The sequence below is a fragment of the Pezoporus occidentalis genome, unplaced genomic scaffold (assembly GCF_034315485.1).
Source record: "Pezoporus occidentalis ecotype Australia unplaced genomic scaffold, CSIRO_AGI_Poc_V1 ctg102, whole genome shotgun sequence".
NCBI lineage: Eukaryota > Metazoa > Chordata > Aves > Psittaciformes > Psittacidae > Pezoporus > Pezoporus occidentalis.
In genome coordinates, this window is record NW_026912801.1 from 1349943 (window position 1) to 1592836 (window position 242894).

The 242894-nt window shown below is 53.7% G+C and overlaps 12 protein-coding genes across 30 annotated transcripts; 7 read left to right on the forward strand and 5 right to left on the reverse strand.

Moving 5' to 3' along the window:
* The first annotated feature begins 337 nt into the window (after positions 1–337).
* Positions 338–28221, forward strand: FAM222A (family with sequence similarity 222 member A). The gene is made up of 3 exons (XM_062615557.1): positions 338–427; positions 14842–14972; positions 25786–28221. Exons 2-3 carry the CDS (start codon positions 14891–14893, stop codon positions 26985–26987), a joined length of 1284 nt encoding a protein of 427 aa, XP_062471541.1. The 5' UTR covers positions 338–427; positions 14842–14890; the 3' UTR covers positions 26988–28221.
* A 3998-nt stretch (positions 28222–32219) lies between these two features.
* On the reverse strand, positions 32220–40583 carry TRPV4 (transient receptor potential cation channel subfamily V member 4). Of its 3 annotated transcripts, none has more exons than XM_062615883.1 (16): positions 40503–40583; positions 37826–38238; positions 36817–36989; positions 36557–36709; positions 36131–36271; positions 35754–36052; positions 35104–35283; positions 34870–35028; positions 34647–34739; positions 34400–34473; positions 34161–34326; positions 33934–34000; positions 33386–33702; positions 33120–33247; positions 32814–32935; positions 32220–32657 (listed from the first exon to the last, which is right to left on the reverse strand). In XM_062615883.1, the coding sequence occupies exons 2-16, from the start codon at positions 38197–38199 to the stop codon at positions 32515–32517; spliced, it is 2589 nt and encodes an 862-aa protein (XP_062471867.1). In that variant the 5' UTR covers positions 38200–38238; positions 40503–40583; the 3' UTR covers positions 32220–32514. The 3 variants fall into 3 exon arrangements, with proteins under 3 accessions (XP_062471867.1, XP_062471861.1, XP_062471876.1); XM_062615877.1 differs by having other exon boundaries at positions 40465–40571; XM_062615892.1 differs by lacking the exon at positions 40503–40583 and adding an exon at positions 38338–38594.
* Positions 40584–40781: 198 nt separating this feature from the next.
* Positions 40782–43559, reverse strand: GLTP (glycolipid transfer protein). The gene is made up of 5 exons (XM_062615568.1): positions 43385–43559; positions 42582–42643; positions 42251–42384; positions 41870–42020; positions 40782–41557 (listed from the first exon to the last, which is right to left on the reverse strand). Exons 1-5 carry the CDS (start codon positions 43485–43487, stop codon positions 41375–41377), a joined length of 633 nt encoding a protein of 210 aa, XP_062471552.1. The 5' UTR covers positions 43488–43559; the 3' UTR covers positions 40782–41374.
* A 967-nt stretch (positions 43560–44526) lies between these two features.
* TCHP (trichoplein keratin filament binding) lies at positions 44527–49624 on the forward strand. The gene is made up of 11 exons (XM_062615985.1): positions 44527–44959; positions 45082–45138; positions 45298–45366; positions 46174–46347; positions 46534–46646; positions 46822–46888; positions 47146–47318; positions 47719–47800; positions 48014–48199; positions 48293–48436; positions 48654–49624. Exons 1-11 carry the CDS (start codon positions 44552–44554, stop codon positions 48684–48686), a joined length of 1506 nt encoding a protein of 501 aa, XP_062471969.1. The 5' UTR covers positions 44527–44551; the 3' UTR covers positions 48687–49624.
* A 1412-nt stretch (positions 49625–51036) lies between these two features.
* On the reverse strand, positions 51037–77148 carry GIT2 (GIT ArfGAP 2). Of its 6 annotated transcripts, none has more exons than XM_062615910.1 (20): positions 76998–77148; positions 72811–72944; positions 72014–72126; positions 71173–71278; positions 70729–70815; positions 70493–70623; positions 70241–70335; positions 68698–68743; positions 67132–67180; positions 66211–66283; positions 65812–65909; positions 65398–65509; positions 64827–64969; positions 63995–64144; positions 61021–61269; positions 59553–59642; positions 56675–56757; positions 56389–56571; positions 52463–52526; positions 51037–51991 (listed from the first exon to the last, which is right to left on the reverse strand). In XM_062615910.1, exons 1-20 carry the CDS (start codon positions 77047–77049, stop codon positions 51779–51781), a joined length of 2271 nt encoding a protein of 756 aa, XP_062471894.1. In that variant the 5' UTR covers positions 77050–77148; the 3' UTR covers positions 51037–51778. The 6 variants fall into 6 exon arrangements, with proteins under 6 accessions (XP_062471894.1, XP_062471888.1, XP_062471910.1 ...); XM_062615904.1 differs by having other exon boundaries at positions 67132–67183; XM_062615926.1 differs by lacking the exon at positions 61021–61269 and having other exon boundaries at positions 67132–67183.
* Positions 77149–77700: 552 nt separating this feature from the next.
* ANKRD13A (ankyrin repeat domain 13A) lies at positions 77701–90320 on the forward strand. Of its 3 annotated transcripts, none has more exons than XM_062615962.1 (16): positions 77701–77719; positions 78338–78445; positions 80601–80733; positions 80868–80992; positions 81361–81406; positions 82071–82214; positions 82614–82809; positions 83856–83922; positions 84649–84730; positions 84934–84992; positions 85603–85739; positions 86101–86258; positions 86736–86849; positions 87523–87674; positions 87900–87964; positions 88682–90320. In XM_062615962.1, exons 2-16 carry the CDS (start codon positions 78350–78352, stop codon positions 88878–88880), a joined length of 1773 nt encoding a protein of 590 aa, XP_062471946.1. In that variant the 5' UTR covers positions 77701–77719; positions 78338–78349; the 3' UTR covers positions 88881–90320. The 3 variants fall into 3 exon arrangements, with proteins under 3 accessions (XP_062471946.1, XP_062471937.1, XP_062471956.1); XM_062615953.1 differs by having other exon boundaries at positions 77713–77755; XM_062615972.1 differs by lacking the exon at positions 77701–77719 and adding an exon at positions 79921–79974 and having other exon boundaries at positions 78140–78445.
* Positions 90321–91907: 1587 nt separating this feature from the next.
* Positions 91908–93239, reverse strand: CUNH12orf76 (chromosome unknown C12orf76 homolog). Its single transcript, XM_062615994.1, has 2 exons — positions 93102–93239; positions 91908–92969 (listed from the first exon to the last, which is right to left on the reverse strand). The coding sequence occupies exons 1-2, from the start codon at positions 93196–93198 to the stop codon at positions 92884–92886; spliced, it is 183 nt and encodes a 60-aa protein (XP_062471978.1). The 5' UTR covers positions 93199–93239; the 3' UTR covers positions 91908–92883.
* A 578-nt stretch (positions 93240–93817) lies between these two features.
* On the reverse strand, positions 93818–100497 carry LOC134162096 (sodium-dependent serotonin transporter-like). Its single transcript, XM_062615580.1, has 13 exons — positions 100141–100497; positions 98344–98478; positions 98029–98248; positions 97661–97799; positions 97325–97459; positions 96689–96792; positions 96383–96510; positions 96185–96297; positions 95866–95997; positions 95643–95742; positions 95372–95472; positions 94539–94706; positions 93818–94114 (listed from the first exon to the last, which is right to left on the reverse strand). The coding sequence occupies exons 1-13, from the start codon at positions 100322–100324 to the stop codon at positions 94034–94036; spliced, it is 1740 nt and encodes a 579-aa protein (XP_062471564.1). The 5' UTR covers positions 100325–100497; the 3' UTR covers positions 93818–94033.
* A 3844-nt stretch (positions 100498–104341) lies between these two features.
* SGSM1 (small G protein signaling modulator 1) lies at positions 104342–135683 on the forward strand. Of its 3 annotated transcripts, XM_062615601.1 has the most exons (26): positions 104377–104400; positions 104486–104529; positions 113850–113925; positions 118303–118465; positions 119189–119341; positions 119847–119914; positions 120266–120411; positions 120820–120951; positions 122124–122248; positions 123222–123289; positions 123690–123853; positions 124295–124424; positions 125492–125671; positions 126671–126809; positions 127161–127225; positions 127411–127556; positions 127863–127991; positions 128572–128754; positions 130697–130768; positions 131440–132018; positions 132139–132263; positions 133597–133679; positions 133982–134091; positions 134318–134414; positions 134766–134933; positions 135317–135683. In XM_062615601.1, exons 1-26 carry the CDS (start codon positions 104382–104384, stop codon positions 135403–135405), a joined length of 3453 nt encoding a protein of 1150 aa, XP_062471585.1. In that variant the 5' UTR covers positions 104377–104381; the 3' UTR covers positions 135406–135683. The 3 variants fall into 3 exon arrangements, with proteins under 3 accessions (XP_062471573.1, XP_062471585.1, XP_062471578.1); XM_062615589.1 differs by lacking the exon at positions 125492–125671 and having other exon boundaries at positions 104342–104400; XM_062615594.1 differs by lacking the exon at positions 125492–125671 and having other exon boundaries at positions 123693–123853.
* Positions 135684–150196: 14513 nt separating this feature from the next.
* KIAA1671 (KIAA1671 ortholog) lies at positions 150197–216423 on the forward strand. 4 transcript variants are annotated; one of them, XM_062615819.1, is made up of 13 exons: positions 150197–150366; positions 170024–170158; positions 170662–172312; positions 173408–173501; positions 174124–177315; positions 178115–178225; positions 206198–206316; positions 209838–210093; positions 211345–211519; positions 212529–212656; positions 212992–213131; positions 213290–213372; positions 213848–216423. In XM_062615819.1, exons 3-12 carry the CDS (start codon positions 170715–170717, stop codon positions 213366–213368), a joined length of 5892 nt encoding a protein of 1963 aa, XP_062471803.1. In that variant the 5' UTR covers positions 150197–150366; positions 170024–170158; positions 170662–170714; the 3' UTR covers positions 213369–213372; positions 213848–216423. The 4 variants fall into 4 exon arrangements, with proteins under 4 accessions (XP_062471803.1, XP_062471822.1, XP_062471813.1 ...); XM_062615838.1 differs by lacking the exons at positions 150197–150366; positions 170024–170158; positions 170662–172312; ... (1 more) ...; positions 174124–177315; positions 178115–178225 and adding an exon at positions 181729–181921; XM_062615829.1 differs by lacking the exons at positions 150197–150366; positions 170024–170158; positions 170662–172312; ... (1 more) ...; positions 174124–177315; positions 178115–178225 and adding an exon at positions 196120–196970.
* Positions 216424–218840: 2417 nt separating this feature from the next.
* Positions 218841–222734, forward strand: CRYBB3 (crystallin beta B3). Of its 4 annotated transcripts, XM_062615646.1 has the most exons (6): positions 218862–218929; positions 220006–220085; positions 221184–221302; positions 221623–221755; positions 221861–222003; positions 222473–222734. In XM_062615646.1, the coding sequence occupies exons 1-6, from the start codon at positions 218890–218892 to the stop codon at positions 222636–222638; spliced, it is 681 nt and encodes a 226-aa protein (XP_062471630.1). In that variant the 5' UTR covers positions 218862–218889; the 3' UTR covers positions 222639–222734. The 4 variants fall into 4 exon arrangements, with proteins under 4 accessions (XP_062471612.1, XP_062471630.1, XP_062471639.1 ...); XM_062615628.1 differs by having other exon boundaries at positions 218841–218929; positions 221623–222003; XM_062615655.1 differs by lacking the exon at positions 218862–218929 and adding an exon at positions 219083–219348 and having other exon boundaries at positions 221623–222003.
* A 1836-nt stretch (positions 222735–224570) lies between these two features.
* On the forward strand, positions 224571–227728 carry CRYBB2 (crystallin beta B2). Of its 2 annotated transcripts, none has more exons than XM_062613750.1 (6): positions 224571–224934; positions 225565–225641; positions 225880–225998; positions 226716–226890; positions 227171–227313; positions 227416–227728. In XM_062613750.1, the coding sequence occupies exons 2-6, from the start codon at positions 225585–225587 to the stop codon at positions 227582–227584; spliced, it is 663 nt and encodes a 220-aa protein (XP_062469734.1). In that variant the 5' UTR covers positions 224571–224934; positions 225565–225584; the 3' UTR covers positions 227585–227728. The 2 variants fall into 2 exon arrangements, with proteins under 2 accessions (XP_062469734.1, XP_062469742.1); XM_062613758.1 differs by having other exon boundaries at positions 224580–224934; positions 226716–226848.
* Positions 227729–242894: the final 15166 nt, after the last annotated feature.

The following is a 242894-nucleotide window of genomic DNA, read 5'->3' on the forward strand; positions in this document are numbered from 1 at the left end:
GCCGGGCCCCGCGCGGGGCGCTCAGTGTCGCCGCCGCCGCGCACCGGGCGGGAGCAGCGCTGGGGCCCGAGCCCGAGCCCGAGCCCGCACGGCCCCGCCGCCATGGAGCGCTGAGCCGCGCTCCGGGCACCGACCGGCGCCGCACAAAGGAGCCGCGGTGCGGGGGGGGGGGGGATGCCCGCGGGGTCCGGGGTTGATTTTGGGTTGATTTAATTCGGTTTTGAGCGGGTTTTTTTTCCGCCCCTCCCGTCCCCGCCGCCGCCCCGGGGGCAGAGCGCCGGGAGCCGCCGCCGCACGCTGGCCGCGCACGGGGCGGGGCGCGGGGCCGGGCGGGCGCCGCCGCCGCTGCTGCTGCGCGGCCCGGGGGGGGCGGCCCGGAGAGCCCCGCACCGCAGCGGCCGGAGCCGGCCCGGATCCAGCTCTGACGGTAAACGGCGGCGAGCGATGGGGAGGGAGGGGGGAACGGGGGAGGGAAATCACCGGCGCCGTGCGGAGGGGGGGGGGGGGGGGAGGACCGGGGGGGGCTCCGGCTCCTGGGGCGCATCGGAGGCGGCGCCGCCGCAACGCGGAGCCCGGCGGGGCTCGGTTTCCCCCGGCCGCGCAGCCGCGGGGAAGGAACGGCGGGGTCGGAGCTGCTGCCGGCAGCCAGGGCCCGGCTCGGCCGTCGCTACCGGAGAGGAACGGGAGCAACTTTTGTGGTTTTGTTTTTTGTTCCCCGTTATTTTTTATTTTTAATTTTTTTTTTTAAATGGCTTTTTCGGGTCGCCCGACTCGGGAGTGGAAATAAAATATCCACGGGTGCCTCCATGAGGAAAGCTGAGACACTTCCAGCGGAGCCGTCCGGGAGCTGCTGCTGCCGTCCCTTCCCCACTGGAAAATAGGGGATTTTCTCCTCGCCCGGAGAAAGGGGCGGCGGGGAAGAGCCCAACGGGAACACCGGAGCGGGAGCCCCGCCGGTGCGGATACCGCCGGTCACCGAGGAGCCGAGAGGAGCAGGATCCAGCGGCGATGCTTCACGGAGAATCCCGTCTCCCCGCCTGCCGCCACCGAGCACGCATCTCCCAGCACAAGCCCCGCTGCGGAGGGAGCATCCCTGCGGCATCATCTGGATCGCTGGGAATACGATTCACCGAGGCACCGTGGTTCCCAGGAGCTCATGGGCATCGCTGCCGGGCGTCCACCGAGGCTGCCAGCGGGGCCGAGAGGGTTGTGCCGCCTTTCCGGCTCGCTCCCGACCAAACCCGAGGTGTTCCCGTGGTCCCAGCATCCCGATCCGGCTCCGGGGAGAGCCGCCAGATCGTAGGGATTGAATGGCCGGAGAGGCAGGGCCTGGATGCGGGGAGCCGGAGGCAGCTTGCTGCAGGTGACACCGTGCCACGGCTCCGGCCCTGCGGGTTTATTCCCGGGAAAGGCGGTGGGGAAGTTTTACATCCGTGCTTGGTGTTTTCCAAGGGGGGAATTTGCTCGGCATCGGGCAGCGGTGGTTTGCCTGGCCCTCATTGTCGGGGCACAGGTGGCTCTGTAAGGAGGTTTTGTGTGTGTATATGTGCATCTCCCTGCTATAGGGATGCTCCTGTTCGGAGGCTGCAGGCAGCTCGCCCGGGCGGGCGATGTGTTTCCATGGAGGACAGAGCATTCCGGGCCATGGGGGTCTGCGGGCAGGGCAGAGCCATGCGGCTCCTCGCTAGGGAATATCCTGCATCTTGCTCGGGATGATTTGGTGGGATTTGGCAGTTTTGTACCTTCCCGTGCCCCTGTGGTGGGGTTTTGCCATCTGGTGTGCCGGGCTCCAGTGCTGTGGTGGGACCGTGGCTGGCAAAGCCTTGGCACACGGGCTCCTGTGCTGGCATGTGAGGTGGGAAACATCCCTGGCAGGGGGTACGTGGGGATCCCGGCTCCTCGGGAGGGACTTTTCCTTATTAAGGATCCATAAGACTTTCAGAAGTGGATTTTCGGGTGCTTGGGTGAGCTGTGGGCTTGGGTCAGGCTGCCTCGACGCTGTAGCAGGAGAGGGAAGCTCTCACCGCGGTGCCTTCTTCTGACCTTGTGTGTAGCCCTGGGGGAGGGAAAGCCTGGCTTTTCGGGAGTCTGGCTTCTTATCCCGGCTTTAGGAATGAGTGGGACGGTACCGGTGGGGCACGGAGCAGTGTGGGCTGCCAGAGGAGCCCGTTTCAGCTGAGGGTGTCATTAAAAGCTGAAATATCTCAATTTATCCCCAGGCTGGAGCTGAGAAGCCCACGGAGGGAGGAGATGGGGTGGCTGCTGCTGGGGGCCACATTATCTCGGGTTTCAAGCCTCTCTGGTTATCTGCCTGATTTTATGCCTTGAACACGCATCCATCCCTGGGGAGCCTGTTCCCTCCTGGTGCTGCGTTTTGATCGCAGGCTCCTGCCCTGCCTAGGAAGGGCTCTGGGTCCGAGGACCGAGGGTCTCTGGTGTCCCACGACCCCGCAGCAGTGATCCACACCGAGCTGCTCCCGCCGTGCCCGCAGCATCAGCGCCGGGCTTTGCATCCTGCCAGGCAGCTGAGTTCATTTCGCCTGAAGCGGGTTTCCCTGCATGGCCTGAACTTGTGCTGGGAAACCTGCGGTGAAGCCTAAATGTTAGGGGGGATCCAGCCCTCCCTGCGCCCTCCTGCTGCCGGGTACCAGGGATGCGGCTCCGGGGCGATGGGGATCAGAGCAGGACATCTTTCCCGGCAGGATGCGGTCTTTTGGGGTGGTGTTTGGTGCTGGGGGAAGTGGGGGGGCCGCTGCCGGTGCCCCCCCCCGCAGGGATGCTGCAGCTGGTGGGGGGAGGATCGGGGGCTGCACCTGCAGGACCCCGCTCCCGGCCCCGCCGGCATCTGCCGCCGCATGTCCGTCTGCAGCGGGCGCATGCATGCAAAGAAATAAGACATTTCTTTCTCTTCTGCCTGCGCATTCCTCAAAAAGCTAATATTCATGAAAGGTAATTCAATCAAACCACGATGCCTATCAGCTAATGCCGCAAAGCTGGCGCAGGGGTGAGAATGGGAGCCAGGAACACAAAAGCCCTGTTTTATTACCTCCTGCTTGCCTGAGAATTGCTTTTCTCCCTCGAGTGAGCCGGCTAAAGCTGGCTTTATTATGTTAACCTATTTGCGTGTCAAGAGCTATTGTGCCTCTCTTTATCTGTGTTTGTATTTGCTCGATGCAGGGAATAAAAGGACGAGGCGAAAATGGATGGCTGGTCAGTGCTTTGCACTCTGGGGGCACTGATTGGTTGCTAAGTGATTTGCATCCCCGGTAATCGCTTTTATCTCGGAAGGATGTCGTGTATAATTATAAGCCTACTGACATCTTTTGAAATCTGCCTAATGGGTGTTTTTAATTTACATGGGAAGCAGGGGCTATTTGTGTTGCTCTGATTACAGGTTGTGTGCCAGTGGATGGTTTAAAAGATAGATATTTCCAGAGCCTTGGGGGACTGTGAGTGACGAGGCTGTGATTTTTTTTGGCCAGTCCCTGCTCTCCCAGGGACGGGTGCAAGAGCAGAAGTCACTAGGTGTGAGTTTGGCATTTTAACCTCTCAGCTCCCCACCGTGCAGCTTGGGGTGCTGCTGGGCTGGGTTCCTATAGTCACCCTGTGAAATCAAGCTCCCCTTTGCAGCCTAGAACAAGGTTTTTTTGGGGGGGGTCATGCTACTGAGCCCTGCTCTGGGCATCCAAGCCAGCGTGGTGGTGATGGTGATGCTATGGGTCAGCAGTGGGGAGCTCAGTGCTGGTGCTTCCCGGTGCTGTAGTGGAGCCACAGCTGGTGGGTCACTTAGAGCAGATAAAGCTCCCGGTGAGCTGCGGTCTTATTGCCAGCCCTGGGCACCTGCACCCGGCCACCTCCCAACCCAGGGCCACACTGGAGCCTCCTGAGGAGTTAACGGGGTTCTTGTGTGCTAACGGGGTGTGCTCCTGGTGTTGGGGCATTGGCAGCAGTGTGGGTGCATCTCTTGGGCAGGCAGTGGGATGTGTTGCTCCAAGACCATCCTGGGTGTGCTCATGCACGGAGCAGCCCTGGTGTGCAGAGCAGGATTGCGGTGCTGTGCTAGTTGTGTGCTTGGCTTTTCTGCTTTGCACCTCCATGCTGGTAAATCAGCCCAGTGAGACGAGGGATGTTGGGGTCCTTCCTGGGGCTCTGTGTGCATCTTGAACATGCAGAGGTCCTAATGCGAGGTGGGTGCTTGTGATGGGCGCAGGGGCTGTGCTCCCTCTGCAGCCGGTGCTGGTCTGTGTGAGGGCCACAGAGCAGGGCCTGGAGGCAGCTCACCCACAGGGCCAGCTTGGCCCGGCTACCTTCCTCCTCCTCTTCCTCTTAAACACCACAGTGGAGCCTCAAGCGCACCCAAGCGCGTTCCCCAGCTCCCTCTGGCCACGCACAAGGTGACCCCATCAATTTGCAGGGCTGAGGCAGTTTGATGGCACCGTGGGCAGCACTTGGAATGGCGAACACGGGGCACGGGGGAGGCACTGACACGGTGGGATGAGCACCGCCGGAGCGGGTGCCCTGGAGCCGGGGCACTGCGCCCTCCCGCACGGGTCCTGTCGCACCCGTCCCGGCGCCCGCGCCGCTATTTATGGCTGGCTGTAAACAAACTCCCAATGAAAGAAAGTTAATGACCTGAGACTGACGGGAGCCTGCTGGGAGGTTTTATAGCCCCTGGGACTCCTTTTGCTGTGGAGAGAATACATCAGCGGGTTAACCCAAACCGGCGAGAGCAGTGCGGGGGCCAGGGGCGGCCCCAGCATCAGGAGGCGTTGCAGAGGGGCTGGCCCTGTGTGAGGAGAGGGGTTTTGTTGGGGGGACCCGTCTCTGGACCCTGTCTCTATCCCCTCATGTGGGACCGGGGTGTGCAGTCCTATGGAGGAAAGGCACGTCCCAGGGTTGGGGTTCTCTGTCACCATCTGCCTCTTGTAGGTCATCTCTGCTAGAGCAAAGGCTGGCTTAGCGTCGCTGGTAACCACACACTAATAAAGCCTTAATACCCTGCAGCGGGGAGGTTTTGCTGTCAGAGAGAAATATTCACATTGCTGCCAAATTCAGCCTTCGTTGCACAGCAAGAGTGCTGTGGGGGAGATGGGAATGATGCGGCGTGGGGTGCTCTGCAGCCCCCCTGTTTAATGCCGTGTCCCGGCTCACTGCAGGGTGGGAGTGTCGTGGTTGGTGCTCTCGGGGAGGATGGGATGGTGAGCATGGCACACGGTGCCCCGCTCGCTGCCTGCTCCCTTCCCTGCAGCCTCCATCTGCACGCAGCGCTTGATTTACCGAGCAGAGCTGGCAGTTAAACCTGACAAATTGAAGGCGGTTTTAAGTGGTTCAGGTTAATTAATAGTCAGGGAAGTATCAATTTTTTAAGGGATGCTCTTGGCTTGCAGGGAGGGCTGGAGCTTGGCTTTCCCTTTGGAAAGCAGCACCATCTGTGTGGGTCCCCCCGGCAGGGGGATGGCGCTGGGCTCGGTGGCATCGCTCTTCTGACCCACAGCCTTGTATTTCTGCTTAAATATCCCCCCTTGTGTGGCTGGTGAAGGAGGGACGGGATCACCCTCATGGCTGCAGTGCCAAAGCCCCACTGCCCTTCTCGGTGCCCTTTGGGGTCTGGTTGTCCCCTCTCTTTCTGTGCTGGGAGGTTTGTGCCCTGGAAGCACCATAGTGCTCTGGTAACCGCAGTGCTTTGGTTGTAGCTACCTGCAGTGGTGCAGCCAGTAGCCGTGGTGTCCTTGCCCCTATGGGGGACCCATGGTGAGCACCAGTATGAATAGGACCATCAGGTTTCATCGTGGGCTGGGACTGGGAGTTGATGTGGATGAACTGGAGCAGCATCCAGTCCTGTTAGTTCGTGCGTGCTTGACGCAGATGCTCGCATCTGCTCACATCTGGTGAGCTCGAGGCGTGGGGATGCTGCCCAGGGTTCAGACTTTAAAAACATAATGAAATAAGCTTAAACTTCGCTGTAAGAAGAAGATTTGGTGCTGTGGTGGTCTTGGTGTGCAGAGATGGGCACCTCCAGGCTGTGCCTGGGCTGGGTCCCAGAGCAGCACAAAACCTTTGCTGGAACATGTGCTCCATCTTTCTCAGCCCAGACTGGGATGCAGGTGGAAGCGGTGGTTTTTCAGCAGCCCTAATGCTTGGGAATATGAGAGATTAAGGTTAGTGACCATTTTTTAACTCAATAAAGGGGAAGACAAGCTGGAGTCTGCAGTCCAGAGATATAATTAGTTCGCAGCAGTGGTGCTTTCTTGATTTAGCTTCAGAGAGCAGAACAAGACAAGGATGTTATACCCAATTAGCAATAACATACAGGCTGAGCCTCGCTAGGTGAGATAACAAGCCAGTTTTATAGCTCTTCTTTACAGACTTTTTTTGTTGGCAAGGGGGGAAAGGAGGAGAGGGACCGAGTCTTTATTCCTTTTCATCTGGGAACTATTAATAGTGAGCTCAGAAAGCCCAAAGCCGAGTGATGCATTGGCCAACACAGATGATAAAGAGCCTGGAGCTCCCTGTCTGTCCCAGAGGGCTGTGTGGTGGCCCTGGAGAAGGCTGGGTGGGTGCCAGCTGTGGCAAGGACACAGCCAAGGGCCACCCACACACCCTGGATGTGTCTTATCTGCTGCTGCGATGGTTTATGGCACGTGGACGGGCAGCATTGATCCCTGCCCAGAGGGGCCCAGTGCATGCAGGGCGGTCGTCGGTGCTGCCCTGTCCCCATCCCCAGCACTGTAACCCTGGGCCATGTCCCCCGTCCCCATTGATGTGACCCGAGCTGTGTCCCCTGCTGGGTGACCCCCGGCCACGTCCTCTGCACAGCCCCGGTCAGATGCCGGCTGCCAGCGCCACGTTCCCACTTTGTATTGTGGATCGATGCCATTGATTTTTCCTCCCCTGTAAACCTGGACGGGTCGGGGCTGCGCAGGGGAGGGTTTTGTGCTGCTCTGGCTCTGGCTCTGCTGCAGCCGGAGCATCCTGTGCTGGTCTCCACAGCCCACCCGTCCTCCCGCGGGCCTCTGTGCAGCGGTGAAGCTCAAGGACATCCAAAAAGGCAGTAAAAAGTCTGGGAAGCTCAGGCTTTGTTAATTAGCTTTTAATAACGAGCTCTGCTCTTAGTGGCGGGGGGGTTGCAGGTGGCTCTCCCTTCTCGCTCTCACCATCAGCCCTTCCTGCAAGTGCTTGGTGAGGATGTGGTCGCTGCTGGGGTCCCGGCTTCATTTGGGACACCCATGGGACCAAGGCGGCCCAGTGCTTCCCTTAGGGCGCAGCCAGGGTGGGGACACCCCTCACCCTGCAGCCTCCCCTTGCTATGGGGCAGAGCCAGCGGCTGGGGCAGGAGCATCTCCCCTTGCACACACAAGGGCGGATGGGGACAGGGGTGGAGCGGGGGGGGACGACACAGCCCGGCCCTCATCCCCACCAGGAGGATCCGCATTGCTGTTCTCCGGCCCTATTAACACCCCCCCCCCCCCCCCCAACAATCATCAGCTCTCGTCGCAATCATTGAGACTATTAGGGAGAAATGTTGGCTCGCAGCTCATGTCAGACTTTGCGTTCTGCTTTGCAAACGCGCACAATTAATGCCAATCAGGCGGGGGAGCAGCCAGCTCGCAATCACGGCTGCTCCGGCGCGGCTGTCAGCGCGTCCCAGCCCGCCTCGTACATTTTCATACAATCGCTATAAACAGCGGAGGGGAAACTCCTCGTTCCTCGCCAGCCGCGGGTATTGTTCTCCCTTCCTTTTAATTACTCGCCATTCAGCAGCTCCTCCGGCCTCGGATCGGGGCGGGCAGAGCAGGGCTTTGGAAAGCAAAGAGAGGAATCTCAGCCGTGCCTGGCTTTCCCGTGCAGGTTGTCTGCAGCTAAAGAGGAAAAGCCTCGTTAATTCTTTGTCTTTTTCTTCTCCCCCCCCGCCTCATTGCATTGTTTTCTCCCCTCGGGGGCACAAGCTGGTCCCTCACCCGCAGGGAACCCCGAAAGCAGGGTGAGCTTGGGAGAAGTAGAGGGGGAAGAGCTGGAATTATGTGACCGGATGGTGGTATAATCCTCGTTACAAAAGTACACATCAATTATAAGAATTCCTACAGTAATCTCAGAAATCTATCTTTTCTGCTGAACCAGCTCATTAAAGAGCACCATTCATTTCCATCTCGCCGGGTGAGAAGGGTTTAAATCTCCAGAGCTTTATATCACCAAACAGACTCAGGGTGATGGACTCTCGTTAAATATTAAAAGAGCAAAGTTGATTTTTATTATTTTTTCCCTTTTTTTCCCCCCTCTTTTCCTTGAGACTGACAGCTCAGACGAAGCGTAAGGAGGTGTGAGGGTGGTGGTCCCCACCATGCATAGCATCCCCATGTATCAGTGGGGTGATGCTCAATGGGTGTCTTTGAGCACCCCATGGCTCCCCTCACCCCCGGGCACCAGCCAGTGCCATGGAGGAGGGAGGGAGGTTTCCTCAGGCCACCCTGGCAAGCTCCAGAGCCTGCGCCGGACCCGGGCACAGGCAGGGCTTTTGTGTGCCCGGGGGGCAGCGGCCGGCTGTGGGGTGAGGGACGGGCACAGAGCCCCTTTGTGTGCAGCTGCACCCCGCGGCAGCGGCGACGGGGCAGGCTGCGGGGACGGGGAGCAGCGGTGGCAGCGGGGAGCTGGTACCTGGGGATGGGGAGCGGGATGCAGGGATGGGAGCAGGCCCCAGGGCCGGCCGGGGTCGAGGGCGGTGCGGGGCAATGTGTGCGCTGCCGCCGAGGCTCTGTGCAAACACATTAATTTGTTTTCTTTCTTGCCTCGCCTTTCAGGGTAATTGGTTGCATTTGAAGCCTTTGTGAAAGCCTTTGATTATAGTAATTTCAGCAGCGCGATCTACCCTGGATTCCTTCGTCAGATTCTTTCACAGCCCCGGCGCTCGGGGCTGTAATTACCGCGTGGCGTGCACCAGGCTGTGGTGCACGGTGCAGCCGGACGGGCTGGGCACCGCCACCGCGGTGCTGCCGTCATCACCACGGCCACTCCAGGTCCCCTGTTGCCACAGCGAGGCCCTGGGGTGGGTGCTGGGGAGCTTTGGTCTCTGAAGTGTTGAGTCTGTTGGGTCTCGGGTGGGGATGTGGGTGATGCGTGCACCCAGGCAACGGATGGGACCCCGGCTTGGGCTCCTAGTTCGTGGGGTGCAGGTTGATTTAGTTGCTGCTCTGGAGACCTCCATGCGGCTGCTTGGCTTTCCTGATGGTTTCATCCTGTATCGCTGCTGGGGCTGGTACCAAAAGTCTGTGGAGCATTCTGAGGATGCTCTTTCTTCTGGGCATCATCCTCTTGGCCCCTCTGCCTCCATCCATGTGCAGGATGGGAGGCACGGTGTGACTGTGTCGGCTGAGTCAGGTTTTTGCTTCAAAGCCCCCCTGGGGCAGCATGTTGCTCCCACAAGGCACCAGGCTAAGAAGGGATATGCCCTTACAGGCAGGTCCTGCCCGCGCGCTGCACTGGGGTCCCGTTGGGACCCAGACGCACTCCAGCAGAGCCAGGCTCTGCCAAAACCACCAAAGGAACCCGAGCGGGGCCCTGACCTTTGCTAACGGGGCCGTTCCCCCCCTTCCTCGCTGCTGGCGTTGCGCTCTCAGGCCCACGTCATGACCTCCTCTGCAGCGGCGCGCCAGCCTCTGCCACTTCCAATTACCCACGCCTGCTCAGCCCGCGCTCCTCCCCGCACCAGCGCCGGGGCTCTTCCTCCCTGCAAGCACGGCAGCGGGTTGGGGGGGACGCTGCAGCAGGGTCCCTCGCCCTCCCTGCTCAGGGAGCCTCGTGCGGTGCTGCCCAGGGCTCTGGCTGCTCAGCCCCCGGGGCACTGGGGACATTTGGGTTTCTAGGATCATTATTAACCTGTTCGAGAGCTGTTCCCGCTCGCAGCTAAAATAGATCTTTAATCTCCGCTCAAAATAGCTCATTTGATGAGAGGCCTCCTTCAAGCTGACACATAAATTTAACCAGGCTGCCCGAGCCCTGCGCGAGGATGTCTGCAAGTGCTCAACAGCACTCGGATTGCTGGGGTTTTTAATGCCATCATTAGGGACACAGCTCCTGCCTTCTTTCTTCCATCAGGTCACTTGTACTGGTTGGGAAGCGATTTGCCTGTGTCCTCTGCCGTGTCCCCATCCCTGCCCCTCTTGCGAGCTAAGGGATGTTTTGGGGTATTCTTTGATGTTGGTTTTCTTGAAGGGGTTTCTCCTTGGAGCTGCTGCAGGAGCATCTCCACTGGGATGTGCACCTGCATCTGCGCTGGGATGTGCACCCCATCCGTGAGGTTCTCCCCGCAGGCTCTATCTTGCAGGACGGGGCATGATAGAGGAATTGGGAGGGGAGGGACCCCCCGGGCATAGAGCTGAGTGGGGTCAGACCCATAAGCTGAGGGCACAGCTCTGTGGGGTGCCAGTCGAGTCTGGGCTCACCCCAGTCACCTTCCCCATAGGACACAGGTCACTTTCCCAGTGCCTCACTCTCCTGCACCCCGGCGAGATCCCAAGCAGCAAAATAATCACTTCCAGCATCATTATCCGTTGCAAACCCCAGCTTCCAATTTTAATCAGAGGAGCTGGTGTTGCTTTAAGATCCGCGGGTTTTAAAGATCACAAGAGGGGTTAGAGAAAATTACCCTTGACTCTTACATGCTAATGTAATCTCTAACCAGATCTGCAGCACTGCAGCTAAAATTGCTTTTTAGATTAACATTTAATTATTAACAGGGCCCCCTGAAAGGCCCGGGGCTGGAGCGCGCGGAGGGGAGCGGATTAGCAGGGTGGGATGGAGCGGGAGGGAGGTCGGTGCCGAACTCGCTGCTCTGTTTCATCCTCTGCTTGCTGTGATTTATGGCGGGGTGACCTTTCCCATCCTCGCCCCTTGCAGGGCTAAGATGCGGCGTCGCTCACCCGGTACTGTGTCCCCTGCGTTGCCGTGGCACCATAAATCTGGTGCTGGATGGGAGATGGACAGGAGCTGGCACAACCGTGGTGGTGCCAGGCGGCGGTGCCAGCCGGGGTCCCGGTTGCCTTGGGATAGGATGGGCCCCCTCTGTGTGCTGAGGGGAAGCCTTCCTCCTCCAGCACCTCCTCACCCTTGCTGTCTGATGGGAAACCAGTGTCTGTGAGGACCGGGGATGCTGGCAGTGGCTATGATGGGGCTGCTGTGGGGTAGCCCCGATGTCCATGGGGAAGGGGAGCTCCCTGGTGGGTTTCTCCGTCCCAGCAGTGAGGGATGAGGGCTGAGGTGGCTGTGTTGTACTCGGGGCACCAGGGACCAGCAAGAGCCTTTGCTTAATTTATCAGTGCTGCCAGCTTGTGAGAGCGCTGCCAGCCTTGGCCCCGCTCCCACGCTGTCTGTCTGTCTGTCTGGTGCTGTCAGAAGCCTCCTGCTGCTCTCCTAGCGGGGTGACCCTGTCACCTCCTGTCCTTGCGCCGAACCCAGCGCTGCTTTTAATAGCAGGAGTGGGAGACACGGCGCTGTGACTCTGCAGCATCCCCGCTCCTTCTCCCCTTCCGAACCCTCCCTTTTTAGGTGGTTACACCCCAGAACGCCCCGATAAAGCTTGTGCAAGGGTGTGCATGGGTTGCACCAGAGCCTGGATGGTGACCAAGGGCGGCTCTGCCGGGTCTGCAGCACGGACCCGGTTCAGGCTGAGACTTTAAAGATTCCTCTTTTCTGTTGTTCCCCCCCTCCCGTCACATTTTCCTTTATCTAAATCCTCGCCTGCGAAAGCCTCCATCGACAGCTGCAGGGCCTTATCTCGCCGGAGGGACCTTCGCAGGGCTCTCGTAGGAGATAAGCCCGATTTATCAGGCACTGATGTCAGAGGAGGTGCCAAACCCTCCCGGCGCGGGGGCTTTAGGCATGGAGGGTGTTGGGTTTGTGTTTTCATTAAAGTCACAAAGTCCTTGGGCTTATAAATAGAGCGATGGAGAGATTGAGCTCCGAAATTACCCTGCACGGGTTGGGGGGGGAAGGAGCAGGCAGAGAGGGGATGGAGGGAGTGATGCCAGCGCTGGGGAGCGATGCTGTGGGATGCGGGACTCCTGGGGGACCCTGCTCTGGATGTCCCCAAGGGACCCCTCTCGCCATGTGCCGCTGGCTGGGCCGAGGCTTGGGGTGGTTGGGCAAAACTGCTGAGTGTTGTCTTTCCTGCCACAGAAGAGCCAGAGCAGCTTGAACTAAATCGGATCCTGCTGATTGGAATTAGTTCAAATGCAGATGGAGCTAACTAAGCCGGCGCTAAGCATCGGGCCAGCCCAGTGCCCAATTCCCATCAGCTGATTCAGGGGCTTTGCTGAGCGGCATTAGTGACATGCCACCGCGGCACAGATGCCCATTGTGCCGGCGCCCACCCTCTCGCCTACGCGTGCTTTAGGGGCTGGGACAGAGGGCTGGGGTTGTGGCATGTGTGGGGTCATGGTGGTTATGATGTGTGCCTCTTGGGGTGGGGTGGAACGCAGCATAGTTGTTGGCATACTTGTCCTCACTGCGTAACGGTGGGAAATGGGGACAAACCTGGAGTCTGAGTTAATTGGTGGCTTTATTTATCATGGAATCATGGAATGGTTTAAGGGATCTTAAAGCTCATCCAGTTCCAGCCCCCTGCCAAGGGCAGGGTCCCCAGGACTAAGGTTGCCAACAGCTCCTGTGGCCGGCCATCAGCACGGTTCAGCCCTGTCCTGGGGCTGCATCCTCACCCTCTGGTCAGCACCCCGATCGGTGGCTGTTGCCCTGTCCGCTCACCCCACGCCACCCCCATCCCTGGGGGCTTTCTCCTTGCCCTCAGCCCTGATTCCCCTGGGAATCATCAGGGACCCGATGCACGTCTGGCATCATCCCCAGCCCCTGTTTACCAGGGGCACGGGGGCAGCGTCCCGGCGCGGAGCTGGCCCGGCTGCAGGGGAGGCGGTGACGTCCGCCCGCTAATCGGCCAGATGGTGACACGGGGCAGGACGCCAGCCCTGAGCTCACTGCAGAGCTGGGGCTCAGGTATGGCCAGAGCTGATGCCATCCCATAGGGGCCATCCCGTGGGGATGCGGTCGGAGCGGACGCAGAAGCGCTGCGGTGCCAGCGCGCACGCAGGAGCTGTGTAATGAACCCCGAGTCCCGGCGGGGAGAGGCGAGCTCCCCGGCAGTCAAGTGCGCTCGCTCAGCCTCTGAATAAGAAGCACTTCATTCTCTTTTCAAACTGTATAATTTCTGCCTGATTGTAATGGCATATTTTAAAATTACCAGAAATCGAAGCCAGAAAATGGATAGGGCTGCTTTTACTGCGAGCTGCGTTAACAAAGGAGATGTAATGCATGAAATAAAAACACCTCCCTGCCCCCCTCCTGCTTTTTTTTTAAGACAGTAATAGGAGAAAATTGGTTTTGAAACTGAATAAAAGTCCCTTTCAGAGGAAATCATTTCTTTCAGGGTACCTTTGCTGAAAGTAAAATAGTGAATAATGAAAGGTGGTTACATGATTGTCTTTCATTTAGAGAGCGCGAGGACAGATGGAATCTGGGAGAAATGCACGATTGGAATAATTGCATGGTAACAAGGCGCTTGTTGTGAAATTAGTATCTTAAGAAAGTAGTGAAAAAGGCTTTTACTCATGAATACTTCATTATTAGGAGAAAACAGCACAATTTGGGTTCTCCAGACACCTGCTTCGTATCAGATGACTTCCTCCTCCCCGCCTGCTCCTCACACCTTTCGATAATGAGTCTCTTCCCTTGCCCCCTGCTTTGCAGCACGGAGGGGATGGGGGGAGACCCCCATAGCACCCTTGGGCAGAGCCTGGCCTCGGCGCTGATATCCCGTTGCCAGCCTGGGACCCCCCTTGCCTGGTGGAGTGGGGCACGGAGCGGGAGCAAGCGGGTACCATCACCTGCGTGTCCTCGCTGGCTGCAAAGGCGTGTTTTGAAGGGGGACGTTGAGAGCGGTGGAGCAAGGAGAGCCCCGGGCACAGCTCTGGGACCAGATCTCTGCTGGTGTGAACCCAAGGCCACCGCCTGCTCCCCTGCACGTGCTGTTTGCCAGCACTGAGGCATCCGGGAAGCATCCCAGCTGGCTGCCGGAGGATGATTCCCCCATGATGGAGCACGTGAAGTGACGGACCCGGCCGTGACCCCCATCTGTGACCTCCACCTATGACACTGAGCCATCAGTAAATGTTCAGCTGGGAGAGCAACGGCTCCGAAGCTGCGATGCCGGAGGACCGGCACCGCTGCCTGCTTTTCTGCTGCTCCTGCCCACGTCTCCCTGCCCTCTCCAAGTGGGAATCTCCCTCCCCGCGCCAGCCGGAGCAGTGGGAGGGTGTCAGCAGCAACTGGTTATAATTCATGCCCTCGGTGGCGGCTGCCGAAGGACGTACAATGAGCAGAGCGGTGGCGGCGGTGACTTTGGCTTGACCCCTCCGGCTTTTGTCGAGCAGGTTTTTGATGCCAGCTGGGAGCTGGCGGCAGATCCCAGGACCCCGATGGGATTTTAACACTGCCTTTCCCCAGCCTTGCCCGGAGCCGGCGGGATCCTCTATTGCCAGGAGGCACCGATTGGCACGCTGGCACTGGTGCCGGAGGGGCATCCCGGCTCTGCCCCGTTCCCGCTGGGAAGGGTGGGAAGCTTTGCAGGGAGCACGACTCGCCCGCTGAGCCCTTCATGTTTATTTTATACACATTCATATTTCTTTAAGGCTCCCGGAGTTGTTATCCGTGAAGGAGGGAAGGGCTCTGAGCAGCGTGCGGCGCCGGGGGCTCCTGCTGCAGCTCCATTGCCCAGGGAGAGGCCGGATGAGCAGGATGGTGATGGGCAGCTCCTGACCGGATTCCCTCTCCTCTCCGCAGGGCACAGGCTGGCAGCGGGGCCGGCGCTGCCCGCCCGGAGGCCAGGACCATGCTGGCGTGTCTGCAGAGGACCCAGAACCCCCCAGCCCAGCACCTCGCCTGCCCCAACAAGGCGCTGGAGCCGCGCAAGTGTAAGTGCCCCGGGTCCGGGGGGGGACACGCGCAGAGATGCGCCCGCTTTGATGCTGCTTCCCCTATTGAAAAAGACATTTCTTTAACCGCTGATAATTAAACAGAGCAGCAGAAGCGGGGAGGGAGGAAGGAGAGGAGATAAGCAAATTAAATTGGGTTGCTCTGGTTGATAAGTGGAACTTCAGGACATGTTGCAGAGCTGCCTGGAAGCGGCGCAGAGGATGCTGCTGTCGCCTGCTCCGCAGCCCCCCAAACCTCCCCATCCCTTCCCCCCCTAATTACCTTCCCCATTTGGCTGCTGCTCGCCTTCCCCCAGAGCTGGCCTTTCAGATAAGCTGTAAACCAGTTACATTAAAATGGGATCCAAAAGGTCACTCCAGCAAAGCACCTGTCTCTCCCAGCCTTTGTCTCTCAATCCAAACCGTGATTAAATGTATATTTAATGAGCCTGCTTTAGGCAGGCGTGTTTGACCTCCCCGGCTGGGAAAGGCGCATTAAGATTCTCAAGTGATGAATGTGTGTTTTAAAGAGGGGAGTGGATATTTTTCTGCTGGTCTCAGTTGGATTTTTAAACATTGCTGGCTGAAGACAAATCAGCTGCTAAAGCTCTGCTTGTTAGGCTGTGACAGCCCCTGGGCATTTGTTTAATGATCTCTATTTTCATGGCGATCTGTTTTTCCCCTCTACCTGGGTACCCTGACTGGGGTTTAGGGGATGCTGGGGACCCGCAGCATCACTCTGATAGGGTCTGGCAGCACGGAGGGTTAGTTTTTGGGGTGAAGCTCCCCAGGGTTTGGCACAGCATCGCGGCCGGGAGCAGGGTGCCAGGCCAGAGGCAGGGTGATGGGCGCCCAGGTGTTGCAGGCAGGGAAGCACACGTGTGTGTGCATCAGTGGTCACAGGGATAGGTGGGATCGGTGCCTCCCGAGGTGTTTGTCCCCAGGCACCCAAAGGGGTGTCAGCAATCAGGGGGTCTCAGCGCAGATGCAAAGCATTTGGGTGCATGTGTGGACCCCGTGTGCTTGTGCCACACAGGAGCTCACGGTGCTGCTCCGGTCGTCCCTTTGTTGGTGTCTGGAAAGGAAACAGATGTTGCCTCATCCATTGCGCCTGAGCAACGCAGGGCTGGCACCAGGCTCTGGCTCCTGGTGCACTGCGTTGCCACAGGTTGTTAGCTCAGCCATGCCCACACGCTCCGAGACCCATGGCAGGGTTTTCCAGAGGTGTTCGGCACTGGGAATCTCTGTGTCAAGTCCAGTGTGATGCTGAGGTCAGGATACATCCACCCATCCCAGGCTGAGCCCAGGGCCATCTCGGTTCATGGGGATGAAGCCCAGGAGCCCACTGCTGCTGGGGAGGCTGGTGCTCCCAGGTGTTTCCCACCCTACCATAGATGATGCTAAAGTAAGGTTTGGGGAATGGGAGCCCATACGGGGTGTCACCAAGTCACCCAGGGTAGGGGGGCCCGCTCTTGGAGGGTCCCATCCCTGCGGTGCTGAGGTCTCTGAGCCATGCTGATGGGAGGAGGGTGAGCTGCAAAGTCAGTCCCCAAGCGGGATGGAGCACTGGGGCTTCTGGCTGATTGCACCACATCCCTTGGGGCAGGAGCGGGCTCACCCGAGATCCCTGAGGCTCGTCCCGCTCCAGATGTATCCCTGCGGTAGATGGTGTGCAGTGGCAGCCAATATCCCTGCCTGCCCCCCCCCCTGTGCCGCGCTTGCCGCTGGGTGCTGCCAACCAGGTCACCTTAATCAAAGTTTAGCTGCCTGCCTGCTCCGGCTCATTGCGGGCAGCCCCAGCGCATCGCTCCCGCTCCTGCAGATTAAATTGCAGCTGACATCCAGGGCCACGCATCCGGCTGGGAAGATTTCCCCTCCTTTATTGATGGCACCTGCGGGAAGCGCGGCGCAGAGGGGCCGGGAGCCGGGGCCGAGCCCCCTGCACCTCGCCACCGAGCATCCTCTTCAAACGAGGCACAGTTTAGAAGTGCCTCTGATTGCTTAATTTGCTCCTGAGTATCTCAGTAATTATCTTTATGGGTCTTATTCCTGTCCTCTGGCATTGTTTCTGTGGATATTAAATGAGTCTGGCTCCGGGCGCGCTGGCCGTCTGGCCCGGCACCACTGTGAAATCCTATTACCCTGCCCGCGCCGCTGATTAATTTTGGTATTAATTTCATGTAAAAGGTGAGCTCAGTAATTCCACCCGTGCTGGGAGCTGCCGGCCCCGCTGCCTTCCCCCCCCCAGCTCTGCCCCTTGGCTCTCCCCCTAATTGCTGTCCCCCCCCCACCTTGTCTCAGTGCCCCACGTGCCGGTGTGGGCTCGCTGCATCCCGTGAAATCCATCCTAGTAACTGCTGTGGGTGACTTTGCTGCGGTGCCAGTTTATGGCAGCAGCCTGCTCCCCTTGCCGCTGATCCCAAAGCTGCATCCTGGCATGGCAGCGATGCATCCTTGAGGATGCAGGAGGGTGCCTGGAGCCCTGCCTGCATCCAGCCGAGGAGCAGGAGCCTGCGGAGAAGCAGCATCCTCAGGAAAATATCACGTCCAATTAACTCCAGCAGCCTGGTCCCTTCTGATTTTATTCTGTGCACATTACAGGAATCCTGAGCTTTATTTAAATTATAAATCAAATAATACCACTCTCGGCTTGGCCCACCTCTGCCGCTCCTGCTCTCTGCAGCGCTGTCGCGGTGCCTTGTATTTAATTACATGTTCCTGTCTGCGTGCCCTCCGTCAGCCAGCACCATGCTGCTGGCGTGAGGCTGTGGGGTGCAGGATGAGTGCTCCTGAAGGCTAACGTCACATCTCACCACGAGCATCCTTCTGGTGAGGCTGGGGCTGGGGGGCATAGAACCATAGACTGACTGGGTTGGGTTCAAGGGACCTTAAAGCTCCTCCAGCTCCAACCCCTGCCACGGGCAGGGACCCCTTCCACTGGAGCAGCTTGCTCCAAGCCCCTGTGTCCAACCTGGCCTTGAGCACTGCCAGGGATGGGGCAGCCACAGCTTCTCTGGGCACCCTGTGCCAGCGCCTCAGCACCCTCACAGGGAAGAGCTTCTGCCTGAGAGCTCATCTCAGTCTCCCCTCTGGCAGGTTCAAGCCATTCCCCTTGGCCTGTCCCTTGTTGGTCCCATGGGACCTCAGCCCAGTGGGAACGGTGTGAGAAATGGCTCCTAAGGGATGGTAGGAGCCAAGAGCTGGGGCGTTAAAACCCTAACGAGAGGCGGTGCCAGGGACCCAGCTCCAGGGTCACCCATGCTCTCACACTGACCCGTGGGGGTGCCTCTCATCAGTGATAAAACTGTTTAATTGCGTATGGGATAAACGGGTTTTAATGGCTCCTCATTCCCCAATTCTGCCGATTCCAAGGGCATTTTCATTAGAGTAGCTGCAGCGAGGCTCTGCTTTCGTACACACCCATAAAATATCATTTTAATTTCATGAGGGGTTACACATGAGTGAAGTAAGATTAATTCTTTCATTTCCAGTTTCTGGAAGGGATCGGTTAATGATGGCTCTGTGTATTTATATGCGTGCCGTAAAAAGGAGTTCAATTAACTGCCCTGCCCAAAATGTGCTGTTGACTTGCACTTTCCTTGCCAGGAAACGCTGCAAAGCTGCTTCTCAATGGGTCACGTGCGTGTGTGTGTGTGGGGTGGATGGGTGAGGATGGGCTGCTCCGTGCCAGGGCCACCGGGTCAGAGCCCTGGTGTTTGCGTGGGATTCACTCATAATGCCCCAGCACATGATGGGGGTTTGGGTTGTGTCCATTGGGCATGGAGCAGGTTCTTGGGTACCAATGGGGCTGTGTGGGACTGCAGACCCAGGGATGGGGCATCTGCTGACATAGGGGTGCCCATTCTGCTCCCCTGAGCAGGGATGGGGTCCCATGGGCACCAGCAGCCACATTTGGGGTGCAGAATCTGTGTATTAAAACCATTCAAATGCTGATTCACCATCGGTGACCAAGCAGAGGGGCCGGGGAGTGGCTGGGAGGAGCTGCAGTGGGGTCCCTCCTCTTCCTCTTGGTAGAATGGCACCAGGGGCCATCAGGGTGGCATCAGGGCTGTACTGGGGCTGTGTTGGATGACAGAAGGGTGGCGTTAGGAAAGCACTGGGCAGCAGTGGGGTGGCACTGGGGCTATATCAGGATGACGTTGGGCTGGCATGGGATTGCGTTGTGTTGGGGTGGCCTCAGCGGCATCAGGGCTGCGCTGGGGCAGTGTTAGGTGGCACTGGGGCAGTACTGGGGTGGCATCGCGGTGCAGTTGGGGTGACCCCTTGGTCTCTTAAGGGTGGCGCTGGGGTAGCATCAGGGCAGCACCAGGGCATCCTCCAGCGCGGTGCCGCTGGGCTTTGCCGCGCCGGTGGCGGCGGTGCGCTAATACCTCGTGGAGGAGACAAATGGGAAGTGACACGTGTGTGTGTAGACGGGTATTTGTGGTGACGCTTTGACTGCAGATAATAAAGTGCTCGCCCTGAGGTGATCCAATTCAGCAGCCGCCTCGGCAGAGCAGCGCGCCGAGCAGGGGGAGAAGAAAGGGGAGGCAGAAAAGGCCCGCCTGAAATGACATGTCAGCCTAAAACGGGAGCGCGTTAACGGATGAAGAGCTGGGGACGGCGGAGCCCGGCGCTTCCCTTTGTGCTTTGTCATGAATTCCGTTGTCTTTGCAGATTACGGCTCCGGCGCGGGGTTTGCCACCTACGGTTATCCAGATGGATTTCTCCCACTGTTATCTCTGGAGTTGGTTTTCATTGAGGCCCCCGGAGCCGGGGCGTTTGTCTCTCATCTCCTCGCACCGGGGGGTGCTTTTAGGGTCTGGGGAGTGTGTGTGTGGGGGGTTCTGCAGCAGGGATGCAGTGTTTCGGGGGGCAGCAGCAGTGATGCTGAGGGTGATGGTGGTTATGGGTGGCTGCCGTCCTTGCCGGGGGTCCAGGGACCCCAACAGCATCCTGCCTCTGTGCTACCCATCCTGGGGACACCGTCACCATAGAAACCACTGCTCTTTCTTCACAGTGTGACAGCAGCGCGACCTGCCTGGTGCGGGGTGAGTGGTGCAGGGGTAGCAGCATCGGTGCCCCCCTCTGCACCCCAAAACCAGCTCAGGGCTGGGTGCTGCTCAGGGGTGCCCCCCTCTGGGGGTGCTGGCTGCCCCCCTCTGCACCCCAAAACCAGCTCGGGGCTATGGTTCACTGTGGGTCTGGGCATCCCCCAGTGACCCCCCCAGCTCCAACTGGGACCCCCGGTGATTTGCCGTGCTCCCGGTGCCAGCACCCTGCTCTGTGCCACGCTGGCAGCCGGTGCCAGCCTTGCCATCTGTGGCTCGGACCACAGACTTCAAGGACTTCCTTGATTTGTGAAATACACCAGGTTTTGTTTGTTTTCTTCCCGAGTATTTTCCAAACATTGATGTTTCTTCCAAGTGTTTCCCAAATATTGATATTTCTCCCAAGCAATTTGCAAATATTTAGGGTTTCGCTCTCCCAAAATCTGTTCCCACTGTCACAGGCAGAGAAAAATGGGATTTTGGATGCTTTTTAAGGCTTTGGAGACATTGGGATCTCCGTGCTGCGTCCCCGCGGAGCCAGGGGACGAGCGCTCGGCTCTCACAGAGTTGAATTCATTTGGAGGCTGCAGCCCTGTTAGTTTTTAATGGGAGCCATTGGCAGGTTGATCGCTGAGCAGCTCCTCCTGCATCCACCCCCTGCTCTCAGCATCGCTCCCCTTCCCACCTCTGCTAATTACACATCCTGCCTAATTGCTGCCCTTTTGCCCCTCTGGCTCCGGGAGGCAGAGCAGGAGCAGAACCCAGAGCTTTGCTTTCCAGGGTGGGAGGGAGGGTGAGGATGGAGAAGGACAGAGAGGATGGGGAGGGGGAGGATGCAGGGTGACCCCCATGAAATGCCCTTTCCTGGAGGGAATGCGGCAATGGGACCACATGAGGGCAGAGCAATTGGGGCTTCATGTTGTGGTTCAAGGCAGAAAACCATGGCCAAGCCCTTGGGTGTTCCTTGTGCAGGGTTGCCTGGAGATAGGGGTGAGAAGAGTTTTCCTTTGGGGCCATAGGAGGCAGGGCTCAAGCAAGGCACCAGGTAGCTTCCATCTGCAGCTTCGCCATCAGCAGCTTGATAAGGATTTACTGCCCAGATTCCTTCTTTCATTTATTGCAAGAGATTTTAGTGCTTTCGATGTGTAAAACTCAGGTTTGTCCCATCTTGTCTGGAGGAGGAGGGAGGGGATGGAGGCAGGGATGCAGTGGCTGTCTTTCGTGTGGCTGTTAACCGGTTAGGTGCCATGTGCTGCTGTTCGGGTTGTCCGTGCTGAGTCCTTGCTCAGGGCTGTGTTGGTACCAGTGCTGATTCCCAGGACGTACCCCAGTGTCCTGCTCACTGTCCCCTTCCAGAGTGGGACAAACGCCCTGGGGAGTGCAGGGTCTCCTGCAGCATCATGGCCTGAAAATTAAAGCCATAAATTGCTGGTGCAGGTGCTCACCCTCATCCAGGGAAGAGGGGGCTCAGGCAGGGATGCTGCTGCCAGCACAGGCCTGGGGATAGCAGGGGCTGTGGGAGCAGCACGAAGCATCCTTCCTGTCCTTCCTGGTCCTAAGCATCCTTCCTGTTGCCAAGCATCCTCCTTGGTACCAAGCATCCCTCCTGGTACCAAGCATCCCTCCTGGTACCAAGCATCCTCTCTGGTGCCAAGCATCCCTCCTGGTACCAAGCATCCTTCTCATTATCAAGCATCCTTCCTGGTGCCAAGCATCCCTCCTGGTACCAAGCATCCTTCTCATTATCAAGCATCCTTCCTGGTGCCAAGCATCCTCCTTGGTACCAAGCATCCCTCCTGGTACCAAGCATCCTCCTCATTATCAAGCATCCTTCCTGGTGCCAAGCATCCTCCTTGGTACCAAGCATCCCTCCTGGTACCAAGCATCCTCCTCATTATCAAGCATCCTTCCTGATGATGCACTTCTTTCCCGGTGTTGAGCATCCTTCCTGGTGCTGAGCATCTTTCCTGGCGCCGTTTTGATCCCCAACTGCTTTCACGGAGCAGACGCCGATTCCCAGAGCCCCGATGCAGCTCCTGTGAGCTCCTCGGGTGCCGAATTGTTCGCCTGACTGACAGCTGAGCAGCACAGACAGGTCTATTATTGCTATGGGGCCCGGGCCCCGCGGGCCTGCAATTTAGGTCTGCGCTATTAACCTTGCCTTGTTCTCCACTTTGTAACCGCTTTAGTGCCTTTAAAAGTGTACGGTTAAAATCAGGGTTAATTAGGGGCCCGGCAGCTGGGCTTAACTGGCGCCCATTGTGTCCCAGTGGAGCCAGGCTGGGGTAATTGGGGACTGTTGTGGGTTTGTGCTGGTGGACTCCTGCGAGCACAAGCCCTGTATGGTTGGTCTCTGGTTGGCTTTGGTCTCTTCCACCCTAAGGACGGCTTTGGTTTGCTCCCTTCCCCTCCTTTCTCCCCATCTTTCCTTCTTTCCTAGCGCTTGAGGATTGTGGCTGCAGCTGGACGTGGCGTAGGAGTGTCTGGGGATGCAGAGGATGCAGGGGTAACAGGGGATGGAGAGATATCAGGGATGCTGGGGAAACAGGGGATGGAGAGATATCAGGGATGCTGGGGAAACAGGGGATGGAGAGATATCAGGGATGCTGGGGAAACAGGGGATGGAGAGATATCAGGGATGCTGGGGAAACGGGATGGAGAGATATCAGAGATGCTGGGGAAACAGGGGATGGAGAGATATCAGAGATGCTGGGGAAACAGGATATGGGAGATGCTGAGGAAAAAAGGGGGTACAGGAGATGATGGTGATGCGAGGGATACGGGTGATAGGAGGGATGCAGGGGTATGGGGGATGCAGGGGTGTGGGGGATGCAGGGGATACATGGGACACAGGCAGTGCATGCACATGCCAGGAGAGGCTTTCGGGGGGGGGGGGTGTGTTTCTCAAGGCACCCCCATCGCTGTTGGACATTTTGCTGCTGGGGGCACAGCAGGGCCAGAACTCTCTGACCCATAAAGAGGGATTTATTCCGGCTCGCAGCACCGGTGGGGTCTGGGATTTACATCTGTGTCTGGAGCCGGGTTTGGTGGCCAATTTGCTGAAGTAAAAAGTTGTTTAGCTGGAGGCGTAATCTTATAAGCCTGTGCTGCCATTATAATGGCTTCTCGTTTCTGCCTGGCTTTCCAATAATGCTGGGAGCAGGAGCTCGGAGTAATATAAAAAGCCATCGGATTATTACTGCGGGCAATGCATTTTCCATTTACAGTAATAAAATACTGAGGAAACAAAACAATTTAAAATTCCAATAAAATTCAACCCAAATCTTTGGCTGCTGAGCAGATTCAATTATTTAGCTGTTATTGAGTGCAGGCTGGGAAAATAGAGCAGGTCAGGGAGGGAGGGAATGCTCGGAGCGGGGAGCATGCTGGCCGCATCCCGTGGGAACACTGCTGAGGGAGGGAGCCAGGGAAGCATCGCTGTGGATGGAGGCCTGTCCCTGTGCCCGGTGCTTGGATTTAGGGAGGAGATCCCGGTGTGATGGCTCCGATGGTCCAAGTGGAAGAGGTGCCTGGTGAGTGCTGGCGGTGGCCAGTTGGTTGGCTGGGGAGAGTTTGCCTCTTGCAGTAATTGCATCCCATTGGAAAGCTGGAATTGCATCCCATTGGAAAGCTGGAATTGCATCCCATTGGAAGCAGGAATTGCATCCCATTGGAAAGCTGGAATTGCATCCCATTGGAAAGCAGGAATTGCATCCCATTGGAAAGCAGGAATTGCATCCCATTGGAAAGCTCCCTGTTCGGTGCATCACCCTCCATGTGACAGCACACCGGGCTGGAGGCATCTCACAGCCAGCCCAGCTGGTGCAGAGAGGTGACAAAGGCTCTCCCATCGGCCGGATCGCTGTTGGATGCGGCATTCCCTGGGCACACACCAGCACTGGGGATCACGAGTGGGATACCCTTGGCCGGGCTTGGCTCACTGGTGTGGGCAGCTCTGCTGTGCCACTATATGCTGCATGGGGCTGTCCCAAAAGCATCGCTGCTGTCCCAGTGCTTGGGGATGGCTTTTTGGCCACGGTGGCCATGGGCGATGCTGCCTCCCTCCTCTCTCCATCAGTGTCCCCTTTTCTTTTAATATTTTCCCTTGGAAAGGAGCGTTTCCATGGAATGGGCTCATTAGGGATTCTGCAAGTGTCACCAGCTAATTAGTGTCGTGTTAATTGAGTATTCACGATGCTGCCACCTCCAAGGACAGCGGTGCCGGCGTGAAGGGGAATGCAGATGTGCGTGGCTCCGTGCACTGTGCCCATGCTCCTGTGTGCCCCGTGCAGCTCTGCAAGGCCACCCGGGCTCCGGAGCTTCCCGGAGGTTGGATGGTCCATGGTTGGATGGTGCAGGCCGGGATGCCATGCCATAGGGAGCTGCGGTGCCTCCTGTCTCTCCCGGCAGCTCCATTAAATCCTGCTCAGAGTCCCTGGTTTTAATTGGCTTAATACACTCGTTAATAACAACGTCTATTTAAGACACCTGTAAAAAGCCCATAACGTTTGCTTAATGGGGGGAATGGCTGGTGAGCGCTCCGCCGTGCTGCCTCTGCAATTACTGCTGCACTGCTCGGGAGGAGAGGATGGGGAGAGGCCCCGCTCCTGCATCCCCACACAGCGCGCTGAGTCCCGGTCCTAACGCTGTTCCCGTGTGTGCGGGCAGCATCCCTCGGAGTAGGATTGAGGCAGGCCAGTGTAACGGCTCGGTTAGGTGTGCTGGATGCACCTGATGGCGCAGCTATTCCACGGTGACTTTGCCACCATGGAAGCACATGGTGGCACCAGGAATCGCTGGTGCCGGTGGCATCCGGAGCTAAGTGCTCCCTTGCAGGGACACTGAGTGTCTGCGGTCCCTTTCCCCGGGTACTGTGGGGATGTGCTGCTTGAGAGCATCCGAGATTGACCCGCATCAGGGGAAGGGCTCCTCATTAAGGGGGTCGCAGCCCCAAACCCCCCACTTTTGAGCACCTCTCCCTTGTAAATCCTGTCTCTGGGGCACACATTGGGTCTGGCGTTCCCGGGATGCTGCAGGCATCCCTTAGGAGGGCTGGGGGAGCAGACATCATCCCCTGCATGCTGGCATGTGTGTGCATGTGCCTCTGTATATGCATGTGTGTGCGTGGAGGTTTTAAACACCTAATTTATTCCATCTATTAGATAGATTTTGTAGATTTAATCATTTTCACAGTTGGTGGCTCATTGGATACTCAAGATAAACTCCAAATGAAAGTATAATGGGTACGACAAATGAGTTTTCACACCAGAATGGCAGAAACTTGCTCGGGAAAGAGTTTGAAAGGAACAAAACTAGATGCATATATCCATTTTTTTCCCCGGCAGTGGCTTTTGCTGACTCCAGTAGGTTACCACAGTTAATTTCACCAGTTTTGTTCATCTGTAAAATTGCATAAAAGTGACATTTTTGTGCTCATTATAGGAACTGCTGATTTATGGCTGGTAAATGCAACGCTCTTCCATTTTTGGTGAGGTTCTCGTAGCAGCGCAAAGCACCCATGAAATTGCTTGTATAATGTAGTTTAAATCCAATCTCGGAGAAAGATTCCCCCGTTGGGTAAAGTGACATTTCCATTCTCCACACCGAGTTTATTTTAGGCCACTTACAAGTGGCTCCGTCAGCGGGAGGGGGCAGGTTGGTGCCGTGACCTGGTTTCTGCCGGCAGCGGGTGATGCGTGGTGGGGGTGCCGGGTCCCCGCTTCCCCAAGGCACCGGATTCACCCTGTGCTTCGCTCCCGCAGGCGAGACGGCGGCACCGATGCATTCCCCGCGCTACCCCAGCCCCGCCGAGCTGGATGCCTACGCACAGAAGGTGGCCAACAGCCCGCTGACCATCAAGATCTTCCCCACCAACATCAGGGTCCCCCAGCACAAGCACCTTAACCGGACGGTCAATGGCTACGACACCACGGGGCAGCGGTACAGCCCCTACCCCCTGCACGCCGGCGGCTACCAGGGTCTCCTGGCCATCGTCAAAGCCTCCGGCAAAAGCGTGGTGAAGAACTCGGAGGGGAAGCGGACTAAGCTCTCGCCCGCCCAGGTCGGCGTCGCTCCCTACCCCGCGTCAAGCACTTTAGCTCAAGGTCCCTCCTGCGCCGGGCAGCTGAGCTACCACGGTGGCCAGAAGCAGCTGGAGGGTCCCGTGCCCCCCAACGTGACGGTGGCAGCCTCCGTGCTGCCGCTGGCGGGCAGGAGCCTGGCGCTGCCGCCGTCCAACCTGCCCTCCATCCAGAGCATCATCTACCAGATCAATCAGCAGTGCCAGGCGCAGGGCGCGCAGCCGGGCTGCCCGGCCGTGGTGGCCGCCAACCCCAGCCCGGCCAAGCACGGCGCCTTCACCGGTGCCTACGCCGGCGCCGTGCTGCCCGAGTGCCGCAAGGGCGCCGAGCTGGCGCTGGGCTCCAACCCGACCGCGGCCCTGGCACCCAAGGCGGGGGTGTACCCCGAGGGCATGGACTACCTGGTGTGGCAGCAGAAGCAGCAGCAGCAGCAGCAGCACCTGCGCATGTACAGCGGGGGGGCCCTCAGCAAGTCCCCCGAGTCGTGCGCGGCTGCGTCGCGGCCCTACGCGCTGGGCGGCGCGGCCGAGAAGGTGAGCTCGTCCCCGTTGAACTGCATGCACGGCAACTTCTCGGTGGGGCAATACTTCGCCCCTCCTTGGAACAGCATCTTGGTGACCCCCAACAGCGACTGTTACAACCCGCCGGAGCTGGGCGCCGGGCCCCGCGAGCTGGGGGTGCCCCCGGGCGAGGGGCTGCCCAGTAAGACCCTCTGCAATACCTCCATCCTCAGCAGCAGCCTCCAGTCCCTGGAGTATCTCATCAATGACATCCACCCGCCCTGCATCAAGGAGCAGATGCTGGGCAAGGGCTACGAGACCGTGTCTGTGCCAAGGCTCTTGGACCACCAGCACGCCCACATCCGCCTGCCCGTCTACAGATAAGGAACCGATGCTGCTTTTCCCAAAGCCAGGGCGAGGATCCCGGCACGAGCCGCGCTCCCCGCGCGGGGCCCGGACCGCGGCAGCCATGGTGGCAGGGGGACGGGGATGGGGACACACGGGGTCGGCTGCCGAAAGGGCTCCCGGGACACTGGCATTTCCCCGGGGTCCCCAGACTGGATTCACCCGCATCCCGCCGGGAGGACCAAGGACCGCTTGTCTATCTCTATAGCTCAGAAATCAGTTTTATCTCCACGAATGTGAACAGGGAATCGCTACGAGTTGCTGCTATCCAGGGAGAGGAGGCTCCGACCCTGCGGGCGCCCGGCTGGCTCCGTGCGGGGCAGAGCCCCCGTGCCGGGCTCACCGCAGCCGGTGCCAGCCCGGTGCCCGCAGGGAGCCGGCGCCTGACCTGTAGCTGAAGTCCGTAACTTGCACTGCTTTGATTAAAGCTAATAACTGGGGACAGTCTGGAGGCTGTTTAAGAGGAAACCACTTGAAACTTGAACAGATTGTTTTGTTCTCCAAGTTCTGTTATTTTTTTGTAGTGACTAGGCTGTACATCTACGTGTTGGCTGCTACAGAGTCTCCTCACACCCCTCTTCCTCCTCCTCCTCGCCCGGCCCCGCGTTGGCCACTGGCTCCTATTCCCGTTCAACCAAGGGGTTCAGTACCCCCTCCCCAGCCCCTTTCCCACCCCAGGTCTCACACTTCCAGGCTGTTCCATTTCCCCCTTTACTGTCAGTTCTACCTTGGTGCTGGGTTAGAGGTGACCGCGGTACCGGGGGCACTCGCATACCTCCTCCTTTTCTCTTTTCAGTTCCGAACCGCTCATTAGGGTCCGTTCTTCATTACGTGTAATGACGTCTTTAATAGAGTTACTCATTCAAAAACAGCTCCACACCACAGAGTACAAAGTGTTTTCGATGTCTAATGGATAAAGAAGGAAAACTACCCTGATGAAGCCCAAGGTGATTGTGCTCGGAAGAGAGGTACTGTATCCCTGAAAGGCCTGTTCAAGCACTAAGTGCATTTACAAATCTCTGAGAATGTTTTTTCTTTTATACTAAAATTGACCATTATATTCTACTGTGAGAAGTGCTGCTGCACTTATATTGTTTTAAAACAAATGAAGAAAAGATAAAAAAAAAAAAAAAAGAAAAGAAAGAAACACAAAACCCACAAGCCGTGTGTCCGGATGGTGTTTTTCCCAAAGTAAAGCCAGGATATCGCTGGATGTGTGTGTGCTCTGGAGTCTCTTTGCTTTGCTGTGGCCTTCCCCCAGGACCCCCCTCTTTAACCCACAGATTTTTAGGGCACCTATAAATAACCCGCTAACGATGCTGAGCCATTAATCCGGCCCCAGCGCCAACCTCCGCCTCGCACCTAAAGGGCGGCCACGCACGTGGGACAAATCCCCAGGGATTAGGGCCTCGGCCCCACGTGCACCCATGGGATGCTCACCCCCCCGCAGCACCAAGGCCCAGGTGATGGGCACCGAGGCTGCAGTACCGCATCCTCATCCCGGTACCCGCAGCCACCACCGGTGCAGTGATGGCATCTCCCCTCCCGTCCATCCACTGCCATTTCCCGGTGCCTGGGCACGGTGTGGGTCTCCGGATGGGATCTGCTCTCCCCTAACCCATCCCACCCCCCTGCCCTGCTCCGTTCTGCCCCACCAGCAGCTTCCCAGCCCCAACAATGAGCCGGTTGCATTAGGATAATAGTATTAAATCCCAAATAGCTCTGGGCGGAGGACGCAGCTCCGTGTCCGGCAGCGGTGACATATGGCACTGCCGTTATCCCAGTGGGAAGAGGGCTGAGGGCAGCTGCCTGCTCGTACCCTGCCTGCAGCTGCCTGCGACCCCAGCACAGGGTGCCTTCATTTCCCAATTATCCTGAAGAATTAGGATCGTTTTTAAACCACTTCCTGCCCACACTTGCCCATGGCCACCACTTGCTGTGGACTGGTCCCAGTGGAACCCCACACAAGGGATGCAGGCAGTGCTGCCTGCTCCTGCCCTCTGCATGGGGACACCCAAACCCCAGCATGGCCGTGGTCCGGGAGCCTCTAACAGGATGCGGAGGCTGGTTTGCTGGGAACAAAACTCCAGATATTCTTCTTTTTGGCTCCTGTGCTGCTCCCTCCAGGCCTGCCGAGCACAGGGATGGGGATGAGCCCACGGCATCCCCTGGAGCTGCCCCATGGCCTCGGAATGCGGCTCCGTTTGTCTTCCTTGCCATAAGCGCGGTTGTGCCGGTATCGATGGGCTGCCGGGAGGGGACGGCTCCGTCAGCAGTCACCAGCAGCGAGCGGCGTGACAGCGACCCGGGAACAAAGAGAAACGGGGACAAAAGGGGAATTTCACAGAGGCTGATGTTGCTGAGGGGGTGGGAGACGCTCCCTGCCTGCACGGGCACGTTAGGCTGGCTGAGGACACTTAGAGCTTTGTCGTTAAAGAGATGCCACATGAAAAGGAGCAGTGGTGCTGGGCACGGGGTGGTGGTGCCAGCCCCAGTCCCTCCATGGGGCTGCCCCCTGCGTTGAGGGGTACCAAAGGGGGGAACCAAACAGAGGTGCAAGGAGCCAGGAGAAACTTTGCTCTGCTACCGGTGCCCCTCGGAGCAGGGATTCGTTAGCACTGCCTCCATCGTGCTGCCCACATCACCATAAATCAGGGCTGGAGGATGGTGAGATCCATCCTGCAGGTCCCCACGTCATTACATTCCATGGGGGGGCACGGGGGGTTGCTATTTAGCAGTAAACCCTCTTGGAGGAGGAACGCTGCACGTGTGTAATGCACAATGAATGGGTGCCTTCTTGGACTGCTTCCAGCCGGGGCTGCCACAGGTGAGTCCGTGGGGACCCGAAATGGATGGAGATGGGGTAGGGATGCATGAGGATGCATTCTGGCACCCAGGGCAAAGCCACCAGCACCTGTAACCCCCGGATGCCATTTCTGAGGGCACACGATGCCCTTTGCAACGGTTTCTGATTGACATGATGCCATTTCTGGCCTGCAAACACCTTCCTAGTAAATAACAGCGATTCCCAAGGCAGGTGGGGAGCAGGCGGGTGTCGAACGGAGCGCGAGGAGCAGAGCCAGGCGGTGTGACCTGCGCGGCCGCAGGGGGACTTGAGCCAGCGCATCCCTCACTGTGATTGACTCCAGCTTCACAACCCCAGCTTCGGGTTCATCTAGAAATGAATTTGTTGCCGCACTCCACGCTCCCGGTGTCAGGAGCTCTGCTCTTCCCTGTGCTGGGCTTGTCAGGGCTGGTGGAGAGGGGTGGGAGGGGGCTGTGCCCCAGCATCACCAGGACCCTCAGTCCCAGGGGGGGCCCTCACCTCCTAAATCACAGAATCCTCTAATGGTTTGGGTTGGGAGGGACCTTAAAGCCCATCCAGCTCCAGCCCCTGCCACGGGCAGGGACCCCTTCCACTGGAGCAGCTTGCTCCAAGCCCCTGTGTCCAACCTGCCCTTCTCTGGGCACCCTGTGCCAGCGCCTCAGCACCCTCCCAGGGAAGAGCTTCTGCCTCAGAGCTCATCTCAGTCTCCCCTGTGGCAGGTTAAAGCCATTCCCCTTGGCCTGGCCCTACAGGCCCTTGTCCAAAGCCTCTCTCCAGGTTTCCTGCAGCCCCTTCAGGCACTGGAGCTGCTCTCAGGTCTCCCCTTCAGGAGCCTTCTCCAGGCTGCCCCAGCCCAGCTCTCTCAGCCTGGCTCCAGAGCAGAGCTGCTCCAGCCCTCTCCCATGAAGCAGGTGTGATACGAAGACACAGCTGTGATAACGCAGGGCTTTGCAGGGGATAGAAGCACCAAACACAAGCCCTGCAGCACCAAAGGTTGCTGCAGTGCCCCCATCCCCACTGAGGGGTCCAGACTGGTGGCACAGGGCACTGGGCAAGGCCACATCCATTCTTTCTGCATCCCAATGGCTTTAATCCCGCTCACATGCAGCTCCTTGTCATTGGGATGCTGGAATTTGCACAGCAGGGGGGGAAATCGGTTCATTTCCAATTACATTGGAAAAATCCCATCTCCAGGACCATAGAGTGGGGCAGCCACGGTGCAGAGCCCCACTGGGGCTCCCTGCGTCACCCCACACTGCCGGTCCAGGGCTGGTCATCACAAACCCCCTGGGGATGGGTAAAAGCAAGTTTATCATCTCCAAACACGAGCCGGGGTGAAGGCGGAGCCGCTCAGCTCCTCATTCGATTACACAGCGAGAGCTGGAACCTCAGCCTCTCCTAAGTAGTGATAATGAAACTTCCTCCTTCCCTCCCCCTGGGGAAGTACTTAAACTACAATATGAGACATAGATGTAAATCACATTTAAACGGAGACAGCGCAGTTAGAGCTAACGGCGAGTAATCAAGCCTGCAGATGAAGTGTCCCCTATTCTGCTGTATCATTTGCTCAGTGAGCTGGGCGGCCCCCAGGGCCCTGGCCAAGCTCTCTGCCACCATGCACTGTGCCACTGTGACCCTGGTGCCCCCCCCAAAACCCGTCCCTCAGACCTACCCCATGTCCCAGTGCAAAAGGAAACTGTGGTGTGGCAGCTGGCTGTGAAGGGAGGCGAGCGTTGCAGTTAGAGGTGCGATGGGATGGGGATTGAATGAGATGAGATGGGGTAGGGTGGGATGGGATGTGGTGCGTCCCACCAAGGTCTCACTGCCCATCGGGAGCATCCCCCAGACCCCATCCTCACCGCTGCCCATCCGCAGGAGCATCGCCCTGCAGACCCGCACCCCATGGGCTGCTCCCCACCCGAGGACGGGGCGAGGAGGCAGGAGGAGACCGTGGGGTGCCCAGCTCAGCCTCGGTTTGCCCCTGCTCCTGCACCCCATAGCGCAGAGCTGCCCGGCGGGGTGGGCATTGCGCGGTGTGTGCTGCCCTCCAGTGGCCCAAGCCCGGCGGTGCAACGCAGCCCTGCCCCATAGCCCCGCGCCGTTCCCGTGCCCCACAGCCACGGCGCACACACCTCCAGCTGAACGTGGGGCTGGCAGCGCCAGGATCTCCCTTGCGGGCAGAGCAGCCGAGCGGGGATGGCAACACCGGGTGCTGCAGCCAGCCATGACCCCCCCGGTGCTCGGTGGGTGCAGCCCTGCCTGCGGTGCCATCGCGGTAGAGGGGGGCAGAGGAGCGGGAGCTCGGTGTGTTGGGTGGCCCCATGGCACACGATGGGGAGCAGCAGGCTCCCGCCTGCAGCGGGTCCCTCGGTGCCGGCAGGAGCAGCGGGGGCAGCTCAGTCTTTATTCCTAATAAATAACGTATAAACCTTGTGCAAAAACCTGTGGCAAACCCCATCGGGGGGTCGGAGGGGGCCCTGCCCGCGGCAGCGCTTCCCAGCATGGCACAGCCAACGGCGCCGGGGTGGCAAAGCGCAGCGGTGGCACCGGAGCTCGTCTGCGTGAGCCGGAGACCCCCCAGCACCGCCGGGGCAGGGCCAGGACCCCCCCCCCTCCCCGCCCCAGTCCGGGCCGAATCCCTGAGGAGCAGACAAGCACCATCCAGCCCGGTCCGTGGTGCTAGAGCGGGGAGCCCGAGGCCTGGCCGTGCCGCCGCTCCCGTGCCTCCGCTGTGCCCATTGTCCCCAGCGGCACCACCACCTCCTCGGGCTGGCAGCTCTTGTTGAGCTCCACCACGCGCGGCACCACCGTGGACCAGCGATCTGCGAAGGGGATGTGGGGATGTGGGGGCAGAGCCTGGGAATGCTCCCCACGCCATGGGCAGCCCCACAGCACCCGGTCCCCAAAGCAAATGGGGGCCTGGGGCTCATAAGAGGCTGGAAGCAGCATCCCGAGGGATGCTCCCAGCCCGCGCTCACCTCTCCGCAGCCGGCCCACGGTGTGGGAGAAGCCGTAGTACTGGTACGTGTCGCTCTTGCCTGGATCCTCGCTAATGATGCCCAGGTTCTGGTTCCAGTGGGACCAGTTCACCTCGTCCACCCTGTGGGAAGGTCAGAGCCAGAGGGGCTGCAAATCGGGCATCCCTGCACCATCCCACCGCCAGCCTGGGTCCAGGTTAGCACCAACTGCCCAGCAAACAGAGACGCATCCCCAGCGCCCCCAAAATGCCACCGGCTGCAGCGCCAGAAGCTTGGTTGCTCCTGGTCCCCAGCTCCTGCCTTTACCTGAAGCACCAGCGGCGGTCGGGTGTCCCATCTGTGCACTTGCCCACCGTGACCATCTCTCCCGAGCGGAAGGCTTTCCGCAGGAACACCGGGAAGGAGCGCTCGATGTCCAGGATGGTGGTAGCCCACTGCCGGGAGCACCAGGGACCCCTCAGCCACAGGAGGATGGATGCATCGGGGTCCCTCGCCCAGGCAGTGCTGCTCTGATGGAGCCTGGGGAGCTGCAGTGGCGCGGCCGCCCTTGCCCAGCAGCTCTGAGGTGGTACCTGCAGCTTCCAGATGTGCTTGCTCTCCTTGGAGACTTGGCCCACGGTCTCACCCATGAGGGCGATGAGCATGTTGAGGAGGAGCACGAAGGTGAGGATGATGTAGGTGACGAGGAGGATGATGAAGACGCCGGGGTACTTGGCGCTCTCGAGCATCTCCAGGTCGCCCATGCCGATGGTGAGCTTGAAGAGGTCGAGCAGGAAGGTGCTGAAGGTCTGGCTGTCGCGGCACGAGGGGTAGGTGGGCACCGTGCAGTTGGACTGGTCCTCGCTGCAGGACTCGCTGCTGGGGCATGGGTTGAGGAGGGACACCAGGGCTGGGGGGAAGCAATAGGGATGCTGAGGCCATGGGGACAGCAGCAAGGATGGGGTCCACAATGGGACCCCTCACTGGCTGAGCCTCTCTCCATCACAGGAGGAGGCACAGGCTGAGCCCTGCAGGCAGGTAGGATGGAGCAGGGGCTCCACAGACCCCTGCCTGGTCAAGCTGTGCTGTGCCAAAGGGCTCGTCCTTACCCCGAGCCCCAGCTCACCACGCAGGCACCCACCTGATGCGTATCCGATCATGAAGAGCAGGTAGACCAGGAGGAAGCGGAAAAGGTCTTTGAAGAGGATCTGCAAGTGATGGAGAGAGGAGTGAGATGTGTGGCACCGTGGCACCATTGACAGCCCATGCAGCATGGATGGCCAGGCTGAGAGCCACAAGAAACCCCCAAGAAAGCATGGAGGAGCCTCCCTTTGATCTATAGGGAGAAGACCCCTGACCCCACCAGACCTTCTGGATCATGATGCTGTAGGTCCCCGTCAGCTTGAGCCCCCGGGTGAAGTACAGCGCATTCATCCAGCCCAGCACCAGCGCGAAGACCATGACAGCCAGGTACGCCTCGATGCCCCCCAGGTACAGCCCCGCTGTGACGATCACCAGCACCGAGTAGATGAAGCTGGAGGAGAAGCAGGATCAGACCCTGCACCGACAGCTACTGCCCCGTGCAAGCCCAGGGGTACCCCACGTACTAGAGCAGCTGGAAGGAGCCGTCTATGAAGAAGGAGTTCACGCCTGGGCACTTCTTCATGAAGAGATCTTTGACCTGGGGAGAGAGGGAGAGGTCGGAGGGGCCGGGGGGAGCAAACCCCTGCTTGGCAGGGCCCTGGTGTCCAGGGGGGCATCACAGTGGGGGCTGATGCCTTGGGACACGGGGCTGTCGCCCTCAGGTTGCTCCTTGCATGGAGACCATGAGGGCTCGGCCATCACGGCACTGACGTTAGTGAAGAAGAAGAGGATGCCGGTGAGAAGGGTGATGATCTCCCCCGCCAGGCGCAGGTAGTCCACGGTGGTGGTGTAGGGGTAGGGGGGCTGTGGGGAGAGCACAGAGCAGAGCTGCTTCATCATAACAGTGCAGGATGATGGGGACAGAGACCCAGCAAACCCCCCCTGCCAGGAGGAGCCGGCCCATGGGGCTGAGCCACGGTGCTGTGGCACTCACGGGCCCTTCCATGGGGCGGTAGTAGGCGACGAGGGTGAAGATGACCATGGCGCAGAGGTAGGAGACCACGCTGATGTAGAAGGAGACGGCCCCGAACTTGTGCCACTTGTCCCGCAGCAGCTCGTTGATGGGCTCCACGGCCAGCATCTCGTGGCGGTTCTGGTGGCACGGGGATGCTGTCAGTGAGGACACGGCCCCACGGTCCCCCCCATTCTCCCCCCGGCCCCTGCACACCTCAATCTTGCTGTTGTAGACGAGGATCTCCAGCACGGACACCTCCTCCCCACACGTGTCCAGCGAGGAGAGGTCGTACAGGGAGGAGTAGACGGGGCCGTAAGCCCAGTCCTTGAACTTCCGTGAGAGATGCCGCGCATCCTCGTCCGTGATCTCCCGACGGATGATGTGCTGGAAGATCTGATGGGGGGAGCACCGGGAGCACCGCTCACCATGGGCAGACCTGTGCCTCGTCCCGGCTGCTCAGGGCACCCCGCTTGTCCTCCCATCCCACGCCAGGCACATCCCCTGCCACTACTGAGCATCCCAAGCCCCCCCAGTGGGTCCAGGGTGCTGCTGGGATGGCCCTGGGTGCAGAGCCACCATCACAGCAGGCAGCCCATGAGGATGCTCCGATTTTGGCATTTTTAGTAAGCCCTCTGCCCACACCACGGGAGCGCAAGGACAAGACAGGGGGAAGGACAGGATGTGCCAAGGGCCTGGGGTTAATTAGCGAAGGGATGGAATGGAATAAGGGGTTAATTAGGGTTAATAGGCCGCACATCCAGGTTTCCAACAGCACCCGCGGAGAGAAGCCGCGCTGCTCGCTTCCGGCAGGGGCACGCAGTGAGTGCGACAGGGCTGAGCTCGGAGGGAGGCTGGCACCGTACCCCGATCTTGCCGGTCTTCGCCGCCATCATGAGCGGGGAGAGGCCGTCGTTGTTGAGCAGCGTCTCCAGGTTGGTGTCGGGGAAGAGCTTGGCGCACTTGACGAGGAGCAGGTCGTACATCTTGGTGACGAACTTGGTGTTGTCGCGCGTGTTGTCGGCGATGGCCACCAGCGCGTGCAGCACCGTGTTGCCGCGGGAGTCCTGGCGCCGCAGGTCCGCCTGCTTGTGCCCGTTCTCCGTCAGGTAGTGCACGATGTGGGGCTGGTTGGTGCAGGCGGCCAGCGACAGCGGCAGCTCTCCTGTGGGGATACCGCTGTTGGTGTCACCAACCACACACACACCACCCCTGGGGATGCACCAGCTCCTTCCCCACTCACCAAAGTAGAAGTAGCCACCCTCATCCTTGGGCTGGAAGAAGCGGCCGCGGGCTTGAGCATGCACGTCGGCTCCCTTCTCCACCAGCAGCTCCACGTAGTGCTTGCAGCGGCGCTCGATGGCGATGTGCAGGGCTGTCTGACCTGTGCCATGGGCACCCATCGCCACCGTCTTGCCCCGTGAATCCCCCCGGGGTACCCAGCCTTCCGGGGGTACCTGTTGCTCCAGCCCCCTAGAGCCTCCCATCACCTCAGGGTCCTCACTGCTCTGGTTGCTAATCAATCCAGGGCTCTCCATCCTCATCAGGGTACCCGCTGCTCTGGTCCCCAACCTCCCCAGCATCCTCCATCCTCCTATGCTCCAGTCCCCAGACTGCCCCCGGTGTCCTCATGCCCAGGCAGGGCCACAGCAGCCCCGTGCCCCCCTACCTCGGTAGTAGACGTCCCTGAAGGGCGAGTTGATGAACTCCCGCATGTTGCCCGTCTTCTCGGCGATGTCGAGGAGCAGCGGGATGGTGTCGTTCCTGCCGCCGCTCAGGTTGAGCAGCGCCTTGGGCAGGCAGGTCTTCCCCGTGGAGGGCTCTGCGAGCAGAGGGTGCTGAGAGCCCAGCACATGGGGGTGCCCAGACCCGCACCCCTGGCCACATCCCAGGGGATCACCACCCACCACGGGGGGCCCAGGTCCTCACCTCGAAACTCCTCATCCGTGAGGCGCTTCTTGTGTGTGAGGAGGAAGGAGAGGAGCCCGTCCAGGCCCGCCGGGGACCCCCGGGACACGATGTCGAAGAGGATGGGTCTGTTGAACACCTTGAGGACGGGGGGCGGGTTGGGAGCCGGCCCCTTCACACCCGGAGCTTGCTTCCTGTGGGAGAAACGCCAGCGCTGGGAATCGGAGCCACTGCCTCAGTTTCCTGCTTCTGCAAAGAGCCTGAGGATGCTCGGAGGTGGGGAAGGGTGCGGGCACCACGGGGTGACCTCCCCACCCACTGCAGCCCGGTGCTCCCAGCATCACCCATGGGGACTTTGCCAGCTCCCGCCTGGAGCTGCATTTTGGGCCCCAACCGTGACCGGACACGGGTTTGGCCGCGCTCCAGTGCCACGTGCAAAGCCGGACCGGTTGGAGCAGTTGGCAGCAGCGGGACGGGCGATCACCGGGAACGGGGGCAGGACGGAGGGTGGCCGTGCCAGCGGGGACCTCGGGCATCCCGGCCCCCTCCATCCACCTCCACCCCTGCCCAGCGCGGCACAGGGGCAGCCGCTGCCCCATCCCGGCTGCCCCCGCCCCAGGTGCCCGGCACAGAGGGGTCATTGTGCGCCCGGCCGCGGGCGGTCCCCCCCGGCTCCGGTTTCCTGGCGTGGGGAGGGCGGAGGCTCTCCTGAAAAGCCCTTTCATGCCCGGAGCCAGACGCCCGCTCCGGTCGGCAGCGGCGGCGCGCACAGAGCCTCTTTCACGGGGCCGGTGAGGGGGAAACGGGGCCAACGCTGCCGGCACCGCAGCACCGGGACCGGCCGGGAGCTGCTCCCTGCCCACAGCACCCCTCAAAGAGCCATGGAGGGACCTGTTCCTATCCACAGCCGATGGGCATCCCCATACCCCCCGTGTATCGTACCCCCCATGGGCATCGTACCCCCTACGCTGCCTCCCCGGCCCCGTCCCAGCCCGTCGGCCCCGAGGAGCAGTAGCATCCCCGTACTCACTCCACGACCCTCCTGCGCCAGCGCTTGTTCTCGCTGGGGTGGTGGCGGTAGGTGCCGTAGTCGAACAGGGAGTCCATGGGGGCTTTCTTGGGCGCGGGGACCACGGAGGACTCGTAGATGGTGGCCTCCAGCAGCTCCATGGGTTTCGGGGCGCCCTTACGGAAGGCCCCGTGGAATTTCATGCGGAGGTTTTGCTTCCCATCCCCGGCGCCCGGGGGACCCCGCGCTGCCTCCGGGGGGGACTGGGCATCCTCGCTCTCGAACAGGTTGGCCAGGGAGGAGAGTGGGAAGGAATCGTTCTGGAGGGACCCATCATCTCCTGCGCCGTCCCCAGCATCACCAGCGGTGCGCAGAGGGTCCTCGGTGTCTGCCATGCTGCAGGGATGGATGTGACCCGCACGAGAGCAGGAGACCTGGCAGAGGAAAACACCGCATCACCCCCAAATCCTCTGTACCGCCCACCCGCTCCCTGCGCTGCCCAGCCCCATAGCGGGAATGGGTCCCACACCCACCCTGCGGCAGTCGGGGTGTCCCGGCTGCTCCCCTCGGCACCCTCCAGCAGTGGGGACCCCTCGCCGGCCGCGGTGCTGCCGGCTTCAAAGCGCAGCCGGAATGGACAAGGGCGAGCCCGGCCTCGCTGCCTCTCCCCGCTGCGGTCGGCTTGGGTGCAGCCCAGGACAGGGCACAGAGCAGACCCTGTGCGCTCCCGTGTGCCGCCAGGGAAAGAAAACATTCCTGGGATACACCCCGCGCCTTGGGAAGCGCCCAAAGGCAGCGGGAAGCTGCCACCGCAGCAGGGATGGGGCTGGTCCGTGAGCGATGGGGGGGGCTGGCTCTGGGTGCTGGGCACGGAGAGGGGGACACACACGGCACGGGGGGGGTCAGAGCCCGCTGGAGCGCAGGAACAGCGGTTAGGGCAAGAAATGACGGGTTTGGGTTGCCCAGAGAGGAGCGGGGCTGCAGCAGAGGCACGGTCCCAGCGCGGACAGCACCGGGGCACGCACGGCCCTGCTCTGCCCTGTCACAGGCAGGACGGGCACACGAGTGAGCCAGGCTCTCCCCCAGCCCCGTGTTCCACACGCACAACAGCAGCGCTAAGGCTGAGCCCAGCTCCAGCCCCTGGGGAGCCGAGCCCTCCCCGTGGGTCCCGGGACAGAAAAAGCAGCCTGGAAACGTGTCATTTTCTGCCCGAGGAGCCACAAGGGCAGGCAGGGCCCCGCCGGGCGGGCGCGGATCTCTGCTGCGGAACGGGCCTCTAATCAGGCAGCGGGTCCCGTAGCTGCCGTGGACACGGGGATGAGGGCTGCAAACAGCCCGGGATCCCTGCGGGAATGGGGGGACGGCGGTTCCCTCCTCCCTGCCACCATGGCGGCACCCAAAGGGGACGGTGCAGCCCCAGGAGACACAGGACAAGCCGCAGATCGGACGTGGTTTCCTCCCATCACCATCTCCGCAAGACATTCCACAAGCACCTGCCAAAAGCCCACAGGTCCCACAGCCCGACCCCGAGCACACACTGCCCCTTGCACGGCCAGTGTGTCCTTGGACAGCAGAGAAGAGGGAATTGCCAAGCCAACCCTCAAGGCTGTGCATGGGCATGGAGTGCCTGACCCTTCCAGCCTTGGCAGTCCCAGCATGGCTTTAGGGAAAACCCAAACTGACACAGATCCAGAGCCCAGGGAGTCACCGGCACAGGACACTGCTCCCTATTGGAAGCAGATAAGGACATCAGTGGGAGGAGCAGTGGGGATGCTGATGGGTACATGGGGCAGAAGCAGGGGGACAAGCCAAGGGGCTGGTAGGGCCGGGAGCCGTCACTGCCACCGGTGACCGGGGCAGGAAGCCTGCGTCGGAAATGGGCTCTTGGGGAAGTGCCGTCACCCGGGCGCTCCCGGGGCCCCGCTGCCAGGAAAGGTGCCGTCAATGGGGTTTCATTTGGCTCGGTCGTTATTTGGGTTTGCAGCTCTCAGACTCCCTCACCCCATGGAACAAATGAGTCAAGGCGCAGCTCACCCTGCGCCCTGAATCCAACACAAACCCGCCCCCCCCATGCCCCACGTGCGCTCCCACCTCTCCCCAAGTCACCTCCCAGTATCCCCAGTTAATCCCCTGCTCCAGCCCGCCATGGGGGCAGCGACACTGGGATGCGCAGGGGTCTGCCCAGGCCGGGCGCAGGGAGGATGCCCCTGTGCTGGGTCAGACTTCGCCACATGGAAGTTCCTCAAAGTAAAGCACGAAAACCGCACCGTGCGGACACCCGGTGCCGCCGGGAACGCTCATACAGCGGGAAACAACCACATCCCAAAGGGAACGGCACCGCGGGGCCGTGCCCACCTGGGCCAGAGCCCGCCGCGGTCCAGCCCCTGCGTGTCGGAGCTGCGGGGAACCCCCGCGGGACCCCCAATTCATCAGGACCCCGCGGGGCCGGGGGAGCCCATGGGGCTGCATCCCACCTTGCTCACCTCAGCCCGCAGCTCCCTCCTCGCCCTGGGGCTCCATCCTGCCCCGTACCGTGTCCTGCCCCGGGGCTCCATCTGTATGCGGTCCCTGCGCTGTCCCGGGGCTCCATCCTGCCCCGGTCCCGTGCCCTGCCCCGGTCCCCGCGCCCCGTCCGCCCCCCTCGCTGGTGCCGCCCGTACCGGTGACCGCGGGTCCCCGCTCCGCTCCCGGCCCGTACCGCGCAGGGTCCCGCAGGCTCCGGCGCCGCTCAGTCGCCGCAGGGCCAGTCCCGGAGAGCGGCTCCTCCCCGGCCCCTGCTCCCGCCCGCGGGAGCGGATCCGCCTCCGCCCAGCCCTGGGCACCGGCCCGGAGCAGCCCCGGGACAACCTCATTCCACCCCCCCCAGGAACAGCCCCACATGGGGCAGCCCCAAAAGGTCTCCCATAAACAGCCCCCCCCCAGGCAGAGCCCCCTAAAACACCCTCCTCAAAGAGCACCCCCAAACATCCACCCAGGCTGAGGTTACCGTCAGTGTTTATTAACAATCACATCCCGTCGGCAGCACCGTGAGGCCGTCGGTGGATAAGGCAATGCGTGCTCCCACACACCCCGTGTGCGGCTGGAATCCTGGCTTCAGCCACCGGCAGAGGGGCCTCGCTCCGTGCAGGCGCTGGAGGAGTCGGGATTCCCTAGGACAGTCATCGGCTCCTGCTCCATGGGCATCATTCGGGAAGCTTGTCACATGGGTGCCGGAGCAGTTGTTGTAGTCCAATGGTATTGGTAGCAGTCCAAGAGGATCAGGGCAGAGCCAAGGCAGCTCCATTGGGATGCAGCCACCAGCCACGCTTCATTCCCTGCACCATAATAGGTGTGAACCCAGAGGATGGGATTAGAAACACTTAGTCTTCCCTCTTTAGTACAAAAACTTGGGGAATCCTGTGATTGCCATATCCTGACTAGAAAACTCATTATTCTGTTTAGAAAACAGGTTATCCACTGCAGATCCAGACAGGAATCAAAGTCGCCTGCCAGCCAGGAGCCGCCCCAGTGAGTAAACCACAAGTAGCACCGGTCACACCTCACTACAGCCCTGCCAGGCCCCTGCGAGCCTCAGGCTTTGTAGCTCAGCTCCGCGTTCATCTTCGTGTACATCTCATAGATTGCATCCAGGATGGGGGTGACCCTCGAGAGGAACTGATGGATCTTCTCGATGCTTTCCTCCTCTTTGACTTCTTTACCCTTCTCCAGGGCCTTCAGTAGATCTGATTTGTATGGGAGAGCATAGACTGAGCCCTATAAAAGAGAGGAAGAAGCTGTAAGGCTCACAAAACCCCAAAGCTAACCCTATCCCACATGCAGAGCCCCAGCCTGGGTTATACCCATGCACTTCCGAGCATCCGGAGACCCCAAGTGGATGCACATGGGAACAACCTCAGGGATGGTAGCTGATCCCTTGGAGAAGCAGGGATGCACAGAGAGGGTCCTAGCTCAAATAGATCAACAGCTTCCCATGTTTCCAAGCCCTTATTCCCTAAAGCACATCCCTTCTCGGGGCAGATGGGCTTTAGGAAAGGCTGTTTCCTCCATGGAGATATGAACACTCACCGTGAAGAGCTTCTGCAGCATCCAGCCATGGTATTTCTTTAGGGCAATCTCATAAGCCTTCAAAGCATTCACTCGGATGAGGTTCGGGTGCTCCTCATCCTGCTCACCATCAGAGATGCTCTGCAGCAGCACCAGCATGAACTTCAGGCCCCTGGGAGAAGAGTGGAGACGTTGTGATGGGGAAGAAGATCCTGCCTCTCGGCCTCCAACAAGGCACCCCCTGAGCCTGGCACATCCAGGTCCCCCCAGAGCCCCACAGCACACAGAGCTGGTGCTTGGTGTGCTCCCCACAATGCCCCAGCCCAAAGGGAGCAGCCAGACCCATGCTCCCCACAGTAGATGTCCCCACGTGCCGGAGCAGCTCCCAGCGCCCTGAGTCACCTTTTCAACCACATCAGTGCCAGCGTCGCGCCCGTCTTGGGCCAGGCTGCACCGTGCATCTCCTTCTCCACCTCCAGGATGTTCTGCAGGGTTTTGAACTTGGTGGGGTTGGAGTCATAAACTGCACGGATTTTCTGCGGGCAGAGAAGGGGATGGGTCCTGGGAGATGCCCGGCTGGAGCTTGCACCAGGGACCCCGTTAATAAACACACCAATGAGCCCCAAACGGGAAGAAAACCCCCTTCTGAACACCTCCAGGTCGTGCACCTCTGATCCCACCACGTCTCTGCTCCACGTTCACCTCTCCTGACCCTCCCTGCGCCCGTTCCTACCTTGATATTTCCAGCTAGGTCGGCTTTGACGGGCGAGTACACGATGGGAGTGCCCAGGCAATCTGCAGAAGCAGGGAGGGAGGACGGTCAGGCACGAGGGGACACAGGAGACAACACAAAGTCGGGTCATAAGCAACAGGCTTCACCTTAACCACAGAAACACACTGAGACAAGCACCGGCGAGGCTGGGAGCGGCTCTCCAGCCTTGGCTCAAGGACACGGTGAGCAAGAGCTTGGCCTTGCCCGTGCTGGCAACCCGCTGACCCGGGATGCAGCCCCGGTACTGGGGCAGCACAACGGGCAGCGCCCTGCGTCCAGCGAGGCCGGCCAGGAGCCGGCACACAATACCGGCTTTGTGGAGGGCAGCGAGCCAGCGTGGCATGAGGGTGCCCATGCCAACGCGCTCCCACGGCCCCGGCAGGGGGTGAGGACCGCGGCTGGGACCCACGGGCCGGCCCGGAGCGACGCCTCCGGCCCGGGTGTACCGAGGGAAGGACGCTGGGCCCGGCCCTGCCACTGCGTGGGCCCCGGGCACCGCGGGACGTTTCCCAACGGGGCTGCTCGGCGGGTTTGACGGGCCCGTGATGCAACCGCGGCCTCGTGGAGCCGGGATCGGGGCCCACCGGGACCCAGAACCGGGGGTGGGAACGACCCAGAACGGGGGGGACCGAGCAGCAGGGACGGGGGACACCTGGTCCGGCCGGGCCCAAGGGGGCGCTGCCCGCAGTAGGCCTCGGCGGGGCCGGCCCGGTGCCGGTGGCTGCCGCAGCTCCCACCCCCTCGGACGGCAGGCCGGGGCTCACCGAAGAAGGGCGGAAGGTGCGCCACGGCCTCCAGGAAGGGCAGCGTCTCGATCTGCTTGTCCGCGGGCAGCGGCTTGAACTCGTGCTCCAGCAGCAGCGCCATGGTCCCGTCCCGTCCCGCTCCGCACCGGGACCGCACCGGCACCGGCACCGGCACCGGCGTCCGACCCGGCAGCGCGCCGCCACGGCGCCACGCCCCCAACGCCCCAGCCAATGGCAGCTCACCACCCACCGGCCAGCCCGCCAATCGGAGCACGGGGGCGGGCTTTGAGGGGCGCAAAGCTCCGCCCCCTCGGTGCCCACTCACCCATGGGCAGGGTGGTCCCTGCTTCCCGGTGCCGGTGTCCGGGCCCGTGGGCACCGGGGCCATCCCCGGTTCATCCCCCCCGGCCTGGTCAGGGCTGCACAGGAGCCTCCAGCGGGGGAAATCACAGAACCCCAGCCTGGTTTGGGTGGAAGGGACCTTAAAGCTCCTCCAGCTCCAACCCCTGCCACGGGCAGGGACCCCTTCCACTGGAGCAGCTTGCTCCAAGCCCCTGTGTCCAACCTGGCCTTGAACACTGCCAGGGATGGGGCAGCCACAGCTTCTCTGGGCACCCTGTGCCAGCGCCTCAGCACCCTCCCAGGGAAGAGCTTCTGCCTCAGAGCTCATCTCAGTCTCCCCTGGGGCAGGTTAAAGCCGTTCCCCTTGGCCAGAATGAAAAGTCCCTCCCCGGCGCCCTGGGCTCGTTCCGGTCGCTGTTAATTATTCAGTGGAGATCAATTGCTCGGAGGAGCAGGAGGCTCAGGCAGGGCGGCAGAGAACAAAGCGCGACCCGGGGCCGCGGCGATTGATTAATATTAAACACTGCTGAGAGCTGCGGGTGTTAAACGACACCGGGCTCCGCGCAGGCAGCGGGAGGGGACGGGGTGGGATTGACCGGCGTCCTGGCTCCAATCGCGGTGTTTTCACCGCACATTCTGGTTAAACCAGTCGTGCAGCGATACGGATCTCCGGCAGCAGCCGCAGAGACCAGCCCGGGCGGGGCTCGGCGCCGCAGGAACTTTGAGCCCGGAGCGTTTACAGCGCCATAAACCGGAGCTGCTCGCCCGGAGCCCGGCCCTCACCGCGAAGCGCTCCGCGGCCTGTCCCTCGTCGGCGCCCGTAGCGGCCGTTGTTGGTTGGCGATGGCGCTGTGGGGCCGGGTGTCGGCGGTGGAGCGCTGGGCGGCCGGGCGGGAGCGGGAGGCTCGGAGCCGGCAGCAGTGGGAGCGCACCAGCCGCTCCTTCGCGCAGGCCGCCGTGTGCTGCTCCCTGCAGGCCCGGTGGAGCGAGCCCCGCGGGCCCCCGCGCAGGTACGGGCCGGGCGCCGGGGGTAGGCCGGGCCGGGCCGCGGGCGGTGTCGGCGGTGGCAGCGCGGCGGCGGAGCTGCGGGACGCGGAGGAGGAGGCGGCGGCGGCGAGGCTGGAGCAGCGGCGGGAGCGGCTGAGGCGGCTGCTGGGAGAGGAGCGGGAGGCGCTGGCGGCGGAGCTGCGGCGGGGCCGCGGGGCGGAGCGCGCCGGGGTGCGGCAGCGGAGCGAGGAGCGGCGGAGGGAGGTGAGCGGGGCTCGCTGCTCGGTGGGACTGGCTGGGGGCTGCGGTGCCCTCCGTTAGCGGCTGCTTCGGGAGGGTCTGGAAGCCTCCGGTGCCCTCACACGATCCAACTCTCCTGTTCGCAGGTCGCCGAGCAGCTGCTGCACGAGCACTGGAAGAAGCACAACGCGGAGCTCCGGGAGGTGACACTGGTTTCTTTTTAGTCCCCACTGCCTTGGAGTTATTAAATCAGTTTTTAACTTGGCGGTCATCGTACGGCCCCAAGGGCTGGGCAGATCGTGGGGGTGATCCCAGCAGAGCCTCTGGCACTAATGGTGATGCCGCATCTGCTGTCTTCCCAGGTGGAGTCAGACCTGCACAAGGAACATGTGGTAGAGGCTTGGGGAGATCAGGTGCAGCAGAAATCCAAGGTAGGCAGGGGGAGAGCCCCGGTGTTACTGGTCACAAGGGCGGGCTCCCAAAATGGTGAGCATGTGGAGGTGTGGCACCAGGTGCCTCCTGACCCCACTGGCACACAGCTTGCCTTCCTGTACTGACACGGCTCGCATGTGGAAGGGATGGGACTTGGCTGCTTGCTCGTTTTCTCACACCCATGTTGAACCAAATCGTGACTGAGGTCACCACACTTGTCCCCTTAGTGCTGGGGAGCTGCTGTGCTGCAGAACAAGAGCTGCTGTCAGGACAGATGCTTTTAATGAAGAGCCATCATTCTGATGTACTCATTGTCATGAGTACACACCATCCATCCCCCTAGGAAATTCAGTGCTACCTGCCGAGTGCTCTGATGCAGGATTCAGTGTGGCGCTCCTTTCATCAACAGTGAGCCAGAGCAAAGCTGCAAGAGCACAGTAATTGAATGTGCACACACTAGATCTGGGAATACAGTGATTTTGATGTGAAAGAATCATAAAGGTCTTCAAATGCAGATTTCAGAGTTAACTACAACAATAATCTAGGTTGTAAAAGGAAAAACTGAGTGTATGAGACCACCCGTGCTTGGCATCAGGCCCGTGCAAGGTCTTGCAAAGGATGTGTACAGGCTGACAAGCCTTTTCGCCAGCAGACAGTTCTGCTTTGTCTCTGTGCTTATTCCTACCGTATTTTGTTCCATATTTTCCCAGTACAAGTCACTTGCAGGATTTGCTTTGTGGATTTCCTGAGCCAGAGGCTGTTTCTTTACTTTAGCCTAATGCCATGTTTTCTTTTGGCTTGGAAAGAGAGAAGCAACTGAGCTTGAAGAGAAAAAGCGTTACGAAAACGAGTATGGAACTGCGCGAAGGGAAGCGCTGGAAAGAATGAGACAGGAGGAAGAGAAGCGGCGGCAGAAGGAGAAGAAGCAAGCAGAGATGTTGCTGCAACAAATAGAAGAACTGAAGTTACAGGAGAGAGAGGTAAGCCTTAATTCCTCCTCAGGTGAGCCACTGAGCCATACATGAAATTGATGTGAAAATTCCTGCAGTGAGGATTTTGACTGCTGCAGGGGAGCAGGATGGGGTACCAACTCGGTATGAACACTCTCTCTGGGCTGTCCTAGCTCTCAGATACACTCTTTCTTGGTTGTTTTTTAATCCTTTTAGGCAACAAAGCTGAAAAAGGAACAAGAGAATTTATTAAAGCAGCAGTGGGAGCTGGAGAGCTTGGAAGAAGGAAGGAAACAAATGGAAGAGCACAGGAAGAAGAGAGAGCTCGGGTAAGAAGAAAGGGCAAATGCATTGGTGCCATTATTGCTTTTTGTTTATGTTAGCATTAGCAGGTATCTCTGTTGGCTGTAAGTTACGTTATCACAGAAGCACCTTCCTGAGTGCTGGCATATAAAAGATCAGGCTTTACAGTCAGATTGAATGTTCTTTGTTTTCCTCTTTCAGTCGCTTTTTGAGGCACCAGTGCAATGCCCAGTTACAGAGACGAGCTCAGCAGATACAAGAGGAGCTGGTAAGAGAAAGGATCCCTTGATTTTTGCTTTATAGATACCGTATGCTGAAAAACTCATTCTTTGTGTTCATATGTTTGCCTCTGATGCTCACAGGTAATTAGTTAGGAAGCTCCTTCCAGCTCGTGAGCAGGAACTGGAGCAAAAAGGTCAGAGGGAAGCCAGCAGACTGAGTGTCAATACCAGTAATGGTGGAGAGTAGCCCTGCACCCAGGCTGGAAGCCTGCTGGATAGCTGTTAATCCTGTGTTTTCCTCAAGGAGATAGACAGGCAAATCCTATCAGCCCTCCTTGAGAAAGAAGATGAGGAGCAGTGCCGCCAGTCAGCGCGACGGGAACGGGCTGTGGCAGATGCTGCCTGGATGAAACGTGTCATTGAGGAGCAGCTCCAGTTAGAAAAGGAGAGGGAAGCAGAGCTGCAGACTATTTTCAGGTGAGTCTGCCCACCTCTGAATGCCATCTGAAGAGACAGATCCTGTGCTGAGTGGCATAACCAGTGCAGAGAGCATCTCCTCTGCTGACAGGACAGTGTGCGCTGCCATCAAGTTTCAGTCGAAGGTTTTCTTGTGGAAGGAAGACTTGTAAGAGCTTCAGCTGTAACTACCCCAGCTTTGATAGCAATGCCCTTAACTACCTGTCCCCCATGTGAAATAACATCCCTGTTAAGAGGCAGCCTCCCTCCCAAAGCCCTTCTGTGCCCAGGAATTCCTGCTGCAGGCCAGCATTTCCTGTACCTCTAAAGCACAGGGTAGCTTGTCTATGCCCATAGAGTATATAGGGTTTTCTTAACTGTAAGTAATAACCTCAAAGAGAATTCTTCCTCTCCCTTTTAGAGAAGAAGCTAGAAAGATGTGGGAGAAGAGGGAAGAAGAATGGCAAAGAGAGAAGGCAGCCAGAGATCACCTGATGAATGAGGTGAGGATCTTTTTGGATGAGGTCTCTCCGGGTTCCAGCTATAACCCTCCACCCTCCAGCAGGCCTCGGCCATCACTACCCAGGGCAGAGTTTTTCTGCTTGTCTGACTCATTGTCTCAGAACTATCTAACCATCTGCCCTGAGATTGCCCCAGTTCTGCTTCTAAAGCTGTCTTTTTCTTGACTGACCTCTCTTAATCCTCATTTCACAAAGGTCCTCGCAGGCAGACAGCGCCAGATCCAGGAGAAGATGGAGTTAAACAGACGAGCCCAAGAAGAGTCCATAAGGTATCGAGAGCAGCTGATTAAAGAACTTGAAGAGGCCAAAGAGCTGACTCGTCGAGAGAAGGAGCAGGAGGAGGAACTGAAGACAGCACGGAGGCAGGAGCTGGAGGCACAGGTACCGGGTGCACCCCAGAAACACTCCCAGTTGCTGAAGGTGCCCAGTCTGTGTCTGGTCTCACTGTAACCACTCTTTTTTCTCTGTGCCCAGCTGACAGAACGGCGCTTGCAAGAGCAGGAGGAGCAGCAGAACCAGAGAGAGGAGGAAGAGGAGGAGAGATCAGCCCAGCAGCACTGCCAGGAGCTGGTGCAGCAGGAGGCCAAGCGCATGGCGGAGCAGGGCTATCGCCCCAGGGTAGGTAGCAGAGCTGTGGGGCAGCCCTGACACACAGGTGATAGCCTCAGACAGACACAATCCTCACTGCCCCTTAGTTATCACATGGCACCAGGGCAGAACACTGGGCCTGTTCCTTGGTACTATTTCTAACACTAGTCTCCCTCCTTTGCACGTGTGCAGAATGTGAATTCTAGGGCCCATCAAGTAGTTACTGTCTTTGTTTTGACCCCATTAGCTCTACAGTTACCCCAAAACAGCGTGGACCTGAGGATTCTTGTCCTTTGCACCTGAGGAACGGGCACCAAATGTGGCTGCAAACTACAGAAAGAAAACTTGGAAGAATCAAGGAACTTCTGAAACTGGGGCGGGGGGGGGCTTTAGAATAGCCTACAGTGACACTGAGACTCAACTCAGGGGATTTCTGAAACTATTTAGCTGTGGCCTTGCTAAAGAGCCAATTTGTACTGGCTTTGAGAGGTGGAGGTGTGAGCATCCTCAGAGGACTGAACTGCTTCAGGAGCTGTGACCATGTATTTCAGCAGGTGCTACACTGGGGCAACACAGCAAATAAAGAAGCCCTCTGGATCTGAAGAGCGAAAGGATCCAGCCTTCCCATAGGATGGGCACTGCAAATCACTGTGTTTGGAGTCAGCTCATAATGTGTGCTGCAGATCAGCAAGATAATCAGTGTTGCAGCTGTAATCCTTAACATGTTCCTCTCCAGATGGCACCAATGACTCCATTAAGTGTTGGTTTTCACTTGTTTCACAAAGAATGAATAACTTCAACCTGAACAAGCTGCTTGTTTCCTTACATGAGCCAACTCCTGCAACAGCAAGAGAGGGTTTAGTTGATCATTGCACTCGATTCCTTCCTTTTATCATTGGTGACTGTGCTTGAAATTGGTCCTTCAGCTGGTGTGGCATGTTCAGGTCCTGTCCAGTGCATGAGGAGCTGTAGAGGGGCCCTGCCACAGACAGGCATCATCACAGCCCTGCAGGTGTGACTCTGCTGGAGACACCTTTTCCAAGATCTTCTCGTTACAGAACCATCAGTCAAATAACCCCAAATAAACACTGAAAGAGTTTTAACATTTTATAGTAATACTGTAAACAAAAGATTAAGTCAAAATATTGTACAGACAAATGACACTGATAAATACAAGGTTTGGAAAAAAGGCGAATAAATTTTTTACTTTCCTATGCAGCATTTTGTAAAGAAAGAGCAGAGTTTGGTTAGAGGGGAAAAAGGGGAGATCTAGTCATAAATGACACAACCACCTTTGTTGTTTGAGGTGTTATGAATCCAAGGCCTAGTGCTGTGTGACCATAACCCACCCGGCACAAAGGTTTGTTCAGAGGCAGGGAAGTGGCCAGAAATGGTGTTTAGGTGACAGAACAGGAAATCAGTTATGGGTTGACCATGATTTTATAGCTAAAGGTAGAGCCAAATGCTTGGGTATAAGAAACCTGGAGCTGGCATAGCAAGAACAAGGGCTTGCAGCTCTCAAGGGTGTCCGTTTGGTTTGGTGTAGAAGCAAACAGCTGATAGATTACAACACAACTCCGTGTTTCCCTGGCCTGGAAATCAGGCAAGGTATCTTAAAAGCACACAGCAGTGGCCTGAGAGGCTTCAAGAACCACCTCCTGCCTGGCAATGGTGCCAAGTTAAGGAAAAGCTCCTACAAGATGATCACTGTATTTAACTGCCAGTAGCATAATTCTGAAGCAGGTTTTACGAATACCTTTTGTGGCTCTACTCCCATTTCCAGGAGGTCAGAGACACACAGAAAGGAAGTAAAAAACCCCACATTTAAGATGAATTTACTGGGTTGTGATTGACTCTCCATTCCTTCCCTCCACCTTGCACTGCTTTAAGAAGGGAGCTAACTGCAACAGGAATCCAACAGTGTTGTGGCACTGAGTGTTCAGATAAAATACAAACACTCGAGAAGGAACCAACCTCTCAACTTGTTTCCCACCAGAAGGCCTGTAGGGATGCACGGTTTGGGTAGACCCTGTGCTGCAGCCTGGCTATGGAACAGCATTTCTGACCCGAAGGGGTCTGTGAAAGCTCTGAACATTCATAGCTCCCCAACCCTGCTGCCACCTCAGCTCCCTGGCAGTGACAACTGGGACAGTTCCAAATGGGACACAGCAGAGGGAAAAATCACTGATTTCCCCCCCCATCCATGGAATTTAGACTCCCCAAAACCCTCTTAATTGTTGAAATTATGGACTGACAGATTTTGGAAGCTTTGTGAACTGTGATGAATGAAAACCCCAAAACACACAATGACATTTGTGACCCCACTGCCTTTCCAACACGCAGCCCAGCCTGGTCACTCCATACATAGCTCCTAAAACGTTAAAAGATTTGCATAAAACTTACTGGATAGAAGAGCTCTTTTCACATTTGGCTATGCTGAGGTACAGCGGTTCTGTGCTATGGCAGATAGAGCTGCTTTGCACTGGCACTCTTCTAACTTCCTTTCTTTTTCAGTGAGTACAGAGATCTTTAGTGAAAATGCATCTTGAGTCACTGAGAGATGCTGCTGCCAACCAGAGGATGCTTGAAGCTGACAATAAAACTCTGTGGGAAACTGAAGAATCAATTACTAAATCAGAAACAAAGGATAATATTTTAACCACTAATGCCCTAAAGTAACATCAAACATATATATTAATGGCATAGTGACAACTAAAAGAAAGAACTACTAAGTTTCAAATTCCTTCCAAAAAACAGATAAAGTGACAAAGACCTCGTATAGTTACACGTCATAAGCTTGGATGCCCACAACTACTCCTTGTTGTAGCAGACTAAGAACGTATTATTGCACAACAGTTGATATGGGAACAGATACTACTCGGCTCATACTCCTCCATCGGGACGGCAGCCGGTTACGGTCCTGGAGCCTTCAGAGCCTCTTTTGCTGCAGGGTTCTCAGCACCATCAGGACATGTGCAGCTCCAGGACAGAGAGCTCCAGGGGCAGGATGTGGCCCACTGGTGGACGTGGTGACTCCAGTGGGAGTTTTGCAAAGTGCTATCTGAATGCAGAACGTGGCCCCCAAGGAAACATCTAGCAAGAGCTTGAGACAACGCTGGTACGCTGTATTGGCTCGACAGCTATTTGCAACATGCTATTACCTGTAACTAAACTGGCAACACAGGCACAAAATAAGGCAGTGGGTTAAATTAATCATAAAATCGTTAGAAAACATGCAAAAATAATACTGAGGGTTTCTTAAAATAAAAAGTTTCTTGCCCCTTTAGTTCTTCCTCATAAAAATCCAAGCAGTTCCACACCTATGTCTGCAATCCAACCTCTACAAAACAGGACTAAAAAGCCAAGTGTGACTCAGTTGTTGTTCTCTTTGGTTGTGATGGTGACCAGCTGCTTGGCTGCCTTGGCAATGTCGTAGGCGCACTGGATGACCTGCTGCGTGACCAGCTGGATGTCGGTGCCGGGGCACGTCTCCACGGGAAGCGTCTTTTTGCACTCGGATTGGAGTCTGTAGGCACTAGATGTCAGCAGGCGCAAGGAAGTCCTGACCAGCTCAGATTTGGGTTTCTGGGAAAGGAAAGTAGAAGCTGAACTCAACAGAACACCAAAATCCTTTCAGGATTGCTTTAATTAGCTGGTAGTGGCTCATAAGTGATCTGTAATGTGGGACTTGTGCTGCCTCCCACACAGGCTCCTCCGCGCTGTAGGAGATGCTACAAGCCGTCGCTGTAGCACAGACGTGGAATAGGGGTGGATGAAACAAGCTCCTGGAATTTCTCCTCTCATCTCAGGGGTATTTCAAACTGCTGCCCAGCAGCACACAGGGAATACTGCTTCATGCTCTCATTTAGGAAGTTACTCACTCTAGTGCCTGTTTACTGCTACCCAGCCCACTTCCTGGCTGACGCTGGGGCTCAGCAGTGTTAGATTTTCCCTACAGCTTTTAGAGGCAGGTAAGACTTTACAAAACTTAAGTCATGGAGATTTCACTCCCTCAATTTGCTGTGAACCACAGAATCAATGCTGGATGGTACTTACTTTTGGGAACAAGGCTGCCATTTCTGTTACTGCCACATGTATCCTCTCGGAGCACGGTATATAACTGCAAAAAGATGGATTGTGTTACTCATCGTGTAAAGATTCCCCTTTCCTCCTCAATCCCACTGCTCAGTGGCTATTATTCCAAAAACTGAGTAACAAAACATATTAATATATATTCTACAAGTATCTCTGCAGGCTGCAGTGAGGGCGATGGAAGCAGCTAGTGCAGCACACAGCACGGTGACTCTTGGTGTGTCCTCAGCACTGCCCTGCACACTTCAGCACACACTTGTGTAGAGCACCACATCTTCAGAGAAAAGCAAGAACTTAACCAGTGGTATGGAACTGTGTCTGAAGTTTTCATTATTCTTTGATCAAAGTTTGTTTAAAGGCATGACTGTTCACAGCCATTATACCAAATGTGCTCAGAAAAGGTCTCAATTTGTTTGCAGCTATGGGATTGGGCCCATGAATATTAACTACCCATTAAAGCAAACAGTTTCCAAACCTCCCCCATGCCAACTATCCACATCATCCAGAAAACTGCTCAGCTCCTTCTGTTCAGCGCATGCACAAGGATATTCTAGTGTGAGGTGTGGGAGTGTGGCCAAGCAAACCCATCCACGCCAGCCAGGCACAAAGTGAAGTAAGATTCTGCAGCTTGAAAACATTTACACAAAATCTGGTGATACAGAGGTTTGGGAGAAAAAAACAACTTGTTTTCCTCAGTGCAGATGATCAAAAGGAGAATAAAAACCCCAAACCACTCTGTATGTGGGATCTGAGTGAGTTTAACTTGCTGCCACCTGAGGGAAATCCCTACCCATTTGTTCTGAAAGAGCTTTTCCTCCATAAGGCAAGAGACTGCAAAACCAAAGAACTGAAAGAAAAGCTTTTAAACTGTTAATGATGCAAGAGCTGAAATCATCCAGCAATCCTGGAAGAAAATCAAAGACCCCAAAGGTGTTACAATTGATTTTAGTTTCAGAGTTGAACTATGGCCATCCAAACTCTTGCACATGATCTGATAGCCAAAGGTTGCTGTGTACAGAACTGTCTTGGCTACCCCTCTGAAGCAATGGGGTTTTCCTGCTCTTCTTTTCCATCTGTAACTTAAAGAAGAAGCCTTAAAAACCCTACTTTATACTCAAAACCTATTCAAAAGCCATCAGTTCTGAGCCCCTCTGAGCCATCTTTGTTCAAAACAGATCTTCACCACAAAGCTGCTTTGAAGATCTGTGTTAGTGTGGCCTGTCAGAAACCTCACTGCAGAAGTCTCATTTTTATACTTCAAAGACTCAATTGTAGCATTAAGTTCATTAACATCATTCACTCTCAAGCAAGAGCATCTCAAAAAATCCCAAAGCAAAAGCATTCAAGAATATTCAGCATCTGTAGATTATGGTAGATTATTGCTCTTTCAAGCACAGAAAACCCCAAACCCAAACCAGCACCCTCCAGTGCTTCATCCTGCAACACCAAGGATGCCAAAACAGGTTACTTGCAAATGCACTGAGAAAGAAGCAACACACCGGGGTCATTTTGGCTATGCAGGAAAACTGCTATCAAAAGGAGTATTTCCATATGTCCCAAATCATGAGTTCTTCCAAATGAACTAAAAGCAGAGAGAAGTCTTCCAAGCTCACTGGAATTCCTGTTCTGTGCTTGGGTTAACGATCAGTTTGCTCCCTGCAAGCACTGCCCAGCACAATACCTCATACAAAAGCCAGTTGGGTGATTAAACCATTTGCTTGTGGGGCAAAGAAGGCCCCAGTCACCACATGAAGGAGAGAGACCAAGATTAACAACAGGCATTTCACAGCATGCTGTCCAGGTCAGCTGCAGAGCTGGTGGTGTGCCTGAGGAACAGCTTTAGATAGTCTAAACACTCCCTGTAAGCTCAGGAAATAAGCTGACATGTTTGTGGAGTTTACACATTTGAAGGTGTCCTACAGGCCCTTGTCCCAAGCCCCTCTCCAGGTTTCCTGCAGCCCCTTTAGGCACTGGAGCTGCTCTAAGGTCTCCCCTTCAGGAGCCTTCTCTTCTCCAGGCTGACCCAGCCCAGCTCTCTCAGCCTGGCTCTGGAGCAGAGCTGCTCCAGCCCTCACAGCATCCCCGTGGCCTCCTCTGGACTCACTCCAGCAGCTCCACATCCCTCTTGTGTTGGGGACCCCAGAGCTGACCACTACCATCCAAAGCACTTCATGCATGGCCTTCAATGACCCCTGTGCAGCTGGTGCATGAGGGAAAGAGGCAGCAGAGAGCAAGAGAAAGGACACTGTGCCTGGGAGGCAGGGGCAGAGGCCGGAGCACCAGGAGGCAGGACGGGGCTGCTGGATGTTCAGGGGAGCTCTCCCAGCACAGCCAAGGCCGTGCCTGAGGCTGCGCACAGTCCATGTGCTCTTGAGTGGTCTGCTTGAGTCAGTGCAGGGAATAGAGAGGAAAACAAGGAGGAAAGGAAGGAAGTTGTTTCATTAACAGCTGATAGTCTTGCATCACTTTATTACTCTCTGATAATCTATTTGGTGTGTGATTTTTATCTACAGTGTCCCCAGTACTAGCTTGGAAGATGCACTGCTGCATCCCTATGGATCTCACTTTGATAAGGAAGCAATCCCCTCTGCAAGGAGAGGATGGCAGAACAAGCCTGCTCCATGTTCTGCGTGTCCCCAGCCCTCTGAGACAAAGCCTGGGGACAGGCGCACACAGAACAGCAGCTTCACAGCTGATGTTTTGCAGGATTACACTCATTTTGGTGCTGGCAAACAGCCCGCTCCACAGGTGGTACAGGAGAGAAACGAAAAAGAAGGGAACAGGTTGCTAAAAGTTTATGTAATTTAACAGTAAAAGTGCTGTTTCAATGACTTTGGAAAAAAGAAAATAATGGAATTCCAATCCTGTAAACTGGGACATCCATAAACCCCAAACTCAATTAAAACTCCTCTCACTGTTGCTCCTCTGAGAGAAACAAACAACAAGGGATTGCAGTGGAAAAGGTTACTGCCAAGGGCATGGAGCTCAGCACAAACATGCCAGGATTCGCCATCCAGCGTGAGGAGAGGATTCCAAAAATAGAAAAGAACAAGAAGGGAAAAACATGGAGCAGAAGTGGCCCCACTGCACCCCCCAGGGAAGGCGTGAGCCACCAGCCACTTCCCATGGGTAAAGGCAGGCACAGCTGCCTCCTGGTTCTCAGAGCCCAAAGCTGCTCCAGATCCAGGAAGACCCAACTCCTATTTACAGCCTTCCAGAGGAACAGGGCAGGAGCAGCCCCTGACAAGGTCAAGGGCAGCATCACTTTTACTCGCTCCCCATTATCTGGAAAATGAATTGCTCAGTTGGGCCAAAGCTTCCTGAGGGTGCTGGTGCCATGTGCCACCCAACAAAGTCCTGCTGACTTCGCTCTGAGCCTAAACCCCACAGTTCAAACTACCTCTTCCTGGTGTGTTATCCATACTAACCTTTCAGTAGGAAAGCCAAATGCTCCCTGACTTCAGGATTTTTCCCTGACACAAGACCCAGTGCTGCTGTCACACTTCTGTGGGTGTCCTTGCCCAAGGACACCGAGGTCTGAAGCTCCAAGTTGTCTCCAACACATTTGATTTGTATCTAAACCACCATTTCACAGTAGGACCTCACAAGTGCTGTGCTCACCCGCACCCACCAGCTGCGGGCAGGATGGGCAGACAGCACTGCTGGCAGAACCCACTTGCACACAGCAGCACTGACATTCTGGATGGGATCATGTATTCCCACTGCCAGTCACCCATCCTTGCTCACCCTGCGGCCCACACGTGTTGTAGGGGTGAATTCAGCATCTCCAGTGTTAGCACGGGGTGCGGTGACCATCCTTACCAAAACACGCAATGAACTGTCTTGGTTTTCCCCTCGAACTCCGCAGCTTTGTCTCCCTCACACCTTACCTGTCGTGCTTGTTCTCCTGCGCCGCCCGCAGCAGCTCCTGGATGTTCTTCGTGATCTGCTCCGTTTTCCGAATCACATCTTCCGTACTGGGCAAACTGGAGCTGGGGGCTGTGTCCGTGTCTTCAGGGATGGATCCCTCCCCCTGCCAGATGATGCTCCTCTGCCGGCCCTTCCTGCCCGACCTGCAAAGGACCATGCACGGGTCAGCCCTGGTGTCAAGGCAGCATGGGGCTGTGCCAACAGCACCGCATCACCGCGGCATCAGCTCTGCACCGTGGCACCTACCCCGTCTCCTCCAGCTCCAGGGGGGTGGGGGGGTTGTCGTAGTCACCCTCGGACACGCTGCTCTGCTTCTCCAGCTTGGAGGCCTGCAGTGAATACAGACTTGGTTTGGTGTTTGGTTAAGAAAGGTGAGCCCCATGCTATGCCAGCTCCATGACCCTGCTATAGCCCCTGTGTCTGGGAATGCCAAGATTCACTGCAGATTGGAGGCTGAAATGGGAGTGCAAGACCAAAACAGGGAGAGTTGAGGCCCACTGCAGATTGGAAGCAGCTTGGCACCAGCTTGGCACATCCCCATCCCTCAGCCAGGCCCCAGCATCAACACACATCCACCTACTCCTGCCTTAAAAACTGCAAAGCTCATCAGAAGTGCCTACCACAGCTTGACCATTTCCAGGGCACCACATCTGCCTCACTCCACACACGAGCAGCCTCTGCATCAGCTCCTGCCTTGGTCACACACGCTGCTCAGTAACAGGGTCCTCCACAATCCCCACTGAAGAACCAGCCTTGGAGCTTTACAGAAACTCTGACATCAAGGTGAGGGAATCTCAAGTGTTCGACAAAGAGCCATTAGCATCCCTCATCCAGACACTTAGGAAATAATACTTCTACCTCTAGGACAGGCTAAAAATGTGACCAGCAATTGGTTTTCATTGGCTAAGAGCCAGTACTTGTGTTAAGCACTCATCCAACATTGAAACCAGCAGTTCTTAACTCTGAAGCACCTGGAATGTGAACACTTTCCCACTTCCCATCCATTTTAAAGCTACCCTGCATAGAAGGAAAGAACAAACACTTCCCTGAACGCTCACCTCTTAGGCTAGTGGAGATCAACTGTAACATGACATATTTTGAAGATACAGAACTATTACGTGTCAAACCTGACCTTTCTCTTCTCCCAGACAGAGGGGAGCAATATGATCAGTGGCAAAGCTCTACACAGAAACAACTGACAGCAATGAATTACAAGAATCAGTAACAGGCTATAGAATCAGAGTACAACAAAACCAAATAAAACCTCTGCAGCTTTCTGGTACCACCCAGTTCTGGTCCCAGCTGCAGCCAAACCCAGATTTGTACCTGACCAAGCAGGATATCCCTTGGAAGTTTCACCATCCAGCCCTACTCGCAAATCTGATGCTTTCTCAGCTGAGATGTCCAAATGCTGTACAGCCAAAACAAAATGGGACACAGGAATTTAACAAGCCGGGTGTGTGTCCTGGCAGGAAGAGCCCAATGCATGAACGTTCAACATCGAAACCCACAGGCTTGACTTTTGAGAAGTTTAGGATGATGTAGTAAAATCTGATGGGAGACTGCAACACTCGCCCAAGAAACAGAAGGAGACGGTGCCAATTTCCTCATCGGAACCACACAGAAAGAGCAGAGCAAAAAGAGAACTTTTGTTGAAAGATCTTTTCAAATTCAGGCAAGTCTCACAAAGAAATGCAAATACCTCCCTCAGGTTTACTCTTGGAAAGTCTTCTTCTAATACAGAACTAAGCAAAGCCTAAATCTTGAACATGAGACAACAAAACAGGTATAAGCTACTCATTATTTTCTAAGAAACGAGACACAAACGTCTAAACCCAGCCCAAAAGACCTTGTATTTATATTTGCTTCAAAGTCAGAGAGGTTTACCAGAGAGACCTTGAAATGTGTTCCACTCATCCTGATGGTGAAGGTACTTCTGGCAACCAGTGCAAGCTCAGGCCGAACAGCAGCACAAGACCATGGGCTGTTTGTCTTCAGCACTCATCAGCGTGTGACATGCTAAGCTGTACCTGCTTGGGATGTGGCACTTCAGTCACAGCCCCTTCTCAACCAAAGATGTTATTCTAGAGCTGCACATGCAAAGTGCTTTCCCCTTCTCTTGAAGGTGTGGCTTGCAATTAGTTCAAGGATCTCAGATAAAACAGCCTGAAAAGAAGCTGTGATGGACAGACCAGCTTATCGAACTGCTGGCCTTGCTAAATGTGAGCTTCTGCACGGGGGCATTTCTAGCAGGTTCATTTGAGTAAGACTAGATTTAAGTGTTCTACTACAAAAAAAGAACAGTTTAAAAGCTGGATGAGGCTTCCTCACATAACTAACAGCTCATATGAGGCCTCAGCAAAGGGTCTTTGGAATAACATCAGCTTACAGGATGCATTTAATGCTTCTTGGTAACACTGCAATTTTATTCTTAGAATCAGTACTGCAGCTAACAAAACCCCTAAGAACAAGGTTCTGTAGATCCAAAGGAACACCAATATAAGCTTCCTCTACATACTCTCAGTGTCTTTAATCTGCCCTAAAAGAGTCTTGCTAAAATCAGTTCCTGTACCCACTCAGTCTTTGTGAAAGGCAGCATAAGGCTCACTGACCCTGCAGTGTCTCAGTGGGCAACAGAAATGGCTGCTTGGAGGTTTAAGGAACCCGCTTCAAACAAACTAATGAACATCTGTAAGATCAACAGTCAATCAGGACCAGTCTGGATCGATGCAAACTGGCAGCCCCCAGAGAAAGCAGGTTTAAAGGCAGGGTCCAGCGAGCTTCAGAGGCCGCATGCAGTGCGTTTAGTCAGGAGGAAGAGTTACACATTGGCTTATGAAACAGCAGTGAGCATCTGCCAAATTACTTTCCAAACAGCAACCAAGTTCTCTTCTGTCTGTTTTCAGTGTTATGCAGCTGAAGAAGTGATCTGGAGTGACTGTGCATGATGTTAAAGCTGCTGAAGTTAGAGAGAGGCAAGTATCCACAGCGTGTGGCAGAAGAGAGGGATGCAACACTGCTCCATGCAAGCAGTCAGCATAAAAGTGGAAAAGACAGAGGCAGAACGGCTCTGGGGAGATGGCCACCTCCTCCAGGAAAAGGACCAATTGGGAAGGTACTTAACCCTTCGTGTGCTTTCATCCCTTGACCAGGAAAGCGTGGAGGGGAAGGAAGGTAGAGATGAAGAGGAGGTCACAAACGCACTCCTCCCGATCTAAAAATGGGAAAGAGAAAATAACTCGGGGAAACCAAACCAAAACAAACAAATTCTTAACTGAAATCAAGGAACATTCTTAAAACCATGGCAGTGACAAAGCAGGAATGATTTTCAGAATTTGGCTAAGCCCGAGTGGATTTAGTTCTTTCAAAATACAATTGACTTCATGTTAATTCTAACACTGATATTCCAGAGGTGCTGAATTCCACAGAGAATAATACACATTCACCCCAATACAGAATTAACTCCACAGAACCAATCTGCTTCAGAACTGCTATTTCTACCCACACCTCAAACCAAAGGACCCCTAACAAAGTGCTGCCACATTTTGCAAGCACCACCACATACAAAAGAACTGTGACACTTCTGCCAGAGCTGCCTGCATCTCAACAAGCCAATAGAATTGCAAATGATCCAGATTTTATAGCTTAAAGTTCTTATTAATTTAACTGAGGGTGGGGAAAACCCAGCATACAGATTCCTGCACTGATTCCCTGGTGCACTCATCCGTCTCCTTTGGAATGTGCCAGGAACATTTGCCCTCCTTTATGCCAGGCAAAAACCCCACTAACTTCCAAATATGTTTTTAAAGGGCTCAATTGTTTAACTGGAAGATGGTGCTTCCAACAGGGAAGCATACTGAAACAGATCCACAAATGTTAAATATGTGCCTAAAACTCACTGTCCCACATTCCCACCTCCAGGGCCATCTAAAAAGATGCAACAAAAATTCACTTTAATAAGCACTAGTGTGTGATGTGTCACTTATCCTGAGTGCAACCAACACAGTGCAAACCCACAAGGGTTTGCTAATACAGAACTAATACAGTACTCCCCCTCTGCTACTAGCACATTGTACAGGAAAATACTAAACCTGGAGAATTCAACCAATTGATTTTAACCTTCTTCAGCCTCCAGTTCCAAACTCGGAATAAGGAATTAGTGGCCTAGTGAAAATTTAGCTTAATTTTATGTTTGGAAGGTGGTTCTGAAGTTCCACAATGGGTACATGACTGTATATCTCAAGAGAGGAAGGCATGAACTTTACCTTTCTGGAATACTATATCCCCCCACCCCGGTTTTCAAACAGCCACACATTGATATTTAGCATATAAATTGGTTAAAAGAAAGAGCTGAGCAAAAGCTCCAGTTTACATACTCCAGGATTGTTATAGTTTTTCCTTTGCAACCCTCAAGCTCCTGCAGACATGTTAATACAGCAAACATGAAATATCTGTTCAAATTCAAACACTAACAACAGTTCAAATTCACCCTGAAGCAGACAGATGAGCACCTCTGGTACACAAGTATAGCTGGAATAGACAGAAAAGCTGAATATGAGAAGAAATGCAGAAGCATCAGCAGTTTTACTTACATGTGGAGGGAAAGGCTGCAGTCGTGTTATGCTTTCTTCTGGGTATGGAACCTCTCCCATGGGGAGGTAGGGTTTCTGACCTGATCCAGTCTCATACATGGACATGGGTCTGCTACCACGTGCAGATGGTCGTCGCTTTAAAGAAGAATTGTTGGTAGGGTCTGTGTACTCAGAACCACTTTGGACCTGATATATATTGGTTGTGGCCTGTCTTCTGAGGTTGGTATTTTCACTCTGTAGCGTTTGAAGCTGAAAGAAATGTTTAGCAGTGGGACTTGGTTTTTCTAATGGCAAGTGTCAAAAGCAAACTGACTATATAATACACAATCAGCTTTACTAGTAAATCCCATTACTAGTAGCTGGGGGTTGATTTCTTTGTTCAAAATCTACTTGACTTGCATAGAAACATTTATGTTCCAGATCAGGAACTATTTATGTGCCGATTTCCAGCACTTTTTGCTGGGATGCAAGCTAAATGAAACAGGAAAATCAGCTGTTGTTAAATCCAGTTTCTTCCAGCCTGGCTGTACTGGCACATGGAATGTGCTAGAATGAGGCTGGGGCAGAGGGACTGCCAACAAGACAGGTTTTCAAGCAAAGGGCTCCATATTTCAGCAGTTGATACAAGAACTTAAAAGAAGACTTTAACACGAGGCCCATGAAATCTAACAACGCCAGAACTACAGCACAGACACCAGAGGCAGCGCGAAGAAGATTGGAGCTTGCTCTGCAAAGCAAGAGGAGAGTTTAGCTTATGGAAATCAAGGATCAGCTACTGCTTTCTAAGAAGCCAACAGGGAATAACTTTAAAGCTTTTTATTACTATGCATTTGATGCATAGTAAAGATGCAGTAATTCTGATTTTTTTTTGGCGGAGTTACTCAAAGTTTGCTATATTAACACATCATGAAGAGGTAAAAAAAAAAAAAGACAGAATCAGCAATTCTCTACCAATAACTGAGTATATTTCCAACAGCTGCTGGACTTTCAAACAGGAAAGTGCATATTTACTAATGGCATTTGCTTTGCATCATATGAACCTTCGAGAGCATTACTCCTATCAGGAAAACCCTATTTTGCCTCGAGCACTTCTCAGAACCCTACATCAAATGTGCTGACTGCTGTTCAGGGTTTTTCTCCCCCGCTTTCTGTGGCTCTGTAGTAAGATGCACCAAGGCTTCAGATGTGAGAATCAGCCAGGAGCCAAGCTACCCCTTTAAAGTTTGCCCTTAGAAGCAATTCAACAGGTCAACCTTATACTCTCCTTCTTCCATACATCTACACATTATAAATGTGCTTTTGGTGCAGTTTTAGCCAGAGCTAATGCAAACTCACACCAAACTTAACCACATAGAAGCAGGTAGGGAAAAAAAAAACCCATAGCTTTTTCCAATAGAATATCCATTAAAGTAATTAAACTATTTTCATCTTTGTTTAGGAAGAACCTGCTCTGAATGGGCATTCATCGAGTGTAGCTTTGCCTCTTCTTTAACATATTTTGCTTAGTAATTCCCATGCAAAAGATGATCTCATTAGCAAATGTGTATGTAAAGTGGACAGATCGTTTCATATGACCTAAGCTCTTGCTTAGAAATCAAACAAACCAAACCCAAAGAGACTCTTGAATGGACAAATACGCTGTTGTCTCGCCACAAATAACCCAGCAGAGAATTCCCATGTTGTACCGGAGCTCCCAGGAGCTTTGAGTCAAGCCCTTCCATGCATTCTGCAGTGCCCCACTGCTGTATTGATGCCTCAACCTGAGCCACCAACCACCGAGTTAAAGCCTTGTAGTTACAGACACCATTAGGACACGGAATCAGTGAACTCACCTCCAAGGTGAGAACACCCTGGCTACATCCTTCAAAACACCTTCAGCTGCAGCACAGCCACCATCTCTTCTCTGCTACACCACATAAATACACTAAAGCCTGGTTAATTCATAGGCCCTAATCCTAAATAGACTATAACTGTCTACAGAAAGTCACTGGAAGTGAAAAGTTAATTCAACTGATGCAGATAAATGCTTAACCAGTACAAGCTGTTAACAGACAAGGGAAACACCCTCAGATCTCCCCAGTTCTTCTCAGTATTCACCATCCCAATAGACCTGAAAGGCTGAACATAACTGTAAGAGAAGGATGGCACTTAACAGACATGGATATTCTGATCTGCTGAACTAGCTCAGCCTCAAATGCTAAGAGCTCAGCAGTTCCCACCACTCTCCAAAGCATCAGCCTCTTTGCCCCAAGACAATGGGGGAACATGCTCTGGGCATGGGTTCACCTGGGCAGGATCACAGCTTAAACAACTTTCCCTCCAGTGAGGGAGCTTTCTGCAGCACACAATGGAGCCTAGCATCCCTAGGCTAGCATGACAGACAGGAGAATGAATGCAATAGACAGAAATTCTCCTTTACACCATTCTATTTACCAGAACACAGGCAAAGCATCCAACAACTTGATTTGTTTCCATAAGGATTAAAAGGTTTGGCTTCTGAATTGCCACATTTCAGATTATTTTCTACTGCATTTGGATTTTAATCTCCCTTCATTCCAACTGGGTTTATGAATGGAAAAAAAGCCAGTATATTTACCAGAAAAGCTGAAAGTACATCATATAGTTATGTATTTATGTGTGCACAGGTAAGACTATGACAGCATTGACTTCCTCATTGTTGAAAGCTGCTTATCTTGAAGCAAGACAGCAAAAACATACGAGGTTTGTAACAACTGCGTTGCCAATTGGAAAACTTATGTCAAAAGGAACCAAGCAGATGATCACCATCTCCACAATAAAACATTTGAAGCATGTACTGCCCTTACACAGTTATAGTCTTATATCTGATTCCAAAGCAGCTCCATTTAAAATGAGTTCTCACTATCCTAATATTGGATTACTGCATTTTCAGTTTTATTCTTGTCAGCTTAAAATACATTGAGAGATGAAGGGATTGCACTGTTGGGCCCATTACCTTTTTCTGCATGATCCTCAGCTCATCACTCAGGTTGATGTTCACTTTCATTAACTGCTGAATCTTCACTTCTGAAGCCACCAGTGCATTTTTAACTTGCATGTATTCTTGGGCTGTCACTGGTCCATCCGACAAGTCCGAATCCAGGCTCTGGGAGCAGGAAGAGAAAAGTACACCATTGAGGAACAGATTACCCAAAGAAAACAGGACAAGGATGTGAAAAGCTCTTGAAACCTCATTACTTTATAGGAATCACAGTTCAAATTAAGTTCAAATAAGATCTATTCATTAGAATAATTTTAGTCCAATATAAATGAAATTGGATCTCAATCAGCTTTTAGCTCAAAAGCACAAATGCACAAAACCATTTGTCTCAGCAGATCAGTGACACAACACTGTTTCAGAAGGATTTAAGAATATGCAATAAATAAACCAGACAGTCCTAAGAGACAGATCCCTAAATACCACTGTGCACATCACCAGGGAAGATTACACTAGTACTATAAGGTTTACTGCCCCTCTTTTACCATGCTGCTTTATTTTCAGGAATGGTTTAAACTACTCAGTCAGTACTGGTCTGCTGCAAATATTTCCCCAGTAGGAAGCAGTAAGTCTTGGTGAAACAGCACGGAATCACTGATCAGGAGTGTTCTGGTAGATCCAATTATTTCATCTGTGCAATTAGGTCTGTATCTTATCTCCAGACACACACAGTGGCACACAGTACTTTTCTGGTCATTTGTGCACATTAAATCCCGTCACAAGGGGAAAGTCTGAGTGCAGATTACTCCATGAATAACATCTGGTGTGTGTATAAATGTTTCAAACCTACCTTCTGCCTGTTTGATTTAGCTGCATTTGTTTCCAGATCCGTATCCTCATCTGAAGCAACGCTGTCATAATCAGGCTGGTCATTGTCCTGACTCTCACTACTATGCTGACTGCTGATTGATTTGAGAATCAGCTCCACGTTTTCTGTAGATCAAGATACAGCATTTATAAATACGCTAGTGGGTTTGGAGAAGGCAGCGAACTGGCAATAAGCTCAAGAGCATCTAAATCACAGCAAAGTCCTGCATGCACAGAGCAGGCAGGAAAGCCAGCACCTAAACCACTGATGTTATCCTAGATGCCAATCAAAAGAATTATCACTCAAACTGTACAGGACTATTCTAGAAAGTTTTACCAAGTAATCATAAAAATCCCAACCATCCTGGATTGCACATGTCCTACCTGATTTAACTGTATTACAAAGTCCAACATTTACACACAAATCTTCTGTATTTGGGCATTCTTTTGGTGGCCTAACACATGCCAATAGCTACATGATTTAGTTCTTATGTATAAAAGTCTTTCTTTCTTCATTAAGATACAGATAAACTAACAACCAAAAACATTCTCACCTTTTGAACCAGAGAGAGGATTCCCCTGTTGCCTCCGTTTGGCATCACTTAAAATATCTATAACTAACGTAGCAAATTCATGGGCATTAAATCGAGCCAGTTTCTGCCTTCCCTAAATCACAGAATAATGGAGAAAAAAGCAGCACATCATGTGTTAGACGAAGAGCAGAGCTCCCAGGTAAAAAACACACAACAGCACTTACAGGAAGGAGTGTGCAATTGCATTTATTGCAGAAAGTGTGATTTAAAGTATCCGTCTGCACACTCCAGGGCAGAGGAAGTACAAAACTATTTTAACCTCTTTACATGTAGATGCAACTCTTCTACAGTAAAGAAGTGCAGTAAACCAGTATTACATCAAATAGCTGGCTTATTGAATATAAATAGTTTTACAGTATTAAGAAGGTTGCCTACCTGATTCCTGGTTGAGGAATATTCAGGATTTACAGGAAGAAAAGGGACCACTGTGGTCTCTGTCACAAGTGTACTGTGGTTCTGAGTAGCAAGCCAAACTGCTCAAGGAAGAGAAAAGAGGGAATAACCTTCCTGTACTATTTGACAGTGTTTCTTGTCAAAGAATAAAAGGCCGCAATCTCAAACCCAAAGAACACCAATTCAGAGGGAAGCTTTTTGCCCCAGAGGGTTCTCTACTTGGTAAAAACCAGAAGTTTTTTCAATTGATGTCACATTCAGACAATGCAAGACAAAGAAACCACCATTATGAGCAATTACTGAATAGAGCAGTGCTTTAGACAGAACATGTGCTTGCCCTAGGATCTTGTATGTGAGAATTCACATTCAAGCCTCACTCACCTGCGTCGGTCTCCCTCCTGTCAACTTCATCATAGACATCCATGGCAAGTTCTTCAAATAAGTGGTTGCTTAGCTAAGGGTAGAGGAGAATAGTTCGAGCTTGAACATAAACAAAACACAAGACCTCTATAAACAGAAAATGTAAGGGCAGAACTCCACTGTTGCTTTTCAGCCTATATGACTGGTTCTTAGCTTGCACAGCAAAGTAATCCATGACACAGACATATACGAGCACCCAACTGCTATATACAGACAGCAGCACTGTGCTACGCTTTTCCTTCACTAGTTAATGAATTTTTCCTCTCCTATCTGATCACAGAAAGACTTGATGTATTCAGGATAAAGCAGACCTACTGTGGGAAGCAGGTATCCAACTGACACTGCAGATGTGGGTTTGAGTGAGGACTCACAACATGCCTGTGTGTTTCAAACTCTGCTTCTATAGCAGACGGTTCAAGAGAGATAACTGTGTGATAGCAAAAACCTTTAAGTAGAAAGAAAATACATCCTCACTCTTAACTTAAACAAGGATGTGGTCACCCACACTTCAGTCAAAATAGTGAGCTGGCATTGCTAGCAACTAATTAGCAGAGACTAATGCACTAGTCTGGCTTTCCAGAAAGCTAAAGGCAAATAGCAACATTTAGCATACAGATTTATATCAAACAGATGACAGCAAGACAAAGCGCACGGTTCTGAACTGGGGAGACAGACCTTGAGATACTGCCTCAAACAAGACTATCTCTGTCATGGATTTGTCATCATCTTTGTTCCTCCAGCTCTGCCTATTTTCATGTTTTTCTCCATATTTTCAGCTGGCTGGAGTTGACATTTATTGATGCAGGAATTAATAGAAGCTGAAGCCAGCCTGAAAGATGAAGAGCAGCATTCACCACATCTAGACAAAGAAGTTTTACTTACAGACTGAAGCTTCTTCTTGGCTGCCTTTGCGAGTTCTGACAAATCTAGACTGCTATGAAAACAAGAAGTGATCATTACATCTACAGCATCTACCAGCTTGTTGAAACACAGACTCTACATTTTGGCAATTCAATGATGAAATGTCACTTTTACTTGAAACTCCTTGAATCTTTCAGTATTTTAACAACGTTTTTAACACACTGATCTTACTATTATTGCTAACATCACAATTAGCATATGCTTAAGCTTTTCCTAAACAACTTAAAAGAATCCTAAAGACCCTTTGGAATACAAATAGCCCCATCTGCGTAGCTCAAGCCACAGTCAAGCTGTAGTGCAACAAAATGCCTTCTGTGAGGCATCTGAATAATATGGTCATTCTGACCACAGCTCCAGCCCACATAAAACACATGGGGCTTGTTCCACTGGGCTGTGCAGGACGTGGGGGAGCATCAGACTGGCAAATGGCCACAGCAATAGGGCCATGCTTAAAATGATTCTGCATTCATCGGTAAATAATCTTTTCCACTGGTTTCCAGTCTTGAACATGAGGCACAAGATGAAAATTGTGCAGCTCAACAGAATTTATCACCAGAGCCAGAGATCAGGAAGCTGATACCTTGTGAGTCCACGTTCATAGCACCCAGAGGAAGACTCCCCTGGGTGTCTACAAGGCTGCAAAGGCTCAGATAAAACCTCTGTATGATTAACTGATATTGCAGAGAGTCACCAGACAAGTGGGGAAAAAGGAGAAAGACCAGAGCAGAGAACATGAGGCAGAGGCGAGGCAGGTTGTACTGCAGGCTCTGCGCTCTCAGCAGCGCCTCTTAACAAGTCCTTTTCTCTACATGTCAACTTCCTCCTCTGTGCTACAATGGAAATGATGTTTACTGTACTCTGCAGAACACACTGCACTGAAAATATACAGTATTTTATCCAATAGCTAAACACAGCTTATCTAAAAGAACCACAGAAGTTAACACTGAGTATTTTACCAACCATTACACAGTTCCTATCATTTTACGAGTTTTTCATAGCAATTTTGCAAGCAATAAATTGAACAGTAATTTACTCACAGCCGCCTTATTCCCAATTGCACAGCAATGAAAGAAAAATAGGGACTTAGGATTAATACTTGATATGATTTATACAAAAATTATTTCATTGATTGTAACCAAAAGTTAAAAGCACTCAAGTGATCTAAATTATAAATACTTCCAGAGAAAAATGCAGCTTTCTTGCAAGTATTAGTTTCAAAATGCTGTATCAGGAACTCAATTGGTCCTAGAATTATCTACAAAATCTTTTCCCCAGGAATCCCTATGTTCCCTTAATATAATTGTCCTACCTTTCCTCTGCATTTTAACAAATACATTCAGCTTCTTCAGTTTTGTGATTTTGTTTAAATGACAATATTCTAAGGGAATAAAAAAAAAAAGCCTCTAAGAGTGACAGAGGCACCAAAGACACACATTAAAGAGTTAGAATAACAAGAAGCTTTACAGTTGCTTCAGAAATGAAAGGAAACTTAATGTTTTCAGCCATGCTGTGGAATCAGGGTCTTACCTGTCTGCCATCTGAGGTATCACAAAGTGCTGTCCATTTTTATGCTCTAGAATTTAAAATGGATTGCATTTTAACAGGTTGTTACTGGACTGTAGTTTCAATGTTGTCTGGATATACAGAGCTGATATTCAGTGTTACTAAAGACACAGCAAGGAGAACCCTAACAATACATGCAACAGACAAACACAGTAATTTATCTTGCATGTAATAACTCCATTTCATAGAATCATAGAATAATTAGGGTTGAAAAGGACCTTAAGATCATCCAGTTCCACCCCCCCTGCTGTGGGCAGGGACACCTTACGCTAAATCATATCACCCAAGGCCTCGCCCAACCTGGTCTTGAACACTGCCAGGGATGGAGCATTCACAACCTCCCTGGGCAACCCATTCCAGTGCCTCACCACCCTCACAGGAAAGAATTTCCTCCTTAGATCCAATCTAAACTTCCCCTGTTTCAGTTTTAACCCGTTACCCCCTGTCCTATCACTACAGTCCCTAATGAAGAGTCCCTCTCCAGCATCCCTATAGGCCCCCTTCAGATCCTGGAAGGCTGCTCTGAGCTCTCCACGCAGCCTTCTCTTCTCCAGGCTGAACAGCCCCAACTTTCTCAGCCTGTCTTCATACAGGAGGTGCTCCAGCCCCTGATCATCCTCGTGGCCTCCTCTGGACTTGTTCCAACAGTTCCATGTCCTTTGTATGTTGAGGACACCAGAACTGCACACAATGCTCCAGGTGAGGTCTCACAAGAGCAGAGCAGAGGGGCAGGATCACCTCCTTGGACCTGCTGGTCACGCTCCTTTTGATACGGCCCAGGATATGGTTGGTTTCTGGGCTGCAAGCACACACTGCCGGCCCATGCTCATTTTCTCATCAATCAAGTCCTTCTCTGCAGGGCTGCTCTGAACCTCTTCTCTGCCCAACCTGTAGCTGTTCCAGTTATAGGAAACTAGCATGTCTTAAAAGAAGGTTCCTACCACAATTTTCCAATGTTATCAAAGACTCCAGTTAAGGTTTATCAAGTATATTAACATTCTATTAAAAACAAAAAAGTTAATGTTCTATCACAGGAGCCTTTATAGCATCTAATGGCTAAAAATTTATTAGCATGCTTGTGTTCAAAAGACACCACTTAACTGAATGCTCCCCTACTTTTGCATTTCAGTGAGGAGAGGCGACTTGAAAGAGTTCCTGTATCACTCCTGCAGACTATTCAACATGCACAATACCTGTCATTTCCCTGCAATTCACTCCTTGAAGTTAAGCAGTACTCAACTGTTCTTACACATCGGTTTCTCCACATTGCCAGGGGTATTCCACTTACAGAACACATTATTTGGGGAAAATGTATTATGTAAATGAATTTTAAATGTTATAAATTTTACATCTTGTACTTTGAGTTCTTGTATGATTTATATAAACTTAGGATATTTGAAATGCATAGAAAAAGTGTACAAACGCTGACCCTAACACTGCATACCATAGTTTGAACTGTCCCATGATTAACACTGATAGATCTCAGAGAGTAGTTTCTCCCTCTCACCTGGTTTCCTGCCACAGAGGTAGAAAGCCAACCTGTCTGTGAGCTCGTACTGGATCTCCACAAGGCGCTCTGCCAGCTCATGGTGCCCCCCTTGTCTGGTTCACACACACACACACAAACAGAAGTTACATCAGTTACTCATTTTGAGACATACAACATGTTAAAAATAACCAGAAAAGTAGATTTTTGTCATCATGTGATTTATGGACATGGTGAATATATAAGAGCATCACATATGTCAGAGCCTTCTACCTTGCATAGTCAACTGGAGTTTTTCCATTGGAATCTTGCGTGCCAGGATCAGCGCCATAAACTGCTAATAACTCTGCCTGTAGAGTCTGTCCTGCCTTGGCAGCCACGTGGAGTGGGGTGTTGCCTTTCTCCTACAGGTTAGTAAGAAAAATAGCTACTTAATCAACAGGTCTGAATTACAATGTGCATCAGATGAAATCTATACAACTATTACAAACTGTAGGAAGTATTCATACAGGATGAAAGAAGTTAGCTTGAGCTCCCAAGGAAAGCAATCGCAGACACGTCTCCAGGTTCCCTGTCCTCACACTGGAATGGAGTTGCTGAAAAAGAAGCAGAATTGTACTTAAAGCAGCAGCAATTACTGTGATTGAGCATGTGTTTTTTCAGCCACGGTTTTAGAAGCAGGTATGCAAGAATGCTTGCTACAGATCTTTTGTGTAAATGTTTTTCTTCAGGTTAATCTAAGCTGGTGCCTCTCAACCACCCACATCTCCCATACCCATATATAGACCAAAACCAAAGAGGCTTCAAGCTGAAGTCAAGCTGTATTTGTGTACGTGATAGTGCTGGAGAACAGCAATAGTTAAGTCAAAAGCAACTGCTTTAATTCAGTCAGATATCACTGCTGGTACACACAAGCTGTAGTTCCTGCAGCCTGCCAGAAGACATGCACTGACCTTACTGAGATCTTTGGCAGTGACACTGTCGTCCTCACGGCACGGCAAGCGATGAACAAACGCCAACATTTGATATTTAGCTCTAATGAATTCTGCTTTATTGGGACTGTAAAGAGAATCCCAAGCAACAGAAGGGAAAGAAAGTATATATTAATGCTTTCACATTGATACAGATGGTCTAGGAAAAGGAAAATTCACAAGTGAAAACTCTATTAGATCTTTGCTTGCTACTAGTAGCAAATTAGACCCATTAAAAGCACAACCATTGCAGACTGTTTAACTACACAGAACACATTTCTGTTACAAACATCAGGACATCTGCAGACCCTAGGAGGCAGAGTGTATTTCTTACCAGTGAACACTGAACTTAAAATCATGCCAACTTAAGATATATAATTACTACATACAGCCAATACGTTTTCAAATGAAGCAGCATATTCAGTGACAGAAACCTTAGGTTTTGTTTAATTCATCAACCAATCTCAATCCCATCAGCAGAGTTCCATTAACTGAAGCACTTGGTGTGAGAATTAAAGTCTTTTGATTCAAGTACAAGTCCAGGTTTCTCACTACCCAAAGCCAGAGGTCAGGAGTCAATAGCTCAGAGAATTCGAGCAATTTGGTTCCATTTTGGCAATAAATTTTACAAAATTAATTATTGTAAACTAAAATAAAAAGGAAAAAAATAAGAAAATGAGTGAACAAATAACAGGTTTACTCCTGTTCTCTCCCTGCAATACAATTATCACCAGGTCTCCATAGATAACTTGCTGCTTCTGTCACTGCTGAATATAACAGTCACACTTCTACAGGAATAAAACCTTTGTCATTTTGCACTTACTGCACTTTATCCTGTGGGCTTGCTTTGCGCCTCCCACTCATAACAGAGGCAGGGTCCAGCAAGGAATGTTCCCATATGGAGTTTGCACCATTATTATAAAGTGTTTCCACCATCTGAAATCCAAAGTGAACACAAAGAGGCAGTAAAGGCATTTTGCTGCTAACTGCACAGACTGACTGCTCAAATGTCTGTAATTACATTCACACAGACAGCAAGCCAAGAGATGCACGTTCCATGTGCCAGCATCCACAACCAACTGGGGTATCAGAACTAGACACAGGCTTAGGAGCTTGTTACATGGAATGTAAAAAGAACCCCCTTAAAATGCTCTACTCTTCCCAACAGCAGCTCTACTGAAGAGAGGTTTGCTATATATTCAAAACCTAGGTTGAAGCAGATGTTTTACAAAAGTCTGGAAGAAAAGTTGAAAGTTTAAATTCATAGAATCCCAGCCTGGTTTGTGTTGGAAGGGACCTTAAAGCTCATCCAGTCCCAACCCCTGCCATGGGCAGGGACACCTTCCACTAGAGCAGCTTGCTCCAAGCCCCTGTGTCCAACCTGGCTTGAACACTGCCAGGGATGGGGCAGCCACAGCTTCTCTGGGCACCCTGTGCCAGCACCTCAACACCCTCACAGGGAAGAGCTTCTGCCTAAGACCTCATCTCAGTCTCCCCTCTGGCAGGTTAAAGCCGTTCCCCTTGTCCTGTCCTCACAGGCCCATGTCAGAAGCCCCATAAATTCCATACAATATTCATATATGTAGTTTTACTGAAGGAAGACACAGTTTTACGTTTCACCTGCAGCAGTGTTGGAGGCCATGGGGTGTGCTTGAGATGCCTCACTTGAGAGATGTGACGCCCCAGACTTCGATGAACACTACAGCACTCATCACAGATGAGAATCCCCCTGTTTATCGATGCCCAGCAGGGATCTGAAAAAGAACACAAATTACAACAAGGAAGGCAACATGTATGTCAAACCCAGAGTCTAAAATGAGGAGCCCTGCCTTCTAACCTCACCTTTACTGCTAAGCAGCAGTGCACATGGGCTGTGGGTGCTGAGGAAATACCAGTTCTTGTGCTTAGTGGGGATGTGGGACTCTGAGAACAACCCCACTGTTTGCAGTTCTTCCTGTGGCAATACTTTACTTTGCAAGAGTAACACGATGCTCAACTTACTACCTCCTTAAAGTGCTCACTTGTAATTTTGTGAAGTCCTACAAAAGTACAGTCTAACAATAGCACCCACCTGCTCTTTGGAAAACCTCAGAAGTCTAAAAGTAAGAAGTGGTAAAGTAGTTATGCTTCTTCTCATGCTACTCAGTCTTCAGTTCTACATTACTACTTTTAATTTCCACATTCAATAATAAAAATGCTCAAGAGTATCACATTAAAGAAACAGAGCAGGATGCATGTGCCAAGTAAAGGGTCAGTAAAATCAAAACTTGCCAAGCTAATTCACTTCAACTCCGGATAGATTCAAACTGGAGCCATCTTATAAGCAAACCAGAAAGACAACTGGTGACAAATGAAGTAGTAAATAATAACAATAGCTATTATGTTGCTTCAGACATCAGAAAGCATGAAACCGAGTAGGGATGTTACATCAGAGTGAACCGAGGACGCTAAAGTGAGGTCCTTCCACTGCTCTTAGCTCCAACTCCAGAAGAAACTCCAGTTTTCTGTCAGTGACTCATGAAACTGGACGTGCCAAGAACCCTGCAGGAACAGGCAGTGGAGTAGTGAGACAGACCTTCAGATCCGGCTCATCCCAGGAGAAAGCCAAAGGAATTCAACATCTTTTCTATTTTGGAAAATTCTTCTTGATTTCAAATGCAGAGATGATTTTGTGGCTAAATAAGTGAGTGCAACCCAAGGCTGGTATGTGATGAGAGAACTCCTGCATCCTGTCAGAATGCATCTGAGCAACTGCGCATCATAAAAGTCTTCTCTGACCCATGCAGTGAATGTACTGACTCCCTGAACAGGAGATCCCATCACTGCTGTGGTTTTTAAGCAGAGTTGATGTTGTGTGTGTGCTGAAGGCAATGTGGGCAAACCTGTTCAAACCATGAGGGATGAGAGCATCCACTCGGAGCTGATAACCATCACAGCCCAGAGCCAAACTAAAGCACAGCTTTGAGGGGGGGGAAATAACCTCATTTAAAAAGCAAATTAATAACAAGCACAAACCTCCTTATAAATCATTGCATTATTTTAACCTTCCCTTCTAAGAAGGAAAAAGCCAGCACTGAAATGAGATGCATTAGTTCTAACCTAACCCATGGAGGCTGGAGGCAGCCTTCCAGACTAATGAGCCTCGTCCCTTTTCATTACATGCAACCTTATCACACGCTCATTCATAAACTAATGGGACTCTTCTGGAAGCCAGTACTCACTCTGCCTTATCTAACAATCACCGTCAGGTTTATTTCTTTACATCCACCTCGGTACCTCACTGCTTGTCATCTCAGCTCGTGCACTCTGCCTAAAAGAACTCGCATCGATGACAGCCCACGTTCATGTGGAATCTGGCCAGCCTGTGTCAAAACCGGGCACCACTGGAACAGGGGATGGCGTGATAACAGAAAAGCAAAAGGAAAGACAACAGAGGGGCCAACAAGAAACCTGAAGAGGGGCTTTTTACAGGGTGCCCAGAGAAGCTGTGGCTGCCCCATCCCTGGCAGTGTTCAAGGCCAGGTTGGACACAGGGGCTTGGAGCAAGCTGCTCCAGTGGAAGGTGTCCCTGCTCGTAGCAGGGGCTTGAAGCTGGATGAGTTTTAAGATCCCTTCAACCCAAACCAGTCCGGGATTTGACAAGGAAACTGAGAACGTCACCATACTGGACTGAGAGAACACTCTTTGCTCCTACTAAGCACTGGGGAAGCTGAAGAAAGGACCAAGCACAGCTCAGGGCCCAGCTTAGGTGCCCAAATGATACACAGCAGAGCAGACCTGACAGCAGGCATGACAGAACTGGGAAACTCAGCACTGCAACCTGTTTTGAGTCACACTAACTGAAAGAGGGTTTTATCAGTGAAACTGCACAACGATTTGTAGCCCCTCACTTCAATCCATACCTGGCTTAGAACCAACCACTTGTTCCCAAGTTACAGATGGGGATGGGAAGGGAGAAGGAACACAGTGTTAGTCTGAAGAAACAGAGAGCAAGCCGTCAGGTTATGGGAAAGTCTGTATTTCAGGTTTAAATTTAATTCTCTGAAGTGTCTGTGCTGCTATTTATTTGAATCATTTTAAAGAGATACAATGGTGGACCCCATCAAAATACACTTAAGCTGATAGCAGAATGCAAGAGGGAAGAAGGCAGAGGACGGGTGAGCTCTGCTTTCAGGAACACACAGGGTGATTCAAAACAGGAAGCGTGTGATGAAGGCAAGGCCAAGCCATGAGCGTGAACAGTGAACTCCTGCCTCAGAATAGGAAGTACCAAAGAAGGACATGTAACATCACCTCCTGCGAGACAAAAGCATGCATGCTTCACCAGAGAGCAAGTTCTTTATATATACATATATACACACATATGGGTAAGGCAGCAGATTTCTCCACCAAGATCAAGTAAATATGTGACAGTGCTATAATGACACAACACAACAAAATGAAAGGCCATTTTATGAGATCACCCCAATGATGATTCCAGCACACTGCACTGTCCCAACGAGCTTAACAAATACACGCACAGAAACAGCTTTATCTCAACATCCAAACATCACTGATGTTTACAAGCATAGATACACTGCCTCATGTGAGATAGGGACAACTGCCCACAGGAGATACACAGCTCTACCTATCGCAAAGCCAACATTCTGTGAAGATAAAAGTAACTCCTTGGGAGTTAATTTGGGATTTTTATTATTTTTAAACAAAAGTCCTGTTTTACAAAAGTTGTTATTCCTATCTTCTGCCCATTCACACCTTATCTAGATTACAGCCTTTTAAGTCCTTTCAGTAGGGACATAAGTAATTGTATTGGGAGAACCAGCACAGAACACAAACTAGGTACCTCTGATAAGGAAAGACAACAGATAGACATAGCAGCTAAAAAATAAACAAGGCAGTTTTAAATGTAACAACAGCAGGGCTAGAGATGGTCAGAAGGGATGGAACTGACTTCCTAAACACTAGGTTTATTCCAATCAGCTCGCAAATTGACCCACGGTCAAGACTGCCATTGTGCACATCAGCACAGCACGTGTTTTATAAAAAACTCCGTGTGTTTTACAAGTCCTTTGGACAAGGGCCGTAGGGACAGGGGAAGGGGAATGGCTTTAACCTGCCCCAGGTGAGACTGAGCTGAGCTCTGAGGCAGAAGCTCTTCCCTGTGAGGGTGCTGAGGCGCTGGCACAGGGTGCCCAGAGAAGCTGTGGCTGCCCCATCCCTGGCAGTGCTCAAGGCCAGGCTGGACACAGGGGCTTGGAGCAAGCTGCTCCAGTGGAAGGGGTCCCTGCCCGTGGCAGGGGTTGGAGCTGGAGGAGCTCCGAGGTCCCTTCAACCCAAACCATTCTAGTTTCTGCGATTCCCAGCGGCAACCACCTCCCACCCCTCACCTCCGTGACTCTAGGAGCTCTTTAAACCCGACTTCCTTAAGCCAGCCTACTTTGCACCGGCCTTCCTCCTTCCTGAGCTCCAGGCTTGCTCCGACCCGGCCCCCCTCCGCAAGGCCCCCCGAGGGCCCCGCCGGTAGCCGGACCGTGCGCTCCAGACCCAGAGCCGGGGGGCAGCCGGAGCTCCCTCAGGAAGAGGCCCGCTGGAAGCGCGTCCAAACCCGGCTCCCCGCCGCGGGGCGGGTATCACCGCTACAACCCGGCGACACCCGCGGAGCCCCCCGGGGCCGCCCCGCTGACAGGAGCCCCCCGCCGCGCCCCGGTACCTCCCGGCCGCCACCTGCCCGGACCCCCTCAGCAGAGAGACACCGGGGGCGGCTCCGAGGGAGGCTCCGGGCTGCCCCTGCCGCCGGCGGTGCCTACCCGGGGCGCTGCAGTCGGCGCACACCTCGCTGCTCCTCAGGCGCTTCGCCATGGCGCGCACGGGGACTCCCGCTTCCCGCCGCCTTAACGGGCCCCGCGGCGGCCCCGCCAGGCGGCAGCGCGCTTGCGCCGAGCAGCCCCGCCCGCCCCGCCGCCGCCACCGCCGCGCCACAGCGGGAAGCGCCGCGCCGCCATGTTTGCTCCGGGCAAAGGGGCGGTAGGCTGAATGGGCGGCCATGTCTGATCCTGGCAGACGCCCGCTTCAGGCAGCACCCTGCTCCTCTGGAGAGCTGAGGTTCCGCGGGGAGCGGCTGTACCGGTCCGGTCGTGGCCCTCCAACCGGGGCGGAGGCGCTGGAAGCCCGTCCGCGCAGGCTGGCGGAACACGCTTCTCCCCATCAACGTCTGCCCTCACCCATCATGGCGGCGGCAGAGCGGGCGGGCGAAACCAACGCGTGATGGCCGCAGGGGGGGGAGCAGCGAGCTCTGAGCGCCGCATCCGGCCCAGCACCGCGGCGCACCGCTCCCACCGCTCAGAGGGCTGGGCGCTCCGTCTGCCCGCCCGCGGTGGGGGGGAGTAGGGTGTGCGGGGAACAACGACTTCCTCTCTCCGTGGGCTTGCTGGTGGGCTGAGGGGGAGTTCTCCCCCCCCGCAGCGGGTGCGCTGTGGTTCGTCCCAGCCGCTGCCCTGGAGGGACGGTTAGGAGGGACGCGGCGGCGGCGGTTGTTGTGGGGCCGAGGGACCGGGGGCCCAGAGGGGTGAGGGGTGGTGGGGAGCACCGGGAGTAGGGGCCCAGGGGCGGGATACCCCAGCAGTGTAGGGTTGTGGGGAGCACTAGGGGTGCGGGAGAGCCTCAAGTGTGTGTTGGGGGGGCGGGGGTCGCTTGAGGAGCCCAGGAGCATGGGGTCGCCGGGAATGTGGGGGTCTGGGGAGCACCGGGAGCAGGGAACCCACATGAATGGGGGGGTGTAGGGGGCACCAGGAATAGGGGAGACCTAAAGGAGTAGGGGGGGGGGGGTATAGGGGGAAGCCCAGGAGCAGGGGACTCCAAGGACTGGGGTCTGGTGTGCCCATAATAAGGGGAGACCCCCAGGAGTAGGGGGCTTGGGGGGGATCCAAGGAATAGGGACCCCCAAGAGTAGGATTTTGCACGGGGCACCCCTTGGAGCAGGGTATGGGGTTCATAGCGGGTTGTGCTCCGGTGTTACCCCCAGTTCCTGGGTCAGGGGGGTGCTGGGGGAGAAGAGAAGCTCAAGGGGTGCGGGCCTGAGTAACGTGGGGGCTCCCAGGTCAAGAGGGGGGACAGTGAGGGTAGGCACCCTGCTTCCCCGCTCCTGCAGGTGCGTGGCGTGATGAGTTCCCCTGGCAGGGCCAGCAGCGCCTTCCCCCTGCACGTCCTGGTCTGGAATAATGACTACAGGCGGCTGAACGAGGAGCTGCAGGACCAGGTAACCGCGGTGCCGGGCTGGAGTGGGGCTGGCAGCCCCAAAAGACCTTGTGTCCAGGGGCTTGGTGCTCCTTGCTTCTAGAGAGAAATAACCTGGATGGTACCACCAGGTCTGTTTGCTGGGGTGATTTACCTGTTGATTTGGGGTTGTGGGAGTGACGTAAAGAGGGGTAGGAATATGCCTTTTGTTATCTGTGATATTGATTTCTATACAGCTGTGCTCAGAGCATTCGAGTGTGGGGTGCAGAATAGCTTTTAGTGTTAGGAGTCATTGAACGAGATCAAGAAGAGCAGATATAATGGACATCAGGTTTTTCTCTGCAATAAGTAAGCAATAAATGCTGCTTACCTTAATGTAAACCTACGTGCAGAGAAGGTGGCTGCTGAAGATGAGACCAGCCTCCAGCTTGCTGAGCACCAGCAGTTCTTCGTTGCTGGCCCGGGCTGTGGTGCAGTGCTTTTATACGGGCTGGGATGTTTTCAGCATCTTTGGTTAGGAAACTGGATCGTTGTTGCATGCTGTGGAGTAGGAAAATAACAAACTGTTCCCTCCTGGGGCCTGCTCAGTGAGCAGTGGTCCTGGTGTGAGGAAACAGGGTGAGGAGCTGCAGCAGGGCTCGAGCAGCGCGCATCCTCCTCGAGGAGGTGCTGGAGGAGCTCTGCTGCTCACAGTGGGGTTCAGGCTGCAGAAGCAGAGAGTGTTAATTACATTACACCTGACACCGCACGTGTACGAGCCAGCAGTGAGCTGTGCCACCGCCTCCTGAGTACTCACTGTCATCTGCAACTCTAACGGTACACCACGATTTACTAATGCTTGCTCAGAGCATGCTCCTCTCCTACTTTGGGGAGCATCTTTGGAATGCTGTTACTTTTTATCTCATTCAAGTGATCTTCCTTAACCAAACCTTGGAACCTCACTGGCGTGTTGCTTCTGTGCACTTACTTCCCTTCCAATAACGTTCCTGCCTGTGGAAGTTTGTCAGTGATTCAGGATCTGCTGTCGTTAGTCTGAGGCTGCAGTTCACAGTTGTGGAGTGCTGCTCCCCACCTCAGACAGCAGCATGTTAGGATGGGATGTGTCTGTCCTTTTATCTCCTGTTGAATTACTGCTGGTGTTTTAAAGTATTCCAAAGATACGTGTCCTCCTGCTTCCTTGGGATAAGCTTCTTGCTGGGGGAATGTGTAAGGGAATCAGATAGTCGGTGTGGCAGATGATGGGTGCAGTGTGTGGTTACCAGTTAATAGCAGCAAAGATGATGGGGGAAACACCTCAGAGTCCTTCACCTGTCAGTAGGGGTGGGGAAGCAAATCCATTAGTATCCCACCACAGAGGTGGAAAGAGGATGCTTTAAACTGAAGCTTTCCCTACTCTGTGTGTGATGTTTCCAACTTTAACACTGTCAGATAACCGTGTTAACTTGCATAATAACTTTCCTGTCTTATTCTGCTATTGACTTTCCCCTTTTCCTTTAGTTATAGATGCTCTTCTGTTTCAAATCTCTAAGCTAATAGTGAAAAATAAGTAAGGTATGAGTATGCTGTGCTTGCATGTTTTGGATATTTATGCCTGTGTAGTTTGTTTCTGTCTTTCTTCATTTTTTCAGTGACTTGTACAAAATGCACTCACTCCCCATTGTGCTGTGTGTGTCAGTCAGATGGATGCTTTGTACAATACCATTTGCTTCTGTACTTTCAAAGGTGATACACAAAGTTGGTGTTATGTGTGCCCTATTGGCTTGAGTTTTCCTTTCCCCCCTTATGTTATGTGTGTTAACCCCTCTCTTGGTGTCTCAGGCTGTCCATGGTTCAGTGTGCACACAGTAAACTCTGGTCTTCTTCTAAAGGGAAATAGAGGAAGAAATACTCACAGAAAATGAAATGAGAAGCACCAACTCAGTTGTGTCTTACAGTGATACCAGCTCTTACCATGTTGGTTTTATAGGCCCCATTCTGCTTCTCTCTCTGTATGTCAATGGGGAAGTTAGCCTGCACTACAGGGTGGTAGTGTTGGAAGTTGTGCACCACGGGCTGATATGTGGGAATATTGACTCCTGGGTTACTGCTGCCAAGCTTTGTTCACATAAACCCTCAGTGTGCTCTGCTGCATTTGACAGGGCAGCTTCAGCATTATTTCTCTCTTGGATACCCCACAGGATGTTGATCAACGCGATCCACGAGGCCGGACCTTGTTGCACCTGGCTGTTTCCTTGGGTTATATAGAATCTGCCAAGGTCCTTCTTCATCACAAGGCAGATGTAACCAAAGAGAATGCCCAGGGATGGACAGGTAAGGACAACCTGGGGAGCAGAAGGCATGTGCTGATGCTTTTCAGTTGCAGGTGTTGTATTTGGACTGCTTTTCCATGATGTGTTTTGCCTTGAAATGAAGCTGAAACCAGCTTGTGCCTGGCTTTCTTTCAGTTCTAAACGAGGCTGTCAGTACAGGGGATCCAGAGATGGTACAAATGATTCTGCAGCATCGGGACTACCAGCTGACCTCCATGACACTTGGAGGAGTTCCTGAGTTACTCCAGAAGATTAGCGAGGTAATGGTTTAGTTTAAACCTCTTACTCCAGGCTGCAATTCTCATTCAGGTAGTTCAGCTGAGTAAACTGAAATCAGGTGGGCAGTTGCATCCTTTGGCTCAGCTTGCATAATCCACAGTACTGTGGGAGTGGGAGACCTTTTCCTCGACTTCATTTAGAATTCCTTAGTCCTGAGCTCCAGCAGTGGAGGCTGAATCTTGAAGGTGAGCAGCTCATTGTAGTTTCACTTTTTAACATTCATTTATCATGGCTCTAGTTCTGCTCTTTATTTGTTTCCCTTTATCCAAAATGTTCACAAGAAATGCTGTATTGAATGTTGGACTGAAACTATTTCCTGTAGTATTCATCAGGTATTTTCCTTCTCCAGACTCCTGACTTTTATGTGGAAATGAAGTGGGAGTTCACAAGCTGGGGTGAGTATCCTCATTGTCATCTCTTCTATACTCTCAACAAAGGGACTTGCTAACATATAGGCGTCACAAAAGATGCACAGAGAAATGTCTACTCCCCAGAATACATCTCTCTTTACCTCTCAAAAGAGCCTCTTTTGTTTTTGTTGCACAAATATTCTTTGTTTCCTGTTTCTTTGGCTTGGTTCTTGAGGGCTTTGTTTTGTTTTTTATGGAGTTTAGGCATCACTAGAATTGCTGAAGCCTTTTCTTGGGGCTTTCTTTATCTGTCTGGCTGCTAATGACTTAGACAGTGACTCTATCGAGAGGCACAGACTACCTGGGAAGAACCTGCTTTGCTTTTAAAGGAATGAAGGATAGGCCATACAGCTGACTTCATTTTCCAAGCAGCTGTTCGACCACTAGGGGATGGGGTTTGGGCTGCTCCACACCTTTTAGTCTGAACTGGTGTCATCTTCCTTTTCATCATCATCTTTGAGTTAAAGTTGGTGGGGTTTGTCCCTAAACTGGTTGTTCTGAAAGCTAAAGATCAGTATCTCCTCTGGAATAATGATCATAGCATTGACAGTCCTGTATCAGGGATAAGCTCCTGCTTGAGCTCAGGCTCCCTGTGTATTTAGTTCCTATCTACAGTTCTCTCATTCAAGAGAATCTTCCTCTTTTCTAGTCCCGCTGGTTTCCAGGGTCTGCCCGAGCGACGTCTGCCGCATCTGGAAGAGCGGAGCCAAGCTGCGTGTTGACATCACGTTACTGGGCTTTGAGAACATGAGCTGGGAGAGAGGGAGGTGCAGCTTAATCTTCAAGGGAGGAGGTAAATACTTGTGCATGTCTACACCTTTGATGACCATTGTGAGCCGCAATAAGAAATCCTGATTTTGGCCAGTTGAGGGTCAGTACTGAGTTCTGGTTGGTTCATACACGTATTCTGTGAGTGTCTTGGAGAGATACTGTTTTGTGGTTTAACATAAGGGCTTCATTTCTTTCCTTTGAGTATATCTGAGGTCAAAATTTAGTAACAGGGCTAAAATTTTACTTCAGTCTTGTACTTTGTTTTCCCCTTTCTGTTCTTCTGCCCCCAAATAAAAATGATCTTAGATACAGCTCCAAGTTTGCAAAATGCACCCTTGATTGACATACAGCATATTGTCAGTTTTTCACCCTGGGATACTTGCTAAGATTCCTTTAGATTGAGTTGTACTGCTTCCAACAGATACTGGAGGTTGGGCAGAACTGATTGAGATCAATCATGATGAGAAGTTTGTTACCACGGAGCGTTTTGAGATCTCCCAGCAGATGAAGCATTTGACGTTGGGATCTATGACACCCAAAAGAAGAGATGTAGAAAGACGCCTTACATCTCCCATTCTTAACACGTGCCTTGATACCAGAAACATTGCTTTTGAGAGGTAAGATACAACATTTCCCTTCAATAAACACTTCAAGGTTATGGATGGTCATTGTTAGAATAAAGCTTTACAGACAAAAGCTTAAAAACCCTGGTAATAAGAAGTCTTAGGGCTAGATCTGAAATTACTTTAAGCTTCATATACCATTGGATAATGAAATTTGGCTTGGTCAGCTTGCCACTGTCATTTGGTAAAGAGCTTCCAGCTGAAAGAACTGATGTACAGAAAACTTCCAGTTTATTGTGTTAGTGGGATCAATGTTAATGTCTCATTACAAGTCTGCCTTTCACCCAGATCTGTGTGTAGTGCTGGAACTAACAGGGAGGAACTTGCGTCTTGTAGCTAAGTCAATGAAATCTCACATTAATACTGCGAAAAGATGTGTATAGTATGTTCTTGCCCCAGACACCCATTTGTCTTCCTTGTTTGCTACCTGCTTTTATCCCACTACCTGTCCGCTTAGTTCAGCCAATCTATTTTATGAAGCTCCTTTTGGAGTGCTCTGTGGTGCAATAAACCACTGCCATGGTCATGCAAAACCTATGCCTGCAAAGTGAAATGTCTAATTCAGCATCTCTCTCCTGAATATTTAGTACCCTGCCAGAGCTGCCCAGAGTTAGTCCCTGAGTTCACTGAGCCTTAGGCAGCACCTACACATCCGGACACTTGGATTTCTTAGACAGAAGCGTTCCCACTATCCAGCTTCCCAGGCTGCAGTGACAGGTCATGTTTGAAATGAAACTATGTGTTTAATTATAATTGGGTAAGTTTTTAGGCTGCTCACCTCTGTGGCTCAGGTATCCGCATCTGGATGTAAAATCTCTGTATAAGCCTTTTTGCTTTGGCCATGGACTGAGTAAGAACAGAAGGGGTGTGACTTCCTCAGCCCTGGTACATGTGTGAGGACAGGTCGACCTGTGCTTTTGTCTGGGGTTAATAATCAAATAACCTATCAAATGTTGTTTAAAATCAGCTTTAGAAAAGCAGGCTGGTGCTTGTGTAGAGATGCAACTGTACAGATACTTGTGGTGTTCCCTTTTTGTCAGAACCACATCTGGATTCTGGGTATGGAGGACAGAAAAAGCAGAAAGTGTGAATGGTTATGAAGCAAAGGTAAAGCCCATTCTATTCTGTTAACAAGTCTTGCAGCCAGCTGAAGTGTGATCGTGTTTTGCCTTTATTTCCTGAATACTTCAGGTCTTGAACCTTGCATCAAGAGCTTTACTATCTTGCCAGAAGAACTGGGCAGGAGTGAGTTGGACACGGGGTTCATTAGTGTTCCTGCAGAATTAAACTCACTAAATTTCTCTTCAGAAACTGCTTTCTTTGATTTCCCTTCCCTGTTCTTAACATCTTTGCCCAGGTGGGGATTCCCCCCAGTGAACTTGGAGATGCCAGTCTAGTTCTGAGGTTGGTTTAGTTAGTTACCAAAAAAAGCGTGTAAATCGTGGGTGAATTGAAAGGCTGAATTCTGTTGCTGCCAAAGCCAGTGACCAGACTCCTGCACCATTGTTTTGGCACAGATGTTTGTGAGATTGGTGCATTATTTGCAGGGTTTCTTGTTTTATCAGCTTGCCCAGCAGGTGGCATGTGCTTTCAGCCTTAGCATAGGTCAGTCACGAACATAACGTGTGGGATTTCCATTAGAGCAAAGCAAACAGAAAAATCAAGTGCAGCATTTCCTGTTGATCACCAGTATATTAAAAGATCAGGATCTTTTTCAGTGAGAGGCAGATCCACGCTGCTTTGTTCTCTCTTTAGGTCTGTGTGTGTGGTGTTTTACTGGAGAGCTCTCTTTTTAACCTCTGGCTTTTTGATTTTTGTCCTTGTACTTTAAAGGTGTATGTGGCAAACAATGTGAATGTGGTCACCAAAATCCGCACAGAACACTTAACAGAGGAGGAGAAGAAAAGATACAAAGGTAGTTTTCCTATAGGATAACTGGGAATAAGTAGAACCTTTTAGCTCTGATTCTGTCTCTGTGTGACTGCAGGACTGGGCAGATAGACAAGGGAAATACATACCTTGCTGGCTTTGTCCTGCTTTACTTTAATATGTTTTGAGTCTCTTTTATTGCTAATTAATAGTAATAGATTGTTTTTGTTTCCCTCCTATTATCTGAAGCTGACAGGAACCCCCTGGAATCATTTCTGGGTACAGTGGAGCATGAGTATGGTGTTCAGGTGAGTGTTGAAACAGGGCACTGCAGCACGGAGATCTGTGCCAGCAGGAATTCTAAGTGTGTGGAATCGCCTCTTGTTTCCTTAGTTTGGCAGGAATTTTGCTTATTGAGGTTTAAATTTTCCCTGAGGATGTTTCTGTTTGTTTTAAGCCCTCAAGTGTTCTGTATGCACAGCAGGCACCTCCTTCTGAACACTCTAATGGAAAACACAGACTCCATTAGTGCAGGAGGAGTTGAAGTGTGAGCAGTGGCAGTAGATCTGAGCAAGCACAGATCTTAGTGGTGACCCACCAGTAATCTGGGAAGAAGAGTCCATTTGTTTCAAATACTCCATTAATAAGGGATTTGGAGCCTAGAAATGCTGTAGGTTGTGTGTGCATTTCTGGTTGGGTTTTAGCTTCTAAGTATTTAAGTAGATTTTTCCTGTCTCTAAAATGCATGGTGATCTTTACACCCAGTAGAAAGCAGTCTGAATGTGTGTGCTTGGGTTTATGGTTGTGACTGGTGTCTTAAAATGGAAAACAAGTTAATTCACAAGAGGTAACTTAAATATTTGTTGCAGTAGCCACTATTTGTTCCATACTTTTGGTTGTTTTTTCCCTCTCTTGTAGAGTACAACCAAGACAACAGAGTATGCCGCAGCCAACAATCCAACTGCTATTACTCTGGAGGAATACTTTGACCCAGAATTTGATCTGAGAGGTCGAGACATAGGCAGGCCTAAAGAAGTCACCATCCGAACACAGAAGTGAGACATAAAGTTTTACTTATGTCTAGTTTCTCTTCTCAGTCATCTAATCTCTGGAAACCATAAATACCCACTGTGGTTTCCCCCAGCTTTCCAAATTAATCAAGAGAGATCTTGAACTATTCAGCTATAACCTAATTCTTCTTCCACTAAGTCAAAGAAAACAGTTGGACTAGTGTTGTAACTTGTTAGTAAGCTCCTGCTTTGCCTTTGGTCTGACCAGGAATGTGGTTTGGTTTCTCAGAGCAGTCACTGGTTGGACTCTGAAGTGTATGAAGCAGGTGACAGAGCTCTGCATTTTGCTTCACATCTGTTGCTAAACCATAAACTTAAGGTGGTTTTATGCATCTTTCTCTTTAAGATTTAAAGCAACCTTGTGGATGAGTGAAGAGTTTCCCTTGTCTCTTATGGAACAAGTCACTCCAATCATCGACCTGATGGCCAGAACCAGTGCTCATTTTGCCAGACTTAGGGATTTCATCACTCTGGAATTTCCACCAGGATTTCCTGTCAAAATTGGTAAAGTTTAGCAATTTTTATTGCAGAATCTTCTGCATTTCCAGTTTTTCTGTTGGTTTCATAGCCTATTTACAAAAACCGTGTTGGTTTTTTACTAGACATCTCACTGATACCTAGAACTGAGAACCCAGACTTACGTTGTCTTCTACATCTGGGGTCATTGCATCCAGCTTCTGAATGACCAGAAGTAAAACTGTCAAGACAGCATCATTTCAGGAAGATTGAGCTGTTTCTAGCCCTTTCCTCTTAGTTCAGTGCCTTAGATTTGGCAAATCTTACTGTAAAATAAAGAGATTGAGAGAGAATGACTAAGGGCAACTTCTTGAAGTGAGTTGCTATGTGCTTTTCATTATAGGATGCTAATCTATATTTTATATATATAGAGAGAGTGGAATGCATTCAGTAAATGTGGCTGTAGGTGTGGAAGTGAATGAGGGAATTCCCTGTTTGACAGAAATCTTGTACTCTTTCTTACAGAAATCCCCCTGTTTCACGTGCTGAATGCCCGGATTACATTTGAGAATGTCAATGGCTGCAGGACAGCTGACAGAACTTCATCACAGATGGCTGGAGGTGCACCCTGTGATTCAGGTGAGGGGTGGGAAGATGCAGTGGTTGCATCTTTTTGCATGCCTGTCAGTGGGATGAACAGGAGAGAGAGACGGGTTAACTGCAGAGATAAAACACTCACAGGTGACAGGAAGCTGGAGTGTGTGATGCTGCTCATACTGACCAGTTCTGCCCCCTCCATGCTTGCCTGACTAAACTGAGCTTGGACAAGCTTTCCCAAGTATTCTGAGATGTAAATTCTGGTGCAAGCTATTGCTAGCTAAGTCTGCATGCCCCTTCAGGAAAGAGTGGATTACATTGGAGTAGGATGCTCCTGACTGTGTATATCCAGTGATACGCTGTCCTATGAGCTGTTGCAGACCCATTAATGAGTAACCTCAGAAGAGCCACTATGATTTTTATCTTTTCCAACCTTTTATTTTCCCCATCTGGTTTTGTCAGAGTTCAGCCACCTCAGAGCTCTGCTGCCCACTCGTTGTGTTTGTATCACTTGCCCACATCCTAAAGAAAGACCCTGCATTCTGCCTTGCTGTGTGCTTGTTTGCCACAGAAGCCTTTCAAAGGCTGTTGGTATGTTTAAGCAGGTGGTTTATCTGAATTTTTTGAGTTGATTTAATCATGCATGAGCATCATCAGAACAAGTCACAGCTTGTAAGAACAGACTATGTCATGTTTGTAACTCTGGCTTCTGCAGGTGCTAATTTTGAGGTCGACCAGTCGGTGTTTGAGATCCCCAAATCTTACCACGTCCAAGATGACAGCAGGAACATACACGTGCAGGATGAAGACAACGAGATCATGCAGTTTGCCATTCAGCAGAGCTTGCTGGAATCTGGTGGAGTTAAAGTAAGTGTGCTGTAATTCTGTGCAGTGCAGAGCTGAGTTTTAATAAGGATAGTGCAAAACTTTGATTTAAACCAATGTAAGACCTGTTTTTCTAAGACCCTCAGAAGAGAAAAATACAGAAATGTATTTTAAAGAAGAAATAAGAGTGATTTAAGTGTTACCTTTCAGTGAGTTGCACTGCAGGTCCATTATTGCTGTGGAATTGTCTGTCTTTCCCCATTTTAGGATGTGGGGGTGCACACCAATGGAGCCATTGCATACTCACAGGACTTCAATATACAGTATCAGAGGTAACTAATCTTTGTCACATCGAGCCATGCAGTGAGAGAGCAGGAATACTCCCTAGAGTAGCATGAAGCAATGATGCAACTCTTGTGTTTGTGGGTAGCAGATGCACAGAACTCAAAGTCTCTTTTCTTGTGCTGCTTCTAACTTCTACTTTTCCAAGCAGCAAGGACTCTAAACTAGGCCTCTCTGGCTTATTTAGTGCAGCTCTTTAAGTCAGCTACGGGACTGGTTGGCAACTTAAGTCTTTACCCGACAAATACACACAGTCCTTCTGCTCTTAAAGCTGTGCATGTGGTCCCTCTGGGTTGATTGTTTAGTAGGTGCTGCACACTTCAGGGTGGCTCTGTAATCCTTAAAACCTTAGCAACATGTATTTAATGGGCCCTTGAGAATATGCTCCAGTGTCTGTGAGGTCTTCCTGCATGTGCGTGCCAGGAACTGCTTCCTCTTGATTCTTTTGGATGTGGGAAATCATGTTGCCTTTGAACCAGGTGAGAATGCTTTTAGAAGCTGAGAATTCTTTGGTATGTGTGAAAGATTCAAAGGAACCTTCAGAGAATAGGTTTTATGCTTGGAATTTTACGGATGTTGGAACAACTGCTCTCTGGGGAGAGATTTTCAGGTTTGCCGTTAGATAGCAGTCTCTAGGAAGGAGTATGGCAGGAACTGTGAAATAGGCTCTGTCTCTCTTCCTTCTTGAAGTTCTTTCTGTCCTCCAGGGCACTGCAGGAGAGCTTTCTCACCAGCTCGGGTAACTCCCAGTGCAGCAGCCCTAGTGAGCCTTCCAGCTTTGAGAAGGACTTGCAGCTTGCCATGGAGTTGTCTGTCCGAGAGCAGGAGGAGCGGGAGAAGCAGCGTCAGGAAGAGGAGGATGCAGAGCTGCAGCAAGTCCTACAGCTTTCCCTGGTGGAGAAATAACCCCTCCGTGGCCTCCTGAAATGAGGATGATAACCAAATCTGCACAAAACTGAAGGCTTTGGGGCTGTCAGGCTGAAGACCACTCCTGGATTGCTTAAGTAAATGTTTCACCTGCCCTCGAGGTTGGCACCATCAGCTACCAAAAGCTGAGTTATATTTGTTTGAGGGAGTTTCAGGCCATGGGACTCTGCATGTGGCTCCCCAGTGCCGCAGTCTTGGCTCTGAAGGAAGGTTTTTATCTAAATGTATTTATTGAAGAGCAGATGGAAACTTTGCTTAGCATCAGGATATAGAATCGCAGCAAAGCTTGAAAACCTGATTTCCAGGGAGTTTAGGAGGGAAACTTCATTACTTACCAAAGAAATATTCACCTGCTTAGTCATTTCTGAGTAATTCAAAGCCATTGCCTGTTTCTTCCCGTTGTGACATGGAAGAGTCTCTACATGCATACACACACATAGGGTAGTTCTTTGTGCTGACAGATGGTTTGTTAGCTTTGTTTATATGTGATTCTCTCTTTAGTTACTGAGATTTTAGCATGTGCTCCTGCTTAAGAGGGATAATTTTATACTTGAACAGCTAATCCAAGCTCCAGATTAAACTAGTGCTTTCTGCAGAAAGGACAAAACAAGCAGCCAGTAAAAGCAGATCCTAAACTGGGACCATTTGCCAAGTAAAGCAGCAGTTTCTGCAGCGATTCCAAACCAGCTCCTTCCCGTAGTCAGAGGGCAGCAAGAAAGTAAGTGCTAGATACAGGTGCTTCTCTGCAGTCACTGCGTGCACGAGTGTGCCTGGGTGTGGGTGCTAAAGTCAAAGAGGAAAACGGGTCAGGTGGAATTTTAACGTATCCTTAGTGGAAGGTAAGTGTTAACCTGCCATCGGAAGGGAAGCGCGTGTTGCTTTTTAGAACTCAACGGCTCATCCTTCGTGTGAAGACATATATTTTTTTATCTGAGTATTTTTATTGATTTTAAAGCAAGCCAAATAGGCCTCTACTCCTCCAAGTGGCATTGTATGGGTTCACAGGTCTGTTTTAACCAGCTCTCCTCAGGTCTTTTCCTCATACGAGCTATTTGTAGCTGTTTTATCTGCACTTCTGTCGGTGTTTACAGTACTCACACTGTGACTCTCAAGTGCACTCCACAAGTACATGATGTACATCCACGGGAAAGCCTTACTGTAGTTAAATGTGAGCAATATTCCTCTGTTCTGGCTGGCAGAGTGGGAAGAACCTATGGTACCTATGGTCTGATCTTGCTACCTAATCCTGCACTTGTTCCTCAGGCAGAACAGGGCAGTTCTGTGTGACCAACTATTAACCAGTATAAAATCACTCAATCGTAACCAGGGCGATGGTTGGTGACTTGGAACCTTATTTTAAACCAATAATCCATTCTTTTACATAGGAAATGATTAAAATTCCTTCAGCATACACTACAACTGGTTTATCTGCATTATTTCTGTTCATCTGAACGGCTCGGGGGGTCATGGGGGGAACGTTGGCTTTCAAGGGGGGGGTGGCCTGAAAAGGGCATTTGCATCGTTCCACCTGACCAGGAAGGCCATTCCCTGTACCAGGAGCTGCTTTTCCTAAACCCCAGCTTCCCTCTGACACTGTATGTATGGGAAGTGTCCTCTTAATCCTCTGTGTGTGCTGGAAGAACAAAGGTTCTGCACAGCATTGCACTACATAAATTAAGTATTTTATTGCTAACACAGTAACTGGAGTCCTTTGAAATAATGACCTGCCTTTTTGTACATCAAAGGTGATGTTATGGCTATGGAGTTATCAAAGGTAGCTCTGGTGTAATCTGAAACACAGACATAATCCCTGGAACCACGTTGCTGATGCTTTCAGCCAACTTTTGCGTCTCCCTCGTTTGGAAACCGATGGACCCATGGCAATGAAAGGAAGCACCATGGGACTCCTGAGCTCCTGTTTCTGTACCTGCCTTCGTGTGAGTAAGAGGAGAGGAGCAGCAGAGGGTGCACAGTGTGTTTAATGTTAATGCTGTGTAAAAGCTGAGTCCAACCTGTCTTTCCAAGGAACCTCGAGGCTGATGTGGGAAAGCAGCAGCTCAAACACCTCTAGTTCATTCCAGAACTACAGTTGGCTTTTGAAGTGTTTGAGATGGGTGCTGTGTCCACAGGGTTGATGGTGGTTGCATTTGGTTTTGAGACTTAACCACATGCTTTTTTCTGTGCTTTTTGGACTGTTTTAAGCATACGGGCTAATGTTCAACAGCAGCAACTGGTGGTGGGCTTAATGTGGATAATCCTTCTTACACTGCCTTGGATGTCTTTTGATTCCAAAATGGAATCTTCCTAACTGGACTTTACCTGTTTATGTCACTGGTGAGTGCACCACGCTCAGAGAGTGAAGTCTGAGGTCCTAGTTACCAGTTTCTTGCTGAAAAACACCCAAGAGAAGAGGGGCTTTGCCCAGTGCTGCTGTCCTGGCCCTGGTCAGAACTGAGAGCTGATGGGAAGTGAGAAGGGGACAGCTCCAGAATTAACAAACGGAACATCCATGAATAAAGAAGCGCCTTGGGCTGTTTAGTCAGCTTTTTATTTGTACAAAGAGACGTGGCAGGGAGCGAGGGATGAATGCAAACCAGCATGCCGCTCCAGGGAGTGCCGAGCTGGAGCTGGGAGCTGCATCCACCCGCCAGGAACAGCCGGTGAGGACTGAGAGGAATCAGCAGTAAGGACTCGGAGATCAGAGTGAAAGGGATCAGAAAGCAGCAGCCAGCGTTACCTTGCTTCCTCATCCATGTTTCACTTCAGGTAATACCTGGATCTGTTCTAGACCAGCCTCCTACTGGAGCATGAGCAAAGCAAATTCCCCGTTGCAATCATGGAGTAGTTTGGGTTGGAAGGGCCCTTCAAAGCTCATCTAGTCCAACCCCCCTGCAGTGAGCAGGGACGTCCTCAACTGGACCAGGTTGCTCAGAACCACATCCAGCCTGGCCCTGAATGCCAGCAGGCAGTGTCCTTTAAAACAAACTGAAGGGAGAACACATCGGATGCAGCACAAGGGTTTAGGGAACAGTCAGCACAGTCGTTCCAGAAGGGAAGTTTTAAAACACTAAATAAATTACTAGACAGACCCCCCTATGTTAAATAACAGGTATACTCAAGAAGCAAAATCCAGTTACTACTCGGAGCAGTGCAAATGAAAACAGCAGCATTCATACCAAGTGGGATTCCAGTGTAAACACCTGAATCTCTTACTGGTGGGACAGGGCTGGCTGGAGCTTCCCCACAAGGAACCTCCAGGAGCTGGATCCCGGTAGTGGAAACCCTCAGCTGCATCCCAGCTCCTGACAGGCTGGGCATGGACATTTGGTGCAAGGTGGGTTGGGGCTGTTGAGCTGAGAGTTAAAGCAAATACCATGGGGAATGAAAAGCCTGTCCCAGAGCAGCTACACCAGGAGCTGCTCCTGCTTTGGTGTTTCTGCCCTTAGGGAAACATGGACCAGACCCCGCAGCTGCCAAACTACAGTCATGGAATGGTTTGGGTTGAAGGGACCTTAAAGCTCATCCAGCTCCAGCCCCCTGCCATGGGCAGGGACACCTTCCACTAGAGCAGCTTGCTCCAAGCCCTGTCCCACCCTCAAGATTCATCATTCAAGCGAGGAACCGAGTTAATATGAACACAAAACTATATGTGGTGGAGCCGAGCACGCTGTGAGCAGCTGGCTGTGTTCTCCTGCCGACCCAGGGTGGTTCCAGGCACCGATCACTCCAGCACATCCTGAGGGACCAGCCTCGCTGAAACGCTGCTCAAACCCAGGCGGGTTCACTGCGGGAGGTCCGGAGTCAGCCTGCCGTGACTGCCTGCACCCGGCCATGCTGGTGCTGATGCAGCCACCCACCGCATCCATCAGGGCATCCTGTGGCTGGCAGGAGATGCAGCGGGCGGCAGGGCTGGGTACCAGGCGGGAGAACAGGGGGGGCACATGAGCAGCGCTTCCAAGGACGGAGCCAGGCTCTGGCGCCGCTACCGCCGCCGCACGGGCTTGTAGACGCAGATGGCCATGAGGATGATGGTGAGCAGCAGCGCGCTGAGGATGCTGCCGAGCAGCACTGCGGGAGGGGGACACGTTAACGGGCCCGCGCGCTGCGCACACACACACACACGCACCCCCCACACCCCGCATCAGCGTCAGAACCGACCCGCAATTAACGCACAGCGTTAATTAACGCCCCGGCCCTTACCCAGGTTCTGTTTCTGCAGCACGGCGAAGGGGCGGCCCCGCTCCGCCGGGCCCAGCAGCGCCAGGGCCGCCAGCGCCCCGCGCCCCACCGCCGGCATCCCGCGACGGGGCGGACCCAGCGCCCGCCTTTGTGCGCCCGCACCGGGCCCGCCTCTTCCTGCAGCCCGGCCCCGACCGCGGCTCCTTCCGGGGGAGCCGGGGCAGCGGGGGGGGGTTCAACGGCACCGGGTCCGCCAGCCCCCCCCCCCCCAAGCCGTGCGTGCCCCCTTAGTCCCCTGTGGCCCCAAGCTCCATGTGCCCCTCCAGCCCCATGCCCACCCCAGCTCTCGCTGCGCTCTGGGTGACCCTGACAGAGCGGCGCCGCCCGGAGGGGACGGTGACGGGCGCCGCTGCAGAGCAGCACAGCCTGGGGCTGCAGCCGGACCAGGAGCTGGTGCTTTGCCTGCACCGAGGTGAATGTGGGTTCTGGGAAGTGTTTAACGGGCGTAATCAGTGCGGAGGGATGCGGTGTTACTGGGGGGAGCGCGGCGGGTTCGCACCTCCCTGATCCAACAGCTGATCCAGTGGCAGCAGCTTTATTTCCCAGGTCACTCACGGCGCAGCTACAGGCACTCACTGCTCCGGCCGCGGCACGCCAGGCAAGGTCATAGAGCCCCATAGACGGCGTGTTCACCGCTGGGCAGAGCCTTCATGTGCACCGGGATCCCTCGAGCCGAAGGAGCTCCTTTGGCCTCTTCACTTCCAGCCCATGGGAGCCAGCGGTGGGCCCCGTGGTCCCTGCTGTGGACCTGAGAGCGGCACCAGGGGAGACGCGGGGGGGCGGTTTGGTGTGAGCAGGGCGATGGCAGCGGCTCTTGTGCCTGCCCCATGGCTCACGCAGGGCAGGGGCAGGAGGCCGGGGCAGTCTCTGCATCCCCTGGACGTGCCGCCGGGTTACAGCACAGGAGACATGGGCACGGCCTCTGCCTGCGGCGCTCCTGCGGCTTTCTCCGGCCAGAGGCAGACAGCGAGGCGCTGGGGAGAAGAGGCAGTGGGTTTCCTTCCTGCACCGGGGCCTGGTGCCGCCTTAAAGCTCCTCCAGCTCCAACCCCTGCCAGGGCAGGGACCCCTTCCACTGGAGCAGCTTGCTCCAAGCCCCTGTGTCCAACCTGGCCTTGAGCACTGCCAGGGATGGGGCAGCCACAGCTTCTCTGGGCACCCTGTGCCAGCACCTCAGCACCCTCACAGGGAAGAGCTTCTGCCTCAGAGCTCATCTCAGTCTCCCCTCTGGCAGGTTAGAGCCATTCCCCTTGTTTTATGCACCCAGCCCTGCTCCTCGGGTGTGATTTAACTGCCACATGAACAACGATGCTGAGGATGCATGAGCCATCTGCCCAGCTCACCCGAGTGGGTCCCTGCCCACCCTCAGCCCTTGCAGGGGCCATGGCATCGCCCTGACCTGCTTGAGTGACCCCGGTGTCCAGACGAGCTTGTACACCATGTAGAGGGGGATGCAGATGAAGGACGATGCTGCTATGAGGTACCCCACTGAGATGCTCCACTCAGGGTACTGATACTCAAAGAGGGTCAGCGGCGGCTGGTCCAGGAGGGAGCTGATCACTATGAACTGTAAGCAATGGAGCAGAGAGGGATGCTCAAGGGGCTGGACCGCAGCAGGAGATACCCCACTGCCGGTCACCAGCATGTGCGGCCCCAAAACCCACGTGCACGACATGGGTGGCACAAACCCTCCCTGGGGATGCTGCAGTGACACTTCCCAGCTGCCAGGCGTGGGGCTGGGAGGTCTTCATCTCACAAACCCCACAGGGACCGCGGCGTGCGCAAGCTGCACGTCCCCACTGCTGAACAGCATCACTCACTGTCTGCTTTGATGATAATTCCTCCCTCCTAACAACCACGGCCCAGCGCTCAGAGCACTAATTAATCCTCACAAGGCCTCTTCTCCGGCAGATGTGGTGAGATTAGACCCCTCTGCCTCTAAGCAGCCTTTGAAGTGCTGGGCGAGCTGCATTTCAAAGGGGACGGATCCAGCTCGGTGCTGTACCCGTGGCTGGCGGTGCCAGCACAAGTGTGGGACCAGGAGCGTGAAGTGAAGCTGTGCTTGTGCCGTGTGAGCTGCCAGCTCCCAGCTCCGCCCCAGAGCTGCCGAAGGGGCTGGAAAATGTAATTCCAGCTTGTGCCTTGGTTAACCCGGCTGCTCCCGGGGGCAGCAGCAGCGTAAGAGGCTGGTACAGGCCAGCCCTGCCTTTAATCCTGGCCATGGACACTCACCGCCAGCAGGGCCGGGCTGATGGCCACCCAGCACACCTTCCAGAAGACCCCCGGGGTGAAGCCCAGCATGGCTTTCACATCGTGGGAGAACCTCTGTATCCCTGCGGAGGAGAGGGCTGTCGCAGCACGGAGATCCATGGGGAGCACGGGCATGGGGGCATCCGTGCAGCGCCCCGTGCCCCATCCCACACGTGCCTCTGCCCCTGGCTCCCGTGGCATTGACTCACGTGCATGATGCAGGGGGGTTTGATGAACTGAGGGGGTTTCTTACCATAAACCCAGGACACAGCGATGGTTTCCAGGAGCACCACGGCCAGGATGGAGCAGCCAGCTCCAAACTCCTCCAGCAGCTTCACCACGTAGGCTCCCCCCTGCAACAGCACAGGGAGAGCGGCTGCAGGGCCCATAGGGAGCAGGGGAAGCCCTGCCCCAGGGGATGCTGGAGATAGGAGTGGGGATGCGGAGGGATGGGAGCGGAGCCCGGTGCTGCTCACGTAGGTGAGGGTGCTCAGGGAGCCCAGGAAGCACACGGTGATGAGGCCGAGCACAAAGAGCTCCCGTCGCCCAGCCAGGACCTGCGGGTACTCGTCCATCACGGCCGTGATCACGGCCTCCAAGCCCCCGAACTGCAAAGGAAACAGCAGAGCGGGGTGGAGAAATGGGATGTGGGGCTTGTGCTGCTCCCTCGGACAGTCTGGTCCCATCCTGTCCCCTCTCTCCCTGCCATGCTCGGCAGGCTGCCCTCCTTCCCGAGGCCACAGCATCCCCTGTCACCCACCCACTGTGAGCCGTGGGACGCCAGCCTGCACCCACCGTGCTGTCCAGCCCCAGCGTTATCATCATCACGAAGAAGATGATGGCAAAGAAGGTGGATCCCACCATGTTGGCGATCGCTTCAGGGTAGGTGATAAAAAGGAGGCTGGGCCCTAGGAGGGGACAGGGGTGCTGTTCCCCGGCTGCTCTGGCACACGCAGGGGCAGGACGGGGCAGCTGTGATGGACGGAGGGGAACCTTTGTCTCTGGCGACATCCTCCACCTCCACGTCCCTCATCTCAGCCATGTAGCCCAGCACGGTGAAGATGACGAAGCCCGAGAGGAAGCTGGTGAGGCAGTTCACTGCGCTGGTTACCAGCGCGTCCCTGCAGGGCAGAGAGCAGGGATGTGTCCCATGGGAGAATCCCACCCCGGTGCAGCATCCCCAGGGGTTCCCTCTGCAGCCGCACACACCGAAACCACCAGTGAATGGGGCAGGATGCTCGGCCCGGCGCACAGAGGCTGCGGGATGCAGCTGAGCATCCCGTGGCTGCAGGAGCTCACCGGTAGCAGTTGTTGTGGAAGGGGTTGTAACTGGCCAGAGCGAGAAGGACACCGAACCCGGGGCCCAGGGAGAAGAAGATCTGCGCGGCAGCATCCACCCAAACCTGGCAGGAGAAGCAACAGGCAGAGCCGAGGCTACCCCACGGCGTGCCCACCCCACGGCATGGGGATGAGGTCTGCGTTGGCACATGCTGCCAGACCTCTCCTGCCTGCCCCATTCCCCTGGGAGCAGGGAAGCTGCTGTGGGATGGAGGGGGCTCATTTCCACGCTGGGCTCCTGCAGCAGCAGGATTGAGCATTAACATCTGTGTGTGCCCGTGTTTGGAAGGGGATGAGATCGAGGGGAGCCCCGAGCCCCCCATGCCTGCTCCTGCCAGGGCAGCCTCAGTGCTGGCAGCGGGTCCTGATTCTCTTTAATGAGAATTCTCAAGTGCTGCCTGGTAATTACCCCCAGGAAGCCCATTGTGAGCCCAGGGCACAGACAAAACCCGGTGGTGATGAGATGGGTGATTCAATTACAGATTTACATTACAAGGGCCTGTCGGGGCCTCTGTTCCTGTAGGAACCAGGGCCCCATTGCCAGACTCATGGTGTCTGTGCCAGGGTTTGGGCGCTGGGGTCCCACCGTGCACTCACCGCAGTGCTCAGGAGCTTGCCCCAGTCCGGGCGCAGGTAGAAGAGGACCCCTCTCCATGCCCCGGGCAGGGTGGCCCCTCGGACCAGCAGGATGAGGAGGACAACGTAGGGCAGCGTGGCCGTCACCCACACCACCTGCAGGGAGCCAGCCCTCAGCACAGGAGCACCCAACCTGCCCGTGTTGGGCACGGCGAGGGCTGGGAGCACGGGGAGGAGGCAATGGTTGTGTTTGAGCAGGCAGGACCCCCCCCAGGGACCCTACCGGGGCTCGCTGCGTCCCGACTGGCCGTGGTGGGGATGCTCAGCACACGGATGGTGCTGGGTTCTCTTTCTTACCTTCCCAGAGGTTTTCACCCCTTTCCACAGGCTGAAGTAGACGATGGTGAAGATGAGGAACAGGCAGAGCAGCAGCTGCCAGCGGATCCCCCCCACATCATACAGACCCCCGGACTTCTGGACCTCCAGGACCTTCCTCCTGCAGGATGGGAGCCCCATAGCCAGGGATCAGCACAGCCAGGAGCAGACAAGTCCCACCTCACCTCTCCCCCAAGCACACCCATAGCGGGGACCAGGAGCTCCCCAAGAGCATCCCCACGTGAGACCCTGCTCCCTGCATCCCGGCCCTGCTCCCCAGCACCTGAATGCCTCCAGGGGGATGTGCCCCAGGTTAAACACCTCGTCCACATACAATGTGTTGTGCTTACGTGTAGAACTCTTCAGCGGGGGACCTGGAGAAGTTGGTCCAGGTCACGTTGCTCCTCCCGAAGTAGTTGGTGCAGTCGGGTGTGTTCCAGGGGTTGTCGCAGCTGGCCCAGGGCAGGGAGCCCGAGAAGGACGAGCACAGGTAGTAGAGAGCCCAGGCGATGATGGTGTTGTAGTAGAAGGAGACGTAGAGGCCAATGATGCAGATGGAAAAGCCGATGCCTGGGGATAGAGGGGAGCAGGCTCAGGAGCCGGTGCCGGTCCAGCCCTCTCGGTGCCCAGCCCGAGTGCGTGGCCGTGGCCTGGGGGTCTCTTACCTTTAAAGATGGGGCAGATGCGCTTCCAGATGGGGATGGCGCCGGTCCTGTGGAACTGCCCCAGCGCCAGCTCCATGTAGAAGAGGGGAACCCCTCCGAAAACAGCCATCAGCGTGTATGGGATGAGGAAGGCTCCTGTGGGGCGAGGAGCAGAGCGGCAGTGACCAACCTGTGCCAGCACCTCAGCACCCTCCCAGGGAAGAGCTTCTGCCTAAGAGCTCGTCTCCATCTCCCCTCTGGCAGGTTCAAGCCGTTCAGTTTGAATGTTGTCCTCATCCTTTGTCCTCCATCATCTTTACAGGGTCACACTCGTACCCCATGGATGTTTTGGACCTGGAGCTGCTCTCCAGGCTCAGGAAAGCCCTGCTGGGGTTAACTGAACCCCAATGGCTCTTCCACCGGGAGCCCTCCATGTGCCGGTGGGGCACCCCCAGCATCCCCCTGTACCCCGTGTGCCTGGTGGGGCTGGCCCAGCCGTGCCGCATTGCTATCGATATCCCTCGAGGATCCCCACTCCGTGTGGACCAGAAGCAGCTCTGGGATCAACCCGTGCATGGGGCGGGTGAGGAAACCTCCTCCTTGAACCACCTCAACACGGAGCAGCTTCAAGTTCCCTGCCAATCCCACGGGAGTAAATCCCAAATAGCTGTGTGTCAGCGTGGGCACCCGGGATCCCCATCATAGCCTTGAGTGTGGTACTAATGATCTGCTCCTCATTTCCCAGGCACCAGAGGATGCTTTCAGCAATTTAACTGCACTGCAAACAGCACAAAACTGGAATTCCTCCTCTTTCATTTCCACACAGGGGCCCTGCTCTGCTCTGCTCCGCTCCAGCTGCAGCACTTTATTTAGGTGTCATTTACGCGGGGTGGTTTCCCTTCACAAAGCTTCTGCATCTCAGCTTCGTGTTGATCCCTCACAGGTTGAACCCCCTGAGCACCGGCTGCGTGCCCCTGCTCCATGGGATGAGCCGGGGGCTGCAGCAGGCGCTGGGATGCTGGCAAAGGTGAGGTTAGAGTAAGATCTGCGTTCCCAGAGCCTCAAGATCATCAGGTGGGCGGACCTCCCAGCCCGGATTTAGGGATTCTCAATCCTTGCATGCAGTTTGGACCGCAGGAGTTTGCTCTTTGTGATCCTGGAGCTGCTAACGCACTTCTGAGGAGGGAATGGCACCGGGAAGGAGTGGAGAACACCGGTAAGGAGTGGATAACACTGGGAAGGAGTAGATAACACCAGTAAGGAGTGGGTAACACCAGTAAGGAGTGGGTAACACTGGTAAGGAGTGGATAACACTGGGAAGGAGTGGATAACACCAGTAAGAAGGGAATGGCACCAGTAAGGAGTAGATAACACCGGTAAGGAGTGGGTAACACTGGGAAGGAGTGGATAACACTGGGAAGGAGTGGGTAACACCAGTAAGAAGGGAATGGCACCAGTAAGGAGTGGATAACACCGGTAAGGAGTGGGTAACACTGGGAAGGAGTGGATAACACTGGGAAGGAGTGGATAACACCAGTAAGAAGGGAATGGCACCAGTAAGGAGTGGATAACACCGGTAAGGAGTGGGTAACACTGGGAAGGAGTGGATAACACTGGGAAGGAGTGAATGGAGGAGGATTTTGGATGAAGAAAGACACAAACCAGAGAAGAGCCAGAGGTCAGGAGGAGCTGGGTCGGTCTCTAAACCGCCCTGTCCGGAGAGGAAGCAAAGGAAGGGAAACAACAGCGAGGTTTTTGGCATCAGAAAGATGAAACCCAGGTTTCTTTGGAGCCAAGAAGCCTTTGCAGTGTCCTTACCCCCTCCGTTCTGGTAGCAGATGTAAGGGAACCGCCACACGTTGCCCAGATCCACAGCGAACCCGACGACCGAGAGCAGGAAATCCATCTTTTTGCTCCACTTGTCCCTGGGGTGGGTTTGTGGCCCCGGGGCCGTGTCCTGCCATGGAGGGCTGGCGCTGGGCACCGGGCAGGGCTGTGCCATGCTGCCGCCCCGGCGGATCCTGCAGGATTCAGGCTCAGTAACTTGGGAAGGGTTTTCCGTGCGGCTGATGACAGCTCCGAGGAGGGGAGGGTCGGGCTGACGGCGCTTCCCCCCCCTCCCGCTGGACCCAGGGCTCCGGCGCAGCTCCCTGCTGCACACATGGAGTTATTGATCCTTTTAACTCCTCGAGCCGGGAACGGCACCATTCCCTGCCAGGGCTTTGTGAGGAGTGAGGGGTGACAGCTCCCTGCAGGGGGTCGGGGTGAGCCCAGGAACCCAGCCCTGGTCACAGGAAGGAGGGGACAGTGATGCTCCGATGGGATTGCAGCCCCTCCGCTCCTGGGGTCCACGGATTTCGGGGCTGGTGCAATGGGTCTGTATTTGCGCACAGAGGTGATGCTCCTTCCTCCTGACTGACACTTCTTTCTCCTTTGGTGTATTTTGCAGTGAGTGCTCTGTGAGCGATGACACTGGACCCACCAAGGGAATAACAGCTCATTCTTGCTGGGAAAGCTCTGCGGAGCGAATGGGAAATGGGAATGCCAGGATGCAAGAGCAGGGCACAGACTTAACCCACACTCATTGTGAGCCCACTCGTGTGCTGGGTTCACCCCTGTGTGCTGCCCAGAGCCAGCACCCCTCGCACAGGGCAGGTTGAAGCCACCCCACATCACCCCATCATCCCATGGGCGCTCCGGGTTGTTCTGTTCCAAATAAGCCACCAGCTTCTGCAGCTCAGGTGTGTGCAGGGAGGCAGCGTGTGGGAAACCATCACTCCTCAGTGCAGCAGCAATTGAAAGGTGCCTGTGCAGGGTTACAGCCTGGGAAGGTCCCTGCACAGGGCTGGTGCTGAGCGAGCCCCTTGCACAGGGCTCTTGGGTGCTGCGGGGGCTCCGGGATGCTCCAGCACTGGGTTTGCAGCCCCCTCATCTGTAATTAAAAGAAGCAACAGAAGAGATCAGAGCAGGATGTGTGCTCCCAAGGCCACGGGTTGCTGTGACGACGTGACGCAGCGCCCGGCCTCTGCCCGGCACCCGAGCCTCTGGACTTAATGCTGCAGGCACACGCAGAGACCTGTTAGAAACAGCATTAAAAGCACATTTGGGGTTGGTTTGGGAGTGTTTGCCGGGGCTGTTGGACCAGAGCAGCTCAGGGCTGATGCTGGTCCATGGTCGCGCATCCCAGTGCTCTGGGTGGCTGCAGTGAGGGGACAGGACAGGCTGTGCCTCGGTGGGTTTAGTCCATCTGCGCTGGCACAGCCACCCCGGGCAGGGACCGCGGCAGGGGATGCTGAATGGGGTGAACTGGGATGCTTCATCCCAGCGGGCAGTGATGCGTGCTGTGGGTCCCTGTGCAGGGCTTCTCCCCTCTGCTTGTGAACCATGAAATCACTGATCCTTCTAACTCCTCCTGCGCGCTCCCCTGAGCCCAGCCCGGCACACAGGAGGGGGACAATTAATCTCCTGGAGGTTTAGATGGGATTTGTGTCACTCCTGGGACTGTGCAAAGCCGAGAGCTCCAGCTGCAATCCGTGCAGCACGGGGTGGACACAGCCACGGGGAATTAAAGACACGGCTGTACCCGAGTGCTGGGGCTGCAGGGGGGCTGCAGTCCCCCTGCCCGCTCTGCTCCAGCCGATCCCATGTGCTGTTGGTTTGATGCCGTTCCAGCAGCCGCATCCCTGACGGACCCCCGGGCTCCTTGCTAGTGAATGAGCCGTGAATGCACCCAAGTGCTCCCAGCCTGCTCCCACCTTCTCCTGGGGCGCCCGATCGCCTGCCCATGCCGCTGCCTCTCCTCCAGCATCAGGGCAAGGCTGCTGCTGTCAAGTCAATGAGGAGAGAGCTTTGAGATCCCTATTTCAGAAGCTGGAGGAGCCATCACAGTATCTCTGGGACGCTGGGGATGGAGGAGGGCAGAGGGAGAGGAGTCTTGGGGAGATGGTTTTCGCTGCAAGGAATTGTGCTCCCCACACTCAGCTCCAGTGTTTTGGGGCCCAGCAGGATCCCAGCTCTCCAACCCACCAGGGAGATGAGTTTCCCCCCAAGCCCCATGTCATGGCCCCGGTGTTAGGGGCAGTGTGTGCTGGTCCAGCCTGCCCCATCACTGGTACCACGGGGGCTCAGCGTGCCCGTCAGTGACACACCGGATGGGGGGTTCTGGGTAAAATGGTGTTATTTTGCCAACTTCATCGGTAACTGTTTTTGTCCATCACCTGAATTCAGTTAGAGGCATTCCAGAGGCCATGTCGCATCTGAAATCACACAGCTGAAGTCAGGTGTGCTGGATGCGGGTGTTCACCTTGGGGCGTGACAAGGAAGGGGAAGCAACAGGCAGCTGCAGTGAGGTTTCTGCCTTTCCTGGCTCTGAAGGCTGACTGCTCCCAGCACATCATCCCTCGTGCTGTGTAAGCGTCAGCCGCGTCACAGACGTACTCTGCGCGCTCCCTTCATCCCCTTATTTTGCTTTTCCCTGGTATTTTCCTCACTCGAAGCACAAATCGCTTTAGATTTCAAAGGCAGAGTGTGAATCAAGCTCGACTCAGGTTGAAATGTGAATTCCCATCGAGTTCGAGGCTGTTTCTACTCAGGATGATTATTTGATTAGCACATTGCTTTTATCCTACCTGCTCCTCCGTGCAGCGAAATGCAGAGGAGTGGATTGTGGTTGGAAAGCAGCTACCCTGTGTGAGCCGCAGAGGCAGCAGTGGGGAGGTTAATTTAATTAGCATGATACTCAGAGATGTAACTTAATCACATTAAGGACAGATCAACGTGCTCTCGTTTGAGCACTCCAGAAAACAGGAGCCGATTGTCTCCCAGCCGTCTTTAATCCAGGGAGAAGCAGACTTTTCCAAGGAGAAGGAACCAGCAAGGCTTCTCTGAGCTCCCCGGAGGAAGGTTATAAATTAGCCATAGTCCCCTGTATAGCACCGTTGTGATTGGGAGGAACCCAGGCAATCACCGGTCCCTCTCCAGTGCTGTTTCTGGTGCCACCTGAACCTCCCTGGGCTCACTCAGTGCGTGTCCAGCCACCAGCTCCTGCCCGTCAGGACCAGGACAGCATCTCCAGCAGCATCTCCACAACGGCCAAAGTGAGAAACGGGCAGGAGAACCCCGGTGCCTGCCTGAGGCCGTGCTCAAGGCTCTGCCAGGGGCTGATGGCTGAGCCCAGACCGGTCTCGTTCCAGGCTGGAGAAGCTTTACAGAGAGCGGAGCGTGCAAGGTGCTGTGTGACCCATCCGTGCTGAGCCCTGGCTCCTCAGGACGCACAGGAGCAGAGTGGTTGGGGTTGGAAGGGACCAAACCGGGCCCAGCCGCTGCCCTGGTGCTAGTGCTGTTTGTAGTTATTGGAAGCTGGGCTGCGGAGGAGCCGGGATGCTGTTTCTATGGAAATGTCCTGGAATAGCAATGGGGGAGCAGACAAACGGGAGATTCGTTAATGGCAGCTGCCGGGAGGGATTTCTCTGGAGGGGCTGCGATTTTGGTAGCACAGACTTGGGGCTCCCATGAATGGGTGTTCGTAGAACCATGGTTTGGGTTGGAAGGGGCCTCAAAGCTCCTCCAGCTCCAGCCCCTGCCACGGGCAGGGACCCCTTCCACTGGAGCAGCTTGCTCCAAGCCCCTGTGTCCAACCTGGCCTTGAGCACTGCCAGGGATGGGGCAGCCACAGCTTCTCTGGGCACCCTGTGCCAGCGCCTCAGCACCCTCCCAGGGAAGAGCTTCTGCCTGACAGCTCATCTCAGTCTCCCCTCTGCCCCCCTGCTCCCATCCATCACCTCCCGCCCGCGGGTGATGCGGGGCTCCCAGGACGCTGCCTTCGCCCCTCAGAGGCCTCTGCGGCCCCGGGGGCTCTCCCCACTCTCGGGTCCCCGCCCGGTGCCGGTGCCCGCCGGGGGCTGCGGGGCGCGGCCGCGGTCCACGCTGAGGGCCGGGCCCGGGGCGCTCCCCCCGCCCGGCGCCGATTGGCGGCGGCAGCGGCGGCTCCGCCCCGGCGGCCGCGGGTGGGCCCGGCCCGGCTCGGCCCGGCACGGAACGGAGCGGAGCGGAGCGCGGCCATGGCGGCGGCCCCGGCGGGTAGGGCTGGGGGCGGCGGGGCCGGGGCCGGCGGGGCCGGGCCCGGGCCGCCCCGCACTAACGGGCTCTCCCCTTGTCCCCGCAGAGGCCGAGACCCGGCAGCGGCTGCTGCGCACCGTCAAGAAGGAGGTAGGCGGCTGCGGGACCCCGCGGCAGCAGCCCCGTGCCCCCCGGTCCCCGTCGCGGCGCCGTGACCCGAGCCCGCGGTGATGCGGATCCGCGGTGGGACCGGCCCCGGCGCTGGGCTCGGCTGCGAGCTGGCTCCTGCTGCAGCGAATCCAGCTCCCGAAGCCTCCCCATCCCGAGCCCGGTGCCGCTGCCCGGTGCCGGGGTGCAGGAGCATCCCTGCCGCAGCGCCTCACGGCAATCGCCTCTCGCCGGCGGCAGAGCCGCTCCCGCAAGTTGTGGTTTCCGCAGGGGTAAAGGGACGGTTCCCGGCGCTGCTTCCCTTGGGAACCGGGATGGGGCGAGCCCCTCACTCACAAAGCGCCCCTGTGCGGGGCGGGAGGCAGACGCGGACATGCACACGGGTGTCTGTGTCCGGGCTGCCATGGCGCTTCCCATCGGCCTGTTCTGGTCCCTCTTCTCAGCATCTTGAACTCTCTGTTGGTTTATACCGAGCTGCCTCCAGCTCCTCTGTGTCCGTGGTGCGTGTGGCTTTAGTGCGTTAGCACGGTGAGCGATGGCAGATCGGGATGTGGGGCTGAGCCCTGCCGCTCTGCCACGTAGTCCGTGCATGGAGGTGGGCTGGGAGAGCTGCTCAGGGACCCATCCGGGCCTCCCATCGCGGGGTCTGGAACCATGAGCATCTGGGAGCTGCCATCTCCTGCCTGAGTCTGTCGGTGCAGGTCACCTCCCTGGGGCTTTGGAGGGTGCGATGCGTGACGTTCTGTTTCTGGTCTTGTGAGCATCCTGGTATCAAGCTTATGGGCTCTGGAGAGCAGAACGTCCCCGCTTGGAGGCACTGGGTGCACAAGCCCCACGGGGGGTAGGTCTGGGTGGCAGCACACGGTGCTTGACTGTTCATCCAGGCCACTTCCCACCTTTCATCCTGTGCCTGGCGCGGAGGTAAGGAATACTACACGTTGCCTTGGCAACGGCAATTAAAGCAGAGAAAGGGTCTGACATTTATTTAGCGCGGTGGATGGAGCTGACATCTCATTATCAGTGTCTGTCTGCGGAGAGAGACGCAACAGCAGCCTGGCTGCATGGCGGCAGCGATGAGGGCAGGAGGTGAGGGCTGCCCGGCCCTGTGCTGCTTGAACCAGGGACGGGAGCTTCCTCACAGAGACCCCTGCGAGCTCCCAGGGCACACGAGCATCTTCCGAGCTGGTGTCCAGAGCCAGGCTCTGCTCCCTCTGCTCTTCCTCAGGGGTTGTGGTTGAAGTGCAGCGTGTGTTGGTGGGAGGAGAGCTGAGGCTGGTGGCGTGCCTTTCTGCTGGCTTCTGCTAGAGTGAACCTCTCGGGGAGAGCTTACAACAGTCTTCCAATGCCTAAAGGGGGCCGACAGGAAACTTGGAGGGGGCTTTGGATGAGGGATGTAGGGACAGGCCAAGGGGAATGGCTTTAACCTGCCAGAAGGGAGACTGAGATGAGCTCTGAGGCAGAAGCTCTTCCCTGTGAGGGTGCTGAGGCGCTGGCACAGGGTGCCCAGAGAAGCTGTGGCTGCCCCATCCCTGGCAGTGCTCAAGGCCAGGTTGGACACAGGGGCTTGGAGCAAGCTGCTCCAGTGGAAGGGGTCCCTGCCCGTGGCAGGGGTTGGAGCTGGAGGAGCTTTAAGGTCCCTTTCAACACAAACCAGTTGGGGATTCTGTGACATGGAACAACAGGTTCTCTATTCTTTAATTAGTTAACAGTTAATTAGCAGTAATTAACTGAAGTTGGGAGCGGATGGGGCATTCTTTTGCTTGGTGCTCCCTGCTCGTTAGCCCCATTTTGCTTGTGCTCTGGTTTTCTTACCTCTCGTGGCCTGACTTCAGGTGAGGTCAGGAGCCTGTGCAGGCTCCAAGGAGCAGTAGAAAGGGCCAAGTGCAGACACCTCTTTCCTGCTTCCCCCCGGAATAGCTCTCTTCCATAAACCTGTGTATTCTCATTCATTAGCCCGTGTCTGGATTGCTTCAGCCCTGGCTTTATGTGATCCACAGGGGCAGGGGAGCTCCTCTGGGGCTAGGAACACCATGGCTCCAGCTTGGAAAGCCACCCCGTGTCTGTCATCCTCATGTGGTAACCGAGTGAGTCAACACAGTGAAGACCAGGGCTGATTAGGGAAGGCAGATAAACAAGAAAGGAAACTCACCCCAAGCGCTGCAGCGAGCGGATGGGCTTTGCTCTTTGGTTGTTGCCATGGTTAATGCATTTGTGTTTCGCAGGAGTCCTGCTCTGCAGCAGAGCTGCAGGTTGGGATGAGTTGTGCTGTCACTGCCGTCCTCCTGCTCGCTCCCCCGTATGGCCATGATAAATCAGCCTAATGCCAGATTGACTGCTTGTCAGCAGGCTGCAGGGGAAGCGGTGCGAGCAGGACTTCGGGAGGCATCCCGCTTCCCGGTGTGCGGGGTAAGGAGCACAACCAAATCTTCCCTGTGTTTCTTTAGAGCTCTTACCCGATGGAAAAACCCAGAGACCAAACCCTCTGCTTTCAAAGGGTGCTGGATGTTCAACTAAAAGCACCCTTCTTGCCACCCAGGTTCCTCCCCTTCTTTTACAAGCTTCATTCTTAGCAGAGGAGAATCCTGTGTACGTTTTTCACCTCCTCCAGGTAACTGCATACAAGAATAGGGATTACCCATGAAACACAGAGTGAAATGCAGCCTGCCTGGGGAATGAATGGTGTGAAAAGCTGAATGGGAAAGGAAAGGAAACAGTTGTCTTGCTTATTCTCCTGCAAACCCCTTAGTTTATATTTAGCTTGCCACTCTGCAAGGAGCGTTAAGCCTTGAACAGGAGACAAGGCATTCAGGGAGACGAGATCTGTGCGCCAGAGGAGCTCCTTCCTCCTCACCAGCCTCTCCTCTGCCGCCGAGATGTCATCCTCTTCGTGTGGCATCCCTGCCATTGCCATGGAAATACCTGGGTTTGCATAACTCGGGGCTTCCGAGGAGTTTGGGGCTGGGAGTTACACCTGGGTTCAGTGCAGATAGCGTTGGCCCTTGCCACATTTGCTCCCCAAATCCCAGTCAGTAACGGCTGTGCCTGTATTCTGCCTGTGCTTAGAGCATTACTGCAAGCTGTTATTGAGCGCAGGCAGCTCCCTCGCTGATGTCCCACAGCCTTCTACTTGATATATTGTTTATTGTCTCATGGCTTAAATGGTTGTCACTCTGTGGCTGTTGACTAATCCCAGCCTCGTGTATCATAGGGACAACAGGAGCCTCTCTTCCTCCCACCCTCTCGCTGCTGTGCCCCCGCCATGCGGCCCCATTGGTGGGCTGTGGCTGAGTGACGGGGAGTGATGGGTGAGAGCAATGGTTCTGCAGCTTGGGTTTGTTTTCCTCTGTGCCCCTGGTTGCCAGCTCTCAGGCTGAGGGTGCCAGGGCCAGGTTTCACCCTGCATTGGTGGAAGATGGGAAATTAATTGGATGTTGCTGGGATTTGAAAAATTAATGCTGGTAGCTTTAACTGTGCTCGAGGCCAATTGGAAGGGAAAAGGCCTTTGCGGAGCTGTCAAAGCTCTTCAGGCGGAATGAAGATGAGGGTGATAAGCTGCAGGTTTGTAATGAAAGCTGCTGTTTGCAGAGGGACCTTCTGATGCCTCTCAAGCACCCAGGACAGCCTTTTACAAACGATCCTCTATCAAAAGTAAACAGATGGCTTTAACGCAGCATTTCGTGATTGCCCGCATCGATCTCTTCTGAAAAGAGTATTACTGATCACTGGGGACCATTTTCTCTCCTTTTGAAGATAAAAGCAGTGATGTGCAGATGTGCTCTCATGCTCCAGAAGCCCTTGGCTTGATCCTTCATACCCAGAGCAGGTCTCGTGCTGCTTTTCCCCTGCCTTCATCTTCCTTCTTGGTGTTCAGGGCGACGAGGAGCTCCTTCCTCCTCAGCAGCCTCTCCTCTCTGCTGCCACAATGTCGTCCTCTTCTTGTGGCATCCTGGCCATTGCCATGGAAATACCTGGGTTTGCTTAAATCCCAGACTTCAAAGGAATTTGGGGCTGGAAATTGCACTTGGTTTCACCGCAAATAGCGTCAATCTTTGCTAATCAAACCCCAAATGATTGTGAGTGCCCGTTTAGCCCCTTGGGAAACAGCAGCTTGGTGGTGTGACGGGTGCAGAACAAACCAGGATGTGCTGTGGGAAGCAGAGAAGTGACTAAAGTTTGTCCTGAAATGCTGCAGTGTTTATTGAGCATCTCACAGCTCGTGGTGCCAACAGATGGTATGGAAATCTGCACTCGACAAGCACAACAGGAATAGAAGCAGCTATACCATGGTCTTAAATTAGTGTCGTGCGGATGGAGGGGTTGGCCAAAAGGCGATGCCCGATGGAGAAAAATCCGGTTGCAAAACAGTGTCAGCAAAGAAACCTCACTGGGAGGGTTCCCAAGGGTCTCCCCAGGGGTTCCAGTCCGTTATGGACCCTTCCATTAAAGGTCTTAGTGATTCCTTGCCCGGATATCCAGAGCTGCTCTTCCTCAGGGAGGCTCAGCGCGGTGCCCAGCGTGCGCACGCTGCGGGCTGGCCTGGAAACGCCACGTGTGCCCCATGGAGGTGCTGCGGTTGGTTTAGTCGGCGATGAGAAGTGATTGCAGAGGAGCTCTAGGGAAGCCAGGGGTCCGGTTGGTTGTGACTGATGCGTGTTCCCGTGGAAGCAAGACTCTGGACCTCAAAAGTGGCTTTAAAGCCAGGTGCCTGTGACGTGGATGGTGGTATTAGAGCTGTCTCTGTGGTGTGAAGGGCTGTGCTCCCTCTTGGTCCATCAGAATGGTTGTAAAGAGGCCTGGAAGTCTCTGTGTATAAATAGTGCAAGGCCAGATTGGATGGAGCTTGGAGCAAGCTGCTCTAGTGGAAGGTGTCCCTGCCTGTGGCAGGGGTTGGAGCTGGGTGAGCTTTCAGGTCCCTTCCAACCCAAACCCCGCTGTGGTTCTCTGGTAAGTGGCAGAGCTTGGCTCCAACTTGCAATGGTGCTGGGAAAGTCTGGCACCTGGTTTTGGAATATCAGGGGGTTGTTGCTGGGAAGATGAGGAGCTGTATCTTGCCGCATTGAGATTGATAATGTGAATTCTATAAACAAGTCTGCTAAAGAAGGATGCTACAGCAACACGACAGGCAGCAGGCAGGCGTTTCATTTTCAAATGAGAAGATAAAGCTGGCTGGGGAGGGGAATTCTGCTTGAGATGGAAAAGGGGCTTTTTGTGGTCCTGAGTGGCAGGCTGAGAGAGCTGGGCCGGGTCAGCCTGCAGAAGAGAAGGCTCCTTAAGGGGAGACCTTAGAGCAGCTCCAGTGCCTAAAGGGGCTGCAGGAAACCTGGAGAGGGGCTTGGGACAAGGGCATTAGGGTTGGAAGGGAGCTCCTCTCCTTAGGAAGGAGGAATGCTGGCTTAAAGAAGGCTGGTTTAAAGAAGTTGGGCTAAAGAACTCTTCCAGGCATGGAGCTAAAAGGTGGGAGGTGGGTACAGCTGGAAATCACAGGATCACACACACTGGTTTGGTCTTCTCAGTCTCCCCTCGGGCAGGTTCAAGCCATTCCCCTTGTCCTGTCCCTACAGGCCCTTGTCCAAAGCCCCTCTCCAGCTTTCTTGTCAGCCCCCTTTGGTGGGAGATGCTGTGCTTCAATACAAACACCTTAATAAGCAGGGAAAGGCTTTGCAAGAAGCAGGGCAGCAAAACTCTATCTGCAAGCATCACTGGAGTCTGGAATGCAGGGCGCATGGTGACTTGCCTGGCAAAATCCAGCCAGGTGAAACAGCGCGGGGAGTCAATATTGCCTTAGAGTAATTAAATGCAGGGTTATTGCTTTGCTCCTGATCCCTGTTATTGTAACTGATGCAATATTTGGCTTGCTCCCCCAGGGTAAATGACAGCAGGGACTGGGTACAGTTGTGAAGCTGTTGCAGGAATATTGGACTTCCAGACGCAGGGTAACCCTGGGGGTTTTGTAGCAGGGATCTACACCTGCATCCCTCATGGGGCCTGGGGGCTGTTGGATAGGGAAGGGTTTGGGTTTGAAGGGAAAAAAGGCAGTTAGTCAAATAAAGCTTCAATAGCAATGTTTTGGCTGTGATGGAGCTGGTGAGGCCAGGAGGACCCAAAGGAAAAGCTGAGACCACTGGGGTCAGGAGCATCGCTGAAGGTAGGGTGCTGCAAGCTCCAATCTCTGCTCTGAAGAGGGTGCATCAGGATTGCGGATGCTCCTGATGAGCACCATACTCTGAGGACTCTTCTCGATGCCTGTCACTCCCGGATCCAGCTTTGGAGATGGAGAAAGAAGGAAAACAAATGGTTTTCCTTGTAATTCAGGCATGCACATGAAGCAAAGAAGGACGGGCTCACTCGTTCACGAGCCAGAGGCTCGGAGGGTGATGGTGAGAGCAGTCTGTCTTCTGCTGGGGCTTTGGAACTGCAGTTAGTGCTGCTGAGTTTGTGTGGACACCTTGTTCCTGTCTCCCAGAGGAGGGGTGGCTTATCCTGTGCTCACAGCTGGAGCCAGGAGTGCTTTGGTTGTTGTGGAATACTTGCTGGTATTCCTCTGGAGTTTACCTACAGCTAAATTATTAGTTGCTGGTTTAATTCCCTTCCTAATAAAAGAAGAGCAAACATCTCATTTTCCTTAGGCTGGCTCTAGATAAAGAGTGGGCAGCCTCATTTGTTGAGATTGTTCTGGCTAGAATATGAGAATTAGCATTAAAATGCTGGAATGCAACATATTTAGAGGCTGTTCAAGTCTTCTCTATGGAGCGAGCCAAACGTGGGTTCAGTGGAGCTCTCCATTCCTACACTGCTACAAACCTGCTTAGGGTGGGAGAGTCCTTTGGGACCTGCAGACAACAGCATAGGAGTCTGCCAGGAGTTTTGGGGTTCTCTGGGTTGGAGCTGTCCTGCAGATTCCAGCATTGGAACAGGCTGCCCAGGGCAGTGCTGGTGTTGCCATCCCTGCAAGGGTTCACACACCATGGAGATGAGGCCTTAGTGCCATGGGTTAGTGGTGGCCTTGGCAGTGCTGGGCAATGGTTGGACTGGGTGAGCTTAAAGGGCTTTTCCAACCTAGGTGATTCTGTGATTCCATGGCAGTGCCCTTGTGGCAGTGCCCTTTCCACTCCTGTTTCTTTAGGTCTGTTTGATCTATTGTGTTTAGTGTGATAACCTCAGTCAATACAGCGGGCTTTGCTTTGGGTTTTAATTGCAGTGAGTGTTTTTCCACTACACTGTGTCTCTTGGAAGGTTTTTCTCACTGCCTTGAGAGCACAGGTTGGCTGTGCTGGCTTGGCACCAAGTGCTCTATGGGCACTCCCTCACCAGCTGGTCCTTGGTCCTGCGGTAGCTGTGGCCACGGGTGTTGCATTGGAACAGTGAGATGATGCTTGTGCCAAAGGTGGCTGGCAAACATTACACTGCTTAAATTGGAATATGTTAAACATTCAAACGAGAATATTCAAACCAGAGTTAAAAGCTGTGAAGCCTGAATGAGGATTGCAGTTACCCCCTTCTGTGGTGCTCAGCCCATGGCAGCGGTACAAGGGACCAAACTGCATTGGGCATAATGAAACCAAGGGCTTGCTTCCCTCACCTCACCTTGCTGAAGGTGTCCTGGTAAGGGGCAGCTTCAGTTGTTGGCCACTTGCCACACTAAAGCACTGAGGGACCTTTATGGAAGCGGAGCCAGGAGCATTCCTGCAGCTGCAGCCGCTGCTGCAAGCACGAAGTTGGGATGGAGGAGCTGCAGGAGCTGCGTGGTGCTGTGCCGAGGGGAATACCCCAGTGCTCTGAGCCACCTGAGCTCCACATCCCAGTGGAGTGCTGCGAGTTCCTGACTCGCTGTCAGCCCATCCGAGCTGCGGGATGCAGGAGAAGTCACGGCGCCAGTCCTGCTCCCCCAGGCACCCGGCGCATCCCAGCTGTGCCGCCCTGGGGGCTGCCCTGATGCCTTTGACATGCAGGGAGACGCTTTTGGCTTTAGACAGGTCTTTTTTCCTTAATCCATATTCGCAAAAGGGTTTCCTTTCTGGAGCCGTCAGCTGTGCATAACTGACCTTGATTAGATCTTGCAGAGGAGTCCAATTCCCCAAATGATGCTCTTAAATGCAAGGTTTGCTTGGCCAAGGCTGGCCCGCCTGTTCTTTTTTCCTCCTCCTTGTGCCTTCAGAAGGAACATCCTGATAAGCAGAGCCGCTCTTCCACCCACATCTCTGCACTGTGAACCCTGTCCCCTGTAATTTCTGAAATCAGACAGTGAGAAGCAGGATGTTGCAGATGAGATCCAGGCACGCCAGCAGCTCTGTATTTAATAGGAAAGGCAGTTGGGAAGTGAATGTGTTGGGCAGATTTGGGGCCGTTCATGGGGCCACCAGTTTAGAGCTGCCTCTTCCATTAACAGCACCAGCACTTTGTGAGCAAGGCGTGGGGACAGCCTCTTGGAGCTGCTCTGCCCTCATCACAGGACTGTGATTCCCCCCCATCATCCATTAAGGGTGTTTCATGTGGGATCCCTCCCTGAGAGCCAAGCACCCTGAGCAGAATTCCCCCACCTGTGGGCGATGGGAGAAGCCGTTTGCGTTGGGAGCAGTGGTCCTGGGCTCCTCAGGCTCCTCTGAGCAGCAGCCAGGCGGTCCTGGGAGCATCCCCCGAGGCCAGCAGCTCTGCAGCTGATCCCAGCTCCCATCTCGTGTCTGCAGAAGTTGCACTCCCAGTTTATGTGGGTTCCTATTTATGTTCTTCCCCGATTGTGCCCCTTTGACTCGTTGCACTGAAGTGGGTGCCCATAACGTGGTGTGAGCAGTGGAGGCTCGGGCGGGGGGGCAGCACCGATGGCACTGCTGTGCGCGCAGCGTTCCTGGTCACGTTGGGTGCCAGGAGATCACTGGCTTTGGCACTGATGGGTGGTTACGGTCATTCAGGACAGCTGTTATGTGGCATTAGTCAGATCCATGTAAAATGAAGGAATATAACCATGCTGTGAAAGTGTGGAGACTTGGTTACCTTTGGTAAGGGATCTCTTACCTAAAGGATGCTGGATTCCCACACTTAGTTCTCTGCTCATCGTTTTCTTACTTGGAAGTTCCTCAAAACCAAAACCCTTTTTTGTTATACCTGACTTTTTGAAACAGCCACAAGCAAAGATGCTTTGGTTCTCCATGAGACCACACGAGCTCTTAGAGGCTGATAGGAAAGGCAGAGAGCAGAGGAGGCTTCCTTCAGGCACAGAACAAGCGGAGCATCTCCAGCACAGGCCTCCTGGCTCTGGTCTGTGGCAGTAGCTCAGTGTTTTCTCTAACGGGGCCTCTGTTCAACAGGTCAAACAGATCATGGAGGAGGCGGTGACGAGGAAGTTTGTGCATGAGGACAGCAGCCACATCATCTCCTTCTGTGGTGAGTGCCTGGTGGGGGGGCGTTGGCACGGGCTGGGGCTGGAGCCGCGCTGGGATCCAGGGCTGTGGTACCAGTGAGTCCTGGGGCACGGTGCAGGGCTGGGAGGTGGCTGGTGCTGGAGGGGGATGAGTTGTTGTGGCAGTGGTCTGAGTCGCTGAGGCCTTCGCTTTGTGCTGTTCTGTGTCACGGGAGGCGGGATGTTGGCAGCGTGCGCTGAAGGAACACCACAAATAATGCTTTAAAGTCCCTCGAGAAGCAATTCAAGAGAAATCTGAACATTTCCTTGCTGTGACAGAGGAGGAGTTCATGGGAAGGAGCCTCCGGTCTGCCCCAGTGCGGGAGCAGGGAGGCTGGAGGGATTTCAAGGGGAGCTGATAGGAGATGTGCTCAATACGGTGCTGCTGTCAGGCTTGCTCCCCAGCAGCTGTGCTTCACACTCCACCTGCTTGCTTCATCTCTGTTGCTTCTTCGGGGGTGACAGCTTTGTGAGTGTGGAAGTGTTTCAGGATGGATCCATCAAAACCTTGGCACAGGCTTTCCTAAAAGCCTCCCGAGGAGCTGCTGCCTGCTGCCTGTGGTGCGTGTCTGGTGTGCGCTGCGCTCGCTGCTCACAGTTAATGCCCAGGTAAAGAGGCTTCTTGAGCAGCTTCAGCCACCCAGCCTGCTGGGTCTACCTTGGGGAGGGGTGATGATGTTAAACCTGGGCAGAAGCCAGTGGGTCTGATGCCTGAAGTGCTTACCCTGCTGCCCCTTGGATGAGTGATGAGGCTGTGGCCCTGGGCATGGGACAGGCTCTTTGTGCCCCTTAGCAGCTGTCTGAGAGGTGGATGCTGGTTTTGGGAGACGCAAATGACCAGTATAGAAGAAGAGTAGGTCCCTTGCTGTCCTCTGGCTCGGACATAGCCTCGTTCAATAGTGCCTTTGGTCTGGGACCTGTTTGTAACCCCTTCCATGCAATGCCCTGTCCTGCCCTGCCAGGTGCTGCTCTGGGGTGCTGTGGCTGTGGGAGCTGTCGCTGCTGCTGCTCACTGACAGCACTGGGCAGATGCTGGGGGCAGTTTGCTGAAGGGCCAAGTGTTTTACCCGCTTGTGCTTCCCTGCTTGCATGTGTGAGGTCAAGTGGCATCCCATTCCCATTGGAATTGCCCTCTTTGGGATGCTCCCTGACTTTTGCAAGGCAAAGATCCTATAGGGGACCGCTGATGGGAGCAGTTAGAGGCCCTGTAGCTCTGCTGGAGGAAGCTGTGGTCCCCCTGCCTGCTCCCCAGTTTTCCAGCTGTGGCTCCCATGTTATCTGCCTGGTGCCAGTGCTCCCTGCTCCCAGTAGTGTCTATGGCAGCACAGGGCAATGGCTGAGCATGCAGGCAGCAGTGCTGGTGCTGCAGAGCTCCGCCATGGAGCGCAGGTGATGCTGTGTCCTCCCTTGGCCTGAGCCTTCTGACCAGCCACGGCCTTCCTGCTCCTCCTGCTCCTGCAGGTCTGTAGGGAATCCCTGGGGCAGATTCCGGGCACTTCCTTCCTGCTGCTGGGAAACCCTCCCTGCTTTCCAAAGAGAAGCAGTGTTAAGGGGGGATGGATGCTGGCTGTCCTGGAGGCACCACTCCAGGTTTCTTGAAAGGGCAAAGCCTTGTCCTGAGGCTGAAGCTGCTGGGGAGCCTCTGCTCCAGCACCAGGAGCCTGGCTGGCAGGTGAGGGGATGGCAGCCTGTGCCCCTCCGCAGCCTGGTGATCCTGCTGTGCCCGTGGCTCTCAGCAGAGCCGTTGCAGGCAGCTCCATGCCAGCACACCCAGCCCGGGGTCGTGGGGCTGCTGCTGGGCAGCGTGTGCAGGGGAACCAGAGCTCTGCGATGCACGGGCAGCTTCTAATGCGGAGGCTGGGAGGTGAATGACGGGAGTGATGACAACTGCCTCTTGGAGCCGGTGCTCACCACCGAGGAAGGCGGTAGCATCCACAGACACAGGCGCAGAACAGCAAGAGAAGGGAGCTGTGAGGTCCCCTTCCCTGCTTTGGAGAGCAGAGATGCTGCCGCCTTCCTTTCCTCCTCACGCAAACGACGTGTCCGAGGCCCGCGTGCCTCTGCGTGCAGACCGGCATCGAAGGCGCAGAGCAGGCAGCAAGGTGTGACTCACTTTCTGCCTTGCTGTGCGGCACGGGGCTTCGCAGCCTGCCGTTATTTATAGGCTCCTGCGGCACGGGGCTGAGGCAGCCAGGCACGAGGGGCTCCGTGGCTCCTCCTGGGTTCCTCATGATGCTGCTGCGCTGTCGGTGGCTTCTGGTGTCTGCGCCTTGCGCTGCCGCTCTCTCCGGTGAGGGGTCTGTGCACCCTCCTCATGTCGCAGCTCTCCAGGACGTAAAGAACCTCCCTCCCCGCCAAGCAGAGCTCTGCCTTCCTCGCAGAGCCCTCCTCCTCCTCCTCCGTGCAGCCAGCGAGCTGCAAAGCCCTTCGATGAGGGCAGTGGTGTGGCAGGAAAGGGCAGCTGCCCGCAGCAGCCCCGCTCTGCCCCAGGGGAAGGGTTTGAAGCAGACAAACGCGAGCTGGCATCTGTCACGTTCCGGCTGCCCTGGGATGCTGACGAGGAGCCGGCGGCGCGGTTGGGGGCCTGTGTGAGCCGAGGGCTCTGTTGTCCGTATCAGCGCTGCGCCTGCCTTATTGCTCAGTCTGAGTGGTTTGAATCGTGCCAGGGAGCTCGCAGAAATACCTTCAGTCTGTGGCCAGGAGTTTGGTGCTGAAGCCTCTAAGCCCTTGGGAAAGCACAGCAGACCTTTTCCTAAGGACACGGCACGTTTGCATGTTGTTTGAGCACAGGAACGGAGTCCAGGGGAGGTTCAGGCCCTGGCGTTGAGCAGAGGTGCTGATGACCGCTGTGTCTTGCTGGAGCGAGCTGGGAGGCCTTTTGGCCATCAGGATGTGTCTCGCAGCGCCTCAGACGCTGCCTGCTCCGCGGTGAACTCAGGCATGGCACTAAGCAAGGCAGAGATAATGAGAGCATCTCGCTGCCCTGGGAGCTGATGTTGATGGGTCTGCACGAAATGGTTCTTTTTAACGTCTCCATAGAGCTGCTCAGCTGCGGGGAAAAAGCCTTTCCAGGCGAGAGGTGGATCAGCATCTGCTGGGCTGCTGCAGGGGGGGCTCAGCAGGGCTGGCTCTGGTCCTGGGTGAGGAGGGTGCTGGTGCGGCAAAGAGCATGTCAGACCCAGATCAATACCCTGCAGAGCTGTGGGTCTGTGTAGTTTTCCAGGGCTCTGATCAGCCTGCTTGGTAAGTCAGTGTTTGACACCAGGCATCCATCCTGAGCATCCCAGGGGACTCCAGCAAACAGACTGTGGTGGAGCCTTGACGTGTGCGCATCTTTCTGTGGAGTCATCACCATCACCCATCACCGGCAGAGCCAGATCCTGGGCTCCTGCTCTCCATGGAGCCGGGCAGGGAGCTGAGCACTCGCTGTGGTTTGTGCCTGCTGCACTCACCAAACCACAGCCCCTGTGCAAGGCTTCGCCTTAGTGATGGAGGCTGTGATGAGCACAGCAGAGAGAGGGACTCGTGTGCTGAGTGAGCAGAGGGACCTCAAGTCTGGTGCCCCTCACGATGACCCTGTGGAAGTGGCTCCAGCCACGCTGCTCTGCCAGGACCACCACAGGGATGGTGCTGGCACAGAGCTGGCAGCAGGATGCCACCTCCGGGCGTGCTGGGGTTCTCCAGCGTTAGCATCGATCTGTTTGCAGTGAGGGTGTCTTGTTTGGGACCAAAGGCTGGGAGCACAGCGCTGCGAGTCCCTTCTCTGCTCTGCTTTCATGAATGGGCAAAGTGCTCTGAGAAGCCCTGAGCCTGCTCAGTGCTGGCGGTGGCATGGAAGTACCACCTGTGTGGTCTGAGAGCTGCACATCCCTGGGTCATCACCAGCCCTGTAAGGTGATGAAATGTTGGTTGGTCAGGTAAGAGAAGGAGCCAAGCCAGCCCTACCGACTGGTCCCTCAGGTGGTTTCATGGAGACCCTGGATCTACTTCAGCAGGCACAAGTGAGCCGTCCTTTGCAATGCTTGCATCTTGGCACATCCACAGCTCCACAGTTCACGTGTGCTCCCATTAAGGCTTCGCCAACCTCCGTTTTTCTTCTGTTTTGCACCGCTAAAGCGGTGCCTCTGTTCAGCAGAACCGATGCCCCTGCAGGCAGAGAAGCCGCGCTGCTGTCTGCAGCTTGCGTCCGAAGGCATCTGGGTTCCCTCATCTGCTTGTGCAGGAGCGGAGCACGGCACCGGTGTCCTCTTGGGAAGCGTTTCTGCTGTGGAGTAAGGGCCCGGCGGCAGCAGGGGAGCAGCGCTCGTGATGGGAGCTCCAGCTCCTGCTGCGCCTGCGGTAACGTCCTTGCTCTGTTGCAGCGGCGGTGGAGGCCTGCGTCTTGTTTGGCTTGAAGCGGCGGGCAGCAGGGTTCCTGCGCAGCAACAAGATAGCAGCTCTCTTCATGAAGGTGGGAAAGAGCTTTCCCCTGGCAGAGGAGCTCTGCAGGAAGGTGCAGGACCTGGAGCAGCTCATCGAGAACGCGTAAGGCACCAGCACTGATGTTAGCCCTCGGGTCGCTGCGGTTTGGGCGCTGCTGTGGATGGCGGTGTCCAGCTTGAGCCTCTGCAGGGGGAATTGTTCCTTCGGTGGAGCAGGGTCCTGACCTGGGATTTGATACCCTGACTGAGCTGGCTGATCTTTTAGGACGCTGTGAGCTGCAGTTGTAGTTTAAGCTGGGATGGACAAGTTCTTACTTCCTCGTGCTCAGGGACAGCTCATCCCGTTTGCTCCTGCGCTGTCACAGCTGATGGACCAGAGCACTAAGCCAGCTGGAACCAAATTTGGCCTGCCTCAGTGTGCAGGGCTTGAACCTGCAGTAATTCAGCTTCTGCTTGGGAATTGCTTACTCATCCTTGGACAGGAACCAGGGAGATGGATGGAGCAGCTACCTGGGGGGCAGGAAGCTTTATGCTTGTAAAGTGCTGTCCTCAGGCACCAGTGGAAAAGGAGGGTGGGCTTGGAGGACCCTGCTGAGGCAGAGGCTTGTTTGAAGGTGCCTGCACAGTGGGAAACTGATTCAGTGAAGTCAGCATTCGGATACAGATGTGGGTCTTTGGGAGCACGGGGTGGAACAGAGCCCTATTCCCCTCAGGCTCCCTAAGCACTGCAGTCACCACTGAGCCCCTGTCCCTCAGGATGCCAGGAGTGCCCTGGGCTCCTGCAGTGCTCGATGATGTTGTTGTCTTTCCCCTTGTACCCCCAAAGACGAAACCAGGTCCAGGGCATCCCGGAGAACGTGCGCAAGATGCCGAAGCTGCCCAACCTGTCTCCTCAAGCCATCAAGCACCTCTGGATCCGCACGGCCCTCTTTGAAAAGGTCCTGGATAAAATCGTCCATTACTTGGTAGAAAACAGCAGGTGAGGGCTGGCACGGGACAGCCAATGGCTCATCCGAACTCACTACCAGCATCTGCCCCTCTGATGGTGCTCGAGGTGCTGCTGGCTGAGCTGTGCCCGAGTGGGCCAGAGAATGGGCCAGACCGGTTGCTGCTCTGTGCCCACCACAGGGACTCTGATACCTGCTGCTGGTGGCCACCGTACGCTCCCTCAGTTAAAGACAGGCCACACTTGCTCTGCTTATGGCTGGGTTGTCAGGGACTGCCATGTCCTTGTCTTCTGGAAGCTGCTTGCTGGGGAGCTGTCATCTCCAGTGCTGGGGGTGTTCTCTTAGGAGATGGTGGCCCTTGCGATGTGCTGCTGTTCACCAGGAGTTTCACAGCCAGCAGAAACCGCCCCTTAAGGGCTTCTTGCCCTCTCACCGTCGAGGAACGATACAGAAAGAGAAGGGCATCACCGTGATTTAAAAGCATTCTGTAGTCCCAGGGGGTTGAAATGCTACAGATCCTGCTTTTCTTCCTTCTAGTAAGTACTATGAGAAAGAAGCTCTCCTGATGGATCCTGTGGATGGACCAATTCTCGCCTCTTTACTGGGTAACACTTTCCTCTTTACCCTACTTTGGCGGCTTGCTTTCCAAACCCGTGTTCCCAGTCCTGGTGCGCTGCCCCGCCGGGCCACGCACAGGGATGGAGAGTGGCGAGGCTGAGCTTGCCCCAGGCGCGGTGATGCTGCTGGGCAGGAGGCAGGGCCGAGGCTGGGGGCTGAGGAGCAGTGCGGTGCCGCAGTGCACGGGTCCATCGGGCTGGGGGGGCACTGCCCGCTGCCAGGGCTGCGCAGCCCCTCCGGGTTCCCTGCTCTGTGGTGCCCCCGGGCTCTGCAGCTCCGGGAGGTGACAGGCACGGGGGCAGCCCTGACGGCTCCTTGTCGGTGATCTCTCTGCGCAGTGGGGCCCTGCGCGCTGGAGTACACCAAGATGAAGACCGCCGACCACTTCTGGACAGACCCCTCTGCGGATGAGCTGGTGCAGAGGCACCGCATCCACAGCTCCCACTGCCGCCAGGACTCGCCCACCAAGCGCCCGGCGCTCTGCGTGAGTGTGGCAGGGCAGCTCCTCGGCTGTTCCAGCCCGGAGTGCTGGGAGCAGGGGCTGTGGAGACTGTTGGGATCAACACGGTGCTGCATGCGGGGCGGGGGGGGGCTGCCCTTTGAGAGCATCGTGTGTGAGCAGCTCAAGTCTGCTCTGTTTATTGCACACAAAAGCCACTCCTGGGGTTTCTCTAAGTACAGAACTGAGCTTGGCCAGAGCCAGGAAACCTTTTAGAGGACACAAGGGAAAAGTAAAGGGTGAAGGTTGGCCTGTAAGGTCTTTTCCAGCTCTGTAATTCTGTGGTTTCCAGCAGCGACTTTGTAAGCGAGGAGGGAATGAGCTTCAAGAGAGCTTTGTGAAAGGAAGAGGTGTCTGTGCTCAGCTCACATTTGTAGGTGGATCTCTTTCCAGATCCAGAAGAGGCATTCGAGCGGCAGCATGGATGATCGGCCGTCACTGTCTGCCAGGGACTACGTGGAGTCGCTGCACCAGAATTCCCGAGCCACCCTCCTCTATGGCAAGAACAACGTCCTGGTGCAGCCAGTGAGTACCTGCGGCGGCAGCTGCCCTGTAAAATGCCCTGCTCCCCGCCTGTCCCAAGGAGACTTGATGGAGGAAAGCACAGGCTCATTGTTGCCCTGCGAAGGCAGTGGCTGGACTGGGTTTGTTGGGCTCCTCCCAAGCGGAGCGGCAGAGCTCTGCTCCTGTCTGAGTGCAGACAGGCTCCCTGCCTGCTTATTGCAGTCAAGTGAGGTGCAAATGGCTTGTGTGGAGCTGCTGTATCACAGTATCACAGTATGCTAGGGATTGGAAGGGACCTCAAAAGATCACCTAGTCCAATCCCCCTGCTGGAGCAGGAACACCTAGATAATGTTACACAGGAATGTGTCCAGGCGGGTTTTGAATGTCTCCAGGGAAGGAGACTCCACAACCTCCCTGGGCAGCCTGTTCCAGTGTTCCGTCACCCTCACTGAGAAGAAGTTTCTTCTCAAGTTTAAGTGGAACCTCTTGTGTTCCAGTTTGCACCCATTACCCCTTGTCCTATCATTGTTTGCCACTGAGTAGAGCCTGGCTCCACCCTCGTGACACTCCCCCTTTATATATTTATAGACACTCATAAGGTCACCCCTCAGTCTCCTCTTCTCCAAACTATAGAGACCCAGCTCCCTCAGTCTTTCCTCATAAGGGAGATGCTCCACTCCCTTAATCATCTTGGTTGCCCTGCGCTGGACTCTCTCCAGCAGCTCCCTGTCCTTCTTGAACTGAGGGGCCCAGAACTGGACACAATATTCCAGATGGGGTCTCACCAGGGCAGAGTAGAGGGGAAGGAGGACCTCTCTCGACCGACTAACCACCCCCCTTCTAATACACCCCAGGATGCCATTGGCCTTCTTGGCCACAAGGGCACAGTGTTGGCTCATGGTCATCCTGTCGTCCACTAGGACCCCCAGGTCCCTCTCCCCTACACTGCTCTCTAACAGGTCGTTTCCCAACCTATACTGGAACCTGCTGTGCCTCGGGCTCCTCTCCAGCCTCCTCAGGAGGTGTCCTGGGGGCTCTGCTGAAGGCTCTGCAGGGCCACGCTGGGTTTCTCTCTTGGAAACCTGAATTGCTCAGAGGCTCAGGCTCTGGCACCCGGAGCTGGGTGATGCTTCGTGCTCCTGGCGTCTTCCAGCCCGCTCTCACCAGCTGCTTCTCTCCTTGTGTTCCTCAAGCGAGATGACATGGAGGCGATCCCGGGGTATCTGTCCCTTCACCAGGCTGCAGACATCATGGCACTGAAGTGGACTCCCAACCAGCTGATGAACGGCTCCGTGGGGGATCTGGACTACGAGAAGAGGTGACTGGTTCCCAGTGCGTGGGGCAGAGGAGAGGGAAATGACCCCCGGTTCAGGGCTTGGATCTGGTGTCCAAGCCCATCACTGAGTGTTCCCCATGGCTGCAGAGCAAAACAGTCATCCTGGAGTCTGTAACAGGGGAAGGGATGGGGAAGGGGGCCTGAGGTGGGAGAGATGAGCTGCAGGAGATGGGGTGAGCTGCAGGAGATGGGGTGAGCTGCAGGAGATGGGGTGAGCTGCGGGAGATGGGGTGAGCTGCAGGAGATGGGGTGAGCTGCAGGAGGTGGGGTGAGCTGCAGGAGATGGGGTGAGCTGCGGGAAATGGGGTGAGCTGCGGGAGATGGGGTGAGCTGCGGGAGATGGGGTGAGCTGCAGGAGGTGGGGTGAGCTGCAGGTGGTGGGGTGAGCTGCGGGAGGTGGGGTGAGCTGCAGGAGATGGGGTGAGCTGCAGGAGATGGGGTGAGCTGCGGGAGATGGGGTGAGCTGCGGGAGATGGGGTGAGCTGCGGGAGATGGGGTGAGCTGCGGGAGATGGGGTGAGCTGCAGGAGGTGGGGTGAGCTGCGGGAGATGGGGTGAGCTGCGGGAGATGGGGTGAGCTGCGGGAGATGGGGTGAGCTGCGGGAGATGGGGTGAGCTGCAGGAGGTGGGGTGAGCTGCGGGAGATGGGGTGAGCTGCAGGAGATGGGGTGAGCTGCAGGAGATGGGGTGAGCTGCAGGAGGTGGGGTGAGCTGCGGGAGATGGGGTGAGCTGCAGGAGATGGGGTGAGCTGCAGGAGGTGAGCTGAGCTGCTGTGCTAGTGTTCTGGAGGGACGTTGTCACTTAGGTTGGCTTCGTGGCAGCCGCTCTGCTGCTGGGACCTCATCCTTTCTGTGGCTTCCCCAGGGTAGCTGGAGGCAGGATGTGGAGCTGATGTGAAGGGAGGCAGAGCCTCTTGCACCCCTGAGGCTCACAACTTCCTCTCTCTCTGTTCCAGTGTGTACTGGGACTATGCCATGACTATTCGCCTGGAGGAGATCGTGTACTTGCACTGCCACCAGCAAGGTAAGGCTGGAGCCAGGGTGCTGGAGGGTGCTGGCACCCTGCACTTGCTGTTATCTCTGGGGAGTGCGTGCATGGGGATGCTTCAGCTGAGCTCCAGCGCAGGTGTCCGGAGGTCTGGGTGGCCACCACTATGTCAGTGTTGTAGGGGACCCTTTAAACCAGCTCCTTAGCTGGGAGGTGCTCCACGCAGAGCAATGCCCCATCAAGGGTGGGATCCAGGCAAGCCTTCTCCAGGCCTCCAGACTTACAATGGACTTGGAGATGAAGCCAGACAAGGAAGAGTCTTCCTTCCCCCTACCAGAAGGACAATTCCCTCAACCTGCTTGCCTGCCCCCGCCTGTTTGACCGGGGATGTGTCCCTCATTCATGCCTCTCTTCTCTCTGCTGTCACTGTTAATAGTAGACAGCGGTGGAACGGTTGTCTTGGTGAGCCAGGATGGGATTCAGAGGCCTCCGCTGCGCTTTCCCAGAGGAGGGCACTTGCTGCAGTTCCTGTCCTGCCTGGAGAACGGGCTCCTGCCCCACGGGCAGCTGGATCCACCCCTCTGGTCACAGCGGGGAAAGGTAGGCACCCGAAACCAGGCTTGTTCCGAGCCCAGGGCACTGCGGGCTCCTGCCGGGGTTCCCTTGTGGAGTGTCTGGGAGCAGAGACGACGGGGAGGACCCTCGGCCCAACACTGGTGGCTTCTGGTTTGAAACACCCCCAAAGCTAAGGAAGATGGGATGGGATGGAATGTGTCAGTTTGGTTGAGCTCATGGCCGTGACCAACTAAACAGACCCTCCAGGGCAAATCAGAAGGGAGGTGGTGCTGGCCATGGGGTATCGTAGCTTTGGTTCTCACGGAGCTGGCCGTGCTGCGTGGTTATACACACTGTGTGCCCAATCCAGGGCTGCTTCAGCACGGGGAAGGTGCAGACCTCATCCAGGACAGGAGTGTGGCAAGCGAGGCACTGAGCACGCTGACCCATGGGGTGGCTTGTGAAGATCAGGGTTTGTTCCCCTAGGGAAAGGTGTTTCCCAAGCTGAGGAAGCGAAGCCCACAGGGCTCCTCCGAGTCTGCCTCCGACAAGGAAGACGATGAAGCCACGGATTATGTTTTCAGGATCATCTACCCAGGGACACAGGCTGAATTCGGTGAGTGCAGGGGCAGTGTTCTGGGTGGGTTATCATGGGGTGCATGAGCAGGCAGGGTGCAGCACTGACGGGCACATGGCGCATCGCGCCAGGAGGTGGCTCCAGGGCAATGGGCTTTGCCTGTAGCAGTGCTGCCTTTAATCATGTATGGGCTGGGGTTTATTTGTTTTAACCTTTCCTTTGCTGGGGAGTCCTTCACTGCAGCTGCACAAGAGGCCACAAGAAGGAAATCCTTGCACATCATGTCAGTAGGAAGGGGCACTCTGGTCACGCTCCTTGGGGGTCACTGTTCACCATCACAAGCCTCCAGGGCTGATTCATCTCTTGCTATCCCTAGGCCAGGTCAGCAAGTGCTGCATTAGATCCATCTGTTCCTTCTGCAGTGTAAAGGAAGGTCGACAGCACCTTGTCTGGGTGCTGCCAGGCTTGAGCCGTGTCTCTTCACTCCCTGGCTCACAGGGCAAAGGAGAGGATGCTGCTGGATTCACCAAACCAAATGCCTGGTTGGGAATGATGTGAGCAATGTGCTCGCTGAAATGACTGTGCATTTGTCCTCACTCTTCTGTGGGATGCCAGTTTCTGACTTCTGGGAGCATCGTGGGTGACTTTGTAAGGGGGAAACCAAGAGTGAGATAGAACTTGTGGAGGGGTTTTTAAAAGCTACAAAATTGGATCAGGAACTTGTTCCTGTAATTTTGAGGCTGGAAGGGAGCAATCGCATCTCCTGTGACTCCTCCATAACGTCAGTTAAGGTTATACTTAGTTCTCCCTGCCTTTAGCTGACTAACACAATTCAGTGAGTCAGATCAAGATCTGATTGAGGCTAAAACACCAGATGGAGATGCTCCTTTCTGCAGCTGCCTTTTGATCTACCCCTTAATTCCATGCTGGGGGCCAAGGCTTCAGTGAAATGAATTGCTGCAATCTCCTCAGCTGGCATCACCCAAGCCTGCGAGGTTCCTGTGGACCTTCCCGGAGGGGGTGGACCTGCATCAGTTCTCTCTTCTCGGTGGATTCTGCCTTTATCCCCTTTGATTTGTGCCTTTGTCCTCTCTCTGTGTCTCTAGTTCCCATTAATGGCCATTTTCAGCCGTTCCTCGCCTCTGTGATCTCCATCAGTGCAATGAGAGGGAGGAGCACAAGGACTGCAGCTGCGAGCAGGATGGTGGTGACCCCTAAGTGGTTTCTGAGGCTCCCCATCACGTCCCGACCTCCCTTTGGCCCTCTGGGGACCGCTCGGTGTCAGTGTGATGCGGCTGTTGTTGGTGTCCGGTGCTGCTGCTCGCCTGTGTTGTCACTTGGCAGTTCCTGACTGTCACCAACCCCTCAGCACCGGCTCAGAGGGGAAGGGAAGAGGCTTTCCCGGGGATATTTCAACGTCTTTCTTGCCAGGATCAGTTATTCAGCACCTCAAACAGGGAGCTGGTGAGAGCCAGGGTGAGGGGGGAACCTGCTCCCGTGTGGAAGATGGAATTTCTGCCATGATTTCATTTCCAAGGAGGAGTCAGACGGATTATTCTTCATTCTTCTTCCTCCATCCCACAGTTCACCTTCTCCTAGGGAGGCCCAAGAGTGAAGGGCAGGAGCTATTCCAGGCAGGACAGCAGCCAAGCTGCTCAGCATGACCCACGTGAGGCAGTACCTGAGCTGCGTCCAGGGCCCCTGAAATAGCACTTCTGAGTTTCAGCAGGGATTTAGCAAGTGACAACAGGAAGAGCTCCTTGCTCCTGCTGTCCCACTCAGCCTCGTCATCAAATCTTTCTCTTGTGTGATTTGGATGCTCCCTTCTTTCCTTGCGTCTTGGATGGGATCTGAATGATTGAGAGGTGGGAGCTTTTCCCTTCCAGTGACCCACTCTTCCTGGGACAGCAGCTGATTTCACTCCTGTTTCTCCTCATCTGTGTGACACCTATTGCAGCCCCTTCTCCTCAGTCCCCGTGGGTTGGGTGTTTGTTCCCCGCCATGGTCAGCACACAGCAGCTCAAGATGAGCTTGCAGAAGGCACTGTACTTCTTAGCAGATGATTCTTGCTCTCTTTAATCAATCCTCTTTGTTTCCTTCCCTTTCTGCTGAGCTCCCCAGTGCTGGTGCTGTCATTCCCTGCTCTGGGTCCTACCTGGTGCCTGGAGCCTCCTTGCATGGATGGGATGCTGCAGCTGCTGCTCAAAGCTCTCCTCTCTGGCCTCCTGTGCCTCGCCTGGGGGCAGCGCTGGCAGCACCCGATGCTCCTCTCTCTGCCCTCGCAGTGCCCCAGGACCTGATGGACGCGCCAGGCTCTGCTCTGCCTCCCATGTGGCAGCCCAGCACCCGCAAGTCCTCCTGCTCCTCCTGCTCGCAGAGCGGCTCCTCCGACGGCGGACCAGCCAACGGCTGCAGCCACGAGAGGTACAGCAGCAGCGCCGCTCGCTTTGGGAACCGCAGGGAGCACGGGGCAGGGGAGCAGGAGACAGCTCGGGTGCTGGCCAGGCTGGAGCTGGCGCAGTGCAAGTGCTGCCTCCAGCCTCAGGCTTGGCTTGGCTGTGCAGGGGCCAGTGGGACGTGTCCAGGCTGAAGTGGGGCTCGGCGTCTCAGCTGCTCTGGGGCCGTGTCCTGCCAGCAGGAATTGCTGCTCTCAGGCTGAGCAGGGGGCCGGTGGGCACCTCTGAAGGCAAAGCTGGAGCAGTCAGATCAAAGCAGGGGTTCGGGGAGCACACGGAGCGTTTCCTCTCCTCCCATCCGATGTGTTTGTATTGGCAGAGCTCCGCTGAAGCTCCTGTGTGACAACATGAAGTACCAGATCCTCTCCCGGGCCTTCTACGGCTGTGAGTACTTGCCACATCCATGACGCCTTGAGATGCGTGGTGGGCACGGCACGAGCTCCTGGGATCCGGGCTAGGAGCGGTGCTGAGGGTCTCTTTCCGGGACCCTCAATCAGAGCTTCCTCCTGCTCTGCATCCTCCCGGCTCCTCGGGTTCTGTGGCTGAATGTTTGCTTCGGCCCGGCGCAGGGCTGGCCTATTGCAGGCACCTCTCCACGGTGCGCACCCACCTCTCGGCGCTGGTGAACCACAACATCGTGTCCCCTGATGTGCCCTGCAGCGCCAGCTCGGGGCTGACCGTGGACATCTGGCAGAGATACCTGCAGGACAGCACGGTAGGGCCGGTCCTCCTGGGATATACCTGCTGTGGGGCGCTTGGGAGCTCCTGGGTGCTGGGCAGCATCACTTCAGCGGTTGTAGCATCGTTTCTTGAGCGGGTTTGGTGGCCGCTTCCTGGCCAGTCGTTCCCAGGATGTGCGCCCACAGGGGCCGCTGGCTCTACTGAAGCCCAAGCAGAGATCTGAGGGGTCATGTGCAATGGACGGGCAGTGATCCTGTGGGGCTCAGTGTCTGGGCAGTGCTCGGGGTGGAGGGGCTGTGCGCCTGGCTGCGTGAGCGCTGACTCGGAGCTCTTCCCACAGAGTTACGAGGACCAGGAGCTGCTGCGGCTCATCTACTATGGTGGGATCCAGCACGAGATCAGGAAGGCTGTCTGGCCCTTCCTGCTGGGCCATTACCAGTTCGGGATGACGGAGGCAGAAAGGAAGGAGGTTGGTGTGGGTACAGGAGGGGATGGGGACGCTCAGCAGCCTTGTGCATTGCAGTGCTGTGCTCTGGGCACTTCACAGCTTGAAGGGTCTCTGTGCCAGAGCTCACCCTGTGAACTCGCTGGGTGTTGTGTCCCTTTGTACTGTGGTGGTAGGAGGTGGGAGAAGGACCTGGGGAAGCAGGAATTGACAGGAGCAAGCTCGGGCTCCCCGTGCAGCTGCTGGTTGGTTGTGTCCCGACATAACCAGGCCGGGAGGAGAGGGGTGGTCATTTTTCCATCCTGATTTTGCAAGGTTTTGTGGGTCAGGCTCTGGCTGGCACTGTGCAGATCGCAGCATCTCAGAACCCCAGGCTGGAAGGGACCTCAAGGATCATCTGGTCCAACCTTTCTAGGCCGGACCCTCTGCATCCCGTCCGCATCCTTTTTGCACAGCAGGGGCAGAGATGGGTGACCTGCATTTAGCCACGGTTCCTACAGGTGTGCACGTCCCTGTGCAGGGCTGCTGGGGGTGCAGGAGGGGCTGGTCCCGGGCTCCTCCAGGGCAGCATTCCCAGCGCCTGTGTCCGATCCCCCGTCCGCAGGCGGACGAGCAGACGCGCACGTGCTACGAGCACACCATGGCGCAGTGGCTGGGCTGCGAGGCCATCGTCCGCCAGCGGGAGAAGGAGTCGCATGCGGCTGCCCTGGCCAAGTGCTCCTCAGGGGCCAGCCTGGATTCCCACCTCCAGAGGATGATGCACAGGGACTCCACCATCAGCAACGAGGTGAGGGCTGCTCACCCAGCTTCCTGTTGGCCTCTGCTATGGGGTACCTGGTCCTTGCTCGCCCTCCTTCCCTGCCCCGTGTCCGCCTCCACACCTCATCGCTCGCTGCAGTCCATGCAAGTTAGACTTGGGGCTTTCTTACCCACCTTTCATGTGCTCTTGCAGCGCTCAGAAGCGGGAGGAGGCATCTCCCATGGCATGACCGCCGTTTCCGCGGCGTGTGGTGCTGCCCTGACCATGAGGTTTTGGTCTGAGGGGTGTACGGGGGGTCGAACAAATGTGCTTTGCTTCTTGCAGCAGCACTGAGCAGGTCTGCACCCACGCTGGGCACAGAGGCCCTGGAGGCAGGCGTGGAAGGGAGGAGAGGGCAGGGGGTCAGGCAGGGAGGAAGATGACGTTTCTGGCCCTGAGGGGCTGTGAAAGAGCCAAGTGGAGTCTTGGCTCCCTTCTCCATGTTCCTTTTTCTGCTGGCACCCAGCTCCATGGGTCTGGCTTCCAGCAGTGCAGCGAGGAGCCAGATCCAGAGCCCACACCAAGGGGTGTGGGGGGAAAAGGCTGCTAAAGGAAAGGCCGCCCTGGGAACAGAGTCCAGGGAGTGTTTCCGTGTGGGTTTTGCCCTTGGAAGCAGAGCAGCGCGGCTCAGCGGTGCTGGGTTATTGACCTCGAGCTGCCAGAGCGGGGCCAGGCTGGAAAGGGCTCGGTAGGTGCAGCTCCGGAGTCCTCTGGTTTCCTTTGGGGTTGCTTTGGGAAAGGGATGAGCTCAGTCCAGTGTGGGTTACACAGGGGGAGATGGAGGAAGGCAAATCTGAACCAGGGTCTGTGTGCAAGAGCTGATGGCTCAGCTCTGCAGGGCACGGGCAGAGGGGGCTGCACCCTGTGAGGGGGCTGAGGCTGTGGCTGCCCCATCCCTGGCAGCGCTCAAGGCCAGGTTGGACACAGGGGCTTGGAGCAAGCGGCTCCAGTGGAAGGGGTCCCTGCCCGTGGCAGGGGTTGGAGCTGGGGGAGCTTTAAGGTCCCTTCAACCCAAAGCATTCCCTGATTCTGTGACCCCCGTGGCATCTCTGCTGCTGTTGGCTCGTGTCCACCTCTGCCTGTGCTGGGAAGGGAGCACACAAAAAGTTCTCCCTTTTCCCATCTCACCCTGACGTTTCCTGTTAGCAGCCGCTGCCCTGGCCACGGAGGAAAGCTGTCGCCCTTCCTCTGTGCGCCAGAGCCCTGCCCAGTGAACACCCACAGCACGAGGCTGGGGCAGCTCCAGCTCACAGCGCTCTGCTTTCTGAGAGCCCTATTGTTTGTGCCTGATGTCCCTGCATCCCGAGCCCCATGGGCTCCTGTGCCGGGATAAGCCTGGCACTGGGATGGCTTGGATGACAAGGGGGCTGGTTGCCCAGCGGGAATCCATGGGGCAGAGCAAAGCCCAACCCTTCCTCCTGTGCTTCAGCTGGAAGCCAGAACAGGGTGCAGTTGGCTTTTAGAGGGTCAGCCTCAACGGAGTCTGGCTTTAAACATCAGTATTTGTCCTTTAAGAGAAGGAAAAAGCCATTAATGTGCTCGGAAGGGTGGTTTATGGGCTGTGACTTCATGGTTTATGTGAACCAGGATGGGGCGAGCTGTGATGCTGCCAAATTAGGACAGGGGGTTGTAGGAATCTGCTCTCCAGGAGGCAGCACGGGCTCTCCAGGGGCCAGAAGGAAGCGGTTCCCTCAGACCCACACGTGCTGGCTTGGCCTTTGTCATCTCCAGCAGGCCCTCAGTGGCAGGCTGGGGCAGGGCGCTGGGCTTGGGGCCGGCGTGCCGGGCAGAGCTGGGTGATGTGAACGTCTCGCATGGGTCAGATACGGGAGGTTACGGGGTGCGTTTTCACCTGCTCTGTGCCCACCTCTGCCAGCCTGGCCTCTCCCCGTGCCCTTTGCCTTTTCACGTCCTCTTCCCTCCCTTTCAGTCCTCGCAGAGCTGCAGCTCCGGCCGACAGAATCACGCCCGGCTGCAGAGCGACTCCAGCTCCAGCACCCAGGTGAGCAGCAGCAGCAGCCCCGTGTCCCCCCTGCTCCTTGAGGCCACCCAGCAGCCTGCGGTGCTCAGCCCCAGCTTGGGCAGCTCAGTGCCCACGGTGGTTTCTGGTGGGGGGGGATTGACTCCCAGCACCCTCTGGTGCCACCCAGCTCAGAGCCACGCGGTGCCGGTGGTGGGTGATGCTCCCCAGCCTGGGCTTGCAGGACCAGCCCCGCTGTGGCCTTCACACCTGAGAGCCCTGAACTGCTCCCTGTGTTGGTGGCCGTGGGTTTAACCAGCGTGGGGGGATGATGCTGTGCTGAGGGAAGTGCAGTCCTTCGGAGCCGGGGCTGTGGGCTCCGAGCTGTGTAAATCATCGAGCACTGACCTGCCACAATGCAGGCAGGGGAGCCTCAAGGCTGAGGTGTGCCCACGTATCCTCCAAGGCTGGTTCAATGGGGCAGAGCTGGATGCTCAGCTGGACTTGTCTTTCACTGCAGCAAAGATGCGGAGCCGCAGCCAGGCGCAGCGCTGGCAAATTAAAATGCCCTCAAGTGCTCTGGGACTTGCTTGTAGGAGCCCTGTGCGTGCAGAGCAAATCTTCCTCCTTCCCCGCTGCTGCCTGAGTGCGGCTCCTGGGGCCGTGTTCCCAGCAGCGTGCTGAGCACGGGGGCTCTTTGCCCTGCGTTGCAGGTGTTTGAGTCTGTTGATGAGGCGGAGCAGCCCGAGGCGGACGCTCAGCTGGAAGATGGCAAAGCGAGCAAGATCCCCAACGGGACCGTGCCCAACGGTGCCTGCTCCCCGGACTCCGGCCACCCCTCGTCCCAGAACTTCTCCATCGCGTCGGGGTTCTCCGAGCGCAGCTTCAGCAACGAGGACAGCGCCCTGGAGACCACCAAGTCCTCGGCCAGCTCCCAGGGAAAGGCGGGGGGCTCGGATGCGCCAGCCCCGCAGGACCCTGATGGGGCCCGGCAGGAGGAGAAGCTGCAGGGCCAGGACAGCCTGGAAGGGGAGTTTGCCAGCGGTGGAAGCGCGGACTTTGTTCCGGTGAGCTCCTCGGGGGTCCTGCGTGATGGAGACCGTGTGGCCCTGGCCGTGGTAGAGAGCTGGGCAGACAGCGAAGCTGAGAAGCAGAGCTTGGTGGAGAGTGAGGACACCCTCTCCGAGGAGCCGGAGATGGAGAGCCTGTACCCGCAGCTGGACTCCCTGCCTGCAGCTGATCTGGCCACCAGTGGAACGGCTGCCGTCTCCTCGACGGGTGTCACCTACTCGGTGAGCGTGGGCTTGTTCCCTGCGTGGGCCCGGCCTCGCTCTCTGCTCCCCGTCCCCCCCTGCAGCTTTCTTCCCGGTTTCCATTTAAAACCCAGCCAGCGTTGTGTTTGCTTTGGGCAGGCAGAGCTCCTGGACATGTACACGGTGAACCTGCACCGCATCGAGAAGGACGTGCAGCGCTGCGACCGCAACTACTGGTACTTCACCCCCGCCAACCTGGAGAAGCTGCGCAACATCATGTGCAGGTGGGAGCTGTGGGGCCGGCGGGGGGCACACAGGCACTTCTCAAAGCCCCTCTCCAGGTTTCGGGGGAGAATCCCCTCCCTGAGCTGCTGCTCGTGCTCTGGGGGTGCAGCCCAGCACACGGGGAGGTGGTTCTGGGCTCAGGTGCTCACTGCTGGCTCATGGGGAGCTTGTTATCATCCCCTCCCCATCCCAGAACTGGGCCACAGCCCCAGGACCCCGCAGTTAGCACACTGAGGAGCCCAGCATCCTGCCCTTTGTGCTCTGCCTGCTGTGTCTTGGCCTAAGCAGAGGCTCCCTGGGGATGCTCAGGCGTTCTGGACCTGGTGCAGCCCAACTGCTCCCTGGAATGTGTCTGGAAAACGTGATGAGGATGAGCCTGCAGAGCTGTGGTGCTAACGAGGGTGTGCCTGAAGCCACCGAGTGCTTAGTGCCTGCCCATGCCCAGCCATCCCAGGGGATCTGATTCTCTTTGCTCAGGCCCTGTGACTGAGGGGTTGCTGTGTGACGTTCAGCAGCTCAGAGCAGCTCCAGCTCAGCAGCTGGCGCAGCGAAGGCTGAACTGTCCTTCCCCATCTTGCAAACATGAGGAGAAGCTGCTGTTCCATGGGAGCCATCGCTCCGTCTGACAGCCAGGCTGGAGATCTCTGCTGGGATAAGGCCCCCGGTGCAGCAGACGTCAGAGGGGGCGGGCTGGGAAAGATCCTTCCCTTGTGCCAGCAGTGGATGCGAGCCCTTTTGGAGCACGTTTTGACTTGCTACCAAATATGGGAAGATATCCACAGGCTGGTTGCTTCCTGGGACATGGGGTCCCGGGAGGGGAAACGGGAACGTTGGGAGGACAGGGGCAGGAGGATGAGTTGAGGGGGAAGATGAGAATGAGAGGTGAATTCACACGCTGTCAGTCTGGATGACAACCCCACCCTGCTGTGCTTTCTGATTCCGCTCTTCCCCACACCGATTTCCATGCAGTGGCCATGGCACAGCCCTGGATCAACGCCATGGCCGTGGGCTGTGCCAGGCATGGCTTCTTAAAGTCACCACGGGAACTTAACCATAGAATCCCAGGTTGATTTGGGTGGAAGGGACCTTAAAGCTCCTCCAGCTCCAACCCCTGCTACAGGCAGGGACCCCTTCCACTGGAGCAGCTTGCTCCAAGTCCCCGTGTCCAACCTGGCCTTGAGCACTGCCAGGGATGGGGCAGCCACAGCCTTGTGCTGGTGGCAGCGTGCAGGGAACGCCGGTGCCCTGGGAGCAGAGGCAGGTTAGGAAGCGAGGCATCAGGCTGTGGCATGGGGAGGGCTCATGGGCCACCTTTCCTGCTCTCTCCCACAGCTACATCTGGCAGCACATTGAGATTGGCTACGTGCAGGGGATGTGTGACCTGCTGGCCCCTCTCCTCGTCATCCTGGATGATGGTGAGTGGGTGCCTCTGCTTTCCCTGGACCTTCATGGCAGCACAGGGCTCTGGTGCTGTGCTGGTGGTGACCCTTTGAGCTGTCCTGTGCTCAGGGGTGTGAAGCAGCAGGATTCCATTTGTGTTGGTGCTGAGTGACTCCCAGGAGCCCAGCCTGGGCACAGTGTGTGCTTGTTGCAGCCTGAGCTGCCTGTCCCTGGGCTCTGTGTGGAGCGGGAGGGATGTCCCTGCTGCCCGTGGGTTGTGGTGGTGGGGATGCAGCAGCGTCCCTGCAGCCCCAGTGACGGTCTCTTCCCCGCACAGAGGCTCTGGCCTTCAGCTGTTTCACTGAGCTGATGAAGAGGATGAATCAGAACTTTCCCCATGGAGGAGCCATGGACACCCACTTTGCCAACATGAGATCCCTGATCCAGGTAACAGGGTCCCGGCACAGGGACACAGCCTCAAACCAAGGCTGGTCTTGGGATGGGGGTCTCATGCAGTGGTGGGGAGCAGCAGGCTGTAGAGTCAGCCTGGAGTAACGAGTACCAGGACTGCGAAGCTGGGTGGAAGCTGCAGTGGGACCAGAGGAGAGCAGGCAGGGGCATGGCTGCTGCCTCCAACGTGCATCATTGAGTTTCCTTTTGCTTTCCTCGTCAGATCCTGGACTCAGAGCTCTTTGAGCTGATGCACCAGAACGGTGACTACACTCACTTCTACTTCTGCTACCGGTGGTTTCTCCTGGACTTCAAGAGAGGTGCGTGCTGAGGCAGCACGGGGCGAGGGAAGGCGAGGTCTGCGTGCCCTCTGCAGTTCTGCTTGTCTGAACTCGACCTCATGCTCCTGGTTTGCTCTTCCCTGGTAGATCTGGGGCTTTTCTGTGTGGATGCAGAACCCGGTGTTCCAGAGCGGCTGGGTTTGTGTCCTGAGCCTGCGCCATGTGCTGCAGCCGGGAGACCTGTCCCTGGCATGAGTCGCTTGTTGCTTCCACCAGGAACAGGTTCTGGTGGGAAGGAACCCCCAGCATCTTCCCAGGGCTGCTGTTGAGTCAGGGTGGTTGTAAAGCCAGGCTGGTGCAGTGACTGCTGGGCTTTCTCCTGTGTTACAGAGCTGGTGTACGATGATGTCTTTGCCGTCTGGGAGACCATCTGGGCAGCTGCACACGTCTCCTCCGCTCACTACGTGCTCTTCATAGCCCTGGCGTTGGTGGAAATGTACCGGGACATAATCCTGGAGAACAACATGGATTTTACAGACATCATCAAGTTTTTCAATGGTACAGCTGTGTCCTCCCGGGCAGCCACGCGCGTGTAGGCAGCACGTGTCCGACTGTAGACAGTCATCCGGGCCATACTGGTGTATGTTACAACAGATCCCGCCTTGCTGTGCTTGATGGGAGCTGTGGGCGCAGGCTGTGCCTCCTGCGGGCGGTAATCACCCCCAAAGGAGTCGTTAGTGATGGCTCCTCAGGGGTCTGTGAGGGATGGTGCTTGGGAGCTTGGGCAGGGATCTGTGGCTTCAGCTCCTGCTGGGAGCTCGGGGCTGGGGGGCTCCTCGGGACACGGGGTGCTCCTCGGGACACGGGGTGCTCCTCGGGACACGGGGTGCTCCTCGGGACACGGGGTGCTCGGATCTATCCTCCTCCTGTCTGTGTTCCAGAGATGGCCGAGCGGCACAACACCAAGCAGATCCTGAAGCTGGCTCGGGACCTCGTCTATAAAGTCCAGACTCTGATCGAGAACAAGTGAAGGACAGGGGGAAGGTGAGATATCCAGACAAGGAGCCGGGACGCCCCTCCAATGCTTCCTCCCCTTCTCCTCCTCCTCCAAGTGCCATGCCTGTGGATACAAGGTAGTTGGACACATGCTGCTGTCTAAGCTGGAAGTACCCTTAGCTCTCCACGTGCTGTGTTCAGTGTTAGGTCCAGTGCTCCTGGCTCACGTCTTCGCAGCCGCCTTCAGTGACTTAACCAAAGATCTGTGCAAGTGCATCTCAGTGCTGAGGACTTGCTTTGGGAGCACCCAAAACCAGCACCCAGGCAGAGCTGGGGCTGTGGGAGCTGCCCCCATCCCTGGGGCTGCCTTGGGCTCAGCAGCCTTTGCTGCAGTGGGATGGAGCTGCTCCTTGGGCAGGCGCTGCCCCATGGCACCAGGAACCAGCCCCACAAGCCCGGTGCTGCCAGTGCTCAGTTTGTGACCAACATCACGAGGTTCTGCCAGCAACAGAGGGGCTTGGATCACAGAAGTTCCCCTTTGATCTGGTCCCTCAGCGCATCCCCTCTAGGGTTATTTTTAGGGCTCTGTTCTCCCCCTGGGGGTTTTACATTGTTTGTTACTGCAGCATCCGAGCACACGGGAGTTTCAGCTCCGCATGGGTTTTCAGAAGAGCTCCAAATTCAGCGTTGGGCTTTTCTGTCAAACCCAGCTTCTCTGATGCTCTCTGAACACTGGAAAATCTGGTCCCAGCCTCCTCTGCGAGCTCTAGACCCGAGGTTTTCTTACCTGCCTTACTCGAGCTGCTCGTGGTAGGAGGCTGGTTCCTCTGTTAGGGGAGAGCTCCTCGGTGGGCAGGTCAGAGCTTCTGGGGGGGGTCTGTCCTCACCTTCCCTCTGAAGGTGCCTGTCTCCTCTGCTCATTTAAGGACCAGCTGCTCCAAGCAGGACAGTGCAGCCAATCCCCTTGGTGCCTGTGGGGTTTCTGCGTGCTTCTGGGCTTGGCTTCAAAGGCCCTTACATCCACCGTAAGTCTCCAGTGAGGTCTTGGTGGGCTTCTTTCAATGCCTGTGAAGAGGAAAATAGCCCGAGGTCCCTGAGTGGGCTCTGCTGTTGGAAGATGCCCTTCTGTGGCCCCTGCATGAGGTGCCTCTCCAGCCCTGCCAGTGTGAGAGCAGGGATGCCCATCGTGCTAGGGCTGCGCTAAGGAGGGTTTGGATTCATTCTTCAACTCAGGTACAAACACTAAAGGCAAAGGAGAGGGGTGGGTGCTTGGTAGCTCTGGTGCAGCCAGGGAGGCTTTGCGAGGGCCGCAGGGCTGCCGGGAGCCGTGCTCGCAGCAGCGGGGAAGGGGCTGGGTTCTTGGCTTCTTGCTCTCAAGTTTTGCTGCAAAATCTGTGTTCCCCTCCATGAAGTGTGTGTTGTGTGTGATGTGTGACGTGTGGTGTGTGATGTGTGACGTGTGTGGTGTGTGTGATGTGTGGTGTGTGTGATGTGTGGTGTGTGTGATGTGTGGTGTGTGTGATGTGTGGTGTGGTGTGTGTGATGTGTGGTGTGGTGTGTGTGACGTGTGGTGTGTGTGACGTGTGGTGTGTGTGACGTGTGGTGTGTGTGACGTGTGGTGTGTGTGACGTGTGGTGTGTGTGACGTGTGGTGTGTGTGACGTGTGGTGTGTGTGACGTGTGGTGTGTGTGACGTGTGGTGTGTGACGTGTGTGACGTGTGGTGTGTGACGTGTGGTGTGTGTGATGTGTGGTGTGTGGTGTGTGATGTGTGGTGTGTGATGTGTGGTGTGTGACGTGTGGTGTGTGACGTGTGGGGTGTGTGTGACGTGTGTGACGTGTGGTGTGTGACGTGTGGTGTGTGACGTGTGGTGTGTGACGTGTGGTGTGTGACGTGTGGTGTGTGACGTGTGGTGTGTGACGTGTGTGGTGTGTGACGTGTGTGACGTGTGGTGTGTGTGACGTGTGGTGTGTGTGACGTGTGGTGTGTGTGACGTGTGGTGTGTGTGACGTGTGGTGTGTGTGACGTGTGGTGTGTGTGACGTGTGGTGTGTGTGACGTGTGGTGTGTGTGACGTGTGGTGTGTGTGACGTGTGGTGTGTGTGACGTGTGGTGTGTGTGACGTGTGGTGTGTGTGACGTGTGGTGTGTGTGACGTGTGGTGTGTGTGAGGTGTGGTGTGTGTGACGTGTGGTGTGTGTGACGTGTGGTGTGTGTGACGTGTGGTGTGTGGTGTGTGACGTGTGGTGTGTGACGTGTGACGTGTGTGGTGTGTGGTGTGTGTGACGTGTGGTGTGTGACGTGTGGTGTGTGACGTGTGGTGTGTGACGTGTGACGTGTGTGGTGTGTGTGACGTGTGTGGTGTGTGATGTGTGGTGTGTGTGGTGTGTGTGACGTGTGGTGTGTGACGTGTGGTGTGTGATGTGTGACGTGTGTGGTGTGTGTGGCGTGTGGTGTGTGATGTGTGGTGTGTGTGATGTGTGGTGTGTGTGGCGTGTGGCGTGTGTGGCGTGTGGCGTGTGTGGCGTGTGGCGTGTGTGGCGTGTGACGCGTGGTGTGGCGTGTGACGCATGGTGTGGCGCGTGACGTGTGTGGCGCGTGATGTGTCATGTGTCGTGTGTGGCGCGTGATGTGTCATGTGTCGTGTGTGGCGCGTGATGTGTCGTGTCGTGTGTGGCGCGTGATGTGTGTGGCGTGTGATGTGTGTGGCGTGTGATGTGTGTGGCGTGTGATGTGTGTGGCGTGTGATGTGTGTGGCGTGTGATGTGTGTGGCGTGTGATGTGTGTGGCGTGTGATGTGTGTGGCGTGTGATGTGTCATGTGTGTGGCGTGTGATGTGTGTGGCGTGTGGCGTGTGATGTGTGGTGTGTGTGTGCACGTTCTCCTCCCCTCTGCAAGGTAAGGCCCTGCTCTTCTCTTGCTGCTGGCGTGCTGCTCTCCCGAAGGGGAAAGGGGCCCTTCCCTCTCTGGAGCATCTGTCTGTGCCGTGTTCTGTACTTCGTCGTGGCACGTGTCAGCCGTTCCATGCGGGAATGAAGAGGGATGTGGATCTGCAGGAGGGAAGGCTGCAGCTGCAGAGCAGCTCTGGAGCGTGCTGAAGTGGTTTGCAGCTCCCCAGCAAACCGGCTGCTCCTTCTGTAGTGCCAGAGAGCCTGCAGCTGGGAGATCCAGGGGCCAGCAGCACAGACTGAACCCACTGGAGGCTGCAGCGATGGGGAGCCTTTCCTTCCCCATAACCCCAACAAGCAGATGTGTACCAGCGATCTAGGAGATCTCTTGAAGCAGTTGTCTGCGTTAAGTCTCCCAAGAGTGCTTGGTCTGCAGCAGCAGAGGGAGCAGAGGCCCCTGAGCTTCAGCTCTGCACTTGGTGTGGGAATCTTCCCTCTTTCCACAAAGCAGGGTGCAGGCTGTGCCTGTTCCCTCTGCCTCCCAGCACAGGCATCCCCTGCTCCAATGGGGAAGGGAAATGCTCCCTCCTCCCCTCTGAGGGACCAGAACCAACAGCTGAGCTTACACAGTCTTACCAGGCAGCATCGCTGACACTTTATCTTTCAAGCTCCTGTTTTAATTCCTTGGTTTTCACGCAGAGAAAGCCAAGACATTCTGCACCATATTTGCTCTGTGTTGACCGAGGGTGTCTCTGGGCCGCTCAATAGCAGTGTCTTTTGAGTAACTTCTGGGGCAAAGAAGTCTTTATTTCTTGGTTGTTCTTTACTGTGTGTCCTTGTACACTGGAGTACGTGGGTGTGCTTTGTTATGCAAATGGAGATCTATCTTTTCAATGTTCTTTCCAATATCTTGTAAGCGTTTACCAGAAAAGTGTGTCTATATGATATCTATATATATGGTATAGAGAGAAATATGTGAATTAAGCGGGTTATTTTTTGAGGGGGGTGGGAGGGAGAAGAACTCTTTTGCTTCTAAGAACTGTGTGGTTCCTATAGCACCTACTCCATGATGTGCCAATCTGTCACTGTCCCTGTACTGTGAGAGTTGTTCTGGTACAGCAGCAGGAGGCTCAGAGCAGAGCCCCCATCATGACCTCAGCCTGGGTTTAGTTCTGACCTTAAAACTGGGAAAGAAGAAAGAGAGGAGGAAAAAGCGTTACAAAAGGCTTTGTTTGAGCACTGGGGCTGAGCTCCACTGAGCAGACCTCTGCTGTGCCAGCCCTGGGATTAGCCTGTGCAAGGGCAGTTGCAGGGTTGAGGCTTGGTGTGGGTTGCAAGGAAATGGGATAGTCCCAAGAACACGGTCTGTCATTTAACGGGGGAGTGAAGTCATTCTGCCCCGCAGCTGATCAGACCTCTGGTTAGGAAAGGGGAATTGCATGATCCGGACAGCAGGCAGGACAGGACCAGGCTGTGGCAGTCCCTGTGCTCTGCTCTTCCCCAGCCCCTGTCCGTGCGTGATCCCAGCTTGGTCTGAGCATCAGCTCCGCAGTGGCAGCTCTGCTCCTTGCTGGCCACAGGTTTAGGTGCTTGTGGAGACCTGGTGTGCAGCAGCACCAGGAGCCTGGGGCTCAACATCTATTTGATGGTTAAAGCCTGCTAAATTTAAGCACAGGTTTTCATTGTGCAGCTGCTCGTGGCCCTCCTGTCCCGCTCTGCCCCTCTGCTGGGATGAAGCTCTATTGTGGGCTCCTGACAGTGAGGATCCCATGGCCCTGTGGGACACGCAGCTCTCCCAGCTGTGCTGCCACGGGATCGTGTTTACCACAGCGGGAGAAGCCCATGGCAGGGGAATTCTTGCCCTTATACAGTCATCTTGTCTGGCTCCCTGGGGAGAGGAATGGCTCATCCCAGCGGCTCCGTGCCGCTGACATCCACCCCCTGCAATGGCACTGCAGGCTGGGACTATCTTTAGCCTGGTTGCTCTGTTCTGTGGGACCAGGGACTGGAGCTGCTGCCCCTTCTGACTCGAGGCGGCTGCATCCTGCCCCTGCGCACAGCATCCCACTTGTCCCAGCACATGTTCCCTGCTCCGGGTGGCTCCAGACCGAGCTGGAGTGAAGGATGGACATGGGCTGAGATGCATTGCACCCGTGCTGAGCATCCTCAGAGGCATGAGGGATTCACTTTATGAGCTGCTCAGCTCACAGTTATCTTGGTATCTTTAAATATAGTGAAAGTCCCAGTGCCATGTTCCCCGAGGGTGTTACTGATGGATTCCCTGTCTGCATTTGAGCTTTCTGCTGATGCAACCCACCAAATAGCTCCCGGTACCCATCCCTTTCAGTGTTACTCATGTAAACCCTTTAAAAGTTGTCTTTGTTCCTAAACACGTGGGTTTTACAGGAGTTGTTCTCTCACTGTGTTGAGTGTCTGAACCGCTTTGCTATGGGTGTGATTTATGAAGACTGAGAGGGCTTTTTGCATGGGGACTTCTTGCTGCCACCCTGTTCTGCTCTCACCCAGCCTCTTTATGATCTGAGCATCCCTCCACATACCCACATGGACCTTTCCATCACTGCGAAGTGAAAACCAGATCAAGAGGAGTGACATTCTTGACGTGGTAACTTGGAATTGCTGTTCTGCCACAGCCCATCCACGGGTGAGCTGCGCCCATCCCAAAACCCCACCTCAGAGACACCAGCCTTGTGGCCAAGAGCAGTTTATGGCATGAGATTCTTCTTATTCTTTCTCCTTTATTCATTTCTTATTTCAATCCAGCTGGCTGGTTTTCCTTTCTCTCCTCATTCACTTGGAGGAGCTGGTTAATCCCCTGCACTGGGAGCTGCTCCAAATGGGTGTGAGACCAGGTTAGGATCCTCATCACCTCAGTTTGCTTTTAATAACGTCTTAGATCTCTGCTCTCCCCTGTGGTGTTGCTGTTCAGAGCCCATCCATCAGGAGCCCTGAAATGATTGGCATTTCATCAAACATCTGTCCAACATTCCTTACCCCGTTTGGGAATTTCCACTTGGGCCGAGCAGTTCTGGGCTGGTTTTCGGCATTTGACAATCGCCTGAGCACAAATCGGTGGTGAAAGAGCACAACCTGCGGAGGAAGTGACCCTTCTTCAGCGGGCCCGAAGGGTTGGAACTCACCAGAGCCAGTTCCCAGACACCCTGAAGCAGATAAAATGCCACTGCCTGCTGCCTGCGCTGTTTCAGGCACCCCAGTGGTCCTTGCCTAAGGTCATGATCCTTGTTGCCTGCCCTCAAGTAAGCACATTATCACTGATAAAGGCACCTGAAGTCTTTGTGGCCCCACCGGCACCCTGTTTGTGTGTGGTGCTGGCAGTGAGGGCCGGGTTAAGCTGTTCTGGTGCCGTTTCCGTGGTTTGGAATGTTCAGACTTGGTCTAAGCTTTGTCCGAATCCCGAGTTTCCTGGCGAATGTGTGTTGTTGGAATAGCCATAGCAGTCTGTTAATGTGTCTAATTTTAGATCAGTGATAAGCATATCCAACCTTAAATCCCCGTTCAGTACTTTAATAACTTCCTTTCTGAAATGGGTTTTGCACATGGGGACCAAGCGGGAGCCCGGGGATGGAGCTGCAGGTCCCAGCCCCTGGTCCGTGTCAGGTTGTGGTGGCTCCTGAGCCGCTGCCGCACTGAGGGTCTGGGGATCTATTATTAGTATTATTTAAATTATTGTTTAGTTTTTAATAAATCAATGCTAAGATTGAAACTATGCACAAAATGTTCAAGGTACCTGGAAGGTCTGAGGATAGGTGTGGCTTCAGCGCTGAGGAAGGGAAAGGATTGAAAAGGCAAATCCTGGATACCGAGGTACTAAAAACTTCCTTTTCACAACACGTAAGATCCACTTACATCCTTAGAAGTTCAGTCTCCTCTGGGAGGTTAATTCCCAGGAGCCAGGGAAGGAGAAAGGTGTCATTCACAAACAGAACTAATGAGAACCTGTGCTGGTAATCCAGTCATAGACCCACGACTGTCACCTCCCTTGTGCTAAGGTGTGTTCTGCAGAGCTTGGCGCTGGGCTGTCGCCCTGCTGCAGCCGTTGTGGAGATGCCAGGAACCATCCCAAGCTCTGTGGGACACGGGGTTACCTCTCCACAGCAGGGTTATGAATGTATCTGATGTCCTGGCATTAGACTTTTCTGTTGCCCTACACTGAATTGCTGCTTTTCTCTGTTGATGCCATTTTGGTCTCTGGGAGTTGCTCTATTGAGCTTAACAAGCACTATAGCTTTTAATATATTTGTAGAAGTGCTGCTAATGTTCTGGGATGATTTGAATTCCACTCTGTGGTACAATATCTGTTTTATATTATTTTATCCATGCTTTTGTTTTTTATGTCAACTGTTCCTTATTGTTGTTCAGAAAGAAGAATTAAAGCTCTATTCTCTATGGTTAATGTATTTTCAACCCGATACCATCCTGGTGGTTCTTTATGGCTGCGCCGGTCCCTGCTAACACAGAGGCTGTGGAGGGCATCGGAAAGGCAGCAGGGTCCTGCCTGTGTGCAGGGCTGGCACTTGGCATCCCCGCAGCCTCCAGAAGGTCTTTGGGTGCTCTCTGGGGAGAGTGCTGTGTGTGGGGAGATGTGAATGGTGACCCCAGGAGCACCCGGTGTCATCAGCCACCTCCTCGCGATGTGCTGTCGGCTCCTGTTCCTGCACTGGGAAGAGAGAAAGGATTTGCATCGGTCCCAGCATCGTGTTTGAAGCAACACCAAGCGAGTTTCAATGCATTTCTAACGTAATGCATGGGATAGGAGTAAAAGCGAGGGTGGATGTGAGCTCCAGATTCCTGCCTCGACGTACTTGGTGCGAGAAGAGGCTTAATTAAATACAACCTGGCATTTAATTAATCCTTCCTATATTTGCTTCTTGGGGCCTGTTTGCTCTTACGGCACAGCACCAGGTTTCAGAGCAGGCTCGCAGCGAAGGGCTTCCAAAGGCTCGTGAGGACACTCCCAAACTCACAGAGTGTGTGAAGTGCCAGGGGGGATTCCACCAGCCCATGTTACTTTCATGTGCTCTGCACTCAGGCTGCAAGGTGCTGTGGGGAGCAAATGATCCTAGAAGTGAGTTTCATTCATTTCGAACTGGGATGTTTTCCCACACAAGCAGGTATCCCGAGGTTGTGCTTTGAAGTGCTCTGAGATTTCCATCAGGATTGCCACCTCCTGCAGTGAGGAGACACCAGCCTGCAGTGTGGTGGTTCCCTAGCTGCTGCAGGAAGAAAAGCTCCCAGGGCTGCAGACAGGGGCACTTCAGGAGATGCCACTTTGGGTGGCAGCTCCTGGGAGGGTGGTGGCAGCCCCAGTGCTCTCCATGGCCTGTTTTGCTCCTCTGCTGCATGAGTCTGAGCCCTGAGGCTGCTGCTGCTGCTGCCAAACCAGTTTTCCATGGCACATGCCCAGGGCAGCCCGTGGCGGTGGTGGGGTTGGATGGGACGAGGAGCTCTGGGGTAAGTCCAGGGCTTGGTCCCAGTCACCCTCCCTGCATTGCTGTGGCACAGGGCACCCATACAGCACCTCAATGCCAGGAAGGAGCGGGGTGTTTATAACACATCATTAACATGCGTGAATGAACATGTTAAACCTCCATGCAAACAAAGTACTTCTCCTCTAAACACCTACTTTGCACAGGACTGCGCTGTCCTGGTAGCCCCTCTGGCTATGTCTGACTGTGAAGGTGTTCTAACACGTATTCCAGGATGCCTTTTTGCTAAGGAAAATAAAGCCATTGCACAAAGGCTTACCCACAGAGCAGCAAACATCCTTTGGAAAGCCCCGTTTTGGCTGGCCCAGGCGGCACTAACTTACCCCAATGCCAGGGTGAGGGGCACCAGCATGAACCGTGCTGGCAGCTGGGGCTCCTCACCCTGCCCAGCATCACTGTGAGCCCAAAGTGTGTAGGACAGGACCGGATTTGCCAGCCTGGGGTTTGGAGTTTCCTGCTAGATCCGAGTGTGCTGCACTGATTTGAGCCGTGGTGTTTCCAATGAGCTGCGGATGTAGCTCACAGCCATGAAAAACAAGCTCAGGCACAGGAGACAAAAGAGCAGGGATGTGCTGAGCCGCTCCTGAAGCACAAGGAAGCGGAGTGCTTTTTCCTGGAGCAATTCTCAGAAAGCGAAAGCGTTTCTGCAGCACTTCTACCTGCTGCACTGGGGTGACATTGAGAGCAGAGAGCTCCCATCCGTGACCATGCACCAACTGAGGTCATTTGGGCTGCTTTAGGCTGAAGTCCGCTTTCTGGGCAGCTTCCAGGAGCTCGGTTGTTCGGGAGGAAGATGCTGCGAGGGCTCATTCGTGCTCTCTGGTTTAGGGACTGGGGTGGACGAGTTCAAGCTGTTCTGAGATCAGCAAATGGAACAAAGCCACTCGCTGGCCTTTATCGCCTCGGCTGACAGCGTTGTTGTTGTTGGCCGCGGTACAGGCGCGCGCTGAAATCTGAGTCACTGCTCTGCCTCGGGAAACACAAACAGGCTCCCAGGAAATCTGCTTCCCTTTGTTCTCCCCCCCCCCCCAAACGTCCCACCATGTGCCGTGTGCTGATAGCGCGGCCGGGATGGGTTTGTATCGCTGGCAAAGATTCCAGACCTATGGAATGTTCACCCTCGTGCAGCAGAACCTCCCCTCCAGTGCATGCTAACAGCTCCTTCCTGCCCCAGAGCGCTGGACACGCAAACGGGATGCTTGATTATCCCTGTTGTTTTGTCAAGGACTGCTGGCTATAGCTGCTTGGTTGAGAGCCTTCCCGGAGGAAGAAGTGTGCTGTGGCAGGGCTGTGCCCTCCTCTGTGCTCTGTGCTGGGCCCTTGGTGCTGTCTGTGCAGCTCTGCACCGATTTTCACGGTGGATGAGGATGAAGAGCGGGGAAAGGAGCTTCTGAGGCCCCTGTCGTGGTGGTGATGGGGAGCAGGAGGATTTTCTGCCTTCCTTTCTGCAGATGATCTGCAGTCAGCACCTTCCTGCAGTATTGAGCGCCTGAGAGGTGCGGTTTGCTCCTGGTCAGTTCCTCCTGAGGCCACATCCGGAACCTTCACTGATAGTTTTGGTTTTCATGGGAGCACTTTCATCATGGAGGGTTGCAAGGTGGGACATGGAGGTGCTTCGCTGCTTAGGACCAGTGCATTTCAAACCCCCGTGGGCCTGAGAAGAGAGATGCTTGCTCCCCAGCTCCGGATGAAGTGGTTTGGCATACATCTGCACCTCTGCACACCAGGAGCGACTTGCTCAGCGGGAAGAGATGGAGGTTGCTAATGGCTGGAACAGAGGAGGGAATCTTGGCCACTGCCCTGGTGAGGTTGGGCAGAGCCCACTGCTGTTACGGCAGAGGCGGCACAGGAGCAGGCTCACATCCCCGTGCAGGCAGCAGGGCAGCTGCTGCTCCAGAGGTGGTTTAGGAAGGAGCAAAGGGGTTTGCCTGGGATCTCCACACCGGCTCCATGGCCTGACCTCAGGTTTGCAGGCATGTAATGTGGGTTGGCAGTCGCTCCATGGGATATATGCAATTAACCCGTTTCTCCACTACAGGGCACTGACAGACTATGAGAGAGGAACATCACAGAGCAGCCTGGCTGCTACACCCACCAGTGGTGGTTATGCCCTGTTTAATGCAGTTCTTAGTTGATTCTGAAACAGTTAATTCTGTCATAGAGGGGAGAAACATTGGCACTACCCATGCGAAAGCAGAGCTGCTGGTAAACTGGTGCCTCAGCCCAACAGGGCCTTTTGTGGGCTTGATGGCAAAGAATGTGCTTAAAAATGGAAACTTCTTACAGAGAAAGGGCCTGTCGTTCTGTTCTGTATGAGAGCTGTATATTGGTTGCATACCATCACACTGATGGGCTGGTGAAATCATAAACCAAAGGTTCAAAGCTCAAATGTCTGTGCAAGATGGAGCTGGCAGTGTCTGTTTGCCATTGCCATCCACACCGCAGGGTGGAATTACAGCTCTAATGTATATACATGGGGTGATGGGACAGGGCTCTGCAGTTAACTCTGCCCCTAGATTGCGGCTCACCCTGGTCCAACACTGATGGAGCAGGGGGAGAATGGATCACACAGGTGGGGAGGGAGCACAGAGGATGAAACCCTTCCTAGAGGGCTGTGTGCTCTGTGCTTGCCCAAGGGAGCCATAGTGGTGGGTGATGGTGGGTGATGGTGGGTGGTGGTGGGTGATGATGGGTTGTGGTGGGTGATGGTGGGTGATGATGGGTAATGGTGGGTGATGATGGGTGGTGGTGAGTGATGATGGGTTGTGGTGGGTGATGATGGGTGGTGGTGGGTGATGGTGGGTGATGATGGGCGATGATGGTGTGTGATGGTGGGTGATGATGGGTGGTGGTGGGTGATGGTGGGTGATGATGGGTGATGGTGGGTGATGATGGGTGGTGGTGGGTGATGATGGGTGGTGGTGGGTGATGGTGGGTGATGGTGGGTGATGGTGAGTGATGATGGGTGGTGGTGGGTGATGATGGGTGGTGGTGGGTGATGATGGGTGGTGGTGGGTGATGATGGGTGGTGGTGGGTGATGGTGGGTGATGGTGGGTGATGGTGAGTGATGATGGGTGGTGGTGGGTGATGGTGGGTGGTGGTGGGTGATGGTGGGTGATGGTGGGTGATGATGGGTGGTGGTGGGTGATGGTGGGTGATGATGGGTGGTGGTGGGTGATGGTGGGTGGTGATGGGTGATGGTGGGTGATGATGGTGGGTGATGATGGGTGATGGTGGGTGATGATGGGTGGTGGTGGGTGATGATGGGTGCTGGTGGGTGATGGTGTTCTCCTGCCTGAGCTGGGGTGCAAGGGCTGAGTGTGTTGGTTGGTGCTGGGTACCTGGCTCTCACAGTTCCATGGTTCCCTGCTCTGCGCTGGACCCGTACTTCAGCCATTCCCATTCCCACACATTTGGGATGTCCCCAGGGCAATAGAAGCCAGGTGAGGGTGAGGATATGGCCCCTCCAGCTCTGCACTGGAGGCTTGTCGAGACCAGGCCTGCTCTGTGCCGTGGCACCCACCACAGCTCTGCACTGCCGCTGCCTCATGCTGGGGCTTGAAGCATCTCTGTGGGTCCTTTGAAGCTCTCAGCTCTCATGTCCCGGGGCACTCGCAAAGGCTCCCGCTGCGGCTCCTCTGCAGACAGTGGGAAACACGGCTGCAGCTTCCTGGGAAGGTGCCTGCTCTTCCTGGAGTCGCCCATTTGAATGCAGAGGCTGCGGAGCCTCCGGAGCCCGGCTCGCCCAGTTCCCTCGTCTCATGTAGGTGTTTTGTGGAGGGTGCTGCCATTACAGCGGCTCCTGAATAACTGATCAGATGGTTTCGGTGGTTGGCTTTACCTGCTGAAAGCCCCGTGTGTTACAGCTGGGGTTCCCAAGCCATGGGTGGGACAGAACCACTTCAAAGAGGTGCAAGAAGCAGGAAGATGCTCTTTGCATAGGCACCGACCCGAGCCATGGATCCCCCTCTTCCATGGGGGCAGGTACCACTGACAGCCTGAGCTGCATGCACGGAGGGGGGATATGCGGATGAGGGGACAGGTTATGTCGTGGTTTCAGAGAAAAGAAAGGCAAATGAGGCAAGGAATGGGGATCCCTTTGTGTTTGTGTGCGTGGCGAAGATAAAAGGCTGGCTAAGGTGGGGAAAACACATCTATTACCCTGATTTGGGAGCAAGGGAAAGGGATCTGAATGTAACTGGGATGCGGGCGTGCACAGCCAGGGTGGGGACAGGGGCCGAGGCTCGCGTACCCCTGCAGCTGCCGCAGGGATGGATGCTTCGGCTGCTGAAGCTTTCTGCTGGCTCCCATCCATGCACCTGCTAAGAGGCAGCACCCGCAGCTAAGCCGGGGCTGCTCCTGCAGCTGGGGAACGGATCACGGAGACATCCAGAGCCTGGACTGCTCGGGACCATCAGTGTCTGCAAGAGCCACGGCACTGCCCTTGTGCCACGGCACTGTCCTTGTGCCACGGCACTGCCCTTGTGCCACAGCACTGCCCTTGTGCCACAGCACTGTCCCTGTGCCACAGCACTGTCCTTGTGCCACAGCACTGTCCTTGTGCCACAGCACTGCCCTTGTGCCACAGCATTGTCCTTGTGCCACAGCATTGTCCTTGTGCCACAGCACTGTCCTTGTGCCACGGCACCGCCCTTGTGCCACAGCACCGTCCTTGTGCCACATCACCGTCCTTGTGCCACGGCACTGCCCTTGTGCCACGGCACTGCCCTTGTGCCACAGCATTGTCCCTGTGCCACGGCACTGTCCTTGTGCCACAGCACCGCCCTTGTGCCACGGCACCGCCCTTGTGCCACGGCACTGTCCTTGTGCCACGGCATTGTCCTTGTGCCACAGCACTGCCCTTGTGCCACAGCATTGTCCTTGTGCCACAGCACTGTCCTTGTGCCACAGCACTGTCCTTGTGCCACAGCACTGTCCTTGTGCCACGGCACCGCCCTTGTGCCACAGCACTGTCCTTGTGCCATGGCATTGTCCTTGTGCCACGGCATTGTCCTTGTGCCACGGCACTGCCCTTGTGCCACGGCACTGTCCTTGTGCCACAGCACTGTCCTTGTGCCACAGCACCTTGTGCCACAGCATTGTCCTTGTGCCACAGCACTGTCCTTGTGCCACAGCACTGCCCTTGTGCCACTGCCCTTGTGCCACAGCACTGTCCCTGTGCCACGGCACTGCCCTTGTGCCACAGCAGTGTCCTTGTGCCACGGCACTGTCCCTGTGTCACATCACTGTCCTTGTGCCACGGCACTGTCCCTGGGCCACAGTACTGCCCTTGTGCCACAGCACTGCCCTTGTGCCACAGCACTGTCCCTGGGCCATGGCACTGCCCTTGTGCCACGGCACTGCCCTTGTGTCACGGCACTGCCCTTGTGCCACGGCACTGTCCCTGTGCCACAGCACTGCCCTTTTGCCACGGCACTGTCCCTGTGCCACGGCAGTGTCCCTGTGCCACAGCACTGTCCTCATGCCACGGCACTGTCCCTATGCCACAGCACTTCCCTCCTGCCCTCCTCCTGCCGTACCCGCTCATGGCCGCAGCCCAGCCCAGCCCAGCCCTGCCCGGGTTCCGTGAGTCACAAGCCCGGCGCCGGCCCTGACCCAGGAGCCGACTTTGGCCTCCTCGCAGGGCCGCACCTTTTGCGAGGCCGGGAAGCGGCATTCGGAGCGTTCCAAGCCCCGCAGCCACGGCACGGCCTTGGAGGCGGCTGCGGGCAGGCTCCGTGCTCGGGCGCCATGGCTGGGGGGGGCAGCGGCTGAGGAGAACCAGGCGCTGTGAGGGGAGGGCTCCCCGGCCTGACCCCCGGCACCGCGGCCCCTCCCTGCAGCCCTCAGCGCGGCGCCCGAGCCATGGTGGCACAAAGCTCACCCGGAAGGGCCGCCCCTGCCCCGCACCCAGGGAGGCTCAGAGGCCCGGGGAGGCGGCAGGGCAGCGGCACGGGGCTGCGGGCGGGCGGCTGCGCTCACCCGGGCCGGGCCGGGGCGGAGGGGGGGGATTTGGCAGGGCCGGGACTCGAACCCGCGTCTCCCGCGCCGCGGCCGGGACCACCGAGGAGCAGGTGGAAAAGGGGGCGGAGCCACCCGGGAACGGGCGCCGTGCTGCGTGCGGCCGGCCCCGCCCACCCCCGGCGGAGCCGCGCGGTCGCCATGGCAACAGAGGCGCTTCCCGCCGGGCCGGGCCGGGCCGGGCTGCGCGCGCGCCGCCGCTCCTGGCGCTGTGGGGCGAAGGGACCGGGACCGGGCGCGGCCCCGCGGCTCGGTCTGGGGAGCGGCGGGACCCGGACACGGAGCCGGACCCCGACCGCGCCAGGCCCTGCCCGGCCGCGCCGCTCCCCTCCGCCGCCCTCCGGCAGCCCCTCGCCCCGGGGAACGCGGAGGGGCGGCCCCCGCTCCGCCCCGCCCCGCCCCCGGGTGGGGGTGTCCGGCCGTGCCCGGCCGCCGCTCGCCCTCAGCCGGGCAGGCCGCTGGGCTCCGCCGCGCTCAAAGTTACTTGGGAAGTTCCGCGCTGCGGCGGGGGCAGCGCCGTCCGGGGCCGCCTGCCCCGCGGGACCGAGCCGGTGCCCCGCAGGGTAAGTGCAGGGCGGCGGGAGCGCGGCGCGGCGCGGCTGGCGGCGGGACAAAGGCGGCCCGGGGCGGGGAGCGTCCGGTTCGCTCACCGTGAAGGGAGCGCCCCGAGCCCCAACCCCATGGGAAGGGCTGGGGGGGGGCTCCCCTGCTGCTCCCGCGGCTCCGCGTTCCCCCGTAGCGGCGGCTGGGGGGGTGGTGGTGGTTAATGGCCACACACGGGGTCCTGCGGGCAAACCGGGGCTGGGGGTGTGGGGTCCGCGTGGGTCCGTCCCCATGGTGGTGGTGGGGTCGCTTCGCTGCTGCTTTTTCACTGCGTCAGAACCAAGGGCGAGGGGAGAAGTTGGCTCCGCGGGTGCGTGTTTGTGTTCGGAACACGGAGATCCCCCCGTGCCCCTGCCCCGCGCCGGTGCGGGTGCTCCGGGGGTGATTTTGATGGCTCATGGGTGTAATGTTCTGCTGGCCAGCGCGGCAGATTAGAGCCTTATTTCTGTAATCCAAGATGACTTTTGTAAGCGCTGCAATTATCTGTTCCCCTCTGGATTAGTGACGGTAATGTGCTTGGCGTTCTTAAATGGACAAATAAAGATGCCCCCCCTCCCTCTGCCACCGAAGAGTTCACGGCAGAGCCGACTTCTGCTCGGGTGAGGAGCTGTCTGCGGGAGAGGTTTAGCATCCCAAGCGCGGTATGTGACTCCCTTTTGCCTTGGACTTCGGGAAACGCACCTGAAACAGTTTTAAGCGCCGTTTAAGGTCATTGCGCCGGTTCTTTTCAGTTGCAGATGCACATACCTTGGCTTGTTGGCACATCAGCCCGCGTGTGTGCCCTTTGTTTTACAAGCCCGTCTGGCCTTCGGGAGGGCAGATTTGTGCTGTGTTATGCAATTTAGTTGTTTCGTTTTCCTTCCTAAATTCCAAATGTAAGTGGTTTGTGTGTGGATGGGGGCTGTGGAGTTCTGTTTATGGGTGGAGAAGGCTGCTCCGAAGGAGGTCAGTTCCCAGTTCCCTGGGTTAATGTGGAGTTCTGCGCCTGGATTTGGGAGGGAGCAGAGCTGGGATTCTGGAAGGGTGAAACCGATCTGGGAAATCGCTGTTTCCTGCGTGGTGTTGAGTCCTGTGAAGAGCTTTGCCTTCCTTCCCCAGTGTGTTTGCAGCATCGTTACCGTTGTGGCATTTCTCCTGTCTGAGCGTAGGAGATTAATCCTGTGGGTTCAGGTATTGACTTGACTTCTATTTCTGTGGCGTAATCCCTGTGTTTTTGATTTGTGTGTGAGGAATGGGATTAAGGGGAATCACACTTGGCAGATGGCGGAGCTCTTCTGTACCATGAAGAGAAATCGTAACCTCTTATAATACCTATGGATTTGATTCCCTGGAGTTTAGCAGCACAGTTGTGCTGGAGATGAAGTGTTGCTGATGGTAGAACAGGGGTACTGCCTTGCAGGAACGGCAGCACGCAGCAAGGGACATTTTGTCAAGCTGATGCTTCCTGCCACCCTGGTAACTGCAGGCAGTTTTCATGGTAGGCTTAAGAGGTGAACTATGTTTCCAGGGTAACTGGGAAGTTGTTCAGCTGCTTCAGAGGTACTTTTTTGCCAGAACTGAAGGTTGTTGGTGTTTCCTTGCCTTGTCTCTCTTCCAGGAATCTGAAGGGTTTGCATCCTTTTAATGACCACATGAAAATACCATTTTTCTTTGTTTTCCCATGATGTTTTCAGGGTGCAGTAGGGAAACAGACAATGTGGGGCAGGAATTCCAATAAAGCTGCCTGGCACCTTGACCCAGGTAAAGACTTTATTTAAAAAAAAAAAAACCCAGACTTTATAAACTTCTTTTCACTTTTTTATTTGGTAGGATTTTCATCACTGCTCAGCCTCTTCTTGTACAAGTTGTCAAGGACATTTATTAGCGAGTAAACCTATAAAGCCTTTCTACTTGAGTATAATTAAAGAGGTAGGAATCCCATTTAAGTAGATGCAGCCTGTAATTCACTTTTGATAGGCGTATGGTTTGTTGAAAATACACTCATAAACTGGAGTCTCTTCTCTCAGACGATGCTCAACTAATCCTCAGCTCAGTGTTTCTTTTCCAGTACAGAGAAGACATAGAACAAAGTGACTCCAGAATGTCATAGTATGGGAAGTCCAATCCCTAAAAGAAGTCAAAACTAGGACTCTTTCCTAACTCAGATTCCTGAGTTTGTTGGGTTTTTGCTGTCTCATTTTATATGTGGTGGTAACGACGTGTCACAATCCCAGGTTTATGCTCATGCTGCAGTTCTGGAGGCTGGAGGAGAAAGGGCAGAGTACCCAGGTATGTTCCCCATGCCCTGGGCTCTTGACTGACACCATGCCAATAGAGTAGGAGAATCTTGATGTCTGATGATGAAGCAGTTTATCACCTCTGATCACTGCCATCCTGGTGGCTGTGTGTGGTGCTTGGTTGGTTGATTTTTAAGTACTGTTTCCAGCCATGTGTAGCACTGTCATCCTGGATGCTAATTGGGTCCCTCGTGTGTTTGCAGACTCCTCTGACAGTAATAATATTCTTACTGTGTGCCTCATTTCTCCCAAAGGCAAATGAAATAAAACAGATTTTACTGAAAGGAAGAGCTTCAGGCTCCAAGGTCTATGACAAGTGTGGCAGCCCCTACTGCTCCTGGACTGAAGGTACAATTTAGACCCTGTGTGAAGGATTTGAGTCCTGACCAGCAGCTCCTGGTGGAAGGTCAGTGGGAGCTCAGGTAGTCCTGCCTGGGATTCTTTGCTTGCTCTGTGGTTTTGCCTGGGTGTTGTCCTGGACTCTGCTCCATTCAGCACTTGTGTTTCTCTGACTACTAGATAATTTTGAAGCCAGTCCTGTCACTCCCTTCTTTCACACGTGCTTGGTTACTGTCAAGTGAAAAGCGAGCGCTCTTGCCCTGGTGAGGAATGTGTTGCTGCCTTGGCTGCCTAGTCCCTTCCTTGGGATTCGCCTTTGTTTGATCTCAGGTCATGGAGCTTTCTCTCTTGTGGTGGGTTTTCCAAGTCCCACCAGAGCCAGGTTGTTAGAGCTCCTTGTGATTTTTGTCCTGTCCTTGGGTTTTTAAATAGTGGTAAGAAAACTTCCCACAGTCCTGAAAATGTCAATGGAGCAGTGCTTGTGGGAATGCTCTGCAGACCAGGGACACGGGGTTTGGGATCGTGTTTGATTGGGAAGCAGTTGGGGGTTGGAACTTGATGATCTGTAAGGTCCCTTCCAACCCAAACCAGTCTGATAATTTGAGAGGATTACTCTGGGCAGGTCAGGTAGGGACATGGGGGATGGTGGCAGCAGCAGTCTGCCTCTCTGATACCTCAGGCTGCTCGTGTGTTTAAACGTTGTACCAGTTTCTCACTGAGCAGTCACATGTATCAAGGTTTTTCTCTAGGCCTTGGTATGTTTTCCTGCATTGATATTCCACCGGAGCTGGTAACTTGGCTCGGCTCACTGGCTGGGGAAGTTTCCCTTGGCAGATGAGGTTGTCATGCTGAGTTGTGAGCTGTGGAGTCACTTACAAATTTGACTAGTAAAGGGGTGTGTGTGTGCATTCCTAAGTGCGAGTTCTGGATGTTCTGCAGCCAGTGAAGTGTAATGTCACTGTTCTTCTTTGCAAGCTGTTTGTACCTACAGGATGTTTTCCTGTACAAGGATGTGAATGATGCTGGTTGGAAGGCTGTCTTTCACTTCCATGACTTGATGAATTTGCATGATACCATTGGAGGTATTCAGTGCCTTGGTTTTTCTGCTGATTTATGTGTTAATTTGTTTCATAATGCAGGTGCAGCCTTTTGGGGCTCCTTGTTCAATTGTGAAGTAGTAGGCAGCCTTTGGGAGGAAAGTATGATGTCTATTGGATACATCAAAGAGATGTTCATAGAATAGGAGATTGTTCTGCATTCAGTGGGCTGTTTGTAAAAGCCAGACTGAAGTAAACTACTTAATCCTGCAAGCCCGGGCATGAAGCTCACAGTGATGCTGTGAGCACAATCTGTATCACTTGTTTGTGTTTGATGCATGAGGGTGAGTAGAACCTGAGAATGTTGCAATGGTTTCGGTGTGTTTTTTGTTGTGTATGTAGGAATTGCCCAAAGACATCCTATGGAAAAAGCCACAAACCTTTTGCTTTTGCCTCAGAAGTCTATTTGACTGCTCCTACACTGATTGCAGTAGTAGCCTCTGCAGTGTAAGCCACTGTGGGGTTGTCTTGAGTGTGCAGCCAGAGAGACTGGAGTAATAGCGACAGGAGAGCTGTGGAATTACCTCCGCAGCAAACTAGTCCTGAATCCTGGTAACAGCCTTCTGGACAGCCACACACCTGGTAGATTTAACAGTGTAACTGGAAGACCTCATGCTTGGCAAGCTCTAGGTGCACCTGCCCTGTGCAGTTGAACATGCAGGCTTTCCCAGTGCAGGGACTAAGAAAACCTGGATATTGAGTTTTGGCGAAACACAGTAAGTCTTTCCTATCCTTTTGCAGCTACTGGTTTAAAAACATGAGTAACGTCTCCCTCTTTTTCTCATGACTGGATATCGGTTCATGTTGGTATGACCTGAATGTCTGATGGGAAAAGGATACGTAGATCTGCTGGATGATGGTTTTCCTCGGGCCTAGGCTTCAATACTTCTTTTAAGAGCCTAGGTTATACTTCTGGAAACAGCCTAATCTTCAGATTCTTTTCTCAAATCAAGGTGGCTTATTTTCCTGCCTCCCGCTGTCTTTGGTTTGTTCTGGAAAATACCTAATGCTGGAACTTCTGCAGACAAGAAAGCCTTCAAACAGCTTCCCAAGCTGGTCGGGGTTATTTTTCAGTGCATCTGTATAATTAGGAGACTGTTAATACATATTCTCTCAGTTCCTGAATACCTTAAAATTACATTGAAACAATGGGAGCTGAGTTTTTTTTTAATACTCATCACTATGAAACATGCTTGGAGAGGAAATGAATTTGTTCTTCGGCTGTGTGATTGCGGTGATGCAACGTGAGCAATCTGGGACTAGAGAGGATTATTATCCAAAACATTGCTTGGTTTTGTTTTGAGTCATGTCCTATGAGCATGCACTTAAATGTTGGAAATAGTGGGGGGGAGAGGAAGGGAATCTGAGCTGCTTTAAAGCCACTTCCAGAGCTGTTCATTAAAAGTTCTTATCAGTATTAAGTGCCCAAACTTTGAGTTTTGGGCAGTAATAAAGCTGCTGCGTGCCTGAAAGAAGATAAGCGTTGGTCTTGCAGCAGTGTGAGAGCTCAAAGCTTTGTACTGTTGCAGTGATTATGAGTCAGGATGGTCATTAGCCTGCTGTAACAAGTACGAAAAGATAACGATTCAATTGCTGAAGGTTTGGTTATCTGCACCCTTTTCACTTGAAGGAAAAAGGGGTCGTGTGCGTTCCAGCACTTCCAAGAGTGTAAGTACAGCATGCGAACGGCCCCAGCTTTGGTGTGATTTTGGTGTGTCTGATTTTACAGATTTAGTGTAAGCTTTCTGGGGGGTGGCAGTTGATCTCGGGCTCTTTCCCAGCTCTGAATACCCCTTTGGTTTGGCTGGGGGCTGGGGAGGGAGCTGTGAGCTGCAGCACAGACCTGACCCAGTTCCCGTGCGGCAGCGGAGGCTGCCGAGCTCTGGCCTCTCTGGGAAGCGTGGGAGCTCCTCGAGCTGGGCCAGCCCAGGGAGCCATGCACAGCTTTGGCTTTGCTGCACAAGCAGCACTTGGGTGCAAAGGAGATGGTGGCAAAAATAGAAGAAACAGAAAATAAGCTGCGTTTAGTTTTTGAAAATAGCTAAGCATGATACGATGGAGAAGAGGTGGCGAAGAGGAGATGCTGATGCTTTATTTTGTTAGTTTGTCCTTAAATCTAGTCATTAAAAACCGTTTTACCCCTCATAGTTCCTAAGGGTAAAAAGCTGCCAGTATTTTAGTGCAGTGCATGAAAATATGACTATTTGTGTGTGCTTTTGCTGATGCAGATAATGTTGTTGCCACACACATCAGTCCCTTCTGTTTGTTTTCATAATGACTGTTTTTTCTGGTATTGGTAAACATGCTTCCCGTGCCTTTCAACAACTCATATCAATAGATGTGAAGTTCTGAGACTTGTTATTCCTCCTGTTGTAAAACCAGGGTGATCTTTATTTCACAGTGTTGATAAGAATTTGAAACATAAAAAGGAATGGGATGTAAGTTTGTCTTTGTTCTGTGTTTTAATGAGGTCAGACTGCAGCCTGCAATAAGTCTGGCTGCTTTTTCAGCTCAGCCATAGTATCAGGAACTCCTGGTAGGGAGCGAGTTGTGCCAGACTTGAAGAGGGATGTTTATCTGCTGCAAGCATGTTCAACCATACAAGGCTTTGGATGGACAAAGCTGTCTCATCCGTAATGAAGGCATTCTGCCCAGCAAAGCCATGATGTGTTTTAAACAGGGCTGGAATTTTTGGCCACCAGAATTGTGCTTGATATTTCGTGAGAACACTCAGAATTCTCCATTGAACAAAACGGGCACAGATGCCTTTCTAAAAGGAGTGTTCGGGCTGGGGTTGTGCAGCTCAGCTGCTGCATTAGAGGCCTTCACAAGAAAAGCCATTTCTATTATTTGTGGTCAAACAGTGCTCTCACTCTTTTGGCATTATTAAATGTCAGATATTGGTGTAATCTGCTCTTAGAATATTTTAAGCAACATGATGGTTGCAGACTCGCCTAAATATCATCCTGTTGCTGTAGTCCCCACGTACAAATGATGCAGGGCATGTTTGAGCCTACGGTAAGTTATGTCCAAGGAAACAGATGTCTTGATTTATGCAAGTGACATTAACCATTTCTAAAACATGTTTAAATTAATGTATTGAAATCCTCACTGGTCATCATAATGTTCAGTTTGTTCTTCACAATCTGAGTGTTAAAAAAATCACTGCAGCTCTCTGTGGTTACTGCGTGTGAATGAGAGATTAAATGAACTAATTTGGTTATGCAGAGTTCCAGTACAACTTCCCAGCTTTCCTTACTCTCCTAAATTCAGTCCTACTTAGGACAGAGATGCTCACTGTCTCTGCATGGTGGTGTAAGGCTGCAGGAGAGGGTTCCACATGTCTGAGCCATTCTTGCTCAACTTGACAGAGCAGCGGATGTTTTCTCACTGCTTCCTTGCTGTAGTTGGATCATAGCACTCATAGGAAGTAGTTGGATCATAGCACTCATAGGAAGTAGTTGGATCATAGCACTCATAGGAAGTAGTTGGATCACAGCACTCATAGGAAGGGCTCATCGATGGCTATAGAGCAGCGTTTCAAGGTCAGGGAAGCGGCTTTCTGCGTGGTGAGCATTATGCTAATTCAGTTGTTAAACATATTGGAATTGTGCTTCCTTTTGCTTCTGCAGTGCTTGCAGATTCCATCAGAGCCTTTGCGCTGCGCTTGGAGTACGGAGGCTTGGGTTAGAGCAGGGAGCAGCTTTCTTGTGTGCTGGGTTGTCACCACGTGCAAGAAGCGTGTCTGCGGGTCGTGGTTTGATTGGGGTTCTTTACATGGAGTACTTGCTTAAGCAGTGCCACTGTCGTGTTGGTGCTTATGCCTGAAGATGAACCCTAAGGAGGTGATGCCATGATGGAGAGGGTGAAGTCTTGAAGGCTGGGGGAGACTAGCAGCTGTAATGGTGGAATTCATTGTTTATGTGCATGCAGGAATGAAATGAGAGTGTATTGAAGCAGGGGTGGAACTTAAGTCCTGGTGCTGACACCCTTCACAAACAACATGAAGCCTTTTGTCTCATATTTGGTCTAGAATACTGTGAACTTGTACTGGTATTGATTCCTAACCAGCATGTGTAGTATCTTTAGGGATTTTGTGATAGTTAAAGTGTTTGTGATACTTGTAATGATCACACAGCGACCTGTTTGTTTGGTATCAGTTGTACACAGTGTTGAAAGGAGTCAGTTTTGAATCCAGCTTTTCTGTACTGCAGATGTATGGTTGACTGAGATAGGTTTTGCACAAGCCTGGCTCTGTAAGGAGCAGGTTAGTGTAGTTTTCAGTGATTGTGCTTGTATGTGTGCTACATCCTTCCTAATCACCCTGGGAAGCTGAGCTCGGTGATGTTCCTCCTGGTGAGTTAGAAGCATCATTGTATCTTGGGACAGTTGGAGCCTTCCCACAGGTTCTCAGGGCAGGGTGATGTCTGCTTCCCATTCTGCTCCTGCTCAGGGCTGCTGTAGCCTGGATTTTTCTTACTGCTTTCAAGCCTTTATAGATGGGGACCTGCTCCATTTTCTGCTTATGTTGGCTCCTTCCACACTGTGAAGCAGCTCTGCTCTGGAGATCTACATCTCAGCATCCTGCTAATGACACTGGTTCTGCCAGGACTCGCTGATGGGAGTGTGGAAAAGGCTGTGAATGTGGGAGCAGCACCTGAACCCAGAGTTTGAGAACATCTTCAGCAGTGTGAGAAGGGAGCCATGAAACAGGAGGCAGGTTAGTGTCTGGAGAGCTTTAGAAATGGTGATGGCCCATGTTGGAAGGCAGTGGATGCTGTTTGGATGCTTGGCTGCCCTGGAGCTTCCTGCTCCTGCCGAGTCCCTGGCATTGCTTTGAGTGGAGGCCACTGCCAGTGCTTGATGGGCTCTGGCTGGGGAGCTGTCTGACTAGTTTGAGACCAGGGGTAGTAACTGCTAACGATCAGAGACAGACAGCACCAGAACCTGTCTTCAAAGAGCGACTACAGAGCATGGTGTTGGCCGGATTCAAGGGCTCTGCCCTCGATTACATCTAGAGAGGGGCCTGGAGTGAAAAGCTTGTTGAGACATGAGTGTATATTTTAAACTGTATCATTAACAGAGGTTGTTTATAACTGTTTAGCCAATATTGGCTTTAAACCAATGTGCAAAGCAGTGTTTAGAAGAAGTTGGACTGGCTTTTATTAAGCATCACCGTCTGGAGAGTTTATCGTTTTGCTGCAAAACAACCAGGCTGTGTGCTGCCTGGACGTTGGGCAGTTTGGGTCAGGTAGATCTCCTCATCCTGCATATCCGTCTTGCATTCACCTGCTCTTCTGTTGGCTCATCAAGTCTCTAATCTACAGACTACAGGAAACTGAAAAGCAAAGGTATGTTGTGCCTTTGTCACTTCTGAAGCATCCTCCACCGGCTGCTGTCTCATGAAGGGTGCTGGGATGTGTGAATCGTTGATTGCACTGGCCAAGCTGGCCACAGGCTTGAGGAAGCTGAAGACACATTTGACTTCACATCCAGCTGCCTGGATTGGCAAAGCTGGTCTGAGGATTTGATTCAGATGAGATTCCTCCCGCAGGAACTGTGGATCCAGAGTCAGTTACTTGTCCTTAGGAGAGCATCGTGCCACTGCCTGAACATGCAGATCTGCAGCAGGAAGGTCAGTGAGAGAGCTGGCTCCACAGGTTGCCCAGGAGCTGCAGGACTTAACCGTGCCTCTTGAAGTTGGTGAATGCGTCTCGTGCCTTCCAGAGGCATCCAGTGCTGTTACCAGTGAAGCTAAACCCAGGATTGGTCAGTGACACTTTGCCATGTGGCTTTCTGGGGGCAGGAATGGACAAGGAGGGAGGTGAGGAGCTGGGGGAACTCCGGTTTTGCTTTGGGTCAGATTTCAAAGGAACCCTCTTTGCAGTGAGCTTGGGAAGGTGGTGTTTCTAAGTTCAGTGTGAGATCATTCTCAGATTACTAAAATGCTGTTAAAAATCCCTTCCTTTGGATATGCCCTGAGAAATGTGGATCAGGCTCTGGGGCTGCTGTAATAGTGGTGTGGCTGTGATCCAAGGGAAGCATCTGGGCCTGGATGCTCCCAGGCAGGCGAGTGCTGATGCCCAGGGTCTGGCTGAACTGCTGAGAGCCCACTGGTGACCCTTCCTTCCTGCTGATCTTTGTGACCTCCAAAATAAGCCTTAAAATGGAGGTGATCTCCACAGCGCACCATGGGTTCTTTGACAGGTCTGCACTGTGTAAAGTGTTTCTATGTTACTCTGAGCTTCATTTCCATGTGTTGAGTGGTTCTGTGGCTTCTGTGCTTAAAGCTTACCAGAAAATGTTGACTTGTGGTTAAAGTGCACTTCTGTGCTCAGGGTGGGAGCATGGAGTGAGCAGCCGCCGTCGCCTGCCCTTGCCTTGCTCCATGCCCCTGCTAGCACAGGGGTGTGCTCGCAGCCAGGCTCGGCTGGCTCTCCATCCCTCCATGCTTTCTCAGTGCTGCTTTCTCCCACTTCTGCTATTTCCCTTGTTTCTCCCACCCCCCTCAATAGGGACATGAACATTTAAAGTGTCTGAGCTGTTGCCTTTCAATTAATGGGCATTTTCCCCTCTTTTGTGCTTTCTGAAGCATCCAGGGAGATGGAGGGGACTGTGTTGTAGTCAATATCTTCTAGATTGTGTGTTGATCAGTAACTCATTCCGGGCCTTGGTTGTGCTGTATAACATCATGTTTGTGAAGAGGAAGGTAGCAGGCGATGGCTCGTATGTGTGCAGGCTTTGTGCTGACAGGGAATTGGCTTAGACATACTTCAGAAATGGGAGGAAATGTAACACTGCTTTGGTTCCTCATGTTCATATTTCATGTTTGCTCAGCCTGGAGAAGAGAGGGCTCCAGAGAGACCTTAGAGCAGCTCCAGTGCCTAAAGGGGCCGCAAGAAACCTGGAGAAGGGCTTTGGACAAGGGGAATGGCTTTAACCTGCCAGAGGGGAGACTGAGCTGAGCTCTGAGGCAGAAGCTCTTCCCTGTGAGGGTGCTGAGGCGCTGGCACAGGGTGCCCAGAGAAGCTGTGGCTGCCCCATCCCTGGCAGTGCTCAAGGCCAGGTTGGACACAGGGGCTTGGAGCAAGCTGCTCCAGTGGAAGGGGTCCCTGCCCGTGGGACACCTTCCAGACAAAGGTTGCTACAGCTTAAAGGAGCAGCTTAGAAGTTGTTTATTGTTCATGGAATGGAATATCCCTTCTGGGAATCATCCGGTCCAACCCCTGTGCAGAGCAGGGCCACTTCAGTGTTTTTGTCCCTTTATGCTGCAGTTCATTTCTAAGGGAGTGCTTGGGACAAGTGTTTTGGGCTTAAGTGTAGTTGCTTGTTGACTAAGCCTGACTACATGCTTCTGTTATGACTAACACAGACATTTGGGAGGTAGAATAGTGAATTGAGTGGGGAAGACTGCTGCTGGACAATATTGGCTGTTTGTACTGAAAGAAAATGTGGTGTTAGCAGTAAAACCAAAGCTGTTGAACACAGCTTTATAGCATATGAGTCTTCTTAAGAAAGCAAGTAGAACATCAGGCGGTGAAGGCATCAAATGGCAGAGCTGTGAGAGCCAAAGCAGAGCATGAACATCTGTAACAAGACTATGCAATGACAAGTTTCTTTTCAGCTGGGTGAAAGCTTAGAAGCAGCATTACCTGTTACAACATCTTTGCTCAGTGCTTTGCCTGTAGGTGGCACGTGCTTTTTGTGAATGAGTCTATGAGTGGTGACTGTACAGCTTCAGAGGCTGTCCTAGCACAAGAACAGGGAAAACTAATGCAGTGGGAACTCTTTCTTCTTGCAGAAGCAGAGGAATCTTAATGCTTAGACCTCAAATACAGATGTCGGTCACCCCCTGCCCTTGTGCAGGACCGGGCTGTGGGGGTTCCACAGCTCTTCCTGTGGGTCTCTGCACCTAACCCTGATGTTCTCCCCCTGCCCGGCAGCTCTGGCTCTGCTCTGCCTTGGGAGCAAGCAGTGTTACCCCCAGAGGCTTGTCCCCATGCTCAGTCACTCTTTAGTTGTTGTCAGTGGCTCTTGGTGCCCTGACACAGTTGGCTTCATGGTGAGAGCAAATCCTGAGGATTAAAACAGGAGGAAAGCTGACTTCCTTGTGGAAACCGTGCAGTTTGGCTTTGCCCGGGTGTTCTGTCATGGAGAAGATGCACATGCATATACACACACACAGTTTTTAACCTGTCATGTTTCTTTATGGTCTTCTATCCCATCACTGTGTTTCCTGTACCCTGTTTTATTGGTCCAGGTGTTCTCTGGGTGATTAGGCTGTTGAAGTGACCTGTTGAAGGTGCTGCTCCTTCAGCAGCCTCAGGTTTTCCTAAAGGCTTGATGAAACCACTTGTTCTCTTCTGCACATGGCAACACCCTGATCGCTTTTCTGGCAGTCAGATGAACGTGCAAGAGCTGTAGCATCTATGTATTGGTACCAGTGGTATTTGAGTCACTCCCAGCACAGTGTGAGCTGGGTGTATGCGCTGAAGGAGCTTCACCACGCAGGCCACCGCCGCGTCTTCCAGCACTGGAAATCCTGTTAGAATTCGAAGAGGACTATGAGGGGTTATTGGATTTGTCCTTTCTTATGGGCCCTTCAGCCATAGAAGCACCTGCCGTGCTCCAAGGCAAGCAGGAAATGTCTGCTCACATCACTGCAAGCTTGTATGAAACGATCCGTGCCCCCGCTTCCATCCTGCGGGCAGGGGTGATGTGTCAGGTTTATTTGGGAGGGCTGCAGAGCCCTGGCTATTTCTGTAACAAGTAGGTGGATTTTTTAATAGCCCCAAGCCCACAGATGGTTTCGCTCTGTTCTTTGCCTCCAGTGTCACCGGGTCAGGCACAGACCCACCTCCCAGGAGCAGCTCTCCTTGTAGCTCTCCTTAGCTTTGTTTCCATCCTGCTGGCAAGCTTAACAAGGGTTTTCCGAGGAGGATTTTAACCCGACGTTTGCCCTATGCAATAAATAGTGTCAATGACCATGGAATTCTCACCAGTGTCTTGGGAGGAAACTGGCCCAGTGATATCACTGCTGCCTATAAAGCATTTGCAGCAGCTGGTAGCTCTGATGGCAGCGAGCACAGTGGCAAACCAGAGACTCCAGCAGTGGTGATACCTGTGTCCTGTCAGCTCTGAGACTGGGGACAGTGTCCTGTGCTTCCCTTGCTGCCAAGAGGACAAGAAGTACAGGCACTTGCAGTAAATACTGCCTGGTGTGGGTGGTCTCTGAGCTCCATTGACTGGTGAAACCTGGTACTGAACATGGCATTCTGGAGGGGGGTATCGAGTGGAGGGATGCCAAAGGTTGTTTTCCATCCTGTATTTCTGCCTGTGCTGCAGGCAGCTGGCTTCTCCATCACTTGCTCTCCTTGTGCTGTGTCCATGGAGTGCCTGCCAAATGGGAGCGTTCCCACCCAGAGCAGGAGCCTGTAGGGAAAACACAGCCCTGCCTCGCCTCAGGGCTTCATGCCTAGACAGGGATGCTCAGAAGTGCTGCCTGCTCGAGGGCAGAGGGGTTGGTGGCTGCTCCATGGCTTTCTGAAACAACAGTGAACCAAATTCACCTCTTCTGAAGCAAGGTTGTGGAGACCACACGCTCAAAGGAGGTATAAATAAATCAGCACGTGATTAATTTAATTGTATTTGGGATGTACAGCAGAGGAGAATGAAGAGGACACAGCCTGGGATTTAACCCCTTTCCTTTAGGATCTTATGTGCAGGAAAACTGAATTCTAATCAAAATGTGAAGCTGTGGCTGCCCCATCCCTGGCAGTGCTCAAGGCCAGGTTGGACACAGGGGCTTGGGGCAAGCTGCTCCAGTGGAAGGGGTCCCTGCCTGTAGCAGGGGTTGGAGCTGGAGAGCTTTAAGGTCCCTCCCAACCCAAACCAGGCTGGGATTCTATGAAGCTGTATTTTAAATGCAGTTAAGAGCTCCCTGCAGCAAGAGGACAGCGTTGTTCCTGCACATTAACCAGGAAGAAGCTTTATAATGGCTCTGAAAAGGGCTGAGGGGAGATTTGCCAGCTTGCAGATGAAGGAATCCACCCTGTGCTGTGCCAGGGGCACAGCCCTGGTGACCTTTGGGAGCTGCAGATAGGGCAGGGTTCTCTGAAACAACTGAACATCGGCCTCCAAGGGCCTTGGCTTCACCTCTTTATGTTTTCAGTTCCATAGCCAGTTCTCCTTGCTTGTATCCAAGCCCAGTCATTAATACTTCACCTGGCAAGTGCTGGAGCTGGCCCGGGAATGTCTTCTTTTCATGCTCAACTACATATAATGGGGGGAAGTTATTTGCAAGGTCTTGTTTGTGGGCGCAACACATTTACAAGGGTGAAACCTGAACGAATCTTACCAGGAGCTCCAGCTGACCACAAAGCAAAGGTTGGGTGACACAAGCAAACAAACCAGGGCTTTCTGAGGCCTCCTGGCAATACCGACCTCCTGCACAGCCACTCCTCAGCCTTGCCTGGTGATCCGCGTTGTTCCTGCCGGGTGTCCTCCTCCGCTGGCATAAATCAAGGTTTTGCTTTTGTTCCCTAGCTCCCAGTGCCAAAAGAATTGGACTTTCTGAAGATACCCCCCCCACTGGTGAGCCCATGGGATCCCTCGTGCAGAGGGCGGGCTGGCAAGGAAGGGTGACTCAGGAGGGTGAGGATGCACAGCGGCTGGTACCAAAAAGTGATGATTCACCAGCACCTGAAAGCGTTTCTCCTTTGGGTAGGGTTTGTTCTAGCTCGCTCTCATGAGACTTTCAAAACAAATTAGACCCTCTGTGAAACTTGGAAGGGAGAAGAGTTTACTCTGAAACTGTCAATGAGAGGGTTGTGGAGAATGGAGTTACGGCAGAATGAGGTGTAATGAGGTAGTTGTGCAGCCCAGGAAATGCCTGACGTGCTCTTTCGGTCCGTGTGCTCTTGATGGGTCTCTCTCCCGAGGAGAACACACTGGCAGCGGGGTATGAAGAGGAAAAACCCGAACCAGCAATCTGGCTTTGACAGAGCTGATCTTCACAGAGAAGTATTTGCCTTTGGTTGTCTTAGAACAGTTGTAGCTGTCCCCAGAAGACTGCAGAAAGCTTTGGAGGTCTTGCCTCTTTTCAGCTCTGAGAACTGGTGGTAAATGTGATAGCCATGCAGGGGAAAGTATGGTCACCGCTGGTGTTTGGAGGGATCTCCTTTTGCTGGGAAGAATCCCACATTCTTCCTTTAAAACCATTTGGCACTGCAGAGGAGAAGAGTCTCCTGTTGCTGGGAAGGGTGGTGGGCACCATGCCCGGCTGTGCTGAGGGTGGAAGCTGGGCTGGGTGAGGAGTGGGAGCGCAGAACAGAGGCTCATAGTCCAGAAGGGCTGACATTCAGAAGCTGTTTCCTGAACACAACTGGAGTCAAACCCCTCTAGTTCCAGGTCTGCTCCCCTGTGCTGCCTCTTCCGAACAGCGTGGGCACACTGCAGGGCAAAGGCCCAGGGATGCTCCTGCTTCCTAGTGACTGATTCCAGTCGATGAATCCTGTCTGGTTGCTCCTGTCCATGACACACGGGCACTGACAGCTCTGCAGGGCTGGCAGCTACGGAAACGGGTCATTACCTGTAATTCTGTCACAAATCCTTCCCTCCAGACCCGTCTTTGTCTCGCAGACTCCAGGAAGCTTGGAGGATGAGGTGACTCCCTGTGCTCCCCAGCCCTCACACTGTGTTCCCTCTTGGTTACAGCCAGTTGCATTTTGCTGTTGAATCCTATTTTAACATAAACGAACGTGTGTTCCTGAATGAATGTCTCTGTTGTCCTGCTGCATCAGGAATGCAGTCTCAGATTTATGTTGTCCATTCCATGGACACGCCAGCTTACTGAACATCCCATTTTTGCCTTGCTGTAAATGTTACTGCCTCTGTGGGGCCAGTTTGAATTATTGCAGCTACTGCCTTATAGTGCTTTATAATTTGTTACCCTTTTAACTGCCTTACCCTTGTAACATGGGTATTGAAATACAAGGTGTAAAGTTTTCACTTGGGTAGCAGCACATGATGAAAAGGGCTGTAGAAAATACTCCTGTTCTTTAGTGCATGCCTGGATCTCGTTATGCAATTGTCCTGGCAATAGCAATTAGAGCTTTACAAGTGCTTGTAAATGCTGCTATTTATAGGATGGGCACTTTGTTTAACCAAAGGGTAATCTTCCTCTGCAGAGGGAGAAATGTCAGAGCAGAGTGGTTCATCCTTGAGATGGGACTGGACTGCAGTGTCCAAAGGAACAGCACTTTGGCCTTAAAATACTAAAATGGAGGCTTCAAATAGACTTGTACCTGGGGAATGGGGGAAGATTGTAACTTGGAATATTTGGAATGTTAGCATTAAAGACGTATGGGGCTTTGTGGGTCATAGGATATTTCAGTCCTCAACCTGTTACTATTGAGTATTGAGAAGCAGAAGCAGCACCTTGTTCTCCTGAACTGCACTGTGAATCTGGGAAAAGGGAACTGCAATGTGTTTTGTTTCCTGCTCCTCCTTGGTGAACCAGTTTGTCCAGGGGTAGTTGTAAAACTTCGAGCCAGAATGACAGTACCTTTGTTAATCTTTCCTCTTCAATACAACTGATGATCCCACATCAGGGAATGACAGTGCTAATCATGGGAATCAGCTTTACATCCGATAACAGAAAAAACCCTTTTTTACTGAGTTAGTTGCATTATCTGCTTGGTGAGAAAAGCTTCAGGAAAGGGATTTTTCCTCTCTCTGTCACGTTGGTTGCACTGTGGAAGTTGTGTGTTCTTGGCAGAATTCACACACATGGTGAAGTTACTCCCCTCTTCCTACGTGCCCAGCAAGTGAGTGGATTAAGCAAGAATTAACGGAGGGATGCTGTCAGCAGCAATCCAAGTGCAGGAGGAAGCAGCAGGAGGACAGCTGCTCAGGAGAACTGATGTGGCCTGCTGTACGCTGATGCCAAAACGTGGTCAGTGAGGAGAGGAAGGGGGAAAATGGGAAAAGGAGAAATTCCTTTTATGAAGCCTGAAACATTTCGGACACAGGAGGAGCCTTTTGTTGAAGGCAGGACATAAATCCTGGGTTGCTGTGTGTCTGCTCATCGCGTTTGATTTCAGTGGTGCCTGTGGCCTCCTGTCCCAGGGAGAACCTGCGGGAGAGATGAGCATACCCTGGCGGAGCTGGGGTTTCAGGAGCTCTCGTGCATGTGGTTGCAGGGAGCTCCTCCTGGGTTTGCACTCTGACTCCTTTCATCCTGGCAGCAGATTTGCTGGGGAAGTTGTGTCCAAAGAAGGAAAATCCTTTGTTTGATAGTTGTCTGCTGGAGTGTTCTTAGTGTAAACAGGGATAGTCCCCCTTGAGCCGTGCTTTCGGGTTGCTTTCAGTTTTATTACTGGATTTGGGAGGTTTATTGTTTAGGGGGCTTTGGGTATTATAGAGGTTTTTCTCTGTGGAATTTTTATGCTTCCCATCCTTAGGAAAGGCAGACGGATAGTTCAGGGACAGCTCATGGGTTATTTGGCTTTGTGTCATTTAAAACACTCTGATTTTGGGACAAGGAAGTTGGTGGTTTGTGGTGCAGAAATGACCTGCAGGCTGCTGCTCCTCTGGGCCTAATAGGCTTAAAGGAATTACCAGTGGGGTAAATACCAGTTCCGTGCTGGCGGTGGGCAGGGCAGCGCGCGAGGCAAAAGGGTGTGTTTGGGGTAAAGCGCTTCCCATGGGATTTTAGCGAAAGCAGCACTGCAAAGGGAGCAATCCATGCTGGGTTTTGATGAGGAATGTGCATCATTGTTTAATTAAAACCCAGGCAGCGCCTCACGACGTTAACTCTTACTGTAAGAGCCGGCTTGAGCTTGGAGTGCTGTTGGCGCGCGCATCCCTGTAACACCCTGTCCTGGTTCAGCTTGGCCCAGGGAAATCCTGGCTGCCGGAGCTGTGGGGAGGAGCAGAGGGAAGAGCCAGGCCTGCCCGCGCTGTTCTTGTCCTTATCAGCAGGAGGAATTTCAGGAGTCATTTTGGTGCCATTGATAATTTCGTTTGTACATCCAGGGTGTGCCGTGGACCAGCTGAGGGGAGTGAGACCGGAGCTTAGGGAGCACGAAGGAAAACAGTGCCCAGAAAGGGGGACATCGTGGCTTTGGCTGGATGGAGCTTGGATGTGTAGAGGATGAGCACGGGACTTTGCCAGGTCATGGGTCCTGGAAAGCTGTAGTATAGTAAAACCAAGGTACAAATATCATCGGAACGGGTAAGCTGTGGTTGGGAATGTTGGCTGGAGACAGCAGTTGTACACTGTTAGCAGGGATTATGTCCTGCGTCGTATCCTCGCTGCCAGCAGAACGCTGCCTTGCGTTCTGTTGAGGATCAAGTTTTATCCCATTTAAGAAGCTCTGTGCCCCCTTCTTCCTTTCCAAAGGAAAAGAGCTCCAGGATGAGAGGAGCAAACATGTTCTCGAGTACTGCAAGGCAGATGTTGGGTTTGCAGCTTAATTTTTGCCCTGTGGTATTTCCTGTTGGCATTGCCCTCATTGCAGTTTGTTTCACTGTTTTAGAGCCTGAGTCTGCTCATAAAACCGTTGCATCCCTGGAATGTGAGGGCGTATTAATCAGATTTTAATGGTGTTTCTCAGAAAAAGGAGTGGGTGAGGCAGGAAGACCTCATTCAGATCCGTGAGACTGGGGAAGGGACAGCTTGATGCTGATAAGCTGACTGGGTTAGAGCCTGTTTTGGAAAGGAGAGGTCATGGGCTCTGCGAGGGCTAGAACAGCGTGTCAGTGGTTGAGACACAGTTCCAGTGGACTGGGAGATGAAAGGGACCGGGCAAGGTGAGTGCAGAGCCTGCCCCAGAGGGGAAGGCACGAGTGCAAGGGCTGAAAATAAATCCCTGCAATCTATGTGCCAGTGTGGTGTCAGGCTGCTCGAGGGAAGCTGAAGGTGAAATAACCCTTTTCCAGAGGGCAGGCTCAGGAAGGCAATGGGCTCTGGTGGGCTTTGTGCCTTTTAGGTTAATATCCACATGCAAGGGGCTGCATATTCCATGGAATCTGCAAAGAGGCATTTTGGTAGGGGTTTAAGTACACACCAGCACAGATGAGGCTAGAGGAGTCCAGGGGCTGCCCAAAAGTAGGCAAGAGGGTGGCAACACAAAACTGAGCCCCTCAGTGAAAGACACTGAAATACAGGATGAACTGCCTCAAAAGTGAGAGAAGAACAGCTTTTAAAGGGGAAAAACATGAAGCATCGAACCTCGCACAGCCACCAGCATCTGCTACAGAGCTTAAATATGCTTCTTATTAGGGCAAATTCAGGTTACTTCTTGTTGCTGAAATGGTAATTACTCTGCTTTGCCCTCCTCTCTGCACTGAGGATATAATTAAAGCCAAAGCTGCTCTGCCTTTGTGGTGAGAGCCTGGAAAAACTGCTTTGTCATGGCAAAAGTCGTATTTGGCTGGAAAAGCGGGCTCTTGAAGGTCAGCCGCTCAGGTGGCACTTCCCTGCTGCTGCCCCGGGAAGCAGATTTCCACTAGAAAGGGAATGGCAGTAACTGAGATGATGGCAATGCAGAGCTGGTGTTTAACCGGTGACTGGCAGCACTTGAACCTGCAGACAGTACTTGAGATGCAGTTTTACCTGTGCTCAGACTGGCTCTGTGTTGGGCACGCCAAGGCAGACCTTTCAGTCTGCCCTTCCAGGCTGTAGGTGACAACTTCTGTTGATTCTTTAATAACCCCATTTATTATTTGCTGTATGTAGTGAAATTTATTTGCTGCGTGCAGTTAAATGAGGTGGGTTTACGCTCCCGCATGGGAGCCAGCTCTTTTGCCTTCGAACGCTCAGGGTTTTTGTCTCGTGGTGTTACCTGTGTGCGTCTGGGTCTGTGCCACCCTGGAGTCTGAAGCTCTTTGTTTGTGTGCAGGAGAGGCCTGAGCAGTGCTGCTGCAGTGATCCCTTCCCCTGCTCTTAATGTCACCTTGGGCACCGGGACCCTGCTCTCACGATGAGGAGTGAACCCGGTTGTATGGATTGGTTCCAACAGAAAATGCAGATTACGGTAAGTGGCAGCAAAGCTTCTGGAGATGCATTTGTTCCGTTGTTTAACTCTAGGCCTTAGCTAATAGGTCACAAATGACACTTTCAGACACACCAACCTTGCAGGTACATCCTCAATGCAGCTGAGCAGCTGTTTGTGTTTTCAGAAGGAGTTGATGTTTGCATGGCAACACTGAGATGTTTGCTTTGAAAAAAGAAATCTGTTTCTTTATTTTTAAACATCTCAACCCTTAAAACTTACTAATGGGGAGCTCTGTGCAGAGCTCTTATAGGTTTTGCGATGTATTCTGTGGTTGGTAGGTCTGATCAGTGAATAATGGTGTTGCTGTTCCTCTAGGGGAGGAGGAGCAGGATGTCTGTCCTTGTGATACACTCTATAAGCAGCATATCTGAAAGGCACCTTAATTTGAGTTTAGCTGCTGCCTGAATTTAAATTGGAATGATGTTATTTGATATTCATGCTGACTCCACATCAATACTTGCATTTCCTTTCTTGTTTTGCAGGTCCTTTTTCCTTGTTGGATTTTCTCAGTTCTGTTGAATGTGTAATTACAACTATGGCAACAAGAGTAGAAATAAATTCGACTTTGGCGTCTTTGACGACAGTGCCTGACTTAAATGAGATCAGAAAGGAGGATAAATCACAGCGTGTGTATGTAAGTGTGCTTTCAGATGCAACTGGCAAGGCAAAGGAGGCTTCAGCATCACTGACTCTGGAAGAGAAGAGCAAGTTCGGGAGCACTTTGAGATCTGCAACGATGCCATCTCTGGGATCACGGCCAAGGCTCTTCCCAAAGCCCTTTTCTAAAGAGAAATCTTCAGATACTTTTGCAAATGTAAAGCCACCCGTTCCAGCTTTCAGATCAAGTAGTCTTGTTAGAAAGGCCCCTGAAGAAACATCTTCTGCTAAGGTACTGAGTGGAAACGTTCCTCCGTTAGTAGATCAGAAAGCAATAGACGATGAAAGTAAGGCTGGCAGCGAAGTGGTCACAAACATGACCTTCTACACTGGGCCCAGTGCAAATACTGTCATTCTCTTTGAGGCAGCAGGCACAGAGCAAGCAAAGGTGAGCCTGGCCCAGGAGAAAAGGGCTGCTGATGACCGCCGAGTATTTACTACTATGCAAACAAAAGAGCTGCAGTGCAATGCAAAGCTGGAGAAACCATCAGAGACGTGCAGGAGTCCTGAAGGGTCTCTCCATAGGCAGATAGTGCTTTCCTCCAGTGTCAGACCAGTTTCCTGGAACTCCTTCAAAACTGGTGAAAAAAAAGATGCTTCTGAAGTTCATCCAGGGGAGAGGCCCAACGATGATGCAAATAGCATCAGCAGAAAAGCTGGTGTCTCCATTGATGTGCAGCAAAGGCCAAAACAAAGACCAGTATCTGCTATTTTCCTGGAATCGTTACGGGATCAAAAGCATCGCACTGTGGAAGCTGCTGAGGAGACATCTCCTACAAAGAAATCCTGGGCTACGAAACCCAGGCCTTTGTCCATGGACCTGACAGCAAAGTTTGAACAGAAAGATCTTTCTCCTTGCACAAAGACTTGTCCATCTCATGACAGCAAGGAGAATGCATTGATGACATCTTTTACTGACGTGGGCTGTCTTGATCCAGCTGAAATGAGGCCGAAACCTGAAGAAACTGAATTTAATAAAGGCCCTTCTTCCAAACCAACTCCGAAGTGCAGTAGTCAGGACATTGGTGTTCTAGAGAATGGAAAATACATCTGGGAGACAAAGCTTAAACCTAAAAGTGAACAAACTGAGACAAAACCAGAACTAACGAGTAACTCGCGGGGCTCGGAAAGGAGCCATGAAAGCCCGTGTGAAAGCAGAGCTGCTAAGGGGGTGAAAAGACCGGATCAGAAGGACGTGTGTATGATCCCAGGCTCCGAAAGCCCTGCAGCTTCCTCAGAAACGGAGAACGCCATTGTAAGGGGTAGTGTTAAAAAACACATTAGTTTGTTCACTCCCGAAACTCCCGGTACCCCAGCGGATCCAGGGCTGCTCCCGTCAGCGGCTGAGAAGGAGAGCAGAAGTGTGAGCATCCAGCAGAGAATCAAGGAGCTGACGACAGAACCTGCCGAGGCCAAGGCAGGAAACCTGCGCAGGTCACTGCAGGCGCGACCACGTTCTGCAGACTTCAGCAAGTTGTGAGTTCAGAGCAGTTCTGTTTCATCCTCCTCAGCCCCCCTCATTCAGGAACTTGTGCCCCCAGTACAGGAAAACCGATCTTTTTGGTCCCACTAAATGTAATTCTTCTTTATACTGTTGTTCTTGAGCCCTTTGCCACCTTTTCCTATCCAAAAAGTAGGAGATGTAATGAAAGAGACCCCATCAGTAGCTGCAAAGAACAGCAGAAATAATGCTGCCAGCTTTGTGGCCTCTGCCTGTTGCTGTAACTGTATGTTATTAAAATCTCATGCATGTTAGAATCTCGAGGTGAGCACTGTAGCCTGCAAGCTTCTGTATCTGTTAGAAGGCAGAAGGATGGTTCCCGTGTTTCTGCCAGCAGTACAGAGTATCGGGTTTTCAGCCAGACAGGAATCTTATTTTGCTGTCATATTAAAGCCTGAAGATCGATGATGTCTCTGCTGCCTGAGCTGTGGCCCTGAGCAGTGCCATTAGAGTAATATGAGATCTGCTATTTTTATACACCCACCCAAAGGAGCAAAAATCCTGTCCAGTACAAAGAGCTTTAGTCCACGATAAATGTATTCTCTCAGTGCTAAGTTGGGTAACTGGGGCCAGCAGGAGAGGGAGGGGATTCTCCCCCTCTGCTCTGCTCTGGTGAGACCCCCCTCCACTATCCTGAATCCATGCTCAAGATTGTCTGTCATCACAGGGGGAGGACAGAAAAGTGATGGGTGTAGGTTGTGCAAGGGAGATGTGCTTCGTGTGATGAACACAGTGGGTGTTTCTCAGCAGGACCTGCTTTGTGAACCTTGGTCTTTTAACACTGGGATCAAAATAAAGGTATTTACCTGAGGCGTGAGAGTATTGGTACCGTAGACACTGTGCCTCATTATCTCTAAAGCTTACACTATACAGTCAGCTGCATAACCAACCATTTTTGGGGGAACAACAATCCTTTGGTCTAGACACGATGAAACCACCACACACCATTGCTGACTGTGAAATGCTGATGTTTCTCCTTTAAGAAACACGATTTACTGGCTAATTTCTACCAGTGTATTTGCTAAGTAACTCACTGGAGTTAAGGAAGTAACAGAAATCTCTTGGTTTAGGTTTTCAAGTCCGACCTCAAGCTGGGAAGCAAAGCCCGAGAAGCCTGCTGAAACAAGAAATGACTCCATGGGTGAGACACCAGAAACCCCAAAGGTAAGAAAGTGGCACCAGGCCAGTGTGCTCTCCAGCTGGGTGTGCATTGGTCTGGAAGGCAGAGAGCACTGTCCTGTGGGTCTTTATCAATCAGTGACTTGAAAATGGGTATTGAGAGTATTAAGAATGACATAATCCTAATAGGTTTACTGGTGTGAGGCTATCTTTAGGACACGCTGATCAAGTAGGGAAGTCTTCAGTGCTGAGTGGATCTGTGGTAGCTGGGGTTATGAACCTTCTCAAGTTTTGTACTATTTTGGCATGTGTTGTCTTCTCTGGAGTTTGTGGGTATAAATTGACCACAGATTAAACTGTCTTGTGGAATCTGTGCTCAGGAGCTCAGAGTCTTGGGTACCAACACACCTTTCCTTTTCTGCATTAAAAGGAAAAATTGAGCTGTGGGATAATTCTGCTACAATCAGGATCCAGGAGCTGGAGCTACACATTTGCTTAGTTACCTTGGTCTGAGTGGATTCTGTGTTCAGAGAACATGGAAGCGTTTAACACAACCAGACATGTTGCACAGAGTCGGTGCAAGTAAGCTTTATAGTAAGCTTTATAGTAAGCTTTATTACACACCTTTTCAATGGACTCTCCTAACTGTTGGATTTTCCTGTTCCAGAGCAAGGAGATCAAGCTTGGGCATGGCACTGATTGCACTGAGGCACATGCTGCTGGGAACCCTTGGAAACCCCGGCAGGTAGTGAAGATAACACATAAAGCTGCGGAGCTGGAGAGGAGCAGGAGCTTCCTTGGAGACAGTCAGCGTTTTCCCCAGCAAAGTGACAGCTCTGTCTCCTTCACAAGCAGCTTGGAAAGGAAACTAAACCCAAGCACACCTCTGGAAAAGACCTACATTAAAACTGTCCGCGCCACCATGTTTGACCATCACGTCCAGAGGCATAACGTCGCTGCTGATCACCCTGGAGCTGATGCTGCTCTGAAAGTGAATGAGGAGCCTGAGGCAAAGCACAGTGTGGTGACTTCAGGGCGCAGCAGACGCTCATGGATGGGAGAAGTAGAGGAAACCACTGGTGTAAAGAGGGAGCATCAGAAGCAGCCTGATCTATCAAAACATATAGCAGGTGGAGAGAAAAGTGGAAAACCAGCTTGTTCAAGTGAAGAGAAGAAAATGACTTCAGGAATTCTCTTGGAAAGATCTTTGGTTGAGAAAAGTGAAAAGCTCGCTCCTAAAACTGCAGAGGGCTCTGTGATTTACCAGAGAATAGAGCCAAGGTATGAAATCTTCCAGACCTGCGGTGAGAGAGCTCTTAGTGAAGCCGTTACAATGGCTCCGGAGAAAAAGGCTGTGACTCTCAGAACCCGAAAATCGTCAGTGAAGGAGAATAAAACCGATGAGGATGTTCCGCACCCCGGTCAGTTGGTTAGGACGAGTAGTAAAACTCTCTACTTGAAAGAAGATAGTGTTATTTCAGAAGCTGGAGACACAAAGGTGTTTGCAAGCAAGGCTGCTTTGAGAGAACCCACTGAGTGCACTTTACCTGAACAGAAAAAAGATTCTGATAAGACTGGTCCAGTATTAACAGCTGAGAAAATGCCCTATTCCACAAACAAAAGTAAGTGTTTGGGAACGAATGAAGAAGCAAACAAGCTGCATTCTGGAATTCAAAACGATAAGAGTGAGGCCTCTTCCTTGGATAGAACAGAGAGGTCTAATGTGATGAAATCCTCTTCTGAGAAAAGGAGTTTTAGACCAGGAGGGACAGACAGCTATGAATTCAGAACCAATTTGGATTGGGAAGTTACTTCAACAAGTGTCAATAAACACAGGGCCCAGTCCTCTGTGCTTTCAGGTGGACAATTTAGTACATCATCCAGTAACCCCCAGGCTGATCTAACAGCACTAACCATTAACAAAGAGGAGCCCAGGGCTTTTGGTTTAAGGAAAAGTCTAGACTTCACACGCAAAGAGCAAGACTTCAGCTTTGATGGTCCAGCTCGTGAAAGCAGTGGAAAAACCAGAGCCACAGATCCAGAGGAGAAAGTCAAGAGAAGCAGAAGCAGCGTTTCTGACTTGAAGATTTCTGAGAGGTGGAGGAGGAGGACCCTGCCTCAGGATTCCATCAAGACAGAAGAAGTCATCTGGCTCACCCCTGAGAATATCAAGCGGCTGAGCAGGACAGATTCACTGCAGTTGGATGAAGGCTTGGTTAAAAAGAGAAGCAAAAAAAGCAAAGAAGGGGTGGAAGGGGACGAGGCAAACCAAGCTGCTCTTGGCAGGCATGATGATGACTTGAAACACCAGAGTTCTCCTTTTGAGCCAAAGGCAACTTACTTCGCAGTGACTTACCAGGTCCCTGAGAACAAAAAGGAGAAAAACCTCATTTGTGTTCCCAATGCAAGTGAAACCAGAACAAGTTCTAGCTCAAGTGAGGGAGCAACAGTTAATTTGGACCCTGGTCTTCCTGGAAGGTCCAAACCTCCCTTGCAGCAACCAAATGCAAACGTGAGGAGTACAAACTGTAGAGAATCCTCACGAGAAGTGCATATTAACAGGGACTGGGGCAAAGACGACCACAAAGATGGTGTGTTTTCCAAGAACATTGCATTTGGTAATTTTCATGTGTCTACAAAAGATCACCAACAGTACCATGAAAAAGGGCTGGATCGTTCTAAAGAGAAAATTATAGATGTTGATGCTCTCCTGTTAAAACAGGATCTGGAAAGTCCAGCTCAAACTGATCTCAAAGGTAGCAGAAGAAAAGCCTCCTCTTACCTTGAGCCCAGATCCCCCCTGCGTTTTGCACAGTTACCTAAAGAGAATGAGCCAGCCCCCCAGACACGGAGTGAGAATCACTCTGATTTCTCTGGGAGGAAGGCTGAGGATGGTTACAGGTCCCATATCCTCGATATCGATGCGCTTATGGCAGAGTACAAAGATGACTCCGTGAAGGTCAGTAATGTTCAAGATAAGCTCTCTGAAGAACAAAGTTCACTGAGTAGGGAGAAATCAAAGAACAAGAGAAATGAGTTGGATAGGGTGGCTTCTTCCTACAGCTGGAAAGACTGGAAGGGATCAGGTCACTATTCCGTTAACAACAAACAAGGTGAGTGTGCAGAGGAGTACAACAGGCCAGAGAAACTAACTCTAACTGAAAAGAGCAAAGAGAAACAGGAATCCCATAGCCCTGAATTGGATAAACCAAAGTCCAAAGACAGAAAGTTCCTTCCTCCTTACTGGGGAAATCCGAGCAGCTTTAGTCCAGATAAGTTTGTGAACTCCCCTGTGGAGTTCACGAGGAAGAAAACGTTCATCGTCGATGAGGATGAAGACGTGAACTTCAGTTCCAGGAGTCACAGTTCAAAACTGGTGATGGATAAGGTACAGCCCATCAGCGCCGCTGGTGCAGACCAAAGGGTGGAAGTGAATTTTGCTTCCAGGTTGGCCATAAAGGCAGACGATGGCCTCTTACAGAAGAAGTCGGGCACAAAAGAGCAGTCCCTGGAGGTGTCTCCAGGAGGTGATTGGAGCAAAAACGTAGCAAGGATCTCCCTAGTGAGGAGCAAAGACAGCGCAGATAAGACTGCGTGCGAGGATGACTCTTCCCATGCGAAAAGCGAAGCTGACTGGAAGAGCTCTACCTCTGGCTCAGGAAGTGCACCCCCGGATTTGAGACGGTCCTATTCGGAAAAGAGCCGCCAAGGGAAAGACAATCTGCTCCTGCTGCAGGAAGTGAGGGCAAGGAAGGATCTGCACCCATCCAGGCAGAGCTTCCCGCTGGAGGGAGCCGACAGCGGATGGAAGCACAGGGTGGCAGCTCGGTCAGAGTCATTCTTCTATGAGGATAAAAAGGTATTACATGGGGTGTCCAGGTGTTCTGGAGCTAACACTGGACGTGGCGAGAAGCTCTTATTAGGTGTCCCCAGAGCTTTTCAGCATCAGCTGGGACCTGGCACCAAGTGAGCAGGGCCATCCAGTGAGTTCCTGTCCTCTGGGTTGTGTTTCTTGAGGAATTTGTATTGTACTCCAGGACTAGATTCTTTCAAGAGTATAAATATTGATGTTTCCATGGGGAGCCTGAAAAAGCTTTCAAATGTGTGTGTATGTTATCAACGCTAGGATGTTGAACTGTTAACTCTGCAGTTCTGTAATGATTTGAGAAGCAGTTGGGGTTTATTTTGCAAGTATCAGCAGTGAGCTTGGAGTTCTTCTGGGGTTGGTTTTAATTTTATCTTTTTTTTCTGAAGGAAGCAAATTCATGGAATCCCAGAACCCCAGCCTGGGTTGTGTTGGAAAGGACCTTAAAGCCCATCCACCTCCAACCCCTGCCACAGGCAGGGACCCCTTCCACTGGAGCAGCTTGCTCCAAGCCCCTGTGTCCAACCTGGCCTTGAGCACTGCCAGGGATGGGGCAGCCACAGCTTCTCTGGGCACCCTGTGCCAGCGCCTCAGCGCCCTCACAGGGAAGAGCTTCTGCCTAAGAGCTCATCTCCATCCATTCTGTATTCTGACTGGATGAATGGCCCTCAGGTGTAGATGAAACTTCCCTGCTGATGCTGACTGGTGACACGTTGAGCACTGATGCCTGTGATGTTCTCTCATTTTGCATTTTCAGCTTTGAACTTCCTCTGTTCTTCGTTTCTTTACGCAGGCTTTGAGGAGAGAGTGGAGCAAGCAGAGTTCAGATGGAGCAGACTTCTCCCTGGTCTCTACCCAGAGAAGCCACCACAGCTTTTACAAGGAGAGAAGGGACAACGGGACGGTACGTGGCTGTGGGGGCTCTCAGCTTGGATCATGAAAGCTGAAATAGTGCACAGACAGAACTGTGTCAGGGCCTGGAAAATGGCAGTTCAGGTTTGTTCTGTGAGCACCACACAGAACTGTTTATGTGAAGGGTCACAGCTGACGTTTTGGGTTGTCTGATTTGTCCTTTGGGGTGAAGTCCCACTTAGAGCTGTTGGGTGGTGTTCTCCTAAGCCGCAGGAGGATGTCCTGACTTCAGCCCCCAGTGGAATTTTCTGCTGGGAAATGGTGTCCGGTGTGCAGGTGGTGTGAAATACAAAGCAAAAACCTGGATCTTCCAAAAGTTGCATAGGTAAAATATGAGAATTTTGTGTGGAAAGTAAAGGGTTTGAAGCCACAGCAGCAGCACAGAACTCTGCAGTTTTAAGAGGGACCTTGGTGCCGCCACTGCAATCCTTCCTTACTGGAAGAACTTGTTTGGAAGCAGTGCAAGTGCTGTGGGGGTTTTGATGGTTTTGTTCTTACCCTTGTGCGTGGAAACAGATTTGATACACTGGAGTAACACTGTAGTCGCTTCAGGGTATCCTCTGTTGTAACTCCACACACACGTCTTTGCTGTCTTTGCAAATCCGGGTGTCCCGCGTCTTGACAGAGCTCTTCGGATTGTGTGGAAAGGGGTGACTGAAGGGTGTTTCCAGCCTGACTGTCCCAAGGTCATCTGTCCTCTTGGTCTGCTGCACACTCGTGTGGTGACTGAGAGTATTGCTCCTTGCAAGGATGCTGGTTTTGTAGTTACTCACGCTGCTGTTAACAGCCCTTCAGCTGAGAGTAGGCAAAAAGATAACAAAGGAAAGGAGCTGAGTGAGTTCTTTCTGTCCCTTCTAATGAAGGAAAAGGAAACCTCTAAGTATTTTGTAAAAAGCTTCCTAATAGGAGTCCTGATAACAGGCTTTTAGTGTTCCAGTTCTAGTCTTAAAACTTCATGGAAGGTATCAAAAGGCTCATCTCTCCTTGTCCTTCCCATTCTCGTCTTGAGTCTTCATCTTAGAGGGGACTTGGGTTACTTACAAAGTTGGTGATTATCATTTGATCCCTAAGAGCTGTTAAATGCCATCAGCTTATGGTGCAGATGTGTAAGATGAGGTTGACAAGACAGACTATGGGGGAGAAAGGTGCTGCCAGCAGCAGTGCCGAGATGGTTGAGCTCTTCAGGTGCTGTGCTCGCATAAACATCACTTATTCTCCACCTTGGTCATGAAGTGTGAGGTTACTCAGGGTAAACCTTTGACTTTGTCCAGCGTAGCCTGAAGCAAGAAGGGAAGCCTGTGAGCCCCGCTGAGGGAGAGCACTCAGTGTCCAGTGTCCACTGGAATTGCTTTGAAGAGCTCGACCATGGCGTATTTGCTGTGCAGAGCAGGGGTAGCAACAGGAGCAGCCAGGCCTTTGTGTGTGTGAAGTGGTTGGGAGGTGAAAAGCTCAGCACGCTCTCCAAAGCTCCACATGGGTATCACAGAAGATGATGTAAAACTGAACTGTTTCTTCTGGCAGCAAGGGTGAAACCTTTGTTTTCCTTCGGAGAAGTTCTTGGTGTGCGGCTTGCTGTGTGGGCGCTGTTGTCATTGGGACGTTTCAATGCTTCCCTCTGGTGGAGAGAGCCGTTGTGGTCGTGTTGGAGCTCGAGGCTGAGCTCCCTCCTGCGCGCTGTGACTGCACCACGTTGTGGTGACCCACCTGGGTTTCAGAAGGTGTTTTCAAGGGTTGCCGTTGATAAATCACAAGGATTCCATCACAGCTGACACATCTTTAATTCCCTGACCCTGAGTCACAAACCTCAGCTTCTGATTAGGTCATCAAGACTGATAGGAGTCTTATGAATTACAAACTGAGGAATGTGCTGTGCAGCTCAGCCCCTCAGTAGAGTAACTGCGCTTGTATTGGGCTGAAGGGGTTGTGCCTTCATCTGCAAACAGAGCAGCTTTCATGCAACTATGGGTTAGAACCAAAATTGCTGCTTTGTGTGGTTCAAATGGAGCACTCTGGTACTAGAGCTGGTGTAAGCATGAATTATTGTGAAGGCCCTGGTTATGCATTTAATGTATTTATTTAATCACAGAATCCTAGCCTGGTTTGGGTTGGGAGGGACCTTAAAGTTCCTCCAGCTCCAGGCCCTGCCACGGGCAGGGACCCCTTCCACTGGAGCAGCTTGCTCCAAGCCCCTGTGTCCAACCTGGCCTTGAGCACTGCCAGGGATGGGGCAGCCACAGCTTCTCTGGGCACCCTGTGCCAGTGCCTCAGCACCCTCCCAGGGAAGAGCTTCTGCCTAAGAGCTCATCTCAGTCTCCCCTCTGGCAGGTTCAAGCCATTCCCCTTGTCCCATTGTCCTTTGGTGGGGAAGATGTGGTATCCATGTAAAGATGTGGTGTGTGGGAGGAGGAGGATTTGTTTAAGGAAATCATGAGCTGACTCTTGGAAATATTTTGGAAGGGAGCTGCAAGGGAGAGAAGATAAATATTGTCTAAACACGAGCAGATGAATTCGTAGCTGGGCTCGGCACAGGTCAGCACTTCCCCGGTCTGCCTGTGCCGGGCTCTCCTGCCTGCTGGAAAGCACGCCTTCTCATCCAGTACTGCAGCTTCACCCATCCCCGTGCCCACAGAGGCACTGAAAGCCATGTGTGGGAAAGTGGAAGAAGGTGAAAAGAACTCGTCAGCTCTGCAGGATCTTCCAGGTGCTGATTAGATAAGAATCCAGACTAGAAAAGACCCAGAATTGCAATCAGAGGAGGCTGTGGTGTCCTGGAAGGGGTTTGTGTCCCCTCTGTGCTGTCCCTCACAGGGAAAGGTGAGAGCTGGAGCGGGAGCAGCCCTCAGGGTCCTCGCTGGACTGGCTCCAGTCACTTATCTTGCCTTTTCCCACCCAAAGCCGGAGCAGGTAGGTGTGCTGCACTCTCCTTTCTGCTCTCCACAAGTACCCACCACCCTTCAGCCACTCAGCTCTGCTTCCCATTGCTAAAACCAGCCCGGAGGAGGGAGGCTGGTGTTGGTTAAGGACGGGGTTTGCCCAGGCTTGCTTCCTTTTTTGGTAGTATTCACTTGCTGGGAGCGTTCCAGTGCTGTATAAAAAGTCACTTTGTTGTGTCTGTTTCTTCTGGTTCACAAAAGACGTTTTCATATTTAAAGCAGGAGCTCTTTTCACATGTGGTTTTTGCTTTTCCGTCTACGTTAACCGAAAATAAGGTCAGCTGGCAACCCCGACCATTAGCAGCATTTCATAACCCAGCCTGCCCAGCAGAGAGGGGGGAGAAGCTTCTCTTTCCCTGCAGATGAAGGGCTCTTTAGCACGAAACCCAAAGTACTATTATTAATTCCAGCCTAACACACTCGGGATTACGGAGAAGGGAGAGGTCGGAGCAGTTGGATGCTAAATAGCGAGTGGTGAAGTCACATGGTGCTGGGAGCTCAGCTACTGCTTATAAGTAGCCCCAGCATCTGTTAAAGGCACAGAGCAGAGCGTGGTGACGTGGGGCCGGGCAGCACACACCATCCCTACAGCATTCCTGCTGCTTCTCAGCCCACCGGTCTGCTTTGAGCTGCTGCTGGAGGCGGGGAGGAGCAGGAGCCTGGCTCTGCCCACCATGGTTCTGCGTGAACTTTAGCTGTGGAAGATGGAGTATTATTACTGTCCCCGTCTGCTGAAGCTGCTGCAGTACCTGTGGGTAAGAGTACTCCGGTTGTGCTTGCCAAGTTGGGTGTTTGGAGCTGTTTTCAGAGATCCTGAGGATGTTCACATGCAGCAGTGGCTTGACTTTGGAGTTTCGTTCTGCTGTAGCTGGATAGTGACATTGAACTTGGGGGGTATTTTGGGTGAGAAAGGCTATTTTATCTTTAATACTCACTTAAAATGATGAGACTCTGAACTGCTTGAATGCGCCTCAGAAAACCCTGCTAGTAACTGGAATTTCTTCCTTGTTAATGTCTAACCATAGCAGTTGTAGCTTAGTATTACTGTGTGTTAGAAATACTCTTCCTGATGTAGTGATAGGGAAAGGGGGAATGGCTTTAACCTGCCAGAGGGGAGACTGAGATGAGCTCTGAGGCAGAAGCTCTTCCCTGTGGGGGTGCTGAGGTGCTGGCACAGGGTGCCCAGAGAAGCTGTGGCTGCCCCATCCCTGGCAGTGCTCAAGGCCAGGTTGGACACAGGGGCTTGGAGCAAGCTGCTCCAGTGGAAGGGGTCCCTGCCTGGGGCAGGGGTTGGAGCTGAATGGGCTTTGAGGTCCCTTCCAACCCAAACCATTCTGTGTGTTTGGAAGCTGGGCTCTAGCGAGTGCTGTTCCGAGGGGTGCTCCTTCCCCTGTTGCCTGTTCTTTGGGCCGAGCAGCAGCACCCCTGGTTCAGCAGGGTGTGATTTCACAGCTCTGTGTATTCAGTTTGGCTGTTCTGGGTCTCTCCTGTCTCAGGCAGCGCTTCCTCTCCAAAGAGCCCTCAGTGAAAAGCTCTTTTTGGCCGGCTGCTTGTGCAGGCTGCAGCCTCTGAAGGGTCACTGTTGCCCGGGGATTGCTATCTGATATTTTCACATTCATAAAAGATGAATGTGATTGTAAAGCGTTGTGAATAGATGCTCTATTACTTTGAACCTAATTCCTTGATGTTTTAATTTCTTCTGTGCACATCCAACATCGGTTTTCCTTCCCTTGTGCTGTTCACGGGAATCTCACGCCGTTTTCAGCTGTAAATCCATGTAACCAGCACTGACACGCTAAACCCTTTAATGTTGGCTGTTTGCTGGCGTGTTTTGAAACTAGCAAAGAGCTGGCCTCCCACATTTAGAGCTGGATTTTACAATCCTTTCCTTGTGTGTGCTGCGAGCAGTCGTGAGCGAAGCTGGGGCTGCCAAGGCAAAGTTTTTGCAGCTGGGAGAGCAAACAATGCTCAGAGAAGTGGGTCTGTCCCTGTTGGAGGCTGTAGTGCTGCAACCCATGGAAGTCTGTGGCCATTTCTGATTTTATTTGGCTATGTTTTTAAGAGGTAAGCTGTCTTTAAACTGCCTATTAAAGCATGACCATGATGTATCCGACTTCAGTGTGATGAGGGGGTGGATGTTCTCCCTGGGGTGAGAACGCTGAAAGAGATCTCCAAGTACTTTTGCTTTCACATTATCTGGTGATTTTCCATAAGGCCAGGAAAAAACCCTAACCTAACCCAAGCTGTTTGATCAATGCAGAGCCTCACGGGGGTCATGTCTCACACTGGGCAGTTTTAGTCTCTTAACAGGACCGGTGTGTTCTATTTTCTGTGTGTACAGGCTCTTTCAGGGGCCTTGGGCGTTTCTTAAGGTGTTTTCTTTAGTGTCCACTCCTGATACGTTGTAGGAAAATATTGGAAAGACAATACAATATTAAATATATATATAAAAGAAATACAAAGGGAAAAGCACATTTGTGTCTTCAGTCGCTTTCTCTGGTGATGTTACAGCTGAAGGCTACTAAGGAGGTATCAGTTCTCTCTTTTATCAGCAGTAACTAGAGAAGTTGGGGTTGGTTGTCAAGTGTTACTTAATCTGTCCTGGAGAGCTAAGATACCTTATTCATGAGATGGACATGCCTGAAGAAGCTGTGACTCTTAATTAAAAAGCATTATAATGAAAATGCATTTTAAAAGCCCTGTTTTGAGTTCCCAATAGGTTGCATCTCTCCTGCTGCGCATCTGTGGTACTCCTGCGCAGTGATGGAGCTGCTGGCCATCAGTGGCCACACTCAGTGCCAGCTGTCTGCTCATTGTTTGGCAATTCCTCTCCTGATCTATGATATGTAATGTTGTGATGTCTGTGTAGGGAAGTGTCAAAAGGAATCCTCAGGTTTTTTTGAGCACAGCATTGCTGTGCTCTGCCTGAGCCTGTGGGAAGTGGGGACTGCCCACGGTGAAGCCTGTTTTGTTCAGTGGGTTGTGTTAGATACAGGCAGAGTTCAGTCCTGCCATGCAGCCAAGAGATCTCTTTTCAGTTGGAGTAATGAGGAGAGCAAGCTAATCAAACCTGGGTCATCTGCACCCACGATGCTGCAGCACTCTGAGGTACCACAGCTCGCTTCATGTCCGTGTGTAACACTGACATGGGATAGATGAGGAGGAGGTTCCTGACCAGCACCTAGCACTGGACTTTGTGATGGGTAATGAGAGCTCCTGAGGACTTTGGCTGCGACTGTACCAGCGAGCAAAAGAAAGAACAGTGAAAGAGGAGGGCCAGGAGTGCTGATGGGTCATGCAGATCCCTGCAGAAGGCTTTGAGTGTTCAGGATGGCTGTGCCAGAATCCGGAAGTTCCTGGCTGGTGTGATTAGCACAGTCTGGGTTTGGACAGGTTGCTTGGTGTTTCCTGGAGAGGGGGAAGAGCAGGACTCTTCAATACCACTCAGTAAATTGTCTTCTCATACTGTAAATGTGCTGCTTGTTGGGAGGATTTCTCAGCAACTGATGTTTCTTTGGCTCTGAGCATTCAGATTTGAGGAGCTGTGAGCTATAACCTGTGTGGCATATAAGCAAGATCGTGCAGTGATGGGGAGAAGAAGGGTCTGGGCTGCCTCTTAGGTTTGTCTGCAGCCCTTGCTGGGACTGTAAGGTGGTTGGACCTGCCTTGGGACAGGTTTAAACCACACCACCATGGTTTGGCATAGGCTGCTGGGGGTGTTCTGTTCCTTTGCCTGGCCTGCCTGGGGCTGGCTGTTTTCCATCAGCCGGTGTGAGCAGCGATCCCTCTTGCTGCTTTTCCATGCACCTGGAAGCCACACCGGCTGGGCTGCTCTCGGGCGTGTTTTTAATTACAGAGCAGAGGTGTTATTTGGACCCCTTTGGATACATGTGAAGCCAGAGCGCTGCTCACTGGTCACCAACTGCGCTGCGGTCGGCAGCTGACGTTCAGGCACTGAATCATAGCTCTGTGCTCCACGTCATCACTTCCTCCTCTGCTCTGCCATGCACTTCCTCCTAGCTGAGCTCCTTCCATCATCTTTAATTGGTTCATTATTGTAATTACATATCCAAGTGTCAGTCTTGCAGTGACCGTGTGCTATATTTATTCTGTTTGAGTGTTTTCCAGGGTACACGGGGTATTCATCATCCCTTTTCCAGATGGTGAGGAGCTTTGCTGCAGCTGATAAAAGGCATCCTTAGGTCTGACTTGCAGAAGTCCTTTAAGTGCAGCTCAATAGTCTGGTGTCCAGCTGCCTGCACCAGTCACACCGTGAGCTGGTCAGCATGCCAGGTTGCACCACACGAAGGTGGTTTCCTGCTCCTCTGCAATGCCCTTTATCCAATAACCAGCTTTTTTGGCTTGCTTGTGGACACAGCCACTACTGGAGGGCCCCGGCAGGTCTGTCTATAGCTGTCTCAAAGTTGTGAGCAATCCTTGCTCTGCCCTAGGTGTTTGTGGGCTGCTGCAACTTTGATGCTGTGTCTGAGGCTGCTGGAGGAGCACTGTGATAGCAACGATCTGTGTCACAGCTAGAACCAGGTAACATAAGCCGGCTCGGTGAGTGGAGGCCAGGCTTCAGTGGGGGCAGAGCTGGCAGGAGATAGGGGAGCTCTGGATCTCTTCCAGAATAGGTGCCGGAGGGGAGGAATTGGCTGACTGTGAACAGGAGCTGCCGTGCTCGCAGGGAGGAAAGGGTTGGTGTCAGGATGTGAACTGTGCCTGCGCAGTTCTTAGTACCTTGGTCAGGTAAGGGACTGAAGATGCCTTGAAAACATCATAGGTGTGATCTAAGGGTGGCCTTGGCTCCCAGTTAACACAATGGAAGTGCAAAAAGCCTGTGGAAGTTCACTGTCCTCCTCTTAGTAGCAGTGAATCTCTTGGGAGTCTTGCAGCTGTGTCACACACATAATACTGTGATACAGCTGGAATGGAAGTGGGTTGCTCAGTTTTGGCCTTCTGCTGTGGATGCTGGTGGTGAGTCTCCTGATACACGGGTACCATTCCTGATGGGTTGTTTCAGCCCAACCTGGCACTTGTCTTTGTTCAAATAGCATCCAACTGCTGCATCCTGGAAGCATTCAATGGAAAATGGCATGTTTTAAACGAGACATTGCCCTGCAGCACTGTGATGGTTTTAAAAGACTTCCTTATTCTTTATGAGCAGTCATTAAACAGTAATTGCAAAATCAAAAGGAAATTGGGGCATTTCGGTAAGATGTGAAGCTTGTTTTGCCAAGGTTTTGTTGCTGCCTGTAAAGGGTGGGTACCGGGTGACTCCAGAGGAAGTGGCAGTTCAGTAACAGCCCTGGCAATCGCATGTCACTGCTGCAGCATTTCCAGGGGGATGGAGGGAAACCCTAATGGTGGATCTGTGTGCTGTGGGAATGGTTATTCCTGCTTGGAGGGAGGCAGGCACGTGCTGCGGGTGCTCTGTGGCTTCCCCTTGTGTGTGCTGCCTGTGGTTTCCTCTGGGCAGCGTCTGCTCTGTTACAGGTTTACCTCTGATGATGGGGCAGTTGTGTTTCAGGCCCGTGCCTTTTCCTGGACACTTACGAATCCCTCGCACCCAGGTAGTGTCTGGGGTGTAAATCTGCCTTGCAGACAGGAAATGGAGATACCTGGAAAGACGTTTTCCTGATTGCTGGAAGCTGCTGTGGAAGAGGAATTCTAACTTGTGTCATAGCTAAGAGCAAGCAGAGAACGGAGGGAAGCCCATTCCCGGCAGGAACACGAGAGAGTGCTGTTCAGCCACCAAGGCCGGGTGCTGGCTCCGGCCGCTCATCCTGCCATGACTCCGGGCTTGCACAAGGGACACGGGGCAGGATCCGGGACAGGCTGTTGCCATCAGGTGTGCTGTTCACTTTAATTTACCATCAAACGCTGTGATGAAAGCCTGCGTTCTAGGTTAATTCTGCGCAATAAGGACTGCTCAGGAAGAGGCAGCCGTTTGTAGACCTGTTCTGGAATGACTGTGTCATTCCAGGCTGGGAGCAGCTGGAGCTGGGCACTGCCTGCCCCTTCCCCTTCAGTACGAGCCTCAAGGGGTGCGTACGCCTCCGACGGGCGGCTGGAAGTGGATTGTTAAAGCTCATTTCTACACACAAAGCAGAGGTAACCGCTGCCTCCCCACTCATGTTTTGCTGCAGACTTGTTGTGACTCAGTTCCTGCTTTCCCATGCTGTTGTCCATGTTCCTGGGGCTGGGAGACAGCCAAGTTCCCACTATTGTTCCCATTCTTTCAGCGCCTGCGAGTTGTTCGCGCAGCCAGTGCGTGTTTACTGTCCTGAAAGGAAGCAGCAGTTTGGAGAGCAGCGGGAGCAGGGGGAAAGTAGGTCTTTGTTGTGGGCTTCCCTCAGGAGATGCAGGACTTTGTTCTGTGCTGCAGAGCTTCTCCTAAGTAACTGCAGGTGATTCTCGCGCCTGAGTGATGCTTGGAAGTATTTGCTGTAGTGATTCATGGCTGGGGCTGATAAATGCCTGCAGTATAGATTAGTTGCTAACCACAGTACCTAATTTGGCAAGTTTTGATTGCTGGGGCTGGAGATTGCAGATGTCGGATGTGGATTTACTTCTGGATTTGTTCCTTAGCTCAGCAGCATTCCTGAGGGCAGGAAATAGAGCAAACCTGGTTGAGGTCGCAGGAGGAATTCCAGTAGATCAACCTTTTAGCTCCATGAAGTTCCAGACCCAGCAAGAAATAATGCACTTAATCTAGGAAATGGAAGTGAAGGCCACTCCTGGAGTGATGCAAGCATGGACTTGGCCAGCTTGTGGTCCCCACCAAAGGATGTGGGAGCATCAGCCCTTGTGGCTGGGCCACCCTCCAGCAGGTATGTGGGGCTGACGTGCTCTGTGTAACAGGAGGAGGAGGCAGCAAGAGCCAAGAGTGCAAGAAGTAATGGAACCATGTATACGTGTGAGGTCCCACAGCCATGGCAAATAAATGCTATTGCTTTTGTCATAAAAATGGCATGTGGCAAGATAAAATGGATAAAGGACCTATTGTAGGAACATGTGCCTGGTACTTGATCTGTTTCCTGCCATCAGGAAGTGGCTGATGGAGATGAAAGATGCATGGAAAGGTGTTTGTAGGGAGAAATGGAAATTGCCATCAGACCTCATGTTGGGGGCCCCAGAGCTGAACACAGTTGCCTGTGCTTAAGATGTGAGAGTCCATTGGGTTAGGTGATGGAGAAGTAACTGTTCCCATGTTGGGACCTTGGGACAGACTGCGCCAGGCCCATGCTGAGATGGTGCATTGGATCAGAACAATGCATCTGCTCCCAGGAGCAGTGCAGGGCGGTCAGTCGTGCTTTATACTTCTTTACACACCCATATTTTCATTTCAGTGTGCAAACAGCTTCATTTCCTTAGGGATAGGTTTCACATCAGGCTCCATGTTGACAACAGATACCTCCCCTATTGTAGGACAGCTCCTGGTTTTCCAAAGCCTCTTTTCTTAGGTGATGCTAAAGCCAGTGCTTAGCTTGCTACTAAGCTTGTAGCTAACTCAGCTGTAGTTTCCAGCCCCCATTGGAGGACATGTCTGGTATCTGGATGGCAGTGTTTATCAGCAGCGAACTTTCATCCTGGGCTCTTATTTGTATAAATGGAAACCAGCAACTCCCCATCCTTTGCTTGGCCTGAGCCTTTGGATGTAAACAAATGTAAAGCAAATGTTTTCAGGGCTTTCCAGAAGATCTGTGCTGTTGGAATTTCCTGTTTCTGTTTTGCTTCTCAGTTTTTCCTCCTCCATTGAGATAGAAGGGAAGTGCTGAATGATTACTGCCGTGGCCTTTCAAACAGCACAGGGTATTTTTAGCTTGTTCCCTCAGCTTTAACGTTGATGGCTTTGTTTTATGCTGAAACAATTCAAGGTACAAAAGCTGTGCATGTTCAGGATGTTTAATGGGGCCTTTCTTTAGTTCAAGAGAAACAGAGTTGGGGGGACAAAAGGGTTAACGTTTCCCAAAGAAAACTCTTTTGGCACTCTGTTTTTTGCAGTTATTGCTGATATTCGTGTTTAAAGTGAAATGGCTGAAAACCTTGGGTTAAAAGCTATAGTTCACCATTACCTGTATTTAAAAGCTTGGAATAATCCCATAGTACTGTAAAAGGGCACAGAAATTTGTGCAGGAAAAGGGATGTCTGGCTTCTTGCTTTGGTTGCAGGGAAATGGGGAGCTGCAGTTTCTCACTGATCCCATCGAGGATGACCATGGTGGTAGAATGATAAGATTTATTTAGGGAGATAGAAACAAGTAAGTGGAGAGTCATGAGAGTTACTGATGTGTTTTCTCTTATCATAAGCATTGCTCTGTAAGGAAAACAAGGAATGCACAGTTAATGTTTTCCTTATCTGGCAGCCTTGGCCTACATTGATGAGATACCTTCTGAAGTGCTTTAGCACCTTTCTTTGTCTCTGGTATGAATGGGTGCTTGTGTAAGTTGGACAAGCCACAATGCAGGACCTGTTGCTGCTGCAGCCTCTCCTTGCTCAATAGTTTATGAGGCCTCTGTGGGCTTTTAAAATAGCCCAATGTGAGAAAAAAGCCTGGAAATGGGATTTCAGCCTCTGTGTGTACAAGGGGAATGCCTTTAATGTCACGTTCTATGCAAGCTGACTTAAATTCTGGATAAGCCTAAGGTAGAACTGTGTTTGTGAGTTCATTTGCTTCATATCAGGAGAAAACGAAAGCAGGAGCAGAACACAAATATTTAGGGTAAATATTGAGACAACCGATGGTTGAGGTTCCGGGAGAGTTCACTGTGCAAAGTCCTGGTGCTAAAACACCCTGTCCACTCTTTTGTTTCCCTTTTTGTGCTGCCCACAGCCTGCTGATGGTGGTTGGGGTGGCTGGAACAGTCTGGGCATCTGGATGAGTTGTAGTTATCCATGAAAAGGAACACAAATCCCCAACAAACAAACCTGACACAACCACAAAGGCGTTTCGTCTTTGGCTGAGTGAGGTTTCATTGAGAATCTTGGGTTTGTGGGATGGGAAAGTGAGGTACAGCCAATGGGAAGAAGGATGGAGGAAGAAGCGAACTTACTTTAGTGACTGGCTGGGAGTCCATGGCATCAGTTGTTCTGGGGTGGTAGACATGACAGTGTGTCAAAATCAGAGGGGAAGCAAGGCTTGTGTTGTGGTCAGTGTCCTGGGCAGCAGGGGCCTGTGCTATGAATTTGTTCTGGTGTGGGCATACTGGTACCTGCATCCCAGCTGGTGGTGCCCCAACACTGTCTGTTGGGAGCGTGCAAGAAAGCTGGAGAGGGGCTTTGGACAAGGGCCTGTAGGGACAGGCCAAGGGGAATGGCTTGAACCTGCCCGAGGGGAGACTGAGATGAGCTCTGAGGCAGAAGCTCTTCCCTGTGAGGGTGCTGACGCGCTGGCACAGGGTGCCCAGAGAAGCTGTGGCTGCCCCATCCCTGGCAGTGCTCAAGGCCAGGTTGGACACAGGGGCTTGGAGCAAGCTGCTCCAGTGGAAGGGGTCCCTGCCCGTGGCAGGGGCTGGAGCTGGAGGAGCTTTAAGGTCCCTTCAACCCAAACCAGGGCGGGATTCTGGGATAACCTCGAGGTCCTTACATTATCACCCAGGCTGTGTTCACAGCCTGCGATACGGGGAAGGTATGAGGCTGAAGGATGTCAAGCTGTAGATGGTTCCGGTCCTTGTCGGGACTGCTGCCTTCGGGACGGAGGTGGATGCGGTGGTGTGAATGGGATCATCTGTTCCTGCTCTCAGCACAGATCCCGCCTGCACCAAGGTTTATTTCTGTTTCAGACGAAGGATGTCACAGTGATCCCTGCGCCGAGCAGCTTGTCACGGCTTTGAGGTTCTGCCGGGTTTGGAACTCTGTCAAGTGAAAGCAGGTGCAGGAGCCCCAGCAATTCCAGCACCTCGATATAAGCCATTTGTTTAACTTCAGCTCTCTGTTAATTCCTATTCCTTTAGACGTAAATGAAGGGGCTCAGTGCGTGCTGCGAGCAGAGCCCTCAATGAAAGGCTCTGTGCAGTGCGGGTGTTCGGTGCGCAGTTGTGACAGCTCACTGACAGGAGCAGGGGAAGCGCCTGCACTTCTCCAAGCCTGCCTGCTTGCCAGCCACGGGAGGTTTAACCTGGCAGGCACACGCAGACAGCTTCTCCCCGGAAGCCTGATAACCTGATGGAAACTTGTGCCTCTGTCAGCCTTCCCCAAAGCCAGCTAATCCCACAGTGCACCCAGGGGTCTGTCACGGTGTTTGGGTAACGGCGAGTCATCCTGAAGAGGAGAAGGGGGAGTGAGCGCTGGCGGGTTGGCAGGAGCCTTGTAAAGAAAGCAGCTCGATACACAAACACTTTTGTTCTTTGTGTATGGAGAGCCAAAGAGAGCCCATCTGCCCACTCTCGGGCGCCGTGTCTTTTCCCAAGTTAAAACTGGTTTTAAGCAGCCCGCTCGGTCTTGCCTTGGCACACGATGAAAACCTCTGCTCCAGCTGTGGGGCTTCTGTGCCTGGGCCAGATGTGGGGTGGCTGGAGCGGTTCGCAGGGGCTCACTGGGAAGCCTCAGGAATGTTACGTGGCATTTCAGGTGACTGAGTGCTGCAGCATTCCTCTTCCCTTCAAATGAGAATCTGAAGGTGATGTTGTAAAAATGATGGGATGTTTCATGTGGGAAATCCAGCCTGTGGTTCGGAATGCTTGTTGGCCCTTCTGCGGACATGACAGTTGAGGTGGCGAAGTAGAAACTACAGGGGCAGAAATAAAGAGCATATAAAAAACCATATAGTGTCTGAGGAGCCCACGGGGTAACCGAGTCTGGAGCTGCAGAGCTCAGCCCAGCACAGTGCTGTGTGTCTTTAAATAGGCCATAATGTCAAACACAAGCGGTTAAATTAAGTTCTCTTACTAATGAAACGGAAAGAGTCGGTGTGGAATGCGGGCCCAGGACAGCCTTACAAGGCCAGGCTTCGCTCCTCGTGGTGCTGAGACTGGACAAACCAAGAGGCCCGGGATGGGACTGAAGCTGTTGTGAGCTTGGCGAGTACTTGGTCATATGTGGGGTGATGGCTTGCAGGAAGCACTTCAGAAATGCATGAATTGTTAATAATTGCTAACGTAAGTGGAGCGATGGGTGTGTGGGTTTCTGACTGAGGGTCCCACAAGAGAAAAGCCGACACTGTTCTCTTGGTTAGAGAAGGATGGGCAGCGTTAGTTTAAACTGTCACATCTGCTTTGCTGGCAAAGGATCACCCAGGGATTCAGCCGAGGTGTGGACTAATCCCCGCTGTCCTTCTGATGGTGTTTCAGCAGGGTTGCCCTCCCGGTTCCGTGCACCCCAGTGCTACCACAAGGGAGGAGGTGGTGGTGATGGTGGGATCCATGGCCACGCAGGGCTCGCGCTCCTCATGGGGCTGAGCTGTGGGTTCCACCTCCTCCCACAGCAGGTCCATCGTGTGCTGTGCTACACGCAGGCCTGTCTTCATTTGACCTTTCTATCCTGTATAGTCATTAGCATAATTACATGTATTTGAGAACAGGTAAAGCTCAAAATGAGCTGAAAAAGCTCTTGAGAAATAGAATATAACCATAGAATTTTCTTTTCTACTGAATAAGGGGTAAAATAGGGATCATTACTTCTTTATGCAGGGTTGTGTTTGTGAGTTGTAGGTGGAATTGATGTTAATAATAAAAGCATCCAGCAATGTTTGAATAATGAGGTCCCATTTGCCCCTTGTGCGGTGCCAGTTAGCTGCGTGTGCTCTGTGTTCTGAAGCTGCAGACCCTCGACAGACCCGGGGTGGCTGCGGCTCAAGATAATCACTAGCAGCTTTCAAGGGCAGGAGATCATCTTGTGCTGTTCTTGTTCAGAAACAAACCCTTACTCAGCCAGAAAGACTGCTGCTGAAGTGGCTCTGAGACAATTATAGAACATCTGTATGGTTCGAGCTATGTTCTGGAGGCTGGTGGTTATAAAAAGACGCGTGGATTCACCACAGAAGAAGTAAAGAGAGGCCGTGTGTAACCCACACGCTGTTATTTAATTAAAATACAGTTGTGAGCCTTTTGCCAGCTGGGAAGTGTGTGCAGTGCTGCAGAGCATCGTGTTCTGGGGAGCCTGAGGAGAGAAAGAACAAGCACAAGTTGGTGTGCTCCCTGGGAGCCCAGGCATCGCCGCAGCGTGGGGTGCACACCCCAGGCAGGAGACCTGCTGCTCTCCTATGGCTAATACAGTCCTTACCCCGTTGTGAAGGTGATTCATGTCTCTTCAACTGATTTTTAATCATGGCTTATGTTTTTCATACAGATGAAATGTCACCCGAACCAGAAACGCCCGAAACCATGATTCGCTGCTCGCAGCTATTGAAAACTCTGTCCTTTAGACTTTCCAAGTGTGCTCCAGCTTTGGCTGGTTGATGTCATGGGGTCCTCTAAGGGCTCAGTGGATTCTTTTACCTACCAGAATAGAAGGGCTGGAGCAGTCTGTTTTAATAACATGGAATAATAACCCTCCTCACACCCCCTGCACAGATCCAGGCAGAGCTCAGCTGTTGACGAGGAGGGGCGAGAAGAACAAATTGAGAGACTAAATTTAGTATTGCAGATAGCCTCAGATCAGCAGTTTTACAGTCTCCTAAGGATGCGGAAGGTAAATGGGACATTAACACAGGCGCAGCCCGCTCTTTTCTGGGAGGTCTGATGAAAAAGTGAATATATTCTCTAGGGAATTCTCAGATCCCTCAAGTCATGTACACATGTAGAGGCTCTTGCAGCAAGTGTGAGAGCTGAGGATCTTGGGTTGAATCTGGTCATGCATCTCCTCCTGTTCTGTGGTGGGTGTTGCACCAGGTACTGGTTGAGTTTCAGTTCTGTGCCCATCCTGTCTCAGTGCAGGGACTGGTGGCTGACCCGTGTGGCAGCTACGGTCCACAGCTCTCTGATGGCTATTTCGGGTGGGCTGCTGAATCAGACAGAGCCTGAACCCATCCGAAATAGCCAAGTGCCTCGTGAAGAATCCCTGTACTGCAGCAAGCACGGAGCTGTGCTTGCAAATGCACACGTTTGAAATGGAGAGCTCAGATCCAACAGCTTGAAAACGTGGGGCAAGTCTTGAATTTCAGCCTTGGGCACAGGCTCTCCATCGTTCCTGAATCATCATCCGTAACTGTCAGAATAGGTGTAGGGGGTTTCTCTCCCTTTAAAAATGTAAGGAGCACCCAGCTCTTGGGGCATCTGATCAGGAGTCTCTCTTCCCATGTCTGCACAAGAACAACCCTGTAGCTCTTTAAAACAAGAGCTGTGTAAGGGGCGAAAAATGTTTTTCTCTATCGGTTGCGTTCCTCTTTAACACCGCGGGTTTTATAGGGCTGCTCATTTGAGAATGTTCAAAACAAATGTAATGTATTCAGCAGTGAAGGAGAGCGCAGGGAATGGGACACTGTCACCAGGGTTTTTTTTCTCGAAGCTAAGTTGCAGGATGGTGGAGGCTTTCAAACAGTGCTTAAAAGCCCCCCCCCCCCCATTTCCTCAGAGCATCTCATGCTCCTGTGCCTGTTCGTAATACAGTAATACTCTATGTGAGAATCATTTCATAAGGCATCTAGAAATTATTCATTAATGTATGAACTAATACATCTAAATCTCTTCCTGAATGGTTTAGAGGAGGAGAGGATGATGCAAGACCATGGGACTTTGTATGGCAGATGAAGCAACAGCAACAAAACCCCCTTGAACAAACAAAGCGAGCAGCTCTCAACATGCCTTTTTTTGCCTTCAGACCCATATCTGGCTCCCCTCAGTTCTGAACTAGTCGTGTCTTGACTCTGGAGAACTTTTTAAGCTTGTTAAATGAAATCCTTAGCTTTTTTCTGCTGTCCTCCCAAATGGGCTGTTCCCAGGAATTCCCTGTCGGTGGCATCTCATTGCTCAGTATTAGCTGGTTTTGTCCGTGGGGTTCCCCCATTATCCCCATGCATTCAAGGCTTTGCAGCCATGGTCCCAGACAGGACCTCCCAGCTGGGGAGGGAGCAGAGCTGGTGCTGCTAGCGAGCCCTTGCTCACAGAAGTGTCTGCAAGGAGGGGAAGAACTGCTTTATGTGGTCAGACCCGCTCAGCTTTGCTTTGAGCTCTGGTTTAATCCTTGTCTTGCACTGATGGCGTAGTCACTAACTTGGAACTATCTTGTTGGAGTTTAGTCGTGTCATGAACGGTTAGAGGTGATGGTGCTGCCCCAGTGCCCAGTCAGACACCAGGAGCAGGGTGAAGGCTTTGCCTGGAGCTGCCCATCCGAATAGGAAGCCTTTTGGTGTCAGCCAGACACTCCCTTGGCAGGGCTTTTGCTCCCGTTTCCCCACGGAAGGGTTAAAATCAGTAAGTGCACGTGACATATGCAAACTCTGAATCATTCCAATAGATCTGTGCAACTCCTGCCTGCTCCGGCAGCAAGCAGATGCTGTTCCCCCGTTGCCGTGGTAACCCTGCCTGTACTATAATAAAGCCCAGCCCAGATCCTTCCTTAGGCAGACCTCTGCGGCTCTCCCACCTAGCTCATTGTTTCCTCTCCGGAGCAGAGGGAAGGCAGGGACACAGAGGAGGGAGCGGGATTCCGGAGCCAGCGTCCCTCCTCTCCTGCTGTGACCTCTCGTGCCTTACCCAGGGAGCGTTCGGAGCGGGGCAGGCATCCGGAGCCGGCGCAGCCCCGGTGCCTTGTGCAGCGCTGAGGAGCTGGGGTGGGCAGCGGGGCAAGGCTCCGTGCTGGCTGCGTTCCTCTGGGTGAAGCCCCTGGGAGCAGAGGAGCTGATGTCATCCAGGAGATCTCTGGGCCGGCTCCGAGCAGCGGCAGGTCCGCTCTGAAGGCAGCAGCTCCCCACGGGTCCCCTGCAGCTTCGCTGGGAGCTCGGCATCAGCACCTTGAGAATGGCTCTGCCAGGGGAAGAGTGGTGAGGAGGGGGCGCTGCTGGGGGGATGCCTTCCTGCGGAAGAAAGCCAATGGGATTTATTGCTCGGAAGGTCTAATCGTGTTGCTGCTAAATGGATTGTATAGAAGCATCAGAACTTTGTTTCAGGTACTGGCACCTGACAAGCTGCCGAGCCAGAATACGTTGGGTTTTATCCTTCTGATGGTATTTACAGCAAAACAAAAACTTGCCTTAAAAAGGGAGTTGCTTTTCCAGCTCTGAGAGGAGACAGTGAGAGACCGGTTCTCTGCCTGTAGACGGACCAATTTCAGGTGACTGTGTCAGGATTCAGACCTTGATTTCTCTCTCTAACATGGCTGAATTAAACGTGTTTTGATGGAACTCTGGAAATCTGATGGCAAGTGGGAAAATTCCTTGATTCCTTCATACTTGACAAATACCAATCTCCAACCTCACCTCTCCTTTGCTATTTAAATACAGAAGTATGCTGATGGTTATCGTGCAGAGCTGTTTGCCTTTATGAGTGGAATCCTTTTAGCAGAAGCAAACCAGGGTTGTTAAGGAGAATCTCTTTGCCAGCAATTCCTCCTGAATATTGATTTCTCATCTCTGCTGGAGAAATGGATTACCTTGGAGACAAGCTGACAGTGGCACAAACCCACATGACCCAGTGGATGGGCACAGTGCGGAGATCCTTGCAGGAAGCACTAAATTTAGTCACTACTGCGGTTGCTCACGAGCGGACTAGCGGGGAAGGTGGCAGCAGGACTCCCTTCAAGAGGACCTCCTCCTTCAGGCACTTTGCATCCCGGAGCAGAGAGTCCTTCCGAAGGTTTTCAGTGCGGAGTCAGCAGAGGTTTTCCTCTTTGAGGAAGAGGCAGCCCAGTTCAGAGCCGCCCGAGCTTGTAAGCGAAACACCTTTTTGAGCCTCTCGAGGTAGATAACGCAATGCAAAAACCTTGGTGCTGTTGCAGCATTTGATCTTGATAACAGAACCTGTATCCCATCTGCTTTCCATGCAGAAATAGCCCCCCAAACTCTCGCAGGTAGTGGTGTGTGTCTGTCTGTCTGCTCCCAGCTGGTTCCTTTCCGCAGCACAGGTGGGTATTTTCGTGTGCCAGGGAACAGTTAGTCCAGGTTTGGGGAATGGGGGGGAAATGGTCTTGAACTGCTTTAAAACAACACAGCCAGGTAGGACAAATATTTGGCTGACACTAGAACCAGAAAGTTAGTGTGAAACCGCACTTGGGTCATTGCCACACCGTGGGTCAGTGTCACTTTGAGCTCACGTTGGTATTTGTGATCTCTCAGTAAAAATACCTTGAGCTAAAGTTGTAATAAGCATGAAGTGCTGTCACTCTGCACTCAGTGATCATTATGCTCTTTTTTTCATTGAGGAAGAGGTGTTTTTCTCATTATAATTGCTGTTTTGTCATGGAATAGAAGCCCCACGAGGGCTGCAGTGGGGTGTAATTTCACGGGGCAAAGGGAAGGTGAAGAGCTCCTGGTTCATCCCAGCCATGTGCCACACAGAGCCCCCATCCCCTCCCTTCTCCCTAAATGCCTTTCCAGGTTATTTTCAGGAAGGCCGATTGGCATTGAAGAGCCTCACAGAGTGGTGGAGGAGCTGGTGGCTGTGCAGACAGAAGCCCCATTCCAGCGGAAGGGGTGTGGGTCTGGTTTGGGGTCTGCCCCGCTCCTTGCGGGCAGTATGTGCCATCCCCTGTCCCTAGTCCTACCAAATACTGCCAGTGCTTTTAGGCTGTAGTGTGTGAAAGGTAAATGAATCCAGTTTATTTCACAGAGAGGAGCCTAAGCAGTGATTTGAGTTGTACCTGGAAGTGAGGGCTTAGGGCCGATGCTGGAGCTATGGATGTGCAGTGATTGACTTGAGTGGAGTCAGACCAAAGCCTTGGGAGCAGCATGGGGATAAATCCTGAGGAGCTTCCTCTCTGAAGTGGCTCCCATGTTGCTGGGTTTTGGTTTCAAAAGGAAGCAGGTAAGGTTGTGCAGTGCAAACACACGGCCCCAGAGAGCGGCTGAAGGTAAAGCTGCATTCCTCGGGCAGGCGTGGCCCTGGTGTGCGGGCTATTTCCAGGGCTTTCTGTCAGCCCCGGTTATGGCATTTTTGTCCTAGCTTGCTGCTCGCCTCCCCTTTGGAAAAGAAAACACTGTCAAGTGAGCACAAAAGAATGAGGAGGAAAATATTTGGTAACCACTGTTACAGCGCCAGCGCGGAGGAGCTCTGCTGCTGCCCTTCGTACGCTGATAACTGTGAGTTATTCGAATCATCCGACTGAAAAGCTCGTTTAAAGGAAGATGAGAATGGGAACGTGGAACCTGCGGAGGAGAAGTGGACAACTTCCTTTGGGCTGCTTGTAGAGCAGGAATCGTGGGACACCCGCTGGCCTTTTTGCTCCGTCCCTGGTGGCAGCGTGGAGCTGCTCTTCCCCCCTTCCGCAGTCATTTGGTGTGTGCTTGGCTTTATGCATGAATGTGCTTTAACTTATGCCCAACTCCTGAGCTCAAACTTAAGGTTTTGGCACTTGTTCATAGCCTGCCCCCCCCCGAACAACTTGTGTATGTGGACCTTGAGCTATTTATTGTACTTTTATCTGGCTGGAACAGGGTCCTGGGTTTGCTTTGACCTTGGAGCTACTGATGTTTTTCTACAAAACAGCTGTGGAATTACTGTAAAGCACATAATTCATCACAGCCTGAGCCTTTGTTGGTTTAGGGATGTGCTCTAGAGTAGGCCTCAGCGTTGGTACTTGAGTGATGCAGTTAAACTAGAGCAGCCAGGGAGTGGGGGCTCTCAGCTCCCATCTCTGGTGGCTTCTGGCTGAGAACTTGGCATCATACAAGACCGAGGAACCTGTCACAGTTCAGGTCAAACAGCACAGTTTGAGGTAGTGTGTGTGAACTTCTTGACCTATAAATGCCTTGCTGCAGAGGCTGAAGGCAGGGGAGGCGTGAGGGTGAATCCTGCTGCATTGTGTAGCTGTGCACTTGTCCCCTCTCACACCTTTGGACAGGATAGAGTTTGTATGGAGCTCCGGTCGCTGATCTAGAGGAATGAAGAGTGTTGCGTTCAAGGCATTCATCCATTTGTAGGTATATCTCTGAATATACAGTGCTTAGGCTCATAAATTGTCCTGTTTGCTGCAGTTGCCACCCTGTGTTTGCAGCAGCTGTAGTGGCAAAGGGCCGATGCCGTGTGTGCTGCCTGTTGGATCCGTGGTGGATCCAAGCTGGGGTGTTCCATAGGCCTGGCGTTTGTGCAGGTAGAGGAATGGGGAGCTCAGCCCCTTCCTGCTAACCCACTGCAGCGAGTTTGAGCTGGTCACTGCTGCGTGTGGCTGGGGAAGGGCTCACGGGTGTCGGGGTGCTTTCTGAGGAAGAGGTTTCCATCGGCTATGGAGGAGCTCTGGGGTTGGAGCGGGAGGGGGTTGACGTAACTGCTGATTTCCTTGCTGAGCTCAGGAAAGTGGGAATCGGGCTGCGAGAGAGAGGAAATGATTCCCTCTTCCAGCCCTTCTCTCCAAGCGCTCTGGAGGACGTACTCGCCGTGCTGCTTGGTTCCTCCTTCATCACGTTCTCCTGTTGGATGCGGGGCTGGATTCCTGATGCAGCTCCCATCGTGGCCGCTGCTTCCCTGCAGTGCCACGGCCAGGGGGTTCTGCAGCAGGTTCCTGAGGAGGTGAGATGGGTGGATACAGCTTGCTTAGAATGTGACCTGCTGGTTTTCATATGGGAGCCCAGGACACTGTCAGTTTGGGCCCCAGAAAGGCTCTTCTAACCTCCACTTGTTCTTTTTATCTTCTTGGTTTTAATTCGTACACCTTACCATGTATACCCTCAATAAATCGATGTCTAACGCAGGGCTGAGTCTGCAGGAAGTGCAGCCTAAAAGCAAGGACAATCCAGGGATAAAATGAACCCAAGAGCTAAAGCCGTTTGTCTTGTTCTCAAACAAGATCAGTCAGAGTTTAATGTGTGCAGACCACAAAGAGGAGTGCAGGGATAGTTTTGATTTTTAAATAGCTTCTCTGGTATGTTCAATGGGACTGCTTGGAAAAGCTGTGGCTGCCCCATCCCTGGCAGTGCTCAAGGCCAGGTTGGACACAGGGGCTTGGAGCAAGCTGCTCCAGTGGAAGGGGTCCCTGCCCGTGGCAGGGGTTGGAGCTGGAGGAGCTTTAAGGTCCCTTCCAACCCAAACCAGGCTGGGGTTCTGTGTTTATTTCTGAGCCAATATAAACTTGTGCAGTCAGCTTCCTTCTTGGGACTGTGGCTTTTCCCATTGGAATAGGATCCCTGTCCAACACAGAACGACGGGAGAGGGATGAGAGGAGCGCTGTTAAATCCTGGATGGCACCTCAGCTGTTAAAGAAGCATTGATCTGTGCTGTCCGGTCGGACTTTACCCAAGGTCTGTCTGCAAATGGGTGTCCTTTATGGTAAACACCCTTCAACAGACTGTTTGTAAGAAGGAATTAAGGCAAGCTGGCATTTTTATTCCAAGCTTGGCTGTTTGGATCCTCATGAACTGTTTTGGCCTGATGTTCCCAGAGAGCACAATGAATCGCTCTCAGAAACACTTTGTTGTGGGAGTTGTTTGCCCTGTTTCGAGGTGGAGGGGAGGAGTGAAGCTCTTTGGTTTAATTAATGGAGATACAAGGGCCAGTGTTGAAACAGTTTGGGCTTTTTCATTCTTAACAGCTTCTCTCTGGTTTAACAGGCCATGAACATAGCTGGCAGCAGGAATCTGGGCCATGAGATGCAGCGATGGGCATTTGGTAGAGTGCCTTTGTTGGTCCCTTGTTGTTCTGACAGGGATAATCACTTCAGCGACTTCCCTCTGGTTTTACTTGGCTGCCTGCAAGGAGGTGATTTTGACCATGTTAGAGCAGAAGAGAGGAACTAGAACTGGGCGTTTTGTGCTCATTCACCTTGGGGGTTTAGGTTTCTTTGCCTTGTTTTTGGGGGGGTTATTTGTGTTCTTTGGGTTTGTTTTTAAGCACTAAGTGCTATCAGGGGAAATAAGTTGCATTAAACAAATACATGGCTGAACACAGTTCTTACCACTGGCAGTCCATTTGTATTGAGCTTTTGTAACAGTTGCAGGAAATCCTGGTGCTGGTTCATTGAGGGGGGGATGTATTTTGACTGCTCTCATCTAAACCAAGCAATCCTGTCCTTTTCTGCAGAGATTTAAACCCAGACTTTCAATTAAAGAGCACTTTTTTTCTCCCCCAGGAATGTTTGTTTGAAGTTTAACTTGTGTCTTAGGTGGCAAAACATTAACTGTGCAGAAGAGGTGTGAAATCAAGTATTTCAAGTAGGAGGTGTTGATTTCAAGTATGCAGCGTCTCAAAAAAAGCAAATAGCTTCACTTCCTAGCATAACAGCAGAAAACCGCCTTGGCTTGTTCTGGCTTGTGTCCCTTGTGATGCTGGAGACGAGGGCTCCTGTTCAGCTCTGGGTGCCAGGTTTTAGTCCTGCTATGGAGGTAGGACAGCACTGCTGTGCTCAGAATCTCCCTGATGGGCAGGCCACCAGGGCTCTGTCCTGCTGGGTTTGATTTCGTGGAGTTTAACATCTATAGAGCTTGACTGCCTAAAGCTGGAAACAAAACTTGATGTCGAAACATGGAATGGTTTGGGTTGGAAGGGACCTCAAACCTCATCCAGTTCCAGTCCCTGCCACGGGCAGGGATACCTTCCACTAGAGCAGCTTGCTCCAAGCCCCAGTTGGTACAGGAGGGGTCTTAAAGATGTTCCCAGCTATTTCCTCTGCTCTGCTTTGGTTTTCAACCACTTCTCAGAGGCCGTGCTCAGCCCTAGCAAGGTATATTTAGTATTTGGTTCTTGGCTGCTTTTTGCACGTCAAGTCAACCTCTGCTCTGTCTTCAGCCTTGCACTGAAACCACATGATAGGTGCGTGGTGAGTGTTCACAGCAAGTCATAGCAGCTCTATTTTCAGGGTATAAGACCTGTTAACTCTAAAATGGCTTTGAAATCCTCAGTGCAGTTAGCAGGTTCACTGGGAGTCACTGCAAAGCAGTGAGATCTCATTGCACACTGATAACCAGTTTCCTGGCTGGCAGAGCCAAGTAGGGGAAGTCATTTTGTGTGCTCAAGAGGTGTGGGAAATCACAGAATCATGGAATGATTTGGATTGGAAGGGACCTTAAAGCTCCTCCAGCTCCAACCCCTGCCACGGGCAGGGACCCCTTCCACTGGAGCAGCTTGCTCCAAGCCCCTGTGTCCAACCTGGCCTTGAAACAACCCATGTTTTGTAAGGTAAAAACACTGTCAGCTTTGGGGATATCACTGGCTGTTGCTTATCATATTCCAGTGGAAGAGGTAGAGAAGACACATACGGCTGAGGCAGCCCGGGGTTGCATGGCAACAGCGAGGATGTGGCTGACATCATTTATGAGAATGTTGTATACTGTGGCACTTGGTACCTACTCCAGTGCACAGGGGAAAATGAAGCACAGAATCAAAGAATATCTGGAGTTGGATGGAACCCACAAGGATCATCAAGTCCAACTCCCGGCTCCTCACGGGGCATTTATTATTTAAAGGTTTTCTGAGTAGAACAGCAGTAGATCCTTAGGATTTAATGGTGCTAAATGTGCTGTGTGAGTGCTTTCAGACGTGGGCTGGGGCACCTTGTGTTTCCCCAGGCTCATGTACCCCTGCAGTTTGCCACATCAGACCGGCCTGTCCCCTCCAGGGCTTGTCCCACAGGGGCCAGCAGGATGTTCCTCCGGAGTCATTTAGAGCCATTCCCCTTGGCCTGTCCCCTCTCCAGCTTTCCTGCAGCCCCTTCAGGCACTGGAGCTGCTCTCAGGTCTCCCCTTCAGGAGCCTTCTCTTCTCCAGGCTGCCCCAGCCTGGCTCCAGAGCAGAGCTGCTCCAGCCCTCGCAGCATCCCCATGGCCTCCTCTGGCCTCGCTCCAGCAGCTCCACGTCCCTCTGCTGTTCTGGGATTGAGACTCCCATTACTTTTGTGGCTGCTCGTAGGCCTGGTCTCCAGCGTTTGTAAAGTGCTTCCTTGGTTGAAAGCGGGCATTCGGGAGGGCCGAGGGACTCGTGCTCGCTACCGCTGCTGCGGGTGGAGCCTGCCCTGGAGGTCTCTTAACTTCCCTCATCGGTGAGGTCAGAAAGAAAACCTACAATTCCTGGAACTGCTTATCCGGCACTGCACATGGCCGGGGGGAGGCAGGAGGTGCTGCTGCGGCCCAGGGCGCTGTGCTAAGGCAGTTACTCCTTTCTCAGACACTTGTGGCAGATCTTCTCGCTGCTCAATAGGAACCGGCTGGGGTGGTGGTCTTGAACCATGACTTACTCCCTGTGGGCAGCACTCGTTCGTCGCATAGTGAGTATATATGGAAATCCCAGGATGCTGGTCCCACCGAGTTAGGCTTTCCACTTGCTGTGTAGGCATTTGGCTGCTTACCAAGAGAAAATATATAGGTTGTGAAGTGTTATATAAGGCCCTCTGAAAGCGTGGTGGGTTGTGTTGGTTGGTCGGTTTTGATGTGGTGCTGTGTTCTTGATAATTCTCTTAATGGTGCAGAATATGTAGTGTACCTTTTAGTAACGATCCTTGGAATAGTTCAGGTTAGAAGGGGCCTCTGGAGGTGGTGGAGCCCAGCATCCTGGTCAAAGCAGAGCCAACTGTGGAATAAGAGAGCGATACTTTAATAGAAAGAGGTGTACTGCCATCTTCCTGGCCTAACAGAACAATTGGGATAGTTTTCTGCATCCACAAGGACTTGTAAACTCTCCTGAGTGCAGGGTCACTCTTAAAGGGCAAGGGAGGTCTGAATATGGGTGATTTAGCACGTGTGACTTCTTTTAATGATAAAAAGGAGGGAGAAAGAGACAAGGGAAAGAAGCTTTCCAATAAATAGGCACTTTTCTTTCCCTTTAAGTTGCACATTAAGAAGGCAGACTGATCACAACTTCATTCCATTGTGCAGTCGCATTCATCTGCAATTTATGCCAGCAGATTTTCACTTCTATTTCTTGCGCTTCAAGCTGTGGGGTGTCATTTTGGCTGTCGGATGTCTCGGTCTCTTTGGCAAACAAAGCTATTTTTAAGGCTGTCTGTGCGGATTCTGACTCATGAGATCTCTTTCAACTGGTGGAATAAAGACGTGGTGTATGAGGAATCCATCAGTGCAGAAGTTTTTCACATCCGTGTCTGCATTCGTGCTTGGTTACGGTTAATTTTTGTGCTGTAGGACCAATACTGTGTGCACATCACTTTCAGGAACTGGAAATTGCAGGAGTAATCAGCCCTGGCCTGTGGCCAAACCCAGCTTCATTCCAAGGGAGCACTGAAAGAGCCGTAATCATCATGTCTCATTTTAGAAGAACTAGAGGGAAATCAGTGTAGAGCTCGGCTGCTTTATTTTGTATGAAAATTAAGTTAGTTTTTTCCTGACTACTGGGATAAGAATGATGAAGTTGGAGATCAAAGATGGAGAATTACAGCACTTGAATCCTGGAGCAGCAGTGCTGTTTATGTGATTGGGGAGATTTTTCTCTGATTGTGAATAAGAAAGTTCCCAATTTGGGTTTATCTTGTGCACTAAGAAGACACCAGACCCTGTTTTCCTCTGAAATGACTGGTTTTACTGTACCATGAATATTCTGTTCATTGAGGAAATGCCGTCTCTGGCCTCGCTCCACGTGTTGAACACCTCTGCCTTCAGCTCTGGTTGCTTCTGCCAAGGGATGGAGGAAGAAAGAGAATGGATCACACGTATTAGCACAAGCATGTCAAGTTACTAATGGGTGGTTGTCTCTTGTAGAGGAATGGTTTCTGTTCAGAGCAGATCTGTTCTTAAGAGCAACAAAAGTCAGAGCCAGACGTGTCAGTGCTTCATCCTGCAGGATCCTGGGTTCTGTAGAGCTTCTGCATGAAAAAAGACCTCAATGTTGTCACTCTGGTACATTCAGTGTCCTATATTACTCTCCCAGTCTGTCATATTTTACAGCTCTTGATTTGTGATCTCAGTTTGTTCTTCATTCGTGCTCTTTGTCTGGAACACCAGGTTGTTCCAAGTAAAATGTCAGTGCCAGAAAATGCAAATGTATCTCTGTGATCAAATTGGAGTTGCTTGTGTCTCAAAAGCATCTCAGCCATAAAACACAATGGTACGTGTAGTACCAAAACACAATGGTACGTGTAGTACCAAAACACAATGGTATGTGTAGTTCTCAGTGTTTGGGTGATTTTGACTGGTAATTTAAAACCCAAAAGTTAATACAAACTATTAAGTGCTATCCAGAAAGTATAAAGGCCGATGGAGGATGGAAGTAGAGAAAATGATCCATCTCTTTTAACTGTCCTCTACTGTGTTTGAAAAGTCAGCTCGTACTTCCCAACAGGTAAACCTTCTGAAGAGGAAGGGAATGATTTTTCCCTGGCACCTCCAAGGACCCACTTTCAAATCCCCAGTTAAGAATTGCTGAGCCTTTAGAGGAGCAATCCATTTGCATGTAGATGTTCTGCTGCTGAGGCTGTGTTATCTGGGCCATCCATGCTTTCTCCTTCCAACCATCCCCCTGGTGATAACACAGCACTCATTATAAACAATGTCTCCTAAATGCCATGAAATGAAGTTGCTTTTCTGCTGCTCCTATTCCTGTTTCTAAGCTTTTCAGGCTGTGTTTCTAGCTAGAAACAGCGGGAGTGATTGCAGGTAATAGGCTCTATACACCCTGCATAGAAAGAAGGTGCATCAGTTGCAGCTGGTGGGACACACTGGCTTCCAATGACAAGGAGATGCTCGTGTGTTGGGTCATCTCCTCTCCAGGTCAGGGAGCGTTGTCCCACAGAGGGTGCAGGTATGGGGCTTAACACAGATGCCACGTTTTCAGTGCAGAAAGCAGCTCTTTGTATCGATAAATACTCTGTATGCAGGGATTGCAAGAATGCAGTGGCTCCTAATGGGAGATTGGGGTTGGAAATAAATTCCTAACAAGGAAGTTTAGTCCTGGCTTTAAGGTGGCCAAGTGTAATTGGTGAATTCCAGCCCGTTATGGCAACGGAACTGTTCATCGTTGAGCTGGGGCTGAGGGAATGCTGAGAGCTCTGACGGTGTCGTTGCAGGATCAGCTGAAGCAGTGCTTCTCCAGGCAGCCCGCGGGAGCCAAGGACACCGACACGCTCGTGCAGGAGCCCGACAGCCAGTACGGCACCTGGAACAACCCGCGGCACAGCGGGGACAGGTAAGGGCACCGGCTCCCACCGCGTGGCTCTGCTTGCCTGAGTGAGGAGAGCAGCCCTTGGCTTGGGTGTGCAGGTGAGCATGGGGCTTCTCAAAGCTTCGTGCTCGGTTTCAGGGCCCACGTGGTTTCTTCAGTCTGTCAGTGAGGAAATGTTCCTTTCATGTCTGCAAATTGCAGTCAGTTTTGAAATCTAAACTCCACCCTCAGTGAGAATGCAGCATCACCGCTTCTAGAACCAGTGACAATACCTGCTTGGACTGGAACAGACTGGTTTGGGTTGAAGGGACCTTAAAGCTCACCCAGCTCCAACCCCTGCCCCGGGCAGGGACCCCTTCCACTGGAGCAGCTTGCTCCAAGCCCCTGTGTCCAACCTGGCCTTGAACACTGCCAGGGATGGGGCAGCCACAGCTTCTCTGGGCACCCTGTGCCAGCACCTCAGCACCTTCACAGGGAAGAGCTTCTGGCCAAGAGCTCATCTCAGTCTCCCCTCTGGCAGCTTAAAGCCATTCCCCTTGTCCAAAGCCCCTCTCCAGCTTTCTTTTTGGCTTCTTTAGGCCTGGAAGCTGCTCTAAGGTCTGTCAGGTGAATGAAAGTTAGTATTACAGATGCTTTTCTATCATTAACATGATTTAATGAAATAAGCCTAGAGCACTGGAGTGTGAGGGTTTGTAACTTACACCTGTTGTGTCAATTATGGCTTCATCTACACTGAGCCAGTATCCTGTCTGCTCAGTGCAGTGTGAAAGTTGCATTTTCTCTGGGTTTTTAATGCTATACTTGCTGAGATCTTATAGCAGACATTAGTGTCAATTATGTTTGGTGTGTTCTATGCTCGAGAACAGTGTGTTATAAATATTTTATTGCTTATGAGCTCAGGGTAGCTTTCAGGCTGAAGTCAGTGAGCTCACTGACATGCCAACAGTGACATCCAAGCCTCCTGTTAAATTAACTTGGATTTCAGGATGTTATAGGCACTTTCTGAAACCAGTTTCTTAACAGCGGTGCTGTCTCAGCTCTGGAACAGACAGCAGTTGAATGCAGCTTCAAACCTGGGGGATTCTTCCTGATCAGAAAAGCTCCACCTGGAAATGGTGGTTCTTTGAAGTGCTGAACTCAGTCCCCATGCCCTGGAGCTTTGTTTCCACTCGAAGAAACGTTTGGTTTCTTCTGCTTTTCAGTGTACTGATGACAGTATAGCGACTCTTCAGCGTTTTGCCACCCCCTTGCTCTGCTTTAACTTGACTTAAGGCTCACTGCAGGGGAATTACTGGTGTATTCATTCAGACACTTAGAGAATGGGAATAACGTACTTTAAAATGTTAAAGTAATAACGGGAATCTTCCTGGAATCTGCATTTTGCTTGCAGTGTATGTTTTATGAATCAGAGGCCTTGTCATAAGGACAAGGGCATCCGTTCTGCTGCTCTTGCTGTGGGTGATGGAGCACGTCCCAGGGCTCTGCTGCTGCGGTGCTTGTGTCCTTCTCTGCTCAGGCAGAGGCAGGAACTTAGAGGAGGCTTTGATAACTCAGCCTTCCTGTTTTGCCTGGCTCACTTCCCTTAGACTGTGTATCTCCCCAGCCACGCAGCCCCGGGCTTGTGTTGCTTGGGCACCTTGATACGCCTGCCCAGGCGCTGAACTGAGCACGCTGAGCACACTGGCACCTGAGTCCTGGGGAGCAAAGAAGGAATATAATGACAACAGGGACAAAACAACATCACCGTCCTGGTGCTGCTGTGCCAGAGGAGCTTCCAGCCCCTGGCATTTTCATAGGTTCATGGAATGCCAGAGTGGTTTGGGTTGGAAGGGACCTTAAAGCTCATCCGGTTCCAACCAGATTAGGAACCATCATGTGAAATTAGGAGCCTCGACTCCTAATTCTGTGTGATAAAGCAACACGTTCTTTATGGCCTCGCAGCACTGTCTTGCTAAAACAAATGGAATTTAATTACAGTTGACAGTGAGGATTGAGCTCGGTTTACTGTGTATGTGTGGTGCCCATGCTGCTGGCATTTGTGGGGGCTGGATGTAGGATAGGTTTTCAGAGAAGCAAGTGTCTGTAAATGGCACCAGTTGCACACTGTTGGTAGCTTATGGATGTGCTCATAAAACTTGGAATCTTAATGAAGTTATAGAAGAAGATGCATAATACATCATCTTCCGTATTCTAGTGGATCTAAAGCCTAAGGCCACAGATACCAAGTACCATTCAAAGCAAAACCAGCAGACAAACCCTTCCCCCTGGAGCTCATTAGAGCCGTTGCTTAATTATCCTGGGGCCCACATGGAAGGAGAGAAGAGGCATTCACTGTGCCCATGTGCTGGAAACCCTGTGTGCAGGCTTTGCTCTGTCAGGCTGGAAATACACCACGCACTGCTGCTTGGTAGAACGTTGTTATTCAACAGCTCCTGAGTGTTTGCCTCTGAAACCACCATTGGACTGTACCAAATACTAAGGTCTACTGTTCAAAATGTGTTGTGTTCCTGCATAAGTGTTGAGATTTTGAGGGGTTTTGAACAGTTTTCCTGGATATTTGATGAAGAAAAGGTTCTCGGTAACAACAGGCTCTTGTTAAGCAAAAAAACCACATACCTATATGAAATATACACTATTACATTAGTAATAGACTCATATGAATTTAAATAAATACAATCTGAGTATTATATATGTGTGTGGAGATACTCAAGGCCCACGTGGATAAGTTCCTGTGTGATGTACTCTAGGTTACCCTGCTCTTGCAGGAGGGTTGGACTAGATGATCTTTTGAGGTCCCTTCCAACCCTTAGGATTCTGTGTGTATATACACACATGTATATGTATATAATATATAATGTATGTAATATAATGTATAGAATATATGTAATATAATGAATATAATGTATAATATATATATAAAAGTGTCCTCCTGGGGAGAAGGGAACATGAACAAGTGATCTTGAAAGCTCTGCAAGTACCTCCTAGTGTCCCGCAGGAATCCACTTAGAGGAGGAGGATTGATTGTTCTGGATTGATAAGCATTTATATGTATTTGAGATTATTTTGGATGAGAAAGGAGTAGAATCTTTTATCAGTTTCTCTTTGCCTGAGGCCTGCAAGCAGGGTGGTTTCACATGTACACAGTGCCAAAGCGTAAGGTCTGCTGTTATATATTAAACAGGGAAATCACTGGTGGGGTTTATTTCCTGGCTGTTATTTCCCTGCTGTTTCCCTCATCTTGTCTGTGTGTATATATTCAGAGGGGCCTTTGTGCTGGGGTGAAGAAACCCCAAGCAATGACAGAATGTTACAATCCAGTCATTACAATCTGTCTGTGTACTTGCATCATTCAGTACACTGTAAATTCACGGGGGTAAAAAGCTGTGCTAACGAAAGCGATCCACACCCTTGCTGCTGGTACCTGCTGCATCCAAACATGCCTTTGGTACTTGTTTCGGTTCTGCCTTTATCATCCGCTGAGTATGTGTGATCCAGACTGTCCTGGCTTGTGTTTGTCTCTCAGATTCCCTTGTCTTCATTTGCAGCTTTGTGCCCGAATCGCCTTCCTTGGAAAACGATGTCATTTCAACAAGAAAGCAGCCTCCCAACAGCCACCCATCCTCACTGTCCTCACAGACAGAAGCTGCCTCCCTGCCTGATCACCATGACTTCTCTAAAGACCAAAGGAGCACGAGTTTGGATCGATCCAGCACTGACATGGACTCTACTGATGGCACAGATTTACCTCCTCCAGGAGACACCTACCCTGATGGAAAGACCCCTGACTTCTCTTTCATTGATGTAAGTTACCATAATGGGAAACAACTTCTTCGTTAACTATATAGTTACCTGTGTTGGTCTGAATGGAAACTCTGCACTCAGGCTTCCTCTGGCTTTTCTTTATCCCATGGAGTTTTCCCAACTGACTTCCTGCCTGAAAAGTTTCACATCAAAGCTACAGAGTTGTTCTAGTTTCTTTAGTGCTTAGATTTTTGAGAGATTCCAGAGCTATTGGCCTTGGGTAATGTCTGCCAGTGGCTTAATAAAGTTGCTGTTTCTGCTCCTCGATGAGCTGTAACAGAAGAGTTAAATGGCTTTCTGAACACTGGAAGCAAATATCACAAATAGCTGCTGACTGCTGTGCTATGAGCCATGCTATGAAGACATTGACTAGTATTTTTCTTAATTACAATTGGTCTCCATCTGAAGCCACTTACAATTGCCCTTGAAGGGACTTCTTTCATACTTAAGATCTTTGCAGTTAGTGTGAGAACAGTGATTTCCTGGGCTGTGGTTAAAGGTGTCTCTTTAAAACACGAATAGCTGCAAGTTCAGCTGGCAATATGCTGGTTTAATGAGGAGTTTACTCCTGACCTCTTGAAAAGACACAAATCCACATCTCCTGAAGAAGGGGAGGGGGCTCAGTGCCTTTTGCTCATTACCAACAAGTCTCTTGGTACAAATTGCTTTAAACAAATAAATCACAGCTCCTTCTTTTGCCCTGTAACTGTTGCCTTACCTTCAGAGCCAGAGATGGATGTGTTGGAAAAGACTGAGCGCAGAACTTTGTGACTGCTCTGATACTTCACTTGCAACATGACAACTTCCTTGTTGCTGGTGAGCAGCTGGATGTGCCTGTGGATGCCAGCCCGTCAGCACGATGAAATCCCAGCACTCTGCTGCAAGAGAATTTTGTGGAGTTGCTCTGTTTAGGTCCCAGTCATCTTCTCAGCCTTCAGCTGGTACTAGCGAGCAAGGCTGCGTTCTGAAAACACTGGAGGAACCAAAATCCTATTTATTACAGTTAGTTTTCTATTAATTTAGCTAAAATAATTCATGCACATCAGGCATCGACAGCCAAGAGAGATCAAAGAAGGAGCATTGCACCCCGTTAGCCACAGTCTAGCTTATCCTCATTAGAAATTCTCTTTAATATAGTTTTAAGTAACTACAAGAATAATAATCAGGCAAATATCTACAGTTCAATTAAACTGAAGGGGAGATGACTTATTTTCAGGCTGGCTGAGGTAAAGGGTTTGTCTCTCTTTCCAGCAAACCACTGTTCTGGACTCCAGCGCTCTGAAAACACGTGTGCAGCTCAGCAAGAAGAGACGGCGCCGGGCTCCTATTTCCCACTCCCTTAGAAGAAGCAGAGGGCTGGAGTTTGAGAACAGATTTTCTTTGACGGAAGAACCCGACAATACCTGGATGTTTAAAGATTCCACAGGTATCCCTCCCTACCCGAAATAACCAGCTCGGATCACTTTGGTTGCCAGGGCAGGAGTTTCTAACTGCTACACCATACCTGAAGTTGCACTGAGGTTTAACAGCAGTTGCCTTTTCCTGCCTCTGGGTCATCCCCTAAATCAAGTCTCCCCCCTCCATTCCTTGGAGCCTTTGGAGCAAGGGAAGCTGCAGCACCAGACCTGCAGAAGACCACGGTGAAGGAGAATGTTGCTGCAGTTTCCCTGAGTTTCTGGCTGCTGACTTAAAGAGAATTTTGCTCACTGAGGAAATCCTGAGTTTGGAAGTTGCTGCAGTTGGATGCATTCTCTCCCATTGAAACTTACCTCACACTATGTGATCAACCGAGATGTTTAGAAGCAGCAACAGGCATTAAATTAGGAATACCTTCTGCTCCCTCACCTGTCAGCAAGAAATCTTTCTATTGCTGAGTACCTAGTATGTTTGTTGAAGCACTGAGCTCAGTCCTGTGGTGTGTTAACATAACTCTTAGAATCATAGAATAGTTAGGGTTGGAAAGGACCTTAAGATCATCCAGTTCTAGCCCCCCTGCTGTGGGCAGGGACACCTCACACTAAACCATGCCACCCAAGGCTTCTTCCAGCCTGGCCTTGAGCACTGCCAGGGATGGAGCATTCACAACCTCCCTGGGCAACCCATTCCAGTGCCTCAGCACCCTCACAGGAAAGAATTTCCTCCTTAGATCCAATCTAAACTTCCCCTGTTTCAGTTTTAACCCGTTACCCCTTGTCCTATCACTACAGTCCCTAATGAAGAGTCCCTCCCCAGCATCCCTATAGGCCCCCTTCAGATACTGGAAGCTTCTCTGAGGTCTCCCCGCAGCCTTCTCTTCTCCAGGCTGAACAGCCCCAACTTTCTCTTAATACACATTTGAATGGAAGGGGGAGATCTAGAACAAGGTACAGGTGAAGAGCTTGCTGACTAACGGCTTTTCCTCTCCTCTGCTGCTTCTCTTTTAAACAATCAATTAGAAGAGAAGAAAACTATGCAACAGGAGGATTCCGATGAGGAAGACAGGGTCCAGCATCCTGCCAGGTCACCGTCTGTACAAGCCCAGAGGCTCCCTGTGTTTCCAGGAATGGATCATTCTGTTCTCAAGGTGCGTGTGGGCAGAAGGTGTCAGCTGGGAGTTAAACCGGGTCGGGAGCTGCACATCCCCTCCAGGAGCAGAGCTGGGATGTTCTGCGGGGTGGGTGTGATGGGTGGAAACACCACCCCGTTACCTGTCTTATTTTAACTCTTGGCTAGAAATAGGAAGTGATTTGGAACAAAACAAGCTTTGCATCAGCAAACACGCATTTGAGCCTGCAAGGTTCATAAGGAATCCCTTCAGTGATTTCAGACATAGATCTTTGTGGGCTTGTAAATCTCTTTTCCGTTCCAAACACCATCTGAATGTTGCCTTAACAAGGAGCCCTTCTCTTTTGTATTCAGGCTCAGCTGCGGAGAAGACAAGGGTCGGAAAGTCCTGCTGAAATAAGTTCTGCTCAGCCCTTCAAATCCCCTAAACCACAACCGCAGCTCGGAGCTCCCGGCAGCAGAGTGCTGCCCTCCAGTGTAGAGAAGGAGGACAGGTGAGAGACTTCCTCGGCGTCGGAAAGATGCTGAATTCATTTTGGGGGAGAAAACCAGGATGCAGATGCACTTCCCGAGGCTCATGGGGAAAATGGGATATTCCTTTTTTATTCTGTAATGAATTTTTGTAATTGAAGAGGGGTTTTTTATATCGTAGGTCAGAAGAAAAGTCTCCTCAGTGGCTGAAGGAGCTGAAATCAAAGAAGAGACAGAGCCATTATGAGAATCAGGTTTGAAAAGGTATCTTCTGACAGAAAGAGGGGCTGTGCAGTGGGAGAGAAACACGTGCAAAACGTTTCCTTACCAATGCAGTAAACCAGCTCTGTAAGCATAAACGTTGAAGCAGACTTACCAAGAAGCATGCCCCCAGGAATGTGCAGTAATTCCGTGCTGTGGCAGAGCACTTCTGGAAGAGAAGCTTTCATTCACAGGTGATACAGATCCCCTGGTTGTCTGCAGCTGGTTTCAGTCTGTTTGTGCCTCCATCAAGAAGGAGTCTGTGAGTGGGTAACGGAGGCTTGCACGCAGCCTGAAAACCTTGGTGTATGTTCTTTCAGCAGCATCCTGGGCAGCTCATTTAGCACGTTAAATAGCAGGAGGCCCAGACAACACTACAGCAGTACTGGTTTGTGAGGGCTTTCCTGTCACACTGAGAGGGCTCTGACTGTGTTCTTGACCCTGTCATCCCGTGGCCTAATTGCTCCTTTCTTTGCAGGTAGTGATTCTAACTAGAAGACGATGAAGAAGTTTAACAGAAGCCTTAACTCATCTGAACCTAAAATTCACACGTCACGTTGCTGCTGTTTGCTTCCTGCCTCAACTGCTATGTGCATGGTGCCTTCCTGTTTCGTGGAGAAAGCTGCTTCATCTTCATAGTCAAATACAAAGCTGTATCTTTTTGGATGTGGGAGGACAGTCACCTAGGCCTGCCTGAAAGAAGAACCCGTGGCTCATAGGTGGCCCTTCAGAAGGTCAGGAAAGATGGGAATACTTGACCTAGGAGCGGCAAAGTCGCTCGTTGTTGAACAGAGACTACACTTCTCCATAGGTTTTCAGCGACAGAGAAGGGTGACTGCTGGTAGCCACGTCAGGTGGAAGGTTGGGCTTTGTGTTTGGTTATGAAAATAACAATTTTAATCAGATTTATCTTTTTCTTTCCTTTTTTTGTGGAGAAACTAGCGAGCTCCTGTTTCGGCTGAAGCCTGTGGAGGGTGCGAGCGAGCGAACAAACCATGTTTACTGCCATACTGCAAAGGAAACTTGAGGATTTTTTGTAAAGTGTATTTTTGATTGGCTGGTATTTCCGTGTGATCTGCTGCGCCAGCAGACGGGGGTCACTTTTAGGTGAACACAAGGTTGACTTTTGTCACTATGAAATGCTATACTCTGTGTTTTGTCAGCATGTGGAATAATTGCTTCCTTGGAATGTCCTTCCTAAAGAGGATCGAGCAATAACGTCAACCAGTTCTCTCTGAAAACCATAACTGTGTAAATACTGTTTTTATAACAAAAAAGGAAGGGAAGAGGGAGGATGTTACACTCATATCAGGGTTCCAGTTAATTCTTGAATGTCACTTTAATAGCAGTTTGGGTGGTCCCACTTCACAGTTTGATTTGTTAGTCTGTAAATACCAGGTTTAAGGTTTTATTTTTATGCTGATTTTATGGGATAACCTCAATGTGATCTTCAGCTTCTCAGATCATTTCCTTTCCTGTTGCTAAGACCGATGTTCTAATAGCGGCATAGATCTCATGCACAACACGGGTGTTACAGAGACCACTGATATCTCAAGTATGTTCATATCTTTGAATACAGATTCTGAAACAGCAACCCAGGTGTCCATGTCAGACATGCTTTATTCTCCCCCCAAATAAGTGCTCTTTCCAGTAAACCTTTCCAAGCTGTAGCCCCTCGAGGGAGGTTATTCTGTCGTGTCAGTATGGCCCCAATGCCGTGGCTGGGGTGGGAGCGGGGCCTGCTCCTTCCTTTGCCCTCCCCGTGTCCTGCTTTTGGGTTTCCCTGGGTATTAATGATAAAGCACCAGCACTTGAACTCATTTCCTTTTATTACAATCAGCGTTTCGGGAAGCTTGATCTTCCTGGGGTTGCCGCAGGGGTGCATCTGCGAGCCACAGTGGCATGCCTGCTCTGCTGGCTATCCAGCTTGTAGCTGCCAAAACCATGTGCCAATTCTTCTCATGGAGGAGTCGTAGAGGAGGGGAATTTTAGTCCCAGTCTGCTCGTAGGGAATGACAGCAGTATGTCAAGAGACAAGTCCCATATGCCCAGATCTCTCTCCCAGATTTAGTTCCGATAGCAGCTCCCTGTAACTTAATGGAGATGAAACGAATATGTTTCTTTTAGGGGAAAAAAAACCTTTCCTTGCTGCTTTGCCCCATTTCACATCGGAGCTGTTGCAGTGTTAGAGTTTCACAGCCCCTTCTGCTACCAGATAAGAAACGATCACCCCAGCTTTCTGCCAAGCCTTTCATTCTGTGTGGGTTTAACCTGGGCCACGAGATGGGCTTCCAGTTGGATGCGGTCAACCACTACTGAAGAGCTGCTCTCAGCTCACTTTACCATGTTGCACATAATTCCTTCCCTCTCCTTTAGCTGATGGTGGAAATGGCGACTCCTAAGCTTCGCTTGTGTGTCTTTTGGGATGTGTTTTGTGATGGCAGCACTCAAGGGTACCATCAGTTCCATCAGCGGCTGTGAGAGGAGCAGCGATGCTTTGCTTACTCAGATGAAGTGGGGCTGACTTCAAACAGTACCTAGAAATCAGGTAAATTCCCCTGCTCACCAGAGTATTTACCCAGGCTCCATGCTCAAATCCAGCAGGTTGAGAGTGTTGCATTACCAAGAGCTGGAGGATTTACTGGTTCTTGGTCTCATAAATGAAGGCCGGAAGGTGTGTAACTGAAGTGTTTGCTCTGCGTTTGAGGAACCTGAGGGGATTAACACCAGGTTTCCACAAAGCCCTTTGAATGTGTATGCATTTCCACATCTGCTTGGACAATGCACTGAACCTGACTGTATTTAATAGTTTAACCTACTACTAAGAAATGTTTAACGCTTAAATGTCTAATTAAAAAGCATCTTTAGAATGTTGTTGAATGGGAAGGTGTTTTTTCTGCTCTATCATTTCTTTATGTTTTACATGGATTAAATACCTACTCCCTTCTCTTCAGGTTATCTATGTAATAAAAGATATAGAAATCTGTTATTACTACGTAACTGATAGAACATTCTGTAATACACTTTATATAATTCTATTTTGATTCCAAATAATGCTTGTTTGACTTTGTTACGCTCTTGCTTTTGTTGCCACGTAGTTCTTTTGCTGCTAATGTAAGATGGGAGCGAGCTCTTGACCTCAGCACTTAAGGGATGAGTCCTCTTGAGTTACTGGAACCTGCCTTAGAGCAGGATCCAGCTCTTGTCCTAACAGAGGCTGAGTAATAACAAGCGTGATGGAGATCCTGGCACTCCAGCATCTCTACCCAATGCTGTGTAAGAGTCAAGGTGTATGGAATTCAGAAGTCGTTTCTGCTGCGCTGCTCTTGTTCTTAGCAGGAATCCCAGCCATTCTGTCCCGTTTCATTGCAGTCCCACTTGTGGATTCCTTCCCTCTCATTTTCCTGTTTGCACATGCACCTCTCTGAGGTCTGTGCAGCTCGAATTTGAGCCCTGAGCTGCTTTGGTTTTACTTCCTGTGGAGAAAGGCACCGCTTCTGCTCTTCAGCCTTTGAGGTCTGGAAGTGCCCCTATAGGAATTACCCCCTCCTTCTGCTCGCACAAAGTTTGTTCACCCTCTGTTTGCAAACAGTTATTGGGGAGCTGTTAAACACTGTGTGTCACGTTCAGAAAGCAAACCCTCACCTGGCCCTTTCATCTGGAGGAGAGGAGCAGCATCCGTTCGCTCATAACCTTTAGGACTTGTGCAAACACACTGGAATAGGCCTCCTGGCTTAGGTATTAAAGTGAGGATGTAGTTTGATGTCTGGGTGTTAAAAGGAGAGCAAGACAGCTTAGTGGGGATCAGGGAAGTTCTAAGGCAAATATCATATAAATAGTTTAAATACACCGTGTTCAAGTCTGTGTCCCGGGGAAAGGTGCTTCTGTCTCGAAGCCTTTTCCCCTTTCTATGAAAATCCTGGTGCTGATACTGCAGTCGTTGCCCTTTGTGTTGCTGTGAGTAGGATGGGAGAGAGCCTTTGGCAGACATTGAACTGGATGCTGTGGAGCCAGAGGAGCCATGTATGCACAGCCCTGGTGGTGCATGTGGTGTCCTGAATGCGGTCGGTGAAGCCATGGAGAGCACGGGGTTGCCAGCATGGGCTGGGATGCAGGGACAGGCCAAGGGAACGGCTTGAACCTGCCCGAGGGGAGACTGAGATGAGCTCTGAGGCAGAAGCTCTTCCCTGGGAGGGTGCTGAGGCGCTGGCACAGGGTGCCCAGAGAAGCTGTGGCTGCCCCATCCCTGGCAGTGCTCAAGGCCAGGTTGGACACAGGGGCTTGGAGCAAGCTGCTCTAGTGGAAGGGGTCCCTGCCCGCGGCAGGGATTGGAGCTGGAGGAGCTTTAAGGTCCCTTCAACGCAAACCAGTCTATAAAACACAATGGTGTCTATAAAACACGATGGTATCTATTAACCACAATGGTATGAAGCCTGTTTTTAAAGGAGCTATTGTATAGATTAACATTTTATATTGTTCCACATAGCCTTATAGCTTATGTAAATATGGGTCACAATAAATACATTGTGCTCTAGAGGATATTTTGTACTACGTAGTTTCCTAAGTAATAAAGATATTCTGGCTGCTGTGTATTGTACTGTACCGTTCCCGTCCAGCTTTAGCAGATATTAGGGAAAACCAATCTGTTTTCCAACACTATAGCCATTTCTCACCGGGATTTAAGGGGCTGACAGCAGAAGGAAATGGAGTTCTGTTAGGAAGGGAAATCAGTGAGATCTGGTGCCCCTTCTGTCATGTTCCTGTAATTGCCTTATCACCGCGCAAAGGAAGATTCATGGGCGCTGCAGGGCTGGTGGGCAGAGTTCTGTGCTTCCCATCGGTCAGCAGCCGGATGCTGTTGTGGGCGGTGAAGGAGGCAAATGAACCCAGCCCGGGCTCGCCCTTGGGGGCCCTGCGGTGCGGAAGGGATTTGGTGTTTTCCAGCCAAGCGGCCCCGTGTGCAAAGGGAAAGCGAGGTCGTGCGAAGGAACTGCCATGGCCGTGGGCGGTATCGGACTGCCCGCAGCGCCGGGCTCTCTGTGAGCATCACGGCCACGAACAGGCGTGTACCTCACCTTGCCAAGCCCCGCAGCCCACCCCAGCGCGGTTCCATGCAGCGCAGCAGGGGCAGCAGGGCTCCATCCGGTGTTCTGGTCGCTTCTCACACGGGTGAACCCCAGGTTGGCCCAGCCTGGCCGGGTTGACCTGGGGTTTGGCAGCTTTGGGAGCCGTTTCCTCTGCAGTTCTTAGCTTCAAGATGAGACCCAGGTGGGAAACCCTGCAGGAGGCGCAGTGTGGAGCTGAATGCAGTTTGTGCCCACTGAAGAGGGAATCGGGCGCACTACCGGCAAAGTGGAAGGAGCTCGGTTCGGTCTCTGCTGTGGAAGGGCTGCACTTGCCCTGTTTCATCGTGCTTCACCTCCGAAGGCTGATGGACCCGCGTGCAACGCCCTTGGCTCCCAGCAGCGCGCCCAGGTCTGTGTGTGTGGGATGCTCCTGGGAGCCACATGGGGCAGGGAGATGGCCTGGGACGCACAGGAGGAAAAGGAGCTCGATGGAGGTAACTTCCCCTTGAGGGGCAGCAGTGATCCAGACCCCAAACCCTCAGGGCCAGGTACCAGCAGAGCCCCCAGGTCTCTCCTTCCATTCCAGCCCGAACCATGACCGTTCACATGCTTTTGCTCTGCGCCGGGCTTGGTTTCCAGGCCCGTTCCTGCTGATGGGAGAGTTTTCCCTGGCCGCCGGCGGTGGGAACGTGCTGATGCGAGTTTGCACGTTAATCTCCTGTGCGGGCAGCGCCGGCGGCACCTGAATGCGGTTTCCATGGCGAGCCCGCGCTATTGAGCTGGGATCTCCTGGGTGGAATTCCGTGGACGCAGCTGCTGCGTCAGCGCCCGGGCAATCTGCTGCTCTGGCCAGAAGCAGCCCATAAATAGGCGGGCGGCCGCGCCGGGCGCAGAGCGGAACCGTGCCGGAGAGGTACCCGCGGCACTGCCGGGCCTGCAGCGGGCGTCAGGGGAGCACCGGCCTGAGGCGAGGTCCCGGCGTCTGCAACGCTTGGCTTGGATTGAGGACCAGGGCAAGGCGGTTTCTCCCGTTCCTCTCCCGTTATCTCTTGCCAGCCCCGTGCCCTGGCGCATCCCGATGGGTTTCCTGTTTGAGGAGGAGCTCTGGGAGATGGTCCCGGAGAGCGGCGATGGGCTCTCGCTGTTGTCCTACCAGCCAGCATGCTGGGAATGTCAGATCTATGTTAGAGGGGAGAGATGGCAGCAGCTGGAAGCTGAAATTCCTGCTGGAAACAAAGGATGGGTTTTTAGACGTGATTTGATTGAGCAGCTGGGTGAGGGACAGAGAGGGATCCAGCATCACTTGGAAGATGGCCTGGCTTGGTCCTAGGCTCTCTGGCCTCATGGTGATGCCTGGGTGAGGATGCAGGGCCTGTGTGCCAGAGGGATAGAGGATGGATAACGGAGCCCTTCCTTCCAGCCTGGGCACCCCTGGGGTTTTCCAGCTGCTGCACTGGGGGGAACTGAATTCACTTTGCTGCCTGCTCCCAGCCAGCTTCCTTGGCTGTGTTCTAGTGCCTCCCCCAAAGGCCGCTGCCCCACCTTAACCTCCTCCCTTCGGGTTTTCCAGGCACAATGACCGAGCAGCAAAGTCCCCCCGAGCAGATGGTGACCGGGGAGGGAGCTGGCGAGCGAGGAGGCACTTACAAGGTACCCCGGGGGCAGCCGGCTGCGGATGGGCTGCAGGGATGCTGCGGGTCCCCGTGCATGGCAGGCTCCGTGCTGGGACCGGGGGAGGCTTCGTCCAAGGCTTTGCTGCTGCCCCCTGCGGCTGCGGCTGCCCAGGCCCTTCCCCTGCCCGGCTGCTGCGCATTGAGCCGGGTTTAACTCGAGGGTGTTCTAGGTTCTGGTGCTTGTGCTCGTGGGGTGTGGGAGGCGAATGAGCTCCGGGGGCTGTGGTGGCTGCAGCCCTGCCTGCGGCTCGGGAAGGCCGATCCTGGCTGGGAGCACATCCTGTGAATGGGATAAAGAGCTGCTGCTGCTGGGGGGATGCTCGTTGCTTTGGGGTGGGAAGAAGCTCCTGAGGACCACAGCTTCACCTCCATCCCCTGGTACCCACAGCAGGTGGGGTCTGCAGGAGGCTCTGCCCTAGTCCTGGGCTCAGGGGGTTCAGCTGGGACCCCGTTAGCACAGGGTTGGGGGTACCAGGTGCTCCCTGTCCCCAGACTGCAGCAGGGATCCCAGGCCCTGCTCCCTGCTGTGCTCTGGCCACAGGCACTGGCTCAAACCCGTCCTGCAGCTCAGCTGAGAGCAGGAGGTCCCAGGGAGGCTTCCATGGGCTCTGCACATGGCAGAGTTCATAGGAAACACGGAGAAAGGAGCTCGTGCCGGGCCAGGGGCACAAATGGCTCTGGAGGGAGCAGTGAGCAGGAAAGGATGAGCCCTGAGCAGGCTGGGGTCAGAGGACCGCAGCCCACAGCCCTGCTGTGGTTTCGGTGTGTTTGAGCTGATCAGCTTGGTCCCAGCCTGTCAGGGGTGAAGCGACAGCCTGGGCTTCCCCGAGCAAACACCTTTGGGGCAGTATGGGGCTGCAGAGGGAAGCCCTGGAGCCCTCCATTGGGGCAGAGGCACACGCAGGGCCCAGCTCCGCTGCAGGAGAGCAGCAGCAGCAGCGTGGGGTAGCCGGGACAGAGGGGACGTGGCCGGAGCTCTTCCCTCTGCTCCTGCTCGTGCTTGCCCTGCGGGGCTCAGGGGGCTCCTCATGCAGTGGGGCTGCAGCGGCAGTCGATGGCGTCTCTGCTGCCTTAGGTCATCATCTACGAGCTGGAGAACTTCCAGGGCAAGAAGTGTGAGCTGACGGAGGAGCTCCCGAACATCGCCGAGAAGGAGCTGGAGAAGGTGGGCTCCATCCAGGTGGAGTCTGGACCGTAAGTCTGGGATGGGGAGGGAGAGCATCCCCCTGCGGTGCTGCATCGTGCTGGGTACCCGTGCCATCCCTGGGTACCTGGTGCCATCCCTGGGTACCCGGTGCCATCCCTGGGTACCTGGCACCATCCCTGGGTACCCGGTGCCATCCCCCGGTGCCATCCCTGGGTACCTGGCACCATCCCTGGGTACCCGGTGCCATCCCTGGGTACCCGGTGCCATCCCTGGGTACCTGGCGCCATCCCTGGGTACCCGGTGCCATTCCCTGGTGCCGGTGCCATCCCCTGGGTGCCGATGCTATCGCCAAGCTCCGGTCCCGCAGGTGGCTGGGCTTCGAGCGCCAAGCCTTTGCCGGGGAGCAGTTTGTGCTGGAGAAGGGGGATTACCCGCGCTGGGACTCCTGGTCCAACAGCCACAACAGCGACAGCCTCATGTCCATCCGCCCGCTCCAGATCGTGAGTAGTGGCTGTGTCGGGGGCTCTGTGCGCCCGGGGACAAGCAGGAGGCCTCAGGGGGCTGGGGGGGACACAGGGCAGCCCCTGACCCCCTGCTCCCCCCAGGACAGCCCCGACCACAAGATTCACCTCTTTGAGAACGCGGGATACACCGGGCGGAAGATGGAGATCGTGGATGACGACGTCCCCAGCCTCTGGGCCCACGGCTTCCAGGACCGCGTGGCCAGCGTCAGGGCCCTGAATGGAACGTAAGGACGGGGGCACTGGGAGCACCCCAACGAGGTCCTGTCCCGTGGCACCCGTGGTGCCCCCCCGGTGGTGTCAGGGATGCTGGAGCAGCAGGCATGGAGCCACTTGTTCCCATGATGCTGCTCATGCCCATCGCATCCCTTCTCCCTCCTTGCTGCCACCCTTTCCCTGGTCCACATGGAGTGATGGAGATGGGAGCAGCATCCCTAGGGCTGTGTGACAGCTCCTTGCACTGCTGCAGGAGCAGTGGGACTCTGGGCTCTCCAGCTCCTCTTGGTACGACGGCTCATCCCACCTGGGCTGCAGGAGCCCGGGGTGGTGACGGAGCAATGGCCCCTCAACGGCAGCAGCAGGCAGAGGCACCGGCGCTGCCGTGGTCCCTGGGGTGGCACAGGGCTGCTCTGGGTGGGACGTGCCATGGGGCTGGATGTGCCCCGGCCCCGCTGAGCGCGGCCTCCATCCCTGCAGGTGGGTTGGCTACGAGTACCCCGGGTACCGGGGCCGGCAGCACGTGTTCGAGAAGGGCGAGTACCGGCACTGGAACGACTGGGACGCCAACCAGCCCCGCATCCAGTCCGTGCGCCGCGTGCGGGACCAGCAGTGGCACCAGCGCGGCAGCTTCGAGGAGAGCTGAGGGGGGCAGCGCTGCCGGGGGGCCGAGGGCCCCGGGTGCTGCTGTGACCGTGGTGGACGTTGCTGTGCAAACCCCTCAATAAAGCGCTGAGCTGGAGGCTGCCGGGGCCCGCCTGGGCTGGGGCGCGCGCGGGGATGCGGGGGGGATGCGGGGCAGGGGACAAGCGGGGTGTTTGCAGCTCCATCGAGGCTGCAGCTTCCCAGACTCTAAGCCCTGGTGCTGCAAAGGGAGCTGAGCCCGCAGCCAGGGGCAGCCCAGCCCCGGGGGATGCTCCCCGGGCACTTGCCGAGGGCTTTTCCATGACTGCCCCTTCCCAGAGCATCTCCCTGCGCCGGGGTCGCTCCGCTCATGGCTCCTTCCCCACATCCCTCAGCTCTGCCTGCTCCCATGGGGCAGTGCCCAGCGCAAGGGGCATGGTGGGGGCTCAGCACCACGGGCAGCCTCAGGAGCGATGGGGAACAACCACCCCTGGGTGGTGCCAGGCCTTGTGCACCCCAAAGGGGGCCGTGCCTGTGCCCATCCCCTTGCAGGGCCCCTGGGGAAGCTTCGCCCCTGCTCCCTGGGGATGTGCCCAGCACACGGGGGCCTGTTCTGGTTGCACAGGCAGAGGTCAGAGACCTGGTCCCTGTGCCCCAGGGATGGGGCAGGGATGGAGGAGGGATGGGCAGCGCTGCCGTGCCTGAGCTGGCTCCGAGGGGCAGAGCCATGGGAGCTGTGCTTGGGGACCACTGCACCGGTGGCAGGAGCAGGGCTTTGTGCTGGTCCCTGAGCAGCCGCCCCAGAGCTTTGCTGTTTGGGCCCAGGTCTGCAGCCCTTACAGGGCACTGCAGGGCGCTGAGCTGCTGAAGCTGCTCCCAGCACAGCCCATGGGGCTGCCTGTGCCGTTGTCACTGCCCGAGGTGGAGCTGAGCTAAAGCCCATCCATCAGGAGCCATGCCGAGGGGCTGGGATGCGCCGTGGGGATGCACGTGCCCTGTGCTGGGAGCTGGGGCAGGTCCATGGGGGTCCTGGGCTGGGGACCCCAATGAATTAGCTCTGAAAGATGGGGAGGGCAGAGCTGGATCCCTCTGCGGTGCTGCAGGGGGAGGCACAGGGCATGGAGGAGGATGGGAGAGATGTAGGAGCTTCCTCACAGCCCCAATGTGCCAAAGCCTGCCCATGGCACTGTGTGCTGTGGAGCCCCATGAGGCCCCATAACCAAGAGCTGGGGCAGCTGCAGACCATGGGGACCAACCCCTCCGCATGTCACTGCTGCCCAGAGGGGCTACTGAGGGGCTGCAGCACCTCTGCTGCAGGACCCATGGCCGTTGTGTGCACAAGAAAGCTGCCCTGGACCACATTAACGCTGCGTGACACCCGATGGGGTGATGCAGGGGATGCTACTCCTCTGAGGGTAGGAGGGGGCTGTGGGTGCTGCACAGCACCCGGGGTCTGAGCGCACTGGTGCTGCCCCCCCTTGCTCACTTTGCTGCAGCCAACCCCAGCCCATGGCCCTGACACATCCCCGGGGCGTCCATCAGCGAGATGCCCGTGAAGGGGTTTTGCTGCTGCCCTCAGACCTCAGCTCATCCCTTGGGAAGCGCTGCTCAGAGCTCGGATCCAGGGACACATCCCAGGCTCTGAGCCCCCGCTGCCGGCCTCGGTGATGCCCTGGTGTGACGGAGCAGGCCCCGTGCTGCTGGACCGGCCGCCCCGGGGCTGCGGGGGCCCCTCAGGGACCCCAAGTGCGTGGGGATAACGGAGGAGCCCAACGCTTGGCACCAGCGCTCGGGCTGAGGATGCTGCCGGGTGCTGCCCCCTGCATCGCGCCCCCAGGACCAGCCCCTGCCCGTCCCCGCAGCCCCTGGCAGGGTCCCTGTGGGTGCATCCGTGCGTTCCCCACTTGTTTGATGCCACAAACAAGAAGCGCCGAGCTCAGCAGATCCGGGCCCGCGGGGCTGGGGAGGGAGCAGAGCCCTGGCTCCGAAGGCCCCGGAGCGGGGCTTTGTTCGCGGGGGCCGCCCGGCTCTTGGCACGCGTTGGGCTGATGCAGGCAAAGCGCAAAGCTCCTTCCCCAGCGAGCCAACAAAGCGGATTGAAAGGTAATGGAATAACTGCCGGCGCGGGGCTCGCGCAGACAAAGGCAGGGGCCCATCAGCTGACCCGGCCTTTCAGAGGGGTTTAATCCAGCATTCTCGCTCTGAGTCACGCTTTGGCTGCTCCCTCCGTGGTCTTGGCACCGTCCCGCAGCGCCCCGCTATAAATGGCACCTCCCGGCCCCGGCCCCGCACTGGCACAGCGGGTACTGGTATCACTGGTAAGGCTTCGCTGTTCGCTCTCCTGCTCTCTGTCCTCGCCTCCTCTCCACCCTGGGGCTCCTCAAGAGCTGTGGAGGTGGCAGCGGCTGCGGGCACAGGGGGGATCCGTGGGGATGCTCCCGTCCCTGGGCCTGGGTGGCCAAGGCAGGGACATCGCTGCCGGTCATGGATCGGGTCTTGGTTTGTTGGGAATGGGCCCTTTGGAGCCTGCTCGGACACAGGGGGTCCCGCTGGGCTTGGGGATGAGGGTGCTTCGTGGCAGCGGCTGTGCGGGGTGCTCGGTGCTTGTCACCCTGTACATGCACAGTGGGAGCCCCGGGGCTTGTCCCCATCACTCTGCATGGGACAGGGACTCCTTGGCTGCTCCCGGCAGGGACAGTGGGAAAAGCCTTGCCCATGGGGCTGGGAACAGCTCAGGAACGCCGGGGCCCATGGATTCCTCGCTGCAGGTCCCATCACGGGTGATGCTGCGCCAGGACCGTTCCCTGGGCTCCTCCACGAGCCTGGGAATGGTTTGTGGTGACAACCAGCCCTGGGTGGGCCCGGTGAGCTGTGGGGTACGGAGGTGCCAGGGAGCCCAATCCCTGCATCCTCAGTGTCAGCTCTCAACCCGCTCTGCTTCCCCCCAGGGCACCGGACAACCCAGTTTATGATGGCTTCCGAGCACCAAATGCCAGCCTCCAAGCAGCAGCAAGGCAGCTCCAAGGTCGGTGTGGGACCTCTCTGCCCTGAGGCACCCTCAGCCTCACTGAGCACCCAAACCACCCCTGGGAGCAGCTGAGCTCCGTGCTGCAGCCCCTCGCCAGCATCCGGCGTCCCACGGCTGCGCTGAGCTTGCGGAGGGATGCGGGGATGGGGAGCAGGGCACAGCAGACCCCAGGGGGTGCAGCCCGACCGGGTGGGAGCGTCCGGGGCTGCGCTGAGGTCCCCTTTCCCCCCCCCAGATCGCGATCTTCGAGCAGGAGAACTTCCAGGGCCGCTGCCATGAGCTCAGCGGCGCCTGCCCCAACCTGAAGGAAGCCGGCGTGGACAAAGTGGGCTCCATCCTCGTGCACTCCGGACCGTACGTGCCGGGGAGCAGGGCAGGGGGTGCGGAGGGGGTCTCCGTGCTGGCAGCACCCTGGGTTTCCTGTGGCCGCTGCTGCTGTGCCCACAGCTGGTGCCGATGGGTGAGCAGTGTCCCCAGGGCAGGCTGGGCTCCCCCAGCCCTGCTGGGTGCTGGATGCGGGTGTGGATCACGGTGTTTCCTCTCTTTGGTTGCCTTCCCTTTGGGCACAGGTGGGAATGGGATCCCCGCGGTGGTGCTGCTGGGGGCAGCTCCTTTCCCCATCCACCCACTGACCCCTGTGTGTGCTCTCTGAGGGGCTGTGCCCCCCGTGTTGGGGCTCTGGGCAATGGGGATCCCCTGGGAAGCACTTATGGAAGCATCAGGATGGGTTCCTTGCTGTACCCTGTGCCTGGCAATGTGCTGCACCCCGGACCTATGGGGAAGTGCAGAGCATCCTTGCAGGACCAAAACCTCACTGGGGACATGTGGGTGATCCCATCCTTCTGCGGGTCCCCAGGGACCAAGAATAAGTGACCACCACATCAGAGCATCCCCCCTGGCGCTGCTTCCGGGCCCCACAGTGCTGTTCCCATGTACAACAGGAGCAGAGGGGTCTGTGCCCTGCTGGGGACACAGCTGGGGCTCAGCCCAAGGGTGTTTGCTGGGGTCAGTGCTGAGGTGCTGCTCCCTGCACCTCTGCCCCCCCTGAAGCTGGTCCCTGCTCTGTTGCAGCTGGGTGGGCTACGAGCAGGCAAGCTGCAAGGGGGAGCAGTTTGTGTTTGAGAAGGGGGAGTACCCGCGCTGGGACTCCTGGACCAACAGCCGGAGAAGCGACAGCATCACCTCGCTGCGCCCCATCAAAGTGGTGAGAGCACCCAGACAGCCACTACCCACCCGCCAGACCAAGGTCTGCAGCCACGCGTGCTCCCCAGCCTTCCCCGCGCCCCCGGCCCCGCGGGCAGGGGGACCCCCCCTGTGCACCCCCGGGTGGGGGGACGGAGGGAGCGCGGGGACGGGGGCAGCGGCTGTGGTGAGTCTGGAGGTGCCCCAGCGGCACCGGGCGGCAGCCGTGGTGCCAGCCCCTCACTCGGTTTCCCCATAGCCCTGGGCTTATCCCCCCCCCCCATCCCCGCCCGCCCCTGGGTACCAGCAGCCGCTGAGCCCCACTCCTGCTCTGCCCGCTGCAGGACAGCCAGGAGCACAAGATCGTGCTGTACGAGAACCCCAGCTTCACCGGCAAGAAGATCGAGATCATAGACGACGACGTGCCCAGCTTCCACGCGCATGGGTACCAGGAGAAGGTCTCATCCGTGCGGGTGCAGAGCGGCACGTGAGTACCGGGGCAGTGGGACCGGGGCGATGCTGGAGCATCATGCGCTGAGCAGCATCGGCCAGGCTGGGCTGGAGCCTGACCCCATTGCTTGCCTCGCAGGTGGGTGGGATACCAGTACCCTGGCTACAGGGGCTACCAGTACCTGTTTGAGAAGGGGGACTATAAGGACAGCTCAGATTTCGGGGCTCAGCACCCCCAGATCCAGTCGGTCAGGCGCATCCGGGACATGCAGTGGCACCAGCGCGGCGCCTACCACCCCACCAACTAAAGCCACCAGCGCATGCCGGGGCCTGGGGACCGGAGCAAGCTCCCCCCCGGCCACCAGTGTCCCCCCATGGCCTCTCCTCCTGCCTCCCTCGTGTGATGCCCAGCGCTGCCAAAGCAACTGAATAAAGCTTGGAGTTTCAAAGAACCGGCTCTGGCCTCTTCATTCCCCCGGGACACAGAAGGACCCCACCAGGGGATGCGCATCCTGACCCTGTGCTGCTGGGAGGGACGGGGACCCATTGCTGCATGCCAATGGTCTCGGTGCCGCCCGCATCCCACCCTCCTCATCACCACCAGACTGCCTAGGGGAGGTGGGCCGGGGTCTCAGCGTCAGGGACAGGAGCCATCACCCCGGGGGGGTCCAGCCTGACAGTGATGGCTGTCGTGCCTGGCAAAGCACCGTGGTGCCGGTGTGGATGCGAGGATGTCTGTGGGGTTCACCTTCTCAGTCAGGACACCCCCGAGGCAAATTGCTGCTTTAATTATTAGGCATTGTGAGCTCTCATTTGGCATTAATAATGCTAAAGAGTGGTGTCACTATTGGCATTGTAATGCAATGCCACTGCAAGGGTGCAGGGGCTGCTTCCGGGCACCTGATGGGCCACCCCGGCCACCCCCATGCCACATCCTGCCATGCTCCTCGACCATGCACCGCAGTCCCCGGGGAGTGGGGACCCTCTTGTGGCAGTTTGGCTGCTGTGCTTTGGTGTGAACACCACGAAAACCGGGAATCACAGGGAGGTGGGGATGCAGGGCCCCCTCTTACCAGCTCCCACACGCAGCCACCCCACACACGGTGTTTTGCCCCCAGAATCCTCCACCTTTCAGAGCCTTTTCCACTGTGCCTGGGATGACTGAGCCCGGCATCAATCCTGCTCTGGCAGGGCCCAAAGCCTGAATTAATCATCTGCCAAGTGTTGCTGCGAAATGTCAGCTCCGGGCGAGTCGTGCTTTGGCAGCGCATCACCAGGCCCAGCATCCCTGCGGAAATCTGCGCATCTCACTCTACAGGGGCAATTCAGAGTGATCCCAGACCTCAGCATTCCCTGTGCAAATGGGGTTTAGGGGAAGCAGGGACAAGCACCCTCCCTTGTGCTGCTGATGGACTGCCTCTGCCTCGACTGTGAGTGGGAAACGGGGCATTCTGTGGGTGCGAGCTGCTAAAACCAGCAACGAGACCCACAGCCCCCTTGGGACCACAGGGCCCCGCTGGGAGCAGTGGGATGGGGGCACATGGGGCCAAGAGCACTGAAAGCGGAAGAGGAAAATGCCAATGAGCCCAGAGGAGGCTCATGTGGGGCTCGTTGGGGAACCTGGTACCCTCAGGTCATCTCCATGGAGCTCAGGTGGGGTTTTCCACTCTCTGAGCTCAGTTTGATCCTGGGGAACCAGAAGCCCCTGTTCTGCTCCGAGCAAGGGGACTTGGCGATGCTCGTGGTGGTCGCTGCTGTTCCCGGCTGTTATTCCCTGCTCATTGCCGCTGTTCCCGGCTGTTATTCCCTGCTCATTGCTGCTGTTCCCGTCTGTTATTCCCTGCTCATTGCCGCTGTTCCCGGCTGTTATTCCCTGCTCATTGCTGCTGTTCCCGGCTGTTATTCCCTGCTCATTGCTGCTGTTCCTGGCTGTTATTCCCTGCTCATTGCCGCTGTTCCCGGCTGTTATTCCCTGCTCATTGCTGCTGTTCCCGGCTGTTATTCCCTGCTCATTGCTGCTGTTCCCAGCTGTTATTCCCTGCTCATTGCCGCTGTTCCCGGCTGTTATTCCCTGCTCATTGCTGCTGTTCCCGGTTGTTATTCCCTGCTCATTGCCGCTGTTGCCGGCTGTTATTCCCTGCTCATTGCTGCTGTTCCCGGCTGTTATTCCCTGCTCATTGCTGCTGTTCCCGGCTGTTATTCCCTGCTCATTGCCGCTGTTCCTGGCTGTTATTCCCTGCTCATTGCTGCTGTTCCTGGCTGCTGCAGGTAAGGAGAGCTCTGCAAAGAGCCACGTCCCCATCTGGTTGCGTTTTCAAGCAGCCGCAGGTACTAAACGTGAAGCCATGTGCCCGGCAGCGCAGGCAGCGGGGTCGGGGGGTGCAGATCTCCCAGGCTTCCAGAGCCATGGACTTGTCTGGGAGAGACAAGTCGGTCTTGTGCCGACACCAAGGCCGGAGCTGCCGGATTCAAGTGCACGGTCAGGAGCCGAAGGGGCTTTGCCCAGAGGCTGCTGCAGTGCCTGGGAGGCGATGGCACCAACAATCACTGCACCGCCCTAGCCGTGGGGCTGCAGGGATGGGGGGCAGAGGACAAGGCCCCCACTGTTCCCTGCCCCGGCTCTCAGGTGCTGCTCTGCCAAGCGATGGAGGAGCTGAAGCTGTTCCAGAGACTGGCAAAGGAAGAGTTTTGTTCTCTTTCACCCAGCAGATAACGTGTGTGAGGGGGGGTCAAACCCACGCTGGGTTTCACCCCCCTCCGGTGGCTGTTTCCTTTGGTACCCAGGGCATGTTGGGTGCCGTGGGGTGCTGGGGCTCCCCTGGGACCCTCTGCCTGCGGGGAAATCCCAGCAGCAATTTGCTATGGAGTAAAGCATGCAAGAATCAACGTAAGGCAAGCCCCTGGCTGGATCCCACCGGCGGGTTGGGTGCTTTTCCCTTCCCGCTGTATGTTTCAGCCTGAGCATCAACCACTGGGTGTCCTTGGACCGTGTCCCTGCAGGTGGCTGTGTCCAATGCAGGATGGGCTGGGAAGCAAATGCAATGAGGAGATGACAACGTGCCCATGGCTCACATCAGCTTTCCTTTGCCTTCCCGTGGTGCCCGGTGCCAGCAGTTGGGTGAATCCCGCTTTGCGCAGGGCACCGAGGCCCTGGGGATGCACCGAGGTCAGGAAATCACTGACTAAAACCCAGTAGTCCTGAAATATAGGAAATGTTTGCTCTTGGCCACAGTGGGGTGAGTTCCACCTCATCTGCAGCCCTGGGGGCTGAACGTGCCTGGATTCCAGGAGTTTCCATGGATTTCACAGAGGTTTGTCCTTTGGAAATCGCTGTTGTTTTCGTTCTCCAGCGCCTGGAGCCACGTGGCTCCATGAGATTCTTAGCTCTGGTGGTTCGGGTTTTTTCTCCTTTAGATTAGGTTGAGCTCCAGCCTCATGCCTGTGCACTCCCAGACCCGAGCCACAGATCCTCAATGCTTCAGAAAGGAAGGAAATCGAAGCAGGAACCCAGCGAGCGCTGTTACAGCCTTGCAGGGCTGTGATTTATCACTGCTCAGCTCTGGCATGGGGAAAAGTAATCTCCCTTCTGATGGATGTGAAAGCCGGGACAAGAGCGGCATAACCCAGCTGAGGGAGGGCCGGGGGGCACAGGGGGCTGGCACTGTGCCCCATGGCGAGCAGGACATCCTTGGCCTGGCTTTATGGAATCACCTCGGTTTATAGTGTTCAGTGCTCATGTGTGAGGGCTGGGGGCTGTGACAGGTAGTTTTTCCATTCCAGGCTCTGAGTGCTGCAGCCAAAACACGGGATTAGACATGGAGAGCTGGGATTGATGCTGCTGGGCGCTGGCTCAGGGCCCGTTGGCATCGCTGGGCTAGTGCCAGCCCCAGTTATGGCTTTTCCCACCCTACAGGGGCCGTGTGGGTCAGTGGAGGAGACCTCTTGTATCAGAGGCAGAGGGAACGCCAAGTCCTGTCCAGCAACTGATGAGACAAACCTGCCTTGATCACACTGGGGTACCCAGGGCGCTGCGCTGCACAGGGAGCAGGGAACTGGATCTGATGGATGCCCTTGTCCAGGATTCCAGGCTCCTGTTTGCTTTCCTGCCGCTTGTTTTTGTTCCTATCAGTGTGAAGAGGGAGAAGATGGGAGGGCGGAAGCTTTGCAGCTTCGTAGGCTCCTTCCAGCAGTAAATCTCCCGTCCAGCTGAAACGCTGATTAAGAAACATCACTTCTTCAAAGGCCAGAATTGGAAACAGCCGCATGGAGCCGTAATGGGATTAACGTGTACCAGAGGATTACAGCAGCGGAGAGGGCTGAGCGGCGCCGCTCCTGCCCTGCGCTGCAGCTCGGGGTGCTCTTCCCAATGCCTGGTTATGAAACAGGGCGAAACCGTTATGATTTAATGACATGGGGATCCAAAGGTACGTGCTGGGAAATAAGGAGTCGGCTGCAGCTGGGAGCAAGGAGCATCCTTGTGCATGCAGCTGCGCTGTGCTGCGCTGTGGGGCAGGGCTTTGCATCCCATCAGCCTCAAGGGGATGTTCCCTTCCCCTCCAGGCCAGCAGCCAGGGCAGCCCTGGTGCGCTTAAACCACAGTTGTCAGCAGCGGACCCAGCCGCTCGAGGTGGGAAACTGGGATGTGAGCAGCCCCCACCACAGAACGGCAGCACAGAAAACAGCAGCAGGGTCTCACTTTTAATGTCAGCAGAAGGCAAAGGCACTATTGTGAGCGAGGCGAGGCGAGCTCCTGGGCAGCAGAAGTGCCTATTAGGAAGCATCGGCTCCTCCTGGTCCAGGCAGCCTATGGGCAAGCACATGGCAACATAATGGGATTAAACTATATCACTGGATTACAGCAGTGCTGCGGAGATCAGCTGCTGGGGATGTTCTCATGAAATCAGGGGGAACGTGAACATCAGATTCCTCGCTCCAGGATGGACATACCCTTTCCTTTTTCCTCCTTAATTTCTATCTTGCGTAAGGCGCAGGAGCTGGTGCCATGTCTTTAATCTCTACGGTTCAGCTCATCTAAAAAGCCTGTGCTGAGCTGCGTTTGAGCAATTTCAGATGAAATGGCCACAGGAGCAGCTGGTCCCTCCTGGTCCCCAGGCACTGCCTGTGTGGCCATGGCTGCACAGAGGGAGGCTGCAGCCCTTGAGAATCCCCATCCTCTGGGAGCCTGGGCTGTGATGCAGTGGTTGTGCTGGGTCTGGAAGGTGCAGTGTGAGCAGGATTTGGTCCCTGGGGTGCAGCACAGAGAGGCTCATGCAGGGGATGCTCATGTGAGCATCCCTGGGGTGCAGCAGCGAGAGGCTCTTCCCTTTGGCTGCATCCCCCGCTCCCAACGTTTGGCCTGTGGTAAAGCCCTGCGTGAGGCATTAGGACAGAAGCAGCAGTGATTTCCAGCCCTGCAGACCCGCAGACAATAGGGACATTCTTCAGGAACCCATACTAACAACCCAGGGAGGCGCACACTATTTCGGGATGCTCGTATGCTCGGAGGCAAATGTCGTTTGTATGTAACATCCATTTCGGGAGCCGAGTCATGAAGTCGTGCATCATAAGGAGGGAACTGCTCGCTTAGCAACCTTCCAGCTGTGACGTCTTCCCTCCGCAGGAGGGGATTGCTCCTTCCACAGCCAGGAGATGGAATGCTGCTCACAGCTGCCCTGAGGGGCCTTTGGAACCGAGACACACCAGAACCCTTGACAGCAAACCCTTGGTTTGGGCTTGTGCCCCGAGCTAGAGCCAGGCAGCATTTGTGCTGTGAGGGGTGCTTGAGTCCTGCCTTCCCCCAGCACATCCACGTGCTGCCTTCCCGAGGGCTTCCCATGCTCTTGTAGGGATGGAGAGCAGGGGGGAAGGCACTGGGTGTGCTGAATGCACTGGTTGCTCTGCCTGCGCTGGGTGCTGGGGGTGCACTGGGTGCTGTGGGTGCTCTGGATGCACCGAGTGCTGCGGATGTGCTGGGTGCTGGGGGTGCACTGGGTGCTGTGGGTGCTCTGGATGCACCGAGTGCTGCGGATGTGCTGGGTGCTGGGGGTACACTGGGTGCTGTGGGTGCTCTGGATGCACCGAGTGCTGCGGATGTGCTGGGTGCTGGGGGTGCACTGGGTGCTGTGGGTGCTCTGGATGCACCGAGTGCTGCAGATGTGCTGGGTGCTGTGGGCACCCTGGGTGCCATGGGTGCTCTGGATGCACCGAGTGCTGCGGATGTGCTGGGTGCTGGGGGTGCACTGGGTGCTGTGGGTGCTCTGGATGCACCGAGTGCTGCGGGTGTGCTGGCTGCTGTGGGCACCCTGGGTGCCGTAGGTGCTCTGGATGCACCGAGTGCTGCGGGTGTGCTGGGTGCTGGGGGTGCTCTGGGTGCTGTGGGTGCTCTGGATGCACTGAGTGCTGCGGATGTGCTGGGTGCTGTGGGCACCCTGGGTGCTGTGGGTGCTCTGGATGCACCAAGTGCTGCGGATGTGCTGGGTGCTGTGGGTACACTGGGTGCTGTGGGTGCTCTGGATGCACTGAGTGCTGTGGATGTGCTGGGTGCTGGGGGTACACTGGGTGCTGTGGGTGCTCTGGATGCACCAAGTGCTGCGGGTGTGCTGGGTGCTGTGGGCACCCTGGGTGCCGTGGGTGCGGGCTGCAGCAGGGCAGCAGCAGGGAGGCAGAGGATGGCTGTATCACATGGCGGGGAGCATCTGCCCTGGCTCGCTCCGAGGTTTCCAGATGATAAGCAATTAAGGGAGAGCGATTTACAGAAGGTTAAGTCCGAAGGCAAAGTCCATTATCTCGGAGATGAGCTCCAAGGGAAGAGGCCGTGCGGAACGGGGAAGTAGGACACTTTAACTGTTAACATCCCTATCAACACCAATCCGGTATCTGAAGGGCAGAGGCTGATGGTCCCTGCGAGGATGCTGGCACGAGCCCCCTGATGCCTCTCCCTGCCACAGTAATGGCACCTGGGTACCTGAATTGGCCCCGATTCTCCCCCAGCAGCCTGGCTGCACGAGGAATGTGAGCACATGCAACTGCAGTGCTTGGTTTAAGCTCTCTGTGCACCTGCTGAGTGCAACGTGCCACCACCCGGGAGCTCTCCCACAGCAAAGGCACCAGGAAAGGTGTTATTTGCTGGGTTTGTGATCCATGCGCCTACACAACAGCCGTAATGAATAGCCTGCATGTTGCTCTGGGTGGTTTAGAGGCATTTAGTCCTTCTCTGCCCTACCCAAGCAGAAAGGAGCTCGTTGCTTTTGGTGTTTTAATTGAAACAAGTGGCTTTTCTATATCCCAGCTGGGTTTGATTTGCTGTCAGTACAGTGCATGGTCATGGCTGCATCTTTTAGAGGCCAAACTAAATTGCGCTGGTGCAAAGGTGCTTTTCACCAGTGCGGGGTCAAGCTGAGCTGAAGATGCTAGATCCATGTGAATGCATTTTAGCAGAAAGATGTTTTGGAGGTCACTGGCAGGTTATTCACCGCGCTTTCCTCACATGCGGATCTCTCTTCTCCCAGGCACGCTGCCTCGGGATGCTGCAGCCATCTGCCTGCATGCGTCCCCAGACCCCATCCACAGGGTTCTGCAGGGATGCAGGCCTGCACCCCGGGGCTTGGAGGCCTCCCTGGAGCACGGTCCCTCAGCTGTGAAATGAAGATAATTCACTGGTGTGCTTGACAAGGGCACCGGGAGGGGAGATGAATTGTTTGGCATCTGGGCACTGCAGATAGGATGGGTTGTGCTCCTGCACATCCTGCTCTGTGGTTACGCACAGCACAGCAGGAGCACGGCTTCGCTCCGCTGCGGTCCTGGGCTCCTTTCCCCCATGGACCTTTCCCGTGGTGCTGCTCCTGCCCAGGCAGGCACAGACTCAGGTGGCAGCACGAGGACACAGCATCACCATCGGCTCCGGTGGCCTCATGCCTGGCATGCAAAGGGCAACCTGGTGTCCAGCATCCGTGTGCAGGGTGATGACGCAGCCATAGCTGCTGGCTGGAGGCACCCACTGCCATACATACCTTTGGTGTCCGGATTAAACCTGGTACCTAGAGCCTGAAATCTGCTTAAGGAAAGCTGACATAATTCTGTGCGGCCAGGATGGGCTGTGGAGCAGAGACTGATCCCTCCCTGCTCTCCTGCTGGTTAGACGCTGAACCCATGGGCTTTAGCCACAGCTGATGCAGGGGGACATCCCCTGCACCATCCTACAGCCACCAGGAGGATTCCTCTTGCAGGGTGATGCTTGGTGCCTGCAGATGGGCAGCAGACATGCCTGATGTGCTGCCCACAGCCCTTCCTACAGCAGGGATGTCTCCAGGGATGTGGGACCAGAGCCACATCACACGGTCTTGCTCCCTGCTTGGTCCTTGTCTGGTAGCAATGATTTCCTGAGCATCCCTTCGCCCTGCCACCAGCACCAGTCCCTCAGCATCCCTGTGGTAGCAGTGCCCCCCTTTGCCAGCCCTTCAGCTTGCTGGGGTGCTCCTTCCCCTCGCTCCATGCCAATCCTGGAGAGGTTTAATGCAAAATCAGGCAGTTTTGGGGTAAGGCAGCTCACTTTTCTGCGCTGGTGGCTCTCCGGGCACAGGAGCACCACGCAGCTCCTCTGGGACCCGGGTGCTACTGACACACAAGTTCTCAGTGTCATCTCCTACCGAAGTGGAGAAGGCAGTAATTAAAGCTGCTGAGCACACACTTCTTCCAAAATTACCTCATTTATTCAGAGGATCAGATGCTGCAGTCTTTCATGGCTTCTTGCGAGGCTTGGATCTTGTGGGATGCGAGGCTATTAATAGGAACCAATCTTTCCCCTTCTTCTCCTCCAGGCTAAAGGGAGAAGAATTCAAACAAGGGCCCCTTTGATGTGACAGAAGTACAAATAAACTCCATGCCACTTTGTTCCCAAGCTGGCAGCGCATTCCTGCCTTGTCACCCCATGTTTCTGGTGGGGTTTGCCCATCGGCAGCCCCTGGGGGGCCCTGGAGCAGGGTAGGGGAGGTGGAGGTGCAGCCTGTCACACCGCAGCGCTGCCACAGGGCATGGAAAGCACCAGGCTGGTTCTGTTTTGCAGAGTTGTTTCCTCTTGCTGAAATAGAGATGCAGCCAAGTAGAAAACTCCACAGTGCCATGGCTGGCTCAGGCAGAACACTGTGATTTCCCTTCTGCTTTCCTGAGCAGCCTCGCAGGGAGGACTTTTCCCATGTAGGTTTTAAACACAGACGGGGGGAAAGGAGGGCTGGGACCCGCGCAGGAGCCTGGCACAGCTTTCCCTGTGTCTTGCTTCCTCCATCTGCAGCTGACGGAGATGAGCTGCTTTCCACTCCTCCGGGTGCGGGTGCGATGGCTGGGGCTGACCCAGGGCGATCGCTGCGTGAAACAGGGAGCAAGCAGCAGGGACAGGGCCAAGGCAGCAGCCCCGGGGCCGTGTGCCGGGGGGATGCTGAGCCCTGGCTCCACTGCGCCCACACCAAGCCTGAGCTGCCAGCTGGAGGAAGGGGACATCGACTGCAGCTTCTGGTGTCGGAGCAAGGCAAAGCCTCCCCGCGCTCATCCAGCGCAAGGGATTCGCTGGCTCAGGGGTGGCTCGGCCATGGGGAGCCATGGCTTTGTGCTCTGCCACCCTGCACCTTCCGTCTGATGCTGCTGTGGTCTGGGGTAACATCAGGCAGCAGGGCCAGCTCGGGGACCAGACGCGTGCTATTGGATCCGGGTGAATGATCAGCCAGGGCAGTAAACGCCAATCTGTGTGCAAATAGACTTGGAGGACTAAAAGCCAGGGGAGAGAAATGGCTAGAAAGCATTTCCCACAGAACCAGACTCGTTTCCAGGGAGCACATGTCAATGGTTTCCTCGCAGGCTGCCGAGGCTGGCTCAGCACACCGGAGCCCCAGCACCCACCGGCTGCCAACTGCTCCCACCAGAGCACCGGGTGCTTTGGCATCGCCCTGGGGTGCTGCCGTGAGCTCCACACCTCCCACTGCCTGCCAGAGCTCCCTCTGAGGCACTCCTGCATATGCTGATCTATGGTGTCCTCCTGATCCCCTCCTACATCGGGCAGCAAACCCACCCGGGAGGCGCGGGAGGGCTTTTATTTCCAGCACTGCATGATTTACCTTGCATCAGACGCGGTGACAGAACCTGATTTAACTTGTGCCATTTCACTATCTGCGCCGTTGTGGGTTCGTTCCTTCCACCCCTCAGAATTTATGGCTAAATTAGTCAATTATTGACTTTTTCTTCCCCCCTTTCTCTCTACCAAGTTACATTCAAGCCAGGCTGTGGAACAGTGAATGCTCAACGGTTCCCTCTTGGCATCTGTTTGTCTAATCAGGCTGTACAGGGAAAGTGCTGCTTTAATGCCAGCTGATATTAGCTCTCACTTCTAGTGCTGAAGGGGGACTCTTCTTAGAGCTTTAAGACATTTGTTGTTACAGTCCTCATTTGGTTTATTTGCCTCAAACTGAAGCAACATCCTCTGTTGCTTTTAAATCAGGGAGCTCTGGAAGATGGGTCGGTTCTGAGCTGGGCAAAGGGAGGCACAGGCAGAGGGGCATGGAGAAGGTCCCTGCGAGCCCAGGGACTGCAAGCACAGTGAAGGCTGGAGAATTAAGTGTCAAAGTAAATTGAGGATCCCTTGTTCCCCTCTTGCCCTGAGAGGTTCCATGCAGGGCAGCCTCCCTTGCAGAGGAACACAGGGTGGGTGCTCATGGCACCAGGTGGTGATGTTTAGGGAGCAGAATAAGGGCTGACCATAAGCCTTGCTCCCTGGGTCTGCCTTCCTCCCACAGCAGGGGTTTGGTCCCACCAGTGTTGTGGCTGGGCTGGTTTCAGTGTGGTGATGCAGGGATGGTGATGCTGGTTCTGCAGTCCCAACTCGCCTGGCAGCTGCTCTGCACTGGGGATGCTGCTCCTGCGTGTCTTAAGCTCGCCCCGGCCAGGTGAGAGGCATGTTTCTTCTTTTAGATGTGCGGATGGTGGGAACAAAAGCTGTTTCCTCACCTCGCTCAGGTTTAGAAACGTTCCTGTGCGCAGTGCACAGAGGTCGGAGCCAGCTCTGACAGCAGTGTGAGAGCATCGGGCTGCAGTGAGAGCACACAGCCATGGGAAGGGACCGCTGGCTGCGTGCAGCTGGGAGGCAGAGCCTGCTGGCACTCCTGTTTGCAAGGGAAAGCTTTGGGGTTTTGCCATGCCTGCGGAGCCAGCAGTGGCTGTTCAGGTGCTAGGACTGATTTCACATCCAGCCGCTGCAGGTGGCCTCCGATGAGGGCATCTTTCAGCACACAAATGTTCCTCTCCAGAATGTTAACTCCCCATTTACAGCTCAGTTAGTAAAGCCATAAATGGTCTTTATTTCCATTCTTCTGGGCAGATCACAGAATCCTGTCCAACCTGGCCTTGAGCACTGCCAGGGATGGGGCAGCCACAGCTTCTCTGGGCACCCTGTGCCAGCGCCTCAGCGCCCTCACAGGGAAGAGCTTCTGCCTCAGAGCTCATCTCAGTCTCCCCTCTGGCAGGTTAAAGCCATTCCCCTTGGCCTGTCCCTACATCCTTTGTCCCAAGCCCCTCTCCAGCTTTCCTGCAGCCCCTTCAGGCACTGGAGCTGCTCCCAGGTCTCCCCTTCAGGAGCCTTCTCTTCTCCAGGCTGCCCCAGCCCAGCTCTCTCAGCCTGGCTCCAGAGCAGAGCTGCTCCAGCCCTCGCAGCATCTCTGGCCTCACTCAAGCAGGTCCATGTCCTTCTTGTGTTGGGGGTCCCCATAACAGTTGGATTCAAACACTCTGACACTCAGTTAACTTCTGGTTCTAACACAAGTAAACAAGTGAAAAGAAGGAAATGGTGTGATGCAATTGCAAAGGGAAGGACTTGTACCTCTTGTGCCTGTGTTTTCTCATGCAAGACTTGAGACTCTGCGTGACTTGTTTTTCTCTCTGCCCCCACTGGACGTTATTATCACCAGTCAGACTGTTCAAGTACAAACGTTTGATGGTGGTAATATTTGTGAGGATTTAATTGCCGTTTGTTTCCTGGTTCGAACTTGGCCTCACCATCATGTGAGCTAGTTACAAACAGGGCCATGATGGCGATGAACTACATCGTGTGATTTACCTGTCAGAGATGGATGAAGTACCTTCACCAAGAGATTCGGGAGAGAGCTGGAAGGATGTGCAGAGATGCAGAAGAGCCTCTGTGTTTCTCCAGGAGGCCAGAGCTGTGGAGCTCATTCCCCTCCTGAGATTCAGGGTGCCTGATGCATCGGCACTGTGAAGGCAGAGGCTGTCTTCTGGAAAATTGCTCCTTCTGGAATAGTCAGTGAATAAAAGCAGCAGCAGAAATGGCCATTAATTACTCTATTTTCCATATTGCCTCTCACTGCTTATTAGCATAGCATGAGATGGGATGGAACTCCAGCTTCAGTGCGGGTGCTGTAGAGGAATGCCTGGGGGCTTGCCCTGGATGTGCCTCCCACCCCGCTCTGCACTGGGTTCAGAGAGGGTCCAAAGCCTCCCAGAGCCCAGCAAACCCAACAGGCAGAGGGGATCGAGTGAGGCTGTTTCCTTGGGATGCTGGGCTAAAAACACCCCTGTCCCTGCATCCTGCTGGGCGAGCGTGGGAGTGGTGGCTCTGGTCCCTGCCGTGGGGTGAGATGGGAGAAGGCAGCAGGCTGAGGAGGGCTGACACTGCCCGGGTCCCACGGGGAATAGTTTGCATTTATGTATCTCTTGCTGTCCTCTGGGCACTTTATCATTGCTTACTAATGAATCCTCAGACAACCTCATTACGCAGGAGCGGCTGCTCCTGTGCTTTACCTCCAGGTAACCCTGTGCTCCGAGGCAAGAGCAGCTCAGCAGAGGCAGTGCAGGGAAGGGATTTCTGCCCTCTCCTTTTCAGGAGTTGCACCCCAGGTAATGCTGCCAGGAGCAGAGGAAGCAGCAAACGCAACCTCTCTGCTTGGCTGTTACACAAACAAGCCACGGAGAGTCAGATCCCACCGGGATCCATCACTGATAAATGCATTATCCCTACCAGCACTGCTGAGGAGGCGCAAGGAATGGGGTGAGATTCTGGCTGCTGGCTGGCTCTCTCTGTAGACAGCAGCATCCCATGGAGGGAACTGAGCTAAGCACTGCTTAATACTCTTAAGCTATGTGTATTTCTGGTAATAGATCAGAAATACTTAAAAAATAGCATGTAATAATCTTCTCCAGAGAACAAATACTCCTAGGTATATCATTATTGTTAGCCATGCACAGAGCCAGAGCTCTGACCTGTTTGCAGGTCTGCCTCCATCCTCCTGTGCCCCTTTGCACCATTATCTTGCTGGGATGGTGTTGGAATAGGGCACGCTAATAAATCTGCTTCAGACGCGTTACTCTCTGTAGTATCATCTGTCATCCTGCAAAGCAGAGCAGTGCAAAATTAAACATTTAAATCTCGTACAGATGGTAGGAGAAACTGGCTCCTCGCAAGGAAGGAATGCCAGAGGGGAGGCAAGGTTTCTTGGCTCTGCAAACCCGGCGCTCAACCCAGACAGGCCTCCAGACACGCTTGAATTGATTGAACAGGATCAATCAGCATGCACAGAAATGTCAGGAGGTATTTAAATGCATTCACAGTGTGCAGGAGGATCGTGTTCTGCGCTCTGCTAACCCTGGCATCGATGGAAACAGGGCTCCCTTCACCCTGGGGAGCGCTGGTTATAAACACACAAACACCACACACAAACACTGAAACCACCACAAACCAGCACACACAAAGGCAAACCCCACATACGGAGCAAACGGGAATACAAACAGTGCCACGGAAAGGGGCCACCTTGCACTGGAGGAATCGCACTTCCCTGTGTCAGATGCCTGCGCTACCTGTTCTGCTCGCTGCAGGATGAGGAGAACAATCAGGGTTGCTTCCACTCCACAATTAAAAGAAGCCCACCCAAGTGACCTTTACAACCTCTGCGTATAGAGCTGCAAGATGTGTGAGTTTTCATACTGCTGGAGCCAACAGGCACTAAGCCCTTGGTGCGACACAGCCCCGTGAATGGTGACGGTGACACCTTTCCCTTAATCCACCACTGGTTTCATTGTAGGTGCCGCTGCCACGATGCTTCGCACTGATGGAAACCCCAAAGTAGAAAGAAGAGAACAAGTTTCTGAATTAGGTTTCTGTATTGGCCATCACCAAACATGACTTCCTAGAAATTGTCACCAAGAACACCTTTGGAGGGTCCATTACAATAATACCCAGATGATAATGGTGCAAACGTGTCAGGGAATAAAAAGCACAGCATCTGGAATCCAGTAAGGCATTTCTGTGGCTCTTATTGCTACCACCAACATCACTGTAAGGTCATTTAAAAGTTTTTGACCACAAAAGGCCCTCCTTGGCGGTGGCACAGGTGGACAGTGATGGGTTGTGTTTGCTCTCCCTTTCCTTGGCGCAGCTGCATGGGGATGATGGTGTTCAGCAATGCTACCAGCAGCGCTACTGCTGCTTCTGCACGTTCCCAGCTCAGGAAATGAAAACCAGTTCTCTCCACGGCAGCAGGGACAGGCCAAGGGAATGGCTTGAACCTGCCAGAGGGGAGACTGAGATGAGCTCTGAGGCAGAAGCTCTTCCCTGTGAGGGTGCTGAGGCGCTGGCACAGGGTGCCCAGAGAAGCTGTGGCTGCCCCATCCCTGGCAGTGCTCAAGGCCAGGTTGGACACAGGGGCTTGGAGCAAGCTGCTCCAGTGGAAGGGGTCCCTGCCCGGGGCAGGGGTTGGAGCTGGAGGAGCTTTAAGGTCCCTTCCACCCAAACCAGGCTGGGGCTCTGTGAGTCCATGGTTTTACAACGCTGAGATGACCCCAGAGGAGGGGCAGAGGAACCTCCCCGGCGGAGGAGAGACCTTCCCCATGGGACCTGCTCCAGGGGGAAGCGTTGGGTTAAATTCACGTTTCCCACAACGAGCAGGTTCTCAGACGGCTCCTCAGGAGCCGCTCGGTGCCACCCTCCCGGCTGTGTGCTCTACCTTGCTTTAATCAGATCATTAACTTTCATAAAGCTGTAGGAAGGAGGAGTGGCGGCACTTGAAAAGAGCTCAAAACAAGCTGAGTTTCAAACTTCAGACTTGTCATTGACTTAGCCTTTCATTGAGCCCATTATTCATGACATATTTGACGAAATCCAGAGCAGAAAGCAGCTGAAATCTGCATATCTGCCTGGCTGCAGCAGAGCTACTACTACAGCACCAAGCAGGACCGCGGGGCTCTGCTGGGTGCGGGAGCACCCACAGCGCTTCAATGAGCGCCAGCGGGGCTCCGCACAGGTGCATTTGTTCACATCCCGCTTTTCTTACACGCACCGGGTTTCAATGAGCTCTGAGGACATCCGTCCCGAGGCAACGTGCCCCGAGGGTGCTGGCACCCCAGGGCGGGCCGCGTCCATGGGGCCGCATTCAGCTCTTGCTCTGCCCTCGCTGCCAGGGGGCTGAGCCATGGGTGGCACCCGCACCCCGGTAAGCAAACAACGGGGTCCCTGCTGTTCCCCCCGGTTCCCCCTCGGGGCAGGGGCTCTGCGCTCCGCGCCCGCACCGGGACGCGATTCCCCCCCGCCCCAATCCCACCCCGGCTCCGGCCCCGCCGCCGATTCCAGGT

Bases quoted from the DNA above. Each gene is read 5' to 3' on its own strand.
- GLTP (XM_062615568.1), bottom strand. From the start codon at position 43,487: ATGGCGCTGCTGCTGGAGCACGAGTTCAAGCCGCTGCCCGCGGACAAG. The intron at 42,644-43,384 runs GTGAGCCCCGGC...CTGCTTCTGCAG, and splicing joins GCACCTTCCGCCCTTCTTCG to ATTGCCTGGGCACTCCCATC. The intron at 42,385-42,581 runs GTAGGAACGGGC...CTCTGCCCGCAG, and splicing joins ACCTAGCTGGAAATATCAAG to AAAATCCGTGCAGTTTATGA.
- LOC134162096 (XM_062615580.1), bottom strand. From the start codon at position 100,324: ATGGCACAGCCCTGCCCGGTGCCCAGCGCCAGCCCTCCATGGCAGGAC. The intron at 95,473-95,642 runs GTAAGAAACCCC...TCTCCTCCGCAG, and splicing joins CGCTGTGTCCTGGGTTTATG to GGATACAGAGGTTCTCCCAC. The intron at 94,115-94,538 runs GTCAGGGCGATG...TCTTCTCCCCAG, and splicing joins CACCGGGGTCACTCAAGCAG to CGCCTCGCTGTCTGCCTCTG.
- SGSM1 (XM_062615601.1), top strand. The intron at 120,412-120,819 runs GTGAGTGTGGCA...ATCTCTTTCCAG, and splicing joins CCAAGCGCCCGGCGCTCTGC to ATCCAGAAGAGGCATTCGAG. The intron at 127,557-127,862 runs GTAGGGCCGGTC...CTCTTCCCACAG, and splicing joins GATACCTGCAGGACAGCACG to AGTTACGAGGACCAGGAGCT.
- KIAA1671 (XM_062615819.1), top strand. From the start codon at position 170,715: ATGGCAACAAGAGTAGAAATAAATTCGACTTTGGCGTCTTTGACGACA. The intron at 172,313-173,407 runs GTGAGTTCAGAG...CTCTTGGTTTAG, and splicing joins TCTGCAGACTTCAGCAAGTT to GTTTTCAAGTCCGACCTCAA. The intron at 211,520-212,528 runs GTATCCCTCCCT...ACAATCAATTAG, and splicing joins GATGTTTAAAGATTCCACAG to AAGAGAAGAAAACTATGCAA.
- FAM222A (XM_062615557.1), top strand. From the start codon at position 14,891: ATGCTGGCGTGTCTGCAGAGGACCCAGAACCCCCCAGCCCAGCACCTC. The intron at 14,973-25,785 runs GTAAGTGCCCCG...TCGCTCCCGCAG, and splicing joins GGCGCTGGAGCCGCGCAAGT to GCGAGACGGCGGCACCGATG.
- TCHP (XM_062615985.1), top strand. From the start codon at position 44,552: ATGGCGCTGTGGGGCCGGGTGTCGGCGGTGGAGCGCTGGGCGGCCGGG. The intron at 44,960-45,081 runs GTGAGCGGGGCT...TCCTGTTCGCAG, and splicing joins GCGAGGAGCGGCGGAGGGAG to GTCGCCGAGCAGCTGCTGCA. The intron at 46,348-46,533 runs GTAAGCCTTAAT...TAATCCTTTTAG, and splicing joins TGAAGTTACAGGAGAGAGAG to GCAACAAAGCTGAAAAAGGA.
- CRYBB3 (XM_062615637.1), top strand. From the start codon at position 219,514: ATGGGTTTCCTGTTTGAGGAGGAGCTCTGGGAGATGGTCCCGGAGAGC. The intron at 221,303-221,622 runs GTAAGTCTGGGA...CCGGTCCCGCAG, and splicing joins ATCCAGGTGGAGTCTGGACC to GTGGCTGGGCTTCGAGCGCC. The intron at 222,004-222,472 runs GTAAGGACGGGG...CCATCCCTGCAG, and splicing joins GTCAGGGCCCTGAATGGAAC to GTGGGTTGGCTACGAGTACC.
- TRPV4 (XM_062615883.1), bottom strand. From the start codon at position 38,199: ATGGCAGACACCGAGGACCCTCTGCGCACCGCTGGTGATGCTGGGGAC. The intron at 36,272-36,556 runs GTAGGGGGGCAC...CCCATGGCACAG, and splicing joins CAGGGACGTCTACTACCGAG to GTCAGACAGCCCTGCACATC. The intron at 36,053-36,130 runs GTGAGTGGGGAA...GTATCCCCACAG, and splicing joins GGGTGGCTACTTCTACTTTG to GAGAGCTGCCGCTGTCGCTG.
- CRYBB2 (XM_062613750.1), top strand. From the start codon at position 225,585: ATGATGGCTTCCGAGCACCAAATGCCAGCCTCCAAGCAGCAGCAAGGC. The intron at 225,999-226,715 runs GTACGTGCCGGG...GCTCTGTTGCAG, and splicing joins ATCCTCGTGCACTCCGGACC to CTGGGTGGGCTACGAGCAGG. The intron at 227,314-227,415 runs GTGAGTACCGGG...CTTGCCTCGCAG, and splicing joins GTGCGGGTGCAGAGCGGCAC to GTGGGTGGGATACCAGTACC.
- CUNH12orf76 (XM_062615994.1), bottom strand. From the start codon at position 93,198: ATGCCGGCGGTGGGGCGCGGGGCGCTGGCGGCCCTGGCGCTGCTGGGC. The intron at 92,970-93,101 runs GTAAGGGCCGGG...CCCCTCCCGCAG, and splicing joins GCTGCAGAAACAGAACCTGG to TGCTGCTCGGCAGCATCCTC.
- GIT2 (XM_062615904.1), bottom strand. From the start codon at position 77,049: ATGGCGAAGCGCCTGAGGAGCAGCGAGGTGTGCGCCGACTGCAGCGCC. The intron at 66,284-67,131 runs GTAAGTAAAACT...CTCTACCCTTAG, and splicing joins CCAAGAAGAAGCTTCAGTCT to CTAAGCAACCACTTATTTGA. The intron at 56,758-59,552 runs GTTAAGTACCTT...TATTCACTGCAG, and splicing joins GGGATGAAAGCACACGAAGG to GCCTCCAAGCTGGAGAAGCA.
- ANKRD13A (XM_062615962.1), top strand. From the start codon at position 78,350: ATGAGTTCCCCTGGCAGGGCCAGCAGCGCCTTCCCCCTGCACGTCCTG. The intron at 86,259-86,735 runs GTAAAGTTTAGC...TCTTTCTTACAG, and splicing joins AGGATTTCCTGTCAAAATTG to AAATCCCCCTGTTTCACGTG. The intron at 86,850-87,522 runs GTGAGGGGTGGG...TGGCTTCTGCAG, and splicing joins AGGTGCACCCTGTGATTCAG to GTGCTAATTTTGAGGTCGAC.